This window comes from Trachinotus anak, unplaced genomic scaffold (genome assembly GCF_046630095.1).
Source record: "Trachinotus anak isolate AG129_WGS33_773 ecotype Australia unplaced genomic scaffold, CSIRO_AGI_Tana_v1 ptg000005l, whole genome shotgun sequence".
NCBI lineage: Eukaryota > Metazoa > Chordata > Actinopteri > Carangiformes > Carangidae > Trachinotus > Trachinotus anak.
In genome coordinates, this window is record NW_027273856.1 from 24,203,802 (window position 1) to 24,492,159 (window position 288,358).

The following is a 288,358-nucleotide window of genomic DNA, read 5'->3' on the forward strand; positions in this document are numbered from 1 at the left end:
CAGCAAATGCGCGTGGGATGCCAACTGTGAACTTCAGTTGTATGGCCTCGGAAGCTACTGTACAGCAAAATCTCACTTTAAATTGGTTTCTTTACAACATTTTCAGCTTTTAATTCTCACTTTTCAAATAATCCTATAGAAACGATATAAAATACAGCAGTACTCACATCATGTGACACACAGGAAGTCCCTGTCACATACACAAACAGTCAAACTGTACAACATCCTGACAATAAAATTTAAAACGGACTCCTTTGTTTGAGGACTCTGTGTAACACTGCCAGCAGTGGGGTTTAGGTTTCTGCTATTTCATTTATTTTGTCTCTCTGTAGCTGTAAACACCTTCACCATTTATATCAGGTTATAGGCCCTCATGCTTTGCCTACGACTATATAAACACTCAGAGAAAAATGAGGACTGAGGACGAAGCAGGTCATCTGTGTGGCATATCCTGTATGTACAGTATGTGTGTTCAGCTGGTCTGGTGTGTTTTGCACATACAGTATAGAGCTTGTGAGAAAAAGAGAATCTTAAATCACACAGACACTTGAGCAGTAACACTTGTTAGATTACCCTCTAGGTAATGGTAACACTGGCTGTCTCCCCCGTACTCACCCCAGAAGAGCAAACCAGACTGATGAGGGCAGTCATATCTTTAACAGCCTCCTATGCAGCTGGCTCCACTCAAACAGGTAATGGAGACAGTGTCAGTGGGGTGCTTTCTCCTGCACAAGCCCCACAATGAGGACTTAAGTGGTTTTGCTAAGTTTATTATCTTTCTGCCTGTCTGGGCATACTGTATGTTCTCACAGTTACTGGGGATCAAACTGGTGAAAACAACTATGCAGTGGTCTCTCCACAAAGAAGAAGAGATTTATAACACTTGGATAAAGGCTAAGGAACACAAAGCTTTAAGTCACCAAGTCAATGAGCTGCAAGAGGCCCTAGCAGATGTAAGAAATGCTGAAAAGAAAGGCTTTCTTGACCTCACTTTCCCTTAAGAACACTGGAAATAGCAACAGTGCAAACAGGGGTACAGTCTAGTGCTGTGCTGTGTGTAGTTAAGGATCATTAAAATGGATTGCACTTAATGTTGGTCCATAGAAAGGAAAGTTTCCAGGTGTTTCATATACTGTAGAGTTTGGAATATGACTAAACAAAGGAAAACCAGGTGTTCCCTTAAAGAAAAATCTTTAAACAGGTGTCACAAGCAGCCCAGAGAGGTTTTTATGACTTTATGTTCTACGTCTTTGTAATGAAACTTATTACAATATGCACGATAAGTTAGTGTTAAGTGCCCTTTCCAGCCCAATTATCAAAGTCTACATTAAAATTTGAACTGTGTACACTCAGCTACATGGGCTACAACTGAACTATGGATGCCACAGTTGCGATTAAACACAGTGAAATGCAATCAAATCAAAAGCAACAAGCTTTAATGAGCACTGAAATTTCCCAAGTGAATTAAAGTATTTCAGTTGTAACAATAACTTGACTGTTCAAACGTTCAGCTGGTTCAAACACAACATTACCATCAGTTACTTGTGGACACAGGAAACTGCACTGTTGGACTTTTGTCCATTAACATAAACAACTTAATGCCAAAATTACTCAACAAAAATGGAAAAAGTAAAATTTGTACATTCTGTAATTACTCTTCTATTAGTAACAAGATATTTGTACTGCGTTGTTTCCAAGTTACCAGCAGAAGCAAAGACATGCTGTTCATCCACAAAGCCAATGAGAAACATGTTTGGTTTGTGCCTCCCATTAATCTGCACGAGACCTCGTGACTGCTTTGGCTGGCGGCGCTCCATAGGCGACTGGCTGCTCTATGTCTCACACAATGTGCTTGTGTGTGTGTGTGTGTGTGTGCAAGCAAGGCCTAAAGTTGCATGTGTGTATGTATGTGTATAGGCTATACTATTTGAACCATTTCAGTCCAGAATCTGCTCACAGCATGGTGCAGAATCAGCCCTCTTCTGGCTAAGGTTATACAGTTCGTCAACACCTCCTCCATTGCTCCTGTCCCAAGGTGCGCCCCAGGGTTCAGTGCTTGGTCCTCTGATATTCATCCTCTACATGCTTCCCCTTGGTAACATCATAGGTTGTCATGGTCTTCACTTCTACTCGCCACCAAATCCATCATCACTGAAGCTCACTCCACTCTGAAATACTGCATCAGGGAAATCAAATCATGGATGCAAGTCAACTTCAACTTCAAAATAAACTGTGATAAATGATCAAATGATCATGAGTCATTTTTGACAGCAACCTCTCCTTTGAACACCACGCAAATCATATCACCAAAACTGCTTTCTTCCACCTAAAAACATAACTCATCTCTATGGAAACTTTCATCTATCCCTTCATCACAAAAGCATTCATTATGGTACATTATCCAAAGTCCTAAATAAATTCCAGTACATCCAGAATTCTGCTGCATGCCTGCTCATGTGACCACATCACCCCTGTCCTCCAGAAGCTTCGCTGGCTTCCTGTCCCACAACAGATCCATTTCAAAGTCCCTCTGTCTTCGCTGACAAAGCCCTCCATATTCAGGCCCCCTCCTTAGTCACTGACCTGCTCTATCACCACACTCCTTCCCACAGCCTCCGCTCCTCTGATGCCAAACTTCTGTCTACACCACTCAGGACCAAACACTGGACCTGGGGCGACAAAGAATTTTCCATAGCTTCCCCCTCCCCCTGGAAGTCTCTCCCCGAACACACCCAAGCATCCAAGACCGCACCGATCGGTCCATGTTCAAATCAATACTTAAAACTCACCTTTTCAGAACTGCTTTTAATGTGAATAATGTTGTGTCATATGTTATATCATACATTGATGATAATCTTTAATTCATGTTCAGCATCTGTAAGTGCCCTGAAAAGCGCTCTATAAATAAAATGCATTATTATTATTCATATTATTATTATTAGTGGTAGTATATCAGTGTTTGGGCCTTTATAGAGGAGGTTCACTTTCATTTTCAGGGCCCACCTCCAAAAAATTTTATCTTCCACAATTTACTTGCATAATAATCTGAAGAAATGCACCATTAATGAAAAAATTGAAACATGTGATACTGTAAAGGTGAAATTATATTTTCTACATATAACCTGGTCCACAGGATCTGCTGGAGAGATTTTCTGGCAAAGCTGCTTCAAAAGTAAAATCCAGTGCATACACTGTGTGTAATTTACTAGTGAGGTGCCACCGCAGAAATGGAAGCTTGTCTCCTCCCGCCTACAACCTGGATTTGTGTATATAATTTACGCCTTGACAACAGAACCTAGGGCCCAATGGAGGTTTTTGTAGACGTCACGTAGGAGCAAAATGAGATAAAATAGCCAGTGTGAGAATGATCCTTTGGTTGACTTTTGGACTCAGTAACCTGACATTGGCAGGATCACAGAGGACAGTATACATCAGAGCAGGCTTGTATTAATGCAACATGTAGGATTTATTCTCTCTAAGTCATTGTGATACACAAACAAACTTAAATTGCATAGTTTTCGAGCCACATCCTGCCGTCACTGTAAACAAAAACTAATATGGGCAGTCCCCTCTCACATTCCCACTACATGCTCCAACACTCCACAATGAGATTTGTCAAGCTGCATCTTGAATACAGTCACTGGAAATGGCCTCACAAGGAGCTAAACTGTGAGTGTTCATTTGTCTTATGAAGGTGTTTCCATTGAAATGAAACACCTCTAAACAAACTATTATTGGTCCAGTTTGTCTGTTCTCTAATGCTCAGATCATCATATTTGTTCAGATGGCCAAATCGGATCTGTAAACATACAAAATAAGATTCTTCTTCCCCTGTCACTGCCATTCACCCCTCCATCTCCAGACCCCAAACCGATTTGTCTTTGTATTCCCTTCCAAATGAAATAGTGGTTTCACAGTGTCTGTAAACTGAGCTGATCAGCTGTGTTTTGTTATGTTTGCAGAAGGCAAATAACAAACATCCTTGTAGTCAAGCTGCAGGCCGTCCAGCGGTCCATTTCTCCAGCCCAGTGACTAACATGTTTCTTTTATTACGTGGATTAAGATCTAAATTCAGTTGTAGCTTTTCAGCACCACAAACATAATCAGAGTAATGGGAGACAGAAACCCAGCCTGCGTTAAAAACAATCATTTTACTATTAAAATTTCCAAAGACGGAGTAACAAATAACTTTTCCACTTGAGGAGCTTGATTGAGTAATTCAGCTATTTTGATTCATTTCTCAAGTCAGTAATTTTATTTTTTACAGCATTATGTTTTCACTTACTCCTTGCACATTTAAAAGGATCCATGAACCTCATGAATACAGATTTGCCAAATGTACACTGCAAACCTGCTAAGTATATTGATGAGATAACCTTTTTTTTCTAGCTGTAACCTCACGCTCTGACTGATCTTTGATAATAACAATACGGTAACAGCCAAACTGCCTTTTGTCCAGCAACAGGACGCACTTGTACTTTTCCAGTTGTAGTTGTTTGCAAGCACTGCTGAGCAAGGTGTTTGATTTAAGCACAGGACTGGACAAATCCACAATGTTGTTTACATTTCAGAGGAGTAATGGTTGGCTTTGTTGCAAACCTCTGTGAGCTAACATGTACAAAAACGTTAAACACTTGGTTATGTAGAGCTCTTGAGTCTTGAAGTCAGTAAGTACCTCCAAATGAATAATATTCGCAGGATTTCCAGGTTTACTTGTCTTGTTAGATTTAAAGCTGTCTGGTCCTGGTAGCTATGCTAACTTGATAAACAACAAGGTGGACTAATAGTTGGGTCACTCTATATTCAGTTTTATGATTCTTCTTTTTCAACCTTGTATGTTTTAAATGGTTAAAAATGCAACCACAGTTTCTGGGGCGGCCCAGCAGTTGAGCGGTTGGGGCGCGTACCACATAGGCGCAAGACGCTCTTAGAAGGCAGTCACTGGTTCGACTCCCGACCAGCCTGACTCTTTCCTGCATGTCATTCCCCTCTCTGTCTACCCCCTTTCCTGTCAGTCTGCACCCTTCTATAATAAAGGTACAAAAGCCAAAAAAATAAATAAATAAAAATAAAAAAAATTAAAAAAATTAAAAATCCAACCACAGTTTCAGTTGTGTATTTCAACAAAAAATGGTTGGTTTAATGACAACAAAAAATTAAGAATTAATTAAGAATGAAATAAGATTCAAATATTGGAACTAATCTTCATCAGTATACCTTTCCAAACCCCTTACACACTTCATAAGATTAGCATCTATTCTGTTTAATTCAATTTACAATACTTGAATGAATCGTTAAACAGAGATGAGACTGAAGACAAGGGCAATAAACCTGAGCACAACGAGTGTTATCTTCATGTATTCATGCCTCATTCTCCATTCTCTGTCTGGATTTCCCTAGGAATTAATAAAGTATTTTATCTATCTATCTATGATACATTCAGGTTACACACCAGCCATCTCTCTGCTCTCTCCCTACTCCTCTACATTATAACTATGGTCTCAGCACAGATCATTTCAGGCGCCAAAGAGAAAATAAATGCAGCCACGCACACTGCAAGAGATGAGCCACACTTTGTCACATAGAGTCAACGCAGCAAGTTTGTCTACAATCAATTTAAGTTGCAAAGACACCATTGTAATCACTGGAGGTTTGTTGACAGCATGGTGATGTAGAGAAGCCGTATGTGCCAGATATCTTTGAAGACTGTATGCTTGCCCCCCAAAAAAGGGGTACTGTGCAGGATGAAAATAATTATGCACACCTAATAGAGATTTTGTATTTTTAAAGATTGAACTATGGTGTTAATTCCAATAATCATTTTTATAATGATCTGAGGGCCCTGTGTAAATCTTTTGCAAACCCAACTGCGCATTTTGAAGAGTCAGCTCTGTCAGAAGTTTATGGTAGTTCAGGATGAGCTTTAAATCTCTGTAATCTCCAAAACACAGCATGTAACCTGCCATTACCCACCACAGTTCCACATGGCCTCTGCTTTAGTTAATTTACTTTCCACCATTATACATGGTTTACCATACACTTGCAATTACCTTTGCCCAAAGCTTCCTCTTTTAGGTGTTTTTTGACAGTTTGGATAATTATAACCACCACCAGGAAACTTATTCATGAATGCATTTTAAAGGCACTTCTACTTTTCATTCTCCAGCAACATCTCAATAAAGTTACAGTACTTATGCTTGAGCAGATTTTAGTATTCTTTTCAGCCTTGACAATTTCACCTCGTCTCACTTTGATTACATCAGATTGGTCATACAAGATCAGTCCTTTCATCAGTGATGTAAATGCGGGCAGGAACCCCAAGGTCTGACTATTTTAACGTCCCATGACGGCCATAATCTCTACTTCTGGCTAAAATTTCACTCCATCCATTACAATCTGATAAGAATTCAGGGCTACTAAACAAAAGATTGAGATCTAAGAGCAATCCTCCCTCTTGTAGTGAAAGAAAACAGTCCTGAGACACTTAAAAATGAGTTTATGGTGCAGAGTACGAGGGAATTTCCAGAGAAGAATCCCCCTACTCCTTAACTTATCCTACAATCATTTGTCCTTAGACTAGAAATGCTTTGAGATAAGATTTTCACGTCTTATTCTTTTGCAAAACATTAATTAAGGACTCAAAAACACCTTGCCACTGAGGTCTGCTATTCCTCAGAATAAATGTTGTGAGTTCATACCAAAATCAGTGTGCGTGTCTGAACATTTTCACCAGCTTGAATTACTATGAGACCTCCAGTGTTCAGTGCCCGCTCTCTCGGGGGGGCAGTAAGAACATCTGTTATCATTTTTTACTTTTAATGACATAATGTTTTAATGTGGGACTGAGGCTTCACCCACTCAGAAGAAACACACACTGCACTGATTCACCAGCATTTTTTTTAATGAACAATTGAGCCAGCAGGTCAACCATCAAACACCAAGAAAATTACAAACTTACTTCTATAGTAAAAGAGGCTGGTGCCTGATTTTAAAATTGATTCTGTGAGCTGTATGTCGATCTTCAATCACTCAGTTATTTCATGAATGACAAACCCCGGCCCCCTCTTAAAGAAATGCTGGAAAGATTTATTTTAACTCTTTAATCTATAAACCTAGAAGCAACCAAACAGTGCCATGGAATCCAGACTTTTCACCACACCCCACACATTGTACAGCATGAGTCAGAAAGTAAACAGTATCTGTAGTGAATTTCCCAGTGGTAGGTGTCCCTTGCATGTTGGGTGGCTGTCTGTTCAGGCGTCTTCTCTCTCACTCATAGCTTACTAACTATAGCTATCAAAAAAGCATTTATCAGATTTATTTGATAAATTAATCCCACGGCAGGGCTTTCTCTTCCAGATTTTAGGCCTCACACAAAGCCTGGTGTGCTTGGAGGCAATCAAATGCAAGCATGTTGTGGTTTTGCTGATCTATTTGAGTCAAAAATGTGTCATCTTGCTAATACGAGCTAAAATATCAAAGAAAATAAAACCAATGTCTTACATAATCAAGCCCCTCAGCACTGATCAATCACAGCTATTCAAATACAACTGGGAGTGGATCCCAAATAAAGATTGCAACTACAGACTGAGACATTGACAATTACGGCGCACAATGCCAGAGCTGCTGGGAAAAAGCTGGGTAAAGAACATAATCTGGAAAAGTTGTCGGCCAGTTTTGCCTGAGAGACAGTGAATGTGGCAGTGCAATCTAATCTCTCCACAGAGTAACGACCCCAGGAGGCTGTTGAACTGTGTCACCGTGCATCATTAGCATGTAGCTGCTCCATGAGCAGAGTTGTCTTACCTCAGGGGATCAGGGGTGCATAGCCCCTCATCTGGTTCTGATTTACGAGAACGAAGGTGGAAAAGTTTTTCTTTTTTTTCCCTCCCCCCTTCTTTAAAGAGGGCAAAAAACCTACTCTTTTCATTTCGGCACCCCTTCTCATTTCAGCTTCTCAATTAGCTTTCTTGGATTGTCAGTCTTTTGGATGCTTTCACTTAAGGGAGGTTACATGAACTCGACCATACAATTGCCAATTTAATCACCGCTTCATGCCAAGAATTTACAACAAAGAAAAGGAAAGGGAATTCAATTTCATGTCCAGCTTTCATCTTCAGAAAAGATCTATTACTGTATATAAAAGTCAACTGTACAGGATTATGTGACAGGGCACATGATTAATGTATTGCTTTTAGGAACTAAGAATAACCCTGTGAGAAATTACCCATTTTTCTCCTCAACATAATTTGAACCCCTCAATCAGTTTCTGAAATTGTAATGCATTGTTTCTTCCCATCTTAACTTTTACGGACAAATACATTTTGCTGAGAAAGTAAAGCTCTTAAATCTGACACAACAGAAACTAAAAGTATTTTATGCTAAGTAGAGACAAGATTTCCTGTTTGCACTCCCATTTGAAAACTGGTCGTATGATCCCAATTCTAAATCATACCATATGTTCCAAAAATTACTTTTTGCAAAGGCACATCCAGCAAGACCTAGAGTTAAAAATAGACACCAGGGAAATTTGGAGGTTGTTCAGGTATGTTGTTGGTTAGCTTCATATGGTAGATCCATTGAAGCCTCTCTATTATGATCAAGTATATCTACAGATGTGGCTGGAGAACAGATTTATAACAGACCTGTGTTAGGATTCTTTGGCTGAAATCAGATCAGATGTTAATCTTAAACTCATAGCCATTACCCGGAAAAACGTAGGGTGCTTTTTAGAAAATATTATTGTGAAAAAAACAAAACAAAGGTGGCCCATTAGTCTCATGAATCCAAGTCTGGAAATATGGGGGACAGATGCCCAGTGGTTGTGTAAAGGTTTATGTGCACATGATACATACAGACATTATTATAAAGTACCAAACCATGATTACACTCTTTAGGGATTTGGGGAAATATGCTTATTCGCTTCTTTGCAGAGTTAGTCAAGAAGACTGATGCATTACTACTCTCATGTCTCCTGACATTAACTATGATGTTGAGGGAGGAGCCACTTAGCTTAGCTTAGCATAAAGACTGGAAACAAGGGGAAACAGCTAGCTTGTCTCTGTCCACAGCAAGGAAATGATTGTATGTAAGGAAATGCCAAACTACTCCTTTAAAAGAGGTTTTCAGACAGTGAGGAGAGTTGAAGTGGGGGGTATGGAGCTGAGATGTGAGGCAAAGATACTGCATGGGGAGAAAAAAGAAACAGGTGCATGGCGGTGTTTTGAAAATAATGGAAAGTTATTGTGATCCCACAATCTGCATGAAACTTCATACTCGTTCTCATCATCATAACTCAGCCAAATTTGAACACACAGACAAGACACACATGTTTTTAGACTCAGTGTGACTTAAAGTTTCTGGGGATATCACGTTCACAGAGGTCCATCGTGTAAATCCCTTTTGAAACCGCATGAAAAAGACGCTCCATAGAACAACAAAACTTGCCTAAGAATAATCACGTTTTTAAGTTTTCTTCAATGTCAAAGTAATGCAGTTGTAATTGCCTGTACATCCAGGGGTAAACTGCAAACAAGAACTGCTAATAGCTAATTCGGCATACATCTAATTTTGCCAATTTTATAGGCAAAGAAATAAAAAAAGAAAGAAACAGGGCCCAAGGTGTAGCCTACAGCTAATTAACGGCAACATTACAACTCCTGTTGACATCTCCCTAAAAATAATGGGAACTGTAGTTCTGAAACATGTCAGACTTTAAACTCCCTGCTTTAAGGGTTTGGTCATAATAAATGAGGACTATAAACAGACAGAGCTGCTAAAGTTGCTAAAGCATGTATCACTTAGTAGAGTAGACCAGTATGTCCAACCTTTGATTAAGAGCCATAACTTTAGGTTATGCCTTTTCCTTCTACTCTGTAACATTGAAAGTGAAGTTTATAAATTCAATAAAGGCTCAGAAACAAAAGGTGAAAGTCAAAAAGGAATAGCCTACTCTGCCACTTTTGACATATATAGGTACTGGGTAGGAAAAACTGATATTGGACTTATTAATGGATTTTTCATTCGACTGGAAGAATTTTACTGGATCCACTCCTTGGATTTGCTTTATCGGACATCTTATATTGGATTTACTACTGGATCTATTATAATCCTAAGTAACTGACTTTGTCATGCCTGTACTGTCATAGTATTATCCACAAATACCTACCAGTCACATCCAACATTCTTCTTTCTCCTTTCATTTTCCTCTGGTTTTTATTCTCTTCACTTATGGTTCCTAATATTAATTCTCGGGACAAAGTAACATGTAATTTTGAGCATTATACTGCATGCCATTTGTTGCATATATTACTCTAGATCAACAATTTAAGCTTATTCTGCTCATTGCAAGTTGTGGTAGATAGAATCACTAGATAAATGCTTCAAATGCAAATGTAAATATGGGTTGGAGTCGAGGTAAAGAAAAGCTGCTCTGAGGGAAATCTCTTGAAAAAACAAACAAAAACAAGAAGCTGTGCAACATTTGAAAAACTTTCCATTTCCAAAGAATATATCCGTTTTTTCCCCTCACTAAAGACCCCTCTGAGACTATTACACTTACCTTTAAATTCTCCCAACTGTGACCCAATACCCCAAAGTAAGTGCCCATAAAAATGCCACAGAAATTAATTACAAGGAAAGTTGATCTTCCCATTGTTAATTTGCCAGTTTAATATTGGTGTCCCTGCGGGAATATAGTGATCTCAGAAAAGCTCACCGGGAGAGGTCATTATTGTGGCTCGGTCTGTAAAGATACAGTTTCAGTCTAGGAAGCTACAGGGTTATGGCCATAACCACAAACGCACCGAAAAAATATACTAGTTCAACTTTATTCCACATGGAGAAGATACAAGAGAGAGTTTTTTTCTTTTTTTTTGCTTTGATGCTCAGTCTGTCTTTTCTCAAGAATGAATACTATTATAGAGGGTAATTAAGATGCCTCCCTAGCAACCCACTGGCATCAGTCTACATTATGTTGGCTGCAAGCCTGAAAAGCAAAGAAAACATTGGCCCCAAGAGATGATCCGGGGTTGGCTGAAGGAGCAGGGAAGATATATTCTCAGTAACATTACATCAATATGAGCAGTGTGCCCATGTGTTGAATCATATCTTATCGTGGATGTCAGCCCAAAGAACTTTTTCATTTCACAGCATCATACCAGAGGGTTGTTTTCCTTCACCACTACTGCTGATACAATCAGCCTGAGACTGAAATTCTGCTGCAGCTACAAGTCTGCATTTCGCATAGCTAGTTTTAGGCTTAAAATATCTTTATAGCTCATGAACTAATACCAAGAGGATATACTGTGCTCTGGGAGTAGCTGGTCAATATAGAATGGGGGCATGAGATTAGGAGACATGGTGTTTAAAATGGCTTACTACAGCCAATCTTCCCTGACCAGCCATAAAATTGTCTTTGCATCTCTCTCGCTCTCTCTCACTCTAGCTCTCTCTTCACTGTTGGCTTCATCAGCGAGTTTCCATGAAATCGTAATGCCTTCCTCGCTCTCAAGAGCCTCTAAGATACAGCACAGTAAATGTAAAGCGATAATTCACTGGGGGAAAAAATGACTGCATGGCTAACTGGTAAAGACATGGTTGGCCTGGAGGACAATGAGAGGTGGATGACAGATTGATAACGGAAGAGACGCAGCATGTACTTCTGTTCTCTCCATTATCGATTTACTGCAAATACATGCTGCGGTACGTCTGAAGCCATACAATATTTTGTTAGAGTACATTCAAGCCACCGACTTTTTTACAGAAGTTGTAGGAGTTTAGTGTCTGGCCGGTTTGGATTCATTGTACATCTGAGAATGAATGGTTCAGATTAAAGGCAATTCACTGCTCCCATGGCCAATATTTACATTTTTACAGCGCCAATAGCACAGGTGGAACGTATTGTAAAAGCACAATATGTGCAGGCATTCTAGTGGAAATAGAAAATAATGGTATTTATATCATGACATATGTGACAGCATGTTAAACAGCAAAGAAATCTCTTTCCAGCTTGATTGAGAAGCCAAGACTTTGATAATAGCTCTTCCAAGAATCAGTGAGCACAAACTAGACTTAAACGAGGCTGACATTACAGTAAATATCACTGCGGTATTCACCACATCTGTCAATGAGTATTATAAAACACTGGTAGCATGACAATTACTCCCTAGGCCTATTTACTGGTGAATTGGTGGGTGTCTCACAGGTGCAAGCAGTCATCTGGGAGGTATCAGAGAACAGAAATGCTGAGGAGGAAGCCAGCAGGGCTTCCTGATGTCAGGAGGTTAATGTCAGATAACAAGATGTTAGTGTCTGTAGACCAAGATATAAGGCAGGGCACTTGTTGATCTGTCCCCATAATATCCAGATAATCCTTAGTTCTCACAGATGTCTTGTAGCTTTGGAAGATGTGATTACTGCTGATTAATGTCTTGTGAAATTGTAATACAATATCCATTTGTGACTGGGTTGCAAATGACATAGAATCTGTTGGCCTATCTGTAATCACCCCTTCATTCAATCACTCACTACATAGGAAACACTATAATTTACTCTTTAGTGAATAGAGACCCGAGGTTTTGGGAATTTAGGAATAATCATACTGGCAGGTTTAGTGACACAAAAGAGTCATTTTCACATCAGGTCAATCTTATCTCAGCTTAATTTTGGCAAAAAATTGTGTATATGCTACACACACAACACGTTTTCTGTGCATTTTGCATACATTTTCCTGCAAATTCAAACCTTCAGATATGTGGTGAAAACAAAACATATTGAACTAGGTAGCAAAGGGGGTGATTACAGGTGCAGATTTAGCAGCAACGTGATCTCACCACCATACAAGAAATGAATGCCAAAGCAGCAAATAATTGTCCATACATGCCCACACTGTCCATAGCCGCAGTGACAGACATGCACATACAGGCTGGGGTTGTCCGTACATTGTGGCAGTCTGGGGATATCCAATAAGTATGATTTAAATGGTGGTTCAAAATAAAAAAAACATCCAGTAAGCCACATTCAAGGTGGGCACATATTATAAATCAACATATACCACTTAGACGCAGCCAAGTTCATTTGCTCTCTGATATAATCAGTAAATGGACCCCCAGTATGAACAATTTTACAACAGTCAAACGAGGAGTGATCTCCTCCAAGAGCGACAGTGAGCCGTGTCATTGCCACTTCTTAATAAAGAGGTCAATTTCCATTCTCTCAAAATCACCTCATGAGTTGCATCCAAACAAAACATTAAAGCCTCATATGGCAGTTTTAGGGAACTTCAGGAACCACCCCTGAAGATTATCACTTGACAAAGTCATAACTCATGAGAATAAGGATTATTTCTATTTCTTCAGTAAAAACAAAGACCTCATTATGCTTTAAGTGTCGCTTGTTGTCTGAAAAACACAGCTCTTGTGAAGGCGTCTGTATGCTACAAACAAAAGGTTTGTGAGATTGCCAGACAGCGCGCACACACCCACACCCTCCCACACACACACACTCTGACACTGGCATTGAAAGAATTGTAATTTTTTTTTTGTAAATTTCCAAAACAGGCAATCTGGCAATGGCTCGCTATTATTCCCATTTGTATAACTGATTGCAATGAGACCACAAAGACGTGAGACATGACAACAGTTCTTGGACAGAGATCGGGGAGGCAGTGGGATGCTGCCAGGAGACGGCTGTGAGAGCAGGCTGTTTATCACTGGGAGGAGGAATACACAATTTTGCCTTTAGACATCAGATGACATGTCACCTGACCAAGTTTATTTCAAGCATAGTGAACCCATAAGTATCATTTTGACATCATCACCTATATTGTTAAGTTGTCTGGGAAAGCATTACCTTAGCAGGTTTCCTTACAGATGCTCTTCATATATTTGACAAGCTGTTACAGTATCTGTTGCAGACATGTGCTGAGTGAATTTCAGTCTCCACTGCTGATGTACTGAGGCTCTTGTCTTTCTGATGAGGTGTCACTAAACACTGGGGATGGCTGCCATAAGCAATCTGCTCTATTTCTAACATTACCCATGCATGATGAATTTCCCACCATTTTATCTACGACTGAAATTGAACAAACACAAAATGCCTGCCCCTGTGGACTGTGTGAGTCTGTGATTGTGTTATTTGGCAACACTAACATCACCTTGGGAGCTATTATTGGGCTGAAATTTTGCAGTGAGGGGACAATTATCTGGCCTCTTTAACCTCTGAGGATGATGTAATTAATTGCAGTGTTCTGCTTGTGTCCAGGTCTACAGAAATCTGCACTGTCAAGCAGCAGCAGCAGCAGCAGCAGCAGCAGCAGCAGCAGCGGCAGCAGCTTTCAGGTCACGGACACATATTGTATAGACAATAAAGACAGCTGACAGTTGGAAAGGGAGCTTAGAAATGAAAAGGTAATAGCTAGTTTTCACAGATTAGATGACCTTGAGGACCACTAATTTCAGGGTTGCTGTGTCCAGAAGAACGAGAGGAATGTGGAAAATACATCCTCCCTGATGGTTATGGAAACCATTGTTTGTTTTTGCACCTGTGTGTAGGAAAAGAACATAAAAATCTTGGTTGGACGTCCAATGTAGAGAAGATCACATCAGGACTTAGGGAAGTCACTCACAGCAAGTCACAGCTTGCTGTTTTAAGACGAAATACATCCATGGAAATACTTGTAGTGAACTGAATTACAAATGTACTTTTACTTACCTCTTCTTAGACAGAATATTCTAACAGATTCTTGTATTTTTCAGAGTAATGAAAACAGCGAGATGTGACAAAAGTAGTAAAAACACTTATTCTTGACTTTACACTTTGATATTGACCATTAAGATTTGTTGATATGAGTTCAAGTGCATTCATTTCTTAAAGTGGCAGCTGGGAAGCAATTATTCTTCTTGAGTAAAATACATTGGCATACTCACTCTGTCTGCATTAATTAAACCAAGTCTTCAAATGAATACCTCAAATGAATATCGTGTAAGTCATCCAGAACCACAAAAACACTAAAAAAAAAAGTTCCCAGCATCAGTTTTATGAACAGAAATGAATGAGCTGCTAAACTGATGTCTGTCCACTAACTGGCTTTATTTTCTGTCTCTTGCTCATCTGTGAGGCTTCAGTTTTTTAGTCTCAGTTCACCCCAGTTCAGCTGTCATCCCTGACATGTACAGAGATAAATTGTGGTGCTTTGCAAACACGAACATCTGACAATGCGGGATAAAATAAAACACCCTGTGCTGCAGTCATCCAGCTGTTCAGTGTCCCGAGGTTGGAATGCGCTGCCATGTGAAGCCCCAGAAGAAGACATTCATTAAAGGATTAGGGCCCACACTTTGTACTGACACAAGAATGAGGGCAGCTGAAAGGAGAAGAATGAAATGATCAAAATGATATTCAAGCACCATTTTGCGCATGAGAGGAGATGCTGGCGGTGTAAGTAGCGGCAATCAAAACAAAGTGCAAAGATCCTCCCTTTTCTGAGGTAGCGCCATGCTGGCAAAGACAACAACTGAGGTGGAATCCTGCCGTGGCTAAGCCTCTTCAGTGCTCTTTTTCATGTCGCGTTTTAAGGTGTCAAAAAGGCTGAGATCAAAGAAGCCATGACCACTTTAGCAGTTCTTTAAATGGAGCAGTGATCAACAAATTCTCAAGAGGCTGAGAAGACGCTTTGTCTCTGGAGCAGCAGCAGCAGCAGCAAGTGATTCAAAAGATGAATTCAGAAAGTAATTCAGTTAGGGAGCATTTCATGGGAATGCTACAAATCATCCAGGACCTTCCAGTAAGAGCTCATATTTTCAAATTGAGATGTCTGCGCTCTCCTCAAATAGTTCATTCTTTGGTGTCCTAAAAACTGGTCTTAAACTGTTTCAATTGTAGCTCCAAGGCAAACAAAGGCATTGCATTTCTTTGCTTGTTTATTGAAAGTTTCAATAATAGGCAATTTGGCAGTGACGGTAAGAATCCTCAGCCGAAAACCATAAAAGTGGCAGTATGTGTGGTCTGGTGCTGCCATTGCAGTGAACTCCAAAGCAGCAGGGCCAGCGTATTTCCCGTAGCATAACACATGCCGACAGCAGGCGGACATGGCAAACTGGACTCTCCTTGTTCTCACACTCTGTGCCAAATTGGGGGAAATTCTTCCAGTGGCAAGTATCAATTACTCACTTTAAACAAACATCCAAGGCTTTTGAATATCAACATGGTGCGCGCATGTCTCCCTATAGGGCATCAGATACAGGGAGACCACACACATGGAGTCACCTTTCAGGATCACCTTTCTCCTCACATTAACTTTTTTCCTCATTCGCATGCTCCATACGTCCCTCTCTTGCTCTTTTTTTTTTTCTGTCACTAACAGCGATGAGGGGTGGCTCCCCCCCTCAAGATGAAGGAAAGGCTGTGTTGTTTATGCTATCTTATAAAAACCAAGTGTAGTGAAACATGACAGTGTATCCTCTGGAGAAATGTTGTGACTCTGCCTGGCTCTGCAGGGCTGTGTTCAGTCACTGCCGTGTCACATAAAGCATCAGAGGGGGAGACACATCCATCATTCTCATCCTGAAATGTCAGTGAAGTCGACAGCCATAAAGTCTGCATCGCCCGGCTCGGCCCCATCTGGTATGGATATATAGGCAACTTCAAATGGTCAGCTTCAGCCTTAACACATATCACACTGCAGCCACACACAGCCACATGGTCCTCGTGAAGCTGTGCAGATTAGATATTAAAGAGTGTAGTGGATGTGAGTAGATCACACAGTTTGTGGTGAAGGAAATCCAGCTCAGTACTGGTGACAGTATAATCGGCACATATATGAGAAGAAGAAATCATGCCTACACTTACAAAGGACCGGCTGTTAAGGGTAACCTAACCACTGTTTTGGAGGTGTTGTTTTAGCTCCTGATGCTATTTGACTTCCTATTAATAACTTTTGATTGGCAACTGGTTAACACATCACTGTTGTATTAGATATCTGTTATCAATATATTAGATATACTAGATTTCTGCTGCTCTTGAAGTAGTTCCTGAGGACTTAGGAAAGAATTTACACACAACTCAATGATGCAACTCAGTCTTGTTGTCAGTCATCATCGGGGAGCCATCTGCTCGCTCCCAAAATCATTCTGCAGCGTGACAAAGAGTCCAAACATACGGCGAGTCATAAAGAGCTATCTTCAGAGACAAGAAGGACAGGGAGTCTTGCAACAGATGACGTGGCCCCCACAGAGCCCTCATCTCAACATCATAGAGTCAGTGTGTGATTTTTTGGGGGTATTTTGCATTATTGCCCCCTCAGTAATTTTGAATGGCAAAACATCAGCCTTTAATTACTGGCAGACACCACAGTGGTCTTTTACTCCTGCTGCTAAAAAAAAATCAGCAATGACGAAAGCCTTGTAACTAAAGCTGGTGCACATGTCAGCAGCTCTGCAGGCTTTAACATACCACATGAGACTCCTACATTGGGGGCGTTTTGGTGTGAAATGCATTGTGAAAAAGAGTCAAAAGTCCCTCGCTTGCTGGGAAACTGAAAACATGAGGGTGTTTTTTTTTTACACAGGAAGGGAAAAGGAGGCTTTGATATCTTAAAGTGTTGACAGTGCAAGGACACCTTATCCAGAAACCTCCCTCCCAGTGGCTCCTTGAGCAGCTCCTAGTTCAACAAAGACTTCAAAAGAACTGTAGGTCATTCAGTTTAATGGGAGTACTATGAGAAACAAATGCACATGATGTAATTCCTTCATTGATAGTACGCTGTAATGCAATTGTAATTCTGACCTAGAAGAAAAGGGCAACAGCTTGAATGTAAATGACCTCCAAAATCTCCATTTACTGTTGCAATTATAGAGAAAAATCAGATCCAGGTGTCACACTGTAACTATCAAACAGACTTTAGTTGAACTCTGGGGTTGTGTAAAACCACTCCACTGTACATCCAAAACAAATACATCTCTTTGTGGCCTGTTGGTCAGGGACTGATTTCAGGCAGCAAAGACTACAATCGGGAGGTTGAAAATCACACAGAGTGAGAATGGATCTCAACCATGAGAACAGAGATGAAGCCGGGTTTTCATATCAAACTAATAAGAGTCATATGGAGAGAAAACGGCATCAGCAGTCCACACTGGGGATTGATGTGGAGAGTAGAGAGAGAGATCATGGCAGCTCAGTGTTTTTCTTGTGCTGTTGCGAAAACAGACACTAGGACTCGCTGCAAGTAGCAGCCACTCAATAATGCGTGGTTTTAGAAGTAAATGAGCAATATAACCACTAGTGACTTTGAACGCAGACACCATGTATCAACAGAAAACCACAACAATCCACACTCACATCTATTTATCAATACGTGAGGCAAAAAAAAAAGGGTTTTAAAATCAATAAATCAATTCTGATTATAATGGTGTTTTACTGAAGAGAGACATTCTTATGTATCTATTCCATAAACTAACTATCTCTCTTTCTTATGGACAACAAACTATAGTTCATTGTAGGACATAAAGATGACCGGAGCTGGGAACAGTTTGCCGAAGGGTCCCGTAGGCCTCAAGAAAAACCTTAATTTCCTTGCAAATCCCATACAACAATATTAGTTTTAAACCAGCAAAGCATTTCATGTCATCTCAAGGGAGCGATGGTGGCCAGAAGTATAGGAAATAGAGGCACAGGAAGGATTTAACACTCGTGCCAAAAGACAGAGAGAACTGTCTGAATTTAAATTTATTCATATTACAGGCTCATAAAACGTCTGTGTGGGTGTTTATTTTGAACGTGTCCTTTGAACTCGGTCATGAGACTATTTTCCACTTATTTTCACAATATATATTCTTTGTCTACATACTACTTCCTTCAGTGTGATGACCATACCATGCTATTGTTTTGGTTTACACTCTGGTCCTGTGAAAATTTTTTTTTTTTTTTCTGAATCTTTTATAGTAGGAATACATAACTCCAACCTGAGCCTTGATACAGGCTCCAGTAGTTATAGTGTATTGTGTGTTCAAATAAGCACTTCATGCACCTGTTTTATGTTTTTTTTTTTAATAGATTTATTAAAGTGAGCACATAGTTCAGATATTATATATCGTACTTTCAGCATTTTAGACTTTACTTCTCTTTTCCATGTCTACATATTGTATAGCAGAATATTTATTATAGTGCCATAGTTTTTCTTACATCTTATTTTTGGCTGTGGCTCAGGGGATAGAGCAGACCATCTATTAATTATAGGGTTTATTGTTAGATTCCTGGCTCCTCCTGACCACACGCCCTGAGCAAGACATTTAACTTCAAATTGGTCCTGATAGTCAGGCCAGCACCATCAGTGAGTGTGAACATGTGAGTGAGAAGCTCGGTGAAGCCTTTGTCCTGCTAGAGAAGTGCCATGTAAGAGCAGACCATTCACTTTTTCTCTGCTACATCCTTTTGCTATTTGCTGATAGAGCAACCAAAGTTCCCCACATGGATCATTAAAGCTTCATTTTAGCTAGTGATTAAGTTTAGTTTTGCTTCCAGCGAGCTCAGCAGCGAGTGGGGGGAAAACCCCAACAACCAACTATATGTGATGCATCATCAGCCTGTATTTCTCTAAGAAGGATGTCTGTTGCATCACTTTACATTTTTGTGTGATGACTGGTGTTTTGAAAGGAATAAAAAAGGCCAAGACAAAAGCAGGGCTAATTGCTTTGTGGGATTAAAATAATAACTTTAGTAACTTCCCTTATATTGAGGCCAAGTGCAAACTGGGAAAAAGAGGCCTTAGAGCCTCAAAAATGGACTTTTATCTGCCAGGAGCCTGTTTGACCCTAAGCTTTTATTTTGTATTTAGTGGCAGCCTTAAAAAATACAACCATGTATGCAGACACACGTGAAAGACATCATCTCTTGACAAAAGTGTAATGCTAACCAGCTAGCTAAACACCTAGTGTGTTAGGAACATGTCTTTTTCAATAAATCCTTCAAGTAAATCCGAGGTGCTGGGTTCAGTAGTTGACTTAACCAAGCCACAGTCAGCTCTTGCTCTTGCTGCTGCTACACATTCATTGGGCTTTGTGGAACTCTTAGACTATGATTGATCATAATTCACGAAGCTGGCCTATTGCAGGGCTGATGTAACTTCCCTTTTCACTCTCAGTGATCACATTCACAGTTGACCTTTTCTTGCCAAGGGACAGTTTCCAGAGGAATGGCGTTTTTTTTACCTCACTAAAATCCAAACATGAAGAGTTTACATGATATTCAGCCAGAAGGGCAAAAAGGCAAACAGACAGACAGCTGATGCAGCAAATCAGGGCTCTGTGTGGTGATTCATACACCTGTTTAGTCCAACAGTGAGACGAACAAATGAGAGCCGGCCAGAGGATCCTGGATCAAGTTTAGTCTGAGGGGGCCAGAAAATGACTCAATAGCAGGTTTCTGATGCAGAGTAAATCAAAGGGGACAAAGACTGTGCACCATGGACCGTAAGAGCAGGTGCCTTAAAGATTTGTTTTAAAAGAATGTATTTGTTCTTCTTGATTTACATACTTGATATTTTAAAATAAATTAGTCGCTGATTATGAAAGTCCTATAATAGTATGTGCTGTGCAGTGATGCCGTGTTAAATTAGACAGAGATTCAATTTCATCAGTTCTCATCTACATATTATTATTATCATTATTATTATTATTATGTAACTATTATAGTTTAAAGTGCATTCATTGATTTTTTTGGCCACTTGGGGCAGTGTTACAAGCTATAAACACAACATTCATATTAGCTATTTACTCATCCAGCAGACATGGAGCAACAGTAACATTCATTTGCAGCTCTTCCTAACAAATGTGCAGTAAATCCAACACTCTAGCTCGGTTTTGGTCTCCACCAATATATCTGGCTCTTTAGCTGCGACATGCTCAACTATATTCACCATCTGCTTGCTAACTCTGTGAGTCTGTCATTTGAGGCAGAGCAGATAGTATACAGCCAGTTTTTAGAGCTTGTTCGCTGAAAACAGCTGCCTGCTGCTGCCAGTGGCTGGTTGATGAAAGCCGTAAAACCAAAACAATGAGCTGAAATAAGCTAAAATGTTATATAGAACTGAGGGGAACGCCAGTGTTTGGTGATAAATGTCTTAAAGGTGCATCAATACAGGCAACACCTTTTACCTTACAGAGTTACAAAAAAGAAAGTATGCAACAACAAAACCGACAACAAGGTAACTGATAAATAGGATTTTAGATGTGTGTCTAATGTAAAGATGTATATGTTAAATACAGGAGAAAAACAGGCCTATTTCATGATGATAACACTAAGAAACACACACTGTAAAATGCTTAATTGTCATCTGTAACTCAAAGTCTTAAAGTGCATGTGGATGTAGTTGTAAGTACCATGGTGATAAAAAATAATTATTGGGCCTTAAAATGACATGAGAAACGACTAGAGAAGAAAGAGTGTGTTTGTGTGTGTGTGTGTGTCTGTGTGTTTGTGTGTGTTTTAAGTTGTGTACTTACTATACTTTGCAACAGTGTTAGGGCTGGATCAGTGCCTGGACACTATCGGCCAACAGCAGCTGTGTTTGTTTGGTGAATCACAAACAGGGTGTGTTTTGGATACAACTTTCTCTGCCTTAACATCTTCATCCAGATGATTGTCAGTTGAAGAATTCACTTTTCTTGTGATCTCAGGACCTGTCTGGTGGATCAAAGTGGACATGGAGGTGATGCAGCTGAAATTTCCATTTTTATAGCATGTGATTGATCTCAGGAGAAATTGTTGAATAAGAGATGGTCTTTGAACACATGTTGGTGGGCGTTGGTGTCCAGCAGATCTTTGGAACAGTGTAGCATGATGTAGTTACACTGAGTATAAAAAGAAAAAATGGTTATTATTGTAGACATGTTTTCTGAGGCTTGTGTGGAAGCGAGAGCAAAGATTTTTGTGTAGAGCTGTGCAAACACACAAGCAAATCTGCTCAGGAACACAGAGAAAGGTGACAGCTCCTGGCAGGTAACAAAGCCTCAATAAATCACCACTGTCTCTGGAACAGGAAATTGGATGTTCACTGTCAGAGACAGTTATCCTGCCCATAAAGGATAATCGTGGTGTATAACATCCTTGATCTTATTTTTGTTAGTTTGGCGATTGTTCCTCAGCTATTTTAACATTATACTCACCAAAGTAATTGCAACTTGATTGTTTGATCACCTCCATCTTCCAGTTTCTTCACAGTACAGAAGATAAGGTTGATTCAGAAACACAAAGGAAAAAACATAAATGCTGCTTTATCAATATCCATGCTGGCAGCTGTACAGGTGTGCGTGTAGAAGTGTAAGTGCTGAAGTGAAAGAGGTTTCATGGTTATGGATGTAACTCCAGTGCTATGAATTCTTCCTGACTGCTAAAGATGTATGTACTGCAGTGCAGGCACATGCACAATAGGTCAAGGCCAGTGTTTCTTTTGCAGCTTCAGCTACAAAGCACAGAGAAAAAGCCATTTTCCTCTCTGACAGACCAGCATTTGCAACCCAGTGGCCCATCAATGTTAACTTTCATTTTGTTACTGACCGTCCTGGCTAAGTTTTCCCCTGTATTCCCCTTGTATTACCTCCAAAAAGATAACAATCTAGTTTTGGGAATGTAGCTGGGTGTCTCTCTGTATCTCTCCCCCTGCTGCAGCTTCCAGGTCACATGTCGAGACTTTGATGATTTAACGTCCCAACTTTCGGTGCATGATGGAAATCCAGATATTGAACATTGTCTCTGAGGCGGAAAGAATTAATTGTGTTATTAATGACTTAAATGTTTTAACTTTTGAGCAGGGAAGCTTATATAACAAAGCACCAGTTGTTCAGAAATTCTATCTTTCCCTATCCTTTTACTTCTTAGGTTCTAGATCTGCCATCTATTCATTTAACTGGAAATGTTAGTGGTGAACACGGACCAGTGACCATCATCCTAGCAGAGTACCCAGGTGTGTGAAGGTGGTTCAAGTCCCAGGCGTGGTTCAGATGCATGCAGACTCTCATGCAGACAAAGTGAAACGAATCAAATAATGATGGGTGTGTGACACATTTGGTGAAGGACTAAACCAGGCCCTCGCTGGTCTTCATTAGGACTGAGGTCATTTTCTCTGGCTTGTGGTCAAGGGAGGCAGAAAACCGTAGGTGGATGATTTGAAGCAGATAGGACTTTGCCTGTGGGCAGGGTGTGAGAGAAGACGCTAGGAAACAACAGAAACAGCTTAACGGTGCAGAGTCTGGGGATTTCCTCTGTCAGGCCTCGCATTTGTCAGCATGATTTTCTGCCGAGAAATGTTAATACCAAATATATATATATATATATATAATAAAGTGCGGCGGTCTGATAGAGTAGTTGTTGATGCAGGTGGAGGTTCTTGGTTGTAAAAATGACCAAAACTGTATGAAATCTACACTCAATGTGGCAGTTTCTTGCTGCTAGCTGTGTTTTGAAATGGCTTTCACAGAGGTCAAATATTATTGCCATACTTTTTCCATGTTCATCATTTGACTTCTGATGGATTACACCAGTCGTCAAAGTGCCAGTCAGATGAAAAACTGAGGGTAATGTCTTTTTGATAATGTCTGCATGTGGGCGTTGAAGTTTCCAACGCCAAACAAAACCACAACTCGTAACAACTGCAACAGATGTGGCTTGATGCCACTTTTCCATTTACTGACTGTTTAATATCTATACATCACCATTTATATTGAATTTTATGATATGAGTTGTCAGGATCTCTGTGCACTGATGAGCACTTTGGCTCTGAGTAAGCGCTCCCCTATTGGATTTGTCCACAAGCAAATGGGAACAGTGACAGATCCACTGTTACTGAGAACTCAGGTCCATACAGGCCATTTTCAACATGACACTTTCGTCTGGTTCAATGGATTCATACCCCAGGTTAAATCAAGCTAAAAACTAAAAGAAAAGTTAAGATTGCAGAATTTCATTGCCATTACATACTTTACAGTGCAAGACATATTTCCTCTTTAGCAAAGCACGGTTCTTAATATGCAGAAATATCTTGTCATTATGAAGCATTGCATGAATATGTATATTCTCAATGGATGTGAACTTAAAGAAGCCAGAACAAGAGTTTGACAGTTTCTATTAACAGACATCCGTCATTTCTGAAGTCTTGCCCAGAATTAAAAATGAGGTTTACTCACATAACAGAGAATGTGTCTTTTTAATACGATTGCTGGTGGAGGGATTGAGGGGCACATTGATGTAGATTGATTGCTGCTTTCTTTCTTCAGACTGAGGACAAATGCCGCAGCGGGTGATTAAATCCAGGCCCTTCGCTTGGATGCTTCTGGGGCAGATTTTCCGAGAGCAAGGGACTTGGCGCCGGGGATCCTGTGTATTTTCCACCCTGATCTCTGCTTGGCAGAGGCCTAAATAATAAAGCTCTTTTTACTGAGGAGCCCGGGGTTCCCTGTGTACAAACATAAACCCTGCCCTCCCCCCACCTCTGCTGTTTTAACACGACCTGCCGCCATGGGGGTTTACCTCACACCCCACTAAGCTCCCATCCTGCAGTTGTCTGAAAGTCAGCCCCCACTCACACACACACAAACCGGGGTCAGGCACCAGGGTCTTTAACTACACAATGCTGGGCTTGATCAGTGAACACGGGAAGGAAGCTAACAACAAACATCTAAACCAAATCTTGAGGAAAAACTCAAGGAAGAAGCTCCAAAGGCGAAGATGTGAAGGCCGTTTAGGGAGTGTCCACTGTAGTGCACGCTGCACCCACAGCTATACCTCTCTACTATTCAATATTCCACATATGTTTTTGTGTTTTCACTGTTATTTTTAATTGCATCATGCAGTGCAGCTGGGTGTGAGTGCGGTATGATCACGGAAATGTAGCAAGCTGTGATGAAACGTCCATTCATGCGGCCATGCATGGATGTGTGTTTATTTAACTACTGTGCAGGTTAATCTGGGTCCTCAAAGCCTGGTGCTGTGTGTTAGTGCCAAGGCTCACAAACCTTCTGAGCTCTGATCAGCCTGCCAGCTTTGAAACCTGAGGAGAGACGCCAGAGAAACCTCCTCCAAAAACTACGACCCAGGCCCCAGAAGAAAAATTTAAAGGTAAATCGAAAAGCTTTGCTATTGCATGAATACCTCGTTTGTCAGTAAGTGTGCGCTGTGCAGCAGAGAAGTGCTCCAGTTGTCCTGCAGTACTGTTGGCCATTACAGTGTGTCACCAACAGGATTTGGTGGCACCTTTACACCCACATGCCCACAAAGACAAAGCATTCAGTGGAGATCCAGCCTCCGAACGGCTGCGTAGGCGCAGGAGAGCACTCCAAAAGCCAAAACAGTAGCTCGGTAGTGGAGGGAAAATTAAGTGATTTTTCCATTTTTACCGGCTGAGCCATTTTCCCCCATGAACAATAAAATGAAAACAACACACAGGCCTCAGGGAACACTGGAAGAAATTAGTCCTCGGCTGCATCAACATAGCCACAACACACATTGTGACGCTGGTTTTGTGTGACATAATTTAAGGCAAATGCCAGTGTGGCACCCTCAGTTTTTGTGCTGCAATCATGGTCAACCACATGAAACTCACCATGAGATAAAGTTATTGAATTTTTTTTGGATAATTAAAGAGGAGGGATGGTTAATGAGACTTGTTTGAATGTTGCTGGTCTGACAGGAAAAAAAATAGGTCTAATGAATGACAAGGGCAGTCTGCATGAAATCAAAATCATCTTAATGAGCCTGCGATGACATGTAACAATTTGTACTGGTTTGTACTCCCACATAGGAGTTCTGTCTTCTTCTTGTTGGAGGGTTTTTTTTATTTTCTACCCTACCTGCTCCAATCGTCAACAAATATCCAAACAGACAAAATCTGTTTTGTGTGTGTGTTCAGAATCAAAAAAAACCAAACACATACATTTTCTGTATTTGCTTTTTCAAGTTCTCATTATCTAAGGACTGGGGGAGGCCACACGCACGCACACACATACACGCACACAAACACACACACACAAACACAGAGGCGGGGAAAAAAAAGTGACTGAAGTAAGAAAAATGAGAGAAGTCTTTATCTTCTCTGTAAAGTGAAGAAGAAAATGCTGGTACCAAGCGCAGCTCCTCTGGCGTGCAGCCAGTGTTCAAATATATCAAGACTCAGTTTACAGTTTGACTCCGCAGCAGCGCCTCCCTTCTCTGCAGTTCATCTGCGAGCCAGTTATATTTCTCCAGAATGTGCATGGATGAGGTGCTCGTTCAGCAGCCGCTCCAAAATACACCGAGCGGCCATCTGTGTGTGACAAAGTCTTTACCACACTTACTTGTATTTCACTTTCAGTCCCAGTTACACTTTTCATCTCCTCTCCTTCAAGGCTCTGTCCTTTCACTTGTTTTGATATCCCCCTTGTCGGCTCGACCTTCTCACTTTTTAGCACTTCTGTTTTTCTCATCTCTATAAAATCATGCGGCTTTATCTACTGTATTTCTCTCTCTTTTTTTCCAGCTCCCTCTTTACACCATTAATCTCTGTTGCTGTTTGAACAGGCAACACAAACAGGAGGCACTGCGTCATGCTGTGTTCACTTCAGCCTCCTCCCTCCACATTTCACCCTCCGATTCATGCCTTATGAGTCTGATGGCTATCTGCACTCCCACACCAACTGGCGGTGTTATTGGCAAATTTATGGTTTATTTCTAGTTTCTAACTAGTTGCGAGAAGGCCTACAATCTAGTCCTTAAGCCTCAGCTGATTACAGAATGCTGTTTTCCACCCACCTCTCTAGACAAACTAAATATAGTGTTTATAATTTTAGCTGTGTATTTTTGGTTTTGGGTTTGTGGGTGCAGGAGGGATCATGGTGTGGATAGTTGATAATATCTGTGAAGCGCCAGCAGGCAGATAGGATCAGCCATGCTCAAAGCAATGACGCACTTTACAATCATGCAACAGCACTGCAGAATAAATCACCATCCCATGGAGTATTCAGTAGTATTCAGTATGAGAGTGAGGTACACCATCACCCATCTTGTGGTAATACTTGGAATACTAATAATCTGTCACAACACTAGTCTCACAAGGCCATATGTAAGCATGTCCGGGGGTGGGTGGTATGATGACATGTACCACCAGATGCCATTTATACTGAGTTAGCTTTTCTTTTAAGGAAGAGTTATGCACTTATTTAGTTTCTTGTCAAGACTTAAATGGAAGGACTGATACCACTCTCATGTCTGTGTGTTAAGTGCGGCGCTTCGGGCAATGCTACAGGAGATGGTTGGCTCACCATGAAAAGACTGGACAGCCTGGTTTGCTCTGAGGTTCAAAAACCTGCCTACCAGCAGCTCTGAAGCCCCAGAGTTTTGTCTCCATTTTGAAGTTTATAGTGTGAGGGGTTAAACAACCAAGATATAACATTTTAATGAGTGAGTTTTAGAGGTAATAGTAGGAGGACTTTTTAATTTGCTAAGCTAACAGCTTGGCTCTAGCTAGCTCCATAGTTAAAGCACAGAAATCAAAGTGATATCTTTGGTCTAAATTTCCACAAGACAGCAAATAAGCACATTTCCTGCCAAAAAAGGACAGTTGATTTTTATATCCCAAAATCAGAATAATGCTGGTGCCATTCTGGGCAATGCTGCAAATCAATTAGTACGACATCTTTTCTTGAATTACTTTGATTTTTCAGGTATTTATATCAGCCCTTTAATCTCAACCTGGTTATTTTATCTATAAAACGTTTCTCAGTTGAATATCAAGAGAGTATATCACATATATCACATTTATTACATCATTATATATGATTGCACAACACATAAAGCTTGTATTCATATCGGCTTCTCACTCCTACCTCCTTCCCAGGTCACATATGAGAGGAAGAGACAGTTATGTGGGTTTCTAGAAGGCAATAACTATTTAACAGATGAAGACCTGTTGCCATTTCCATGTGAACTATCATTTAAAAAAACCTACTTAACAATTATCAAAGGGAAAAAAATGTTCAATTCTCCTTCCAACCTCCTTTTTCACCTTCACACTTCAGCAGAAAAGTGAAGTGACCAAACATATGACAACAGACAAGTAAAGTCCCTTGGTAAGAGCAAAGTGACTTAACCTTCACATGTACAGTAAGTTCTTCCAAGCAGCCCTGAAATGCCACATGCATACAAGAGGCCTTATTCAAACATCCATCTCTACATGTGGGTGGGCAAACTGTCAGGAGTTTCCCCAGCGAGCCTGAGGTCACACCCTGCTCGTCCTTGTCCTTTTGTGACCTTCCTGCCTCCACTTCATATATTCCACATTAATAAAGCTCATAAAAAGAAGAAAACGCTGCTGTGTGGCATACAGTATAAATAGTGTTGACACAACAAGTGATGTATGATGTCAGCCTTCTACCTCCTTTATAAAACCAAACAGAAATCCTCTCTTCTGTTTCTTTGCATTTTTTCTCATCAGACTTCTTCAAAAGTGTTAAATAATAAAAGTAACATTTAATGTGCTGTTGAGTGACTGTGCAGCAGATGTAAAAGTAATTTGTTAGACTGATGTGATGAATTTTGCATTTATGGACACTGAAACACTACTACTGAGTACTGTTTCCACACGTCTATGTGCTGACGAACCTGTAGCACCAGGAAAAACCCATGATAGAAACTTCAACAGTCAATCTATGCCAAGGATCAGTCATTAGCGAACTAGAGAACAATGAGATCATCAGAGAATCAGTCAAATGGGAGCTGCTCTTTGAGTACTGGCCTTAAGTCAGGATGATCTCATAACAGAGCTGCTCCGAGGTCACTTTATCTCTTTATGCCAATGACAATTTTTGATGTAGTCATTTATTCGGATTTATTTGGATTTGTTCAGATTTGAAGCTCTACACTTTATTCAGGTTATTGTCACATTTTTGATCTATGCAAAATATAAGAAATTAATAGGACACAAAGAACACCATTTTTTTCACAATTTTTTTTTCTCTTGTGCCCCTCTCTTGAATCCTTCTGGGCCTTCTTGTTCATTAAATGAGTCAATGCTGATTGTATGGAACAATGTCGCCACCGTGTGACCGGGGAAGGTACACACATGCCTTTATTTATTTTCATGCTTCTGAAAAATGGGATCAGTTATATGTTAGTATCCTATGTATGTCATCATCTGCAGGTTATGGTATCACTGTAAACTCAGGGATGATTCACGTTTTTTATTATCTTTGGCACACAGTTGACCTGTATGGTTGCTGCTGTTGTAAAAACTACTGTTTCTGATGAAGGCTGGAGGATGCAAAACACTGCGTTTTTATACTTTGAATGAACATTTTATTTCGGCCTTTTCTTTATCACAGGAACCTTTAATCTTTTTCTGTGTCTTAATTCAGTATTGTCAAATTTGACAGAAACATCATCCTCGTCTGCGCACTGGTTTACCCATTTATAATATGACAAGAATAGTTAAATCAGCTCCTGGAGAACCTGCATGTAGCCTAATGTTCTGATCAACATCTCAAGCGTGACTTCATGCTGTGGTTACTCGAGCGAGATTACAGCTGTGTGAGCATGTGTGCCTGGATTTTTCCCTGCTGAAAGACAACAATGCAGCCATCTTTAGACATGTCTGAGATTGTAATCAGCGAGTGTTGTGATGACTGAATGACGATTGTCAATGTCCCATTCAGTACACTATGATACTACAATATGTCCCTTGTCCCTGACTCATACTGGGTGGGGTGGACCTGGTCTTAACGGGCTTATGGTTTTACAAAATAAGAAATCAAGTAAAGTATGACACAAAATGAAGAGAAGAAACTTTATAAAACAGTTTTATTTCTGTTAAATAAGTAAACTTGAATGGTGTTACAAAAATTACACAACCCTGTCATCAATATTGCATCCCTTACTGTGGACTGCCATGGATTAGAAAGCCTTTATTATTCTGCTGTATAAGTCTTTTTTATTTCAAAGATTTTCTACAAAAATCACATAAAAATGTGGATAATGTATTTACATGGTCAGCTGTTTATGCAATGATTAAATATCAGATTTCATTCAGCATTTTAGCATTTTTTAAAATAAATAACACATTATACATCTAACTCTTCTTAGAAGGGAAGTGGATCTAAAGACTTCCTGATTGTGCTCTAGCTCAGTACGTTACAGTGCAACAGGAAGGAGCTCATTGTCACTTTCTAGGCTTTTATGTTAGTGTGTGTGTGTCTAAAACCGGGCTTCTATGATGATGGGAGGTGCAGCCAGGCTCCCGTCGTGACAGTCAGAAGGTCCCTATCAATCAAAAGAGGCTTGTTAATTCAAGGTTTATGGATTCAACACAGAAGATGCTTTTTGTCTCTGTAGAATTTAGTTTGACTGGTCTGGCTTCATATGGCTTTTGTCATATTATCTTACCTTATTCATAACAAAGGACAAAAGAAAAGACCAACGATCAATTAAAATGCTCCTTTAGCTTAATGTGACTGCTTATGTTTTCATTGACTCTTCACATTTATTCAGTTCTTGATGAAAAATGACACAACAAGTAATTGACTACCAGTGGTGGAAAAGGACAAAATACTCAGTTACAAGTCAAAACCCAACTCAAATATAATTATTATTAGCTAAATGGACTTTACCTATCAAAAATAAAAGTACTCATTCTGCAGAAAAATGGTACCTATAGGTTTTACATTATAATATGACATTGCTGGACTGTTAGTGTTACTGATGCATCAGTAGTAGTATTTTATTTTTGGTTGACAGTTAAGTAGTTTAGTCCAGTGGTTCATAACCTTGGGGTTGTGCCCTCGTGAAGGGGTCACAAGGTAAATCTGAGGGATCATGAAATGATTCATGGGGGAAAGAAGAAAATGTTCTGTTGCACAAATTTATAACTATTCTTTTACTTTTCTCTAATATTTTCTTTTTGTGAATAACAGCATTAATTAACTCTGTAGGCCTCAGTTATTTAAATGAAACTATCGCACTTTGGTGGACCTGCGAACCACTGGTTTAATCTTTAACAATGTTTTGTTTTATGTATTTACTGTAAAATCTTGATCTGGAAAACATATACAACTATAGCTAAAACTCCCTCTGAAATGTAGTGGAGACAAAGTACAAAGTAACATGAGATGAAAATACTAGCACTTAAAATACATACATAAGTAAATGTGTGTAGTACAAGCTACGTTGAAACACATATGACCCTGAAACTGAAGCATTCGTTTTATTATTTATATTTTAACTTTCCTACTGAGACATGTTAAAATCTCTGCGATCATCTATGGACACATTATAAAACATGTAAATAGATAAGATCACAGTTTCATAAATAAGGCTATAGATTAAAATGAGATAAGGTTTAAGATAAAAAAAAATTATCTGTATACTAATAATCTGACATTGTATTTAGGATTTACATTTATCAGGGGAGTTCAAATCAGTCAGCTAACTGTTATCTACACAGTAAAATAATTTCATGTTATTTTTATCGTTATGTTGTTCCAGTCAAAGGCATATCAGCTGCATAGGTCGTGATGAGATTAATTATTACCCGAGCCGACTTAAAATACGTTAGTTAAACTCAGCTGAATTGCTGTCGAGGTAGTTGGAGAAAATCACAAACTGAAACAAAAAAAAAAAAGCTTCATATGTAGACGATTGTGTGAATATTATTCAGAGTGATTGTAAGAAAGTGAGAGACAGAGTAGGCAGGTGAAAGGGTGAAGGGTGAAAGGGTGTGCAGCAGGTGTGGGTGATTATTGACAGTGTGTGCTGATTGCTCTGTGCTCCTACCTTTGTGCATCTGTGTGTTGAGCTAAGATTTGAGATTTGTTTTTTTGTGGAAGCAGAAAGGTTTATTGATCAGGCTTGAGAAGGAGGAGTCTGCAGCTGGGAGATTAGCGCTGTGGCTCCGTAGTCTTGTCCCGACATCTGCCTCTCCGCCTAGAACAACAGCTACTGATCACTTCTCATTCAGTGTTTATGGAGGAGTGAGTCTCCAGTCTGGGATGAAGTTTTTTGAGTTCCCTCTTTTACCCATTTTAGGTGATAAAAGCTTGGATGTTTATGTTTAAAGGAAGAGTTGAGCGTTTCACTTTGTTTCCAGGAGTGAGACGAGAAGACTGATACCACTTTCATCATCAACCTGTCTGCTGAACATAAGGCTAGCAGCCATTACCTTAGCTCCGCTACCAGCCAATAAACATTTCAGCCCTATAAAATGGGAAATTGTTGTTTTTTTTTTTTACTTCAGTATTTGTATGAATTTGACAAATGATATATGATATAATTTGTTAATGAGTGAGCTTTAGATGTGCAGATCTCCTAGCTCTGGCTTCATGGACAGATAAGAGAGTGGTACAGATCTTCTCATCGAATCCCTCCGCAAGAAAGCAAATAAGCATCTTCCTGAAAACTATTGCAGAGTACATGATGATCCCTCATGTCTGCTCTTCATTATATATTAGCATTAGCATGTGGAGAATTTGACTGATTTCCTGTCAGCACTCATCACTTACTCCACCACAGAGCTTGGAGACCCACCCAGGCACCACGAACGACTCTTCTGATTTTGTCCACAGTCCTGTCGCCCCCTTCCAGGCAGCATTGCTTCACTTGCTTTTGCGTCACATTCAGTCTTCATCTTATTTTGTACTTCATCTCATTGCTTTTCTTTTAGGTCATCTGTTTTGTTTTTTCACACCATTCACTCAAAGCAATGCTACCAGACAAACTCAGCGAGCTTCACAAAAATATGTTAGTTGACGTATTTCTTAACATAACCGTATTTTTTCTTAAATTACTTCAAGCAGGTGAGCGCCAATGCTTCTGAAATAGAAATATGTGCATGCTTTGTTATACAGTATGCAGACACCTGAGTAAGATGACAATGCCAAAGACATGCAGCAGAGACAGTGTAGCATGCATCAGGCCATGTTCTACGGTATTCTTGTAGAAAATTGGTGCAGACATGCAGGCGACAGCAAAAACAGACACAATAGGGAGCACAGAGTGAGCTATTTCTGGAGCACGTGTGATCTTGACCGGATCCCTTTCATGCAAACTTATGACAAGCACACAAAACACACACACAGGCCTTTTTCACAGCAGACACTTTGACTTGTCTTTGTCGGTAAAAGCACAGCACAATAATATTAATGATGGCTCTGTTCACGTGTCTTACTGTGACATGCCAATGTGTCTTTCATAAAAATTAAAAAAAAAAAGCCTGTTCCACATTACACCACCACCACTGTTCCTCTAAAAACACACACAAAAACACAAAGCCCAACACTCTTTTAACACTTACTTCTGCTTTGGCCAACAGGTTTGCATTTTGTCTCCGCAGATCAGACTTGATTAAGCCTGTGGAGAAATAAAGAGACAGAGTGAGATAATGACACATGACTCTGCTATTACAATCAAAGAAAAGAATAAAAATATGACTTTATGTCCATCTTAATGCTATAATGAAAACTGAAATGTATATGCAGAGTAATGATATAGAAATACAAATGTGGTTGAACAACATGATGTAATAATGGTAACTATAGAGTAGATGGCTCCCGTTCACAGACACACTAAAATCCTAACAGCGGCTCTATTAAACTATAATACATTTTTGTTAAGTATTTCCCAAGACCGTGTGGCAACAAATGCAAATCTGAACAATAAAACACACTATGTCTAATTCAAGCCATGCATCCAAGCTTATCTTCATAGTTTATGTTGCACAATTATCAAAACAGCTTGATGGCAATTTAATAATTAACCCCAAGTTCCTCTTAGAATGTTTCACAACAAATTATAACCTTTGTAACTGGAGGTGTTACAGAGAGATGATACTGTGAGCTCTTTTTCTTTTAAAACTGGCATGATGACCACAGTAAGAAGTGCACTCGTGTCTAAGTGCTGAGTAAGTTACAAAAGACAGTGAGTCAGTCTGCTGACCTTTGTGGGCAGAAAAGTCTCACTAAGGAGTCTGCAAGTGTTTTTTTAGTGTGCACAAAGTTTAGCGCTTCAGTGACTATTACACGTTATCCATTGCTCATAAACCCCTCAATGGGGCATGCAATGGCTTTGTATTGACTGAGGTGTCAACTGAGGCATGAAATCTCCCCTTTATTCCCTGAAAAGCAAATGCCACTGTTTGTGATGTACAGTATGTCAGTATTGCGGCGCTGCATTTCTAACTGTATGGTGATCACCTTCTAGGTGATGCAAACGTTTCCATTACTCAGTCAACGGACAACAAAATGTTTACTGCTCCACCCTCTGACCTGTTTTTCTGGAAACTTCAGCTTAGAGCTTTCTTTAATGAAAAACAGTCACTTCTGAGTGACGAGAACGGAGATTGGAACAAGAAAGTGCCCTGCGGTGACAGACTGTCTTTTCCCAGACGACAGTTTAAAACAGAGTGTTGTGTTTTTACTTAACCTATTCAAGGAAATTAAAGAATTTCTAAGAACTAATTTCTCATCCTCAAGCAGCTCCTAAGGTCAAACAGCTTTCCTGTAAGCTACGGCCTGTGACAAGATTCGTTGTGAAGTATATTTAACAATAAAAACACATCTGTCATTGTGCTGGAAATATTCTGCACCGTGACATTTAACCCTGAAACAGTCCTTGAAGTTATACAATAACTGTGATCTCCATTCTTGGAATTCAACATTTTCCCACAGGAGCATTAGTAAACTCATAACAGAAACAGTCACAAACAAAGACAATTTTCGTGCATTGCTGTATGTGACTTGAGATCAGTAGCTTGTTATGACTCTATGCAGCATATGTTTCACAGTCAGAAAGGTCTTACCTGTCATTATTGTGCCGATTAGAAGAAAAACGCAGAGGAAGATGTTTCCTGCCAGTGTGCCAAATCTGTCAATGATCTTTCCCTGGCAGATGGTGAATATAATGCCAAACACCTGCACATGCAGAACATGTGATCGTTAGGAAAAGAGCTTAGGAAGCCTGCAGCAATCAACTATTCAGGATTCTGTTTAAGAAAAGCATTTTTTGTGAGCGCTGTTTACAAGCAGATTGCAAATTTGTAAGTCTTGCAAAGCCATCACATGCTTATGCATGGGCTGCAGTTATGGTGCTTGTTTTGTCTCATGCTGTGAATTGCAGCATTTGCACGTTGCATGTTGTAGAAGTTTCCTGGTTAAAAAAAGGTGAATGACTCACCTTCTCTGTGCGGCCAGTAAGAAAACAAACACAAACATGTGTTTTGTTGCTGTTTACTTGTTTCCTGTTTTGTTGAGAATGAGCCACTGAGCCCACTTTGAGTCACTGAGCCATACCTGTGCTGAACAGTTGAGGAGTCCGGAGGAGGTTCCCTCTGACTCTGGGTATGTCAGCTCGACTGCAAACTCAAAGCCCAGTGGCAGGTAGCCCGTCATGAAGAACCTGGACACACACAGGAGCACAGAGACACACAGATACAATCACAAACTCATCTAATAATGACAGGGTTTTCTTTGCGCACTCAAGTCTCATAGATGGATGTATGTTTTGACCACAGAGATAACACCTCCTTTTTTTATTACCACAAAACATCTTGTTCTAATTTGAACTTCAATATTACAGCCTGTATTTTGCATGTATAGGATTATAGAACACAAGCTCTGTTTGATTATGTGTTTTGTTTTTTTGTTGTTTTTTTTTTTTGCCTCACAAGAGGATGAAAACTTTGTGCGAACTAAATTGAGGTGCCCTCCCAGGAATTTAAGGCTATATATACTTCGCCTATAGCGACAACAACACAGGTCGTGTTATACAGGAATAACAGGACTTGAAAGCAGTCCAGTGACATCAGTTCATTGTCTCCCCCAGAAGCAGCAGGTTGTCTTTCCACTGAAGTGACAATAAGTGAAACTCAGTGACAAGGCTCTGACATGGCAACAGCAGCAAAACACATCATCCTGTGTCAGTTCATGCTGTATTTCCAGACACCTTTGACATTTAAGTAGGCTTCTACTGCCTATAAATATGCTTCGATGACAAGAACATAAAGCAGTAGACGTGATCCCTTCACATGTTTTTGCTTTGTTTTTAAATATGCGATTCTTAATGTCCATCAAGAGTTTTGCTCAGGACACAGAGATACATAGAGAAATTTGAATTCTCACAACAGAAGCTCTTAGATAGAAAAATGCTTGGGACAATGGTTCTACACATTGGATAAAAAAAAAAGCTAAAGCAGTGTTATCAATTGAATACCAGGAGCTCCAGCAGGAATGTGAAGCTATTTGGAGCTCATTCGGTCTCCATTAGCCTGAGTCACATGAATCTTGAACACTGTCTGGCGTGCATGTGAGCATGTACGGTTTATTATGTAGGTGTGCCTTCACAGAAAGGGCGAGCCCAATCTGGAAGACCAATCTGTGCTACTGAAGAGGTGTTATGATTTCAAAACAGCCACATAAAGGTTCAGACTGGATGTGAAAGTACTGCTGGCTACCAATTCTGGTTTGAAATTCAAAACAAAAGAAAAACACGTCAGAAGTCTTGTAGATCATTTCCCTTCATAAAGATTTAAACTGTGTTATTTTTTTTTATTCACAATGGCTACATAGCCTTTATCTTTATGCACTCTATCTACATCACTGTGACACATGTAAGGCGAGAGTAATCTTGAACACAACTTGACCGTTACTGCTTTTTTATTTGTTTTGAAAAGACTATATGTATCCCAGACTCCCTGGAAAGTAGTAATGAGACATTGTGGATTAATCTGATGGCCTGAAGTAAATTAAATTGAATTAAATTAACTGTTTAAGATGATTCCTCACAACCATGGTCTCTGTCTCTGGCAGGGGGTTATATTACCTCTGCTCTGTATATCCTGAGTTTACTAGGTCAGTGTGTACAAAACCAAAGGCTTCATCTTAGGTACCACGGTGTATATGCGACAGCTTATCAGGCCAAAGTTGGCCACTAAATCAACACACTGTAAATTATTGTTGCAAATGTCAACACAAATGTTGCATTGAGACATCCTCTGTGTAAGGAATCTGCACACAGTTAGAGCTTAAAATATGTTCTTGCTGAGCCTACTCCATCCATCAGTATGTTTATATATATATATATATATATATATATATTTATATATATATCACTTTATATATTAGTTTTCTGTCCTTTGGCTGAAATAATTATATGTATTTTCAATGCAATGAATGAAAGAATACCCAAGAGCTCCAGCGGTGATGAAAACCACCCAGAGGTGTCCCAGACTGAGTGTAGCAGCATAGACGATCATCCCTACCAGAGACATGAAGTAGACTGCCAGGGTAGTCTGCCTGGAAAACACATGAGAAATATACAACTATCTGTTATAGTTAATAGTGTTATTTAATATATAAATAACAATATACAATTAACATTATCTGGATAAATTGCTGCATTGTCAAGTGGATAAGGAGAGTGGAGTTATAGACCACAGCAGCTTCTCAATTGACTTAAAAATGTATTAAGATAAAAAGCAGCGTGATATAACATTATAGACAGTTTTCAAATTTAAATATCCCCTGCAAAATCTTTGATCACTGGGTCACACTGGCTCACCGTTTTATTTGTTCTTGTGTAAGCACATGAGGAGAGAAAATGGTCAGTGGTCTCACACTATTCCACTAATCAACAGGTGGCAGTAATACGCCAAGAAAAACAACAATGTGCCATCAAAGCAAGCGAAAAAAGAAGAAGACCATTAGCAAGTGAATATGGATGTAAACAGTGCAGGTTTTCAAATTAAAAGCAAATGCCTTTGCAAATGTTTTATGAGGAAGAAAATGCATTATACTTTTGTGTTAGACCTAATAAGTTAACACTGAATGTTAAGTTATTTTGGTGGCAAGAAAACTCCCCAGGATGCCTATTAAAATCACTATATAGTTACCAGCACTTGTTGAATTATTTTTTCATTTGAGACATGTTTGCAGAGAAAATAGGTAAGACAGTCTCAAACAGACAGAATTGTATACACTTTGAAATAGGTATTGTCCACAGCGACCAAAAGACAGCTGAGACTGCAGTCTGACATTTAGAAAAAATGAAATGACTTCAAAAAAAATTCCCCAAAAATCAATAATAAACAGCATTTAAGAGAAGTGAATTGACACACAATTGGTGAGGAACTGCAAAATATGTGAGAATGTGCACTCAGGCTATAATGTGCGGGACTGAATGCGTCCCTGCATGTATGCCACAAACGTGGCTGCATTCCTCCATTTGCGGGACAAAAGTCTTGTAAGTAAGACAGCAGGGGTTGACTGAAGCCCCCCCATAGGGTGGACACTGCTGTCACTACACAGCCACAGGGCCCATGAGGACGAGAGGTCACTGTGAGAGCAGCATGCTGCACCTGGATAAGCAGACACAGAGCCCCAACAGCCAACGCATAAATACTGAAGAAGATGTGCAGTGAGATGAGAAGGGGAATAACAATAAACAGGACAGAAGAGAGCTCATGTAGCTGCTTAATGATGGATACAGGTAAAATAGGAGTTATAAACTTTGGATTGTCAATCAATAAGTCACAATCTATTCTTTTTTCTGTTCCTCTCGTTCTCGCTCTCTGTGCTTCTTTTTATCCACAACACTACAAAGGACAAACTGCTGCTCCTTCCCTTTGCCTTACTTGTAGGTTTTAGTTCTGTCCAACCAAATGCCACAGATCAGAGAGCCGACCATCCCTGCAATGACGATGGTAAGGCCGATCCTCCCAGCATTCACCTCTTCTCCCTGAAGAATCAAGGAAAACAGAACATAGCTCAATGACCTTGTGACCTTTCATGCCGAGAAAAGACAGTTCCAGAGAAGGCAGACGCCGTTTTACACAGTGAAGGTGAGGTGTGAATTTCTACATCAATCTGATTTAGCATCAGTCACACATCCTGTTGATTGCCAGTGAACTTAAATCAAAGGCTTCATAAAACATTATTCCATAAAATTATACATATATCTTGTGATCTTGTGACTCCTACAGAGTTTCAATCTATGGCTAAGACTACTACTACTACTGAAACTTCATTTTAATTAGAAATGAATGAATGTTGTGTCTTGAGAAAACTGGGTTTTACCACTGTGCAGTTTATTCATGTCATGTTACATTATTTCAAGGTATTAAATATAAACCCTAAGCCCAACTTTTCAAGTCCTGAAATGGTAAATTATAGGATGTGCATTAAGAGTTTTGGGAAGTATGAGTGACTGGAGGTGAATACAAAGGAAACACTGATGTAAAACACTGGTGTGTTTACTTACTGGGTAATGGTCGATGATCATGCGGTTCAACAGGGTGCCAACAGCATAGAAACAACCTACGTTCAGACCTGTAAGATGGGAGAGACTGTCAAAAAAGTCTGCACACCACAAACCACAGGACAAAAATATTTCTCAGGAAACATTTCACAACTTTAACGAAGCATTGAGCTAACTTCCTTAACTGAATAATGAAATATTATAACACGAGCACGTGGAAGGATTTGGTTCTCACTTGTGTCTAATGGAGCAAATCAAACTGGTTTCCAAAACACAGAGCCGTCCTAAACCAAGGATTTCTATAAAAGGATAAGTAGCCCTGAGTGTTTTTTCCAGAACACAAGCTTTATATAAAGTCATTCACTCAGACATAAACTAGACGAAAACTAAAAACTCTTTATGTCAAACCATCTGCATATATCACTGTGTAAGAATGAGTCTGTTTCAGGAACTGTCAGGAACAGCAGCTACAGCTCAGTTAAAGTGAAGGGGACAGGTGGAGCTGCAGCCTGAAGGACAGACTCTGACAACCACAGGTAAATCTGGGACTCTGCATAGTTATCTGACAACACGTAAGACCACATCATGCAGGAAGACAGAAGGACGGACAGACAGAGACACACACACACTAATAATAGTCACATGAATTGTGTCACATGCAATGATACACAAAGGTCACTGGAGGTTAAAGTGTTTCCTTAAACTGCTCACAGCTGTTGGCGAGAGCTGCTATGACTGGACAAACTGCAAAGAGACTACTTTCACTTCACAAAATGTTTTACTTCTGGTCACATCGCACAAACACACGTGTTAAACATTGTCAGACCATAAACAAACTTTGGACCACGACACTTTGGACACACTCACCATAATCTCTTTTAGGCTTTTAAATAATTAATGACTTGTGTGCAGTGCATTTTATGACATTTGAGATAAACCTTGTTACACTTCTCTCTCTTAATGGTCTGCATGTATATTTCCTGCGCTTATGCAGGAGAATCCCTGACTGACGTGGTGCTGTGGTGACCACCTGAATGTGGCGGCCATTTTCAGAGAGACTGGTCAATATGATGATTACTGTGAGACACAATACTGACAAACAAGTGTGGAGAAAGGCTATGACCAACCGTAAGTGATGATGAGGAGGATGAAGGGCCTGTTGCGGAGCAGCCTGCGGATGGAGGCAGTGTAGGAGTACTGCTCTGGTGGGATGCTACGAGCTGTGGCCTGGGCCTGAGTCGGAGGAAGTTTAGGACGCTCCTGGAAGACTGACATATAGAGACACCAACAATGATGTTAAACACAAATAAACAGCGTATTTAATGCAAGATATTCAGCTATGAGCCCACATATATTTCAGGAATGTGCTGAAATACAGGAAAATGTGCAGAAAACAGTAAAGTAATACAACAAGAAGTGTCATATAGCTTCACTGACACACTGGAACAAGAAGATATAATTATTATATGTGATATTGTCTAACACTGTAGAAAAATGTGCTTTTAGCTTTTTGAAGCTGGGGACATTTAAGGAGAATATTGGGATTTAACAGGCTAAAACAACAGAGGCTTACCGTTGGAAATTACGTTTCCCTCATTACGCAAGCAAACTGCTGCAGCTGCAAACTTCCAGCATGTGTACCACGTGCATGTACTACTGCACAAATGAGCTGTCTGTATTTAGTGTAAATCACTGTGAGCAGCTGCAAACGTGGACACATTCAGACAGTTGGACAGGTCCAAGCACATACAGTATGATCAGCGCAGCTCCACATGTTACGTGATGTAGCTAGTCTTCCAGTGAGCATTTCTCAGGCTGAGGGACAGGCAGCCAGTCACCGCCACCTCTCGGGGTGATGACTGTGATGTGACCCGTTCCAGTTGTTCTTTCTCCTGGGTGGGAGCACCTGCCCTCAGGCCTCGTGGAGAAACACAGATGTCTGTCTTTGTGGTTACTGGAGCCCATCCAGTCCCCCCACCCCCCTCCCACCCAAGTCAATCTAGCCTGGGGGTTTGTGTACAGTAACCACTTCTTACTAATTTTACTAAAGGAACCTGCTCTTAGATACAACTGCTCTCTAAATAAAGGTGAAGTCATTTGAACATGATCGCAGCTGCATTATACTGCTGTGTGGTCATTGTTTGCTTTCAGAGTGCTCATACTGAATACCTGTAAAAGTTTTAGTTTGTACATGCTCATTTTCCCTTAACACTCAACGAAATCCACTCCAATATTGTGCGGACCGTCTCTGTGGTTAATTCAGCAGCAGCTAAACTTCGTCTTTCCCTTCTCTTTGCACACAGTTTATGAAAATCTCTGAATCCTGGGACTTTGTCTGCCCTGCTGACTCACAGGCCTGTTGCAGGGCTACAGATGGCCCAGCCAGCAGGACAACCCTCACACATGGCATCTTGCATGTATGTGTGAGGGTGTGCTGTGCGTGAGTATATGTGTTATATCATGAAACTACTGCGGCCAACTGGTGTGAATTATCTCGCTGGAGTAACCAGGAGCAGCAAAAGTCACATCCTTTGCTCTGTCCCGTCCATCACATGACCTAAAGTGGAGGAAAGTCGGTATGTGCAGTGAAGAATCTGTGCCCTGATGAAGATGATTACCAGGGTAGGAAATAAGAAAACAAGAAATTCTGCGACAATACATTTGGCTTGATTTTGTTTATTTTCTTCTGATTATATCATTTTACTTCTTCAGGCTCCTAAGAATTATTGAAATAAAACAGTACAGACTCGTGTGCTTTCTTGCCGACAGTTAGACGAGAAGAACGATACTATGCTCATACTTGTATGAGCCAAGAGATGGTTAGCTTAGCCTCGCACAGAGACTGGAAACAGGGGGGAAACAGCCTATTATATTGTTTATAGCCTGGCTATATTCAGCTCACTAATTAACTTTGATCCATTTATCTTGTTTGTTTAATCCGTACAAAAGCAAACATGAAGTCACTGTGACTAAAATTATAGTCAATCACATCACTCCCTAATCAAACAACTAATCAAACGACTACTTGTTTATGTAATGTGTTTATTACTGATCATTAGAATTGCAGATTTTGTAACCTTTGGATAGAACCTGGCTAGCTGTTTCCCCCTGTTTCAGTCTTTATGCTAAGCTAAGCTAACCACCTTCTGGCTGTAGCTTCATATTAAGCAGACAGATGTACTAGTGGTATCGATCTTCTAATCTATCTCTGGGCAAAAATACAAATACGTGTATTTCCCAAAATGCCTTACTATTCCTCTAAGGGGTCAGAAGCAAAAAGGTTAGAAGCAACAGAAATAAAATAAAAAACAGGCCCATAAAAGTGTCCGATTCTTAAAAGCACATAGTACGCTGTCCAGCTGGCCAAATGAACAGAGAATGAGCTGAAGTCTGCATTTCAAGGTGCACTTAACGCAACAGGAGACTATAGTGAAAATACAACAGAGACAGTTTAGTCAGTCTGAATGCTGTGCGTGGTACTACTATGGAATGCCTTCACAAGCATCCTTTTGTGTTTCTGAACGCTTACGAGCGCCCCCATCCTCCCCCTGACATGACAGGACAACAGCTTTTTCATGCGACTTCTCTGACCACTGCTCAGCACAGTGTTCTCTGCTGAAGAGTACTACTGCATACTTACAACATGGTTTAGTATCCACTGTGTTCTGACTAAGCGCTTCTGTTATCAGTCTACCTCCTCCCTGAATGACACAGCACACGAATCTCGTTTTCTCAGTGACACAAATAGAAAGAAAAATGAATGTAATCGTGACTCACTGAATGTGTAATTATATGATAATAACTATATAATAATGTATGAGGGAAGAATAGGAAAAAGACAAAGAAAGACAAAATGCCTGGGCAGCAGATGTAAAGCAGACTACAACTAAGCATTTCTTCTTAAAGCTCATATCCCATTTGTCAAGTCACGCCACTTCCTTCTATCGGACATTGCTAAGTTCTTTTGTTACCATAGATTCTCTTTTTTGATCTCTCTGTGACTAACATTTATTTGCTCCACAATAGTGTTGTTTTTGTCCTCCCTTCGGAAAGGGTTTTGTGTTGGTGTGAACATGCAGGTCAGTACTTGTCTTATAGACTGAAAGGATCTTCTTGTCAGAGTGTAAGGCTGCTGTAAAGTAAAACCATCATCAGATAGAGCCACTGAATAGGGAAATCCCATTGGCCTGTCTGAAAAAGATCCGGACAAAAGGCATCAAACAGTCTAAGTACAATGAGAGAGAGCATAAAATGTGGAAGGTGTAAAATCTTAGTGAATGAAGTGATGACATCCTTTATTTCCTCTCACTCACTTGACTCCTTCATTGACTACTTCACTTCTTTACCCATTCACAAAAAAATCACTGACAGTGCAGTGCAGTAAAATCAGTTTTGATTTAATCTGCATTTTATGTAAATTCAAAAACTGCCGAAACTGGAAAAAACATATCCCCCTAATGGTGTCTAGCCACGCATAAAGTTTCGGTTTTATCTGCTCAGGTTCCTCTTAGATACCTGTCACTACTCCAGTGAACGAGGTGAATGGGGTTCCTTTTACTCCACATTACAATCAAATATACAGAAATACTGAAGACTCCGCAGAGTTGAACATGAACTGTAGGAACAACTTTCTATTTAAGAAATAGTCCCAATGAGAATCTTAAAATGTAGTTTTACAGCCCTGAGCAGAACAAATCAAATATATTCACTTCTGTTGTGTGATGGGATGACAGGACATGTGTCATTAATTCATGTCTCAAAACCACTAGAAGTCAAAGAAACTACCAGTTCTCTAAAGCTGAAATTATAAGCTTTTTAATCTGTACCTGTGAATCAAAAAATTCACAGGTACCAGCTTCTCAAATATGAATATTTGCTAGTTTCCCTTGTGTTTCTATGATTGAAAACTCAACATCTTTGTATTTTTGACTGTTGGTAAGACAAAAACAGCAGGCTTCAGGGAATATTAATAAGCATTTTAGAATAAACAATCCCTTATTAGATATCGGTTATAAAAAAATAACTGTCACCCAAATTGAAGAAAATTGATGCCATTTGATAAAAGACATTACAGCTAAACCACAATATAAACTAAGGTCTTTGGTAGTTGATATTTTACCTCAGTCGTGCAAATTCCTAACAAATGTGTGATGAATCCAATTATCTAGACAGAAATTACTACTTTCGTTACTGGGGTTGAGTTATTATTTATGTGCTACATTCATCTTACCAAAGACAACGAGGATAAAGAGTAAGGTGGCCACTCCTGCTGTGATGTAGAACATGACGCTGATGTGGTGAGCCAGCTCATCCATGTCGTCCACATTAGGCACCAGGATAGGAGGCACAAGGAAGCCAATGGCAATGCCCAGCTGTGAGACAATGAACACATATAACACAAGTTAAGAAAAAAACTCAAGTGAGAGTTGTAAAACAGCTCACAAGTGAACACATCCTGAGCTACATTCATTCTTTTAAAGTAACATTAAATCACGGTGTTAACCCCACTATATTGACTGAAAGGTACCACTAGAGGCCATTACTGCTTGTTTCGACACATTTTAAAGTGTATAAGTGACATGAAACCCTGAGACTGAATTGGTCTTTAAAGGCACACATCTTGATTTTAATTATTTTTTATCTTTGATTATTTGATCTTAGTTACATTTTCATTGTTAAAACAAATTATTCCAACAGAGTTTCAACCATCAACCACTTATCTTATCTTAATCTTCTCTACTACAGTATCTCATATCTGAATCTTGTATATGCAGCTCAATGAAACATTCCAAATACAGGTTTTTGCCCAAGAGAAAAGCAAAAGCTCAGATCACCATATTACTATTGTATTAGGCACACTGCTATATAAACATATTTTAACAGCATATATATCATCTGAGTAATTCACACAGAATTTCAAGATCAGGACAAACTGCTTGTACATTTAAACCTCTAAACAGACCAAGTATGAGGACGAGGTTTCAGTAAACAGTTAACATGACTCTCTCAAGCCTCTCACACTGAGACACTAGAAGTCCTATGTGACTCTGGCATCCAGTGCAGCCCTGCACAATCTACAGGCAGCTGTCAGACTGTTCATGCCTCTCTACGTGTCGCCAGCTGCAGAAGCAGAAATGAAATGGTAATTGATTAGATATTCAGACAAACCTGGTTTCCCAGAACTCCTATGGAACAGGCAGTGGAAACCTCTTTCTCTCCAAACCACACAGAGGCAAGGTAAGAAGGAATACCAAGGACAAACACTGTGGCTACTGAGCACACAAACTGGCCAAAAAAGGTGACTGGGAACAGATTGGGACTTGCACTACCAATTTTTATCCAGGCACCAATGCAGTTAAAGGCTGAGCCAACGAGGACCACATCTCGGATGCCCCTGTTGTCCAGAAGCCACAGGACGGGCAGAATAAGTGGGATATAAGTGAGCAGATATATCATGGACAACCAGTCGATGGCCATAGAGTCAATGTTGTAAAAACGCATGAAAATGTTGCTAATAATGCCGTACTGGAGCCACATGAAGGCATTGCTGGCTGAGACGGCGCTGAAGAGAAACAGCATGAACCAACGACGATGGTAAAGTTTGGTTTCACACTTCAGGGCCAGCTCTGCGTGGTCACGTTGCAGAGTCTCGGCGTCCAACCGGGAACCAATGGAGATGGCTCTGCCTAAGGGTCCTGGACTCCACTGCAGCGAAGCGAGGCCTGGAGCGAGATTCTTTGCAGCCTTGGACCGCGGCCATTCTTCACCACTGAGTTCAGAATTTGCACGGCTGCCTTTCAAAGTATTGTTTTGTGGCATTTCAACTGTCCGAAAGCGGGCCCCTGGAACGTGAGAGGTGAGAGGTCTTAAGATTTCGGAGCTTGTGTCCTAACAGCTCGCTGTCCTGTATGCAAACTGCTATCTGTAGAAAGATGCCAGCACTGAGCACTGCTGAAATTGCTAATTCTTTTACCAGTGTCCTCAGTCCATTCACAACTGTGCATGTGACAGCACTGAGCCTCTACACTGCATGTCCACATATCTATTACCTTCAGTCCCATCATGTGATGTTAATATAGGACATTTTCCAATACCTAAACCACTCCCACCAACTCAGACCATGCATTACCTCTTCAGTTAACTGTCCAAGACCTATTTCTCCGTTGAACTTTAATTAAGTCTCTTGTGAAAGCTAACTCATTTGAATGTGAGGAAGATTTTGATGTTAATGTTTCCAGGTCTTTGTTATTGTTTACCTACAGATACCTGCACAGTAATGATACAAAGAATATTCTTTTCCTCCATTCATTTCACATATATATATTCATAAGGCTGTTTGGATGCTTTAACATAACCTGCGACACAACCAAACTGAGGCCTAATCTGTCTGTAACACTTCAGGCACAAATGACAGAAAAATGCTTCTGATGTTAAGAGAATTAACTCTGACAGTGTAAGGGAAGGTTTGAGTGTTAAATCTTTTTCTTTTTTACATCTTTCTTTTTTTAAGTGCCTCAACAAATGCACCAGAAGATTTGTGGGAAGTCTGCAAGTGTTTGTTCTTCCTCCCCAAGTCTGCATCCACAAACCCACTCCATGCTCTACTATACATGCAGCAAATTTCCCAGCGCTAAGTGATGACTTTTCAGTGACATTTATGGGGAGTTGATGTTAAGTTGACTCAAGTGTTGTTTGTTCAAAAACTTAGGGTGTTAAATCTGATGCTTGTGGGCTTATATTAACAGTGGCGTGACGCTGATCTTTGTGCTGCCGTCTGCTTATTTGGTTGCTCATAATCCAGAGAAGCAGAGAAGCAGCACATTGATGGTTCTTGTGTGTGGTGTGGTGTGTGGACACGTTTTCCTAAATGCAAAATGTGCATCATGATGTCGAGGATTTTGTGTGTGGTGACCATTAAAAGTCTCAGTCAGAGAATTTCATGGAAGAAAAAAAAAGATTCAAGGGTAATGTACTGTAAGTTGAACATGTAATAAATGGTGGATTACATTTAAAACAATCTTCTGAATGTATTTACAGCTTTGATCTGTCTTAGTTAAAAAAAATAATAATAATAACTGATGTTTGCCTTACAAATTATTCCACTCTTTGAATAAGCTGCTTGAATAAGTCTATCTATCTATTTTGCAGTACATCAGGACCTGAAGACATATTAAACAAGCTTGTGTCTTATGTAATTTTTACAGTTCTTTTTTAGGTGCCTGGAGCCAGGACCAAAATCTGTGGAATATCAGCTTTGGCTGGATCCGTTCACAGCTTCATACTTTTTCACTGTGAGGAAGAAAAATACACATTTTGTGTAGTGGGGACTTTTCCCCTTCCCTCATCTTGTTAAATTCCTCAACTGTCTTATAGTATCACTACCTTGCTAGCTGATTAAATCTGGGAGCCCTTCCTGCCCCCCCAATAACTTGACCACAGGCATTACACTGTGAGGTGTGCCTTTGTTCCTACTTTCTTTTGATCCACTGTGGTCATGATCTCAATGCCTGTAACCATTGATCAACTGTAATTACATACAGTTGACCACCCCCCTTTGCCTGTATAACTGTCCCCCTGCCCTTCACTCTGGGTCAGTCTGTTGCCTCAGATTCGCTCTGTGTCAGTGGGCTCACTTTATTCTGGAATACCAATAAAACTCACACCACTACAGCAAACTTTGAAAGCTAAGGACTTGTGTGAATTTTCTTCAAATGGTGCCGTGACCTGGATGGCAACATACCTCCACAGAGACCCCTTCTTCCAGACCAAAGACACAACAGTGACCTGACACTCCAAATCATTTGTAGAGGTAAGGGATTCTTTTAAAAACCCAATTACTGTGGCTGTGTGCTGTTGGAAAGTCTGTGAAGTTGGAACCCCAAAGAAGTTGACACCATCCTCAATTTTAAAGTAAGTTTGCTGTATGGTTGTGAACAGGGATTCTCCAGTTAGCAGAAAGGTAGCTGATAATGACATAAATCCTAAGAACTCTTATGTGTGTGGGGTCAGGCCATACAGCACAATGGGAGGACTCCCATCGATGGCTCTGCCCATTACCTCCTGTGACACTTCAACTCACACTCTCAACGCCACCTATGAACACTTCCCAATCCATCACCAACCAGACAGTTAAAACTGCAATCAACACTCCTAACTCTCTCAACCTCACAATGACTCCACTGAAATGGTTCCCTTTCATGACTGTGGACACCTTGCCAGCATGACCAGTTACTGTTTCACGCCACTACCAACAGGTGTAACTGGATTTGTGGCCGGACGGTCTGGGGTGTGTGGTCTGAATCATGTGATTCCACCCATGAGAGTCTTTACCATGCCACCTGAGATTCACCTTGTTAAAAGAGACCTATCTACATCACGCATCACGGACAGGATTCTCTGGAGCCTTGTTTTGAAGCTATGAACTATGGAGTCTCTGGAAGTTTGTGGTGTCACTGGAACATAATGTTGCATGTTTACCATTATGCTACTATGTAATAAGCAATTAATCACATGAATATCGCCAAGCTATTACGTGACCCTGCTACCACTTGCTTGTTTGTCTTTAAAGGAAACCTAGGGTCATCAGGTTAGGTCATTGGTTTATTAATTTTTTAATTCATATTTTTTGGTTTCTGGAATCCTGCTTAGCCTTCTGATCACCTGTCTCAAGCGTATTTATAAATCATTTATCCCTAATCCAATACTAAAATAATGTCAACTCAACTTGTCCCTGCAAAAGATGAAGAAAATTCAGATTTTTGTTCAAAAACTGAAACTGATTTAAACTGAGCATGCTTTGATTTTGCCTCGTTTATTTTTCTGGTTTTTAATGTATTGCCTTGTTTTATTGTTTTCCTTGGTTTTGAAAAAGGGCATAACCAGTAATGTTTTTAAAAAAAAAAGTGTATATTGAGAAAGAAAAATACAGTACAACTACAACTATTTGCTTTTTGCTTTATTTGCTGCCTTGTTACTGTCATTATTGTATTCACTGATTTATTCAAACCTTTGTTAGTTTTCCTTTCAAACAGCTCATGGATATAGTTTTTATTTGTTTGTTTATTTGTTTGTTTCTTTGGTTGGTTGGTTGTTTTGAAGACCTCTTTATGTGATTACTATTATAGCCATAGCTGAGGGGAGTATAAGCACTGACCACCTCAGAACATGTTCACAGCAGTAAATCCATGCCTCTTCTTGCATGCTGTAGCTGCATCGCTGTGTGTCTCTCCCATTCATCCCCTCACATTCTCAGCAAACAATGTTGTTCCTTGAACGCACAAGAGATGCGCTGTGGTCGCCTGAATGTGCGTAATTACGCAAACGTGCCAAACAGATGTGGGGATGTCTAAGTGATTAGCGGTTAGTGGAGCTCTTACACATTGTTTAAATCAGTGATGAAGTAGCCCAGGTGAAGAGCTAACTTGACCTACTCACTGAATAGGGGACTCTCTTTGCCTCACTGCCTACCTGATTCCCAAAGACTCCGATGGAGCAGGCCGTGGACACTTCCTCTGAACCGAACCACACCGACGCGATTCTCGACGGCATCCCGAGGATGAACACCTGCGCAAACGAGCAGGAGAACTGCCCCAGAAAGGTCACGGCGAACAGGTTGGGTTGAACGCTGGCCACTTTGATCCATGTCCCGGCACAGTTGAGCGCAGTGGCTACCAGCGCGATGACCCGGAGCCCCTTCTTGTCCAGCAGCCAGGTCACCGGGAAGATGAAGGGAATGTATGTCAGCATGTAGATCATAGACATCCAGTCTATGGTGAAGGCGTCCACGTTGTAGAACTTCATGAAGATGTTGTTGATGATGCCGTATTGTATCCATTGGAAGGAGTTGCACAGTGAATACGAGCTGAAGAGGAGGACAATCATCCAGCGCCGTTTGTACAGGCGGGTCGGTCGCTGCGCTTCCTGACCGTCCTGGTGACTCTGACAGTCGGAGCGCTGCGCCGCGTCGCCCGCCTCCGGGTAGACATGGTTCACCAAGTCCGCTTTAGTTTGATCCCCGTTAAGTTTAGTGTCTCCTAAGGCTCGTTTCTCGCTCATATTAAACTGGTCTCTTCGATATACTCATGGAGTATAAAGTTCACACCCTGTGGTTAAAACACTGCAAACTAAGCCGAGAGTGACTGAAATTCGCCCAGTTTCATGGGTGAGCAGTCGGCGCTTTATAGGCCTACAGCTTCATGTCTGAAGCTTAAAGGAGAAGTTCGACTCAGACGTTTTGTTTTAAATCTCAAGTCCATTGATGTGAACAGTTAATAAGCGAGTAGTGAAGGCTCTACAACTCGCAGTTTGAGCGGCACTCTCGGATCCATGAATGCATTTCCTCCCGGGGTTGAACTTAGTTTAGAAGTCGAACTTGCGCCTAAAGTCAAATAATTTGGAGCCTCAGATAACTTAGTGAGTGAAAACGATCCTCTCAGGTCGAGTTTACCGACTGTTAACACGTGTAGGAGCCGCCTGCCGTGACCCTCCACCCGGACCTAAAAGCCGCTTCGGGCTCTTGAAATAAGTCGGTCAACTCAGGCACAAGGGCGGAGTTTCATTGGTCTGACTGTTGTTTCTGAACATCCTGTAACACCGAGACATCCGACGGTGCAACACCCAGAAATCTCCGGTAACAGCTGCTGCTTCTGATCAGACGTACTCAAAGAATATCTGCGGAAGAATTTGTAAAATATGCTCATAATAACCACTTTATTACAACTTCACTTCCTAGTTTAAAACACTGCGGTGGACAGGTCTTTTATTTTGACCACTAATTGTGGCATACGTGAAATGAAAATGACATAAAAAGCCTCAGCTGTGTTCAAGAACAATAAAATAATTCATACCCACACAGAACAGGTCATGGATGATTGTTTTGGGGCTTTATAACATAAGCTAATGTAACTTTGTCTTTCACACAAGTAAACAGTGCCATCTAGAGACTCTTTCATCAGAGAAAGGTGGTTTGTCACATGTTCCATTATCAGCATCAGTGCAGACCTCCCACACCCTGCTGTCCTGACAGGGAAAAACACTGCATAAAGGCATAAGCCACTGAAGGTCAGAAAAGATCACCCAGAAGGCATCACATTTAATAAATATCTCTGCTGGGTCTCCTCACTGAAAAGCAGTACACAAGTCAAGACCTTTTGGATGCCCAATATTGCCAGCCAGCCATTTCTCTCTTTTTTTTTTTCTTCTTCTTCTTTTTCTTTTTTGGTACACCTGAGCCCATTTAGGATCTAGATGTTTTACATTCTACTTGTCCACAATCAAATCTGTCGAAAAAAAAAAAAAAAAAAGCTCCTGAGCATTGTCGATCTACATTTACACGCTGAAACACACGATAACACAAGAAACTCTAAACATGACAGGGTGACAAAGGTCCTCTCCATGACACCAAAAATAAGCAATTTACAAAAATATTGACTAAGTCACCTGAACATACAGTAAGTTGGTTATTCCACCCAATGTAAACATAGACTGGTTGATACTTCTAGCCATCGAGTTCACACATAGATCACTGATATCAATCAGATAAAAGCAAAGAGGTGAGTAGAAGCAAAATAAATAGTTTTGAATACTGCATGTTACAGTTTGGGTTCCATACTGTCATTGTTTGGCAGACATATCAGCCTGTCATGCACCTCCTTGATCAGTTTTGAACAATGGTTAACATTTATAGACACATCTCCAGTCAGTCTCTCTCCATTGAGGTCAGTCATCTGTTTTCACAGCGCGTCTTTCGGCTGTCTCTTTAGTCAGCCAGGTCAGTGCTGGTAGTGTGGTACAGCGATGTGCTGGTGGTGGTAGCTGCTGTGATGAGGAGGGTAGAGGAGGTCAGGGGTCTGAGGAGCCAGGCCGGTGCACAGAGGTTCGTGGCTGCTCAGCACAGACGTCAGATACTTGGCCTCCTCTGTCAGCTGCTTCACCTCCTTCCTCAGGGCTGCGTTCTCCTTCTCCAGGTTCTCACTCTCCTGTAAAAAAAAAAAAAAACATGCAGGGAGAGGATGTGTGTGAGCAGAAATATCTTTTAAAAGTGATAAAGCGTTCAAACTGGATGACGTTAAAGTCACACTCTTCAACTCTTATCAACAAAAAGTTAAATCAGTGTTAGATCCTGTTTCCTGTTACAGGGGTTTTTTCATGTGATAATAATATCACCACAAATTAAAGCTTTTCTGAAGCAGATTACAGTAGATTTTCAATCTGTTTGAAAGTGTTTGCTCGATGGACAGCAATGTTTGTCAGTCGGTCAGCTGGTCCACCACTTTGCTCCCGACTGAAATATCTCAACAGCAATTGTATGGATTGAAATGGTTGTCATTGTCACTGAAAATCCATTATAAATATTGGATAGATTGCCATGACGTTTGGTACACACATTTCTGCCCTATTTGGCAAGACATCAGGTCCCCTGACCTTTCATCTGGTGCCATCATCGGGTCAAATTTTAAATTCAGGACTTTGGTTTATGACCAAGCATCAGCCAAACTAATGACATCTCCATCAGGCTCAGCTGCACTGTGTGTAGAGCTAAATACCAAGTTAAACAGCAGTTAACATGGCAAACGTTATACCTGCTGAGCATCTGTATGTTAGCATTGTCATTGCGGGCATGTTAGCCTGCTGTTGAAGTTGGCATTTAGCCTAAAGCGCTGCTGTGGTTAGCTTTACTGAGCTGCAGACTCTCAGTCTTGTTTCCAAAGTCATGGCAGCCATAAGTTTCCATTCGGTAGCCTACACTAGATGTGAGCATCAACATGTAGATGGGTGATCTGAGGTGGCACACATCTACTTTCTGCTTTCATGTGCGTAATTACTCAAAAATGAAAAGTAAACAGTGGATGGGGTTCGCTGTGATGGACAGCCTATCTGAACCAAGTCTCTGCAAGTCCGTTTTTTAAATTGCAGAAAAAACTATATGAAGACCAGTTATGAAAGGAAAAAATGTGTATTACAAAAATAAAAGTGTGGTATTCTTTGTAAAATAGCTGGCAGTAATGTAGACTAAAATGGTTTTTTGCTAACGCATGCTAAAATACTAGCACTAAATTTTGTTTTCACTGGCACGTGACTTTCAAGTCTGTCCACCTCATTTTTCTTTCCCCTTCTGAAATGAGTGAAGACCAAAGGTTGCTTGGCTGTTAGTAGAAACATATCAAAATCAGATTTGTAGTAAGGTAAAGTATAAAAAAAATTGTTGTAAAAATGTGCAAAAACAGCAGCGCTGCTGTTTACGTAATTCAAACATAAACTTTACAATATGAACTGCCTGCACATCACAAAGCAGTGATCTAAAAAGCTGCCATTCTAACATTTTGGATGATGTAAGTAGATTTTCCAAAACAAACTTTTTCTGTGATCATCAATTTTGACATTACAAAAGTAGAGCAAACTGTTGATTATTTTTTAAGTGTGTGTGGGAATAGCAGGGGAGAAATCTTCCACTTGGGTAATGTAAAGGTCATCACACCGTGGCCAAAAGATGACAATAGTGGGTCCTTACTGTCACAGAACCTTTGGGCAAACCCCTATTCTTGCGTCACTTAGCCAAATACAGCCCACTACACTTTACAAGAAGTGACTGCCTTTTTCTCCCCTCCTGCCCACGACATACAATTCAAGCTCATTTACACAGAAGAAAAAAAAATACTACTGAAGAAACAGGAAATAGGCCACAGTGTCACAAAGAGGGAAAATTCACCTTCCTGTTTATCTAGTGAGACGACGAAAGCAATACCACAGAATATGTGCTGCGGTGTTCTCTGTGATAAGGTTTAAAGAGATCGATAATATACACCGTGCTACACGGGAAGGATTCTCACATATTCAAATCAGTTACACTGGATGTACTGCCTACAACGTGGCCTTTCTGAATGTCAAAATCTTTTCAGTTCATCTGATAAAGTTCACAGAAACAGCTGCTCTGAAAGTATCATGGCGACAGAGTGCAGCACAGCACAAACCACCTCTTCTTGAACGAGGAAGTCACACATGGAGTGGCTACATGGTCAGTGTGTTGAAATATGGGTTGATATTACAGGTGACGGTATGTGCAGTCGGTGTATAAAGTTGCAATCAAAAGATAATTGCATAAATGCTGGGAGAAAATCATTGTGTTCATAGACCTGCTGCATACACAGGCTGGGAAACTGAAGGTCTGAAAATGTGCAGCTTCTCATTCAGAAATACTTGCAAATCCAGATACTTGGAGGGAGAACAGAAGAGATGCTTGCATACTTTTTAAAGCTTCGGTTAATGAATAAAAGACTCGTCCTGTATCAAGTCAAACAAGTAAAAGCTGGAGAGTCATCTGTTACACTGACTACCAGCTCTCACATGAAACGAGAAGCATGAAAGAATAATGGGATCGACGAACGAAGCGGCTAACCCGAACGCACTCCTGTCCTCAGAATTAGCACTGCAGTCTCTGGGGCTGGATTCTGCTGCAAAAGGGAGTGATTGCCCACACGTGCTAATTTATTCCTTAAGCTTCTGCAAACACACAGAGCAGCGTCCAAGTGTGCAGCCCAACAGAAGCTATGACACATCGCCACATGGTCAGGTAGCATTTTGTAAATATAGTACAAATCCATTCCCAGAGGCTTATAAAAGCGCTGCATGGAAACCATTACACACAGCCACTGTTTGTTTATGTCCATGTATCATGGAGGTAGATTAGAAATTGATCAGTTGGCATGGCCTTCAGGCTGCACAGACATCATTGATTGCTTTAACAATATTCATGAAAAAAAACAATCTCTTTTTAAATCTTCCCCATCCCTGTATAAATTTTGCAAAGGTGCCCGAACGAATGCTACATTTGCTAAACACCCTCTGCGTGTACCTTCTAGAGATAATCTGATTTGAAGCCAGCATTGTATTACAATCTAACTATTACAAAATGACGCCTATCTGAGCTCGAAATTTGGCTTGTGAACAGAATAATCCTTCAAGCATGCAAGCTGTGTTTTGTACAACTAAATATCACGCCATGCTTAATATCTTTGCTGTTTTGGCAAATGTCAGAGGTCAGTGTTAAATTGTTTTGGTGTGTGAGTATGGTGTATGCTGCAGAGAAAGGTCTCCTCACCAAGTGTAGGCTGTCAGCTTTTTGGGTTTGTCTCATCCTGCTCTTCTGAGCGGCAATCCTGTTCTTCTCCCTCCGCATCACCTTCTTCACATCATCTGAGGAGCTCTGACAAAACACAGAGGCTGACAGTTGGTGCGTGTGTGTGCAGTTACACAGGCATCAAGTGGAAAACTGATAGTTTTGACAAAGGGAGTTTCCTGAATCTGAAAAAGTGCTTAGAAGCTTGTTAATGAAGATGAAAGTGCTGGCTGGCCCCCACTGGTGGGTCTATGTGTGAAGGGAAGTGTCGTCTAGTTTAATGACAGTTTGACAGAAGACGGGCTTAAAATTACACCTAATGTGAAGGGCTGGGTTGGGGAGTGGCTGAGTCATCGGTTAGGTATAACGCACACCCTGTTTCATGTCCTGAGCACTCGATTTTCTTGGTATCGTAATAACTAATCCTTTTCAAAATGCTGAGTCAGTTGTACATCAAAGAGATAACAAATTAATTATCTAACGTCTTCTTAACTGTCCGTTTCCACTGTTTAAAAAAAAAAAAACATATCAAAAACACCTGATGCTGCTGGAACTTTGCCCCATCCATATACAGAGAGGCTTCCAGCTTGTAACATGCAAAATAACATTTGAATGTTTCATTTCCAGAATTGTTTTGAGCAAGAAAATGAGTAACAATGTGCCAGAGACTGGCACACGTGAAACCAGATAGCACGGAGGATGATAAGCAGTGTCTCACATGCACAGAGAACTACAGCACATACTGTTTTTAACACACTGTGTGCTCCTGACAGCTCTCAAATCATTCATACTTTCAGCACGTGCAGAAACAAAGGATTCAAACTGCTTGCAATTCACGAAAGCCTGCACTTGAGGCGAGTCATGCCTCCAGCCCATGTGTGCATGTGAAACACCCTGAGAAAAGACCCAGCAAAGACACAAGCAGTGTCTCTTGATGACAGGCTGTATGACTGCATGAAAGACTGCATCCAATCAACGACAGAGGAGAAAGATGAAGCGTTACATTCACAGGATTCGTATGTAAAATGTTGTTCAGAAAGCTACTACTAGCTAACACATATAAATCTTCAGTGAAAATAGCAGGTAACCCAACCAACGTGAATGGAAATGCACACTTACCGGCCTGCTTCCAGGTGACGGGGACTTGTAACTTGTGTCATTGCTGTCAGAGCCCTGAGCCATAGCCAACCGTGGCGACTGAAACCGTGTGTCTCTGTCCACTTCTGCTTTGTGTGTCTGAGTATGTGTGTGTGGTATGTGGTGTCTGTGTGTGAGAGAGAGAGGGAGTGAGGGAGAGAGAGAGAGAGTCTGTGTAGCAGAACGAGTTGCTGAGAAGAACTTAGTTTACCACTTACTGAGTAGTGAGTCTCCTTCTTCCCTCTTTTCTTTCCCTTTCTGTCACTCCTCCTTCTCTTTCACTCTTGCACATGCTCTCTTCCTTCATCTCTCTCTCTCTCTCTCTCTCTCTCGCTCTCTCTCGCCCCCCCCCCCCCCCCTCTCTCTCTCTCTCTGACACACATACACTGAGACTAGCTGTCTGCCTAATTAGCTGCATCTGATGTGGTTTCTGGTAAGAATCTGGGTAAGTTGCATTAAACTGGAAGTCACATGACTGATGGAAAGTTAAAGCACATAAGGTAATCTTGTAAACTCCAGAGAAATAACATATTGAGGGTTTATGTAACAATATGAATAAACATGGGTGGATATTACCCATGTCTCAGAAAAAGTTGCCAAAACTTACCTATTTGCCAACATGTAAAAATAATAATATTTATATTATTTGTTTATTTATTTATTTATATTATTTATACTATTAATGTTTGGTATCATCACAATCATTGAAATTGATAAATAAATACCTTTAAATAATAATAATAACAAATCTATTTTTATTATTATTATTATTATTATTATTGTATTATTATTATTATTATCATAATATGTGTGTGTGGGTGTGTGGGGGGGGGGGGGTATGTCTTAGGTGTGTTTGAGGGGTATCATGGGTATTCCCTCTTCCTCTTTTTTTAGCAGCCACACTCAATATCATGTTTCGACTAAAATCCTCAGGGGACAGCACATCCCTAAACTCCACATGGATGACTGGGTTGTGAATATTTACACATGCTTGATGGTAATTTCCAGACCTGTACCACGCTCTCTTGCTTGCGACACGCCATCTGCAGCAACGTGAGGCAATGCCGAGGGCCTGGGCATTGAGAAATGCTCAAGGGGCTCCCCATTGTCTTTTACTCTAAATGACTCTGTGATGATGTTGCATCATGGGGAATATTCATGAAAATGTACATTTTGAGGAGGTTAAAAATTCACTGGATGCACACAGCAGTGGTGGGGGGGAAAAACGTACTGGAAATAAATAAAAATTTTCTGGTCTCAAATCATAACTTTAGAGCCCGACAAAGAAATCTTTTGTGTGTTTTCGATACATACTGATGCTTTAACGTCCGACAAAATCCACGTAAGAATCTAGGGTTGATGACTCTAAAGCTGCCGTGCCCTTTCCTCATGTATTACTTTCTTGTTTGCCCCCATCACAAGGTAGCATTTGGTGGTGTGAGAACTCGATTTTCTTGTGAGAAAAAAAAAAAAAAAAAAAGAAAGAATCAGGACCAAAACAGCTTTGCTTGGCAGAACAGTCCTCCCACACAAAAACATGTTCTACCATCACTGGAATTTTGAAGAGCTTGGGCAAGGGCAGACATTTCTAATACTTGGCATTTAACGCTGTCCAAAAGAGTTGAATGTGTAAAAAGAAAAGAGAACGAAGAGGAAAGCTGATTAGTCAAATTCTGCTTTAACCAGGACACAGACACAATACAGTACAAATATAGAGTGTGAGGGAAAAAAACAAGCGTACGGCTTTGACTTAATGTGGCTCAATTTCTGAACTGAGTTTATCTCTAAATCTTAAATGACCTTAAGGTGCTAGAAGTGCTGGGGAGGGGGGGGGGCTCAAAAACTCCATTTACTGAACCATGAAGTCTTTAAAATGTTGAGATCATTTCAAAAATATGTAAAGATTTCTGTAATTCTGTTTCATTTGTGTGTCACATTAATTATTTCAATGAAAGACCATTAAATTAGATTAAGCTTTTTGTTCTCTTTAGCATCTTAAGTCTGGTGCTTTATTGATCGCTTGAAGTAGAAGTGACAGTTGACGATTGCAGTTCACAATAATCTTAATCAGCACTGTCAACAGCAGTAGCGCTTCTTCTTCAGGCCTGACTTACTTGGAAAAACCCCAAAAGGGCCATTTATTTAGATAGCAGACTGAGATGCCCTCTCTTGTGGTCGCTCTTCCTTGGAAATGTCCGTGGGAGGTTTCTAATAAGCACCAAATTACTGAGGGAAAGTGAAGAATTGTGTAGATGTTGGTGACCGTAAAAATAACAGCACTGACACACGTACTGTGAGTTTTATTGTACTGAACACAAATAGTTATTCATCTCAAAACAAGGGCCATTTATGAGTCATTCTTGTAAATATGTAAAGTCCAGTTGGTAGAAAGTTGACTTTTGTTTCCTCCTCCAAAACCTCATATTAGTGTTATGCAGATATGAAGCTAACCCATACGGCCAAATTGTTTGTTTACTTTACAAACCTATCCTTGACCAGTATTTGGACATTACAGGAACTGAAGGTGAATTCATGGTCATTATGAGGTGTTATTTGTGGCTGACCTCAAATGTCACCTGTGACTCTGGGAAACAACATGGTGGTAAATTTCCACCCTTACAGAGTTTCATTTTAGGTTTAGAAAGATACTTTAGGTTGTTCTGCATATGGAAATCATTTCGTCAGGAACATTTCAGATTTGACTTTGAAGCCAGTGAAGTTATTCCAAAATGCTGTGTTCTTTGCATGATGCATCAATTCGGATATCAGGCAACACCTCCTCATCAACTGAGAAAATACGTGAATTTAATCCACAAAAAAATCCTATTTATAATTCTTTGTTCTATCACAATTCGATCACCGTGGAAAGAGGGATCCTAAAATCATAGATCAAGATTTTTAACTCTAACAAGCAAATCGTCTGTCGAAGGTTACACAGGGAAAGAAGTGACAGTAAGTGATGGAGAGCTGCAACGTTAACAGCTCAGATGAACACATTTGTACTGTGACTGGCACTGTTTATTATTTGAATGAACCCTTTTAAACATACTCTATGAGAATCTGTTAAATGTGAACACACACAAGACAACTCTCTGGTTCATGTACAGTCCTGAGCATCAGCTATTGAAAAATGATGCTGGGAGTGTTAACAGTAGGTTGTTACAGTGCCACATTTAAGTCGAATATAAAACATCAAAATTAAAGCATAAAGGTCTTAAGTGTTTGTGCTTTCATGTACAGCATGTCTTAACAGTGTGAACAGCAGCTTTAAATTTCTGCCACCTGCAGGACGTGAGAGGCACGAAGCGGTGGAGCAGTAGCTTCTGTTCTCCAGGGGGAGGTGGTGTGGAGCAGCTGCTCTGTGCAGGTTTTGATGGGAGCAAGGAGACAGAGAAGCAGCGGTAGAAGCCGCTGTGTGATGTGAAGATATAATATGTGAGTGTGCCGTGGCCGCTGTGTATTGGCGGGTGTAAAAAAGACTGGGTCCCGCTGTGTTACTCAGGCTGCGCTACAGCGTCTATTCACAGGCGCGATCCCACTACTGGGCGGTACGGGGGCTTTGACCTGCTCCGTCTCCGACCTGGGCCGGTGCACCCCTCCTTAGGCGACCTGGCGGTCCCGGGCTCCCCCAGGAGCACCATATCGATACCGAACTTAGTGCGGACACCCGATCGGCACAGTCCGCTGCAGCTCAGAGCTCCTGAGCTCAAACGATCCGCCAGCCTCAGCCTCCCAGCAGCTTGGATTACAGGGGCGAGCCACCGCTCCCGGCGAGGAGCTCACCCGCTCACAGGGCTTTTGACTCTGACTGCAGTGACGTCATCACGGTGCGGCGGCGGCGGCGGCGGCAGCGGAGGCGGCAGCGGCAGCGGCAGCGGCGTCCAGAGGCGGTGAATAACACGGTAAGTGCGGTGAAGGAGACGCTCGGCAGGTCGGGGGCAGCAGCGGGGGACTCGACCTCCTAGCACTGAGCTAGCTGTCGGAATAGGCAGCAATGAACCCAACTTATCAAATGTTTACAAATGATTCCAAAGTTTGTAGTTGTAAATCAGTCTTTGTAAACCTGTTAAATATGTCATGTCATTTTTTCAGCTAAGAAGAGTTTTTTGCTGCACACCAAATTTCTCAGCGTAAAAAAAAAACAAAAACAAACTAGTCCCAAAACAGTTGTCTTTATTTCTCAGTAAAAGTTTTTCCAAAATCATTCTCCATTACACGTTCTTTGATCACATCACACACTGACTGCTCAGTTTTCACACTTAAGTTAAAACACAGATATCGAGCCTAACTCTGCATTTGATGCATAGAGACCATATTTTGATTGCTTTCACAGTAATTACAATAAATATGCTTAGAACACAAAATGCAATCACGAGTTCCCTTGTCCCGACATTTAATTTGTAATATACAAACATTTACAATCGTTCAAAAAAGTTATATAATCAGGAATTTCTGAACCTGAGAAGAACCTATGGATTGGACTTTGATTTTGATATTACATGCAGAAAAACAGACACCATAAAAAGAAGAACTGCTGGTTGCAATGTTACATGTTATTAGTAGGTGTGAAAAAATATATTTGGGACATTTTCTATTTGAGCAGTTGTTCATGAGTGGCTTTATTTTCACATTGTAGTAGAATGAAACAATCACAGTATACAACTGCAGTGTTTAAGGCTCCTCATCATCTCAAAGCCTTATGTGTTAATGGATGCAAAACACATCATGACTTAAATGTAGTAAATATAATGAGGTCACTCATACAGCATGTTCATAAAAACGGTTTTATCAGCGCAGCATCATCACTTGGTTTATCAGCAGGGAACGCCTGCTTCATTTTTCAATGATGAGAGTGAATCAGATCCTTTGAGTTTATTAGACGAAAATACAAGACATACAGCATTTTCATTTTAATATAACTACAAAAATCAGTGTTTAATTCTATGTTTTGTGCTTCGTTGTCTACCATGTGCTACTGCATGTGATTCATACCTGAGCTTATCCTTGTATATAGAACAAAAGCTCCACTAAACAGCCAACAACTATGCTCATTGACTTGGTCATAATTTGAAAAGAAAAAAAAAGAAAATCTTTCAGTGGTGAACACGTCCATGAACCACAATGTAATGGCCATTAAACAAATGACAAGAAGAAATAAATTTAAAGTTCACTGTGGAGTATTTTAATGTTTTGAGAGCATCAGCAAAAACCTGACTGTTCTTACAAAACACTTTTCTTAAAAATCAGTCTGAACAATACAATAAAATAAAACAAAACAACAGTTAAATCTAAGAATGAAAATCCAGAACATCCTCCATAGCTTCACATGTTGACCACTGGACTTCTGTCAGACTCCCTGGACTTATTTAGCTGTGACAGAGAAAGACAGAAAGTGTTTAGCAAGTGCAAATGTATCTTTATTTTTATTACTGTAATTTTATCTTTTAATATTAATGCGTTAAAATTAGGATGAGAAATTTTAACTACGAAAACATATCAAAAATAGATGACGACACTACTTAAATTACAGCTTTTGTGTAACTTTTTTAAATGTTTCTTGGGTGAAGCCCCTTAATACATGAGTTGAAATTAATCCTTTTGATCAGGTGGAGATTCCACGATGCAGGAGATACTATACTTATCCAAAAGCTACAAACTCCGACCATATGGAATTTGCTATAATGTGACTTTTCCATCCGTTCACCTGCTCTGTGTTTTTGTCCACTTCAGGGCGTGTCTTGGAGGCACGGATGTGTTTGGGTGGTAGAAGGTACATCCGGCTCGTTTACACTGCGCCGCGAAGCGACAAGGCTGTAGATAAGAGGAGAGAAATTCAGAATTGCTAAGAACTTGGAAGCATGGGTAAATGTAAAGCACCAGCTTTTAAAAATGTCAAAACACTTTCCCCTTACACTGAATCCTATATGCAGTAAAACACTTTTATGGAATCAAAGCTCCATAACTGCATTTCAGAATGTTTTACCTTGGGATGATAAAACGGGCAGTCCATCTTCTTGCACTCTGGGAAGAAGCGACACACACTAGTGGTTTGCACCGGCTGCACTGCTGTGAACACAAATAATCCAGTTACACATGCAAGCTGGAAATTGAACTACAGATAACTGGTAAAATAAAGCTAAAATCTGCTTTATAATGGTGCTTGATGGTGATATAAAGAGAGTGAGAGCACCTGGCTTGGGTGGAGGAGCGACTGTGCCTCTGCGGCTGACATGCGTGAAGGGACAGTCTGGCTTAGTACACCTGGCATCGTATTTACAGTTAGGATGGATGAAAAGGCATTTATCTCCAAACTTGCAGTTGGGAAAGGTCCTTCGGAAAAAAAGAGACACATAAATCATGAAGCATGAGTTTGAATGGGTACAAAGTGATAAAAAAAAAAACCTCCATTATTGTTTACTAACAACATTACTCACTTGCACTGTGTTGTAGGGTGATGGTACGAACACTCATCTCCACTTTTACAAACCGGCCAGAACTTGCAGCGTTCCACAACTTTCTGTTTCTTTAAAGGGACGTCTTCATCCATCATCACATCATCTATCAAAGGAGGATAGAATGTAAAGAGATGTGACTAAAAGACTTCAAACATGTTGTGACTGTGTTTTGAAAAGTGCTACAGATAAATCACAGTAAAATACAGTTAAGATTCTGACAAGAATAACGCACCCTCTGATGATGTGACTACCCCCTGTAGTCTTTGAAGGATGCTGACTTTGGGCTCCCTATTGACGTGGACGGTCGCCTCAGTGACCTTTGAGGGCGGCCTCACGTCATCCAGCTCCATGTCACAGTCGGCAAGGTTCCCCAGCGGGCTCGGTACCCCATCTAATGTCACTATGAACTTGGGGCTGGCAGAGGAACCCCTCTCCTTACTAGTGTGAGAGACAGAAATCCACAGAGGGGAGACAAAATAAAACATACTACAATTCAGCATTCAAGGACACCAAATTACATGTTTATGTTTAAGTATGAATGCATAGATTTAGGAGCATAATGTGTGTGTGTTTGAGTGAGTGAGTGTGTGAGTGTGTACCTGGCCTGGACAGTGCGTGGTAAAGCAGGCTGGACTTCCCCTTTGACCTGAAGATGCTGCTGAGTTCTGCTCCGAGATTCTTCCAGTTGAGGTCGGCTCATTATGAAGGAGCGGGTATCAAATGTCTTGGCCTCACCACCTGCAGCGACCTCCACACCTACAGGTATATCACAAAAGCAGGCATCCCAGTGTAATGCATCACTGAAGGCAAACCATCAGGCATCTTCTGGGAGGTTTATCATCCGTTGCTACTTTTAAGTGTTCGAAGTTGGCGTAAACATTCATAAGAAGAAACTGTGAAACTGTTCCCCCATCAGCAAAACTTAGCAAAAAAGACTCACCGTAGTCACTCTGCTCTCTTCCATCATCGCTCTCTGCTAAGTCCAACTGGAGGCGAGAAGCTAAAGATCTCACTGGAGCTGGGAGGAAAGTACAACATCAAACATCAAAAAGATAAATAATGCAACAAACAAAAAATAATTTCTGGTGTAAAAACCACAAAAAACATCACAATGTTACTCAATTTTGGATGTTAATTCATAATTGAAATGATGACTCAATCAGTAGCTACTGCCTCATTCTATTTGCATTACAGTAAATCAGTCTGCTCATACTGTACTATGCATGCATATTCAAAAACTATATGAGATTTCTTGCTTATCCTAATACTGAAAACATGTATGTATGTATGTGAGCTGTGATTCTGGCTTTTGGATGGCAGGGTGTATAAAGCAGTGCTCAGGAAAAGGCACTCAAGTAATTCTACTCTTCACAAACCAGTTGTTCTTGAAGGAGGTAGCTCTGCAGCGGTGTAGGCCTGCACCCTGGGGGCCAGATTGTGGAGGTGCTCCTGGACCAGCTGGATGGCTGCCGTCATCTCCTCGCTGCTCGCCAAGCGAGTACGAGGCGCCACAGGAACAGTCTGTCTCTGCGGTACTGTGGGGGAGGGAGGTCAGTTTAAGAAAGTGATAATGGCAACTGAGACAAACGGCGTCAAGTACAGAATGGTCATGATTACATGTCTGGCAGTGGGAAACATACTTGTGGGGTAGGCTGTAGTTTTGGTGATTGAGTCTTGAGCCTCAGAGATGGCCTTGAGTATCAGATTCCTGTTGGCTTGCTTGGCTGGAGGGAGAGTAGGTCTGAAAGAACACAGCAGAGCTGCTCAGTGGATCAAATATTAATCTCCATCACGATTTTGGCTTCCCACAATTAAATGAACATGATTGACTGTGATATTGATGTTTTACATGGGTGCCCCGCTCATAGAAAACGTATCAAATCAAGTGATTCCTTAAGCTAAATGCCAGCCACCAGGGGGCGATTGAGTTTTGGCTTCATTTTTGGGGAGCTGTCAGTTCAGAGTCAAAGAGTAACAACATGGAGCAGCCAGGCAAAACAAAAATCAAATGTCTAGAGCAGATGGTGAAGAGCTAGTCCTTCGAAACAGATCACAATCCGTTGTGTGGATAGATTTAGGGCGAGTGATATTATGCAAGAAAAAGAGCACATGATGCTTGTGACTGAGTTGTTCAACCACTTGAAAGAAGACCACATAATCATGATCTCAATATTAATGAAAAATAATCCTGCTTATTATTTTGGCCATAACTGTGCAGCCCTTGAACACAGGAAGCCCAGCAATGCATGTGAACTGTCTGGGTTTCTCTTCTTCCCTTCTACATGAACACTGCAAGACAACAGGCCTGTGTTTCAGCACAGACAGGTTATGATAGCCCAAAGAAAAAAATATTATATTATATATTTAACAATATCATATGAGCTGTTACACTGACTTTCGTTCTGGTTTGGAGGGCAGGGACACTCTACTGGACAGGCCTCTTCCTCCATAGTTTGAATCCTCCTCTTCCACATCATCGCTGTCCTCGTCTGTCACTCGGTTCACTCGCACCACTGAACTCGCTACTGGTACCTTACGTTTCCGTGACAACTCCTCCTGCTGAACAACGTAAGCCGAACATTATTACTACTATTATGAATCTTTGCTTGTATCTGTCTGACACTTTGTCAAGGAAGATTGAGCATTATAAGCAAAGACACTTTGAAACAAATCCCACATCATCTTTGAAAAGAGGATTGACCACGCTCTCATATAATCATTACCTTAGTGGATGCAGTTCTGGAGGTTCTGCTGCCTCTGCTGTCCTGCTGCCTGGTGTGAGAGGATCCTTCTGTGGGCCGACACGTGTCCACAGAGCTAACTGATGTGAATTTGCTCTGACCTGGTCTGTAGATTTCAGCTGTGGGTCTACTAGCTGTGCTGCGTGTTCGACCGTGGTTGCTGCCTATTTCTACAGGGTCCTCAGCCATGAGGTCGTCATCCATCTCTGGTTTGATGTCGATAACAGCCTCTGAGGGGAACGGCTCTATGAGGGGTTTAACAGTGGAAGTAAGCCGAGAAGAACTCTTCTCTAAGGTCCCTCTCCTGTTGATAAACAGATATTTTTATATATATATATTAGTATTTTTCATGCCTTGGTATTCTGAGAATGAAAAATGAAAAAGCACATCCTTGTGTTGATACATTCAGGGCAAAGACACTTCTACTTCTGAGGCACCTGCTTTCATGGGCCGAACTGGACACACGTGCTTCAGTCTTGTCAAAGTGAGAGCTGGACACGGTCAACACCTTCAACTCCTCTGTCCTGCTGTCTTCGCTTAAAGATGATCGGCTCTTCCCAGCCACAGTACTGCTGTCAGACTGGAGCTGATGTCTGAGAGATGCAGGCTCTAAAACAACCATGCAGACAAGTAGGAGAGAAAACATGAGCTACACAGAGTTTACAAGGCCACATGTGCTCATGAAACAGACAATTTTCCGTTTCGCTGATTACAAACTGCAGGAAACATTAAATGCATCCAAAAGAGAGTGACATACCAACTGCAACAGATCGTAATTTCTCCAGGACACCATGAAGCCTACAAGAAATCAACAAGGTCATGTTATGAAAAAACAGATAAAAAAGATTAAAAAAAACAAAAAAAACATACTAAAAACAACTGTATTGAAAATGTTTGGTGCAAGAAGGACATGCTCTTGGTAAGCAAAATGTTACATTATTGTGATCATACCAGGCTGTGAACTTAATAGTGTTGTTTCCGAGGAAAAGCGAGAGATCATCAGCCATTTGTTGAGAGGTTTTCTTGTTCGCCACCATCACCATAATGTAGTCAGGAAGCTCTTCATCTGAGTTGGTAGAGAGAGGAAACTCAGCATGTAATCAAGCAGCTGTCGTCTCTGACAACAAGATTCGCGTTTTATTCACTTACCGATATATGCACCGAGCTCTTGAAGCTTGCCTTTGATAGCAGCCTGCAACAGACCAAGAGTAACGTTACAGTACGGCTGATATTGAAGGGGTACTTAACAATTAGCAACGTGGCTTTACGTTACGGGAGTCAACAAAAAAAAAAATCAAACAAAAAGCTGTTAACACGTCTGCCTGATGACTAACTTTTCAGGTGGTGCATCAAACCGTCCCTAGGCCTTGTAAATAAAAACCTTGTTACCATTCCGCTTAACTGACATGCTAACATAGCTAGCTAATGTTAGCTACAGTGCTCTGCAGTCGCTAACGTTACCCAGGCCCCGAGTCCGGATCAAACCACTCGTACTCAGCCCATGGTGTTACTCACTCTTATTTTCTTGCTGATCTCTGTCCCGATTTCCATGCTTGTGGTTTTATTAAAGCAAGTAGGTAATAAAACAAGCAAATGTTTGTCCGGATACACCGCTATGCACCAGGGACAAAAATGACGTTGGATCACGTGACTGACGATGGTAGCCGAAGAGGGACAAACGCCATTCTACCGTCTATCTATCGATCTATCGATCTAATTTTATATAACTCGGCCTGTAAATCCCCTAACAACTCCAGAAAAAAAACACCAGAGTATCCAATTTGTAAGCATAAGAGTTTTATTTTTTCTTGGCAATAGTCTCAATTTTTAAATGAATATTACATGTTTAATAAATAATTATAATAAATAAGATTGAAATGAAAGTAATGAGCTCCTGCATACCATCAGTGTTGCAGTAAGTTGACTGAAAATGCAACATTTCCGTATAAACCGTCATTATTAAAATTTACACACTGTAAGATATTTAACTAACCCTTTAACTAATATTGTGAACACTTTACTTGTAGTCACACGTTTAGCATTTTTAAGCAGCATACAAACATTTAATAAATGGTGTTTAACACACTATAATGTTGTTGTATGCAGATACTGTGTGTGTTTATTAATGTATTTGAGTACAATGTAACTCCTGTGGCCCCCATTGAGTGAAACATGGTATATACATTCAATTCAATTCAGTATCATTTGTATAGCACCAAATCATAACATACATTATCCCGAGGCACTTGACCATAGGTCAAGACCTTACAATGTTATACAGAGAAACCCTACAGTTGAAACATAAACTGAAATCGAGGTATTTGGTTTTAATGTTGTTGCTGATAGATGTAAGTAGAATCTAATGCTGTGGGTATTATTTTATATATTTGGGTACATACTGCACAAAACATGCATGTAAAACATCCTTGGTGTTTACTGTTGTACAGCAAATTCTTGAACACAAGTCTATGATTTTCTAGATTCAGGAATCCAATATTTTGAAGGACTAATCAAACAAATAAACAGATTATTGTAATAAACAGATGCAGCTTCACATGCCACAGAAACTTTATTTTTTCAATCCTATATTTTAGTTCACAAACACTTAAGTGTATTTAAAAACAAAATATCTGCCCTGTTTAAATGGCAGCTTTATGAATTTTTTAATACTCCCCTTCATTCTCTCCCTTAACCTCACCAAGTCCAACTTCCTTATAATCCTCCTCCAAAGCTGCCATGTCCTCTCTGGCCTCAGAGAACTCTCCCTCCTCCATACCCTCACCTACATACCAGTGGACAAAGGCACGCTTAGCGTACATCAAATCAAACTTGTGCTCAAGCCGAGTCCAGGCCTCTGCAATAGCAGTGGTGTTGCTTAACATGCACACAGCTCTCTGGACCTGGGCCAGCTCTGCACCAGGAACTATAGTGGGTGGCTGGTAGTTGATGCCGACCTTGAAACCAGTGGGGCACCAGTCCACAAACTGGATGGTGCGTTTGGTCTTAATGTTGGCAATGGCAGCATTGACATCTTTGGGCACCACATCACCACGGTACAAAAGGCAGCAGGCCATATATTTGCCGTGGCGAGGGTCACATTTTACCATCTGATTGGACGGCTCAAAGCAGGCATTGGTAATTTCTGCCACTGTCAACTGCTCATGGTATGCCTTCTCATTGGAGATGACAGGGACATAGGTGGCCAGAGGGAAGTGGATACGGGGATATGGCACCAAATTGGTCTGAAAGTCTGTTAGATCAACATTAAGGGCACCGTCAAAACGAAGGGAAGCAGTAACAGCGGACACAATCTGACTCATCAGCCTGTTCAGGTTGGTGTAGGTAGGATGCTCAATATCCAGGTTCTTGTGAAATATGTCGTAGATGGCCTCATTATCTACCATGATGGCACAGTTAGAGTGCTCTAAGGTGGAGTGGGTGGTCAGGATGGAGTTGTAAGGCTCCACCACGGCAGAAGACACCTGGGGAGCTGGGTAGATGGAGAACTCCAGCTTGGACTTCTTGCTGTAGTCTGCAGACAGTTGCTCCATTAGCAGGGAGGTGAAACCAGAGCCGGTACCGCCTCCAAAGCTGTGGAAAACCAGGAATCCTTGAAGACCAGTGCACTGGTCAGCCTGAAGAAAAAGGGACAGACATTGACCAAATATTAGACATGAAGTAATAGAATTTAGATGTTTGAAAACCATGTGAATTAGGTCCGAGACCAACTGATTGATTAGTAATTATAACATTGTTCTATAAAATGATTGGTCGATTTATAGCCTCATTCTAATTGGTCGACCTGATTGGTCGGTTTGTAGTGGCGTTCTGATTGGTTGATTTGTAGCCGCGTTCTGATTGGTCGGTTTGTAAAAGCCGCATTCCAATTGGTCAATTTTAGAAGCATTCTGATTGACTTTGGCCTTTAACCATCTAAATCTAATCAGATTGTTCTTCAGTCCAGGTGGACGTTTGTACTAAATTTGTAGAAATTCCCTCACGGTGTCACCGAGATATCACATTCACAAGAATGGGACGGACAGACAGGCGATGGCTGGCTGTCATGAAGGCATAAAAAAGCAATGTTAAAGTCGAAGCCATTGGTTAGTGATTTGGTGCCCCCTGGTGGCGCAAAGATAAATTGCATAGTTTGAGTCAGGAGCACACAGAGCATAGATGCATTGTTGACACTTTCCTGGTACATGAGTTGTTAAAAACTATAATTCATCACAGGATCCTGGCCTCATTAGGATGGAACTCCTACAGCTCTGAGGTGACTCACCAGTTTGCGGATCCTGTCCAGCACCAGGTTAATGATGTCTTTGCTGATGGTGTAGTGTCCTCGAGCGTAGTTGCTGGCTGCATCCTCCTTGCCAGTGATCAGCTGCTCAGGGTGGAACAACTGCTGGTAGGTCCCAGTTCGCACCTCATCTGAGGAGACAGGTTAAAGGAAAATGAGTCAAGGGTTTAACTAACCAAGTCAAGCAGCAACTGTGTTGTATATGTAATGAATTTACCGATGACAGTGGGCTCTGTATCCACAAAAACAGCGTTGGGGACATATGCTCCACATGCAGTCTCAGTGAAGAAGGTTTGGAAGGAATCATCGTCTCCTCCAGTGGTCTTGTATCTGGGCAACTGACCATCAGGCTGAATCCCATGTTCCAGGCAGTAAAGCTCCCAGCAGGCATTGCCTGTCTGAACACCAGCCTGACCCACGTGGACTGAGATACACTCACGCTGAAGGAAAACAAAGGCAATTTGTAACATTTTGCAATTTCATACTAATCAGATGCTTTAGCTTATTCATCACATGTTGAAGGCAGATAAAGAACAAAGAGGAGATTCAAATGCAAAGAAAAAAAGACAATCACTTGATTAATTTACCTTTTTGGTAAAGCAAGAAAGGCCTGGCTGTAGACAACATGACAGGCAGACCTTTTTTTAAAATTTACTTGACCAGGCTTGGTTTTTCTGCTATAACTTAATTGACCTTACATAAAGTTAAGGTGGTTTTAGCTTGTTGAAGGAGCTAATATTTATGTTAACCCTATAAAACCATGTGAAACAGACTGTAATATAATATATCCTCCAGAATAAAACTGAAAACATTAACCTCTGTAATGTTGTCGGTGTTTGAATTAAGCAAAGCATGTGAGCCAAAAGTCTAAATGTACACATAAATTATAGAAATGAAAGAACATATTCTCCGGTGTTTTTAACCCTTACAAACCAGGTTAGGTACGAGTCAGATATAGGAGGTGTCCTTTGAAATTCTGCACAAATTTTACCCTGCAAAATATTTCATTAAAAGATTTAAGAATGATATTCATGTATGATGTTCCTTTTGCACTGCACATCCTGAAACTGTGCGTGCCTCATTTGTTTTGGCATTGTTACTGTACTAAAAGATCATAGAAAGAGATTCTTTATTAATTATAAATTAGAAAAATTCATTAATCAAATAGCTGATTTAGCATTATTATATGAACATGTACTGTCTGGGGTCTTACATTACAATGGAAAAAATGAAAAACAAGCATATATCATCAATCTTACTCAGGGACGGAATGAAAATCGGCCCAGGACTTTTGACTTGGACTGGCCCACCAAAACCCATCTGGAGACACCATCACATAGGCTATGGCCTGTGTCACACTGTACAGGAATCATGTAGTAAACAGAGGATAAATTAATTAAGATTGTTTTTTTTAGAAAAATACATAAAAAAAACAAGCGGCACAGCAAACCATAGTTCTTTTTTTTACTTTCCTCTATATGTTAGCAGCTACCACAGCTCCTTTACTTGAGTCAAAGTATAGATCCTCCTGGCCAAATATTACTCCGATACAAAAGAAGGTTGTTCAGTCAGATTTTTGCTTGAGTTTAAGTACTGGAGTACTTGCTTCAAAAATACTTCTGTCTGTACAACCTGCAGAATAAAAAGCTTTTAGAATATGCGACAAAGCCCGTAGAAATGGCCATAAAAACACAGCTGAATCAACAAAAGGAGCAATTGTCATTTTCATATTTCTTTTTTCAGGCAGTGATGAAGTTTGGCCCTGGTAAACACGGAAAACACTTAAAAATGAAAGGAATTCTTTATTTCTAAAACTTCGAACATGTCAAGTGTTGTGGATTAAAGGTCATAAGTTTCCAAAACAAATAATACTCAAGTAAAGTACAGACACTCACAAAATATACTTTAGTACAGTATTCAAGTAAATGTACTTCATTACCGTCCCCCCTGGTAGCTACAGAGATAGTGAAATTAAAATTCTGAATGGACAGTATAGCAGTAAATCATTTTTATAGTTTTTCTCCCTTCATTTGATGTTTCTGTAATAAAACTCTATGGATCTGAGCTGATCTCACAGACATTATCCTGCTAAATAACCTCAGACTAGATTCCTGTTGTCTCCAGCTGTGGTCATGAACTCACCCTGCATACTGTTGCTGCTGCTGGATGCACACCCACTTCCAGCATATGGATTTTATCTTTCTATTCATGAAACTAAATGAATGTATCGTTTTTAATCAGTCAAGATACATTTACAAAATCACGACTGAAACATCTCGAAAATAAAAAAATAAATTAACATCCAAAATAAAATAATGAAGTCGCCTCAGACTTTTTTTAGGATACAAGGTTTAGTATTGACGGTTAGTTAGCATTAGCATTAGCTAATGCAGATTAAGGGAATTTCATTTCAAAACTGTTCAATTTAAAAAGACCCCATGCTCACCATGTTTTGGAGGTTGTGAAGTATGACGGGTAAGTTTGATACTGTATATTAGTTGTCAGATTCAGATGTGCTGAATCTGCTTGGTCGAGTATCACATGAACTTCTTCCGGTGGTTGACAAACGCTGCCATCTTCTTCAATATGGCGTCAGAGTTGTTTACTTTCAAAGGTGATTCAATTTTCAGACTTAAGGTATTTTAAAATTATAAACCTTTTTTTTTTTTTTTTTTTTTACTTGCTAGATATAAATAAATAAATAAATGCATTGTGTTTAAATGATTTGATGCACTGCTTTGATCCACTTGAGTATATCTGCATTAAAAAAAATTTTAAAACTTTATTATTCTACCCTTCAAATTATTATTTTCCTTTGTGTGGGAATTTCATTGTTTGCCTCTCTAACATGGGGGACCTTGGGAGACCCTTTGTTTTTGATACTTTGACCTGTTTTTCCATATTCAAATTCATAGTCATACTCAAATTTCCCCGGTCACAGCTGTTTCTCAGTAAGCCCTGAATTTATTCAGGCATAGTCTGTTTCATGGTCATGATATTGCAGAAAGAAAAACTAAAGTCATGCTATTGCTGCCACCCTGTGGTTCTTACAACATTTTATAAAAATCAAAAACACTGGATTTTTTTTGTATGTTTGCTGATACGAAACTGAAAGACATTTGTCATGCCAGAGCTTCTGTTTTATTGTTCACATTTACAGAATTCAATGTGTGAGTACAGCGTTTATACAGAAAGCCCGCTTGTCCATACATCAAACAGACATATAACACATCTCCTCACACTATGTACAGGTGTAAGCCATCATAAAGCCTCTAGCACACTTGGCCTAACACTCAGTCACTCAAGGTTCAGAACAAGTTGATAGACTCTAGATGTTCAATAATGTGACAGATAACATGTGTAGAAGTGTTCCTGGGATGGCGTTTACCTGAAATGGGGGCAGCTGGAGAAGAGAACAGGGCAAATTCAGGATTGTCTGAGTCTAATTTTAAGTCTGAATCTGAACATTTATTTCAGACACACATAACTCTCTTCATCTATCAATAATGTATACCCATGAACTGATATTGTTTTTGTTTTTTTTTTTTACGTTTGGACTATGTTTTTGTTTGGTTCGCTGCTCAAATGACGGTGATGTTTGTTGAGAATAAAAATTGAAATATGATCACTAGTTTAGTGGTGAAACAGTGTCAGCAGCACCATGTTGGTCCTGAGATTAAGTGTTTCAAGTGGAGTTTGTCACAGCCACAGAAAAATAACTGCAGCGTTAGATGACCAGAGACTCACTTAGCAGCTACTTGAAAAAAATAGAGGTTATTAAAATAGACTGTTTGAATGAACTTTGTCTAGTGGGGTGAACGTAGTTTGTAAAATGGTCTGGCAGATGATTCGGCTGTTTTTGAGGTGCAGTGTCTGGATTTCATTTAACACTTGTAAGCTTTCAATTTCATGGAGCTACCGCTTTAAGGTGATGTTACATCACATGTACATGTACATGTTGTCAAGTTTTATCACAAGAAAGGCAAAAATGTTATCAGGTGCCAGAAATCAGAAAAAAAAACATTGGATAGTGGAAGTGATATGGGACTTGACATACATTCCCGGACTAATAAAAAGATGATACATACTGTGAATGAGTTGATCAATATTGAAAAAAATTAACAAATCTGACGTGAATATATCTAACATGTTTCTGTGGAACTGATTAGTGGCTGACCCTGCATTTAAAATTTAAAAATTATAACTGAAAGTGTGATCAAACTCAATCTGACAAATAATTTCCCAAATAATAATTTCTAAATAGGCTTGTATCCCTCGTACAGACACAGGTTCTCAGTGTATTTGGCAATTGTCTTTGTTAAAGCAAAATGTTTTTTTTTTTTTTACCCAGTTCTATTTCAAGAATAATCGGATTACCAAAAATATAAACTTCACATAAATATTTGTACTGTTCATTCAAACAGTTTGATGCATCTTGAAATCTCAAATGACAGAATAAAAAATAAATTATTGTCTGAAGCCTCACTTCTAATTTTTTCGTATTCTTGCCACACAACCACAACAGTCTTGAATCCAGATCCCAGACAGATGACACTGGTTAAACAAATACATCTTGCAATTATGTTCATAAAACGGATTAATGACAATTTGTGAGCTGTCATTCTATGTTCATCTTTGCTTTAATACACTGGATTTCTTTTGAGTGGTCTGTGTAGTTAATACTGAGGATTTAAAACTGTTTTTATTTTCCTCTACAAAATCATTTATCTGCTCCACGAGAAGACTTTAAATAGACTCCTGGGAGCTGTTAATCATCACTGATAGCAGCTGATCAATTGATTATCTCACACCTCAACAATTACGCAAGGTCTTAGGGAGTAACTGAAGTCAAATGGTTAAATCTATATTCATCTTTGGTGGTTAGACTACAGTAAAATCAAACACTAAAGCACATTTTTGCATGTTAGTGTTTCTTCGTGCAAGGGGATCAAATTGATACTAAAAAACACTTAATATCTGATGTAACTCCATTTACATTTCACTGCCAAAAATCAGCAACTTCTCACCCTTAAAGATGACTTTCCAGTCACCAGATAATGTCATGTAAACCAGTACCACCATAGACCTCGTTAGGGAGATGGCTGAAGAAGTGTGAATACTGCAAGAAATACTGAGACAAGGGTTAGTGTTTTATTCTTCAAGTTGATGTCTGATACAGAGCTGACACTGAATCGGGGTAAAATCAAGTTGGGACAATGACAGAGCAAGAGGTTGACAAGTGTGTGTGTGTGTGTATGTGTGTGTGTGTGCGGTGGTGGTGGTGGTGGTGGGGGGCGGGTTGTTGGAGTGGTTCAAGAGATGCAGATGTAAATATGTGTGTCACAGTTCAGTGCCCACTGCTTCAGAGAAAAGGATTTTGTAAGAAGCACAAGGCCGGGAGAGGTTATGGCCACGGGGAGAAGATGGAGCACCAGGCTCCTTTGTTCTCTGCTCTTGGTTTTGTCACTAGTCCAGCTGTTAGCCAGAGGTCAGTGGAGTGAGACACTATGCCAGGGAGCGCTGACGAGGCTTGATCCTAGGATAGAGCTGCAAAGGAAACAAACAAAGAGGAGAAATGTTTAACATGACTAATTTGACTTGACTTGTTTGTTATTAAGTTCGTCGTCATTGATGTCTCTCATTTATTTCTTCTTTTGCTTCAGTACAGTTGTGTATTATGTATTTTTCTTTTTTAATTCCTAATGTTAAACCTGCGTATGCTGTGACTCCAGCTGAAGGGTACATCAGATTCGGATTGAAATTGGAACATAGGAGGAGCAATGCAATGTACTGATAAATTGATAAAGATTAACTTATTGATTAGCTGGAAGAAACCATATAAATGTGACAAATGATGTATTTGTTGTTACCCCCAGCAGGTTGCGGGGCACGTAGCCCTCGTTGTCCTCGAGTCGCGCCCACCACCACTCTGTTTCATTGTCATCCTGTCGTCGCAGAATGGTGACGGCGTCCCCCTCGCTGAACGACAACTCGTCCTGGTTCTGAGTTTCGTAATCCCACAGAGCGTACACTGTCCCCTTGTTCATGACACCCATCTTCTCCTGAACACCTGCACGAGAGAATCCCAAACAAACTGTCAATGTCACAAGTTGTCTTACAGTACAGGGGCGGATATTTTTGTTTTTTGCAAATCTCAATGAAGTTTGAAATGAACGGTACTTTTAGGGGTACATCTGAACTGATTGCTGGGTTGTTTCTCACCATATAGAAACTGGGAGCACTGGATATAGCCCTCTTCCATTTCTTCACACTTATCTGCAGCGGTCTCCACATCACTAATGGTGCTTGCAAAGATCGCTGCTCCCGACTCAACCAACAGCTTGCAGAGATGAACACTGTTACAGGAGGCGGCACAGTGAAGTGGAGTCCTGAAACAAACACAACCAGGAAAACAAACGCAATAAACAGATTATGTAGAGTCAAACTCATTAAAATTTCTTCAGTATGGGTTATTACCCAGCTCTCCTGTTGTTGGAGACCTTGGACTTACCATCCATCACTGTCAGCAGCATTGACATTCACACCAAAATCCAACAGGAACTTGACTATGTGGTGATGCCCTGCACACACTGCGTTGTGCAGGGGTGTGATGCCCTCATCATTGGGAGTGCTTGGATTCTCCACCTGAAAAAAATGAAGGAGAAAAGATGAGCACACATCCTACATGCAAACACACATATTAATGTATACGGAAACATGATGTACCTCATATATGATCCTCTGGACGAGGTCAAACTCTCCCTCCAATGAGGCATCCAGCAGGAGGGCCAGAGGGTTGAACTTCACTCTGAACCCATGACCAGTGCGCTCGGAGTTTGGCTTCTTCAGGTTTGTGCGTTTCTCCTTTAACAACAGAGAGAGGAAGCTTGAGTTACAATTTTATTTATTCAAAAAGTAACTCTTCAAATGCAATAATACAGTAAGTCTGTGTATATGTCTCTCTCACCAGGGGCTGTGAGACCACTGTGCCAGTCTCCTCCGGAGTGGTGACCTCCGGCACAGGGCTGGGCAGCGACGCCTCTGAACTTCCAACGTTGTTGTTATTGTCGTCCTCTGGTCCCTCTGCTTCAGCAGCATCACCCAGCCCTTCAGGTGGCGAGGGCAGTGGCTCGTTGTCGTTAGCATCAGTAGATGGAGGTGGAGCCTCAGAGCCCAGCTCCTCTGCCCCAGGTGGTGGTGGCAGTGGTGTCTCAGAGAGGAGGTTGCCATTGTCTGTATCTGCTGCAGAGTCACCTCCCAGATATCCAGGAGGATTAGCTGGCTGATAAAATGGCGTTCCACTACCTGCACCATTGCCACCTCCTGATCCACTGACTCCGTTTCCCTCTATTCCTCCTGCTAGGGTGTTGAATCTCTGGTAGAGCAGTTTCTGGATGTTGGGTCCGCTGGGGCCCTCTGGTTCTGTGATGGAGCTGCGCTTCTTGAGGGGTCTTGGAGCGTTTGCCAGTTTTTTACGGAGCACCTCGAGATCAGCGTCACTTTGGTAGCGCAGTGGGGAGTGTACCATGGGTGTTAGCTTAGTAGGGCTGAGTGGTCGTGGGATGTTCTCCACACTGGGAGGAGGCGCTGAGGGCTCCAGGTGCTGGAAGCCCTCGTGATCATCAAACTCTCCGTCCAGAGCGTCCTCACCGCTGGGTTGGCCTTGGAGCAATGGGAAGGCCCCTCCTGCCTGAACAAAAGGCAGGGGCGAAGGTGGTGTCGAGCTGGAGGGGAGGACAGGCTTCCCGTATACTAGAGACAAGGAGAGAGAGTGGGTTTAAATTTTGGGGAAATTACATTAGGGCTGCATTTGTCAGGTAGTCTGCAGGCTAATATGTCAAAAAAGTGAGAATTGGTGTCATGTTAAATTTCTTGTTTTGTCTCACTAACAGTCTGAAAACTAAATTAATTACAATGACATAAATGAGAGAAAAACAGGAAATCCTCGTATCTAAGACTAACAAGCTAATGCTGGGCATATTTTCTCGATGCACGATGTAAAAAGATTAATCTAAGTCCTGGACCTTCTCTTCAAACACCACTCTTACCTGCTTTGAGAGCAGGCTTGAGTGGCTGGCTCTTTGGCGCTGCCTGCTGGAGGTACATGTGGTAGATGGAGCTGGAGTTCATGGTAGGTGGACCTTTACGGGGTGACTGAGGCCGGGAACCTCTGTCTGGCATGAAGGGGCGTACTGCCACAGCTGGCGGTGGATCGAGTCGCTCGCTCAGCCCAGGAGGGAAAAGCGGTGCATTAGGCTGGAAGGTGGGGCTTGGTGGCACTGAGATACGCTGCTGGATCTGCTGGGAGGATGAGCCTGTGGAAGGGGGGACGCGAGGCCAAGCGGGAGCTGGCGGGTTCGGGAGTGGGCGAGGAGGAGGAGGTGCATCCTTGCGGCGCTCCAAGGAGCTGGCTGAGTTTGCGGAGGTGAGGTGGGAGCCATAGGGAGGCGGCTGTGGCTTGGATATGGCAGGGGAGGAGACAGCCATTTTGGTGTCTAGCACCTGGGAAGAAGCATGAGACCTAAATTTTGAATTCTTGCCCTGAGGTAAGTAAGCCATTATATAAGCAATTTTTCTTATAGATGTGACATTATTAATGGCTACAGGAGATGAACATCCTTGTAGACATTATTGGGGATAAAAAGAAAGGCGACTAACCTTTTCTGCACTTGGGGCGATGGGGGAGCCTGAGGGAGGGCTCTTGCCCTGGATATCAGTCCCTGAGTCTCTTCTCTCAGGAGGCTTTAGAGTTGTGCTGGTCTTGCCAACTGTAGGCCAACCAGTGTCATTAGCTACGGCACAGATAGGACACAGTAAGTATGTTGCAAAAGAGAAAAAAGACCATAGTGAATGACTGAGGTTATAAGGTGAGAAGCACAAGCCTCTATTGCAACTCAAGGTAGTGACAAAGCATGTCCACCAGAGCTAGGTCTAAATGGTATCTTTTTCTTTTTAATATATGAAAAGTGTCTTATTGGCCGCATACGGTTGAATCTTGGTGATGGCATTTCAAAAACATTTTATACACATGCTGCATGTGTATATGTACCATTTTGACCTAGGATTGGTATAAAATTGAGGGTTCAGGATTTTGAGAAGCCTATCCTATTAACCAGACACTATTAAGAGACTTTCAAACTCTTCCTATTGCTTTTTGTTAATTTGAGTTCGGCATCTTTCACATTTATAAGCAAAGATAATGAGAAGAATCAAACCACTTCTCTAAAAATTATTAACTCCTGCAAAAAGTTTGACTACCACTGCTGCCACAGTCAAGTGACAAAATAGCTTCATGTACCATTTACTTAAAACATATTTCCAATATCATCCTTTTGTTATTTATGGTCAATTATTCATCTTTCTTATTATGCATCAGTCAAAATTTCCATACTCTATACTTTATTTCTTACACTAAAGATTTGCAAGTTGTCTTTCTTCTTAAAGCAGAAATATATCAAAAACACTTAAGGTTTTAAGCGGGGCTATTGATCAATAGGACAAAAATCCTGAGTCTTCACTTCACAGCAGTGATGGTAATGAATGTATCTGCATTAGTATTTTGCTACTTTGTGCACATTTAGTGTTTTGACTTAGTCACTTTTGGTAAATAGTAACTAAATTGTGTGTCTTCAAGATTTAACTGACAACTTGAAAAAATATATATGTACAAGATTAAAAAAAAAGCATCTTTAGACAGCAAGGATAGGGTTAAAAGAAAGTGGATGGAAAAAGGAAGACACGATGAAACAACAGGAATATGTGTGGTACAGTTTGACAGGAATTTGTTTGTAATAGAGCTGGAGTGTGGTGACCAACTCCTAACAGGCCCAAAAACCTAAAAAGCCAATTATAGCATTTTAGATTTACAATATTTTACTTACTTTATTCACTTTAAATAATCAACATAGTGCACAGTTGGTCTGTATTAGGTTAGTCCTTTCACAGCAACAGTGAAACAGTTCTACCAACACTAACCAGAGTCTAAAAGGAATACACATTGATCTGGGTCTTCACAGATGATTAAGAACGATGTTTCCTAAGTGAATCCAATGACATTTTAACATGCACAAGTTAAATTCCTTGTGTATGTAAAGTGTCAACTAAAAGTGGTTCTCACAGCTTGGAAGTTGTGAGAATGTGGTGTGGAGGTTAAAGTTAGACGGGCTGGGAATGTTATGGAATTAGAACAAAGCCCAAATACTTTGGACAGCTTTGCATGTGTGAACTTACGAGGCACTCAACTCATTGAACCTTCTCAGGAGAGTACAATCACACACAGGATCAGCAGTGCTTTGTCGGTGACTCTGTCTTCAAATGAAGCGTGACGTCAACTACGATTAGTGTGAAACTTCTGCAGATGGCAGAAAAGTGTTTCAAGGTGGCAACCCACTGCTTTGACGTCATTGGCCGATCCACAGAGGAATTACAACATAAACTCGATACTGCACAGGCAGGAGAGCTGAATGATGCCAAATAAGGATACTTCCATCAGTCAGAGAAGTGCATCTCCTCCACAGCTGTGCATCTAAGCTTCAATTTGTCTGAGACTGGTGGAGCAAATCATCAATGTCCCTTCACTTTTAAACAGGTTTTGTGAAATATAGCAGCAGCACTTGGTGATTGGAGTGTCATGACTGGGGAGAACCCAGCCTCTGTACTCCTAAATATCCAGTTAATTTAAGAAACAAACTGTTTTTTCAGATTCAATTAAACTTAAAGTCCGACTATGACAAGATATGGTTGTAATATGGGGGTAAAAACTCGAGCGCATGCTGAGGATCCTGTGCTACAGTTGAGAGAGAAGGTTCAGAAAGTGCCATCCCTCTGCTTTTGCAGCACTGTGCACTCACGGGACGTGCCGTCAGAGCCAGTTGAGGCTCCAGTGCCCGGGTGTGATTCTGGAAGGGACGGGGGTACCGGGTCCACAACGATGTCTAAATCAGACACTTTCCAAGGGCCGGGAGGCTTTCGCACACCGTCTGCCCCAGGAAGAGTTGTCCCCAGCCCCACACCCACAATGAAACAGAGACGTTAACAAAGACAGGACAGCATAGACACATGAGAGGAGAGAAAAGGGAGGGAATCACGGTTTACACAACACAGGAAGAGAGTGAGGTTAGAAAGGAAGGAAAAGGAAATTACAGAAATCAAGTCCAGGCAGAGAATCCACTGAGAAGTCAGGTAGGAAGGAAACAGAGTAATAGTCGGGATCCACGAAGGAATTTCAGTCACAAGGTGTTCATGCAAGATGTGTTGAATGTGTAGTGGTGCAAGATTTCTGCCTCTGGGGCTCCGTGTATCCAAACTAACTGATTGTAGGAACTACTGTTGTTTTCTATTTTAACTAAATTGTTCTTGCTTTCTCAATGAGAAATAAAATACAAGAAATTCACTCAAATTTTTCTTTCAAAACTTATCCTAAGGACAGTATATCACCTGGTATCCACTGCCACAGTTGTGCTTCCTTTTTGTGCTTTCCTGCAATTTAGAAAAAAAAAAAAAAAGCACTCTAAATATCATTTTGTGTGACTACACCAACCTGACTTAGTGCGGCCATGGTTGGCTTGATTATTGACGCCCAGAGTCTGAGGCTTCAGTGGATCAGGTGGGATGGTGTAGCCTCCCTCCTGACGCCCGGGCACAGGGACTTGGATGTACGGTCCGACAGCAGCAACACGGCCCAGGGTCCCAGGGGCTGGCTGGGGAGAAGGAGGTCCATTGGCTCTGTTCAGCTGTAAAAGAGTCAGAAAAGTGCCAAACGTTAGACGTGTTGAAAGGGGGAGCAATCAACACGAGCGAAAAACCTTTATCTAAGACTTGAAAGAATTACAATTTTTCATTTTACTTCAAACAACTGGGGTGTCTGAAGTGAGCTCTATAGGGACTTTTGTCAGAAGCATTTCAACCAAAACAATCTTAGGAGGAGATGTGTTAAGCGCTCCTAGTCTTACAGGGAGGTTCTCTTTTTGACGTGCCTCAGCTTTTTTCTTGTAGAGACGTTCCCGCAGCTCGCTGATGCGCTTGTCCATGAGCGTCACTTCCATGTTGCGCTTGTTCAGAATCTCCTTCTGCTGCTGCAGCTTGCTGTTTTGCTCCTGGTTCAACTTATTTCGAATCTGAGGATGATAAATGAGGGTGCAAACATATGTACAGATTCAATGGAAGTGCTATCGATGTACTTAGAGGTAAAGTGAACATAGTGAAACCTATAAAAGCATTTCCTAGATGTTGCACCTTATTTCTATTATGAAGTACCTGAAGCTCCTGATAGAGTTTACGGAGCTCTAGGGCTGCAGCGCCGGTTACTTGGCCACCCAAGGCGGTCTGAATGCCGTTGAGCTTTCCCCTCCTCAGGTCCTCCAGCTGCAGGCTGAGCTGCTCCACCCTCAGCACAGCCGCCTGCAACTCTGCCTGCTTCTCCTGGAACAGGCTGCTAACTTGCTCAATCTCTACAGCTGCATGTGAGAGATGAAATAATCACATCAGGTCACTCATAATCTCACTGTAGGTTAGTTGGGTCTATTTTGTTAGCAATACAATGTTGACAGTGACAGTGTCTATCCAAAGGTTGATGTGGTGATGGGATTCTTCCTGTCCACACTGTCTTTTTCCAAATCCTTAACTCCAATTCATAAAAAGTAGAAACACGGTTCCTTTATGAAAAACTATTTACATAAAATATCAGTTCTCAACACTAGGTTTGTTTGAATTTTAAATCAGCCAAAAGTGAAGTTTCTTAATGTTTGAATACAAATATAAGGTTTGAGATATTTATACATTTACAGTCTGTGACAGACTGAAAATGTGTGAATCCACATCCTCATCTTTACGTTAGCTTAAATTTTTTTCATTACACTTTATACTTAAATATTTCAATTCAAATGTGAGCAACTAAAGGTATTTTGTGAACTCATACCTACAGTTGTAATTACATACAGTATGTAAGCATACATACACAGGTTGCCATTGATGACCTTGCTGTAGTCCACCTGGCCTCTCATGGCCCGGATCTTCTTGAGTTTTGCTTCCTGGCTCTCCACGCGTTCCTTTAGCCTCTGTAGCTTCTCACTCTCTGAAACAGTTTGCTGCTGACGCCGCTCCTGTTGCTTCAGGTAACGCAAACGTTGCTCCTTCAGAGAAAAAGACACAGCTTTATTAGGTAAAGGGGTAAATACAAGGTTGATGTCAACTGCATCCAACGGTGCAAGTTGGGAAAGAAATACTGAAGACAGGTGCTTTTGAATATTTAATCTGTGTTTGTATGTTTGTAAGTTAAAATAACAACTCATGCATGAATATAAAACCAGGATATGTCAGTGGCAGACATACCCTACAACTAGGCTAAATCTTTCTACTGTATGCATCAACGCTGAAACGCTGTGCTGTGTCAAGACAGTCTGAAGGCTGAAGAAAGGGTCAGATGACTTCATATCTCTACCCAACTGAGAACTGCTCTAGTTAAGGTCCTAAAATAGGAGATGACAGGCCCAGGTTTCCAAATGACTGCAGGGCTTCAAGTGGGCCTACTTTTCAGACGCCACAACAAAGGCAATAAATAGTCTTTCTATCGTCGGGTCTGCAGCTTGCATGACTGATCAACACACCACAAGCACGGTGGTCAGACTGTGTTAGTGTCCTGGAAAACCACAGAGACTGACAAGGTAGACTGGTCGTGTGGAGGGTTGCCTCCAAAGAGGAAACCTACTTTTTTTATAAGCACTGTAGAGCTGTAATTAGTTAAAGAGAGGTAGTATCCTTAGTATTGGATGTTGCTGAATAACTGGGACACTGTGCAAGTGTTCCTCCATGACTGAAGTATAAATCCTGACAGAGTGGACAATCCCGGCACCGTGACTCATATGCTGTCCCATCTTATTTGTTACATAACTGCCCTATGTTTCAGGTCATGGTGGGACTCTTTAGATCAGAGAATAGTCCAACAAGAGTCCTTTTTCTGTCTAACAGAAAGGCTCAAGGCTGTGTCCTGAACTCACCTGGCCTGTTGAGGCCTTGAACTAATGTCCAGTCTGTGACTGTGGGATCAGACCACTTGACACAGTATCAGACAGACACGCACCTTTCTCATCACCTATGAATAGTCTGTCATACAACACGAGAAAGATGGCAAGCTATGATTGGTCAGGCTTTGACCTGTAGTCTGCCATGTTTCTCCATTAAGTTAGTATATAAGTTGTTCCAGTGTTTCCCAGCACTGATATGATAAGTTCAGGCACCTGCTGAATCACTGCAACATGCCATTTTGTCAGAATAAAGCATATTTTTAATGAAAGATTCATAGCACGATGAAAGAATGAAGACAGGATGTTACCTTTGCAACAAGCATCTGCTGCTGAGCCTCGATTTGCTGCTGCTGCCGTGTGGCCATCTCCTGCAGCTCTGACAGTGTGAGCTCCACACGCTGATTCCCCACCTACACACACACACACACACACACACACACACACAAGAAAAGGTCAAAACAGGTTAAGAAATCTCTATTCTGTTGTGCTTGTTGTTGCTGGTTGTAGTTCATTAAAAGTTTAGGCTTTATCCTGCTCATACACAAGTTGTTTGAGTCAGACCACCGCATGACCCAACAATTTTGCGTTGCCCTATGGGAGATGCCATGAGTTCGATGAAATAAGGATACACGACTCATTGTTAGCAGCTCTGAGTCAAAGCCAACGAGTGAACAGTTCAATGTTTATAAGCATGTAAGCAATACCTATTCAAATATGAGAGTCCGTGCACTGTGGATTCCTGACACTATTCAAAAATACTTATTTTGTTCTAGTAGCACTTGTAAGCCTAATATGCAAGGCAGTAAGAATAGAAAAGTATGTCTGGCATAAAATGTTGCATAAGCTAAAAAACGCTGGATAAGAATAAAACAAAAACAAAGTACAAAGATGCAAGTTATGCCAAAAGCCATTTGCAGAAATGATTTTGAAAGATGTCTGATTTCAACGGCCAGAGGGTCAAACAGTGGGAGAGTCAGGCTCTGCTTCCTCCACAAAACGGCTCCAAAGATCATTATGAAGGAATATTAATTCTGATGAGACTGAGAAGGAGAGTCTGAGGATCTGTGGGCAATGTGTCATTTGGTGTTTGTACACGTGGCACAGGCTTCATATCTCATCACATGGGGAAGAGATCACAGAGCTACATTGAAGACATCAGCACCAAACAAAGGTCGCTGCGTTACACTAGTGCACAGAATCACAAGATGATTTTGCTTAATAACCTTCTTTAATTAGTGGGAAGCTCTTCTGTATTTACATAAGCTTTTCTTAAAGATAACCTGTGACCACTATGTGGCCACTAGTGACACAGCTCTGATGACTGGATGTGCGTATTGTTTGTGCACAGGCCATTGACATTACAAGAAGTAGCCTCTATGATCTGTGGATGATCTATTGCATATAAGAAAATAATTTCACCCTCTGGAGCCTGTCTATTCACCAGTGAGTACACTGAACATGTTTTAAGTTAAAAGCTAAATATATGAATCCTGAAGGAAATTCTTGTGCCATCAACATGCTCGATGCACAAACAGAAACACAGGCTAGAGGAAGACGGTTAAAAAAAAAGTTGAATAAAATATATTTTTTTAATAATCTATAGACAAACATGAGAAAACAGTAGTAGTCGACAGTAATGGGTTAAAAGAAACAATTTATATTAATATTAAATTGATAAAATGACTGCCACAGTTATTCATTTACAGTAACCTCATGGTAGCAACAAGATAACAAAACACAGAGATGAGAAGCACAGAAAGTTGGGGAAATGAACCAAATTCAACGTGGACTCGAAATAAAAAACAACTCCATTACAGTTTTCTAAAGGTCAGATTGATTCAATTAAAGTTTTTGTTTTGTCTGACCCGACAGTCCACAACCAATAGATTCAGTTTAGTGTCGCAGAGGAGACAGAAAAGCAGGAAAACATCACAATTAAAAAGCTGCAATGAGCAAAATAACTTTTCTATTAAATATCAACAAAGTATTATACCTCTAACAGGAACAAGGTTTATACAGCATAGACCAAACTGGGACAACAGGCAACCTGACAATGTTATCTACCTTCTGAAAGCCACATGAACAGTAAAACAGGCTGAACTAGAAATTAAAACAAAGGGTTCACCACCACAAACAGTTCAGATGAAATTCTCTTCTTGAGCCAGAATTGGCACCATGTGTTGTTGCAGAGCTCGCAGAACAAAGCGCCACTAGCTATCACATTCAATTCTGTCTTCTCCTCAAACTATCATCCTACAGACATCTGAATTTCACAAAAGCAGGTGCTTCAGTCAGCACACTGGAGAACTACTCCTCAATAACACAGCATACTGAGTGAGCAGTGAATACAGCCCTCCAAACTACAAGCAGTGCTGAAATGCTGAAGCGCTCCCAGACTTTTGCCTTCAGGAAGAGTGTTCAAAGCGGGAGGAGAGAGGAGGCGATGCAGGAAATGTCACACTGAAAAATGCAGAATGGTGGTTCGGGTATGGCATTTTTTAATATGAAGGGATGAGTAAGAGGCATAGAAACGATGGCAACATGACATATAGAAATATATCAGTCTAAGTCTATGTTCTGTTAAGTGTGTGCTTAATATGATCCTAAACATGTGGGCAAAAAGCAGGAGACACAGGACTAAGTCCAGGTGAAATAAACATCACATGCAAAAGGCAAAAATATTGTATGCACTTCTCTTACTGGATTAGAGGAGGCAGACATCTGTGACTCATCTCATCTGAATAAAACATGCTTCTTTTCGGGAATAATTTGCCTTTTAAAATATTGTGAAGTGAGGCAATAATAGTGTACATCTCATACTTCATCTCATCTCAGAGGACACGCAGCACGGCACCTTCAGCTCAGACACTGTTTCATACCTGGCATTTGTTAAGGCATTTAGATACAAGAATGTCCAGGGTGAGTCAACACCCATACAGAGATGGAGAGAAAGAGCGGGGGAAGCCACTGGCGCACGTGTACACACACACACACACACACACACACACACACACACACACACACACACACACACACACACACACACACACACACACACACACACACACACACACGCACGCACTCAGTGACAATTCACCCGAGGGAGAAACAGACACACGCCCTCAGACAGTGATGAAGAAGGAGTTGGAGAAACACCCAAGAGAGAGAGGGAGGGAGAGAGAGAGAGCACATAAACCCCATCCATTGGCTGCACAGATATGTACATAGATAATTGATTATGGGTTAAATCACATAATCTCACAAATACTCATGTAGTAATGGTCAACAGAAAGCTTTGATTGATGAGCATTTTTGAACGTTATCTTATGCTTGAGGAAACTGTCATCAGCATTTTTAACTATTACCTGATGTGTTATAGACAAAAGAATTGGTCAATTAATCCAGAAAATACACTGCAGATTAACAGATAATGGAAATAACCGTAGAAGATCTATCGCTGCACCTAACAATGATGTTACTTATTGATAAATATGGTGATTATTTTCTTAATTAATTGATTTTTGTGCACAATGACCAAAATAAATATGATTTCAATGTATTTCAATTGCTTGTTTTGTACCCAACAATACTGAATTAACCATCATATATGACAAAGAAAAGCAGCAAATCTTCACATTTAAGAAGCCATAGCCAGAGAATGTTTGGTATTCTGGCAACTCATTGATTATCAAAATAGATGCTGATTCATTTTTGTTTTTTATTGATTGACTGATCATTTCAGTTTTTGGCAAATGAAATGAGATGTTTCATTACTGCCAATGAAATGTGACCATCAATAATGGAGGCTAAGGTTTGTGATATAAAAAAAAACAAAAAAACATTGAAAATGCATGTGATCATAGTAGTGTTCCCTTGAGGCACCTCTGCTCTTTACAAGGCTCTCAGAGGATGATCGGCTCTGCTTGGTGGACAGAAAGCCCCTGGGGTTTGGGCAGCAGCCCATGGAAAAGCCAAAGCAATGATCCTCTTAGGGGCCGTTATATCATCCAGCAGGCTGACTGATATAATCATCTAAATCAGATATTAGGAAGAAACTCGGACACAAATGAGCCTCAGCACTTGGGAGGTTAAGAGGAGGCAGCCATGCAGCTGATAATGTCCTCCTCTTTGCATGAACGAATAGTGATGATAAAATAGATGTGTTTACTTGTCACAGCATGGTGTGGATTTTTTAGGTTATTAGCATGATTAGATTAAACTTTCGCTTGGAGAGTGGATCAATAGCTGATATCTAGATCTATAAAAATATGTTTTACCAACACAAACAGAGTCAAAAGTTCATTCAGGATAACAAAAGCAATGGCTTCTAGCTGCTCTTGTACCACACTGCTATCATCTTTTTTTTTTTACGAAATAAAAACCAAAACCCCTCCATCTCCTGCTGTGCTGGATTTTACCCTCCACCCTTAAGGTTGAATTAGTTACGATTCCTTGACCGCAACACTTTCCTATTGTGAAATCTGGGACAGATGGTCAGAGAGAGAAAGGATGCCACGCCAGAGGCTGCTTTTATCAGAGTCATTCACATCTCTTAGCACACACATCCTAAAGCTAGAGATGAACATGCACAACGATGGGTGCACCTGACACTGAAACACTGACAGCGTCTGGAAACACCAGGGTCCGTGAGGTTACTCTCAAAACCAGCTTAATATCAGAATTATTATATATCCACAGACAGTCGTGCTCCGTCTCAGCCACTGTGTTCCTCCAAGGAACATCATCTGGCACGGCCTTCCATACACACAGGGCAGTTTCAGTCCAGACCAAATGCCATCAGAGTAGAGGGGGTCCATCTCCATCTTCAAGAATCTCTTGAAGACTCATCTCTTCCAACAGCACCTGCCGCCTCTCCTAGAACCTCTAACACCCTAACATGCCCAACTCTGTTGAACAGATTTACTACGTAGTTCTTACTCCAAAGTCTCCAACTGAACTAACGCTTGAGCGCTACCCCTCACTCTGGATAAACAGGTCTGCCAAATGAATGCAAATGTAATGTTATGTCACTACTGTGCTGTACAATGAAAAAACAAAATGCTGTCACTCAGTAAACAGACTACTTGTAGATGTTTATGTAATGTGATGACATCAGCTGAACTCAGTGGAAGAGTAATGACCCTCACTAATACTTTCAAGTGTATAATGTGGAAACAATTCAAAAGAGAACTGATCACTCCGAGTGCCTTTATGTTGGTATAAGAAAGCCAATAAAATTTCAATATATGGCTAATATAAAAAAAAAACCCCATCCTTTTCGTTTTTCTCTTTATATAATTGAGTGAACTCCCCATTCCCCCTTTAAAAAAAAACAAAAACACAACAACATAAAAACAGCTATAAAAATATATACTTACTGTGTAATGACATTTTGTGTTACAAACTTCTATATAACGTTCATTATAACCCTAACCTATCCACGAAAGAAGGCACCAGGTTACTCTAAGTTATTGTAAGTACATCTCTGTTTTAACATCATTTGGATAATGCTAATTAAGTCTCACCCCATTCTCATTGTGCTTCTCTCCAGTGTTTCCACTTCTGCGGCTTGTCTGATCCTGAGACTGCTGACTCCCTGCAAAAAGAAACAGTCACCATCACAAACACCGGTGGGGCACAGACGCACGAGTGTGCACAGACGAGTGTGCACACAAGTGCAGATTCAGAGACAACAACCATTGTCAGGAATAGTTTGAAAATTCACTGACATGATTGCACATGACAGATGGATTTAAGAACTGGGACAAGCACTGCTGACTACAGCCAACTAACTCAAACTTGATGGGAAGATGAGAATAAATGATTTAAAATGTCACAGGAAAAGATAGAAAACTGGCCACTTGTGCCATTTCTACAACTCACTGGGTATTTTGACGGTACCTTTGCTCCAGGAATGTTCTTTCTCAGTCAGGCTGAGAGAATTTCTATCGAACATGAATCAGCTCCGGATCACATCACAGCGAGTTTGTGTTCCTGCTGCCAGTTAACTGTGTGTGTAATTCTTCTCTACATCTAACTTCAGTTAAATTCAAAAGAAAAAATTATGTGTCCTAGTGAGTCTCTAGTCTTGTGCAGAGCTGGTGTCAGTGATTGATTTTAAGCTTAGATGCATTTCACGCCTGGCTTTTCATGTGGTCACACTATATCCAAACACAAATGCAAAAAGATATGTCTGTAGTGTGTGTGTGTGTGTGTGTGTGTGTGTGTGTGTGTGTGTGTAAATGGGGCAATGATTTATTCTTGTGACAAGCCCCATCAAGCATCAGTTACTTTGCTTTTTCATCTTAGCCAACCTTATAAACTCTTGATACAAAAGGATACCACATAAAAACGTTACAACTTGGTTCAAAGTAAAAACAAAGACCACACATAGTTTGATTTTAACCCAACTTAAGAAGATTGACACTCATAAGCTGCCTAGGTATCTCCATCTATCTCCATATCTCCACCAGCATCCATAGCTGTGCCAGAACAGGTGTCAGGAACTCCCTAACAACCCTCCACTCCACCCTCCACGCTCCTTCAGGGAGAGACTACACAGCCAGCAGAGAAACTTCCTTCCGGAGAAGGCTGGGACGGTACGCACCTTGATCGCTGCTTTCTGTTGGTGAATCTTCATGCCGGAGGAAGAACTTGACCTCTTGTTTCCGAGGCCCCCATTTCTGCAGGTGTTCGTACATCATGTGCTCGAAGGGGATCGCTCGCTCTGCAGGGATGGAAAAGTTGAAGAAAACGGGAAACAGACTGATTAGTTGGATCCATTGGTCAGGAGGTCAAATAGAAATTCTGTGTGTTCTGTGGGTAAAAGCACAGGATGAAAAAATAAAAATTGAACAATGGCAAAGCAATGTGTTAAAAACAAGTTTCCTGTTCTCTGTTGTATCAAAGATTTTTCTTTTTTGTTCCCATTTGTGTTGGATGTCTTTGAAAAACAAACAGTACCAGACTTGTATCAATACAGCATCAGTACAGCCTGCCACAAACTTTCAAAGATCAATTGTTGGTGATCAATTTGTTTTACCCGTTTCCTTTGTTAAGTTAACTAACACACAGTGTAGGTGCCTCACAGCAGGCCCATGCAAACACAGCAGCATGGCAGTAAAGGCAAAGTGTGTGTGCAATCTGGTTCTGACGACTACAACAATTGAAAAAATAACAAAACAAACATCAAAAAACACTGGATACATTTATCTGAGCCAATTCGTCCATTTGAGTGTTTGACTTTTTGGATGAGGTTTTCAAAATTAAATTAAGCAAGAAGAGAGGCTGAATTTTTTTTTCTTTTTTTTTTTTTTTTTGCATTTCAAGAGGACAGTGTGCTGTAGGCACAGAGAGACTGAGAGACAAAGAGGTGGAAACAAAGACAGAGAGGTTTTAGGAGGTTTCAGGGGCTGACGGCTGCATTGTCAGGCACCAGCCGAACATGATTGCATAACGTGGGTTAATAAAGCTCTTGGCTGGGATGTTGTTTTCAACAGAGGAGTGGCCCCTCAGCGAAAAAACGCTGATAACACTGGGCGTGTCAGCACGACGATGGTGATGGGACCAAATCGTTTGGACCCAGTGGAATCTGTTGTGACAGTGCTGTAGACAGTGCTGGTATGTAACCCTTTTCTGACCCACAAATTTAAACTCAAAGTGATTTCTCCTAGTCTGGAAACAGCTGATGGGAATGGGAACATGCGTTTTTGTTAATACATACATTTCTTTTCTTTCTTGGCTTCTCTGCGATTTTCCTCTTCTCAGGTAGTAATGCACAGACAGTTCGACATCTGAACTTTCTTTAATAGAGTGCTTGTTTTTACATTAATGAGGAAAGCTAAAGGCTACTGCCTCATCAAATTAAATTATTGTACATGTAACTGAAGTGTCAAACTGATAATGGAGATTCAGATTACTTCACCTTCACACATTACTTGTGGCACCCTCTGTTCTTTCTCTATAACATGGCAACGCTGCTTCGCACAAGAGAAGAGGAGGAAGAAGAAGCCCTCGCTAATCTGAATTTTTTGTGCACTGCAGCAGATAAACAGGCTCCGTAACCAGCAGCACAGCTTGGTCCAGTTCTTACCGTTGCCTCTCCAGACCTCAGCCAAGTGGCAGCCGCTTTCGCCAGGCTCTTTGCAGAACTCGACAACATCGCGGCACGTCGTCTCAGGGGTGATGGGCACCTCAGTCACAGCCTGTTCCCCATCGCTGAGGTACACCGTCAATATCATCTGAAAGAGGAATAATAAAGGTGATCAATGATCCCACTGAGGGTAAATAGAATATGGGGAAAAAATATGAATGAAAACATGAAAACACAGGGGCAGATATTACCAGTAGAAATAAAGATGACTTACAGTGTTCTGTATAAAAATATAAAGATATATGGAAAATACAAAAAATGCTTAAACCATTCTGATGCCACATGTTACTGTCCACCGGCCTTGTCTGTGAGCTGCTGGTGGACTCATGCCTGTGCCTGCCACATTTCTGTTGACTAAGGCCCATAGTGTTGAACATACACAGTGAGGTAAGACATAGCAATGCAAGCCCTCACATGCTTCTGTCTGGTCTCAAACAGTAAAAGCAGAGACCACAAAGTCCTCTCTACGATCTCAACCAATCACCTTCAAGAGTTGTTGACTTTGTTGAAACACGAGGAAACTGCAAATCTATCCTAAATTCTATCCCACATATACCCTCCTAAATGCAAGTTGCTCAACAGCTAAATGTCAAAGCCTGAAGGCAGCATATGGAGGATAGGATGAGGAGCAGTGAACTTCATCCTACACACCGACTATCTTGAAAGTATAAAGTGTTGAAGTGCTACTTTGTACCTGCAGCTATCAGACTGTACATCACTACCAGTCCAAACATCGTCACTAAGTAATATTGTGACATGGCAGCATGGGTGTAAAATGCATAAGACCTTTGGACTAGTCCAGCCCCGCCTGCATATTTTATGTCTTCAGCTTGAATACAAGGGCTGAAACAACTGGTTGATTAATTAACCTACTTACTGCCAGAAAATCGACAAACAGTTGGGAAATATCTATTTATTATTGTTCAATATTCCAATTGAATACTGTCTGGACCACTAGTTGGTGGCCAACACAGTATTAAACATGACATGTTCATACCAATAATCACAAATCTCTGTATCACTGAAAGCAGTGCATGTTCTTTAAAAGAGACCTTCTTTGGCCAACATACACAGTGCAGACATGTTATTAATCTGACAACACGAGAGAGTTTATTTCAGTAGTTTGTCAAATGAAGGAAATTCACATCAGTTAGCTGCAGGTACATTTGGGGTCACTTTCGTTGTTTCCTGACATTTGTTACAAGCAGTTAATCAAAAGTGTTTTGGAGTTTTTGTCTGGTGTTTAGTCAATATAAGTAACTTTAACACATGCAAACTGGGCTGGACTTCTGCCATTTAAAGACTTGAAGAAGGTAAAAAAATATCCAGATAGTCCAAGCGGATAAAAACATATCTAAGAAGATTCAGTCAGGGCTCTGTGCTGAATCACTGCAGTTACTACTTTATTTAATACTTTAATTCATAAAAAAATAATGATCTCTTTTGAATTTGGGTTTTAAATGTAAAAAAAAAAAAAAAAAGGAATTCATTTTCAGTTTGACAACTGGGTGAACAACTCTCGGTCCTCTGGTGATATGAATCACCAATTAGGTTGAATAAAGCCAATATAAAGCATGAAAGATGCAGTGGATAAAAAAAAAAAAAACACTGACTCACACAAGTGACTCTGTACAGACACTGATCAGAATATTTGACTTCAACAAAAGAAAAACTTACACTACACTTACAAACTTACATTAAAAAGATATTCAGTTTCACAAATGTGATGAGATTTTCCAACTAACTTATTTAGACCAGTAGGCTTATCTACATGATATGTTTTTCCTTCTGCAGTGGTAGATTTTCATTGTTTTCTGTGGCACAGAGCACTCCAGGAGGTTGAGGTGTGCCTTCCTGTTTCATGTGACAGGCTCACTACAGTGTAGTGCCACTAAAAGAAAACAGGACTGTGAAGAACCGAGAGACAAAAAAAAAATCAAACCGAAACCGGATTCTGCATATTTCAGTAGCGTGCTTTTGACCTGTTCAACTTTTCACATTTCTCGTTAATGGCTTTCCTGGCTGAACAACATGCCATAACAGGGAGGAGTCTGAGCCAAAAGAACATCAATGTAATTATCTAAGTAACTGCTACTTTATCAAATTAAGCATTACTTACACTATCAAATTGCTCTCTTATTCTACACCAACAACTACATCACTTTGTTTACATACGGCTATCTACACACAGCTATACACAACAGTGTCAAACCAAATCAGTGAAAAAAATGCAATGAAAGAAGAGACACCTGCAAAAGGGCAAAAATCAAACCACTGATATCTGTCTACAGTGTTTGTAGAATGACTCAGTGTTTTCAGGGGTCATTCATTTTTCAGGGACACAAAGATGCTGTCGAATCAATTTACTTTGCTTAATTAAAAACAAATATTAAATGTTTAACCTGGATTATTATACACATGCACAATTCAGAAGGTACTTCAATGTAAACTGAAGTGTGTGTCTGTACATGTGGCCTCAGGGTGCATTTAAAGTGCTCCAATAATTGTTGGTGTATGCCACTGTCATATATATATTCTAGCTTTAGCCACTGTGATACCTATAGATAATTAGTCCTGGACTTCCTCCGAGACAACGTGACTCATCCTTTGTAATGATGCAACTGTGTGATTCATTGACATTTTCTGCAGCAGCACCACTGGAACAGTATGATCATTTGTGCTTGGGAGCCGCTGCAACTTCCACTCAGCTGATAATGATCCTAAAAGCTCATGTTTTGGCCAATTGCAAAACTGATGGGGATGAAAGGTGCTGGAGCAGAGACGCAGGCAAATGTTGTATTCTTAGGCTGTGGCTTTCCTTTCCAACAGACATCCAGCCATACCATCCACCTATGAGCTCATGTTGTTTCTGTCTGCACCCAGACAGACTAGTAATGGATGTCATTTTGGGGACCTGATCTGCCAGAGCATTATCAGCAAAAAAGTAAATATGCTGGATACTAGTTATATTTTGGCTGATAGATAATTACTTTGCTAATCCCCAAGGGATGTTCGAGTGCTAGCAGCTGCACAGTATAGATACAACATAGTAGAGGAATAAAAAAATTGTGAACACAAAGCATCTCAATGAGGGCAGCATTTGTTCTGGTGGAAATTGTAGGTTATATGAAATTAGTGTGGGGACATATTATGCATTCTTATTTATATTTAAGTTTTACAGTCATGCTCGATGTACAAAACATCATATACAAAAAAGGTCAGGTAAATAAATAAAATAAAAAAAATAAACAGCCAATCATAATCTGCATCCCAACAAACAAACATGTTTTCTACGACTACAACACAGCCCTAAATGTCCAATCAGGCACGATGATGTGGTCCCACAGACCCAATGCAGAATATTCTCAAATATACCTTCACATCAACAGAAACTACCAGATCATGTGCCTATACATTCAAAGAGTGACAGTGCAGAAAATAAGAAACTCCAGGTGCCCAGCTCACTGACCACTGGAGAAATACGAACCGCCCTCACTAAGTTGCGTCTGCCCATGCTCTTGACTCTCTTGACCGCCCTCCGTTTCCTCCTGATCTCCTTCTTTGGTGGCCGGTGGTGCTCCTTTGCCCAAATGGGGTTCTCTTTCGAGAGGCTAACAAGGCCACGCAACACTATAGTCACAAACCTCTTCATTATAGCACTGCCGCTTTTACAGACATGAGACTTAACTGTTACGCCATCCCGGGCAGACCTCTGAAGCCGACAGCGGTGCGTGCATTAGAAAAGTGCTGCAGAGGAGACTTGGGAGGAAAATACACTTGCTGTATGGGTAATTCAGGGAGGGAGGGAGGGGAAGGAGAGAGAGAGAGAGAACTGGAGATAAAAACAGAAAGAGAGAGAGAGAGAAAGAGAGAGAGAGGCTTGGGAGGGAATCACAGGGTGGTGGGTATGGGTGGAGGGTGAGTGCCAGTAAGTCCCTGTCTTGGAAAAGTGTCCCTGGGTTGTGCTGGTGGCTGCAACACCAACGACTCCCTGCTAATGAGAGAAGTCTGAGCACAGCTATAACTGGCAGGCAGGCAGGTCAGGGCACTATCATGTAAATTCAAGAAAGGGATCATCTGTGCACTGTATGTTGGCTGTAATGACCAGAAACATACAGCATTTATCTTGCCTGATGCATAATGCTACAGTGGGCATCATCTGGAGATAGGGGCATTTATCATTTCACTTCTGAGAGGGAGAAGGATGCTTGGCTGGCTCGATCTCTAGCAGGATGATTCAAACAGTCATTTCCTCTCAACATCCCTGTCACTCATTTACTCACAAAAAGGCAGCCACGATGACAGAGACAGATCTGGTGTTTCCTGAGAGCAAACTTTAACTCAAAACTAGTTTTTTCAGTGTCTCAAATTCCACAGATTGAAAACAAACCAGGATAAATGGAACTCCTAAACCTGTCTGCTCACATCGAGACAAAAACAAAAAAACAAAAAAACACTTGGAACAGTAAATAATTTTAACCAAACGTGTGAAGCAGAAACAACCACACATTGACCAGTATTAGGCTTGACTTTGCTGAATCATCTGGCCAGATACAAACACATAAATAACTTGATCATAAATAAATCCATTCACTGGGATTTGAGCAGGTTGCCTTCAACATCCTTGACTAACAGAGTGTCGTGTAATCGAGCCAGTTCGTGCAGCCCAAATATGCCAAACGCTGCCCATCTGGCTAAAAATGGCACTGAACCATATGGAGGAAAGAGGAGGTCACGACATGACAAACGATGGTGAAACAAACTGCCCCTCCAACCAGCCAGGCCTCCTGAAAGCTGAATTAGGATTCCTGCTGTGTTACTGTACAAGTATTAAATGGGTTATACACAAAAATATATTTCCTTTACCAAGCACAAAGTTGACATTTCAAAAAGATGCTTCAGGACTACAAATCTGAGGCATTTGTGCTGCTACTGACCTAAACAACCCAATTTTGACTACAGTGACTTTGCTATTACAGACTAGTTCTAGTAGGTAACATATGAATGCTATTGATAATGTGCATTTTTATTTTTTTATCATTTAACTGTATTATATATGCCCTATTATATATATATCAAGTACATACCAGCACCTGATAAGTACTAGTAATAAGCTGTTTAAAAAGCATGTGTCCCTTTGAAAGCTGACTAATGTGCATTAGAGGAAGGCATTAATTAAGTCGAATTAATAATGAATACTTATTTTACCAATGAAAAAAAAAACAGATGGGAGTTGTTAAATAATCAATAACTGACTCTTCATTCATCTGTTCATAGTGAGTTTGGGGAAAAGGCTTAACGCTAATAGTTACATCCATTAAATGTATGACATTTTACGTTTTACTGACGATGCTTTATGCTATCACTGTGGTGGCTTGGATGACGACATTTTAAACCAGCGTACCTCCAAAAATGAGAAAGCAACAATAAGATGCAATGTTTACTTTTCCTGTAAGTCATGTTCTGCCCAGCTCCACTGCGTGAGATTAATGCCACTTGACAATCTACTCAGCTCAAAAGTTCCCCTTAACAACAGAGCATTAGTCGACGCAGCCACACAGACCTAGATCTGCCAAGGTCTCATTGGCTGCTGGAGTCACGCGAGAACCGAGTGTGAGGCTGCCTCTCTGCTCGACTGGCTCTTTGACTCTGATAGCTTGTTGGTGCCACAGGGCACAAATGTGCACCAAGGCTACCGTTGCAGTCAGTCCTGTGAACTCGATGGCAACAGCAAATATTGAGCGCTTTGCACTCCTGGAAACTTATAAGACTCTTTGAAGTTGTGCTTGTGAATCTAATCTAATGACAAGAAATAAAATTTTACTGTGATACTGTATTTTCAATCATTTCAGCGACAACTTGCCAAGACTGAGTCACCTCCATTCATGATAACACCTAACTGAACCTCCTGTAAACTTATCCTGCATTTAAGTTCATGTTTCCCTCCCTGAAGGCCAAAGGGGCTACAATCACTTTTCCCACAGTCTATTGCTGCATTCTCTGCACTAAACTTAACAAAAGACGTCCCAACAAAGCGCTGCTCCAATAGAGTTGCCATTCAGGTGTTCTATTCTTTGCTTCACAGAGCATCTAGAACAATAACACCAGGGAAAACAACAGAATTAAAATAGCTCTGTGATTGTACCGACTGCTTTAAATATAGCAATCATTTACTTTCAGCATTATTCAATACAAATCTGTTGTTATTATAAAGACAATCGAGGGTATACAGTTAACCTGCCTATATACAGTATTGTCATTCTACTTGCTCTTTATTGCATCTGCTTGCTAGCATGGACAACATGTCCAATCTTGTGAAGAAAACATATTTTATTCCTAGTGCTAAAAGCATAAAGACTTCAGACAGACCACAATCCCCATTCATCAAGTTGTGACAAGCACTGTGTTTCCGCTTCCTTATGTTTCAGTCACTGTAACCATCAACATGAAAAATTGAAGTCCCGCAGCTATGAACTCACATTACAGAGATACTGCACCATAGATAAAGTTGTAGAATAAAGTTAAGCTTTTTAAGAGACTGATCTCACTAATAGATTGGCGAAGTGGCAGTGGGAGAGGCAAATGGACAGATATCAGCCTTGCTTGAACTTGCGACTTGCGTGTAATGCTGAATGGGCTGTCATGAAATCACACTGAACACCTGGTTCTTTCTTAATCTCATGCTGAGAAACCACATGCCTATCACATATGAATGAAGAATCCCAAATGCCACAGGAGTGAAAACTAGGTGTGTCCTTTTCAAAGAACGCTGCTCCTGTGAAGAGCCTGACACCTGACAGTTTCCCCCGGGCACACAGCTTTGATTTTGTACAAAAAAATGGGCAGGCAAATCAATAGCTGTGAAGGCACTGATCTGGAAATAACAAATGACAGTCAATTCATTTTTTTTTTTTTAATGCTAGGAGAGCAGCGGTTGTGTGCACTCACCGGCATCATATTGGCAGCTCTGGCAGGTCAAAACTACGGGTGCATCGGCAAGCTGTCTCCCCCGCTTATCTTCAATGGCACCAGAGTCGACAGAGACCCACCTTGCTAGTTACGGGTTCTGGTTACTCCACTGTCAACCAACCGGGCCTCAGTCCTCTCTGTAAACCAAAACAGTGAAATCCTGTTAAGTTACCACAAAACTGAACGCAGTGCGGTATTTGACGTGGACTGGTCAGAGTTAACATCTAATGTTATCAGCCGTGAAGCGTTGATTTAAATGGCCCAGGCGTGGCTTCGTGCAGCTGCTGCTACAAACAAGCCGACGGTTAGCCAGTCACTGCTAGCTCGCAAAGCGACGCTGAAACAGTTAAAAAAAAAAACACAAAAAAAAAACAAACGACATGCAACGCCTCGCTGTTATCAAGCACCGACACAGTAATAATACTCACCAATGTCAGAGACGACTCATTGTTTCCGCGACTAAATCTTTGCTGCGGTACTGTTAAAGGCACGTAGCTAACCGGACCAACTGTCAACCAGCCAGCCAGCCAGCTAGCTAGCGCTATCTCCAGCGAAGTGCTAGCTGCGGTTAGCTGGTTTCAGAGGCGGCTAAAGGACGGTATGCAAGGCGATCTCTCCGCTCCTCGTCGGTCCTTCAGCCCGGACTGGCTGCACATCGGCACAAGCTATCGACGGAGTGTGTTTCAAGCAAACGAAAATGGATAAACGTCCACACAGGTCGGTTAAGCCGTTTTTTGTTGTTGTTGTTGTTGTTGTTGTTGTTTTTAACGAATGCAGTAAATCACCGTGAGCAGGCTAGCGATGAAAATACAAATAGCTGGGATCCAGTTGTTGACGGCGGGGAGGGGCGGGGCCACACCACAGCGGCGGCGGTGACGAGCCGACGTAGAGTGTCAAAAATGTGACGTCAGCGGCCGGGTCGGCGTGTTTCCGGTGTGTGAGTGTTTCAGCTTTCTCCAACACTGGCATCAAGCAAAGGGGAAGACTGATTAGATTATCTCGAGTCGCTAGATCCGTCAGTGAAAACAGGTTTACACGTCCGGGGGAGGAGATAACACGGCAACAAGTTGTGTTTGTCCTAGTGCAGGTTTAGATTAAAGTTAAATGAAATAGTAAATTATGTCATTTGCAATGAATTTGCAGCCTCCTCCAGACTCTTTACGTGTGCTGTTGATGATAGATGTAAGTTTTAAGCATCCTCTCCGTTTATGATGACAGAGCTTTGAAGAGCCTTTCTCTTTCACTGTCCTACATTTCTCAGCACTGACACACAAGCTTGCAAAAATAATGCCAGGCCGAAATAAATGTGTGGATAATCTCTGAGATTATTTTTCCCCCCCCCCTTTATTTAAAACGTTGAGACTATTTTTACACTCTGTTTAAAATGTTCTTCATAGGGACCGCATTAAATTACAATTACATTAAGTGAGGACAAGGACAAACTCCCCAATATAAGTCTATAAGTTCTTTTTATGTGTCATAAAGATAAGTTTTTATGGTCTAACCCTCTAAACCCTGGTCTTTAACCCCCATGTTTTATGTCTGGAACATATTATTAAATTAAAGTGCAGCAACAAAAAAATAAAAAATAAAAAAAATTGGTGAGTTGTAAACTTAAAGGTCTTATTCAATGAAATACGTGTATTGTTTCTGAAGTATGCATCAGAAGAAAAACCCAGTCAGCAGCAGCTCCACAGTGGTCACCACACACCCTCTGCGCCATCTGTGTGATACTGTTAATGTTGTACGGGATTTATCGCTTTTAAATGAGTAATAAAAAGGATTAAAGTTACCTTATGGGGCCCTTGGTGCATGTGGGCCCTCTACCTTGCCCCTTCATAAAACAAAAAATGATAACTGACTGAGTTACACTAGTGACATCAAGTGGTGAACAGAAAGAACTGACATTGTTATGAAAAGTGTCACTGGTGAAGCATCTTGAGTGACTGTGAAGTGATGACTTTGTGTATTACAGTATTTTATTATTTTATTTTATCAAACCTAATTATTTTAAGATAGGAGATGTGTTTAGTGAATTTCTGGATGTTTTTACAATAGAAGAAGTTACAACTACCTCGTTACATAGAGCTTGATTCTCATGTAGATGGACTATATCTGACCGGAGAGCTGTGCTCAAATAAAAGAATAATACAAGATATATGTGATAGATACAAGATAAATATGTTGTTGTTGTTTATGTTGCTAATCAGGTCCATTTGAAATGCTGTTAGCTACAGTTATAAAGTATACGCTACTTGAGGATTTGGGTTAGAAGGGTTTTTACACCTCCAACTTCATCATGTAGCTCTGAATTCATTAATGGACGAAAAACAAAAACATTTGATGAGACCAAAGGTAAGTAGATTAAGAGTCTCCAGCCAAGCTAGGTCATGCTGGTCAGTGTGTACATAAATATGGGGGTTTATAAAAGGTGGCTTTTATACATGGAAACCTTCTTGATCTAAGAAAAGATATATATAAGAGTGATGCTGCTGATATACTATCACCTAAACTCCCAAAACATTTGCAGTTAAAAATAAGACTATTCTTAATAACATTGATGTGATTTGCTTACATTTAATTAAATAAATCAATCTGAAAAAATAACAGAATAATTTAGGTAAATTGATCTCTCTGATGTGGCTTAATGAAAACAAACAGCTAGCTGCCAATTTCTAATGGGCCATCTTTCATGTGAACGGACACAAAGACTTAAAACCCAGAGCAGTCCATTTGGACATTCACAGATTTGGCCAAATTTCGAAATTTTGAACACAAACCTGCCAACAAACCCTTCAGACAACTGGCACACGCTGCCAATTAACATGATCTCGAAAGTGCTAATGGAATCTTGAGTGGCAATTAAGGTAAATAATTAAATTAAAGGAACCCTTGTACCATTGTTTGCTGTATTCAGGGGCATTAGGACCTCCAGTATTCTCATGGTAATATTAGTGTTTTTTTGTTTGTTTTTTTTCACGTAATAAATTCTGTGTTTTTCCTCTAAACAGTGCTGCTCAGACACAAAGACATATATAGGGATCCATTGTCCCCTTATTTGGAGTTTCTTAAGATATTTTATTAATATTATATATAATATTATCTTAATATAAAATGTCATAAGGTTATGACACAAGATATCAAATGTATAAGGAGCTGGTTCAATTGATCCACTTCTTACACAGAAACAAAGTTAACATACAAATAAAAAATAAGCATGTACACAGGTTTGTACATGCAGAAATTATTATTATTATATTACATTCAAATTAATCTTCAAGGCTTGTATTTCAATACAAAATAAATTCTAAAAGCTGTAGTTCTCCTGTCATTGATGGTCTGGTTACACAATGACATGACATTTCAAAGGACTACATTGCACATTTTAAAAATTATTCTCGGAAAGCAGTTTTACTGCTTCCACCCAACTGACTCAACATGCACCATGGAGGAATATACAGTACACAGTTTTAACTCATTAATACAACAGTGTTAAATCAGATGGATGACTGATTTAAAACTGCACTCTGTGAGGCAGAAAGACAAGAGATAACCTGTCAACATTAAACAGGAGTGTTGCACATTTGGATACTTTGATGAGCTTCATTTAACCTTCCCACGAGTCCTCAGCTGAGAAAGCACTTTGTCTACCTGCAACAGAGCAGAAAAAAGGTACTGATACAGTGTTCACAACATTATGGATCAGTGTGGTGCTAATTATAAGTTCTTATAAATCACATTTATACATGAGGAAAAAAAACAACAGCCTCCACACAGAGCTGCAGTGATGAAAGATACTGTAAGACTCACTGTGATGAACCAGTGAGACTGTGGCCCATAGTGAAGCTGCGACTTGAGGTTCATCTTACTGGCTGGAGCCAGAGCGTGGAGGTGGAGGTGGGGAACAGATGAGAAAGGAGGCAGATGAAACCCCATCCTACACAGATTCAGCATGGGATTGAAACAGTTTTTGTAAATAAAAGCAGTTCACAGACCACAGCAGAAAAAGTAAATAATAAAAATACTAATAATTCAAAAAGACCCAATAAAGACTTGTGAAGCAAAACATCAGGTTAATTCTTTTAAAAGACACGAGTCACAACTGTGGGGATCTCAGCTCAGGGGAATTGATTACCTGACGTCATCTAGGTTGCTGACTTTATTCTTCTCCAGTATACTCCTTCCCATTTTTTCCATCCGCTCCACTTACAAAAAAGAAAAAAATCACATCGATATAGCCCACTCATACAACTTAGATAAGTCAAAAAGAGATTACACAAGACTACACAGCCGTACGACAGTGTGTATGTTTGTTATCTCAGTCTTGCGAGTCCATAGGGACAGTATCTCAGGCAGACCTTTGCTCTTCAGTCAGGATTTTAAAAACTTATGTGAGAAATAACAACAAATATATATTCATTTCGTGAAATCTAGTTACTACAACATAATAACTGGAATTTCCCATTCACAGTTGCAGTGTGCTGATACAGTAACATCTGTGTTTAAGAGAAGAAGAGTTCAGGTTACTCCTGTTCCTCAGGACAGTCCACTCATATCATTTTGTGTAAAAAGTCTTTGAAGACTTTGATGAGCTCTCTTCAGACACAACGAGTGGCTTTTTTGGCATTTTCAAATAACGTGATGTCTCATGGTGGGTGACATTGATTTTCCTGTAATCAACCAAACACTGCTGGCTCAGCTTCCTCTCTTCAGCTGTCACCAATTACTTTTTACTGTGACATCTGAGCACGATTTAGGCTGTGGGCCCGCTCACCTAGAGGGATGCTGCCCCCCTGGAGAGTTTTGCAGTTGTCAATGTGCCTGATGGGAACGACGAGGTAGTGATGTGTGGCGCCCGGCTTCACGTCACGAAAACAAACCAGCTCTTCGTCCTGTTTCGGGACAGAGGGAAGATCAGCAATTACCCGCGGTTGAAGTTTGTCATGAGTGGACAGAAGCCGGAACTTACACTCAGCAGGATTTCAGTGTCAGTCTGGTTGTTTGCAATTTGGCAGAAAGGACAGTCTTCGCTCCCAGAGGCGTCCTGAGACCCCATCATAGACAGACGACAGACAGAAACATCTGGGCGTGTCTGCGGCCAGAGGACAGGACAACAAGCCGGAGACAGAGCTCATCGAGCCGATTCACTGCTGCGTTCACGGGAACCACGTAAATCCGCAGGCTAAGGCGGGTAGCTTAGCACAAAAACCGGAAACTTCGTGAACAGGCCTGGTTACATCCAAAAGTAACGAAGTCTCCAACCCCCTCTGCCCACAGATATCCATAAAACTACAGTTTTTTTTTTGTTTGTTTTTTTTTTTTACATGTATGAGATATTCCATGTTAGTTGAGTTTTGGTGGGCTTGTGGGTGGGTTTTGTTACTGATGGGCAGAGCCAGGCTTATTGATAATGGGCAGTTATCAATATATGCAGGAAAGTAAAGATGTAGAGTTACAGATATAAAATGTTAAATAATTCCTTTAAACTCACATTTTTGATACAATTACACATAAAAACACTGTTGCAGTACCCAATAGTGCCCAATAAAACCCAAATCCCTCAAATCCCAACATATCCTCCAGCCTACATGTTGCAATACAACCACATAAATTGGTATGATATAGGCCTTGAGGTGATAATTATTACCTACTCTTGAAGCTTTGTGTCGCAGAGAGGGGTTACGTGTCAATTTTATTTCAGTTCATAGTTTTGCATGGTACATATTCTTAAATAAATGTGTGTTTAAAAAAATATACAAACTAGCTGACACACAGCAAACATGAAAGCAAGTAAAAAAAATCTTAAGTAAACAAATTCCTCTTAAGATCTGGTGTATCTCAACAATTGATCATACATTGCATCATGGTGGTCAATGGAGTCAGTCCACTGACCTCTTATATCACTGTGTATTGTGTGTAGTCGTTTCTCTGCACTGGCATCTCAATGTTATGGCTTTACCTTCAAAACTTGTGAATGTATCTGCGTCATTATCTCATTAACACACGCAGTTTCCTAATGATGTTCTGTAATTTCCTTGTCTTTCAGTGTGGTTGGATCTGCTTCAGCGACTCTTTTTTTTTTAGCAGCTTCTGTAGACGTTCCTCCTGCAAGGAAAAATACATTCATTTAAACAGGGCAGAGACTGTCAAGATAAAAGGAGGGGGCACACTGAAGTCATTTATGTTTCACTATTTACATCATGTTTAGCCATTTGGCAACAAAAGAATGAGTTATAAGTGCAAATTTCTAAAATAGTCATTTCACAGCCATCAGAATTAAAGGGGAATTTATGAGAAGGGTTTTCCTGCAGTACTGCAGGCTGCAGTTTTAGGACCCTACACACGTAGCAAAATAAATCTAGCCCATACCTGGGCCACATACTTGTTTTCTTCTGGCCTAGCACCAGTTTCACAGCCCAAATCCGGCCCATATACAGCATGACTGTCAGATTCCACATCTGGACCATTTCTGGCTCACACAGAGAAAATCTTGAGGCTGCCAGACAATACTGGAGGATAGCGGGGCCGTATTTCAGTAAGAGGATGGAGGGAAATGTGTGAGTATGACAGCTCTTACCAGTATATTAAGAGTAGCCAACTAATTAGTTTATTATTTTTGGCCATCTATCATATTTGTAATAATAAAATTACACACAGACTAATTATTAATAATACACAACCGTGGTCCTAAAACTGCAGCCTGAGGCTATTTCAGGAACAAAGCCTAATATTGGCCGATCTTATAGCCTAATCTATTAGAGGCTATGTTATATAATAGCAACATTAAACTACTAAGTTATAGCAGTTGGTAAATTTGTATCAAATTAGTAGGCTACTAATGTTACTTTTTTTGGTCATTTTTATACTTTACATAACCATATTATTTTAAAGCTATTGTATGTACTTTATTGATTAGTTTATTAGCTGTTGCCCTGATCTTTCATCTCTGAGGAAGAGGAGCTAAGGGAATGAGAGCCTGCCATTCATGCACTGTACCTCACTTTCTGTTTTATCAGAATAAAAGATAATTCCATCATCTCTCGTCATGTTTGTCAAGTGCATAAATTCATCCAATCGCAGCAGGTAGAGGGTTATACCCGTCAGATCACGAAGGCTACCGCATGGGCTACTGTAACCTATATGAAGTGATTTCATGGATGCAGATTAATCTTGTCTACTTTATCTCACCTACCAAATTTACAATCTGGGGTTTGAGTATTAAAGGGTCAGGAAAAGTCAAATGTCAATAACATGTTATTTCTGTTCTCTCTCTCTCTCTCGCAGGGGTCGTTCACGTTCCTTGTTTATTATTGTACATATTATTATACATTATTTAATCTTGAATCTGCCCTAAGAGTCGTCCTTGTGTCTTGCCTCTCTCCAACCTTTTGATTATCTGGGAGAGAAATAGTTACTGCAAAGGCCGTAGCATATTATTCCATCTTTATTTTATCTGATAATTAACATGTTATGGTAATTACACAAATTGCCCAACATGCAACTCTTAGCAACCACAAGACAAAAAGTAGGGCCTCGTATTTCAGTGGAGTAAACCTTTAAAACTACTTTACAATCCTCAGCACTCACTGTAATAAAACTGGAGGTCCCTGGAGTGAACTTATAAAGCATGTAGTCCAGGATTTGGCTGCTGGGGGCGAGCACATGGAGGTGGAGGTGATCTACAGAAATGTAGGGAGGTTTGTGGAACCCCAGGCTGTCGAGGAAAACACATCAATGCCATAATATACTAAGTTTTGAGCTTAAAGATCCATCATACATTCCAAATAATCATACTTTTTTCAATACTTCAAACAAAAGTATTCCTTTGACCTTTGTGTTAAGTAGGGGTGAAGAAAACGCACACACGCAATCACCTTATGTTGTTCATATCAGTGATCCCTTGTTCGCGTAGTACAGCTTTCCCCATTTCAGCCATCCTTTCAACTGTTGGATACATGACTCATTATTTATCTGTGAAGATCTGTTTAGATAAAAATACATTCTGTGCACTTATAGGCAACGTGACCTCTGCAGGATTGGTGTAGTAGTAGTAGCAGCAACAGTTGTAAATGTCTGCAAATGGTATCCTACTGTCAGTGAGAATAAACTTACTGGCAAGAGTATTAACAGCAGTATGTTGTAGCAAGATCTGTAGTATGAGCAGCAGCAGCAACAACATTACGGTAAATTGTAATTATTCTTTATTATTTGTATTTGTTGGTATAGAGCAATTTTCCAACTGACCGAGGCCGATGTGTCTCTTTTGGAGGGAGAAGCAGCTGTGTATGTGCTGAATGGGTACAACCAGGTAGTGGTGAGGGGCAGCAGGTTCAATGTCCCGGAAACACACCAGTTCCTTATTCTGTGGGCAAAACACACACAATAATCCATAGGTCAGTGAATACAGCATTGTTGACACTCATTATTTAATCTGTCACAGTGGTGTTCGGTAGGAGGAAGATGGCATAGCCTACTGTTAATGAATAGTCTACCACCCCTGGGTGCGCAGATACATCTGAGTGCGTAAAGGCAACTGCTGCTGTCACAAGGCTGCCACTTTCTTCTGACACACAACTCTGTCTTAGTCCTTGTCATTGTTTGCAGCGTTTTCTTATTAAAAGATTCATTGACAAGTTCACTTTTGCATCTCTGTGCTTGGTGGTTTGGTAAAGGAAGTGACACAGATTTTCATCTGTTATTCCATTACCACCTCAACACTAGTATAGAAGGAACTGAAAATCAAATGAGCCTCTGTGTCCCTAGCTCGAAACACCACTTTAACCTTCATGATATTGTGAATATTGCGAAAAGTAACAATATCATGGTCCATTTGTGTGATAAGAGTTTACCTGCGTATCACATAGAAAACATCATGGTTTTATCTCATTTATTTCTAATTTACTTTATTATTAAAGAAATGTACAAAACATTATGTGTAAAATGCAAAGCTTTAAACTCAATATACAAAACAATGCAAACAACGAAACCCAAAGCAAAAATCCAGCCTGAAACACCTGAGTAAATAATAAAATAATTAACAACTGAGCTCCATCAGGTAATGAAAGACAGGAAACGTGACTAAAAGCTACAATTAAATTACGTAAATGCAACTTATATGTTTTTTGTGTGTCAAACCTGAATGCTGTTACAGCTACAGTGCGGTAATAGCATTGTTATCTATATTATTTCGTACCAAGTCAAGTTTAAAACTGAGGCTTTGAATGTAAAACTAAACCTAGCAGAGAATCCAGGTAGATGCTTCCTGCTAACACCTCTAAAACCGACACTGATGCTAAACTGTAACACTGTTTCTGTCTGAGCCACTTTACTCTTGTTTACCTTTTTAATAACTTCCGTTTCTTTGTCTTGGTCGTTGGCTATCAAGCAGAAAATACAACCTTCAACTATTCCTTCACTTGAGTCTCGATTGCTTCTCGCCATATTTCCCATAATGTCGTGAAAGGTCTCTGTTGCCCCTCTTAAACTCCACCGTGGCTCTTATTTCTTTCCAACCCGGTTAAAATTAAGACTATGGAAACACGCCCACTTCCGTATTGGTTTGGGTTAGAGGTTCTGACGAGGCTTTCGTCATACAGAAGTGGGCGTGGTTTCATGTAAGGTGAGTCGTAAGGGCCCTAAATCCGCATAATAAACACCGCTGATGGGGAGGCGGGTGAAGGCGTTGTACTGACGTCTTTTACTGACATTTAAAGGGCATTTAGTCAGGAGTTGTTACAGTAAAGTCTTCTTTCCTGCTTCTTTTTATGGGCTCACAATAAGGTCAATCAAATTTTGAGCTGGTGAAGTGATGAACAAACAATTCCAAAGATTTCAAAGTTAGAAGGACCGGCCCTGAGACTAGATATAGCCTACTCTCCTGTAATTATATATATATATATATATATATATATATATATATATATATATATATATATATATATGTGGTCTTTGTTATTGTGAGACAGCTTTGGGGAACCCTGGAAAATAAAAACTAATTACTGATCACAGTCTGGTCACAGCAGAATATCATTAACAGAATACAATTTAAAATATCATTATTATTTTCAACTCAATGATTTATACATCAGCCAGCTTTAATGCTATGGAATTCCTTTTTGATGATCCTCAGAGGTTTGTGCCCAGGAACACTACTAAAATGTGCAGTAGGCATTTAAGTAAAAGGGATAGCTCTACAAACGGTTGCTTTTCTGATAAGTTCTGCACTGACAATGTTATAAAAGAGCGATGCAAAGAATTAGCTCTGATCAGAGAGCACGTCTGCAATGTGTAATACTATAGATGTAACTGCTGTTCATAAATAGTGGTGTGAAAAAAAAACTGTAATGTTCAATTAGTTAATCATCAGGGAAATATAGCACATTTATCTCCCGACATAAGGCTATGGGAATTAATTCATTGATCGGATAATGGTGGGAAGAACACCTCATGTCCTACAGCTGCTTCAGGCTCAGCCTAGGGAGGAGATTGACAAACCTTGGGGTTCTCCCTAAGAAAACCTGCCAGCAAGCAGGTTAGGTTCACAGAGTCAGCCAGAGTTTGAGTTCTCTCTCCTTCTGGATCAGAAAACCCAGAGTCTCCCTCTTCTCAACGCTAATAAAAGTTTTCACTAAACCCAGGGTCTATTCCAGAAAGGAGGTCTGACAAACTGAGCCAAACCCTGAACTCTAAGTTGATGAACCCTAAGATGGGAAAAACACAAACTGGCCATAAAATCCCACTGAATAAAATAAATGGAAATGAACACATAGGAAATAACAGTTGGACATAAACAACACAACGCATTATCATATGTGTATATTTAACATTTATTTAAGTTTAAATGTAGTTGCAATAACAACACAATAAATAGATCCTTAGTGATATCACAGACCACAGCAGTTTTGGATTCACGAGAAATAATACTTAGGGAACATTCACAGTAACAACACTGAACAGCTACAGACAACAGAGCTCATTTTCACATGAAGCAATAACTGGCATTAGTGAATAGTATGGCAGGTATCATAACAATGGTGTCAAACATTTGCAGTATTGCATATTCATGCACTACAAGCCTGTGTCAGCTACACAGGATATAAATGAACATTTCTTTTCCTCGTTAGTAGATTTGAATTTTTTGTTAGTGGTATACCAGAGTGCAAAAACAGATCATCCCTTTCCACCCATTTTTAGGTAAAGCAGACTCTGACCTGTGGTTGGACAGGCAGCTTCCCTGCTGTAGTGGTGATTATTTAACATTCAGTGACAGATTTTACATTGAAGAAATGCTTAATTACAGAGAGCCATGGCAAAGCATGGACTGTTAATTAGTCCTGTAGTGCAAAGTGACATCATGTCAAAACTCTACTGGCTGTAACTCTCTCAACAACGACCACAAATGAAAATCAAAGAGATCAAATTAGTCGGCATGAGACATGAACTCAATACTGACAATAGTGATTTCTAGTGCTTGTTGGGTCCGAAACAGAAATATTTCGCACTACAGTTTTATAAAAGTAGAACAATTAAAAAAAACCAAAACATTATTTATAAAAAACACAATGCAAAAATAAAATGTAAAAATAAAAAATCTAAAATATTTTATAAAATATGAAGCGCTCGCAACAAATATGAAATTAAAAAGAACATATTTGGTCATTGCAAATGTTTCCTGGCTTTGTCACTTGTTTTGGATTGTACGGGGAACAAGAACTTTATATGAAATCATGAGAATGAAACATTCTCATTCGGTTAATCTAAAACTAGAAATAAAGGGACAAGACAGCCTTCAGAGGAAGTGCAACACTCCCATTGTAAACAATTACTAAATTTCCCATGTTGAAAGTTAATCTAAAACCCTTCCTGGCATTCTCCACTTTCCTTCATGTTTAAAGTTCATAGCGTTGTAAAAAAAAGATATGCCATTCCAAACTTCTTCGGTGCATCACCCTGTACATTCCCACACATACAAATTACATCAACCATTATTTCTGCACAAACCTACAGTATTATGGGACTTCTAATTCTTTCATACACTCTTAAAATCAGCTCTTTTTGGGTTTCCTTCATCAGCAGCCTCGGTCGTCCCTCTCTCCTCATAAGCTTGTGGTGGTACGGCAGTCTGCATGCTGGGAAAGTTGGGGCAAGTCGTCGCATGTCTAAGGCAGCCAATGAACTGAGAGCAACAGCATTTTCTCACACCTTAACCTTTGAAGGAAGGATGACGCAGACATAAACTGGCCAACCTACCTGCAGGTCAAACCCACGTTAAAACAGGCTACAGGAGACTGACGTTTCCGCTCTGTTTTCGGTCAACATGAAAACTCCACAGATGCTGCTTTCTGTACTAACTCACAAAACGTTTAGTGTCATTGTGGGGTAGCTAGGATTGCCTCCAAGTAGTGCGTAATAGACTTGGGGGTGTTTAGAGTTGTGGAGCACAGCGTAAATGTAGAAGTAGCTAGAACAGAGCAGGTGAAGCTACTCGAAGGTCCAGACCTCCAGACTGTGGATGCTGAAGTCCTGCTGGGAGGAGAGCGGCTGGTTGTTGAAGGTGGCGCATTTGGTGGTGGTACCCCGGTACAACTCGGCGTCCAGCCACAGACCCAGCTGACCACTGCAGAGGAGAGGGCAGAGATGCAGGAGGGAAGATGTTAAGACAAAGGTGGATATCATTTGATGAGAAGACCTTTTGCTGTCCAAGAGTGTACATTAATGAGATAACGTCGTTCTCAGTCCCAAAAACTACAATAAATGAGCTACAGTTACAGAACTGTTAGATCTTACCCTCCTCCTCCCATCTGCAGAGAATCAGTACTGCCTTTCACAAAATAAGAATTCTCCCCAGTCCACCGATAGATCTGAAAATAAACGGCAAACAATGACTGAATCTGCAGTTTGAGGAATAAAGCTAAAACACTCAAAACAGGTACAAACCTTGATTTCAGGACAGAAGCTGTAGAGGAACGTCTCCCCTGTGCCATAGCAGTGTTCGCTCACTCTGAAGGGATGAGTCGAGAATGCCCCAAATATCTGTGGTGAGAGTCAAAGTTAATTTCAGATTTTTTACTTAAATGTATCTTTTATACTACCACAAGGTGTTGCCAAAGAAATGGTTCATAGCCTATACACAGAGGCATAAGAGAGAGAGGAGAAGATGTGACTTTATCAACTGCATGGACAATGCTGACTTGACAGGGTTAAAGAAATTGCTGATAAAATAAAGACCCATCTCCTGACAGATATATTTAAATATACTGTGTGTGACTTCTTGATTTGAAAAATTGATCAAATTAAATAGAAAACTTTGTGAAATTGTATAAATGCTGCGTTTCAAATAATACAAACTACTGTTTAAATTTTATTTTGTTTAATGACAGGTTCTTCCATTACTTTTTTCTACTACTGTATAGGAAACAGGGAAATATATCCAGTAATAATTTCAGTAAATTCACCTTCCACAACCTTGTTGTTGGAGTATTTTTCAGACCATTGATAACTCTTAGCCTGGACTTTCTAAATTATAATGGGGTTGACAAATGAATGTCAAAGACTGATGAAATGTGCTGCTAATTCTTGACATGCTCAACCCATGGTGGGCTAACATGGATCCAGAGCAAGAGATAAACTAAAAATGACCCTCTCACCTGGGCTGCCAAATCATAATAAACACAAACCCAAATAGAGAAATATCAGTCATTAAACACAATATCCACTCATGTACAGTAAACATGCGTGACCTATTAATGTTCTGTAAAAAATATTCTTTTTTTGCTAAATTAACTTCAAATCAGAAAAAAAAATTGTGTTTCTCCATGATGTGAAATGCTATACTATATATAATTTCCTCCATAGTATCAACTCTTTGCACTTTTATTCCACTCTCTTATTCAAGAGATGGCATCACTGTTTAAGGTCTTGAATGCCATCTACTGATGATCAGTGGCCATTACATTTAACTGCTGTTCACCTCCTCCATTATCAGCCAGTGAGCCCCTGGTCAGTAACATACTGTAAATCCATGAGGACAGTATCTACCTGGTTATCCATGTCTTTGATGACCAGCAGAACAGGACTGTCCACATCTGCCAGGTTTCTGTACAGGGTCTTGAGGCTGGTCCCATGTTTCTCGGTGCTGTATGCCAGTCTCCAGGGGTAACCCTGCACACGGGCTGGCAGGCGACAGGCAAGCTGGCGAGTAAACAGATCATCAGATTTTGAGGCGTACTGCTCAGTGTGTTGCCTTTTCTTCCTCACATTTTAATACATTTTCTTATCAGTAAGTAGGTTGTTTTATTTAATCACCTTCTCAATGTGTGTATCCTGCAGCAGGTCACTGGTATCACTGAGTGTCGGCAGTGCATCCACAGACAAGTCCCCGTCACAGCTGCCAAAACTCTGCCTGCGCTTAGCCTCATCAATGGTAATGATCTAGGAGCAAAACAAGCTTCTGAGCAAGTCGACATTTGAGGGAAATCAATGACACAAAGTATTGTGTCACTGATGCGTTGCCCATGCACAGCAGGGAGTCAGTCACAAATAAAGCTCATTTCAAAATAACAGAAAAAACTGAAAGCTTTTACTCAAACCAACAGCACGAAGACAAACTGGCTGTTTCCACTCAGCTCACCTCCCAGCTGCAAGATGCAGGGTCACTGAAGAAGTTATCGATCATGTCCAGCTCATCTTTCTCCACCACAACAAAGCCCTGCTCTCGAGCCTCCTTCCCATACACATCTGGAGACCACTGTACGAAAAATGCATACAGATGGTCCACCCTGGAACACACATACAGTGGATAAGAAAGATTAAAAATCACTGTTGGCTCACAAACCACCAGATTCATCAGTGGTTCCTCGTATTCAGACAGTTTATGGTTGGTGACCAGGCCACAGAAAGTTATGTTTTTGATTTTTAATTTATTTCATTGCTGGATTTCAGTATGACAATGTACATGAATTTATTTATGTATGAACTATGACATAGTCATCATCTCACCTTTCTTGTGGCACAGCGAACCAATACTCTGGCTGCTTCCCACGGCCCCCAAAGGAGTGGGCAGGACTAGAGGTCATCCCAGTGGCAAAGGACTTCCTCATTGGTTTTCCCACTTTGAAGCAGAGGAACATTGGAGGGTTCTTACTCTTCTCCTCTGATGAAAAAAGCATGTCTATACAGAACAGGGAATCAAAAAAAAAAAAGAGAGAAAAATTGGTTAGTTTAATGCCACACTCCTTTGCTTTATTATATCCTCCTCATTATATCCAGAATGATATGTGGTCACAAAGATGATGGTCACTGGTCACATGATGGTCTTTTTTCGATACTACCACCAGGACTTGCCAAAATCTGAAATGTTCAAATTTTGCACATAAAGGCTTTAAGACATCAACCGATGTCAACAGAGACATTAAAATGTAGGACATGAAAGAATATTATAAAAAAGACACTGTCTGAGAAAGAAAAGAAAGCAAGAAAAAAATGCACAATACAAAATAATGGATGGAACATTTAATGCTTTGCACCACAGGCAGAAATATTCCTGACATTCAACCTATAAAATGCAAAATATCTACAATAACTGTGACAATCTAGTAATGGATTTAATATCTTTTTACAAAGTTTACCTTCTATTGGAGCCTGCATCCTCTCCATCAGCCATGACTTCACTTCTGCTTCATAATTTTTCTTTCGTCTCTCCTCCTCACTGAGTTCGTCCTCATCTGCCCGTCTGCCCGAGCTTCGTCTCTTAGGACTGGAGTTCCCATGAACCTCGGCAGCCTCAAGCAGACTCAACTTCCTGTTTTGGTCCACTGGTGCGCTGATAATTTCATCATCTACACCATTTAGCAGCTCTTCAGTCCCTTTAGGTTTGATATCTTTGGTTTTGGTTACTTCTTGGCTTGTAGGTTTATCGTGCGAGTCACCCTGTTTTTCAGTCTCTGAGGAGGATTGTATGGATTCTCCATCCTCGATGGAGCTGTTCTGTGCTACACCTTCATCTTCATCATCGTCCAGCTTCCCTTTAGTTTGATCAAGCATCGACTTGTCCGTGGAGTCTCCCTGGCCGGGGCAGCTTTGTCCTAGGAGTTTCTGTTGGTCCCTGCTGACAATGCTGGATGTTCTGGGGGTCGTTCCCTCTGCGTCTTCGGTGCTCCCGTTGACAGTAGGCTCTAACTCTGTGAATCCTTCATCTGATGGAGACTTCTCTGTCTGCTCTCCCTCTGTGCTCCCTGGTTTTGAAGAGATAAATCAAGCTTTGTTTATGATGGCATTTTTCTCTGGAGCTGCATCTAAAGATTATTGTCATCACCAATGTTCAGTTTCAATATTTAAAAACTGATTTAAATGATAAATTGATGATCAAAATTGTTGCTGATTAATTACCTGTAGAGAGACAACTCAATTAATCAATTAAACATGTGAAAACATCTTTTAACCTCGATGAGGAGTCAGTGACAGGGAGGACATTAAATGTTTGATTACAGGATTGGATCTGAAAATTCACAAACCACTTTCATTCGTTAAAAAGACAAATAAAAAGATAGCACATAAAAAAACCTGTTGTTTCAGCTGATGTTAGAAAATAAATCAAAGTTAAAAAAGACATCAGACAGAACAACCACTATTTGGGGAAATTGGTCACCAATTCCAGCGCTGGATGACACGATCTTACCAGTTTCTGAGAGGGTTGATTCAATGTCGTCCAAGATGATTGGTCCCTTTGGATCCAGAGCTTCGTAGCGGCTGAAAGGGTTTAGGTCCTGCTCCGACGGGAGCTGTTCCCACTCACCGGGCCTGTACACAGGACACAGATCCTGGGGTAGGTCTCTGTGGGGTCACCGGGCACCACACATACCGCACCGCAAACACAGATGAAAATGAAAAAAAAGGGACACAACAAAAAAAGGACAGGTCCAACAGAAATTAAAAATGACCAAAATGATAAACAACTTAAAAAACAAAAGAGCAAATGTGATGTAAAACAGCAAATCATTTAAATTAGGAAAAAAAAAACAAATTAAAAATGTAAGATTAAAAATTACAAACTAAAAGGAACAGAATCTGAGAGGGATTTTAAACTTGATGCAGTGAAAACCAAAGCCCTTCATAAAAAGACAAACTAAGAGATGAGGTAAAGAGGCAAATGTGAAAAGTTCAAGAAAGTGACAGGTTTGGTACAAACAGTTTTATTGTTTGACAGGAACAAGAAAAACCGAAACTGGAGGGAGGAACAAGAAAGGAGGAATAAGAGCTGAGGACTGGAAGGAGAACGATCACAAAAGAGGGAAATGAGGAGGGAGAGGGAGACGGTCGGGAGGTCTTACGATGGCAGGGCGTCTTTGAGCTTCATGCGTGACACGTCATCGTACAGCGCTACAGAGACAACCTCTTCCATGGGGCAGATGAGGCCGTACTCCTCACAGCCATGCTCGATCACCAGGGGGTCTGACTTGTGCGGGTCAAACATGATGTTGTTGGGGGTCACGATCAGCACACCCCCCACCACGCCCTGTAAGATTACAATAAAACATGAAGAGACGACAAGAGATTCTTGGTCAGAAACAACCAACATGCAAGAATGTATGTATGCATGTACGTGCTGGACACATTTTGAATGAGGTCAATATTTTAGTTAACGCTGAATTGATATATTACGACACACTTAACGTGTGGATTTACTTTTTTTTTGTTTAATCTATAAAATTTATAAAATAAAGAAAAAATTGATTTAGGCATGAATCTTAAGTATCACCTGACATTACAGTGTATGAGGCTCCTTACCATGCCATCTGTGAAATACTTGCAGCTCATCTTGATGAATTTAACCGTTGACGGGCTCTCGTCCTCTGAGTTTGGGGAGAGCTCACGCCGGAGGGATTTTGCTGACCTGCAGTTTGAAATGCCATCCTGATGGACAAAACAAAACAGATTCAAGACCTGATTTTTAAGCTTATCCACAGTGTAATTTGTGTTACTAATGCGGTGGTGTGCAGTGTGTTTGACCTTTACTAATTCAGATTAGGAGATTTAAGCCACTTGAACATTTGTTATCCACTTTTTAAAATAACGTTCACTTGACTGCCAAGTCCTTGTTGTAAATGACCTTCCACTGCAAACTGGCAACATATTCACTCCCCACTCTTTATGCACTAAACATTAAAAACTGCTCACTCATACCCTGGATTTAAGTTGTACTCCATCATGGTGGGCAACAGAATTTGAATTCTGAGAATAATAAAACACTTTGTATCATCAGAGCCTTGGGTTTACTTAAACACAAAAGCCTCAGAGTTGGAAGCAGGGCGGTGCGACAACAAATTTTAAAAGCACACACAAAAACCACTGCATTTACTCCTGTTTCATCATCTAATTAATTTAAGCCTTTTGAACAAATGTGTCCCTAAATGGCTGCTGTAAACTACTGCATATGCACCATGTACTGTAAGCTACATAATGACACTGGTTCTCACTTACATTTAATGGTTTCTCAGACAAACCATTTGCGAGCGTGGGATCAGAGGAACTCTGAGAATTTGCGTCTGCTTCTGACTGGCTCACATCAGGGACAAACAGCTTCTGTAGTTGGGACGAACAACCAACGATCAGCAAGTCATCATAAACAATGCAGAGACTGAAGCGGCGCAGAGTGGTGCTGTCAGTGTTCTCACCTGACCAGGGTAGACGCTGCGAGCAAAGAGCTTGTTCAGCTGGACCAGATTGTTTGGGGTGATGTTGAACTTGAGAGCGATGCTGTTGAGGGAATCATTAGGTCCCACCTGGAATAAGAGATCAGCTCCTCTGAGAAAACACTACATGATGCAATCCACAGCTTTCCTTCTGTCAGTCAGTCAGAAACATGTTCTTTAAATTGTGCCATCAGTGCAGTGTTACTCACAATGAAGTCCACTGTCCCCGGTGGCCTCTTCTTCTCCTTCTTTGCCTGATTGTCACTCTTGCAGCCATCGTCTGAGAGAGAGACAGAAAAAAAGAGAGAGGGATTTTGGAGAGGGAGGACCATAATCTCACAGGAAAAAGACAAAATTATTAATGAGAAATAAATCAATTGTTTCCTTTTGTCCACCTCATACTTTTTAAGATTTACACGTGTGTGTGTGTGTGTGTGTGTGTGGCTATCGTAAATGCACAAAGAACCTGACCCTTGTAGTAGACAAGGTCCACAGTCAGCATTTTCTTCTTGCCAAGAACACAGAAGCTATTAGCACACCACTCCCTGCTGCCTTATTACACTGCTGCTCCTCCATGGAAACAGGGACCATGACTAAGCATTAGACAGCCAGACTCCTGCTGCTGTCTGCTCCGTACTGCACCGACCATCAAAGTCAAGACCACTACCACCTGTGTGAAACCCAGAGCCTTTTCACTGTATTTGTACTGGCCTGTGAATGAGAATATACTGTGCACGATGTGGTCACATATGTTTTGTGGTTTTATCAAAACACACAGTGCAGAATTTACACAGCTGGCCGGCCCACTGCACGTTTGAGTGTGCATCGCTGTCAAGGTGCTGCGTTCGGTGATGATTTATTGCTCTAAACAAACCCAGCAACACATGGTAACACGACCCACGATGCTCATAATGTCACTTATACAAGACAAATGCGGAAAACCAACTTGAAACGACCGATTCAAACTGTCCATCAACCTGAGTTAATCATATTGTGAGCATGCCTCTGATAGGAACAGGTTTTTTTTTTGGCCTTAATTATATGCCAGAAAAATCTGATATTGCAGATATTCAATATGAGTCATGATTCCAGTTGGAGGGGTCAGTTTCACATTTCATCTTCACTGAAAAAATATAAAAATGATGATGATGATGTGATTTTTGTTGGGTCTTGTACCAAACAAGCATGTTCACTTACATCTGGAGAATATAATTTGCAGGCTGAGGCATCTCTGTAGCACCACATTGCTTCATTTATGGCATGTTGTGACACATTTTACCTTTATCCTGTGGTTTGGATGTTGCATTTGGCCGTACTGTGAATTCAATAATATTCTAATTAATGGTTCAGCCATAGTTATACTAGATTTCATCTGGGGCAACTTAGCTCACGGTGACACTCACATTAGTTGATGACAAAGAAAGTCTTTTAGCCAGTCTGAATGTACACACGCAGTTCAATAGCCTAATTATACAGTCAAGTTGATATCAACTTACTTTTATTGACAAACATTTTCTTCTGTTTAACAAAGTCCTATCCCTCGAACAATGTTTTTTCACCTTAAAGACTTGTGTTTGCATTTATGACAAAGATGCTAGAATCTTAACTAGGATTTTATATTATATGTTAAATGGAAAGTAAAGGGCCTTGTACTATTTCTACTGTGATTTAACACTAGCACTGATTCTTAATACTCACAAGCTTTGTTAATACAGCAGATAAAATGTCATGCTCAGCTGTAAGACAGCACAGGATAAAGGTTATGCAACTTCCTGTTTAAAACTGCTGAGGTCATTTCACCACAAACGATTTGTTTCACCACAAATGGTTCGTTTCACCACAAATGGTTCCTAACACAGAGGAGCCTTGTGTTGTACTGTATACCAGTCAGAGGAAAATCCTTTCAAATGATGAAGCAGCAGCATTGACAGTAACACTAATACCATTATTGTTATCTGACCTTTTGCTCATCTATAAGTGGGAAGTTAAAGTGGGCAGCAAAAAAAGTACAGAACAAGAAGAACCAAATGATTTGAATGAAGTCATTACACCAAGGTGCCATAATACCAAACTATGAGTGACATCATTATAAAACACATGGGTTTTACCCAGTGATCATTGCAGCAGCCTCATAGGAGTATTGTTGCAGGGGTATTGTGCACTAAGGCAATGATGTGCCATTTGTTAAACTGACAGATGAATCAGGTTTATATTATATTACACTCTCTTTGTGATACAGAGTGGTGACGATGGCGATGAACAGACAGTTTGCTCCCTGCACGGCTCAGGCAAAGAGCTAATCAAAAGCTAAAAGTGGAACCTTATAGTATCTGCAAAGACACAGCGAAACAGCAGGAGAGGAGCGTAAATCAACCTTTAAATCTACTGATAACAAACTGAAAATGCAGATTGCTTTAAATAACATACATTTTTGCTATGTAAGAGTATCTGAAGCCAATTAGAGGCTTCAGGGTGTGTTCTAACATCTCAGATGCTTTTTATTTAAGTGGTTTTTCTATAAGAAATCAAGCTGCAAATCTCTGTTGTGAGTTTCTGATGCAGGTCTTACCTGAGCCTGCAGGCGGTTTCGTCGTTATTCTCTGTATGTCTGTCTTCTTGTTGGGGTTGCCGTCAGTCGGGGTGTCTGGACAGGAGATGATTGTCGGGTTCTGCTCATTCACATTCTTATCTGATTGGTTCTGCTTCAGCTGTCTCCGCCTCTTCAGCCTGATGGGATGCCAGAGGAGATGGATTTGTTTACATCCACTCATTAACTTGCATATAGAAAATACAGCTCTGTAGATAGACCATTTGTTATGACTCGAGCAATCACAACTCTCTCAGGGTGGGGATCAACATATGTATGAATATGCACATTTATACATTTAAACCATGTTAATGCTGCAGTTGATGATGTTTTCATGGTGACATATGAACTTAAGATTTTTGGCAGTGTTGTTGTTCTTGACTACAGGATGTATTAGAGCATTTAGCTGAACTTACTACTTCAGATTAATCTATTGTGATCTGAAGTGAACTGGACAGTACAGCGGAACAAAAACGTAGTTCCACACTGGAAGTAAGGAATTTTCTATAATATTTTCCATCAATAAAGTGTTGTTACCATTTTACATGTACTTTTCAATCCATCATGATCAGTAATCACCAGGCAGCACATGTTTGTTTATTGTCTAATGTCATCAACACTGCAAAAGACTCAATAATATGCACTCTTTGAGACCCACTGAAACCTTAAATGTGGACGCGAGTATGTTAAGCAAAGATAAGACCAAATTGATTTATCAAATGCTTTCAGTGGTGTGGGTAGTGTCGCTCTGCACAGCCCTGGACAAAGAAAAAAGGAAGCAAAAACAGAAGCGTCTTTAGTGTTCAAGTGCCTTAATGGAAAGGCGAGAGTGGGTCGATAAGGCTGCAGACAGACAGAGCTCAGGCCCCACCCACAGCCTCAGGTCACTCTCTCACTTTAACTGATGCATCAAACATCTGGTAGTGAATTCAAGAATCTGCAGACACGAAAAGCACCGTCTGTTTCACAGTGGGGGATGTCTCACAGTCTCCCGATCTCTCTCACCCTGTCATCATACCCTTGTTCTCTTCCCTTAAACCAATGTCGGCCTCATAACAGAGAAAGCACAATACTGTACGAAAGTTTAAAAACCCCTACACTTCCACTTACAACACTTGGCTTTATTGTTCTTTCATAGTGCTTAGAAAAACCCCCGTGTGCTATCTACGTCAACAATGTTAACATTGTACTGTGTTTCATAACTTTAAACACTGTTGAACACAAAATGTGAAAACAAACTCTACCATTTGATCTAAGTACAAACATAAGACAGAAAATGAAAAATTTCATCCACTCAAGACAACAAGCTGCGTTGCTGTTTAGTATGACGGCCATGAAGCACAGTTTTGCACAGTCTGCTTTATACAAATTTACAGCAATGTCATGTTCTTTCTAATTTTCAAAGCACAATCTTATTGCACTTCAGTGCCTTGAAAATTTCAGTAACCTTTTTGTGTCATTGTCTTCAGGTTGCAGCTTTTCCAGGAAATGAACCTCAAACATTTAACCTAAATCATTCATTTTGCTTTGACACGAGTCTTTCGCGCTATTGTTCTGTGTCAAACTCCTAATTCCTCATACTGGGTTTCAGTGTTGTAAAACAATAAAACATGATAGAGTTCATGGCGGGTTAATTTATTGGCTTTTACTATATGTGTGTGCCTCACAGTGAGCTTTGCTCTATTTGTCAGGAAGTGAAGCACCATATGGTGCAGGTAGCAGCAGACCTACATGTTAAAGCAGTAGCTGTGTTGGGAGATAAGGCTTATTTTCCTTCCTGTCACGTTCAATCTGTCCATACAGGCACAGTGTGGCTGTATGGACAGACAGTAGTAGTCTGCACGACTCGGATGTATTCATCTGGCATCTTTCCACTGTTGCTTTGCTGCCCACTCCCACAGTCACTTTGCAGGAAAGCACCATACCTAACACAAAGCCTGCATCCCATTAAAGTCTAATACACTGCCTACCTAATAATTAGAGTGTGCCTGGACTGCGATGCCACTACGAAGTCATTTCTCTGCGCTATAATTCCAACATAAGCCAATCAAATGAAGAAAAAACTAAAGACAAACTGCAGGTTTGTACCAGCCTGTCAGTGTAGCCTGAACAAGTAACCCAAGACATAATAAGAAAAAATAAAGCCTATTAGGCTTCACTACCTCACAACATCCATCAAGTCCATATTCAACAGCTTTGCTCTTAGCAGCATACTCACTGCGTCACTACTGCTTATCCATTAATCAACTTATTTATCTGGTTATGGGAACATTTCACTGGTCTATTAATTAATTTTAACATTAGATTTTTTTTTTTTTTACCCATTTTAAAGCATAAAACAAGACAAACAAGTCCAGCAACGATGGGTTAAATCAAGCATAGCAAGAACAATATTCTGAAGTCTGGGTTAAGACTTCACGTTCAAACCATATTACGCAGACATCCACCATTTAATCCCATTCACCCACATTCATTTTCACTCAGCTCTCGAAAACAAACACCTGCCAGCAGACATTAATTAGTCAGTCCTGCAGTTCTATGAAACGCCTCATCTGTGTAGACGTCAGAGAGAGAGAGAGCTGCTCTTTGTTCATGACCTGCCGATTTCTTTTCAGCCTATGCACTGTAGCTGTGACAAGCCGGTTTCCACACCTTTCCTGTTATCATGTTTCACAATGCTGCCAAAATCCAATTCTAAAGTCAACATCATCCCAGTGGATCAATTCGCGCAAGAACTGTGACGCATGGCTTGGATTATATGAGGCAGTATAAGGTGGGTGCAGCTCAGCGACAGGTGACTGAACAGTGCTGATCTGTGATTCAAAAAGGTGGGAAAAGGTAATGAGTTAATGCACCTTGACAGCAAAAATGTCAAGGCACAAATGACCAGGCATCACAATGGAAAAGCCATGGTGTCGCTTCCAACAAGCAATGCACAAAGAAGAGCCCCTGGATAAACAGATTTTGGACTTTACGCCCCAACATGTGACTCATGGGCTAAGTGATACGGAAAGAACCAAATATCACAATTTAACCAAAACACTTCCTCCAACAGAAATATATTACATTACCAGTTTGGGAAAAAAAAAAAAAAAAAATCACTCATTAATATGTTAATACTTGTCGTTCATTCAACTTCATGGTAATTGGATATCTTGTAACTGTAGCTCTTATTTTGGCAGAAATTCTTGTATTGTGCAATCAATTTACTGTTTTTTGTGAGGATTTTCTCCTCGTCTGAATTGAGGGTCTAAGGATAGTGGGTACTGCATAAGATTGTAAATTCCTCTGAGGAGAATATGTTTGATATTTGTTTTTATTATTTAGGTTGTTTTTTTTTTTATTTTTAGTATTTGTTATTAACATTTTGAAGTTTTTTTGTACTGTCCACTTTGCTGTAGCACTGCACATTTCCCTACAGTGGGAATAATAAAGGACTATCTTATCTTGTCTTATGTAATTTGCTATGTTATTGATCATAAGCTTAGTCATCCTTAAAATGCTGACTAAGAACAAATGAGAGCTGAATGCCAGGGCTACACATCAGTTTTGCTGCGTGAAAAATAACAAAATTAAACCAATGTGACAAATTCAACATACTCACAAACACAGTCGCTTACCTGGCAAAATATCCCGGCTTCCTGTCTCTCTTTTCCATCAGGCCAGGGTCCTAAAGCTGCATGCGGTCAAGTGCATCCATAGAAACATCCACCCTTCCACACACACATGCACAAACACACTCCCACCCACTCAAGTACGTCCTAGCCAAAAGACAACTTGGAGAAGATCAGCTCTCACACTGTGCTCTCACACTTCTTTCTTGTCCTGCAGAGGAAAAAGAAACAGGGGATTAGCGGGCTCACCGGGTGCCTCCTCACTCAGCAACACTCACTTGACTGTAAAAGCCCAATAACTGATGGTGAAGCCTCATCAGACTAAGTGGAGGGCGATGAAAGCATCCTATAATAAGCATGTCAGGCCACTCTGCTGACAATGGCTGACCAACAGGAGGGGAAAAGCATCTCTGCTGTGGAGGAAAGACACATCTGCTACTAGTTAATGCTGCCACAGTAAACATGCGTTTAATTATGTAATTATGCTTCATCAAAAAAAAAAAACAAAAAAACAGTGGCTCTATTATTAGCAGCATCGGTTTGGGAGTCTGGTTGATGTAAACATTCAGACTTCCATGGCTACACTATAATCTAGCTGTAACACCACAGGGTTAATCGATTACAGGCATGTCCCACCCTAAAGAACAGAAACTGGGCAACTGCTGCTCATCCACGTGTAGCCTGAAAGTGTTATGTAACAGGTAAATGGCTTAGCAGAGAGGAAAAGGCTGAATCTGAGGCGACGTTACCCCACCTAGCTAGCTACATTCTCCGGTTTGTGGTAGCTCGCTTAATGGGAACTCCTCTATGACCCGGAGCGCTGAGCCGCTTTCAGCCTTTTTTTCTGACGGTGCAGCAGCAGCAACAACAGACAAATATCCAGCGGTGCTAATGTGAAACCAGGTCCGAGCAAACACAGGCACAGCGCACAAGGTCCAGTTCTCCATCCGACTTACCAGCTGATGCTAACGACACTAGCTAGCCACTTTGTTTACAAGACAATAGCAACCTGGTGGGGATGTTGAGGATATTTTACTCGGCCCAGTCGCTTCCCAGATCTCTAAAACAAAGCATTTCTGTTAATGTAACACGCCCCAACGCTGACACTAAATTCCGAGGTGCAACGATGCACTAATATGCTAAATCTGCCATAAAAACAGGTACCGAAGATTGCCCACATACCTTGCGTGCATCCTCAAGCAGCTCTGGTTGATATCGAAATGAAACCTCCGGTCACTGCGCCCTCTGGTGTCATGTGCGCTGTTAAAGCACAGGAGCTGCACCACCTGGTTGTCTATGCTTAGCCTGCTAAGCCTTGTGAACAGTAGCTTATAGTTAGCTAAGGTTAGCTAGGCTGGGGATTTGATAGTTGGACGGTAAGTGTATTTAAACAACCATCACCAAATAGACAAAACCTGTAACAGATAACATTAAGACCACATTAATCTTAAGTGAGTATAACCGTCCCTGGTGGTCTAGTGGTTAGGATTCGGCGCTCTCACCGCCGCGGCCCGGGTTCGATTCCCGGTCAGGGAATTAATTTTGTAACCCTCTCCTTTAAAATTATCGTAGGCTGTAGGTGGTCCAACTTGACCGAAGGACAACTGGGTTAAATATTAATCCTCCACAGCTGGACGGCAAGTGACCGACTCTCCGGAAACGCTCACCTTTGTAACTTTGAATAATCACAGGGACAGTGACTGCAGGTTTGACTGTAGGTAAGTAGGAGCATTATTTCATAGGCATTAGAGTAAAAGTGATATCAGCGCTTTTGTTGTTTTATGGGTAAGCAGTGCAGTTTTTAAAGTCAGCCTAATGCAAGCACTGATTCCTTGACCCACAAAGCAAGATTATCGTTCATGTTTGTTGCTTGAAATTCTACGTATTTATGATTTTATTCACAGTTTCGTTTGAATATTTTTTGGTCTGGACAAAATTATACTGTGTTTTCGTGTAAAATAATTTTGTGTGGCATAACTACATGGCCTATATTTCTTCATTTTCACTTTGGCAGCAAAAGTGTGAAATGTATCGAATATACCCCTAGGTGGCGATGTTTCACTACTAATGCCACAATAAACATCTGCAAACTCTTGAAGCTGGCATAGACCACTACATTAGGAATATAAAACAGCCATCAGATTAAGGTTACTGCACATTAGAGCAGCATCTTCGGTAATGTAACTTACTTGAGATTAAATTATTTGTCTTTACGTGATAAAAAATAGAACAAACAACATTCAAAAGCAGTCTGTTGGGGGGAAAAGACGCCTTTTTCACTCCAGTATTTCACACAGAAGAGGTGGGCGACATAGGGACAATGAGGTATTTTTAACCTTTTTCAAAAAATATAATTTCCTCAGTTTTTACAGACAACTTCACACCTGATTCTCAATATATGTTTTTGGGTTGTCAATGTACTGTCTTCTATCATTCCTTCGAATAAAGTTTAGGCCAATTTGAACTGAACCCGTTTGAGATAGAGAGCAATGAGACAGAGATAATGTGTGTTCGTGGAACTTGGGTCCCGTTGAGCCCCCGAAGGTGGGGAAATGCAGAGATCCTGGCAGGAGGCCCCCGGATTGGACAACTCTGGAGTTAACCAGTTCCTGGCTGGCTATGTATCTTGGCAGTTATTTTGACAGGCGCTATCATTGTGAGAGAGGAGATAAGTTGTCTTAGGGATCGCCATGGCGCCGGTGTGTCCCTCCTCCGGCCTGTTCAGACTCTCGTCAACCCCTCTTCAGCCCCCTCCCCTCCCTGCCCAGCTTGAAGCAAAAGATTGTGGGTGGGGGGGGGGGCTGTTTGGTTGGGAGCAGGGTTTGTATTGGCAGGGACCCTGTGGCTCTGGGTATCATCGCCCCCTTTCGAGACCATCAAAACCTCCCTGTGACTCAGACGTAGGAAAGCTCGAAATGTCACCTTCTCTTTTTTTCTGAATGCTCTCTTTGAACTACTTCTCTCTTTTCCCTCCAATCGAATGTGTTATTCGTTTCCATTCCTCATTTCTTAAATGTCTTATTGCAAGCTGTCCCTGAATTCTTCAGATTTCTTTGTTGGAAGCGTAAAGATGGCTCTGAAAAGACGGAGAGAAAGGAAATCACGTTCACGCAGACAGAGTAGCACATTTTCACAGAAATTAAACCACTAGAACACAAGGGTTGAGCCTTAGTAAACTTTTGACTCTTTGCTGAGTAATGTTTTCAAGATGTGCCTCTCAGACAGAACTATAATAATGGTAAAAATAATAAAAGTCCATCAAACATGTAGGCCTACTGTGCCTCGTCCCCCCGTCATATAAGATCCGTACTAAACGCAGGCGGTCTCATTTCAGCCTCTGATATTAAAAATTTTACAGTACTGTCCCGTCAGAGCCACAAACAGCCTGGTAGCATTACAGTGTCTGTTTTTTGTGTTACTGTTACTTCTACGAAGGAGTTCAAAGTTACACACACGCAGACACACACACACGGACTCAGGAATTTATGTGACTGAAGATGAGCAGAGGAGCAGAAGAGGAGAACAAAAGAAAAGAGGGAGTATGTTTTTCAGGGCTTTGTGTATCTTTATGTCTGTGTATGTGCCAGTTAAGAGTAGCACATTCATATATATTTAATAATGAGCCACACAGATCTTCTGTTACTTTTAAATGTCACATTTTTAATTGTTTCTAAGGTTGCAATGAAAGATTTAAAGAAAAATAGCTACAATTTAATTTTGGTTCATGTCTTGTTTTGCTAAGTAAGCGAAAGTTAGTCAGTGCTTTATCGGCTTTATCTTTTTTAAAGTCAAATCACTGTTGTTGTCACAAAGGTCTGACCCAGTGCAGGCCTTGGAGAGATTTAAAATCATTTTGCTTAGACGTCATATACTTCCAGCTTAGACTACAACCACTGATAACTTCAAGTACACTGTGGCAGCAAGAAGCAGCAAAACCTAAACACAGAGAAAGGATATGTCACACAAATGATAATTAATAGGAAATATGGGAGCTGTGATTCATTATAATGAACCAAACCTGTAAAAAAAAAATACAGCAATATTTCAGAAGAAATCTTCCATCATACAGTTTTATCTGTATGTTTATGAAAAAAACATAAGAACGCAGACAGATTGTTGTGAAACAAACCAATTAGAACAAGACATCTTTGAAGCAGAGAGTACCAATAACTATAAATGCTGAGGGTCCCACTTAAAAACATCTAACAGCTCTGACAGATTTATAAGTTTTTCTTTCAAAAAGTCACAAACAAAAATTGATGAATATTACATACAGTACATTTAATTTATGCCATAGCTATTGCTGTTTGGAACTTTAAAAAAAATGTTTTTGACATTGTTTTAATTTCAAGTGTCCATTGTCTACATGTTCTTATAATTACTTTGCTTTTTTTCTGATGTTTGTTGCCTCATTAAGCTTTTTCATGTTCCAGTGATTGTAAGTCATTTTTAATTGTTTGTTTATTGGACCCCAGGAAGAGATTGTGTAACTTCATGTGGACCTCAAGATAAATGTTTGAGTCATTGCTAACTGACTTTTTGTTACAAGACCTCAAAACATATACACATACATAACAAACATACCTATATATGACTTGTCTTGATTGATAATAATTACACTACTAAATTAAGATGGATTGCACCAGACAAATTATTAATTATTTAGAGATCAGTCTTAACCATATATTTTCACTCAGTGAGTTCCAGGTGTAATCTGTAGCTAACTTAACAAACTGATAAAGCTAATGTTAGCCAGCTACTGTAACACCCATGTAGGTTAAAATGTTAAAATTAATTCAATTGAAATTACATTTCGCTAAACAATATAAGCTACATCAAATTATACAACATCCTTATAATTATATTAGACTGAATGACCAAATAACAGAGTTGCTAGCAGATGTTTCCTAGCAGCCAATTAACACATTACTATGTTTAAAATAAATTGTAAATATGGTAACGTGCTTTTTTGTTGAGATGAGAGGATTTTCATACCCGTAAATACAGTAAATATGAAGCTACTGCAGCAGCTGGTTAGCCTAGCTTATTATAAAGACGGAATAAAACAGTTAGCCAAACTGAAGTGTAAAAAAACAAAACAAAAAAACAAACAAACCAAAAAGTGTTGTCTTTAGACTTGTTTTATTGTAAGGATTACACAAAGAGATAAAACATGTTCATGAGTAAGATTTAGAGGCACTTGTAGGTGGACTTTGTTAACCCTGGACAGAGTGATGCTAATTGTTTGTTTCTAGTGATAAGCTAAACAGCTCATGACTATACCTTTATATTTATTGTACGGATGGGAAAGGTGTATCAATCTTCTCACCTAACTCTAATGCCTACTTTCTCTTATCTAAAGAAAGTAGATAAATATATACCACAAATAGTTTAGAATTACAAATCGACGGTGCAACCTAATCCTGGTCAGAGTGGTCTGTGGTTGGCTGTAGCAGCAGGAATGAAAAAAACTTGTAATTAAAGCACATTGCAAGCAGTAACAGTTTGGATGTGATGGCGACTCAGCTCTCCCTTGGTGGTCTTGTTCAGACTGACTGAGAGACCACCGTGAGGTTACTGATCCCCTACACACACATGCACACACACTGGCCATTTGCACCAGCCAGCTCACAAAGACAGAGAGAGGAATGGAAGTGATGGAGACATGGCTTGAAGCAGCTCAATACTGTATCCCATCCAGTGCCACTACACCCACTGTCAATCTGCCAAGTCAGCTGAGGCAGTGCAGCCATGACCTTTGACCCAGGAACTGAACAGCAGGAGAAAGGTTATCATTGCCAGGGTTTTCTCTCTTAAGGCAAAATGTCCAGACGGTGCAGGAGCCACACCTCGAGGAAGGAGCAGACATTGTAGGAAACCTGAGGGAGAGATGGACATGAGCAGAACACCACCCCCTCAAACACACACATACACCCTCTCATCAGTGGTTTTTGATCACATGACCATGGTAGGGGAGCAAACAGTGCATGGTTGTTTACCCTGCTTATCAGTGGTGTTGTAACAAGTAGGGGAACACACAGGCTTAACTCAACGCGCACGTATTCACACATAAATGCTCAGAAACCTCACCTTGTGCAAATGTGAAACAAGACTAGGTCAAAAACTAGTATATGGCCAGACAGTGATGGTCAACGTGAAAAACTGAGCACATAGTTGAACACTGTTGTGGACCCGCTGTGAACGACTGACATCATCAGATCCTCTTTGCATTCTGCCATGTGCCAGTCGGTTTCAGCCCTTCATCTGTTTGTTTCTCTCCTACTTTCCATGTTCACATATACAGTATTTCAATACAGCTGAAGTCCCGATACTGACTGAAACATGGCCCATTAAGACTCAATGTTAACTTCCAAGCTGTTTCTAAGGTGCTGCTAGAAACCTGATTTTATAATCGTGACACTGCCTGAGAAAATCATCACACACATAAGTGAAAGACGAGGACTGTGCTGTGATTTTGGCCATTTGATGTCTCTTGATTTGTTTGGACTCCTTGTTGTTGTAACGACAGTTGTTAGAGTCGTTGGAGTCACCTGAGGCCAGAGTACTAACGAATCAATTGACATCAATTGCCCTTATAACAACCCAAAGAGATTATACCTGGATCTCTTCACCAGTCAGTCAAGACTGAAGAAGACTCTTGGATGAGAGGTTAAATGTCTTTAAGTATCTGCAACCAAGTCTAGTGCCTTCATTTAAATTTTTTATGGATAATGGTACATGTAATGAAAGTGGTTTGTTTGTCGTAATGGAGGCGAGGCTCAGTGAATTGGAAGCGCTACTCCTGAGCAGCCAGGAAACCAGGACTGCTCGTAACGAGAGGTGTAGCCCTAGGTGTAGTTTTTATGTCTTGTTTGAAAAAAGACTGTAAATCTAGAGACAAATGCGCTGAGTTGGCAACACTGCAGCTTGTAATAACCCCCCTTAATGGAACCTGTTTGTTTGCCCTAATTCATTTTGAAAGAGCAACGGCCAATGGGGAAACTCCAACTCAGTCACGTGGTATTTGTCTGACTAATGGTGGAAATATGATCACTCAATTATGATCACTCGGTCGGTCACTCACAGACATTCACACTCAGTTTGCAGGTCTGGTCCAGCTGTCCAGATGTCCAGCCAAAAACTCTAAGACTCAAATGCTATCGAGATGTGTGTTCATTTCCCAAACTGTTTTCTGACTTTTGATAACATTACTTGAAATACAGAGGTTCATGCCACAAGTCGTCTATATCGTGACATGAGTACAGATCATGCGCTACTAGCTGACATCAAGAAATAAATCTCCCTCAGCAATCCTAAATTCTCCTCTGATCTCATCTGCCATAAAAAGGGGCTTGTCCTGTACAGTAACAATCACGTCTCAGAAGAAAAGGCCCAGTCTTTACTCAGCTCATAGGTAAAACTATGAGCCCCAGCAAACGCAGGCCAATAAATAACAGCTATAAATTCCTATTTGAATTATGACTGTGCCTGTCCATTTATGATTGTGCGATAAGTCAACTTTTCATGTACTGTAGAGGTAGTATTCCTTTGAGAGGCTGAAGATAGAAGGGTCATGTTAAAGGTAACATGAGTGTGTGCTTACTGTGTCTGAGTGTCTACATGTGTACGCCTTTTGATGTGTGTGCTCTTGTGTGTGCTCTTGTGTGTGTGTGTGCGCTCAGATATACACTCCCACTCTCAGACTCCAGCGCCACATCAGTCCATCATCACAGATATGGCTTGTGGTTAGATAGCAGGTCTGGCGGCGCACAAGACATTTTGTCCACTCTGTCATGTTTACTTATAATGATAAGCTTTGATGGATTCCCCACAAACTATAGACGCCACGGCGCGCGCGCACTCACCATCTAATTCACACATGCATGCTTGTGCACACACTGACACAAATGCACAGTGTGAGGAAGGCAGAAAAAGTAGATAAACTTGTGTAGAAAAAGCCATATCTGGTAAGTTACAGGTAAGGCGTCCCTACAAATTAAAGATATCAGGAAGAAAAGCAAATTCAAAAATGCATTCTAGTGTTTATCTTTAACAGACAACACATGCATGTATGAATAGACAGAGCAATTCTCCATGAGGCTAAACTTAGCAATGTAGAAAATGTGTTGAACAGCTGATGAGGTTTTTTAAATCATTTAGCACTGAGGATACAGTAAAGATTTGTGGGCATCTGAGAATGCCAAAAAGCTGTCAGGTGAGGGGAGTAGAAATGTTTAGAAATGGATTCCTTGTGTGATTTTAAAACTCTAACATGACAGGTCCATGAGAAACATTTCAAAGGCAAAAATGTTTCATTTCTTTGTACCATCAACTGGATATGGTTTGGTCAAACTACTGTTAAAACTCGGAAATAAACAGTAAAAAAAGAAAACACTGCATGTGATGAATCTCCCCTTTGGTTTAGTGTCTGTGTCAGGCTTGATGTTGCACTCTGATCTGTCGGTCGGCCTGTACAGTGTTTCCATTGGGTCGGTTTACTTTAGCCTGGCATTGGGCCAGGCCACAGACTGGCCCACTACAACTGCTCTGGACCAATTAAAAAGACTAATGAGGCCTGTGCTTATCCTGTCACCCCTGAGGGCAGGACGGGGGCACTGACAGGCAGCATGGCAGACTACCAAGAGAGCAAAGGAGATGTCACACTGTTGGTTGGGTGGTTAAATGTTAAATGCAAATTTTTAAAAAATCATAACATTACATAACACAATAGAAATTGGCATTGAAGTTAGATTTGTTATATATTTTGTTATGCGTTCCAACTGATTTGTGAATGTCGCATTTTCTTCTTTTTCCCATGCATCATAACATTTTACAGTAAGAGTGCACCCTGAGTGCAGCCTTCATTTCTACCCCCCCCCCCCCAACACACATCAACTCACCTCCACTCCCACTTGTTTTACAGTTATTTACACCCAAGCACACCATGGCCACTGGTGAAATTTAGGGAGTGTGCGTCTGACAAAGAGAGTGAGAGAAAACGACAGCAAGAGGTTAAGGATAAGCAACTCAGAAACAACGGTCTCTTTCTTTCACTGCTTCTTATTTTACATCTCACCCTTCTTCTCACTCTGTCAAGGCCACTCTTTTCTTCCTCCTACTTGCTCGGCCGAGAAGAGGTCAGAGTAAGAGAGAGAGAGAGAGAGAGACAGAGAGCAATAGACACACACACACACAAATCCAGGACTGTCCGACCGCAACCGTTACAAATCTCCTCCGCCTTATCCAGGACAACACACTGATAAGTGTGTCTCCACTCCCCATCCGACAGATCCATCTCTGAAAACATCTGACACACACGTACAAAGATGTGGAAATACGTGTGTGTGTGTGTGTGTGTGTGTGTAGCTGGCGGATTGATGGTTCAGTTTACTCCCATTTACTATAAATGAGTCAAACCAGAATTAAAGAAACGAACGGAGTTGAGTTGGGAGGCTACGCTGATGTTGTGGGATGATAATTAACAAGGTTTAGATGACTTGGGTTGTGCATGTGTTTGCACTTTTTGGGAGTGCTGCACCTGCAGCTAATGATGTGAAACTTGCCAGCTTCATCTGCTGCAGCCCTCCGCTCTGCACTGACTCCCCACAGATCAACCTTGCACCTGTTGACCTGTACCAACACACACACGCAAACAAACACACACACACACACACACACACACACCTTTTACAAATTTTCTGGCATGACAATAGCCACTCCACCGCTTGGGGCTAAGTGCCTCCTTAACCTAGTCTCTGGCAATTAATTCCCTGACTATTTCTCTAGTGAATTAATGTTTCATGGACTAATACCAACCCTGACATCATAATCTGTCAACTGCGCTGCAGCTGCAATGTCTTTTATGGAGATACATGGGCTGACGAGTGTCACAAAAAATAACCTCAGCTCTATCTTCAACCTAAAAGGCAGCTTTATTCTCCACGATATCTGATATACAGTTTTATCAAGCTGAGTGGGTGTCTGAGGAATTGATTTCTTGAGAGTCAAAAACTTGACGTGTAAAGTGATTCCATGAACTTGTGCACTTTTTGTTAAGTGAATGTCCATCACCACTGAAATATTGTGACAAAAGTGATGGGAGATAACAACTGACAACCACTTTGCTGCCTTGGGATATATGTGAGGCAAACAGACGAGCTATTCTCACAGAAGTGGATGAGAAGATGCTCCTATTGTGAAGTTAGGCACTTGGGAATTTTGATAAGAAACTGCTCATTAACTGCACAATTTATATCTGCTGTGGACGAGATCCTTCTGTTTATCTTATGTCTGTGGAAGCAGAGGATGCTCTAAGATGAGAACACGACCACACAGTTTCGGATGCATTTGTTCCCGTTTTTGTAGATGTGCAAGGTACACATGGATTTTTAGAAACGCTGAGGCCACGGTGTGTGTTTTTAATCTGTTCAATTCATTTATAATTTCTCCAAGAAAATTTTCTCAACACAAATCAATAATAATAGTGATCTCCACAATGGTAGAACAAAGGTTTAGAGGATATATGCTGAAGTGCTAATTGATTTAATATTTTGTTTTTGTTCAAATTTAACCATTTAGAGTGTAAAAATATTGCTCTCAGCGTAGGAATTAACCACCATTACCCAAGTTTCAAGAACGCCCCAAAGTCACAAACAGTGTGTTTGTGTATGTGTGTATGTGTGTGTGTGTGTGTGTGTTGTCATGAATTAACTGTACAGTCTTTCCTTGTGTCTGTGTGTGTTTTTGTGGTGGACGTGCGGGGCCACTGGGTCGAGGTGGGCTGGGTCCATGGTTCCCACAGCCTGTGTGGAGGCAGCCTCTGCCGCACTATCAGCCTCCGTCTCCGGCCCCCCCCCCCCAAGCACCAGCGGGCCCCCTGACGTCAGCCCTGGCCTGATAACGGGGTCCACAGCAAGCAGTAAAGGAGAGGGGGGAGCTTGGGATGGAGGGATGAGGTGGAAGGAGAGCGCTTGGCCAGCAGGGAGGGAGGGAATGGGGTTACACTAACAGAGCCAGCGCTGGATAAGACCCTCAGACTGATAAGACAGACCAGAGTGTGGAGCCTCTTTTGTTTTCCACTGCTCCTCCTGTCTGGTGGCATCTCCCTTCTCCTCCTCTCTGACATTCCCTCTCTCTGTCTCTCCCCGTCCACTTTCAACTTCTTTTTTCACGCTTAACCAATTTGTTAAACTCCGTAGCCCCTCCTCTCTTTGTCCAAACAGAAATATTCCTGCTGTTATCGGGCATGTGCGCGATGACTGTCCCTGAATTGAGCCACCTTTTCTCCTCTGGCTTCCTCATTGTGTTTTTGTTTTCTCTTACAGTGCTTCTAGAGAGGGAGGAGTCAGCCTCTGACTGACAGGAGCAGAGAGTTTTTGACACTGACAAAAAAAAGTCCACACACTTGTCTCCAATCCCTCCTTCTCTCGTTCTCTCTCCATCCCGCTCTGCATCTTCTTGCAACATTTTAGCTGCACTGATGCCTCTTTAACCGGCTCTGTGTGAACTCTGCATGAACTCTTCATACACACCAGAATCCATTGTTTTGATGATGTCACCTCACCTTTGCCTAACCTGAATCTTACCCCCAACTTGCCCCTCCACGTTCAAACAAACAGCTTTCCATCTGCCTGCCACATCACACTGCAACCAAGCCCCATGTATCAGCATATTAAACACTGGCTTTGCATGTGCGTGTGTGTGTGTGCGTGTGTGTGTGTGTTTGCTCTTCAGGCCTTCTCTCGCCTACGGACTTTGGCCACAGCTTATCACAGGGAGAGGTCCTGGGTTCCCTGAGTCTTCAATGCTAAAAATACACACACACACACACTAATATGCACACACACTCTCAGAGCCACAGGACATCCCATAATGAGATATCAGATCAATATGATTGGTCAGTGGTGGATTCTGCATACGAACCTTTTTGCACAACGCTCACCGGACCAGAACAAGTTACTCACAGAACTTCATTAGGATTTTCCTCAATTTTATAGATGACGTTTGAACAAGCAACACCCAGGGGTGGAATTTCAAATATTAGCATACAAGCGTCAAAGAAATATTCAAACGTTTGTGTGAGTGAATTGGTTAGGTAGCTTTACAATCGTGGGAGACCATCAGGGACAAAAGAGATTTTGATAATTGAATTCTTATCATCTGTAATTGAGTGTTGTGTGATGTGTTTGCCCTGCTCTTCAAACGGTGTGAACCAAGAGTCCAAATCCAGCACTCGAGCCCGACACATATGAGAACCTGCAACTGAGGAGTTAATAATTTATTCAAAAACACACTCCTGGTTAATGGTGTGTGTGTGTGTGTGTGTGTGTGTATGTGTGAGATAGTTAGAAAGAAAGAGACAGAAATGATCTGTGTTGCTGAAGCCTAGGTGTCTTGTTGAGAGGACTCGTGTCTCCCCAGTGTGACTCCCTGACCTTACCTGATCAAACACACCTAATCCACTTAATCCACAAACATAACACACAGATACCTTAGAGTAACACACAAATCCATGCACTTCAAACTTACACACACACACACACACACACACACACACAAGCATGATCCTTCAAGGAAATTGTACCTATTAATACAAAAATAAATGCTGAAGATACAGATGTAGACCAAGATAGATATAGATCAATAATTTAACCTCAACAAAAACATCATCATTGGAGTTTAAACCTCTCAAAGTAAACACAGACTTAACAAACCAGTACTTGCACTTTCATAGGACACGATAGGCTGTACAAATACATTGTTTTAGTGGCACATTTATGACATGAATTGAAATGAGCAGGAAATGACCACAGAGACACAGTAAATCAGGTTTAGTGATGAATGCAGTTTCAAAATAAGATTGAGAGCAGCAGAAACAAAGTGAGACCTAGATTTCATGTTGCAAAGTGAAAGTTAAGATTTAATGCCCACTGTGGGCAATTTTGTTCACAGACAGCAGTCAAATGAATAATGCTCTAGCCTACAAATGCAAAAAAAGCAGCCATGAAACAAACCATAATCCCAGAATGAATTGAATGAACACTACAAACAGGGACAAAAATTTGAGAGTCATCAGATGTAATCAGAGGCCTTTATGAGCTCATTTCACACACAGTGAGGTAACATTGATTAGCACTGTGACCATTATCACCTGCCTGAGTGGATCCTTGATGATCGGCCTGATCTGATAAAACAAGACAAACAGGTGAGGTCAGCAAGAACAGATGCAGAAGAGATGAAAGGCCATTTGCAACAAGAATGATGACTTTCAGCTTACTCTGCAAAACTGCATGCAAATGAGGAACACCAAGGAGTGTGTGTGTGTGTGTGTGTGTGTGTGTGTGTGTTTCCCTGGTCTCGGTTGGCCCATATTGACAGGGTATTCTGCCTTCTGGGTTTTCCTGCTTCTCCATTTGAAGTCTTCTTCCTGGAGCCAGGAGTCTACTAGCCTTAGTGTGTGTGTGTGTGTGTGTGTGTGTGTGTGTTTGAGGAAGAAGGGCCAAAGTAAGTCACCGACCCCCAAATGATTGAGTCTCTGCCCCAGCCAGGACGGGGACAGTTTTCCTGGTGCCTGGTTTGGACACTCACACAGAGAGAGAGAGAGAGAGAGAGAGAGAGAGAGAGAGAGACACACACACACACACACACACACAAACACACAGACACCTTCCTCAGTAACAGTCTGCTGCTGTCCGCCACATTCCAGCATCTCTATCTAGTCCCTCACGCAACACCTCCTCATTCATACACACACTGACAGCAAACACACAGTGCACACACACACACATTTACAAAGAATAGTGGTTATAAACACACACACACGCAGTTGAAAGTTTTGATGAGCTCTGGCCTCTGTCACTGTCAGTGATACAGCCTGGTATGTGCAAACACACAAATCAAAACACACACTGTACTGTCGAATAACAGAAAAGAGGACGAACTCTGTTTGATTTTTTAGTATTTTTGTAAACTCTTCACCCTATATTTGCTCAGATTAGACTGCAGGGTGTCGGAGTTTAGAGCAGCGGCCCGAAAGAAGAATGACACCAAACTTTGTTGCTGCTGAATGAGGACTGAGTGATCATCTTGCCCACAAAACTTCTCATACAAATAACTGAAAACACCCTCCATGTTTCTTTTGCGATATCAGTTCATTCATCAGATATTTCAGGCTGCTGTCTCCTAACAAAACAGGACACACACTGAACTTCTATACATTAACTGGAGCCATAAAAGCATGAATCATCTCTGACTTCGCTGCAACTTTGTGCCCTCGCAGGCCAACAAAACCACGCCTTGATATTATTAGCCAGCAATTGGTGGATGTGTTATCAGCCTGCAGTTACACATTGATGACAGTTCCCCATTTCCAATGAGGCAATATTGCTCTATTTGCCTGGACTTCTACAGGAGAGGGGGGGGAGGCAGAGAATCAATACTACTGTATAACAAATGAAATAAAAAGTTTGTGTACAGATAGATAGATAGATAGATAGATAGATAGATAGATAGATACAGTGAGCCAATTTACATTTTATTTTTTTATGAGTTTTTTTTTAGATATAATTTACGTATTTGTATGGGATCATGTGAACTATTAAACATACTTTTTGCCATTGGATGTGTTGTCTTAAAGGAAATTTTGAATCTTCGTCTTGAGGATCAAAGAGCCGGGTGTCCTGCCCAAGTCATACCGGTTGAAAGGGTTAGAGTTGTTTTTTTATTTCATCTAGTGTTTCAGAGATATTTTTTTTTTTAAGATTGTCTCCTCTTTTGAAGAAATTTAGTGGGGCTTTTATCGATTGATCAGCCCAACAAAAGGACACATAAATGAAAGTTTTTCATTTGATTTTATCGCTCTTCTCTCTCAGCTGCAGCTTTCAATAGGCTCCTTTCACGTTAGGGATTTTAACTCATTATTTAAGGAAAATCAAGCTGTAATTAATAACATTAATGAGGGCTGCATTCCATTTAGCCAGGGCCAGATCCTGGGACCCTGCTAATGTGCATGCTGACTCATTGGCAGTTCTTACTGGGACACTTAAATGGAGAAGAGTTAGGCAATTATTATCAGTCACAGCTGTGATGACGAGTCAGAACATCTACCAGAGACCAGCTCTGTCAAACTACAACATTTCCAAATGGTGAATAAGACCTCTTGTTATGTCTCATTCGTATTACTGTATATTCACTGCAACCTGGATACAGGTTTTGATTTGCACCACAGTGATCTGCCTCTGAGTTAAACTGATCAGTTTGAAAGCCGAAACAAATAGATGCTGTAGTCATAGATAATCACAGTCTAACAGCCTTCTATCAGATAATACACAAGATAGTGAATTTCCTATTATGCATTATAAAATTAAACTTGCTCCTTTTACTATGTGCATTAATCACAAAAGTGCACCCAACCGCCACACACACACACACACACACACACACACACACACACGCAAGCGCACACCGGGGGCTCTATTGGCAGCCTGTGCAGAGCCACATAATTCAATGAGAGGCTGTCAGTGGGAAGTGGCTGCACAATGAAGTGGCCCCGTGTGTTTACGTCCACTGGTGTTGATGACAGGTATAAATCTGTCCTCATGAGGACAACAGCCGCCGGACACTTCCGACTGAATTGGCGCGTCCAGCATCCAGCACTATTCTTCATTTGTGTCATGAAAAAAAAAAAAAAAAAAAAAAAAAAAAAAAATTCACCCTACCCAAAGGTTTCATAGAAGACGTGAAAATACTGGTTCAACACAACGTAAAAGTCAAGATGGTATTAACTTTGATCATATCTCTATTACTTACCATAATAATCTAACTTCCCTTCACATTCTGTTTTAAACTAGGAAAACACCACCCTGCTGCCAAATATGTTTTAGTGGTTTGAGTCAGCCACAATAAGACAGGAGAAAAAAATTATGCTGTAGGACACGTTTGAGATATGATATGATTACGATACCATATTATAACTTTAAACATGAGTGGGGGGGGGGGGGGGGGGGGGGGGGGGGCAGGATCACTGCAGCGTCTCAACACCAGCACCGTAGTGATTTTCTGGAAAAGATTACACACGAATGAACTAATCACCATTCATTGGTTGTTTCAGTGAGCGACAGAAAAAGACAAACAAACCGGAGAGTCATCGCTGTGCCCGACAGGCCTGCATCAGCCCGGGCCGATAAATGAAGAGAAAGAGGCTTCAGCTTCACATCAATCTAAACATCTACACATGGACGTTTCTTAAATGATCAGTGTTCAAAGTGATTTCATTTACAGATATTTTAAAACATTTTAATCGTTTAGAGATAGGAATTAAAAGGCAGATATAGAGGGAAGAATAGACCAATCACGACCAACAACTCTGCCGAAAATGTTCTTATGCCTATACATTGAACTCTATTTTTTTTTTTTTTTTTTTTTTTGCTTTATTTATTATTTGTTTAATTATTAATAAAACACGTAAACATGAGGGGGGGGGGGAATCCTTTAGCAGCCTAAAATAAGTAAGACAATAAAGGCAGTTTTTGAAATCTCTGGGTGGCATCACTCGACTCATAACCCATCTGGGATAAAATGAAAGCAGAACATCATTTGGTTGGTCGACTTTCTGTGAGATCATCAAGCTTCATTGAACTTTGAAAAATTTGAACATTTCTTGTTGGTTGGCATGGGGAGAGAGAGAGAGAGAGAGAGAGAGAGAGAGAGAGAGATGATAACAGCTGGATCTTGATCACAGGGTATAGTCTCTCACTCCTCCTCCTGCTGTCTCATGTCTCCTCTCTCTCTCTTTATTCTTAATTTTCTGAATGCTGCGGAGCGCTGTGCTTGACTTAACAGCAGGTCTGATTTTAATAAGGACGAGTGGGCTTTGCGGATTGTTTTAAACCACTTTTTTTTTTTTTTTTTTTTTTTTTTGCTTTAATACTCAGTCATTTTGTGCGTAACTGCATCCACACTATCATTATCATTTCTATCAACACGGATGTCCAGCTTCAAGGAGAGGATATGTATCAAGGCATAATGACAACCAACCACGGACCCCCTTCCTATGAGGCTGGATTTCTCCACAACGCCTCGGCGGGCACCTCTCCGGTTTATGTGCCCACCACCCGGGTCGTCACCCCCATGATCCCGGCGCTGCCTTACCTCCAAACGCCCGGTGCGTCGCAGCAGAGCAGCCCCGTGTCGAGTCACTCTGCCTGGGCGCAGCCTGGTGCAGACTCGGTGCCCTCCTACAACCACTCCCCAGTGTCTCCGCGTTTCACCTTCTCCACCAGCCCGCCTCTGTCCTCCGGGATGGCGACGGCGCGGGAGACGGCAGCCTCATACAGCAGCCCGCTAAACATCTCTGCGAACGGGAGGGAGCACTACGGGGCTCGGGGACTCAGCGGGTCGTACCACAGCCCCTACCCGGCCTACATGAGCCCGAACGTCGGTGGGACGTGGCCGGCGTCCCCCTTCGACAGCCCAGTCCTCCACGGTCTCCAGACTGGTGCTCCTCCAGGCACCGCACGGCACCCAAACATAGGTGAGCAAACAGGAAAATAAAATACATATATTTGTATTTTTTTTTTGCATTTAAATATATTGTGTGAGGGTCAGTCTAAATATTTCTGGATTTTCCGCAATAAAAAGCTGTTTATTCTGTATTCCAGACAGAAATGTGAGGCCTAAACACATAAACTCTTAACTTTACTGTCACCACAGAGAGAAAACAGTGCACACGTCGTCAATACACAGCAGCACGTCTCTGTCATTTATTTTGATTTGTCAGAGATGAATGAACATACATTTAAAAACACACCTGGAGGAGGTGAAAGGTTGAAAAATTGAGATTTCTTTCGCTGAGCAACAGGAAAAAAAAAGTCTCGCTGCGGAATCTGCAGATGTTCAAATATAAACCTGCATTACTGCAACGAAATGCTGATGATTAAAACGATGTTTTGTCTTCTTGTGTCAGAAATAATTCATCTAATCAAGATGAATGCAGAATGAATTGACAGAATAATTGCTGCAGCCTGATGTAAAGGCCTGAAATATGTTTAAAATAACAAATGCATATGAAAATATTAAGCTATTATAATAATATATAATAATAATAATAATAATAATAATAACACGATTGAATGTGTGATTTACATTTTCCACACCAGAAAAAGAAAAAAAGAAAAACCCTGCTATGAAACCAAATCAGCCACGTCCTTGAATTATAAGGCAAGTTTAAACTTAACGCCTTTTTTTTTTTTTTTTAATTTTTTAATTTTTTTTTTTTTTTTTTTTTTTTATTAAAAATGTTCAGTGTTTTAAATATTTGACCGTGCGAATGAGTGCGTGTTGGTCGCACTGAATTTAAACGACGCAGGACGTGTAGGTGCGTTCATCTCGTCGATATCTCCACATAAAAAAAACACACACGGGCCAAAAACGCCTCCATTAACCTCGTAATGAACGCGAGAAAGTGATGCCACATGAGAAGTGTTGGGCCATAAATTCACCGCAGACAGTGAAGGCTCACTGTCGCCTTTTACAACTTGGATTTTCTCGCTTTTTTTTATGCAAGACACGATTCCTAGTTCGCAAGTGTTTTTTTTTTTTTTGTCGGGAGCACGAATCGAAAAGCACAATCGGTCTCATCGTTTGTAAGATGTCTGTAGGCCAATCTTATTCTTATTCCTAAAATAAAAGTGAGGATTAGCCTAAAAGCGACGTTAAGTAATATCATGAAAGTCATGAACATATGACTCACTGCCTTTCGTATTCAACTGCTGGATAAATGGATTTCATATGAAAAATTTCAGTTTCATTCATTTCCTTTTATATTACACTTTCCTAATATTAATCAAAAATAGATAGCCTAGTAGGTGAGATTGAATATATTAGGCTATGTTATATAAATGTGCATTATATTAAATGAATATATTTTAGGTGAGTTAACCTGTGTGGTTCATGAAATGGATGTTTTACACTTTTTTAAAAGCAGGAATCCCCAAAGTCAGATTTACAATAGCCTATTGAAGGTGTCACCTTTTTGTATATTTCTATGAATCAAAGAGACATTATTGAAGTGACAGAATTAATATTTAACTCAAGCTGAATTGTTAACACACTTTATGAGGACTGTAATTTATGAGTTGTGTGTGACTGTGGCCTCCTGCATCAGGTCAGATTTGATTTGATTGTGTTTGGAGAAGCTGATCCTGATCAGCAGGGCAGCACCCAGTCCTCTCTTTTACTGAGGATACAGTGAATACTTTTTAAAATAATTTCGAGAATCTGATTTATTCATCCTCCATTTGAATTGAAGTTAGTGATTATAATCTTAAACGTGGGCGGCAGCTGCAGCTCAGATCTGACTGATGGGTCCCTCGTGTCCCAGTGCTGGATGTGAATCTGGCCTATAGCTGCAGGTTGCCGTGTACTCTGGACCATATAGAATCACAGCGATTTCACAACACATTGATTTTGCTTAGGTTGTCAGCTTTTCGGTGCTTTGACTTGCACCCTGTATAGTCTACATTACTAATCAGAATTGACTTTGTCTGACCCGCGTTTCTCCATCATCTACGTTTTCTGCACAGCTGCAGGATGATCAACCATTTCGCTCACTTCATCTTTTTCTATTTGAGCTTTTTTTTTTTTCAATGCAGTATCATGCAATTTCTAATCTTCTGATGCTCAGGGTCATTGTTAGACATATCAGTATTTATCATGTTGGTTTTTATCAAATTAACAGTAAATTAACAGGTGATTACTTCCTCAGCAGCCACTCTTTCTGTGTTGATCATCTGAAAAGCTTTAACGTTCACGATCTACAAGGTCACCCCCTGGAACTGTTTGATGAAGACAGAGAAAAAGATCAGCTGGAACAGATAACGGCATTGATCCAGTCTGACCTCCTCATCTGACTACAATCATGCTGAACTCACAGTAAAGCTCGTTCACTGATGAAACGCTTTCAGTGGCCTAACTGTCTGAAGCTCAGTGTTTTACAATAACATCAAATTACATCAGATCTCAGTGTTTAATTCAGTGGCATTCAGCCATGTTGTGAAAGTCTCTATTGTTCCTTTGGTCAATAGAAGGGAAACTTCAGTAACGTACTAACCTAACTTAATCTGAGTAATGCCTGCCTTTACTGAGGAACTGAAATTCTTTAAAACACTTATAAAATGCCTTTTCTTTAAATTTAAAACACGCTTAAATTAAATCTTTATTCACATTAGATCTCACAATTCCTGAAAAGTTTAAAATGGCTTATAAACAAATTTGTTAAACGTTTTAGTGAAAAAAAAACTTGTTATATGTTCTACCTTGATCTGTCTTTTTGATCTTTAACGTCAGTGTAAGCAGATAAAATCATTCCTTCAACAACAAGAAAACCTTTTAGTGATACTGTTTTGGATAACTGTCATTATTTTAGTTTCTAAAGATATAAGACCTGCATTATCACTCTGGTATGTCCCTGAAAGTCTTATATAAGCAAAACATGCCTTTCCATATCTTAGCTATGGGATCTAAAATAAAATGTGAGCTGACTTTATAGTTTAATATTCCATCTCTTTACACTGTATTGTATTGGAAATTAACATGGTTTGAAGAATTGAAATCTTTTCCGTAGTTTGTTGGGCATTTGGATAAACAGTGGAGAAAAAATGTCATAAAACTTAGTAGAGTACAATTTAAAAGGACTGACAATAAAATGTACTTAAATATACATATATAATATAAATGTACTTGAAAATACAAAAAAGCAAAAGTAGCAATACCAAAGTGCAAAAATTATAATTCATATTACGAGTAGAACGCCTTTACTGAAAATGTTACATAAGTAGTTGTATGTAGATTTTATTAACAAAATATACTTAAAATATCAACAGAAAATGTAATAAATGCAGAAAAAAAAGCTCATGTGAGTGTTAGCGTACATTTTATTAGGTTATAATTACTGATACAGTAATAAGAACTTTACTCTTTTAGTACTTTAATCTAAAACAATACATCTTATTTTCTTATTTTATGTGGGAAACAGTATTTTTAACTAGTACCTAAAGTTATAAAATAATTGTCGTGGAGTAAAAAGTACAATATTGTCCTCTGAAATGTAGCAAGTACAAGTACAATGTAGCATAAAATGGAAATACTCATGTAGAGTACAAATAGCCTACCTTAATTATGTCTTAAGTACAGTTCTTGAGTAAACGTACATTTCTTTTCACCACTGAGAATAGCCCCTCTAAATGTCGAATTGTCAATAAGTACGCAGTATATTAATGTTGTATGTCAGTGTTGGGTTTAACTAGTTCATATTGAAACTCTTGGTTTAATATATTAATCAGTTTTTGATATTTTGACTACATATTATCCTGAACAAGTAACTATATCCAAAACAATGAGTGACCACAGCCACCAGACATAGTGGAGAAAAATAATTAAGTATGAAGCTGAGCAAATAAACTTTGTTCCTTTTCATGTTGCTACTGTAACCTCTCATTAACCTCGTGACTGTCATGTTTAAAAATACCATTTACAACCAGTACACACAGTTGCTCTTCACGTAAATCACTGCTGACTGAGTCTTTTATTCCATTTTCACCTTTGACCTCCTGAAGCATTAGTGTGGTTGTTTATACACTGCACCCTGATTTTCAGCATGTGTTTGATAAAGACACACACTGACGTTTAACAGTGGACAAAAAAAAAAAAAACAACCTCCGTTCGGTCAGACGTGGACAGTGCAGTATGTCTTTTGTGTATTGTCTTATGTTGCTGTGTTGTGTTGGCTACAATGGCTGACTGGCTCAAGGTTAGCTTGCCCTGCTGTCTCTGTTTTGCTCTCAGCCTTGGAGGAGGCCTGCATATGTATCACTGCCATTCCTGTTCCTCTGTGCTGCGAGGGAGGAACAGATGGAGGCCAGATTTATACTCTCTGAACGACAGCAATTACAGGCAGTGAGGTGTACGCTTAAAAACGCATTATGATGCAATTAAAATGGAAATCTCTGAGTTTAAAGTTGATGTTTTACGCAGTTCCTCAAGCTATTGTCAGCATAACCTCACTTAGCTGATAAATATTGTAACCTGTACTGTTTGTATCACCACTAACTGTAGAAAGAAAAAAGGCTGTCGCTTCCACACCACAGATTGATGCCTTCCTCTGAACAGCTAAGTGGTTCTTGGGAGATACTCTGTTATGTGCCAGATGAGAGGGTGAAGATTACATTCATCAGATGTCAAGCTATCTGAGAGAGAGGGAGAAGGAGATGTGATAGACATGGAGTCTCTATTTGAATATGATGGAGCTCTACTCTGTCTCTATTTCCAGCCGACTCTTTATCTGGAGGGGAGTTGTGAGATAAGGAGGGATTCCAGGCTGCTGTTGTGTGGGCTGGTGTGATTGCAGCCAGCGCCTCCTGCTGGTGTAGAGACATTACTGCAGGGCATAATCACCCTGTCAGGGTTTGACAGCGCCGGAGACTGTTTACTAAAGAGGATGGAAAGAATCTCTGTGGCACCAGCCCAACTGGAAGTTCATTTCTCTAAGAATCCCTGAATATTTCTTGGTTTGGTACCATGAACTGACCTGAACCGGTGCTCTAAGTGGCCTAATATATGGAAATTATATTAAGGTCACTTTAACCTTCTTTGTGATGGTTGACTGAATTGTCCTTGTATGTCTTCCGAAAAACAACCATAGCTTCAGCTTGACAGACATGAAAATTTTAATTTATCCAGTAAAGTATTGAATGTGTTTTCCAGGCCTGAGGGTTGATGAACCTATTTCACTTCATGTAGTATTGTGAGATCCTTAAACTCATCCTTAAACAGCAGGGCCATATAAATTTCTCACAGTTAACTTGATGTCTTACTTGTCGTCTCTGATCAGATTTGTTTGATGACTTCGCTGAGGGACGAGAGTGTGTGAACTGCGGGGCGATGTCCACCCCCCTCTGGAGGCGGGATGGCACCGGCCACTACCTGTGTAATGCCTGTGGGCTGTACCACAAGATGAACGGCATCAACAGACCCCTCATCAAACCCCAAAGACGACTGGTGGGTGACGGCAGGACGCACAAGAATTCATCACCGTAGAGATATATTTGCCTCTTTAGTAAATGAAAGATGAATTCCCTATTTCCTTCTCTTTCTTCGTTGTTGACTGACGTGTTTTATCTGCGGCAGTCTGCCTCGAGGAGGGTGGGCCTGTCCTGCACCAACTGTCACACCACCACCACCACCCTGTGGCGACGAAACGCAGAGGGGGAGCCAGTCTGCAACGCCTGTGGCCTTTACATGAAACTCCATGGGGTAAGAGAGAAAGAAGGGAGAGAGTGAAAAGAGTACGTCTTTTTTCTCACCAGCCTTCATGGATGTTATGCAATCGCATTTCACTTTGGTTGTCTCCTTGCCTTGGTGTCTTGACAGGTACCCCGGCCCCTGGCTATGAAGAAAGAGGGAATCCAGACACGCAAACGCAAACCTAAGAACCTCAACAAGTCCCAAACTGGTGAGCTTTAAAAATAAATGCCATTCTCTCTGATTATCTAATAAGAAGAAGCAGAAGTTACCCAACTTACTGAGGTTTTATGGATTTTAAACAAACCCTGTTTCAAAACCAGAACAGCTATTTGGAGCCCTCCCTTGTTTCCTTTACCTCGAGTGGGCCTATGTCATGTTGCGAGGCCCACTCATGTGTATACTGGGCTGTACATGTGTGATGACCGTGGCTCTGTGGTCCACAGGGACTCCAGGCAGTGAGGGGACTCCAGTCACAACCAGCAGCACTCCCCGCGCCACCACCACCACCACAGAGGAGCCTCGTCAGATAAAGACAGAGCCGGAGACTCACAGCTTGTACACACACCACAGCACACACACACAGGTAAGATACTTTGACATTTCAGAGAACATATATGAAAAAGGATATTTTGAGAAGCTCTGGTTGTGCTGACAGAAAAAGCAGGGACACATTCAGCTCCATCTGTCTAATAAGCTCAGGAAACTGTATCACCGAACAGCCTACTATGACCAGGAGAGTAGAGACAATTATTGTAACCCAGATTATAAACCTCAACTGCTCAAATAGCCACATTGGACAAATCGTTCCCATCTTTTCACCATTTTCTTCTGCGTCCTACTAGATTTCAGCCCTGCCAGCCTACATGGCAGCTCAAGGAGGGGCCATTCCTCTCAAGATGTCGCCTGGAGGCCACAGCGGGTCTTCTGGCTCCAAATCTGAGCCCTGGAACAACCTGATCCTGGCTTAGAAGACGTACCACCCAGCATTTCAAACCAACTCGTCTATAGTGATCTAACTCTCCTGGAAGACTAGAGTCTCATGAAAGTGGACTGCTGCTCTGGGTGCAGCAGTCTTTGTACAGCGCCTCCAAGCACAAAGATATGGGACAGAAATATGGCAGCCACTACAGAAATGGAGATCCTAAACTGCACAGTTACCGTGAGTGCAATCACAGTAACCGAGGACTGAAGGGAGTTCGAGTTAGACAATTGTGGAAGAGCAGCTCAGTGATTAGATCCATGCCACAACTTTTGATATGAAAAACTACAACTGTGACAGAAGATGACTTTTTTTTCACTCTCCCATATTGTGCCACGCAAGTGCTCGACTAAAACTGTAACATATGCCAGTGACAAATAACAGCGATCTCCTTGGGTTATTTTTATTTCAATGTATTTGCCTTTTCTCCAGTGTAATGACTTTTCATTATTATGGACAATTCTTATGCACAATTTGCCAAAGAAATGATAGATATACAAATCATGTCAAGAATCACAGCAAGACATCTTTATGTCAAAGGTGGCACCATGGAGATGTTGTAGCAAGTGTACTTAAAGGGTCAATTCATACAAATAAGAAAAGTACATTTGTAGATGATGTTTGAAAAACTCAGGAGCAATATCTCAGTGTGCTGGCCACTTAATAATCCACCGACCTCAGTGTGGTTCTGTGATTTTGTCAAAGAAACCGGTACATTGTTTTCGGTGTTTTTGGCCTGTTGCTACGAGTTTTTTCAAATATAGCATTTTAATTATTTTTGTTCACCTCAGTTGTAATTGGGTGGCAGCAGGAGTCTTAGCAGCTTTTATCTCCACACCAAGAAAACATTGGTCATTTTTGATCTGGTCGAAGTAATCCTTTAAATACTGTATAATCCAACACAGTTTTTAATACCCATCACTGTGATGTAAAATTGAAATTGCAAAGTGCATCTAACTAATTCTACAAAGACAAACAAACCATAGTTATTTCTTATAAACTTACTGTAACATAGAAAGAATTGCTCATGACATCCATCACTCCTCAGCACCAGTGATATGACCTTTAGTAAAAAAAAAAAAAACATGGACTCCTACTCAGTGCAATAGGACCTGCTCCCTGGTGGCCAAGTGTTTCTGGATCAGTTTCACTGTGTGCTTTTGTCCTTTAGATTTAAACTCACTCAAAAATACATGAGAAACTACCTATGCACCCAAGAATGGTGCACATGACCAATGTGATGTGATTACTGTCACATTGCTCCCTCTGCTGACACAAGCACAGATGTTCATCCACAGGAATAATACTTTACTTTAGGGCCTTTCCAAAAAAAAAAAAAAAAAAAAAATTCCTGCTACTATTTATTATTATAGCAAAACCCCAAACCACATTATCATCTAATTATCATCTATTGTATGAAGGTTGTTTGATAAACTGTATGACGGAGTACTGTATCAAAACTGTACAGTATGTTTGCTTGTGACAAACATGGAGGCAACATGTGTAAATGTGGGATACTGCCACATGCAATTACCAAAAACAACAACTATATGAGCATATATGTAAAAACTCCACTCCAGTATAATTGTGTAATACACTATTTGTGATATATTGTAAGTAAAGACACAGTGAGAGATGGACATGTGTGTGTGTATTTCTCACTACCTGATGCCCGTCCTCTGTGAGCAACTGTAGCTGCACTGAGGAACCTAATAAAGACAGAGCATCTTGACGCAGTGCAAATGGTATGTATGATGTAGCCTAAAGGTTTGGTGACTTTCATTCTGCTTCAAATGCATTCCAGAGATTTATGGAATAATGAGTCTTAAATTAACTTCGTCATTAGCTTGTCAGACTGTGTAATTACCTAACAGCCTATTGGCCTTTTGACTCCTCTTCTGAAAAGTGTATCCTTCCGATTTGTAAGTATTGGTTTGTGAACTTTGCAGTATCTTGGATAAAAAGCTGGACGGCACATTGATTGAAGTCTTCAGTCAGCTTCTCCCTGATTGACTCTGCATATTTATCTTGTACCATCTCCCTCCAACACTGCTGAAATGCGAGTCTCATTTGATCCTGGAGGGCATCAGACACCTGTGGACTAAAAGTGTGATCTAGTAGGAATGCCTTCCCGCTTTCTAAATGTTCCTCAAAACTTGCCCTTTTTTGTGAAAGCAGAACTTGTGCGGCTTGAATTACGGTGTTCAGCTCCTCAGTGAAGACTTTTTTCTCATCCTCTGGTTTGCGTTCAAAAATGGTTTGCATTTTTTTGAAGTAACTCGTCCAGTCCTGCCCCTGCACAAGTGTCATTAGGGGGAAACTCAAATTTACAGATGTCAGGAGGTTTTTAACAGCAGAACTCAGATTTTCATAAAAAGGATTGATATCAGTTCTATTTTTTGCTGCTTTAACATAGTCCTCATGGTATTCAGTCTGTCTTATATAGTTCACTTGGTTGTAGTCAATGTCCTTGAACAGATTTTCTTTGGTTCCTTTGAATCCCCAGCACCTCACATAACCAATATAAGTCTTTACGCCATACACACTCCACCACTCCTGAGCTTTCTGGACCAGGTTTAACATGCATGGGTCGGTGTTTCGAGCCAAACACGGGCTGTTCATGGTGAAAACATACACCTTCCAGTCTTCTGAGGAGTCCTCTGACTCCAGAAGTTCCTGTGTTTGTTTAATAATGATGTCCTCGCTGTGTACTCCATTGCTGTAGTTAGGATAATAAGGTCCATACATGACAACCTCCTCCCGTTTCTCAATAACAGCCCATGAATGCTGTTTATCTTCTGCACCACATTCCTCAGTGATGTCATGGTGAAAATCCAAAAATTTCTTGTTAACTGGGTCATTGAGGTAAGTGTCACCGGTGGCTGGTCTGAACTTGAGATGCTCCAGCACTTTCTTCACAGAGTATTGTGTATCTGCCCAGGATGAGATCTCCTCAAAGAAGCACCTGTTGTTCGTCAGGTATTTCACCTGTGCATTCACACAGGCTTCAGGTGTGCAGAGGTGACCATAGCTTGTCCTGCAACACAAAAATAGCTCACTTTAAAGAGGGAAAAAAAAATGTCACCAAAAACTAAAAAAATCATGTGCATTTCATAGAAAACAGGCCCTTTTAAGGGATAAAAGATCCCAGCTCTCCTGCAGCAATTAAACTGACAATTCAGTCTTTAAAGTTAATGTAAACAATTCCAACAGGTTCCTCAACTTTAGTTGAGGACTTACAAAACCTCTGTCTGTACAAAGGCCATGTTGTGATAAACTGTGCTACTACACCCTCTGATGCATTATTAGGACAATGCTGTGCTGCAGGAAGTGGTGCCGTATATTTATATCGTGATGGTGAGAAAAAGGCAGGGAGCCAAAACATTAGACGAACAGAACAAAACTGTGGTTTCACATGATGGAAGAGCAGCACAGTCTCCAGGCTTAAACCCCACAGAGCTGCTTTGAGATGAACTGGACAGAAGGTGAAAGCGAAGCGAACCACAAGTGCAACACATTTGTGGGAACGTCTGCAACAGTGTCCGGACAAACTCCCCGAACAATATTTCATCTCTCTTTTAGGAAGAATATCATGAGTGTGGTCAGCTGCTGCATGAGCCAGAGATTTAAATCAAATTTAGGATCTAAGAGGACAACTGCAAAAAAGGAGGTGCTCTTAAACTTTTCACCAGCAGTGTAAATACATGAAACGTGTCGGAGTACACATGCAAAATGAAAATCGCAAATCTTTTCACAAAGTATTTGTAGCACAAAGCCCACCTTGTGCACCTTGTGGACCTGCACTAAGACTTTTAATTTTTTTTTGCAAAGTATCATTTTGTTTATGCAAGTTGAGAGGCGTGGTTATATGGGGAAATATGCTTGTGAAACACATTGATATTGTTGATATATGATATATAATATATTAAACGTATAATAGGACATACTGTAATACTGTCACCCTGACATTTACGAATCCAAAAAGCTCTTGAGTAAAAGCAGTGTCACATGAGTGAAACTAAGAACAGGAAATGAAAGCGTGATACCTGAAATAACCCATCTGACCTAAAACAATCTGATCTCGCCTACATGAAAACATATTGTAAATGTTCTTTGCAGCACATACCTCAGTCCGGCATGCTGTGTGGCTCTGTCTGAGCAGTCAGTCTGATATCTGGCAGGATGCAGACTGGACACACATTTCTTTGTGTACAGCCGAGGCTCCTTTTCATTTCCATGAAACAGACGCCGTTTACGGCTCAACCTGAGCGGAAACAACAGACTGACTGACAAAGAGCTGTGGCTGTTAAATTTAATCACATACTGTATATTTCAGAGGTCATCAATGGCTATCACGCTGATATACAGCTGAGATGACGACACATTAGGATGCAGGGACTACATTTCACAGCCTCTCGTTCAGGTCATAGATTATTTTTAAAAGTAAAATCTGACTTTACTCACATGGGAAGTTCCATCCAGTCTCCTCACCCCTGGTAGTTCAGAAATCGTGCATTTAAAATAAGCTTTGTCTTTTCTCTTGTCGGTTCAAGTGCCAACTGAGTTCAGATCAAATGGGGCAAAGCTGTGATAAACTAAACATCAGGCGACGGTTCAACTGTTGCACTCTCAATGAAAATAACTGCTGAGGAGTTAGCGACTATTAGCACTCAGCTCCTCCTAATGCTCAGGGCCAACTGATATTACCTAACTGCTGATTTATGGCTTCTGTCAACCAAGCCATGCTGTCTGTGTGTGTGTGTGTGTGTGTGTGTACTTGTACTTGCTACATAGTAAGGACCAAAAAAAGTATTTTACTAACAGAGTGAGGACATTTTGGGAAAGTGAGGACATTTTGGCCGGTCCTCACTTTTTGAGACACCTTAAAATCACATTTTGAGGGTTAAGACTTGGTTTTAGAGTTCTGGTTAGAATTAGGTTTAGGTCAGGGTCAGGGTCAGGGTTAGGAACTCAGTTGTGATGGTTAAGGTTAGGGTAAGGGGCTAGGGAATGCATTATGTCAATGAGTGTCCTCACAAAGATAGAAGTACAAGTATGTGTGTGTGTGTGTGTGTGTGTGTGTGTGTGTGTGTGTGTGTGTGTGTGTGTGTGTGTGTGTGTGTGAGATCAACTTGCATCCTCAGTGGCCCTTATTTCCAGTTTGGTAAGTTTACAGAAGTATGCAGAGGACCCAGATCAAAGCCCGCTGTTCCTCTGCAGTGTACAGTGTCATAGCTTTGCCTCATTAAACACATGTAACTTTAAAAGAGAGGAGGACAAATGAAAATGTTTAGGGTGTTTTATTTTATGGGTCTCGGTGATTTAGAAGCTAAAGAGTGACACACAAACAGCACCAGGGGTTAGCTGCAGTTCACAGCTGCGTGCCCCTAAGGAAAAGCTATTAAACAGTGATGTGTTCACGTTTAACATTTCACAGGGCTGAAAAATCCCTCCGTGACCCCAAATGAAACGTATGTGCGTGGTAAAGCCAGCACTGTGAAATAGAATTTAAGATAAAGCCAGAAAAATATCCAGATTTATTAGCTGTGTATCATTCTGCAGTTTATTGATTAATATGCTGTATCAAAGGTGCCTCCACTATCACTTAAATGACATATGGAGTCAAGCTTAAGTAAAAACATTGTTTCTGTATCATATCATTGTGAGGCTGCCTGAGTCAAACTGATCTCTAGGTTGCTGGGTTTTTTTTCCCCTGTCGATCCAACCTTGCCTGGGGGATTAAAAAAACAAAAACAAAAAAAAAAAGACAGAGCAAATCTGCTCGAGACGAACATCATTTTGAAGTCGTCAAACCAGCTGTGGAGCTCTCATGCCTTTTTTTTATCAACATAATAATCATTAGTGTGAATTTGTGGCGTGTATAATTCTTTAGCAAACTATAACGGCACTGTCCTTCATGCTTTTTTCAAACAAAGGCATGTGGACACTGTGGACTCTGTAAGCAGAGTCATGCAGAGTAACACGTTCGACAGGATATTTCTAGTTTCTGACACTGTGGCTCATCTGTTCGTTAGGCCGTGACTTCAATTTTACAGTTATTCATTACAGAATGTAGGAAAACATTTGTCATTAAAAAAAAAAGCGCAATTACAAACAAGTGAAAAAAATCTCTTTGTGTATAAATGATAACCATGATAACATGATAACAAAGAGGCAGAGAGAGATGAAAGCTTCTCGGTACTGACGGGCTTGTCGCAGGCGGTCACACACTGTGCAGCTTCATCCGTGGGGTTCATTATGCACTTCCACCTTACGAAAACACTTTCTTTTATGTCTATTTGACTCGTCGTTGCATGAAAAGCACATTAATGAAGGATGACTCGGCTCCATTTGCCAACCAGCAGTAATGAAAAAAAACAAAAACAAAAAACGGGGCACTGGATTTGCAATGCCTAAATGGATTATTACACAGAAGATATTTTGACATGTCACAGTAGAAAAAGCACGGGTGTAAATAATGAAATGAATGATGGCTGAGTTCCACTTAGCTGCTGCAGTCTCAGGGTGCTGCTGATGTGCGAGCGGGCTCACTGCCTTGACTTAATGGGACGCTCGGACAGGACAGAGCCATTGTGACACATGTGCTTTCCTTTCTATGACAATTCAAAATGTCTTCTGTGAAAAAGGATGGCTTCCCTGAACTATGTGTTTTGGTTGTTTTTTTTTTTTTCCTTACTTAGTTTTTCTTTTTTCACCTGGTTGTGTGTCCAAATTCATCAGCTTATTTGTTAAGTTGACTCCAGGGCATAAACTGCAAGTGTAGCTGAATTGCTGATGTGAATATTTCTGCCCTTAATGGGTGAGTTTAATTTTGTTTTTCCTTCTTCTTTACTTTCTTTCTTCTTTTCATGTGTGTGTTTGTGCGCCTGTATAGTGTTACAAGCCGTATTATTGTGCAATTCCATGACATCATTATGTGCATACGTGAGTGAAACGGCGAGTAGGAGTGAAAGTCAGAGAGATGTGAGGAACAAATGGAGCTGGGTTTGCTGTCCTGCCTGAACTGTGGATCTTGGATGTCCTCCGCTGACTTGTTGATGGTCCACTTGGCAAACGAAGCAGCACAGCTTAGCTCAGACTCAGCAGGCTTTACTCCACACGTAGATGTGTAAGGGCTAAGACACCTACTGTGGCCTCATTTCAACTCATGAGAAACTATCTTTGAAACAGGCAGCTCATAAATCATTCTGTATTTATTTTTTGGCAGGTTTCTTGTCTCCTCACTGTATGAGGGTATTGCATTGTCACTGTATAGAGTATTTTTGCCTCAATATACAGTATTACAGTACAGTACATTTCATGCCTTGTACTTGTATTTTATCTTTTACTCTGTGTTGCAAGGTGTCCCTAGTGCCTTGAAAGGTGTCTATAAATAAAAATGTATTGGTTATTTTGATTTTGTACATTTTATTTTTGTTTTTCTTCATTTTGTGTGTAGTGGTCATACTACATACATACATACATACATAGTATTCTAGTTTTTTTTAAATCAGTAATCTATACTATGCCTTCACTATTGTGCTTCTGCAGTTGTGACACTTGAAGTACCCTGTATGTGGGATCAAAGGTTCATCTTGTTTTTAAAAAATACCAGTCATATGAATTGTTCACATGCTCTAGAGGAATTAATAAACAACAATAATAAGAGTAATAACCTTTATCTATATAGATTTTCAAAAACAAAAATGCACTTCTGGAGAATAAAAAGAAAAGTTTGACTATTCATAACAATAGACCATACTCTTTAAAAACAGATATAAATAAATATAAATAAAACAAAACAGACAGTGTGACCACATCCTACAGGTATCATTCAGCCTGTCATTTGATCATTTCATTCATCAGGTAGATTCCGCTTTAGGATAAATAACGGACCAATCAGAAGCCGCGCTTCACAAACAGTTCACTGGGGCGGGTCATCACGCCAGACGCTCTGGCCGCTCATTGGACGCTGAGCGCTAAACCCATCATGTGCCAACCAATCAGAGGCATCGGTCGATGAGTCGACTGTTGTGACCGAATGCCGTATCCGTCCTCTCACCGCCGCCGCCGCCGCAGCATCTCATCGACGCGTCGCTTTGATGGGGGACATCTCGGCAGGTTCACTCAGCAATCCGCGAGAATAACAGCTGAACACCTGAAGCATCATGGACATCCTGAAGTCACTGGGCCACCCGGAGGAGCTGCTCAACCTCTTCAAGTTTAAGATGGGGGGATGCAGGGCCGTCATGCCGAAGTTGGATTATGTGAGTAAAATCCTTTAGGAAATATCTGCTGGGAATAAACGCAGCTAATAAACGAACCCTGAGGCTGCGTCCGCTCGCAGATGGGACGCGTGTCTGTGTCTGTCCGGCGGACCGGGTAGCACATCATGTCCCCCCCCTTTTCACACAGCATCAGCACGAACAGGCTGCACTGTGGCAACACGGGAAACCGCGGAGGCCTGTGAACAAGTAGGTCCGCACATGCTTAGTGTGTGCAAAAGCGCGGTGGCTTCACCTGCGCGGCGCACAGCTTTGCTCCCCAGTGAGCCGACGGAAACAGAGTCAGGTGATTGGAGTCAAAGTCAGATTAGATCGGGACTCTCACTCCTGCGTTGGCTCGGATGCACAGACGCAGAGATGACCACTGACTTGGGATTTAAGTTATATAACGAGCTTGCAGAGTTCAGCCTGGGGGGGGGGGGGGGGGGTGCGCATGTTTGACGGCTAATCCCACTGTTTTAACACCAATGTGACCCTCAGAGAGAGAGAGAGAGAGAGAGAGCAAGCCTGCAGAGACTGAAACCACTCTCTCCTCTCTCTCGAATCAGTGTGTGATCTATCTAATCTAATTATAAGCTCATTTCATCTTTATTGCTACAATAGTCTCCAGGCCACAGGCTCCTCCAAACGTCTTGTATTAATAACTGTTGTTAATGACTGGTATTATAGGTGCATTGCATCACTGACCATCGATCTATTGGTATCAGTGGTTAAACAGGAATTTCTATTTAGGCTTTTGTATGAACTGTCAGGCTGTGTAAACTGAAAAAAAATTAAAAAAAAATATGAAAGAAAAATATGAGCTGAAAGTTTCTGCCATGGCCACAGAAGATATTTTGATGCCGTTACCAAGACTGGTGGTAGGATTCAGGTGGTTAACAAAAGTGGTGAAATAGGCTCATATGGTCTGATGCGGTTCATCACCTGCTGTCCTTCCCACTGTGTCCCACCCGGGGGCGGCAGATGTACACCTCGATCATTTGCAGCGCACTTCCCCAAACAACAACTTCTTCTTCAGAAGGCGTTGTTATGATTTGTTGTTCCATATTCATCCTCAAAATGGATAAAAAGCTGTTTTTGTTTTATTTTTAATTATCCACGTACAAACCAAAACCCGGTCATGAGGATGGAGGATGCAAAGCTAAACTTTTATAATAATATAATAAATTTATAAGCAAGAGTAAACATTAGGTAATTGCGTATATTCGCTGATATAACAACGCGTTTCACCATTTGATGCTGGCGTTTTCTATTCAAAAGACAATATTCACTAATATCAATATAATATAATAATATCTGTGAGAAATCATAGGGTTAAACAGACATATCCGTGCTAGAAGCGAGTTAGGAAACAGCTATGTTTTGGGTGGAGGTGGGAGGAGTGGCGTGATCATACCAGCAGATCTACAAACGCCGTGCACAGACTCTGCCTCTCACACACTGACCCCCGGCTGTTTCCAGATCAGTGGAGCGACTCATTTCACGCTCCTCGACGCCCTCCTGAAAGTTTTTTTTTTTTTTTTTTTTTTCACCTCCCTCGACCCCCTCAGCTCACTTGTCCTCTACATGGACGTCGTGGTTCAAACTTACCCTCCAGCCGCGGCGTCGACATGGACACTGTCACTTCGTAGCTGCGGGCCCTGGCTCTCCTATGGCCGGAGCTTGCTGCAAGTGTCCGGTCTCCCTGTCCGTGTTCAAGCGCTCTCTCTCGGTGGCGCCGCGGGGCTGCGGCTCCGCTCCGCGGTCCCTCCTCCCGGGCTGGAGGCTAGGGGAGCGGGGCCTGCAGGAGGCCGCCCGGCCCTCCAGCGCCCTCAGATCCGCATGCTCTTACCGACACGCAGCCTTCTTCTGTCTCTCCTGCCAGGAGTCCATGAGTGAGAGTCTGCGGACGTGTTACCTGTACCTGAACCAGACCAGCCGGAGTTTTGCAGCTGTGATCCAGGCGCTGGACGGGGAGCTGAGGTGGGTAAAAGCTCGGCAGGGAGCTGGGCTGGCTCCAGGTGAGGAGGGGTGTGTCTGCAGGCATGTTTTCTTCCCTCACTGGCATTTTCCTGCGGAGAAATACTTATGTGCAAAATAAAAAGAAATGCACCCATAATCCTAACCCTAACCCTAACCTATTGCTGTGAGCAACATTAGACTTAAAAATATACTGATTTAGATGAATAAATCTTTATTCTATATTAGAAGATAACTTATCAAGTCAGCCACAGGCAGCAGCCTCAGTAAAGCAAAATGCACTGCAGTTCGTGGCCTTTTCACAGGGACTTGAGCACAGGTTGTCATTTAAATGACAATTTACTTGCACATCAGCAGCAGTGTATTCATTTTCTTATTGTTGGAGTTCAGTAAGTTCTTTTCTATAAGATGGGTTTAGATTCAGTAGGACCCAGCACTCAGTAAAACAGTGTATATAGTGTTACAACTAAGCTTTTTTTCATTTATGATCAAACTATTGGATAGTTTTTCAATTAATCGATTAATTTAGTCTGTAAAATGTCAGAAGAAAGTGCTGATTAATGCAAAGTGGTGTCATTTTCAGATCGTTTCTTTTGTCATACCAACAGTCAAAAATTCACCTTACAATGACATGAAATAATGCTTGATAAATAACTTAAATGATAATGCTGCATATTAACTTTCTACCTAGTATTAACTAATCGACCAGTGGTTTCAGCTCAAATGTCTCCTACTAACGATAATGGGGTAGTGTGCGTATATTATAAAAGCAGGAGGAGGCTCTGCGTGTCTGTAAAGAACAGTAAAACTAAGACCTTAGTAACAAATGACTTGAAAATTCCCCAGGGAACCTGTGAGGAGCTGCAGCAAGAATCCAAAAGGAAACTGCTGCTAATATACGCAGGGAACTCTGCTGCTGCCGTGTGTCTAATTTAAGCTCACAGTTCAGGTCAGAACTGTCAGTAAAGAAATGACAGCTGTTTGTAAACACTCATCTTTACTGTGTGTCTGTGTGTGTGTGTACTTTATATATCCTTGTTCAAAAGGAATCTCTAACATATAAGCTAACCTGATCTGCCTAGACCCCCTGCCTAGACATGCCTGGTATTTTTGTCATATTTTTTTTTTTTTAAATCAATGACAAGGCAGCTTGTCAGCGTTCACACACCCCAGTGAACGCACAGCAGACTCACGCCCTCCCTCCTCTCTCTATGACCCAGACATGCAGTTTGTATTTTCTACTTGGTGCTACGAGCGCTGGACACAGTGGAGGACGACATGAGTATCCCTCTGGACAAAAAAGTTCCCATGCTGAATGATTTCCACACCTACCTGTACCGGGATGAGTGGTGCTTCACTGAGAGCCAGGAGAAAGACCGGCAGGTCCTGGAGGATTTCCCTACGGTCAGTAGTTGTGCATGGTGGTACACAGATGGACAGAAGGGAGGTGCATTAGACTCACAAGGCTTTGTCACTCAGAGTAAGCGCTATCTCCTTGTGTCCTTTTAATCCAGATATCACTGGAATTCAGAAACCTCGCTCAGGAATACAGAGACGTCATCTCAGATATCTGCCACCGCATGGGAGAGGGAATGGCTGAATTCCTGGAGAAGAAAGTGGGCTCCATGAAGGAGTGGGACCAGGTGAGTGTTAGCCTCGTGTTGCCACTATGACAGATGATGACGGAAATATTAGGAGCATAACAACAACATGTATGTAAAGGGCAATATGCAGTAAACACAGGCTCTCTGTATGGTAACCTGTAACATTAGAGATAAGTAAACTGGACAGTCAGAGCAGAGATCCAAAAGAAACTGAGTAAAACAAAACATGGCATATGCCTGTGGGGCAACACATAGAAATACATTGCACCACTGTTTCTTCCTGTGCGCCTTTGGCTTCGCAGGAAATATGTCATCATTCGCTTGCAGCGTCGTCTTTGACAGCTGCTCAAATCTGAAAAGAACAGGGATGTTGGACGTTGTCAGCTCTCATCAGCCCTCACCATAATTTTGTGCTAACAGACTTGTTGCACTGACAGTTTCACTTAACTGCAGCTTCATTCTGCCTTAGTAATGTCTTTGCAGTGATACTGGTGTCTTTCCACACAGTGTGCATAACGTCCAAATGTATTGACAAATCTACTCCCTCTCTGAATATTACACAACTGTGAGTTCAGTTACAAGTCAGCATTTTGTCACCCTGCAGCTGTCTGTTGTTTCCTCTCTGCAGTATTGCCACTATGTGGCAGGGCTGGTCGGCATCGGTCTGTCTCGGCTCTTCTCTGCGTCCCAGCTGGAGGACCCTGAGGTGGGGCGGGACATTGAGCTGGCCAACTCCATGGGCCTGTTCCTCCAGAAGACCAACATCATCCGAGACTATCTGGAGGACACGCAGGAGGGACGTGCCTTCTGGCCACAAGAGGTAGGACCGTGCTCTTTAGTCTGGTATGAGTGTGTTTGTCTGTGTGTCTGACCTGAGCCCACAGTTATGCAGTGTAATAGTCAAAGAAAATACTTTTCACTGTTCTCTATTACCAGTGTGCATTGTGAAATGTATGTCTATACAAAGGTGTTTATATAACTTTTGTCATTTCTGGTTATTCAACCTTTATGTATTAGAGCAGCAGAAAAGTAAAACCAGTCAAACTTAAATATGAACTCACGTTTTATCAGATTGTGTAGATTTTATTCACCTTGTCTCTAAAAAAGTGGATTAGATTTTGTCTCCTGGACACAACCATTGTTTGCTATTCAAGTAATTGTCCAGGTTATGCGCTCTTTTATATATATATTCCTTGAAAAAAACAAAACCAATGTACCAAGTGATGTTATGTTAACCTGTGACTTTGTGTCCCTGTGCAGGCTTGGAGTCAGTTTGCGGGTCGTCTCGAGGACCTGGCCCAGCCGGAGAAGCTGGAGTCGGCCCTGTCCTGTCTCAACCTGCTGGTCACTGATGCTCTGCGACACGTCCCGGATGTCATCGCCTACCTGTCCCGCCTGCGCAACCAGAGCGTCTTCAATTTCTGTGCTATTCCACAGGTATTGACTGTTGTGTCACTTGCTCCAAACAATGAAGTGATTTCATTTGATTTGTGTGATTTGATATTTGAACAGCAATTATCTCTGCTCTCCATGCTTCCATCGTGTTCCTCCCATTGTGTTGCTACCTGTAAATCTTTTCCACAGTGGGCTTTAATTTGATACAATTCATTTTAGGGTTTCAGCTAACAGTTATGTTGACTACTGTTGAATTGAAAAATCAACTGTGGAGTCTATAAATTGTCAGAAAATTTAAAAAATGCACATCACATCACACAGCTTCTTTTTGCACAGAAATCTGTCCAAAAAAACAAATCTGCAAATCTTTGGCATGATCTGCTTAAAAAATGAGCAAATAATGAATAAATAGTTTCAGCAAATTAGTTGAATTGCTTCCACTTGACTATATGTTATTCCTCTGTTGACCAGGTGATGGCAATAGCTACACTGTCAACGTGCTACAACAACCCCATGGTGTTCCAGGGAGTAGTGAAGATCAGAAAAGGACAGGCTGTCACCCTCATGATGGAAGCCACCAACATGAGAGCAGTGCAGACCATCATCGCCCAGTACAGCCAGGAGGTGGGTGTGTTGTTGCCTCTCTCCCCTGCATTTCCCATATTGTTGCACTTTAACACACTTGAACACAATCCACCTTCATGTCCCCCCCCCCCCCCCCGCAGATTTTACAAAAGGTCTCCCTCACTGACCCGTCACGGGATAAGACCCTGCACATCCTGGCTGTAATCCGGGAGAAGTCGGCGCTGTCACAGTCCAGCCTCCCCCCCAGGACCCACCACCTGTCGCCCATGTACCTGTCCGCTGCCATGCTGCTGGCCGCTCTCAGCTGGCAGTACCTCAGCACTACTGCAGCACAGGCGCAGGGCACCGGCGACATGCAGGGACAGTGAACCCTTCACCCTCACTTTTCCTGGGGGCTACAGACTAAGAAAGCCCCTCTGCTCACTCTGGAGGTCTGGCTCCCTTCTCACCAGAGGATTCTGACGCACTTCCACCCCTCTTTGCCCTCTCTCTTATGGCCGTTACAGGACCATGGACATATCTAGACTATAGAGGAGTTCTGTTAGCAGGCAGGTCTCAGTAGGTTGTGTGATAGTGATTTCTGGTAGTCCATCCTGAATCTGGATTCATTATTTACACACACTGCTGTGTGGTTATATTCACCAGCATTAACGGCACATTGTATTATCATTTGATGTTTCTGCTGATCATGTGTCTCTTCCTTTTTTTTTGTTTGATTTGTTTGAAACCTTTTGACCCCTTGTTTGGATTGATTGAAATAATTCAGCAGAAGAGAGAGAAATTCACAGATGAATGTTCCCTGTTAAGTGGTCTGAAATGTTAAAAAACACTAAACATGACACTGCCTATTTTAGGATTTCACCAAACGTCATTTAGTTTTCTTTTAATTTTGTCTCAGATGTTAGTTTTCTTACTTTTCATGTCAACTCAAAGCTAGCTTAATGTTCCACTTGTTATGTTTCTATAGGAGAAACACTTAAACAACTGTTACTGCTGTACGTATGTGCTACATAGATGTGGATAGAATCCCCTCACGGCAGAGCTTTATTTCAACACTTTTCTGTCTTTGCTCATTCAAAGTTTCGACTCTATGTACTTTGAAATAGAACAGTGCAATTCCAAGGTAGTTTTATTTGACACTGGGACTTTTCCCAATGGACTGGGAAATCCCACTGGATAAGGGAGAACAAAGCTATATTGAAGAAATGTCATTTCTGATACATTTGATATGAGAGAGAAATCCATATTGAGACTGCTAGCTAAAGTGTCCTTAACACAGCTTTGGTGAGTAGAAAGGCTAGCCCAGAGTAACCTTGCACAGAACCAAAGGAAAGCTACAAACATTGCTATGTAATGTGAAATTTTGATTTGTACATATTTGAACAAATAAAGAGGTGAAATGATCTAAACAGGCTGAAAGCTGATTGTGCAGACAGCGTGAGTCATGTTTGGGTTTACAGCTGCTTGATTTTAGTGGGTTGACCTTGACCGATCATTTTAGAGATTCAACTCTGTCAAATGGTTTTCTGTTAATTCACAGTGCAAGTTCAAGGTTCATATAATGTCATATTCTGTGTATGTGTGTATACATGAAAAAGCAGACTTATTATACAATATAATAAATGGGAATGATTTTCATAAAGTAAATAATAATTATAAATGATTGCATTTTTTTTCTTTATTACTTTAAGAGCACCTGTCAACCTTTGGAAAGACATTTTGTTAGTCACATGAGATTCATGCTGATGATGCATTCATAACACAGACATGTGATTCCATAACTTGAGTCTTATAAAACAAGTAGAAATAGTGAGAAGACAGAAGAGGAGAGGTTTCAGTAAGAAGAGTCCAGAAGAAGAGCATCAAGGTAAGAACAGGACAGGTAAAAGTTGTGACTTAGATATGGCAGATTTTATCACTTTAATTTCTGTTTCATTAGAATTGGTGTTTATATCATCTTTATATTTGAGTTGACGTGGCGCTGTGTATGCTCGGCTTAATGCAGGTTATTACCAGCAACTATACTTCACATTCAGCTGAATCTGATATTTTTTCTTACAGTTTTATAGTTGGTCGCTCATTTGATATGGAGACTCAACAGATCTTAGCACTACTGCACACTTCCTGTCTGGAAAAATGTTGCTCTGATGAGACTCCATTTCCAACCTTTTTAACTGGTCAGATGTTGCAAATAATAAGTATATCATGTATATCAGAAATACAGAAGTGGTCGCTAATAAAAAAGAAATACATCACCCACTATCTTGCATTCTTTACTTGTGTTGTGCTTCTGTAAATACCAAGCAGGTGTAACTTTGTCCATCTTCAAATAATATCAGTAGAATGAACAAAAAAGTCCACTGTGGTTATGCTTTAAATACATTTGATTAGAGAGGATTTGAGTTATTACAGAAATAAGGGAATCGTGAGAAAAATAATTTTAGATGTTTGAGATCTATAATCAACAAGATGTTCTTGTGTAATCACAGCAACAATGCTGAGAAAAATCCTGACTTACAGTGTCATTACCTTGTGATCTTCTTGCAGTAATGTGTCACAACATCAGCATTTTAAACAACGCATTGTATCTGAGGAGATGACTTTTGTCTGATTTGCAGGATGCATCAGCTCGTCCTCCTCTGTGTGCTGGCGACCGTCTCGGTCGCCTGGTCTCAGCCTCACCTGCCTCTGCTCTCCTCAGAGATGGTCAACTTTATCAACAAGGCCAACACCACCTGGACAGTGAGGACATCTTAATCATCTGATCAGTGTTTTACTGCATTTCCAGCCTTTATCTATGCAGCTATTAGATTTGCAATAGGAGATTGAGGAATTACAGATTCAATCCAAATCTTGAATTTTAACTCCACCACTTTTGCTTCAGGCAGGGCAGAACTTCCATAACGTTGATATCAGCTATGTGAAGAGACTCTGTGGGACTATACTGAACGGACCCAAGCTGCCAGAGGTGTAAGTTTAAACTACAACGCACGAGGGTGTGTGTGGGCATGGATTTATGTGTGTGTGTGAGTGTGTGTGTGTGGTGTCTCACATGACCAAACAGGTGACAGTCAGCAGGTTTATCTTATCAGCTTCAGTGACTGTCCTGTCCTGTTCAGGGTTCATAATATTGAAGGCATACAGCTTCCAGACAGCTTTGACCCGCGCCAGCAGTGGCCCAACTGCCCCACACTCCAGCAGATCAGAGATCAGGGCTCCTGTGGGTCCTGCTGGGTGAGACTGACAAACAAAACAAAAGACAAAACAAGTAGAGAATAAAGAAGGCGATGCTTTCAGGTGCTCAGCTGAGGGGAACCAAAAAATAAATTAAGTGCATTTTAGAAGTAATTACCACTCTCTCAAACAGTGTCCCCTTTTTAAACTTCTCACAGGCCTTTGGGGCAGTCGAGGCGATATCCGACAGGTTATGTATCCACAGCAGTGGTCAGATCTCTGTGGAGATCTCAGCTGAAGATCTACTGTCCTGCTGTGATGAATGTGGCATGGGGTGAGTATTTGTGGAACAAAATTAGTATCTTTCCAGGTATTTTGAGAGGACACTGAACATCACCTGTGATATGTTTTTGTAGCTGTAATGGTGGTTTTCCCTCCGCTGCCTGGGAGTTCTGGACTAAGAAAGGGCTTGTGACAGGAGGCCTGTATGACTCCAAAGTTGGTATGTATGAACTGAAATGGGTTCAAACAACTGTTAAAGCCTGAAGTGAAACTGACGGTGGTTTTGTGTGTTACAGGCTGCAGGCCCTACACCATCGCTCCCTGTGAGCATCATGTAAATGGAACTCGTCCTCCATGTCAGGGCGAAGGGGAGACTCCTAAGTGTGAGGACCAGTGCATCGATGGATACTCACCATCCTATCAGAAGGACAAACACTTTGGTACAGACATTTAAAATGATCAAACCCCCCCCCCCACCAACATTATCTTTTCTATCATGCCCTGTCTTGTTGTTATTCTTTTCTGTGTCTCCATTTTCAGGTAGACGCTCATACAGCGTCCCGTCCCAGCAGGAGCAGATCATGACCGAGCTGTACAAGAACGGGCCTGTGGAGGCAGCTTTCTCTGTCTATGAGGATTTCCTGCTGTACAAGACTGGTGAGCCTTATCCTCCATATACTGTATGCACACTGACCTCGACACATACCATAATGCAAACAAGAACCTGTGTCGTGTATTAATGGTAAATCTTTGTAACTATAAACTGCTTATTCTCGACATTAGCGCAAACCTATTTCCACAACATGACCCGAGTTTCTTGAATTTTATTCTTCCTGTGAAGCAGTTTAACTTCATTCCAGAGTAAAATAAACATGAAGCTTTGTCTGTTTGTCTTGTGACTGCTTAAAATAAAGCAATATGTGACCCTCATCACACATTCAGGCCTTTGTGTTGACTGGACTTACAAGCAGTTGTACTTTACATGAGTGATTTTTCCTTCTGACATCATTTTTTTTTAGGTATTTGCACAGGCCTGAAGAGGTAAAAGTTTTCAGTATTTCACAAGAAAGAGTAAAAGTCCTTATTTTGAGTAACAGAATTTGTTTTTGTTTTTTTTTTGGTTGTATCATGACCTCTGTGATTTAACTTAGGCTGTGTTGTGATGTCCTGATCCCCAGGTTAAGCCCCACATTCCTACAACATATATTGCAAATGTAAACTGTTTTGGCATTAGAACCTCAAATCTTGGATGCTGGAGTTACTTGAACACACCACCAATCTAAATTCTCAGTTTATTCTATGGAACATCTGTAGTTAATGGGCTGAAACATGAAAAACCACCACTGTTGTCCTTTAATGTATGGAGCTCTGTGTGATTGTACTTGATATCATTATAGGTGTGTACCAGCATGTGACAGGAGAAATGCTGGGTGGTCACGCCATCAAGATCCTGGGCTGGGGTGAGGAGAATGGGACTCCCTACTGGCTGGCAGCGAACTCCTGGAACAGTGACTGGGGAGACAAAGGTACAACAAAACCAAACAGGGTCTGGGAGGGGAGAACATCTTTTTTTTTCTTTGGTCATGTATTCTTTCAAGTGCACAACAGATCAATGTCACATAATCTGGCAATGTGGTGAATGGTATGGTGAAGACATGTTGGCCTTAGGTCATATTTGTGCATCTTCTAATTTCAGGTTTCTTCAAGATCAGGCGTGGAAATGACGAGTGTGGTATTGAGTCAGAGGTGGTTACAGGAATCCCACTCAACTAGATAAAATGAGTCCTGGCTGCAGACAGACAATCAAGTCAATCAAGAGACCTTAAGATAAAGACCTTATTTTGTAAGAGGCTTAACCTTTGCATTAATTTTTTTTATAAATTTCATATAATCAACCAGGGTTAAATTGCACAACATTGTGAAATGAGAACTTTTGTGTTTACATTGTTATTGTACTGAATAAACCATTATGTTATATTTCTTTGTTTTCTTTTTTTTTCTGTGGGCTGTACAGTATTTTCACAGCTTCACTAGGCGATTTAAAGGTCAGAAATAAAAGCAAGTTCAAAGTAATCTAAAAAAGTATGAGTGCAGCTTTTTAAATGATATATGTGAAACTTCGGATATGTTATGCGTGAAAAGGACGTGTGTGTAGTTGGCCTATGTGTTTCAACATACCACAGGTAGGCCTAATCATAATGGATGTACAGTACAAAGCTTGAGGAAAGGCTTCCTGAAAGGTAGAACCCAGGGCAATAATGACCCACTGATGCTCACACATATTAAGAGCTCTCTCTGATTCCATTTCTAGGAACCACAGAGGTGACATAATTCTCCACTGAAAAGATTTGAAGTGTGTTTGGTGGAAATTAAATTATTCAGTAAAATTTAGCTCTTTTAATGATGCTTCCTTTGCATTTTTTCTTTTTCTTTTCTTTTCATTTTTTAAAACTAGTTTTCAGTTTTTAAGTAGCTAGCTACTATAAGTGAAGTTATAATTAGGTTTATATCACCAATGTAATGATACACAGCCGTGTGAAAAAGAAAACTGTATGGAACACGGTAGCAAAGGCCAGTCCTTTAGCCTAGTAGCAAATATCATCAAAACTAAAAGACAAGTGAGTAAATGTCAGTTCAACAGCTGCACGGTCCCCCAGTAGCAAAAATGTGCTGTGGGCCCCTTGTTGAGCCCCTCCACATACAGACACTACTGGATGTTGTTCCAGAGCCCCAGAAAACAACCAGTTTCCTAAACTGGAATACCACCCTGTCCCATGTGAGCTGTAAGTCAGTACAATAATCTAATTAAGTACATGTTTATTTAGACATCATTATAAGTAAAATATTAACTTAAGTATTAAAACTAGATTTTGAGTGGGTCTATAAAATAGGACCTCAAAAATAGGTAAAAATATAAGGGCCTCCTCTGGGATTTTTAACTCTGTTTTAGGTGTGAAACAAACTAACCCAAACCCAATCAGACAATTTTGTATTTAAAAAAATAAAGCTAGTATTGAGGATTTTAACCCTGTAATGCCTGACCCCAGAAATAATGGACAGAAAAATTCTGATTTCTTGAATCTGGAACCTTTATTTGGCCCTTTCACAAAATTTGAAAAAAAAAAAAATTACAAAAAATTATTTGCATATAGGTTTTTCCAAATTTTATACACGATTTTACAACATACTAAAATGCAAAAAAATTCTGTAATTATAACTTGCTTCAACAGATTAAGTGTTCATGTTAGAATATTACTAAAAATTTCAAAGAAAATGTCACTGGAAAATCGTAAAAATCGCAATTTTCTTGACCTTGATCCAGTGAGCTGGGAACTATCTGAAGGTGGCCAACCTGGATTGTCCCATGTGCTGTTTGAATTGTTGTAGTGATAAAGGTTTCCACCAGGGGTTGGAAGACAAGTATCAGATTGGATACAAGAGGGTTTTGAGTGAAGTTTTTACCATAAGGTGATGCAATAGGTCTCAGAAATGCTTGTATCAAATTTGATGCATTTGGCATTATAGGGTTAATATAAAGACAATAATGACCTTGTGAAGTGACACAAGCAGCAGAAGGTGGCGGTAATGTGTTAAAAAAAAAAACAACAACCCGGAAGTAAACTGCGCATGCGTGTTAGTTTACCTTCCTTGTTTGCACTGCGGAGGCGGAGCAGGGCTGGAGGCGGACTCTGTCATTGGAGCTTGTGTCCAAACAGACGATCTGCGGTCATGACCAGGACCAGGAACCAACCGGTCCTTGAGGGAAACGCCGCTGGGCGAAGTCCTGCAGGTGGAAACCGGCACTTTACCGTCGCCGTGAGAGCCGGTGGGATGTAAAGCAGCTCTGTCGTTAGCTGGCGGTGATGAAGGCAGGTTGTCGGACATTAACTGAAATAACGTCTCTCTGTCGGTTGTCTGTTCCGTTGTGTCGGTTAACGAGTCATTTACCAAACGCCAGCTACCAGGTTAGCTCTCCGCTGTAGCTAGATAGATTATTACCATGTTTTTATCGCATTTGGAGCTGTGGAGAACTTACTGGGAGTGTGTTTCCAGACCTTACACGGTGTTCATCTGCTCCCTCACGGCCGCACTGTACTATCTGTGGGGCCGCAAGTGTCAGGTCAGTCACTGCGGTCAAGGCTAGCGGTAATGACTGCACCATATTCACTTTATAACCAATATGCTACTCTCTTTTATTTTTGTTTCTTTAAATTCATTTTAAGTACTTGCTTCTGTTTTTTTCTTATTTAAATGAAATTTTGTTTTACTAAATTTGTTTCATGAATTCACTTTTTTTTTTTTTTTTACTCACTTTACTTACACTTTCACCTATATTACGCCATTATAAATAGAGTCTACTCTGTTTATATATTGGTGTTTTTTTCATTTTCATTTTGTTGATCAGGCAGCACAAAGCTTAGTGTCTTTAGGATGGCATAATTTGACAGAAGCTATCTTTATTTAACTTACAAGGGAAATTCTACAATTAGCTCTTATGAAAATACACAGTGTAATAAACATAATAATAATGTTACACAATTTGTATGATTTGTACATGAAATGTTAACTCAGTGTTGAGGTACTTTGTTCCACAAAATCAAGGGCAATACTGATTTCATGGATAAGACATTATGTTTAGGGCTGCAAGTAATGGTTATTTAGGTTACCGGTTTACCCCAATTAGCATTCATAAGCAGAATATGAACAATAATATTTGGGTTGTAATGCACTATAATATAATCTTGTTAAGAGATTTTAGTGCATTTTTAAGTGTTGATTCATGTATTTGTTGAAAACTGTAACCCATCATTTTAAGCCTCCAGAAACAGATAATTAATGCTTGATAACATAGTATAACATAGTTGTAGTCGTGTACACACACACACACACACACACACACACACAGACCAAACCACACACAAACACCCTGCTTTTGAAGCCCTATACCTCTCATACTCTCTGTTCTCCCCCTCACCAGGTCTGTCTGTCACAGGTATTCATTTCAGGTGTTTTCATTCCTCTTCGTTTGGTCTCTTTTCCTCTCAGGCACCAGCTTTAGTTTGCAGTGAGGCTTTCAGCGTGTTCCTCCACAAGCACTGTCCTGTGGTGACTGAGCGCTTCAGTCCCACTCCGTGGTGCTGGGGAGGCCGTTTTCAAACCCTGGTCTGTGCCCTCCTCAAGTCCAGACCCCCCGTCACTTATCGCAAGTAGGAGGAACCTCCTGTTATCTTCCTCATCCTGCTTGAAATACCAGCTACATGATTGTTGTGCCCTCTCATCTCTTCATCCCTCAGTGAGCTGATCCGTACCGTTGATGGTGGTCAGATCTCCCTGGACTGGGTGGACAATCAGGCCAGTGCAGCCTACCCAGAATCCTCTACCCGCCCCACAATACTGATCCTCCCAGGCCTGACAGGGAACAGCAAACAGTCTTATGTGCTCCACGCCATCAACCAGGCCACCTGCCGTGGCTACAGGTCAGTTGTGATTCTCTTGTGTCTCCTGTGTGTGTGCCAAAGTCAGACGTGACATGTAAACACCCAAAACATCTTAATTCAATACTTACGCCTGAAAAGAATGTACACTGAATCAGTAACAGGAAAGTCTGAATTAAAGTAAGCATGAAATACTGAGTGAAATTTAATTGCTGAAGTTGTTTTCATAGTCATTTTCTTCCCTAGGTGTGTGGTCTTCAACAACAGGGGGGTTGCAGGGGAAGAGTTGTTGGTAAGTACAGTGATTACCTATTGAGTTATAATGGTAATGTTACATTTAATTCTGAATGTCCTTTTCCTGCTGTCATGTCAACAGACTTTGTGAAGTAGCTTCACATGTTAGAGTTTGTTTGCTGCAGAGCTGAACTGGTTTCAGCAGCATTATGCTGGTGTCTCATTATAAGAGCTGTCTTGGTTTGTAATGATCGTGAATATTATCCTGATTCCACCAGATTTTCATTAGTAAAAACAAATCAATGATGTAGATGTGAGATGTTTTTTTATCATTTCTTCTTATTTAATATTAATTTGGGACAGAAACAAGAAAACTTTCTGAATAAGTGTTGCTGTCCTCACAGGACTAATAAGTCGGCCCAACGTTTGTATGAAGTTGAAAGTTATTTACAGTAATATCTGTTTTTGTCACACTGTGCAAATAGATAAAGATTTGAAAGCAGTGTCACTTTGAGAAGGCAAAAATATTTGATATCAAGGCTGGTACCTGGTAGTTTTGCTTACTGTCAGCAAATCCCATGAAAAGACCAAAACCAACAAGTAATTGAACAAATACTATCAAGTGTATTCAAAGCACGAGATACTGTATGGTGGAAAGTATCAAGAGACCAACTAAGGCATTGTAAGTTTGAGTATTTTAGTTTGATTTGTTGACAACAAGGTGCGTAAAGAATAACACCAGCTCTAGTGCACTAGGTCAAACATAAAATCTGTCTCGCTGCATGTAAAGCTCCTCCTCTGTCCTCCTGCTTACTTCAGACGCCTGTCACCTATTGCGCAGCCAACACCTCAGATCTTGAGCGTGTGGTGCAACATGTCAAAGGACTCTACCCACATGCCCCTGTGCTTGGTGCTGGTGTGTCTATGGGAGGGTGAGTTAATGTAATAGTTTCCATTGGCTTGCATTTACCTGAGAAAGTGGATCAAATTGATTTGTTATCAATCTATCCCCTTTAATTACCTGAAATCGTTTCTGTTTTTTTTTTTTCTTCTTCTCCTCTTCCACCCTCTGAAGCATGTTGTTGTTAAACTACCTGGGCCGTAAGCGCACAGAGTCGGGGATGGTGGCGGGGTTCACTATCTCTGTCCCCTGGGATGCACAGAAATCCTCCGATTCCATGGAAGAACCGCTCAACTGGCTGCTCTTCAACAAATACCTCACAATTGGCCTGTGTCGTGCCGTCACCAGGTCAGCTTGGGGTTCCACAAGTTTCTCAATTTAGTTTAACAAGCTGGCAATCTTGACGCCATCTTTCTTTCATTTGTTTCTCACAGGCACAGGAAGATTCTGGAGAAAGTAGTGGATGTTGACTATGTCCTGAAGGTATGCCCTGCTCTTCACATTCACCTTTCTGCCATAGTTTCTAATCTCCCTTTATGTTTGATTGCCTTCCCTCTCCACCCTCATCTCATTTCCACCCTCTCGTTTCTAGGCACAGACTATCCGTGAGTTTGACGAACGCTTCACCACTTTGCTTTTTGGTTATAAATCTTGTACGGACTATTACCACGACGCCAGCCCAGACAGAAAACTGCCCAATACAGCAGTACCCATCCTGTGTCTCAACGCTGCTGATGACCCCTTCTCTCCCCAACACGGTGAGTAGACAGCAGGAGAAGATGGAGATTGTCTTATGTATATATTCCTAAATGTGGGCTGTGACTTGTCTGTAAATACGTACCTACATCCCATTCTCAAATTGATATCTCAGTAATGACTTGACAGAATGTCTTCCAATTTTTGTGGGCCAAGGTCACGGTGACCTCACAAAACATGATTTTGGCCTTGTGAATACACAATATCTCAAGAACTCCTTAAGGGACTCCCTTCAAACTTGGCACAAATGTCCACTTGGACTAATCAGACTTTGGTGGTCTAAGGTCAAAGGTCACGGTGACCTCACAAAACACTTTTTAGCCATTACTCAAGACTTCACACAGCAATTATGACAAAATTTCACACAAATGCTTAATATTTCATATGACTGTGTACAAACGGGGATGTAATCTGAAACTAGTCTGAGCCGCGGAGGCATACGACCACAAGGCAGTAATTCTATTTCTTTTTTAATCTGCACTTTTTGTGTATATTTCAGACTCCATGCTGTCCATGATGTTATTCTGTTTGCTTCTGCCTTCTACTTAACTCATCAACATGTGTCCTCCCTTGCAGCCTTCCCATTGACCATAGTTCAGAGCCTGCCTAATGTCGCCCTGTTGTTGACGGCTCACGGTGGACACATCGCCTTCCTGCAGGGTTTGTTTCCCCGAGGTGAGAGCTACATGGAGCGCCTGTTTGGCCAGTTTGTCCAAGCAGTCTTTGAACACCCAACAGACATCAAGAAAGCCTGTGGCATTAAGGAGGAGCAGAAGAGCTGACTCTGAACCTCACTGAAGAACAAAATCACGGCCTGCTGTGAATGAATGTGAAGTCACTTGCATTATAGAAGAAGAGAAACAGTTCACAAAGAAGTATTGCTTCGCTCTGCATGCTGTTCTGCCACCAGTGCTGCATGTCCTTTGTTTTTGCACCGAGAGTGACCAGCTGTATCGTACAATCTTATGACCTCACTGCAGCTCTGCCAAACTACCTCCTCATTGTCTCAGGTTTACTGTTAATGAGAAATCCAGGAAGGTTCCAAGAAAGTGGACAAAGTCAAATCAAGCTGTGGACACTATTTTTCAAGTATTGAAGTAATCTTGCAGCCAACTAATAAGCTGAAGCCTAATATTGCGATCACATTGTTTCTCCCTCCTGCCGTCCCACCTTCAAACGGACCACTGTAGTGTGTGTTGAAAACTAAATTATTTCCTGTTATAAAATGAGTGCTTGAAGTGTAGGCTTTTTAATGTTATTAAATAGGAATTAATTGAATATGTAAATGAGAACAGTAATATTGTAGAGTTGCTGCTGGTGTACTTTTTCTCTTGCTTCATTTGCTTCTTTGGCTTTGCAAGATTTGTTTTTCTTGAAGTGTGAGAGGCCTTAAAGGATTTAATATGTTTTAGCCTTGCATGAATACTTTACATACAGTTACATACAGTTACAGTCAGTGAACACCGGGCCACACCAGAGGAAATCCTGGTTACTGTTCCATTGTTAGATTCTGTCAGTCTCAACTTTGAAACACACACAGGAATAAACTGCACAAATCTGCCATCACGAAAAGACTTATGCAGGAGTAAGATTTAGGTTTATCATCTGAGTATTTCATTTTAAAAAAGCTAAATCAGTTCAATGTAAAAGTAAATGTCAAAGTATTGTAGTCTTGTATATGCTTTATGCTTGGTTGCAATGTAAATTATGCAGTGCATCACACATAAATGAGGTGACAGTGTAAAGACCAGCAAAGCTCAGTGTGGTACTTGAGATACTTTTATGAGATACTGCTGTCAATAATTTTAATATCTGGTGGTTCTGAATTTATCTGTATGATAATTGCCCTTTTTTAGTCATTTATGTGCATTGTTTGGGGAATGAGTGACAGATGAAGGAATGTCACATCATGTCAGTACTGTAGCCATTTTCCATCCACATCATAATGATTTTATTATGAAGTTTGATTATGAAGTGTAGCTTGTAGTTATTAGACGCCGTTTGTTTTTAATTTAATCACTGATTAATGAATGTCTTGAATGTCTTTTTAAATCAGCTTGGAATGTTAAGAGGGTTTTATTATGTCTGTTATCACCAATAGTGCACTGGGGACACACACACACACCACTTTATTATTCCAATACCAAGTAATTATTTATTTATGAGCTATATAATTTTTCACCTTTTTCCGCCTTTTTCACCTTTTTCAAACTACAGTTGTTTGACTTGACTCTTTTTATGAACATGTTTACCATGTTCACTTTGCCTTTAATTACTGTGTATTTGTTAATGGACATGTTTTTTTTTCTGTTTAAGTTCTGCATGAGCTGTAACCATAATCAGTGTTTTTTCAGTATCAGTTGAGATTGCTACCTTTCATCTTAAAGACCTTTGGGCATTATGGACTATCTGTTTGGTTGTTGGTTATTGAGTTATACTTGAAATAAAAAATGACGATAATAAACATTTTAATTTCAGCTGGTGATTTAACATCTTGAATTGAAGTGATTGTAAGATTAAGACATCTGTGGCTGTGATCAATAGTAACAACTTATCTCAACCCAGGTTTGTTTTGACAAAACACGTATCACCATGTTGGTCCTAATGGAAAATGTCATAACACATCCACTGCCTGTCACTGAGTTCCCTCCAGCTCCACTGCTGAAATCTAAGCCTTTTTTATCTCTGTACGGAGGGGTCGTTAATGTCGTTGATTAACCAGACAGCATATCAATAATTAACTGAACAATAAAGGCCCACGCCCTCTGTCACAATGCTAACCCTTCAAACTCATTTAGATTCATGTAATTCAGCCTGGAAAAAATCCTGTAGCGTTTACTCTGTGGAAAAAATAGAAACCTAATGAAACACTTTCCACCTCTGATAGATAGAATCTGTGAGTTGTCCTGCTTGCCCTTGGCTGTGAGAGCTCCCCACACCTCCACATTGTCATCTTTAACAACTGATTAACACTGACGACAGAATAACATTATTTATTTAAATGTCCACTTTAACCTGATACCAGACACCCTCTACTTTTTGCACAAGCCCAAAATTAGTGTATCCAAAATAAAAAGGTTGCTGTCCTTAAACCCTTTTGTTGACATGATGATGTCACATAACCCTGGTCTCCCACATTTTTACAACCAAAAAGTCAGAAGTGAGATAAGAGACACTGAGCCAAAGTTACAGAGGCACAAACATGCAAGAAATGGTTTGTTTTGCCTCAACTATTTCAAAAAGGGAACTTAAGGTCTGCAGTAGCACCTTCTGTATAGACTTAGAGCTTTCAAAAAATGTATAATTTGTCGAGACTGTGTGAAGGTAGAGGCCAAAGTGATGCCACCAAGGCCGAAGTGTCACAGAAGTGGGACAGAGTGATTTAGAGGCTTTTCCCAGGTATCTGTCCTCTACGTCAGCAGGAAGTAATATATAACTACTAAATGTCACAGACATCACAAATCAGTATCTTTCAAAGCAACAAACTGTATGTAGAGAAAAGAAGTATGCTGCTACCAGAATACATGTTTTGTATAAATGCAACTATGCCATGGGCATTTTGTCGGCTGAGCATGACTATTATTATTATTTATTTATCTTTTACATCCAACTCCAGCTTTCTCTGCACTCCATCCTCTACCTGGTGTGATGGGTGGAGCCTCAGGTTATGGTTAATGATTCAACCCCGGAGCTGCTGAGACTGACAGATAGAGAAAGAGGAGGAAAAGCTGTGAGTGAGAGAGAGAGAGAGAGTAAGAATAGTAAAAGCTGAATAGCAGACATGGCAGTGTAAGCTGAGAAAGTGTGCGGAAGAGGTAATGCTAGAGTGATAGCAGACTGTGACTGTATGTTTGAGTCTGCTCAGGTGTGTCCAGTCTGTAGTCTGTCTGGGGGTCAAGCAGGTCGCAGTAGCTGTATACAAAGCGAAGTGGAAGTGGAAGTGGATTTTGTGAGCAGATCAGGGTGATTATTTGACTCCTCTCACCCATGCAGCCTTAAAAAGCTGGGTAGACACTCATCTTCTCTGTTGATCACACACAGCCTGCAGGTGAGTGTGACTCCGACTTATCTTAGTGTCTTTGAGTGTTGGATGTCATGTTAAGCTTCTCTGTCTGTTTAATGTTGAATCTGTGCTGCAGATCCATATTTTGTTACATGGCTCAGTGTGTTTAAAGTCCCAATTGTCAGCTTAAGGCTTGTAAACAGCAATATATACCTTTTTTTCCATCTTCTGAGATACTACAGTTGTTGGTTCTGGACCTGCTAAAACCCCTAATACTCTGTGAAAGAGTGTTTCTCAAACACACCATCAAACTGGAAACATCTTCTCTGCAGGTTTCTTTTACAGGGCATCTTATGAGATTTCATCTGTAGTTACACTTGGCCATGAATTAGTAATGAGGCAGTATGGCATGTACAGTACACTGGCTGTATGGGGATCTGTCCAGCATCATGTTTCTGCTGTGCAGCTGGAAAGCAGACACAAAGATCCCCCTATTTTTTTTTACTTGTCACGGCTAATTTCTGTTTCCCCATTCTCCCCCAGAAATGTACCAGGGGAATCTCTGCTTATATGAATGTTGCTGACTCTCAAAGATCAATAAGCATTAAAAGTGTTTGGCTTTTCACCATTCATATGATATGGCTAAAATATATATTTGACAATGCATCACACCAATTAAAAAAAGTAGATGAATAAAACAGCAAATACACAACCAGCAGCTTCTTGTGGGATCATTGTTACAATTCCTTTCCCGAGGCTATACGCACGGGGTTAAACTAAGAATGGTTTAAATGTTGACCAGCGGCCATTAAAGGTTATCGTCTCTATTTGCCCTAGTTGTCTTCATATGTAGCGGCAGGTTCCTAGAAAGCTCACAAATTGTGTTTGTGCGGCGCTCTGTCTCTGTGTGTGTGTGTGTTGGTAACGGTTAATGAAACACCTCGACACGTATTTGACTTCCAAGTATGGTGCAACATATTTTTTGTTGCATTTATGTCCCCTGTAAAATTTTAATGAGTGTTAAGCTTTGTCTTTTCCTGCGGCACAGGCCTATTAACACAAGCCACTGCAGCTACATGGTTTTATGCACTGGACTGTATTACCACAGTGTTGCCTCCTTTGATAGTGAGTCATAAGTGATATGGAAAATATCCAACGCAGGTGACTGGGAATGCTGTGAAGACGTTATGAAAGCACCCACGGGCCTTTTCTAACTCTTTGCCACCTTCTGCACAGATCTGCGTCAACGAAACAACCTTCTTTTAACAGTTCAACAGGAGCCATTTTACATTTCCCCACCACAGATTGTTGTGTATTGCTCAGTGACTTTATGATTCGCTTTAACATCATGTCTAATCTCAGAGCTGTTCAATGTTCAGGGTGAGGCGGTGGTAACAGGGTCACATGACGATCACAGTGATCGTAGGCAAACAACCTGGCCACCACAGGCTTTGCTAAAGAAGATGCGTGTGTGTTTGGTCACCAGTGTCCTTGTGTTTGTATTGATTGTAATGATTGGTGGCGGAGAAGAAGCCTCATTGTCAGGGCTTTTATGAACAGATCACCTGGATGAAGAGAGATATTAGCTAACCCATCGCAGGCTGCTTCCACTCTCACGTTTAAACACTGAGTTATACAGCGGGGGTTGTTAACGTCACAAATTACTGTAGCACCACACAAGCAGGAAGAATGAAGAAATGTTTGATGAATGGTTTTATATTGGCAGGTTTTGTGCTGTCATCAGTCACAGGAACAGTTATACTGTAGATCTTTGGCAGGAGCTGGCAGGGTGTGACAGCATTCAGAAAGCACCCTGTTGACTGTCCATCATTAGTCTGCATTATTCAGCGGGGCTCTCGCTGTGTGCAGGCAGTGGAGCAGAGTTCACCGCCTTGTGAAAGGAGCATCAGCATAGTGACTGTACCTGCAGTTTAAACAGGATATTGTCTCTACACTTAAAAGCATGTTTGGCGCTGAATTTTATGTCTGAGTTCAGATGCGAAATTTAAACTGTCTACCATGATTGAACTGCAGTTAATCTGTTGATGACTCTGTGGATTCCTCTCATGTATCTTCATGTTTTGTTGGTTTCTCCCCTGTAGCCATGGAGAAGCAACTAGAGGACCTGAAGCAGCAGCTGGAAAAACAATGTCTGATCAACCAGGAGCTGGAGAGGCAAAATAAAGACCTGGGTAAGCACAGCCATAACAATACCGCCTTAAAGAATAACTCCGCACTCAATCCTGTGAGGAGGAAAACCACTGGACAACAGGCTCACACCTTTTAGTGGCGAGCAGAGCGATGTCTGTGTGTAGCTGGGTTGTGACCACAGCCGGCTATGATGTAGCAGTGTACAACATAGTGATTCCCCACATTAGGGGTCCCTCTGCAGTGGCTAGGGGGTAGGTGGAAAGAAAGAATAGCTAAAGATTGGCTAAAGGTAATGGCTAAACAGTTAAAATAGTAGTAACAATAGCTTAAGGTTATGGGTAAATGATGAACTTGCCAAAAGTAATGATTCCCAACCATTACTTACTGATATTGCTATCGGCTTCAAAAATCTGTACCGGTACGGCTGTACACGTAGCAGTTTCCATTCATGTCTGCCATGAAGGGAGCAGATAAATCATGTGCTGTGTTAGAGAATAATGCTCGTTGTGATAAAAGAGATAAAAGAGTTCATCTGCTTTCATCCTCACAGAGCGACGACTGCAGGAGAAAGAAAAACTTTTGCAGGAACTGCACAGTCAATATGACCTGGGTAAGAGGCCAGTGTGGGGACTGGAGCAGACACACACTCACACACACATACACACACACACTCACACACACATACACACCACATGGAAGTGAATTTTCTACATTTGGCTGGAACATGGCAGCCATTTACAGTAGTTAACCCTGCGTCTGTGCTCCTCTGTTTGTCTCCAGAGTTTCCCTCCCACAGCGGTAATGAGATTGAACCGGAGGTCAGGAAGAGCCGTGCGGCTGTCATTGCCCCCGAACCAATCCGCGAGACCCTGGAGATTACACGCACCAAGATCAAGAAAACTGTCAGGTTGGTAACCACAGCTGCTGATGAGAGATTATCCCTATATTTACGTAAGACAGCACTTATTTTTTTTCTAATTGCCTCTTCAGCACATGTCAAACATCTATACAATTTCTAACCTGTTTGCATGTTGTATGAGAGCAACTTCATGACTACTCTGATCCTCCATCACCAGTGAGACGAGTCTGATAGTCAAAGCCATCCAGAAGAACGACTTCCTGAGCCGCCTCGACGATGAGCAAACAGCCATGATGGTGGACCTCTTGGTGGTATCTCAATTCCAGCCTGGGGATGAAGTCATTAAAGAGGGCATTGAAGGAGACAGCATGTACATAGTGGCAGGTGGGGACACATCCGAGTGTGTGTGTGTGGATGTGTGTGTTTCTAATTCTAACGAAGAGTGCTGTTGTTTTAAATTCTGTTTTAAGGCTGTCTGTTGATATGAAATTATCTAAGAAAGTAAACATCTATAGTTATTATGTAGAAAATGTATTAAAAATACAACACACCTGAATAAAGCGGCTCTCTCTGTTCCTCCCTCCGTGTAGCTGGTGAGCTCCTTGTCACCCAGGCAGGCCAGGACCTCCGAACTCTAACCAGAGGTGATGTGTTTGGGGAGTTGGCCATCCTGTACAACTGCAAACGGACAGCAACGGTCAAAGGTCAGCTTCTGCAATGGTTGTCTACGCACATATGTACAATGATGGGACAGCTTCCCTTTATACTGCCAGTATTAACACCATGCTACTGTGTGATATATGTGATGCCATGGGATTATTTGTGTGTGCGGTGGTGTTTAAAACAGGCTACAGTATAGAGACTGTAATTCACTTGCACAGAGGAGTGCACCTAACCATCTGGGGGCCCTGAGTATATTTTTTTTTCAGGGCCTAGGTCTATTCTGTCATTCTCTTGCTGCTAACTTCAGCTTTTCGTCACTTGCATTGCAGCGAAGACAGTGGTGCGTCTGTGGTGTATGGAGCGACAGACCTACAGGACGATCATAACCAACAAGTCTAAGAAGAAACGGGAGCAGCTCCTGGGCTTCCTGAAGACGTGAGTTCACATTACAGACAGTAGGAAATTACAATCAGCACAGTTTGCCCAAAATTAAAGGAATAGCTCAGCACTTTGGAAAAAAATGATCTATTTTTGGTGGTGGTGGTTTCTTCTTAACCCTTCATTGCTTCTTCTGCCATAACACCAGACCATAACAGTGCTGTGTTAGGGTGCACTTGTTCCTGCTTTAACAGAGAATGAAACAACAACGTCCAATTCTTCTTCTATGCTTGATATACTGTCACAGGTCTCGTACTCTGAAGGACCTGAATGATGTCCAGTTGTCCAAGATCATTGACTCCATGGAGGAGGTGTGTATTAAAATGTCCCATTATAAACTAAGATGTTACCAATAACTGTTTTCTTGTGAAAGCACAACAAAAAAATCCCGCTCTGGTGATTTTAACCCACATTAGAGATAATAAAACACATATTAAAACACTTAGCTTTCTTATTTGCTGTTGATATTTTGAATTGCAGTAACCAGGGTGAAAGGTGTTTTCTAAGCTTTTGTGACTTAAGTTTTGCTGTACATTACAAACTTTATTTTAAAGACATTGTGTAAATATAAGGAAGTGACTCCTAATGTTCTTGTCTTCTCTGTCTTGTCTTTCAGGTGAAGTACCAGGACAAAGATGTTATAGTTCGGGAAGGAACTGAGGCGAACACATTCTACATAATCCTCAAAGGAGAGGTAATGCAGTGTGTTTGTGTGCACAAACTCATATTTAAATGTGATCTTGTACCAGCCTGTGTGTGTGTATATACTGTATATATGCACTCCGTCTTCCACGCTCTTGTGTGTGTTTCCCCCTCAGGTCCTGGTGACTAAGAATGTGAATGGGCAGCAGAAGCAGATTCGCAGAATGGGGAAAGGGGAGCATTTCGGGGAACAGGCCCTCATACGGTAACCACGGCAACACGACACATGCCTGAAGCCATTTGTGAAGACCTTGTGTAACGTCCACCTGTCTGTGCAGCCCCTTTGGCTGCTGTCATCTTTGACATTTTGGTTGGAAAAACCTGCTGATTATCTAAATGTGAACAGTCATTTGGAGTCACTGAAGAAAATTAAGTGAAATTGCTCTTCCACATTAAGCAGTTTCTCTTAATGACTGAGTGCTGTAATTCAGCAAATTTTGAAGTTGTTACAATCTGGTGTATGGCTGACAGACGGGGCTGTCAGTAGCGCTGCATAAAATCAAGAATATAGTATGTAATCTGCAGTAGAATAACAGACATATTGTTACCATCCAACTAGTACCTCTAAACTGTTGACTATAAGGCAGTATTTGTGTTGTTTTATTGGAAGGTTTTGCAGATTTGTGCAGCTTAGTGCAATATGCAATATTCTCATCATTTCATCATTCTTGGAGAAAGTGACTTTTCTGTATGTACATATCAATGTGCTGGGAAAGCCTGTACATCAATTGCAGTGTATTTGCTGTATTTTATTTAATTAGATGATGAGAGTCCTGCTGCAGAAAAACTAAATGTTACACACGTAAGATGTCATTGGTCTCAGGTGCTAATTCAGTGTTTTCTCAAAGTTTTGACAGCTAAAATTCACTTTTTCCACACTAAGGTGTTGACAAATTGATATAAACAGTAATGACATGCAGTTTTCCTGGGTTGACGTGCAATGTTTTTCCTTTTGCAGGGAAGTTTTGAGAACTGCCACCTGCACTGCTGATGGCCCTGTTACATGCTTCTCCATTGACAAGGAGTGAGTCTGACTCGACATTAAATTTTGAGCGTAAACGAAGGAGATAGCCTTGAAGGAATTCTTCCAGTGTATTTGTTCTCTGTTGCTCTCGCCTGGTTTAGCCTACACTGTGTTTGCTCTCTGTTGTGTGTTTGTCACTTGCTGATTAATGCAGAAGTTGACTAACAACGCCTTTGTCTTCAGGGTATTTGAGGAGACAATTCCCATAGAGCACCTGGAGCTGTTTGACGAGTGCGTAATATAAAACCTGTTTCCAGTTATTACTTCTTCCTCTTTTCTCTATCATATATTAATATGTATTGACTCTCACTTGTTTTTTACTACCAGCTCCAAAGTGCTGCAGGAGGCACAAGTTGCTGAGAAGTCCAGGTGAGTGGCTGTGGAAGATGATAAAGCTTGGTGGATGCAGGATGTAACAAAACTGTATGAATCACACAAATGAACGCCTTGAATTTTAAAAGTTATCTGTCTTTCTCAGTCCCACCTCCACCTTGAGGTTTAAGGATCTGGTTCCTGTGCTGTACCAGGAGGGTCGCCACCAAGGAGATCCTGTCACACTTGGAGTCGGAGGGTTTGGGCGTGTTGAGCTGGTGAGTGTATTTTTGTGTGTTTTGTCCATTTTTCTTTCAATAGTTCTCCGAGCCAAAACCATGCCATCTATCTATCTAAGGGACCGTATGAAAGTTACCAGGGTGGGGAGGGTGGTTGAATCAAACATATTTTTATAAAGCCAAGCCCTTCTTTGTTTTTCTTTTTTTTTGACCCATTCCTTCACTTGGAAAAAACAGCAAACCCCCACTACTATCTCCAGACAACATGTAAATGGAAAACATAAGTAAAAAGCATGAAGAAACAACAACCCAGCAGCTCCCTATTTTTGAGAAAGATGCTACTAATCTAATACTCCCATCCCATTAACAAAAAGAGGGGAAAAAATCCTGCTTTTCTTACCACCTTTTTCCTCCTAATAACTTTCATACAGTCCCTAAAAAAAGCTACAGGATGCAGATGACTGACCTTGCAGACCCAGCTAACATGTGCTTCTAAACTCATAAGATCATTTCTACCTCCAAACTAGCCCCAAACTGCCACCAACACATCAATTTATCACTAAACCCCAGGGTTTTTGTATATTTTGTGATACTTTTATACTGTAAAAACCCAGGACATTTTGCACTGAGAATTTAGTGGTGATCATTGTTTTGTTTTTTTGTTTTTTATTCTAAGATGACCACAGTGAACCATGGCAAATATTATGCCATGAAGCGAGTCAGCAAGAAGCACATTGTTGCCAAGAGACAGGAGGAGCACATGCTGTTTGAGAAGAAGATCCTCAAAGCCATTCAGTGCGACTTCATCGTCAGGTATCTGCGAATGAACAAACGCTGACCGTAACCATTTACTATCACTGCATCACAGTTGCATGCACAGAAAACTTAAAAAATATATCAGTGACTAATTTATCCTGCCTCTCCATCCTCTCTGTGTGTAGGCTTTATGCAGCTTTCAAAGACACGCGATACATCTACATGGTCATGGAGTTCTGTGGTGGTGGGGAGATCTGGAGCAAACTCAAAGAAGTGTGAGAAAACAGATGAAAAGTCACAGTTAATTGGCATTGTTTTTTTGTTTTTTTTGTTCAAACAGAATATTGCTTATGGTGTTACACAGAGTAGAGTTATTCTGCAGTGCATAAAATAGGATATTATGAAAGTCAAGCAGTTTTATTTAACTGATGTTTTAAAACTGTTGTGGTTTTATTGGTAGGAAACTTAATTTATTGGCCTTTAGGGGATCTTAAGATCACCACTTCAAATGCACTGAAATTGCAGTTGGTGCCACGATCCGACAAAGAATAATGTGTGCTGATGCAATCTATAGTGCCAGCAATAAAATAAACTTCAATTTCCAAGAGCTGCTCATGCCCAGACAAATGACAATAACAGCAATAGAAGGTGCTGGGATGTAATAAATTTATTTGACAGCAAATTAAAACGTGTCAATGTGATTTCAGAGGCCGCTTTGACGAGTCCATCGCTGTGTTCTGCACTGCCTGTGTGGTGGAGGCCTATGCCTACCTCCATAAAAAGAACATCATGTACAGAGACCTGAAGCCTGAGAACCTGATGCTGGATATAAAGGGCTACGTCAAACTAGTGAGTCCTTATCTGTGAAGAAGTGTTTCTGCTCATTTATTTCTGACCTCTTTAATCTGTAAGTGCAGATTAGATATTCAGGAAATACACTTGAATGTGAAAGTGTGAGCATAGTTTGTGCTTCTTCATTAATGGGGGCTTTGTCAGAAGGGTTTCCATACGTGTACGTGTGTGTGTGTGTGTGTGTGTATGTGTGTGTGTGATGTGTTTGTGTTTGTATCTGTGCAGGTGGACTTTGGTTTTGCCAGGGAGTTAGTGCGTGGTGAGAAAACCTACTCATTTGTCGGTACTCCTGAGTATATGGCCCCAGAGATCATCAAGAACCAGGGACATGACTTCGCAGTTGACTTTTGGTCCCTTGGCATCCTGATCTTTGAGCTACTGGTGGGAAGGTAATACTAATACTAATACTAATACTAATACTAATACTAATACTAATGCTAATACTAATACTAATACTAATACTAATACTAATACTAATGCTAATACTAATACTAATACTAATACTAATACTAATAGATAGTTCCATCTGGATAACCTGGTAATTTCTGCCATCTCGTATGATTCATATCTCACGCAACTTCTAGTAATCAATGATCAAAGGTCATTTTTATTTATCAGGCAAAAGAAGGACTTTGTTACAGTAGAGCAGTGGATCTCAACCTGGGGGGTAGAGAGCCACAGCGGGGGGGGGGGGGGGGGGGGGGGGGGGGGGGGGGGGTGAAGGGGTGGGGGGGGAGTGAAATGGAGTGAAATTAAGTTGAATGGAACATGGATTGTACTTTGTACTTGTATAAAATTGCTTCACCATCACTGGTAATGACCGATAGAAATTGTGTGGGTTGGGGGACATGAGCAGTTTGAAAACCACTGCAATACAGTCACGCAAATATGGTGACGTGAGAATAAATCCTGAATGGGTCAAACCTTAAGGCTGACCAGCAGATGGCAGCAGGGAAGTATGGCTGGCATCTGCAGCAGGGAAACACATCATAATTCAGTGCCTGTAATCACAGATTCAGGTTTCCAGAAAGCACCTACATGGATGATTTCTTAGTCATTTTTTATGTCGTAAGAGCTTTATATCGAAAGATTATTTAACAACAAAAGTGTTGTCTCATTTCTACTTTTCAGCCCTCCCTTTTCAAGTTCAGAGCCACAGAAGATTTATGCCAAAATATTGGACGGTGTGCTCAAGTATCCACCTTACCTGAGTGAAGCAGCCAAGTCCATTATCAGTAAGCTGTGCAGGTGAGAAGACTATAGCCCTCTGACTGCATCATGATTAAAATTTTATACAGTGATAATGCTGCAGTATGCACCACCTCAGTTTGTTGCCTGAATAAGTTCCTCATAATATAACATTGGATTGTGTAACATGTATGTGAAAATTACACAGAGGTTTGGGCATTTCATGCACTTCTTCCAATGTGCATCATGAATTACTAAACATGTTGGCAAATCAATACATAACATTATAACATTTGCATTTCTATGGTTTCTGAATACAAACGTATTAAAAAGCGGAAACTCGTAAAAAAAAAAAACGAACGTCTCATACTTTTGTTTGCAGGCCTCGGCCAGGTCAGAGGTTAGGAAACACCAAGAATGGAATCAAAGATGTCCGGAATCACAGGTAACCATGACAACATGTCACGTATAAGCGTTAAGGTGTAAAGAAGGTACGATACAACACAATCCTTGAATAAAAAGGCACAAAAGTATGTGTTTGTGGTCATATTATCATGTCTTAATAGTTTAAGCTCCTCTAGTGGTGGATCAATCATGTTCTCATTTCACGTTTTCCCTTCTCTTTTCCCTTCAGGTGGTTCAGCAGTATGAACTGGCACAAGCTGCGGGTGGGTCAGCTCGATCCCCCCACAGTGCGGCTCATACGCAAGGTAAGTCAAACCACCAGCTGAGTGCTTCTACTGTTGTGTTAGTGGTTAAAGAAAACAGAGCCAAAGAGTGCAGCTGGTTCACTTGCAGAGAGGATTTTGTGCAGATTCACTTTTAAATCCCTTTACAGAGCGGTTTCCAACTTCAGCATTTCTACATCACTGAATATGCATTATTAAATGTGCAACAAAGTACAATTTTGAAAAAAAAAATGCATATTTTGATAATATTTTATATTATTTTAACACACACAACAAAATGCTTCGTCTGGATTGTTTGGGTGTGGTTTACAGTGACAAAATTCTCAATCAACAATGTTTTCCTCCATCAGGGCCCCTGCTACATTAACTTTGATCGTTTTCCTCTGGACCAGACGAAGGCAGAGGAGGAGTTCTCCGGCTGGGACCGTGACTTCTGCTTCTGACCACCACAGGAGTCACTGACATCACCCTCTTATGGAGCCAAATCAGACTTTTACTTAACTAACTGGAGCTGAAACAGGGCTGAGGCCACATGATGGTATAAGACGGGAGTAGGAACTCTATATTGAAAACACAGAATCTATTAAAAATTAGAGTGAAACTGCAGTGAATCACCAATTTCCAAAGTATTTATTGAAGTATTGTGGAGGATGTGAGGACATTCTGTCTCTAATTTCAGCGCAGAGAGATTTGGTGCCTAATGATGCTCTTCACTGATGAGAATAAAACACCTGTCCACAAGTGCTTAGCTCAGAATAAAGGCTTGAGTTGTATGGTACAATATGTACAAAAGGACAGCTCTTCCCAAACCTGAAAATGAAATAGAAAAATTGATGCCACCATATCTGCCACAACTGTATTGTAGTAAGGTTGTTGTTCTTGTTCTTTAGGATCTTTGTTTTAGAGCTTAAACAAGCTTATCTGCGCATAGCAAAGTTGTTAAATGCTTTAGTATTGTAGTTTTTTTGTTTTTGTTTTTTTAATAAGCCGTCACTATCTTTTAGAAATTTTTCTCTGCTTTTGGAAATTTTCTGCAGCCTTTTTGTGCGCAGATTATTTTCACACACCTTGATTGTGACTTAAAAAGATCATAGTACACCCTGATAAAAGCTTTCTACATGACTTGAGTTTAGTAAATAAAAAGTGCTCTTATAGACATGAGTTAGCTGTGTTTGTTTCCTACACTTATCCATCACTGTACTGCAGTCAAATCCCAGGTGTGAAATGGTGCACAGCTTTTTGCCATTGTGGTCAAATCACACAGATACAGCCTGCAGTCGGCAATAAAAGTATTTAGTAATAGAGAGTCGATGTGAGATAAAAAATACATATGGGGAAAGGTGTTCTCAGAGAGGAAAATGGCCTGGGACAGAGTGAGGGGTTTACAGATTTAGCCTGATGTGCTTGATATCAGTTGCCGCTGATTGTGAGGCTCTAGAGGGATACAGCTGTCTCTCATGGCAGCAGGAGTTAAGGCAGGAGGAAGGAGTCATCCTGTTCCTTCCTGTTAATGCCCGTGGTTCCACTGCTGAGACCAGTTTTCCACATCAAAAAAAAAAAAAAAAGAAGAAAAAAAAACTCACATGAAAGCAATCATTTCTTCCATAGGGGGAAAGATACACTACCAGATGTTTCCCTCCTGCAGGAAAATACACAACACCTTGTAGTTTAGAATTTAATACACTGATAGCAATGATAGCAGTGGCTCAGAGGATGTACAGTATAGTACAAAATGATCTCTTCACAGCAGTGAACTGTAGTATCCTGCTGTCCTGCATGTAGGATCAAGATTCATTTGCAGAAAACCTTGTCTTACCTGCAAACATATGCGGCATGTGTTACTATATATTTTTTGTTGATAATCCTTAATGTGTTAATCCTTTTCTCAATTCTTTCAGAACTAACTACTCTACCAGCTACTCTGGCATAGCTTTGCAAGCTACCATTTACTTTACAATGGAAGAACTTAAACTACAGTAAAGCTACACAAGGGAGAAGTCTAGTTTATCAACTAAAGCTACAGATTCGTTAGCAGGACTGGGTGTTACAACCCCTTTAATTCCAGCACAACATTATTAGGAATGTCTATTCCAAATTGAAATAGACTTGTGTGTCAGGAACTAACAGAGGCCACTGAGAGGGTGAAGGCCCTTCGTGCAGAGATGTAGAGTACATGAGACAAACAATAAGAAACAATAAGAAAAAAGTAAGAATGTCATTAAAATCAAGGCCCTGGAGAGGGAAAGAGACACTATCGATAAGCCTTAAAATGAATAATTCCATTGTCAGTTTTATCACTGACGAGTGTAAGACTGATCTGCAAAGAGAACTTCAACAATTTAGATTGCAGCTTCATGACGAAAAGAGTGTGGAGAGGCAGCTGAGGGACTCTGAGTGGAAAAAGAAATTTGTGTTCTTACAGAGCAGCTCCAGAGGGAACAGTGCGAGTGCGCAGCTTCATTTGTCCCTAAACTTGAAGCCTTGGAGAGAAAGAACAAGGCTTAAAATGAGCTGCAAAAAGAATAATTTGACTCTCAAAGATTTGTCTGAAAAGGACACAGCTGAGAGCGCAGAGAAAGCCACTGTGATTCATCACAAAAACATTGGCACAAGAAGAAAATGACGTGTGTGGCCAGGAGGAGCCCAAGAACTCAGAGGGGGGAAAGGTCCTTAGTCAAGAAACATTCGTAATCTTGGTAAAGAAGCTCCAAACCAATGTTTCGGAAACACTTGTAGCTTTGGGAAGATAGGTCAAAGTCTTGAACCCTGACTAAAGTCATCCTCAAATGAGCTTTGAGTGTATGGCTGAAAAATACAGGGCAGAGAAGGCAGAAAAGAGGGCCCTGCAAAATGTAACTGGGGACCTTAACAGCAAGCTCCAAAAAGAAATGAACTTGATGAAACAGCTGCAGGGGAAGGATACTGAGAGGAAGAAGGCCACTGTCAAAGAAATTAACCAGGAGAAGGAGGCCTACCTTAAACTGAAGAGATACACCTGAAAATGTTTAAAAGTAGAAGATTTGCTAGAGAGGTTAAAGGAAGAAAAAGAGTTCAAAAGAATTAGACCTTCAACATCAACAATAGACAGCTACTGGATTCAGATGCCCAACAGAAGCTGAGCGCCTCTGAAAGAGAGCGTGTCCTTTCCCTGACAGTGCGGGAGCTGGAACAGAAGATCTCAGACTGTGAGACGATGTTCCCTCTGTGAATCAAGGAAAAAACATTACTAATATTAATTATCTGAAATGATTAAAATGATCTAATCTCTAATTTGGTTTTACAGTTAACAGTCTCCTGTAAGACAGTAGAAATAACCATCAGTTTAAGGTAAGACTGTTTAGGGTTAAGTGAAATGTGATTTTAAGTAGAGATGGTGAATTGATCCAAGGCTGAGTTGCCATCTGGACAAACTGGTCCCCAGACTCAAAGGCCCAAGGGCTGCACGTTTTGTGACAATTTTGTAGTAATTTAAGTAACTGCGAATTTTGCAAGTTAAAATGTCATTTATTATTATTTTGGTCTACATTGTACTTATGTGGTGCATTTCACTAAATTAATGTATATTTAATATATAGAGAAAAAACAAGAAGTGAGGATCATAAGAGGGCCCACGGCACATTTTTACAGACAAGCCTTCGAGTGAGTAAATCTGGTCTTGCATAATTCATACAGCGATATTTCTCAATTCTTTTGGATACCACTTGTAATGGAAAACACAATAACCAATGAAATCATAATTTATTAATTCAAGGTCTGCAATGTCTCCTCCCACCTCTGAAGCCAAACACCTGCTCTTGGTGGGATCATATCAAATGATGTTGTAATGTGTTTTACATACGGCATCATGGTGTGTTCTAAGATATATATGAGCTGTTATCATTTATTTACCGATATTTACAGTCACACAATCCTCTTCATTGAACCAACGTAACAGTGAACGTATCTCCAGACTCACAGGATTAAAACTCGTGACTTCTTTCTGTGAATATGTTCAGGCCTTTCTCACTGCTGAGCCCAAGCGTGCTTTGAGGAATGACTCCTACAGCCTGAGGTTTAATTTAAACCACCGGGGGAAGGTGATTATTTGTGTCACAGCGGAGCTTTGTTCTGTTTCTATTCTTTTTCTGGTTTGTTCTTTCTGGTTGACTTTGCCTTGAGTTAATTGGACTCAGCGTTTACGCCTCTGTTTAATTATTGGTTGCACCTGTGCTCAGTCCACAAGTTCCTGTGTTTGCTCGCTGCTTTTTTTTTTGTCACTTACATTTGAGAGGTCTGAGTGGGCATCTGTTTCTGAGCGGGCAGTCCTGATAAATGATTAGCTATAGCCTGCTGACCTGCAGTGATTTTATTGCTCAGAGCTTATTGCCCATTTTCTTGTCTCAGTTTTGTGAGAAAGACTATGATACTGACCAGCCTTTGAAAGTCTCCTACACCAACTCCCATTCATGTTACCTACTTTATTTTCAAGGGTCTCTTTTTGCTCTGATGATCTGAATTTAGTCTTTAGAAGAGAGCATCTCCTTCTCACTCATTTAATGTCCAGCTCTGCATCACATAGTTTGTTGCTTTCCCCTGTGTGGGTTTACACCTGGAGACTGCAGGGAACCTGATGCATCACATAAGCATGTTTCTTCTGCAAGCTAATGTATCCCAAATGTGCATGCTAATGCATCAGCACATTGCTGCATTTCAGTGTGTAATAAGACTGTGTGTATGGGTGTGCTTATGTGGGGTGAACAGACATGATCATCCTGAGCCTCTCATGAGTGTGCTTTTATAACCACTTCAATCAACAGTCTGAATCTGCATTCACGTTCTATAAGATACAAGCATTCCAATTAGTTTTTTCTCTTTACAGGGGATGGTAGAGTGCAAGTACCTATCTAATCTTCTCTATCTCTATAAACCCTCTAGATCACTTTGTTCCGCTGATGCCCAACTACTTCACATCCCCTCCTCCAAACTGCGCACCATGGGTGACAGGGCCTTTAGTGTAGCAGGCTCTAACCTCTGGAACGCTCAGACCCCTCAGATTCTCTGTGATTGCACATCTGTTGCATCATTTTAGTCAAAACTTAAAACACATTTATTTAGGTTGGCCTTTCCTGATGCTGTGTTAAATGTACAATTACAATTTTTTACCTTATCCTTGTGTTATCAGTGTGTGTGTTTATGTGTACAGGTTTATGTGTCTGTGTACATATACATGTATGTGTTTGTGCATGTATGCATATTCATCTATTTTATTGTCATTCATTCAAATATTATTTCATCTTTTCTGTATTTTATCTTGTTTATGCTTCTAAATGTTTGATTTGCCTTGTAAACTGTCCTTTGGTGTCTTGAAAGGCGCTTATAAATAAAATGTATTATTATTATTATCATTATTAATTCCATTCTACTATTCAGAAACACTGAACAATTTGCACTTTGGATTTAAACATCAATCTGCTTGGAACTCCAAGAAGAGTCCCAAAGCTGTCGCCAATCCATCTCAAGTAACAGAAGCAAGAAATAAATAAATGAATTCATTAAAAAATAAATAAAATGAAGTAATATTCATAGATTTTTTCTGGCTGAATGATGGAAGAGGAACTCTACATTAACATGTTATCACCATTATAAGTGCTAACATGTCAGCCGACATCCAGCAGACACAGCAACATTAGCATTCATGTAGAGATGTGTTTCTGGTGAATGCCAAGTTCATGTCATTATGTAGACTGAAATTTGACAATATCACTATCATTCGCTGAAAAGAAATACAGAGCTGTCAACAAACCATTGTCAAAATGGCAGCAAAGCTATTATCACTGGCTATGACACTTTAGTAGAATCCATTATCAAGGCAAATAGAATCAGTTAGGGTGATTTAAAAGGACCTGTTCATTTTGTTTGCATCTGGTTCCTGTTAACTACGTTATCACAGCAAAAGCAGCTTCTTAAATGATATGATGATGTGCCTAGCAGTGGAGTGTAACCATCTTGGAATAATGTGTAAACACATAAACCAAGTCTGAACAGGTGGTTTGAAGTAGAAGTCCATCATTCACTATTTAGGTCTGTTTTTGGTCTCCACCAACTCCTGAGGGACATGTCTGCCCCACTATGTTTATCTGCTAGTTACTAACTTTATCTGTCCTCCTGTCTTTTGTAGTGTCTGGCAGGTTGTGTACAATTGGTTAATGAGAGTTTTTTTTTTGCAGAAATAAAAACCTGTCTGCTCGAATTTCAACCAAAGAGAGCTGTGAGACTAAACCAAAACAATTAGCTGCAAGATGCTATACTCCTTAGAGCTCAGAGAAACTGCAGAGTTGGTTGATAATTTTCTATGGTTATCTACTATAAGTAACTCTTTTTAGGTTACACATAGTCTTTTTATCCATTGGTGATATAAAAAAATATTGATTGGAGCAGCTTTAATGTAAGAGAGCACATACATCCTAAAAACTCACATGTACTTTAAGGGTTTGTATAATGTGTTGGCATGTACTGGAAATATAATAAAATTTAAAAAATGTGAACTTGAAAGCTATAATTTGCTATGCAAGCAATGGAAGCGCTTACTCGCTGTTCACTTCCCTCCTGTGCTTTAATGTTCCTGTTTACAATGTTGAAATTTCCTTCCCTCTGTTTTTCCCCGACTTTTCACAAGCTTCTCTCCTGTGTGTTTTGAGCTGTTGTGACCAAAAAGAATTGGCAGCTAGTATTTATTTGACCACCCCCCACCTGTTGCAGTGGGTCTGGAATAGTGTGACTGTGCTGTTTTTCAGATTTAGCATCCTGCTAAACCATCCACTTTATTGGTCTTCTCACTGGTAGTATAGCCAGTTGGTAAATGGCCCTTATTCATTTATCTCAATGTTCACTGAAAATGAAAGATTTTCTTCCAAAGCAATTATATATGGTAGTTTGTCTTCTTCACTGCTTATAATCTACAAAGCAGCCCACAGCTGCTCGTGTATACACAGTATAACTGTACCTGCAGAACCATAAACATATCGTATGAAGGGTCCTGCCAGCAATCATGGTTTTTATGTTATGAAACATTTTAATTAAGGAGGTCTCAGTCTTGAATTAACTGCACTCTTCTATGAAACTCTACGGTTTTATTCTGCTTGTGTTTCTTTTGAATAAATGGCTCATTAAAGCTCTTCAGACACTGGTCACAAAAACTGAGTTGCTCCTTTGTGTGTTTGCTAACTGATCTGATGAAAACACTGCTCATTCACAACAAAGGGGTGATGACTACAATTTTCCAGATGTTATAAAAAAAAAAACAACGACAAACACTGGATCATAGCATGATTCAACTTGTGTTTCATCACAACTTTCTGCTCGCCCCTCTACCCTTCACCTCCCATCTCTAATTGCATGGAAACTTACTTGAAAATGCATCACGCCGGCAATAGCTGAATGACCAGTGTGCACAAATCTCTGCTGAATATGTGCACAGTTAAGACTTTGTGTGTGCTGCTCTATTGTATGTATAATGCTGACGTTTTTGCTTGCTGCTGTTTCCCAAGAGGCAAATAGTTATTTCAGATTTCCAACAGACCAGCGCTTCCTGCACACCAATCAAACTTAGAAGAGTTTGGTCATGCATGAATTCTCTGTATGTAGAAGGATCTAAAGCTGCTTCCTCATTTGGCCCCAGTGACTGGTTTCTCTTGTGCGTGAATGCACTCGAATCCCTCTGGAACAGCTGCACTTACAAGTGTCTACAGTGTGTGATTTCTTTTCTTCAGCAGAGCACTTCAGGGGCTGAGTAGGTATGCATAGTTTGTGAGTCATATGTCTCATTTATATGTCTGATGTACCTATGATTAACTGTACCATGAAAGGAGAAAAGTTAAAAGAACGGGATATAAAAGCTTACAATCTACCTTCAGGTTATAAAGGCTGCACATTACTGAAAACATAATTGTAGTGTAATTATAGCAGGACTTGAGATGCCATCGCAGGAAAGCACAGGTGAGGTCAGACACCTCTGCAGTCCCAAGGCTCAAGCTGAATGGCTGAAGAGGAGGTTTTATCTTCAGGGCCACTTGCGTCCTCAACACACACTCATCACTTTAACAAACTTCCACACATACATGAACACTAATGCAATACTGCACATTCTCTCTGTCTTAATATTAGTTCCACCTGCGCTTTTCCTGCTGTGACAACCTAAAATGTTTCAAGTGTTTTAAAATTGTGTCAGTTTGACAAAGGTTTTGTCAGTTGCTGTTCTTTGATGCACTCTTTTAGGAAAAAAACAAAACACAAGTCTTCATCTTATAGGATTAGGAAGGTGACAGTTTTTAATTAAGGAATAGTTCAACTTTTTTTCTCAGTACTGATCTCATGTCTGTGTGATAAGTTCAAGGTTAACCACAGCTAAAAGATCGAAAGCAGCGGAAAATAGCGTGGCTCTGTCTGTGCCGACTGCCCAACATACAAACTCAGGCTAGCTTTTTTCCTCACTTCCAGTCTTTACGCAACATCTCCATAGCTATAATGAACACATTGCATTTGCTTGTTTACCTTAGTGCTTTAACAATTTCTTGCCGATCAGTGGCCGGGTACAGTGATATCCGGAGCTGTTTCATCAATGTGCTGTTTCCAGGCAACCATTCCAGTGGAGACTCAATCATTTGGGGATATTGTACCTCAGAGGTTGACGTTTGTGTCTGTGTCTTTGACTCTTGTTTGTCCAGTTCAGACCTAAGAGGACCTGGTGACTATTATCTGAGCAGTTATACACTTACTGAAACTCAAGCCACCTCAAATAAATCTTACAAACAAATTTAGGCACTTTTGTAGACTGTTTATAAGGGGAAGAACTGGCGCAACCTGTTCCTTCGAACTGTTTCAGAGATAAAGCCTCAGATATCAGCAGCTGAAACCTCCCGAGAGACTTCAAGGGCACACAAGCACCTGACATCTGTACAGTGCTGTCAAGTCACAAATATGTCTAATGGAGTAGGAATTTGTCCAGACCTGAGCTTGTGGAGTCAACTTTAATGCTTTGGGCAAAGCGTTTCTGCAGCACGGCCTCTCAGAAATGCTTCAACCTCTTACTAACATCTGCAGGATTTTTAGGCCAAATGAGATTCTCCAAAATAGATGACTGTTATATGTGTGTGATATATGAGTGTTAGAGAATATAAAGGAACTATAGAGATAATAAATAGTGTGTGTGTATAGTGTGTAACTATAACAGGCAATATCAGATCCTGATACATAAATGGAGATATTGCTTCCATTTCGGCATCATTCTAATTGATGTCTATTTTTAGCTGGTCAAGCACTGTTTGTCTTGTTTGTCCCCGATGGCACGCCACCGGTGAAAAAGCCATAGTGCTGGGTTGCTGTCATTACTATTTATCAAGGACACCTTCTCTAACTGTATCTATTCATAATCCCTGTGGAGTACGGAAGCAGTAAAGGTCAGGATGTCATTCATCCTCTCAGCGTGACAGGATATCCTATCTGTAACAGCCTGGACACAACAGGAAAATGCTGTTAAATTCAGCTAAAGGTCAAAGTTCTCTGGATTAGAGAACTGGTCTTTGTTGTCAGGTTGACTTTTGGGCTTGGCTTTGTGATTAGCTAATTTAAAAGATCAAAGGTGCTGGCATCTTGTATCATTTTACAAGTGTGTAGTTATGCAAAAGTGTAGTTTTTGTTTGTAGTTTTGTCCAAAGCGCCAGAATTCCCCTCATTAATTTAATTAATACAAAAACAGAGGTGTAAAAAAAAAAAAACATTTATGAGATTTAGAGGTGTCACGTTTGGCCAGTGACAAGCTAGCTGCCCCTGTTTCCAGACTGTGCTAAGCTAACTGGCTTCCGGCACAAGACACATCTACTGCAGAGACCTGAGTGGTATCGAGCTTCTGATCTAACCTTTGCCTCACAGAGCTGCTAGTATGGCACGGTAGGCTTTTAGTAAGTTTTTTATCTTTGGATGGAGTCAGGCTCGTTGTTTCCCTCTGCTCCCACTGTCTATGCTCTTCCTCCATATTAACACAATGATGTAAGAATGGTATCAATCCTCCGGTCTCTCTACAAGTTTATAAGCATATGCCCAAAATGTCGTACTGTGTCTTTAAAGGCGTTATTGATGATCCCTGAACACTGATTGACTTTGAACGAATGTCAAATGTTCTGCCTGTTAATGTATCTGTTCAGCTGAATGCTACACAGCAGGTGGGTGCCAGACTGGAATCAACTCAACAGTATTTGCAAAACCATTATTCTTTAATGTATTCAGTAGTCTAACTTTTCTTGTGGTCACAGCTGCTTGGCTCGGGACTGAGTTTTAAAGAAAGGAAAAGACATTAAGAAGCCAATTATAAGGTGAAAATACTGAACAGGAATAGGACAGTCTGCAGAGAACCTGTCACATGAAATTGTCTCACACACGCACACACACACACACACACACACAGCTGAGCTCGCTCTCGATGTGTAAGATAACCGCCGCTCTCAGCATGTACCTCTCCAGCCTGAGACGCTGGTGTTAGGTGGCTGAATCACTGAATTTTTTTTCTCTGATGTCACTGCAGACAGAATCGCTAATGAGCCAAACAACCTCCAACTGGGCTGGCTGTGAAGCTGCCTGTCTGCAGGATACAAAATACTCCCTCTTTACATCTAAGGATATCTCAAGCAGCCAAAAGTGATTCCCTAATACACTCACACAAAGATAACAGATAGAGATAAGTCTGCGCTGCATATGAGTGCTTACAGCAAAACTTTTATGGTTCTTCTACAGCATTTGCCAAATGAAGTGAGACTGTAGATTATGCATGTTTAAACACTCAAAGAAAAGGCTAAAATCTCCTGTTTTCTGCATCTATAAAAAGCAAGTCTACAAGCAGCTCACATCAGTGAGTCACACTGGCTCCCATTTGAAGGGAGCAGAGTTGTGGGTCATGTCCTCTCAGTGGAATGCAGCATCCGAGGATGTGTTTATGGATCTGTCTGTCTCTTGACGGGGCAGAAGCTGGGAGGTGATGTGCAATGTCACCCTCTATCTTTAGTCATTAACTTGTCAGCTTGCATTAAGGAAAACCGTCACAGACTCTGATCACAGTGGGTTTTGTCATAATGTTGCAGTTTGCATGTTGTTGTTGCAACTGGAGTTTGTATATAAGAAAGTAGAAGACCGATTCTTAGAAAGTCATCCTATTTTACATAAAGAAATACTCAAAGCAAAACATGTGAGGTTAAGATATACAAATTAAGTGAAGGTGTCAATGTGGCGACTCATGAGTGGCAGCCTTCTCGCTCCACACTGTGCTTGTGAGCCATGAAGAACATTTTGTAACTTGTGACTCAGATCACTTTGCCAGCCCTGGTCCATTATCAGGCAGTGTCTCTCATTGTGTTCATGTGATTACAACATCAGTGTCTTCTTTATTATTCAGCTGTACAGAAGCATCTGCAGCAGGTTGTTACCTGGCATGAATTTTGTATGACGCTTACCATGACAAATGACTAAAACGTGTAGGAATGCAATATGCTGGTATAGAAAAACAGAACATGAATCATATTATGAAAGTTATTTCTGTACATTTTAGTCCAGACACAGTGTTTTGATTTTCTTCTCCTTTTTTCAGGACTAATCCTTAAAGGGCAAAGGCTGGTGATATTCTGTTCTGGTCAATGAACCCCCGGAAAAGATCTGTTTTTCCAGCTGTTTAGTCTATGAAGTGAAAATATGATAAATATTATTCCTAAAACGTCTAAATGTACCACATCGTTGCACTGGCTGACATATTCCTTCATTGCCATGAACATGGGCACTGTAGCTTTCACTCAGTCCCACTTACACCATCCTGCAGTGCACTAGAGCTCAAATACGTAATTTACTTCTCTTGTATGATGTTAATAAAAACAAAACAAAACAAAACAAAACAAAACAAAAAAAAAGACAGTGTCCAGCTTTTTGAGAAAATAACAGGGGCTTTTATAAAAAGTGAAACTATTTATTTGTGAGCCATTTTTAAAGATTTACATCTTCAGTTTGGCTTTTTGGTGTTTTCATGGGATTTGTTGACAATTCAAAAATAAAAAAAAATAAAATGAGAAGTATGGTGTTATTTAATTTAGTAGATAGACTGCACTCCCAGACTATTCAGAGCATTTCATGCAACAAGCCACATTCACACACACATTCAGACAGCACCAACCTTGTGTGTAGTGGGATCTAACTCCCGAGTCACAGCTGCCCCCTTTAAAAAGCAACGTTTTTCAACTTTTTCAAGAATAGAAAGAAAACAGTGATCGTCAGTGTTTTTTTGTTTTTTTTTGCATATAAAATATTTTATTCTAAACCTTCTGAAAAGTTTGTCATGATTTGAGGTGACATACTCACATTAACATATTAACATACTGGAAACACGTGGTTGCCATTACAAAGGAAAGCCTGGGATCATAAACAGATTCAATCCATAATAATTTGAAGTAACACTTAAAGTAGCATGCAACACTTGTTGATTTTTTTTTTCCAGATGTGCATGTGTGTATATGTCCTATTGCATGTATACTGACACATTTTTACAGATGAATTAATTAGAAATGTAAAAGTTACACAGACTTTCCTTGTCATAATGGGCCTCATCTAAAAAGATTATCATGCATACATTTATAAAAAATGGATCTTAATTCCACTAATGCACATTTTTATTACGATTTTCTGAAACCACATGATAACACTCTTATTTACCATTATGACTATGACCGGTATCATGTTTTTATGGCATAATGTTTGCTAAATAAACAACAAGAAGCCTGCAGTTGTCTTTATATCATAACCACTGAGCTAATTAAACTCGTACATAAATCATAATGTTATCTCATGGTTCTGCTTACATTCATAACAAGGCTCATCCCTTCCGTCATGAGTGGATAGATACATTCAGCATGCTTGAACTGGGTTTTGATGCGAGCAGACTTAATTAAAAACTGTCACCCTGGGACAAGGAGAGGATGCCATGTGAAAATGCTTGTGTGGGAGGAAAATGAAATGAGTCTCCTCAAGCCCCAATGCACACGTACATTCATGCACGGCACACACTTACTGTAAACAAAATAATGCACATGTATCCTCACATGTGGCCTTAAAGGCCCTGACACATCACGTAACGCTCCATTGACAGCACTCCTTGACTTTCTGCGGCACTGACAGCTCGCCTCTCAGTGGCTGTCAATCACATGACCGGCTGGGAAAAAGTAATAGGACAACTTCTGGGGGCTTTTGCTTTGAGCAGCTGCACTAAGGCTTGGATAGTGGTGGTCTTTTCATTGTGTATTGCGAGTCAGTTTTATTTTGAAGCTATTGATTGCGTTTCAGAATCAGAATAAAAAGAACGTAATGCTATTTTTAGTCTCATATCCTTTCTCTTATTTTCTTCGCAATCTTTGAGACCCGTCTATGACTTGATTACACATGTCAGCTGATGACCTTACAGCACAGTTGTCCAAGCTGCACAAAGCTGCTCAGGCTTAAGGTAGTAGACCAGTTGTTAGAGCCTGTCAAGGAAACCAGCAGATTCAGACTAGAAAAAGAGAGCTCTCCTGTTACTGTCTTATACTATCCTGGATTAGGATGCATTGCTAAATTTGTGCGTCCTTCCTAAATTCTCTAACCACCAGATTCATATTAGTGATTTGTAAATCAGGTTGTCCCTAAAACATATGGAATCTCAAATCACTTTAGTAAAGTGTAAATAGGACAGTCTCAAGGACACATCTGCTACACTTCCTAATCAAAAGCAATGAACTGTGTAAACAGGAGGTCACTATTCTTCTCTAAATGTATGGATTGCTTTTTTTTTTTCATTTATATACACATACATGCAAGAAATACAGTATGCGTTAGTGAAATATAAATCTAGTTTAGACTGAGTGGGAAATATCTGATGCTTACCTAGCTGATGTTATATCATTTGGTCTTTTGGGCTAACATCACTGGTTTAACATCTTGTCATTTGAGCCATCTTGTGTTATTTTTGAGAAATTTTAAAATCTCTAAACAACGTTATCTCTTTCAGTGTTCTTTCTAGAGGGGTAATATATTAGCACACTAATGTTAGCTTTGTCTTACACTTCAGTTAGCTTCTTAACAGTTACACCTGGCAGTTACTGAGTGTAAATGTTGAACACTTGTCTGTCATTTGTTTGGTGGAACCTGTTTTAATTTAGTTTTGTATAAATCTCCACTTTATCACCTATAGTTAGAGCTATGTTTAAATTTATAGAGTTGGTGAAACCATCTCCTGCCATTTATTTAAGGAATAAAATTATACAGACAGTTGTTGCCCTAGTGTGTACTGTAACAAAAACAAATGTGGTCAAGTTTTAACACCACACATTCTTTTCCAACCAATAACCCATAAATGATAGGTAATGAGTGCAACAAGTAGACTTGGTTTGCCACATTACATACTGTCTTTTAAGATACGCTGTTTTTAAAATCAGTTTTGAAATGCTATAAAATGAAAAAAAAAAAAAGCATTATCAAATGTATTGAATATTACAGCATATCATCCTGCATAAAAGCACTGAATGACACTATAAGACACACAATCCAAACCATTCAACTGGGAGACACCTGAACCTTAAATATCCTTCATAAAAGCTGCAAGTGCAATCTGTCCATTCAGATCTCATTTTGAATAAAAAAGACCCACTTAAAATGAAAAATCTAAATGTATATTTAGTATCAAGAATCTGAATGAGATTCTTGTTATTTTCACATTATCTTCATCAACACCAAACCAGTGGCAGAGAGGCATTTATTTAAATCGATTCTTCAATTTCTATCTGATGTAACTCATAGACCTCTGAAGTCTTGATAGTTGAGTCACTGCAGTGATATACAGTAAACACAGGGTTTTGATGGTGTACATTCAGTATTGGCAAGACAAAATGGATGGAATCAATCCCTCAATCATGAAAAGCAGTAAGGTAAAGATATGCTTCACAGCCCCAGAGCTTTCATTGCTACAGTACCATACATGCAGGGACTTTGTTGAGGCACCACGCTCTAGGGTTCAGTTTCATTAAAAAAAACACAAAACCTACAGATCACTCATGATCCTTTGATCAAACTGAGGATCTCTCTTATTCCTCTGTCAGAAAAGCAGGATCTTTACTTTGGTATGGGGGGAGAGTGGGGTTAGATCAGTGAGCCTGGCACTGTGTGGTTAGCGTAACTATCTCAGCACATTAAGTCTGATAGTAAATACCTAAAACTAACTGCCAGACACAAAAGTGACAATTTTCCAGTTATTAATCATATCTCAAGACGCAATTTCTCCACAATGAGTTAAATAAAAAATTCTGTGTCCTCTTCTTCATATTGTTGTTTCCAAGATGCCCCCTACATGTCTTTATTACTACTGTGCTCATATATAACAAGTGGACAGACAAGGTGTTGCTCAGTTTTTCATGCATCACCATCCTCACATGTTCAGTGTGGTTTTCAGTAAGGCACAAGTGGGTAATTCCTCCAGATGAGAAGATGAATGTCAGTCTCGAAAGGAATGAAAATGTCAACATTCGTCTCTTTAGTGAGGGCAGACCAACTGGTGAATGCATGGCTTATAAATTCATATTGTAAGAAGTGTAAACTAAAAGAAAATCCACAGTCTCAGTAGTTTTAGCAGTGAGGGTCCTCTTTATCTGATGCAGATTTTAGGGCCCCTGGAAATTCAGCAGGAGATGAGCACAGATACAGTACATCTAGTACATCTATTGCTTTCTAAGTTTGATGAATGCATTTATTATTATGTGTTTATGGGCTTTTTATCTGGCTATATGAGAAGATGATGTTCTGTGTGGTGCTACCTCAACATGGGCTTTCATTTCCCTCCTGCTCAGAGAGGAGTTTTTAAAACTCCTCCTGCCTCTGATACAATCATTTTTTCAGGAGCATGCTTCTGATCTGGCTCAATCCCTCGCACAGCTGTCGGTCATGTCGAAACAGACGCAGTGAAAAGAGGTTGGAACCACTGAGCTATCACACCGTGTATGATTATTTGTGTGTGAGTAATAAACACGCACATGAAAGCACAGGGCCTGATGGTTGATCGGTGTTTAAGTCAGACTCTCAAGGTTTTCAATCAATGGTTGGAGCACAATCCACTTGGCGAATGAGTATGAGTAGCTTACAGTATCACTGATGCTCAGTCAATCAGCACAGCAGTGTTTATTGTGTGTGCTGTACTAGATGTGTTTCGCTCAGTTCCTTAAATCTCGTCCCACGCTGCTCTTCATTTGAGAGTTTCAATGATGGCGATCTCCCGCCTGTCTGCGTAGTCTGGGCTGAGGCCGTTCAGATAGAGGCTGCCGTTCCTGGCCAGGGCCCCCGGGACGGGACTGAGAGAGAGAGTCAAGTTGGGGTAAGCCTCTCTGTCCTCGCACAGGTTGGCCGACAGCGTCCTCTTGCCAGGGGTCATTTCCTGGTTGATGGCTGTGTTAATGCCCAGCTCAGATGACAGCTTACGCTTGATGGATGCAGCGCGCTGAAACTTGTCGTAGATGTCAACGCTGAGCCGCCGCCGGGTCTCTTTGAACTCTGCTGACACATTTGCTGTCCACTCAGCTGCGTGAGCCCGAAACTCCCCGACCTGCAGAGGGAGAGACTGAAGATTGATGCCTGCAGGTGATCAAACACACACTATTCCTCCCTATTAATGTCCATGCATTCTGAATTTGCAGTTAGTGTGGTTTAGCTTCGGATTTCATGTTGTCTAAAGAATAGGCTACTAGTGGAATTTGGTGCAGACTGAATTTTCAAGAACCAATGTCTGGAAATAAAAAATTCAGAGGTGTGTTGTAGAAGATTTCAAATGTAATCTAAAACATATAAAATATGCAGTTCAGAGGCTAAAACACTGCTATGATCCTTTAAATATTTAATCAGGAAACAAATTCATCTTTAATTCTTTGCAGGTGCTGAGTAACTGTTATGTGCACAAAGAGACACCCTCACATTTAACCGAGGCTGTGAAGTGCTGAAGACCATTTGTGGTTGAAACATTTCCTGGAACTGGAAACTGGAAACAATGCTGGTATTTTTTCTGTCTTTTTTAAAATGTTAAATAATGAGCTATCACACATGCACAAATGCCACGTCTCTTTTTTTTATATATGCATTGTCAGACAGAATAAGTTAATAGAACTGAATAGTCTAAATGTGAACGGCTGACTAATAATTAATGTTCAGTCTTGTGAACATAAATGCTATGTCCATTAATATCTTCACACTGCAACACCTCTTGCCTTGAGCGTTCTCCCACATCCTCGCTGCTCTCCAATTAGTGATGCCCATGACAGAACTCTCTAACTTTCTAATCTATTGTTTGCAGTAAATGTTCGTCTATCATGAAGGTCAACTGCAGATGTGGAGATTTAAAATAGAAATACAAATTAATAACTTAGGTGAATGTTTTGGAGCCACATACTTGCTGTTATATCCGCACCTGGTGCATCACCTTTGTCCTTCCTTTGCCCCCACTGCCATCAGGCTGTATAACGCCTCAGCCAAAGGCAAAGACTCATGACCTGGACTATAAATTTAAACTGCATGTGTGTGATAGCTGCTGGACTATTGAATTTCCCTATGAATAAAGTATCAATCAATCAATCAATCACCTGCTATGCCCTCAACTTCGGTGCCTGGCTAGCCTAAGTTGCTCTCTCCCTCTCCCCTCTCCCTCCACATGTGTGTTTGTGCGCACGCATCTCGTTCTTGTTGTTTGCTTCCCTGAACTCATCTTGCTCTCTGTCTCCCTACAGTCCAGCCTTCTCTGACTCCAGCCACTGTTTCCCCACCTCCCCACCACCTCAAGTCTGCTGAGTGCTGATATACCTCTGCCCTGCGGCTTCCTTCTGGATCCCTGCTCAACTCCTTCCCCCACACCCTCAGCGCCCCACTGCTCCTGCTCCAGCCTCAGTCCCCGGCTCCACCTACCTCTGAACCAGCAACCCATCTTTTCCCTGTGCCCAGCAATAAATAACCTAATTCCTGTCTCTGTGGCTGTGTCACATGTTCTGTCGCCCCTTACAGCACCTGCCATTTATAGCATGTGTTTGCGATCTTGCTGAGAGTTAATCAGTCTATAAATCCTTGTATAAAACCTTAGAGCTATTATTCAGTGAATAGCATTTCAGCTTTGTTCTACAGATGCAACAAGACATGTTCACACCTTACCCACCCATCACTTCACTGGTGAGGTCTATTCTAAACCAGGAGCCTCAGGCAGTAAACAAGTAATGACCTCTGCGTGGGAGCAGTGTGTGACTTTGTGGCCCAGGTTTCTGGAGACTATATACTGTATCCAGTATGCACAGTGTGTTTGTTTATGATCCTTGAGAGGAGAGGAGCGAACACATCATTGACCTCACCTCGATAATGCATTAGGTCTCTTCCTCCAGGCTGTTTATTCATTTATTGGTTGTTTAAAGAGGACTTCTGAGCACTTAAGTTCAAATGTATTGTGTGCGTGTCTGTATGTGTGCGCACATAGAGCACAAAACACTTGAGTACGTGCTGTCTCCTCCTTCTGCTCACTTTCTCTGCCCCCCCCCCCCCCCCCCCCCCCCCCCCCCCCCCCCCCCCAGCCTTCCACTGCAACTGTCTCTCACTAATGTAATTTTCTGTAGAGCTCACAGGCTCCAAAGCTGTACTCCCAACTACGCCTGTGAAAGGATTCCCACTGCAGACTGCCATATAGCCCCTCCTGCCCCACCCACTACCCACCCTCTTATGTTACGGCACATAGAATAAGAAAATAAGATGGGCCTGAGGTTGGTTTGTGCAGGAGTGCTCCTGCTTTTGCTGAGTGTGGATGTGGATGCATGGCTCTTTTCTTTTTATATGAACCTGCCAGAACAACAAGCACTCTTATTAATCAGCAGCAGCCACTGGAAACACACCAAATATTTAATCCAACCCTTGTATGAGATGGTATTTACTCCACAGGGCGCAGCTGGGATGGAGATTCATCATTTTAGATTTATGGCCTGAAGAGTGCAGTGGAAAACACTGTGAGGTGTTACTCTCTCACTATGAGGGGAGGATGGGTTTGATCACACTGGTAAATTTACTGCAAATGTGCCCCCACCTACAATATTATATTCGTCATATTGCGCTGGTTAGGCAGGTGAAGAGGAGTGCAGGGTTCAACGTAAAGCAGCAGCATGAAGTGGTCTAATGCAGGTGGAACTGCTCTAGTATTAGTGATCTTCTCTGAACATATTTTGAGCATGTTTTTATTTCCCATGAACAGGATTTGACCTTCTCTCTCAAGCTCTCATTTTTTTCTGTATGACTGTCTGAAAGTGGGTACTGTCGCCATTTCTATGATTCATTGTGCCAAAACTATTACACACAACACACAACACAACACTGGAACAGGATTGACAGGATTATTTTTTATTCTGTCATGAGATTAGTATGAAGAAGGAATATTTTTGTGGGAGTGGGATGGGACAGGAGGTCTAGACCGTACTCTTTATAATAATTACCTAAATGGAGAAAATATAATTCTGGACTGAAATATCTTTGGTCTTGATAACAGAAGACTAGGTTAAAACTTGGTATATGGCTGGACCAAGTATGGTCATTTGAGCACATAGCTGAAAACTGCTTTGGAACCACTGTAAACAATGAAGCTGTTTTCATTTACATGTTTTTCTCTTTCTGCTTTGAAATAATGACCAGTCGACTCTGTGCTGCGCGAGCAGTAGCTTGGCTGTTCACACCAGAAGTACATTTCCTGATAGAAACAGTTTGCACCAATTGATTTTGACAGAGCAACAGTCAATGGGGACACTCCAACTCAGTCAAGTGACTTGTGACTGATGGCCAATGGCGGAACCACGATCACTCAACTCTATCACTCAGTCAGTCAGCTAGCCCAACTGTTGTGCTCCAACCAAAAATTAAGGTCTAAATTGACACACAGCATCACATACCTCCTCCTTAGTTTTCTTGGAGATGACTCGGAACCAGTCTCCGATCATGCTGAGCACGGCGGCAAAGTACGCAAGGCCCACCAGGATCCAGAACAACACCACAGGCTTGTAGTAGTTCAGGTACTCTGGATTCTCTGACCCACCTGCAGACAGATATAATCATCCATTATCCATACATGTGTTACTCACCAAACTGTTTCCTAATGAGACAAAGAACAAAATCAAGAAGGACTGATTTTAGTGTAAGCGGAGCTGGTGCAGTCGTTCTTTAACTTTTATTCTTGTATCATTTAATGGGCCTTTTTCTTTTCATTTCATGACTTTCTGCAGTAGCATGGTCATTAATTGTCCCTGGACTTTATGGGCAGGACCATTTTTTTAAGAATATAAAGAAAGAGATTAGAGAATTTTGAGACCAGTAAGTAAGAGGAAAATTACACAATATCACACATAGAATAAAATTTTGAGGGGCTGTTATATTTTCTTGGAAATATGTGTGACTGTGGTTCTCTAATAATGAAGAGTGGATAATGCATATAAAGCAACATGGTGGAATCGTGACTAGATTTGACAAGTGTTTATTGTCTTATTTTCTTCAGTAAGATGAAAACACACATTTTTTAAAAAAACATGACAAGGACTGAGTTGGCTATTCACATGAAAATAAACTCAGTCAGACACTTGGAGAAAGTCTTGATGAGGGAAGAAGGTTTATCAGAATGAAAGTTAAAACCTATGCCCTATCGAGCAATGGTTTTTATGAAAGGGTCCCTGATCTGTTTTTATTATACACACGCACAAGGATGATAAAATTCACATTGGCTTCACACCTCTCTGTGATATTCAGATAAATATTACTAAGGTATAAATGTATCTGTAAAACATCCAATAAAACACCTGAAGCTGTACTGGGTGCACGTTACATCAGCTGCATGGATTTACTTAGACATTACCTTCGGTACATTAAAATGCCGTCTCTGCTCCCACCATGTTATGTGCCGTTGGATGAGCTCTTCAAAAAATATCAACTGGGATGAAGCGGCACAGGCAGCCTGCTCACTGTGTAGTTAGATAAGCACCCATTACAGCACTGGTTTAACTAACAGTCGTCCACGCTGATTAGTTTACTGTAACTACAGGGGTTGGCAGAGGTGGTGTAATCTAATCTATAATCATTAGGCCTGCGCAGGAAAATTTAATTTAGCAGCTAAGTGTTTGTGATTTTTCCCATCTGCCTCTCCATTGTTGACTGCCAAGCAGGTCACATCAAGCTAATACCACCTGCTCACACACACACACACACACACACACACACACATACACACACACACTTAAAGGTGTACACATGCCCAGTCCCTCTTTTTCTGGCTCTCTAGCTTTTTTTCTCTCATACACACATATTCTTACGTTCAGTGTGTGGAATGGAAACAGAAACATGGGGAAATAGTCAGAAGGTAACAAAATTTGCCTAACACCTCTGAATGTATTACTTACTCCGTTATTTCTTGATTGTTTGATCTGTATAACCCACAGTGACTTCTTATAGTCTCCACCTGTTGCCTGGCAACTGTTGCAAGCGAAGAAATAATCTGGCACACAAATTCACATTTTTACAATTTGCTTTCTGCATCAATTTAGTGATGCTGGTGTTTGATTTTTGTGACCATTGGCAGAATCAAGCTAGCTATTTCCCCTGTTTCCAGTTTTTATGCTAAGCTAAGCTAATCAGCTGCTGCCACCAGCTTGATATTTACCACACAGACATGAAAACCTCTCATCTAATTCTCAGCAAGAAAGCATCTGATGGCCCTGATAAATGTGTATGAAAGTGAAAATAAAAGGAGAAAATGTGTGTATGTAATTTAATGTGTTCAGTTAAATGTTATTTCTTATTTGGTATCATTATGGTTTTCTAATAACAATAATGTCAATTTAAAAGTGCTATTAACAGTTGTGAGTAAACATTTCTAACCTGTGTGAGATATTTTAGCAGAAATGACTTTAGAGTTTAGGTTTAACAGATGGCTGTGCTAAACACAGAGCAGGGATTCAGATGCTTTGGAAAACTGTCAGAATACATGTATCATAATGTCAAGCACAGAAAATAATAGCAGGGCAAAGGGAGGCTTATCACTGTGATGCACATCTGTGGAGTCAGACAGACTCAACTGGGAATAAGTCGACCATAAAAACAACGATTTTAAAGTGAGTGCCAAACATAAAAATGAAAGACGGCCAATAAATACAAAAGAAAATCGAGTGACCTTTTTCACCAGCGACAAAGTCGCCGAAGCCGATGGTGGTGAGGGTGATGACAACAAAGTAGATGGACTCGAGGGTGCTCCAGCCTTCGATGTGCTTGAAGATGACGGCAGGCAGGGCCACGAAGATGAGGCACCCGAACAGGATGAAGAGTAGCGTGGAGATTACACGGATCTTTGTCTGGCTGACTTTCCATTTCTGCAGGGAGATAAAACAATAGTTGACAGGAAAAAAAAACATCATTCAAAAAAAAAAAAATCATTCCAGATGAAGAAAGATGTACTTTTCAATTAGTGGGAGAGAGAGGGAAAGGCTCGAAAGAAATTCAACACTCAACAGGAGAGCAGAGGTTATGAATGCTTGAATTTTAATAAGGTTGATGGTTCTGTGTTACCATCCAATGTGATGAGTGATGTAGAAATCTCTTTCATCCAAATACCAGAAGCAAGTGTTTTCTTGTTTAAATAGTGTTTGTTACTTGGCCAACAGGAACATTTTTTGCGTTTAGTCCACAGGTACCAGTGATTTCTTGTAGTACACAACCTTTTCTCAAATGACTGTGGAGGAAATTAACACTTGAAAACACGCTGCCTATTTCCCTCTCTCAGATTTCCCACAGGCTTTTTTCTTTCTTTTCTTTTTTGCCCCCTTCACATTGTGATGAGTCACTTCCTTTGACCTCCTTCTAGGAATACATTTGCTGTTCTCTGACATCTCAAACGTCAGGCTGCCAGGCTTGTGTGACATAACACTGACTGTCAGATGGAACGCCCACCCGAGCTGCGGAGAGGTGGCACATGACTTGACATGCCTCATATGTGCTGTAATATCAATGACTTATCAAATATTTAGTCTAGTAACAGATATCCTGGGATTCGTTTTATTCGCAGCCTGTGCTATCCACTGCAATTATGAGAAGTGAACGTCCACGTGAGCCCTGCTGACTTGAAGCCTCTTTTGTATCACATTTCCAGTACATTAGAGCGTGTTCTGCTTGCTGCTGTTTTCTCTGCTGCGCTTTCACTTGAGGTGAGTGTTTTCAGCTGGTTCCCTGTGCTTCATGCCCTTTTCCCTTCCAGTTATGTAAGCCCAAAGCACTCTGAGGTGAAGCACACGCTGTGATTTCTAATGTCCTCACTTCACCATGCAAAGTGTACAGTTGACAGACACCTACAGTGAGCCTTACAGGACCAAATTAGCTACAGACTAAACTATAATGTATTCTAAAAGGACTGATGAAACCGTGGTTGGTTTCTCAGCCGGTATCTACACGGCACAGCAGTGACTTCAGCAACTATCACAGTTAATCAATTTCCATTGTTCAAACAAGCTGCCAACCTCTCTCCTCCTCCCCAGGGAGAGAGGCCACAGAGCCAACAATGAAACTAAATCCTAATTTACCTGTTGCTGCCTAGTGTTTGGTTTTTATTTGGTTTTGGTAATTAGTTTTCTGAATAACGAGATACATTCCTCTCCTTCATTTTGGCGTATTTCCTTATTAAAACAAATGGCACACTTGCAGCACATGAGTGAGTATGCAAGGGCCCTTAAGTTATCAGCTACTCATCACCTAATGTACGTGTATGTGCAAGACTCTATGTTTTTTCCGTCATCATACGGCGCGCTGATCTGATATTTCTTTTTTTCACCTTTTTGAATGTCATGCTCTTTTATAGAAATTCAGGTGGGCTTCATTTTCAAACCACATAATGGCAATGCTCAACAGTATTATATTAAGGAACTCATTATAGTGTACCTATGTTCCCAACAAATCTCTGTGCTCTGCTGACTCTTACATCGGCTATAACTGCTGCTTGTTTCAGGATAAAAGCCTACATTTATCTCATATGTCCCCACACACTGCAGAACACTCGCCCATTAGTGTGAGGATGTATACCTGCATCTCTTTCCTTCTTGCCTTTTCTTTTCAGCATCTCTTATTGCTTTTAAAATGTCATTTTCAGGGTCTATGTGCATGTTTTTTAATATTCCCACTGCTAGAATTTACAGCATGCCCTTTTCTATGTCTGTTTTGCACTGTATCTGTTTGGAAAAGGTTATTATTGATTTTGTGATTTATTATCATCCTTCCAGACAAATTCATCAATCAGCTGCACAGTCCGTTGTACAAATGATGTATTTTATAAACATCAGAGGTGTTTCTGTAAAGTACCAATGAAGCAAAGCATATTTTATGATGGGAAAATAAAATGTCTCAGTCTTGTTTAATCTTTTTTTGGTGTGGAAGCTCTTTGACAGTCACTGTTCCTGTCAGATATCGTCCTTATTGATTTGTACACTGAGCAGCTGCTTGATTGATTTGGTTTTTCAGGAGAAATGACGAACCATCAGCCAAACTGTGCTGCAGGGTCCATTTATACTCCCTACATCCAACATGAATGATGGCGCCTTCTAACAGTAGCACTTGTGTTTGTGTGCATATTATTACTGTGTGCGCGTATATATGAACAGAAGTCAATGTGTGACTTGCGGTGTGGTAAACAGGCCTACATCATTATTTCAGAGTGATGTATTCAACTGTGTGTGTGTGTTTGTGTGTGTGTGCGCGCTCTGCTGGTTTATTCCTCTGCCATAAACAATAATATAACATGATGGCAACAGTCCAGTGAGTTCAGTAAAAGAGGCAGAAAAAATTTACTGAATTTTGAAATATGACTCAAAAAACAACTGTAATTTACTGATGTGAGCTTTCAATACTGAAACAAACTGTCTGCATTTTATTTTGCTGTCCTGGAGTCTATTGACATGGCAACCCAAAAACTGCATTTCCTTCCCACACCGCTGGAGTCTGCGGTAAAAACAAATCCTGCACTTTTGAATGTGAATTTTTGTACTTAAGTATCGAGGGTCGCTTACATTGCAGTTACAACCTTGACGCTTGGGAATTGCAGTGCTTTATGGGAGCAGCTCCGGCAGTGCAATTTTACAGCTGCCCTCGCACGACCAGGATAATTAAATTGTCAGATGCATCAAAATAAAATGGCTCATTGCACACAGGTAAACATACAGAGAGGTGCTAAAGTTTCTCAGACACAAATGAGCACACATAAACAAAGCATCTCACCACAATCATCTTCTCCACTTTGGCGATGCCCTTCCCAAAAATTGTCCCCAACTGGTCCCCAACACCAGCCAACAAGAATCCAAAGAGAGGAATCCCCAGAAGAGCGTAGATTATACAGAAGATCCGCCCTCCCTCTGTGTGAGGAGAGATGTTCCCAAATCCTGACAGAAAGGAGACACAGACAGAAATTATTACTTCATCAGGCAGCTTTCATTTAAAAGGCCAGAGAGTATAGTGCTCATTTTCCTTAAGAACTGCTTGTGCTGCTAGTTTCACTTCGTCTATTCAATGTGGACTTCTTTCTGGGACCATATGCATTTTCTTAGCTCTACTCCCGTATTTTTGCTACATACAATATGAAACATATGTTACAATACAAAAGTTTGTTTAGGCAAAGATGTCCTGTAAATGCTCTGTTTTTTTCTGCAGTTGCAGCAAAGTGGGTTTATATTATATTTCTGAAGGAAAGTGTTCTGGTATTTATTTCTATTAAGAGAATTTTATTTATCTTTATTTAATATTACTGTGCAGAGTAAACCATCCTCTGTTGTTTTTGTTTGGGACCTGTCCCTGGGGAAAAAGACCCCATGAATGCTTTGTTGCTCTACAAGGGCATGGAAGTTATACTAGTGCCTTACAAACAACGTGCTGAAGGACAGTCCTGGGGAGTGAGGTCCTCGTTAGAGAACATTTTTTTCAATTTGTTGCATATACAGCTTCTTATTAGTGTGACTCATATTTTCATCAAAGCTAGCAGGGGAAGTAATTTGAGTTTAAACTATATTTGGCAGACAAGAAAACTTTTCACAAAGCTTGACTGTGCTGTAACATCATCGCAGAGATGCAACAGAATAGCTTTGAGCCTTGTGAAATCTCAGTAGTGTGAGATGGAAATCTGACTCAGACAAGAGTTTATAATTCACACCCTCTGTCCTAAGCAACACTGACATTAACAAAAACTGACATAAAGAAAACGATGAACACCAGAAAATGAAAAGACGGATACAGTATGCTGTACACAGGGCTTTATATGTACACTCACACAGAAACACACACAAATGGGAGTCCATCACTGGTTCGCTGCCTTTCATCTTCTCTCCAAACCCATAATCATGTGCAGCTAGAAAAGCACACCGAGCTTCATAGAAGTTCATATCCTGGTAAACAAAAACCCACAGACCTGTGCCTTACCTGTCCATAAACCTGACTCCACATTCAACACCAGGAGTTTCATTATTCAACGTTACATAAGGGGTCTGCATAATGAACTCCATCCATTTTTCTTTATTAATGCAGTCATCACTCTCTGGATAGAAGCTGCAGGGTGCCTTCTAATGACTTTTCAGTCTCACATTGGAGTAGGCTGACACTAAATGTGAGAGAAACTGCCAATCAGGTCTTACTAATTTCATGATTAGTTCAATTGGAGAGAGGATGCTGGATTAGTATTTAACACCTCTGGGTGCCAACACAGAACAAAGGAATAACAGCAGCTCTCTAATTTAAAGCTGCACTTAGTTCGTCTTTGTTTTTGGTTTTTTTTCTTTCTTTCTTTTAATGAATCAAACAGAGACATTTTTGTTTATAGTCTCATCTCATCTTTCAATTCTATCACAACATCAGACATGAAAGGTTAGGTTCAGAAGGCCAAACATATCAACATTTTTAATGTTATATTGAATCCCTTTTATTTCATCATCATTCTCTTCTAATTCTAATTTTAGCCTTATTTTCTATCAAATGTGCTCCAGAAATGAAAGGTTACTGTCCTAAAACAATGGAAATAGAGTTATCCAAACAGATTTTTCTTTTTTTTTTTTTTTTGTTATTGTCTCTGGGCAGAGAAAAGGTTAGCTGGTTCACTCATTAGTTAGGACTTCATAACCGGGACAGAAGGCCTGAAGCCCTCACAGCTGTGTGTGTTTGTTTAAAAAGTGTCAGATGAATTAACCAATCACATTTTGATTTATAGTGGGTGGCACAAAAAAAAAAAATCACTTCCATGGGCCTTCCCGAAGGCTCGAGGCCAGAGCTGTCGCCCCAGGGAAATTGTCATAGGCTTTTGGAACAAGTGCACTCACTGTCTTCACTAGACCCTCACAGGGTGAAAACTCAACAGAGCATTGTGAAGAAGAAGTTGTCCAACTGTCTGCAATGGACTTCACATGACAATATTCTCAACTTGGTATACCTTTGTGGTTTAGTCAGCGTTAAGGTGGAAGGCCCAGCTCTGAAAAAAATGTTACCACTAATGGGTAGAACTGGTTTAAAGACACAGTTAACTGTCCTAATCAAATATAAGAGATACAGAAAAACAGGGTCACATAAATATCCGTGAATGTGCTAAATAGATAATTCCAGTAGTTAACAGTTGTTAAAAATGGGGGGAATTATGTATTTATTTTAAAATGATATGAATTCAAGCAACATATATATTTGTCCCAAAAGTTTGACACATTCTCTGTTTAGACACGTTTCCCTTAAATGACTTCAATTAAAGGTTAAACACCAAATAGACAACAAATAAAAATAATTAATTCATTAGTTTCTCCCTTGACTACGACAACAATCGCCTGCATAAATAATACATAAACCTTAAGATGGCCACTTTATAATGAGCTAAAGTGGAAAACAACCAAACAAACAAACAAAAGCCCGTTTGACATGCAGTAACGTGTCATGGTTTGTACTCTTGAAGGAATTAATTCAACTGCAGCAGACAATAGAAGCTTAATGACGTCCTTCTAAACTGATTAAATGATGCTAAGAGAGAAAAATGGTGGCACAACATTGACCTGAGTGACCTCATTAGCTTCTGTTGAACACACAGTGGGGTTTTTTTTTGGTTTCATTTGCAATCAGACCCTGTTATGGTAGGTTTTAGGCAGTATTAAAGAAAGATGATAAGGGAAACATTGCCTCATTGTTATCACTAGAACTATACTCCCTATAATTAGACACATTTGGATGTTGGCCATGGTGGATTTCACATTAAGATTCAAGAACAAAGAGGCGAGCGAGAAGAACAAAAAGACAAGGACGTTTTTCATGGTACAGTACATCACACAAAATGTCAAAATAAAACTTAGATAATTTTGGGGATAAGGACACTTGTGGTCTACTGGAAATAACTTTACAACAGGGTCCAAGGGGGAGAAGAGTGTAAAAATGAATTATAATGACTATTTCTTCACGTACAGGCAACAAAGGATGCTTCGATCGAGATCTGTTTTGATCTACGCACTGCGGGGAATGTGAGTTTCAGCAGGAATATAACAGCGGCTGAGACTTAACTAAGGAATCCCGTGGGGAGGGATGCTGTGAGATCAATCTTTCATGCACCTCTTTTACTCCCAGGAGAGCGGAGGACGGAGATAGATCTGGATAAAGTATATAGATGAAAATAAGTGTGGGAAAGATGCTTTGCTTTGCTTTCAGTGTGAACAAGTCAATCTGTGGATTCGGATTTTTGCCCAACCACCTTGATTTAAGACAGGAGAATATAAACAATGTGTAATGTCTGACATGGCTGCAGAAAAGTTTACCTTGTGAGCTTTTTAAAGGGTTGATCGCTGACAAAGAATTTGCACGAAGGCTTTAGGAGTTGCTTCTCTGCATAGCAGCAATGGCCACAAGACATTTTGTGCCAATCAGATAAAATTATGATGATTGCCAACAGACATAACAGCAATTATATGCTATTTATTCTAACAAGCACACACAAAGCAGAGCCCAAGCTCTCTGCTTTGTACCAAAATACTTTTTTTTCCATTTCCATGCACCTTCTCTTTGCAACCTATTCTTGATGTTTGATTTTTCCACAAAAGCAAAAAAACAAAAAAAACAAATCAATGCACTCTAAACAAAAGTAAGGCCATAGAGCTCTCCTTTTTCTGTGCTTCAGCTAACAAACTACCACGGCTCATTTCATGAGAAAGCACCACTACACGTTCAAGTCAAGCATCAGTAAATCTGCCTTGCATAAAGAGCGAGCTGAATTTCTGGAAATCACCGCAGCACCTGAGCGAAAAACAGAAAGTCAACACACTCGCTCTCAGGTGGGTGAGGGCAGAACCCACAGTGCAGCGGTTACACACTCTGCCTACACATGATTGATTTAGTCTGATACAAACACACACGTTTGTTCCAACCAGAGGGGAAAAATCAAGTCATTGGAAGCGGAGAATGAGATCTGACACGATGCTGGAGAGCAGCTCACGAAACACATGTGTGCTGTGGCTGTGGCCAATGAATTGTTGCAGTTTTTGGTGAGCAGAGGTACGAGCACGAGGAGGTTGGTGCAGTGCAGCAAAACCTAGAAATCCTTTTAAAACTGTCTTTGCAAGTAGTAAGACCCGATAATCTAAAATACAAGCACACTCATTTTCCAACCAGAGAACAGAATCATATTTTTACAAAGCGGGGCATTATATTTTCTAATTGGAGGGGGAGCTCTGACGGGATGCTAGAGATGTGAAATGGAGCCCAGCAGCCCACTGAACAGACGCACTGATCTGTCAAGGTCCGACTGGAGGAGCCAGATGAGCTGTCAGACCAGCTCTGTGTGTGTGTGTGTGGGGGTTTGTTTGTGTGTGTGTGTGACAGAGAGAGAGAGAGAGAGAGAGAGAGCTGTTCCTTTTTCCTGATTAGTAAGCTCTTACAGCTGGAGGTGACACAGAGAGCGATGGTGTAAAGAAGATGATGGAAAAGGGAAGTGTGTTAATATGTGTTTGAAAGTGCCACAGGCTGAGGCAGATGACAGCTCTTTGATTATACACTGCAGCAACTAAGAGCAAATGAGCACTGAGAGCCTTAAAAATCATATTCTTCTTGTGTAGTGTCAGATCCCTTTAAGCTCTTCAAGTGACAGTTATTGTTCAGTTCATCAGTTTTAAAGAAAAACACAACAAAGTGCTGAATCACTTCATTCAGACACACACTTTGGGATTAATTCTGATGTGGAGCAAGATTAAATGACACTTACGGTCCAGCGCTCGGGTAATAGCTTGCCGTGGTTTTCAAACAAATGCCTATTAAGCTACCTCCCGGGTATACATGCTTTCAGGTCAAGATATTTTATTTTGAGTCATTAATTCATCTTAGGAGAACCCAACATCTTTTGTTTTGTTGCTGAGAAATATAACAGGCTCTGTTTTTGTGAAAGTGGGGGTAAGTGCAAAGGGAAGTGCAAACTTGGGGTGCAAGTGCATGTGGCCAACTACTTTTTGTAATGTGGTGACTTTAGTCCAAGTGCAATCCTAGTGCAATGAAGCACTACTAAAGCTGATGGTGTTTGTGTGTGTCATTTTGCTATGCAAGTGCTATTTCATGCCAAAATGATCACCAAGATTGCACTGTGTCCCTGCTGGCTTTGTGCATGCAGAACAATGATAAATGAACTGTGCTTATGAGACACTTTCCAACATTTCTACACTTACAAATATAAAAATCTTGCAGGCTTTTTTGTCGCATGCAACAAGTATTATCAGAGGAGTCAACAAAGAAGAAAAGCATGAGAACTGAATTGCTCAGGAGTAATAAATCACTCTTCTTACCGATGGTGGTGATTACAGTTCCAGCAAAGAAAAAGGAGGAACTGAGGTCCCAGAGGCTTGTCTGATTGGATGAATTTCCTGATGGATTCACACCTGCTCGGACTGCTGAAACCACTTGCTGGAGCGGAAAGTTAAAAACAAAACAAAACAAAAAAAAAAAACAACAAAAAAAGAAAGTTAGCACACACACTCCCTCTGTCTCTCACGGGGAGAGTGGTATGAGGTGGGCTGAGGACATAAGGAAATTAGTGGTGTGCATCAGGTTTCTTGGGGAATAGATGACAACCATTATAAACATCCAACCAAAACCAATTAGGAGCTGTGAGAGACAATGAGGAGCATCTGTCACCTTTACGAAATGAAAAAAAGACTTACATGCACTCTTTTACAAGAGGGCAAAGGCTGTCACAGTTATATCATAAAAATAAATAACACGTCATTATCTGTTTGGACAAACCACATTTTCCCATATTCACATTCATTGCAGAGCTTCACTTTACAAGCTTAAAGCCCATAAACTAAAAAGAAGCAGGCAGTTATTGGAGATGGTCACTTTAGTCACACCCACTACTTTGGAAACACACTTTCTGATGCAGAAATTCACGTTATAACCCACTGTGTTTGCATGAATTATATTCAGACATTTTTATTCCTGATCAAATTCCATTTCTCTTTCATTCAGTCTAAAGGACACAAAAACAGCAAAGAGTATGACTCGTTAGCAGAGGAAGAGAAACAATATTTATGAACCTGGCTGCCCAGACTTGATTTGTAATTAAACTGTAACATTCTAATATTTGGTGTCGGGCCTGTAACTTGAAAATAGTAATCACTTTACTCAATCAACATATGACATTACTTTACAAATTACTCAACTGCAAAAGTAATTACATCCACTATTTATCGCATTACTTTTGTAGCTCAGCCAAACAAGCAAACAAGAGGAGCCCCAGAATATCAAAGTAATGGAGCGCCTCTAGGATTAGTAACTGCACTGCTATCATTTGAAATCCCTCACATTACTCATTAAGGTTATAGGCTAAATGTCTCACTCATTTATACTTTAAACTAATTTTACACCATTATCTTCATTTACAACTGCTTTGTGGAGACCATCAGAAGACAATCAAGTGCTGAGATTTAGAGTTTGGTTTAAACAGTAAGAGTGAGGGTTCTGTTTTTTACACAAAACAACCAGAGAAAAATCATTCATATGCAGCATGGCCTGTCTTCTATGTATGTGTTTGCTTTACCTATAAGTCTTAGATGACGGAGAGTTTGCCTGAAGCAGCTTCATGTTGAAAGTGTCCCAGCAGAGCTGATCAATGAGGCTATATTTTGGTCGTATGAAAAACCAGAGATATTGATACTCTAATTGAAAGCAGATCGGCTGTATAACTTGATTGATTTTTTGAAGCAAAAAGAAACTCTGTCTGACCCCAGAGGGGGAGTCTGGCTATGACTATGATGTGATACTAGCTGGGTCTTTATGTTGATAAATCTTCCACAGGTGATTTGACTGACTCAGTGTGAATGAGTGGGCAAGCGCTAGGTGTGACACGAGTCTACCCGCCTCTGCTTTGCAGCTTTGAGTGTGACAAGACCTTTTGACAGCAGACGGCTGCACAGGAAACAGAACAGCAACATGTTTTCCCACTCAGGGCTGTGCTCTCACAACAGCACAGGAGAGAGGAGTGAAGCCACCAGCTGGAGGAAAAGCTAACCACTGCACGGCTTCTCGCACCTACAATCATCTAAACATAGACATAAGGAGCTGTGAGGCTCAGAGCCACACACTGGAAGATGTGCATCCATGCAGGGGTTATTGTGTGTTTGTGTGTAACACAGATTTTATGATCCCATACTACTTATAAGGATCCCCTGATTAATTAAGTGTTCTATAAACTCCTGTCCCTAACTAGCAACAGTCCAATCATAGCATAGCAACCATAACTTGTCACAAGCTTTGGGTTTCTTCATATGCTTAAAGTGGTTTGCAAAAAAAAAAAAAGCGTGTGTGTTGACTTATTTTTATTTCACTCTGAAAAAGTCTGTTTATGTGCTCTTATATAAGGTTGCCCAGGTAACTAGCTCAATCCCTACAGTAGTAAATGTGCATTATTTTTAAAGCTACGCAGCACATTATAACCTATGGTAGTTTGTGGGGTCACAGGTTATGTAAAAAGCAACTACCATGTCCACTGTGCTGTGTGGAAGCTGCTCCTGAATGCGTCTATATCAGAGTTAAGGACAACATGTGTTCTGTTGTACTTTTGACTGGACTTGAAGTTTACAGAGATGGAGTTGACCAGTCCTCACACCACAAACTTTGCCTCTTCAAAAAAGTGCAAATGTACTTTATGCCTGGGACATGCAGCCGTTCTCAGTCTTATAACATGATCTCATATATGAAGCCATCAAGTGCATTTTTAGGACTCCTGTGTGGGGTTCTTGTATTAAAATGAATCAGCTGAAAACGTTGAAGGATCAGCTCGAGTCTCATTTCAAACATCTCATGGCGCTAACTTTAGCTTAATTAGTTAGCTATCTGCAGCTGATAAAAATCAAGGCCTGAAATCAAGGGCCCACAGAAATTGCTAGCAATTTTGCGTGGTAATTCTTCCACCATCTCTGCCAACTGCATCTGCAACTGAAAGCTAGCAAGATGAGTGATCAGTCAGTGCGGCTTCAGCCTGTTCTCACCCGGGTGTTTTTTTTTTTTTTTAGACCTGTGGCTAACACGGTCCAGTTCACTGCAGCAAAATGTGTCTTAGTTCAAGTGGCTTCTCAAGATACAGAGTCAGTACTGAGAGAAATGAAAGAGAAAAGCTCAGAGCAACATACACTGCTACAGAGACAATGTTTTTGCGGTGGAATACTTTACTGGACTAAAGCTTTTATTCCCCTTTTTTCAACTTGAGACCAATAAAAATGATATAATTCTTGTGTGGTACACTTGAATAAATATAAGACTCGTACTAGTAGAGGAGTAGTTTCTTTTGATGATCTCCATTATTTTTGTTCAATATCAATAAACCTCCAGGAACAGAGTATTAATACAATGATGTACAGCATGAAACACTGCCCTCCCGAACTACCACTGTCAGCTTTTCCTGCGCATACACACACACACACACACACACACACACACGTGTGCAGTTCAGGGTCACTGCAGTGTCACGGTGTTGTCTGCTATGATCCATCATCCTTAGTGAAACTGAGAGAGCTTTCATTAACCTACGACTGTTGCGTGTGATAAGTGAGTAAAGAGTGTGTACGACGTGAAGTGGATGAATAATGGATTGGAAATTGTGGGAACGGCCATTAATGTAACAACACAGAGTTAACTCGACATGGCAGGTCAGAAGGTGGAGAGATAAGGGCTCATGGTGTTCAACACTGTAATCCGAGGTTTACAAGTAAACTGTGTGTTCACACAAGCTGACATACACAAAGACATAGCAAAAAAGCTCTAAACTAACGAGTCCAAATCCTGGGAATTACGTTCATATTGGGTGACTGAGCTTTTAATGTTTTTGTCAGGTGACAGAATTGAACTACCTGTGGTGGTATCTAACCATGCAGATAGTTTTGGTTTTATTTGATCATCTTTTCCGATATTCTCAACCCCAATACAATGTAAATGAAAGGCGTTTTCAAATCAAAAGTCATCACTGTCATTAGTTGTTATAAGGACGATGAGGAACTCACACAGAATTATCACCCAAGTCTGCAGTTTTCCTCAGCTCAATGTAGACTTGTTGTTTTGGTTTTGGGGCCAGCAACTTTTCACTCTCATTAACTTCCTAGTTAGAAACTAGCACATAAAATAGTGGAGAATCTAGCAGCTTAAGGAGCCAGAAATTTTTCTTAGGAGTTGATGGAGACCAAGAAAAGAGTTAAAAGTAAGTGTATAGGACTTAGATTAATCAGGTAGACACAGACATGACTCCATGATGCTAATGTTATTCCGTGTCTACTGGATGTGTAAATAGGCAACTGTTTGCTAACAAGTTAACTGTACTTCACTAATATTAATTATTCCATAAGGCATTAGGCTACTGTGATATAGTAACACTTGTCTAGCTTGGTTTTGGTTGAAAAAAAGACAACGAATGCAGTTTTAAATAGAATGTGGCAAAATTTGAACGTAGTTGCCTGAGTGAAAAAAGTCTATACATAATGAGACACCCAAAAGACAAAACCGAAACACAAAAGACACTGGATACAAATGTATTCACAGACACAATACACATTATGTAGAAAGGTGAACCCATCAATAGTTGTCATTATTTGTCTCTGGGCTCTCTTATCTCTGCCCTGGCCTCCGTCCCTGTGTCCTTTCCTCCCTATCCCAGTCACATGACTGCCAGACCCACCTGCTCATCTGTCTCATGTTCTCAGTCACCTGAGCTTCCCAGCCCACTAACACACCTGTTCCCATTTTCCTAATTTTCCCACCTGGTACTTAAACCAGCTCCTGGTCAGATTGCCCGCCTATGTCTGTGTGTTTCCCTATATGCCTGCTATCTGTTTGTGGAATCCTGTTAGTTACCTGCCTGCCTGCTTGCTTGTCCACCTGTTGGTCTGTAAGCCTGATTTTGTCTACTAAGTTCCTTCACTGCATCTCCCTTCCTGTGTGTCTGGGTCCTCCCTTCCTGTGCTGCTACTTCCAGCCCATTACAGTTTTTTTTATCAGTTTTATCTCTAATCATTTCCAAATACAATAAAAGAGAGGGTTCAAAGATAAAATTCTGAAACCCTACATCCACTGTGCCTCTAAACATCATACATCAAACCACACAATCAGACAGGCTTGGCTCAGTCAGCCTCCTTTGTTTTCCAGCCAAAGCGGCCACATTAATTCACTGTTTTGATACTCAGTTGTATGCAAACTAACTATGGTCACGGAAAAATAAGATGGGATAATGTGAAGACCGCACTGGCTGTCTACAAGCTGAGCCAGGAGAGATTGAATCGTCTGAGCTTTCTGACATCACTCACTTTTTTTAATTACTCCCTTTGAGAGCACATCTCACCTCAATCCTCTGCTGACTGGCTTTTGATCAGTGGGAGCCTACAAAGGTTGACGCGTGTGCGTTTGCATACATAATTAAGTAAAAGTGAGTGGGGGACACCTGTGTTGAAGCTGTGTATCAATAAATCATCAGAAGAGAAGTAGTTGCTTGGAAGGCTGCTGAACTGAGCTATCTGATTGGCAGAACCGTTTCATTGAACTGTTATCTGGTAAAACAACAGTTTGTTTTTTTTTTTGTTAGAGCCGCTCTATTTAAATTGGCTCACAAATAGCCTGATAACATTATGAAAACATTAAAATGCCCCTAAATGCTTCCCACAGGCAAATTGCTGAGTTTTCCTAAGCTTAAACAGTTGAGCCAGTAATTAATTCTGTTCATTCTGCAGTTTGTTTCTGAGGTCCAGGACTGAGATCACCCTATGTAACCTGTCTGTTTTTGTAAACTGTAATGAGCTCAGACTGATTCAGCAGAAAGGTCAGTGACAGAAAGAGTCAGCCTTTGCCTAAAAAACAAATGTTCAACTCACTGAAAGACATTTTTAGGGGCAGGGGACAGTTTTCCGTCAATTAAGTTTTGGCTGTTGCAGACAAAGCCAGACTATTATAAGACATCCCTGTAGGCAAAGGTAAGCAGCATTCTTGGGCACAACCCTTGGTTTCTTACAAATTAACTGTTCATAGATTTTTTTTTTTTTTTTTTTTTTTTTTTTTTTTTTTTAACCTCTTGCTACCCATTCTATTAGCTCTGTGAGACGCCACTTTGGCACAGACAACAATGTTAACATGCAGGTGTAATGTTTACTATTTTTAGCGTGTTAGCATGCTAACATTTCCTAATTAGGTGGAAAAAGAAGCCTCAGTGCAGCATCGTTACTATAGCAACAACGCACAAAGCTTTCATATTCAACGTGAATAGATGAAATTGAAAGGAAACATAGAAACCACCTGAATTGACCACAGCATAGTTTTGTGGGATGCCATAGTAAAAGTATAGTACAATAACTAACAGAAATTTAACAGCCTGTTTGGCTGTTTATAAATAATGGATTTGTTCAGGTTGTTGCACAATGATTCCCTCTGACCAAACAGTCTTCTGTAGTTCTTTCACATCACCTTTTGGTATCGCCTCAGCTCTCTTGGTGATACCAAAAAAAAGCACCACATACTTTCCACAACTTTACCAATGGAAAACTGAGGTTGATCTTGTATTAGTGTCTAGTGACCTTGTAGATGTAGAGATAATTCCCTGGATAAGTGAAATGTTTGACCTCAGCAGATCACCAACAAAACACCAACAATAACAGTCTGTACAACATGGTGGCCAAAGTGGTTGGCATACATTGCCATCCCTAGAGCCACACCGCAAAAAAGTGGTGCAGTGAACAAAGAGCACTATTCTTTCTAAATTGACGAATCAGCTGCTGCTACTGTTTGCTGCTTTTATTAATTCTGTTGCTTCCAACCTATTTAATCTCTACCAAGTCAAATGTTTGCACCACCAGAAAAAGCAACAGTAACAGTTATGGTGACTGTGCCACACAAACTAATGGCCTGTCGAAGGAAACAGAAAAGAGAAATTGTGATAATTATAATGACAAACATGAAGAGATTGCTTCAGCATTCACACTTGCTGAAGAATACCACACGCCTGACATATCATTTTCCATTGTTTGTCTTTCTTAACAAGAAAGCAGCTTCGATGTTGACAAGAGATCATTATCCCACAGTCAATCTGACAGATAATGATCTCAAGACAGAAAGCATTATCACCATCTTTGAACATTAACTCAGCATCTCAAAGCCACTGCCATCTGTTATTGGCTCCTCTTAATCAAAAACAGGCTCATTTACATAGTTGGGCACTGAAAATTGTTCAGTAATAAATCCTTGTCAGCCTGGGTCAGTTTTAATGTGGTCAGAACCTACATAAAATACATTTAATATGTTTCAATATATATATATATATATATATATATATATATATATATATATATATATATATATATATATATAAAATATATTTCATTAAATGCCAATGTAGTGCACAACAATTCCCGAAATGATAAAGAAAAAATGGCTTTCAGTGTGGTTTTCACTGAAATATTATATACATATTCAATTCAAACATGACTGAAAATCTAATTGATTAATACTTAACCTTTGACCTGACCAACAAAAAAGGCTGATAAATAATGATTTATAAGGATAAAACCTTGCACCTCTATACCTTCAGCATGATTGATCTGAACCAAATGTGTGTGGATACATTCAATTAAACTTACAATATCTACATTTTATTCAGAATAAAGGTAAATATGCAGAAAACTAGACTTTGATACCTGTACCTCTCATAAATACTGAAACCCAGAGATGTAACCGTGAAAAAAAAAAAAAAAAAAAAATCTACACAGTATCTTGTTATAGCTGTGTTAAAACCAGAGGGCATGTGCTGGCTGCTCATTACAATAAGGGCTTTTCACCAGGGCTTTATCCATATTAGACACTACACTGACAGTCTCACTCAACAGCTGCTGTGCTATATTGACTAACTATTGTTTTTAGCCCTGCAAGCTTTAGAGATGTGATCGCTCTGTTCATTTCATAGGTTTATTCAGATGTTCACACTCACACAAGTGGCAACACAAACTGTAGTATTAGTCTTTAGTCTTGTAATCATAATGAGGCAGTTGGAATGAGATGTTTGTGGTGATAATGAAATATGTATACTAAGAATGATAGCAGTTCTGTACTGCTGTCCATGCAGTTAAGAAACTGAGTAAGGAAATTGTAAAATAAAATTTTGAATATGTGTTAACCAAAAATTTTGATATCCAACATTTCTGGTTAATTTAAAGGTAAACTAAGATATGGGAGAAGACAATATAAATTAATTTTGTCATTAAAGGACTGCGGTTGCTGTGTACATATAGATCATATGCTTTAAGAGCCAAACAGTAATCCTTCTGACCATATAAATGACAGGTATATTTATATATAATTAAAATGTTTGACTTAAAAATTAAAAATATGTATTTTTGTGATCATTATTAATTTAATTTCTCACACTACGGTGTGTCACAGTGAGGTTGGGGGATGTTCTGGCACTTGGAGGCCCCTTTTAGTGCTACAACAGAATCACAGAAATGGTTCAGTCCTTGGGCCAAAATTAGGTAGACAAATCAGTTTCCCTGGGGATTGAAAGACCTTTCAGCTCTGGCACATTAGAGGAGTAATCATCATCCACAAGTCCAATATAGCAGCTGGATTCCCCAAGAGGAAATGCTTTTCATCAGCCCTGACAAGTTTGGTTGCTGATGAGATCCACTAATCCATAAAGGAAGAGTCATGGAATCAGTGGATGTCTTTTATCAGAAGACTGCTCACTCAGAAGCCTCCTGATATTTACATTGCATATTTATTTTAGTCACATTTTTCTAATTTAAAAGTAATGAATGTTGAATGAATGAATTCCATTGAGTGTGCTTTAGTGTTTACTTAGAGGGGCCTTTATTTATATATTTTTCTTTTTTTTTTTTGTTTTTTTTGGTCTACATACTACTTCACAGTGAATTACTTGGCTACAGTAAGTCTATATTAAATTATAAGTAAAGCAATTAACATATGTTTGACTTGTAAATAGCACCGCTTTAAGAAAATAAAACCTGCACTTCAGGTTTCCTTTGATGGTTTCCTTTTTATTTCAAATCACAGTAAGATTTGGTATGGTTTATGTACAAAAACAAGATGGTTAGGTTCAGGGAAAGATGATGTTTTAGGTTAAATAAGCTTTTGTTCAAATTATGGAACCATGTTGCTCATGCTTTAAAAAACTGTCGGCTGGAAACAGGAAATGAACAGCTGTGTTTTGTGTTGAAATTCAAAATGCAATGTCTTGTAATCCAGTAGAGCGTAAGATGTAAAACCATGGTAAGTGAAATATGGATAATATCTGATATAAGAGAGCCTCCTTTGGTTGTTTGACTGGCTAAAAAAACAACATGTCCTTAGGTTAAAGGTCTGGCAGTGTTTACTCCCAATCATTGTGTCCACAATATTAACCTCAGTGTGTGTGTGTTTTTTTTTTTTTGTTTTTTTTTTTCTTTTTTTGTAGAATACTGTATTATAACCCAATTCATAGAAAATCTGCAGAATATTCATCATGTTGGTCATCACCTGCAGAAGAGAAAAGATTTGAATTATTTATGACGTTAATGCTTTCGCCTACCTTTACCAGATCCTCTAGCTCAGAGGAGTTTACGCAGGCGTGCACGGCCAAGAATTCCAGTTTTTCTGCAAGAATTGCCAGTTTCTGGGAGCTCTCATGAGGCTGCTCCAGCGCTCTGAACACTGTTGCCCCAATAATTAGGTAGAGCACCACCAGGAAGAAGATGGCCGACACAGTTTTCCACCTCATGACAGTAGTGCGGGTGTCACACTCATCCTCTGGAGTGTTCAGCACAACCGGTTTTGCCGAGAAGGACAGGCGAGGTTTGGAGTTGTGGGCAGCAGACTTCGGGTCAAGAAGGTCAGGTGCGGCCACTGTGAGGAAGGAACTGATTAATGTGGATCAATATCAATTTGTCTACCTGTCTACCTGTCTATGTGTCTATCTGTCTCGCTATCTATCTATCGTCGGCACTACCACAGGCATAAACAGGCTACAATGTGTACCAGCTAGGGTTCAGACAATTCAAGATGAGCATTAAAATTCTCATAAATTTTAATTGTTGTTTCTTCTGTTGATTATTTTCTGCATTAACTGGTCTGATGACTGACAAAGTGGTGAAAAATGCTCATTTCAGTTTCTCAGAGCACGTGGTAATCTTCCGTCTTGTTTGTCCAACCAACAGTTCAAATCTTAAAAAATAAATATATAAAAAAAAAACAAAAAACAACTAGGCTGATCAATTGATCCACCAACCGTTACAGCTCTATATACCAGAAAAATTAAATATATTATGAGGCAATAACCATCCCAAGAAATTTGGGTAAGCACTCATCTTTACTTTAAACTTAATTATTAAAATCTATTACAACATAGTCACTACTGTCAGTAAGTCATTGATATTAAACTCATCCAGGACAAATCTATCTCTGAGCGCTAATGCAGAATATTCTTAATAATAGCCTTTATTATTTCCACCCATTTCAAATGCAGTTGAATCACAGCCTTTCAGTCATGTACTCATGAATATTTGACACATGGGAACTTAATGAGCCCACCTCTGTGTCGCTACTGTACAGCCTATTTCTCTCATGATACTTTTATTTCTTTCCATAATAAACTAGTAAAACAGCGCCTCCCCTCAACATTGAATGATCTGCAGTGGGTATAGTGCAATTTTCATTCACACAGCGTTCAATGCACATAACATTTACAGTCATATCAGGACTTAAAGGCATATATTTTCATCTCTTAGCTTCCTCTTCCGAGCTTGATCTAATTATGTGAATCGTGACTTCTTCCTGGGTTCAGGCTCCTTCGTAATATCCTAGTATTCAGATGTGAAGTTTGTATTTCCAGTGTAATAAAAATAAAGACCTCTTTAGGTTGGAGCTATCTATTACATAATTCTGATATATGTACAGTGGAACACGCTGCTGGCGATTTTTTTTTTAATTTATTTATTTTTTATTTATTATTATTATTATTTTTTTGCTGCTTTGGGGTCCCACAATATAAATGAACACAATGGCCGAATGGAAGCTCATAAAAATTACACACTCTTTGCCGAACAGCTTGCTACAGTAGATGCAATTACATAATCACCCCTTGCGGTCCCTATAGCCAGTATTTTACCGTAAACAACTGATGGACAGGCGCTTTCCCTCAGTAACAAGATGAAACCATGTGAAATAAACCCTTAAAATACAAATCCTCTCTAAGGGTTGTGTTAATAGTTGTTGAATTACATAACTGCGGAAAACATTTTTAAATGGGGTTTTCTCAATGAAAAATCAAACCTCACATGCATGCAAGAATACACTGGATGGCACATTTACAATAAAACAGTAAAAGTATCATGAAGACATAAGTTCAAATACTCATAGTTTCGAACAAGAGAAATTAAAGATGCCACAGTTCACTCAATAATGTCACTATTAGAATATTTATAATAATATTTATGTTGATTATACCCTGCGAATTTAGCAGCTGGTTTATACAAGTCATGCAGAAGATGTGTGATCTTTTCACCATTCTAGTGTTGAATTGCAACTAGTTGTTTTCCCACTTACTTCTCTACCATCTCTTCTCTCTTTGTGTCCTCATCGAATCATCATCATCGGACCTTCTTCCCCACCAAAGTGCAAGCGATGGTTGATCCCCTCAGAGTGGCTCTCTGTCTCAGGTGCAGCCACTGAGGGACGTGGCCGCTCTCCACATGGTCTCGGCGAGCTGCGCCTCTCTCCACTTTACAATCTCCGGAGAAAATACATCCAGGACATCTCGTTCCCACCGACAGACACGCTAAGACGGAGCGTAAAGGGAACGGGGGGAACCGACGGCTTCCACGAAATCCGTCCGGGTGTTTGGAGACATGGTGCCCGCTGCGGGGGCTTTATGTGAGAAAAGGGGTTGGGGTTGTACTGGTCAGAGGGGGTACCTCACCAGTGTGACAGGCTGCGAGCGCTGCGCACTGCTCTGCTGTGGACAATGTGCGCTTCTGCTGGAAAGAGAGGGAGTGAAGCTGCTTCCCATGCTGCAGAATTTCACATAATCATAATATTTAAGTTTGTCCAACCGTCCTGAGGATTTTTTATTTTTAGATTATGATTGTATGTCTATTGGCTCAGTATTAAGATATCTCCTTGTACATTATTCAGTTCAGTTCAATTATGGTTATACATTATGAAAGACCACTCTTGTTTCCAGCCTCATCCAAGAAGCTGCCTGCCCTGCCCACTGCCTTTTCCTTAGAGTGGCCATGCAGAGGTAAAGTGGCTCCACAGTACACATGTACTCCTTGTCTGCATTGGGCAAAAAAACAACACAGAATTGTTAAATTTGCAATTTGCATGTTATTAATTTTACTCAAGAGAACACTGACTTCCTGCAATTGCCTGGAGGTTGCCTACGTCTTTATCCTGAGCTTTTGTGTTCAGTTTTTGTCTATTTTGCTGCTAACTGAGTGAGAAAAGATTGAGTTTTTTTCCAACAGTGATTTAAACCGATGACATCCCAGTCACAAACACACATCTCACATCCGGGCCGCAGCCAGCTTATCAGTTAAGTGGAAGCAGACCTCAGGTTGCACTGACAACTGCCCTGAAGGACGGACGTGCATTAATTAAATTCATCTGAGACAGTGTTTATGGTCTATGTCATGGATTTGACTTAATTTCACCTTGGCATGCAGGTGTAACCACCAACATGAACACAGAAAACCAAGGGTGACAGGGATTTTCAGTAATTTGATAGTCAGCAGCTGCTTTTTCAGTCCCTGTGACAGTGCACGCATTGTGAGAGAAAGTGTGCGTGTGCAGATGTGTCCACAATATTGATTGCATTTGCATGAGCTACTACTGCTAATTGAATTGAGAGACTTGCACAGCTGTGCTGTTTGTCTTTGGTGCTTTGGTGACACACAAATTCGTGTCCAGGTACACGAAATGAATAGATTACATTTTGTGTTCCTGGACACAAACTGACTTGACACGTGTTGAGTAAAACACAACAACCCACAAAGCACAAAGGCAAAGACAACAGTCCAGGGAAACCCACTCACTAGCTTGATCGGGTAGACTATGGCCTCCATTAGCAACAATAACTTTACATCTGTAAACTTACCTGAAAGTGGTCCACTGGCAAAAGTTCAGCCATAAGTCTTCAGCGACCTATTTGTCACAATGAGGGAATTACATCTTAATATTTTTGATTCAACCGTCCTTATGCCTTTGTCAATCACATTGTCCGTCTTTTCAACAGCACCTTATTCATTCATTTGGCACCAGAAGGCCAGAAAACAGCAATCAGTGACAATCCTTGTTGATAGCAGGTACCTACCTTTGCGGTAAAAGTTAATGTCGTTGTGTTTTCTGCTTTGTGGTTGTAGTTTCTGTTTTGCTTTAGTGCCTTTTGATTTGTTGCGCTGTTATTTGCTGTTGTGTTTTGTGAGTCGCTATTTTCCCTCTTTGCCGTTGTGATTCTCTATTTTCCATTTTGTTTCTTGATTTGTTGTTGTGTGGTTGTTGTAATTTGCACTTCATGGCCACCGTATAAACTCCACTTTTGCTGACATTTGAGTTTTGCAGTAGCTGAGTTTGCTGACGAAAGAATACCTCCTCTGCGAAGGCAAGAAGGGAGAAAATGGAAAAGATATGTATTGTGGTGTACAGAATGACAGTAACAAACCATAAAATGATTTTGCACCTGCACTGAGCTTCATCTCTTAAAATGTCCAGATTTCAATAACTGCTTGTTCCCTCTTAAAAAAAAAAAAAAAATCAGCCACAATAACCATTTGTTCATACTTTGCCCTTTTCCTCTCACCATCTCTTCATTTCCTCTACCCAAATGACTTGAATCAGATGGGAGATGAATTTTGATATAGCGAAGTGATGTTTTCATTTTCCATCATCTTCATCTTCATCATCTTCTTCTTCTTCTTCTTTCTGTTGACGGTAAATGTATGTGGTAAGTCTCTGTGTGACTGTGTGAACTCATTAACTGGAGGGTTTCCTCCATCAATTCAAGAGATGGACAATCTGTAGCTGCTTAAAATGTAATCGCGTTTGTGGCTTATGTTACCTGCTGTGAGGAATTATTTCTGTGGTAAGTTTCAAGTCTTTGATTTACTTACTTCAGAGTTCTCTTTATTCTTTTTACAGACACACTTGGTAGATAAACCAGGCGTGGATACAGCTTTGTTGAATCTTCAGTTCTGATATTATTTAATTTTTGATTCGCATTGTGGTTTCTCCTTCACATCCAGTCATATCACTGTGAAGTCCAAAAGTCTTGCATATGTGTGTGCTTATTTCCAATAATACTTTTAATTTCATCCAATCAGCCAAAGACTTTTAATAGTTTCAGTACTGGACTTGTCTACGTTGCTGTGGTTATGTGATGGTTATGTTACAGCTGATGGCACAGATGATACAGATGATGCATGACTTCCAGTGTTGGTTTGTTAATGACTTGCAGTCTATGAGGTTGTGACAAAGTGTTTCTGGCAGCAGCATCTACAAAGCAGGATATAACACTGTGAACCTCCTTCAGGGAGTGTTAATTTACTCTGTTTAAGGTTGTTTTACACCAATAACCAGCTGGCTGTGCAGAGCAATACACCAATACAACCAACTATGTCAGTGAGGCTTTGCTTTAGGGCTGTTTTGTAACTTTTGCCCTAGTCTACTTGAGGGAGCTGCTTTCATCTGTTCTTGTCACTGCTGGAGTATCAAGTCTTTTTCAAGCTAGTGCAGTGTTTTTCCGTTTTTCATGTCTTCATGGTCTGTCCTATTGGGTTTCTGCTTCTTCTACTTGCTTTTGCAATTATTTCTTACTGGAGTTTGCAGTTAAACAACATCATAATATTTCTCATAGGTCACAAGAAGAGAAAATCAATTTAAAAGCCTGTATCTCCTTTAAAGAAACTATTGCACTCCAGCTCAAATATATAATGACACAGGAGACTTATCTATAAATTGCCTGCCATCTCAAGTTTGTTTGCTGTCTGTTATTACACCGTGAGGTGAAGTCACACACAAAGAAGCAGAATATCATGTGCAAACATAGTTGTAAGTTAAATGACCTGAATTTCCATTGACTTTGAAAGCGTCTTATCTGTGCACATAATGGGGCTGCGCAAAATTAAATTAAAGTTATTTAATGTGAGTGCTCTGAAGAAAAGGGGGATGAAGCCTGACTGAGACTGTCTCAGAACCTTGTTATTCATTCCAACGACACAGTTACACCGATGGGTCTTTGGCTTTATGAGACCTAATCTTACTTGCAAAAGAGAAGCATTTGGGTATTTTCAGGAAATCCATTTTGTTATTTTTGTACAGAAAACAGCTTGATGAATGCTTTCTGCTCATTTTCATCTCATTAACAGTCTCCTCATGATGTGTAATCTCATGCATCAGCATCTCTTGTCTTTATTTGCTGACTGTTACACTCGAACAGGTCAGAACCTGTAGCATAAAACATATGGCTGTCGTTACATGACAGTAATCTGATTATTGGTGACATTGTTGCATCAATGTACCCCATTACCATAGTAATCTCTCCTAATGGCACAAAATGCCACACTGTGTAGTAAGCCAATTTACAAGTCACCTGTGACCTGTTTAACAAAAGGTGCTTACAAAGTGGTTACAAAGAGAATTAAAATTATATATATTTCTACTACTGTGTATATATATATAGTAGGTGTACATTAAATGTATATTTTGTTTTATGGACATAGCTGTACCACCTGAATGGCATTAGTCTCAATTCAGTTCTCTACATAGTTGCAGATGCAGAGCAACACATTCCTGGTCAAAGTTTGACAGCAATGCTCAGGAAACAGAATATCTGCAACATCAGCAAACAAAAGTGCTGAAAATTTGAGCGCGGAGTCATTAAACATGTATATTTTAAACTCTTGTCTGCGATCTTGCTTCGTAAAGACTTAGAGGGTATAATGTTTGACAAATAAAGTACACCTCAACACCAAATACTGCTGAATCCACCTGAATCACTTCCACTGTGGTTGCAGTTTCCTCTTCTTGCAGAGAACTATCAGCAGCAGAGGCGCTGGCTGAGCACAAAATGACTGTTTTTTAGATTGATATGTCACCTTTAATCAAATGTAAAATTCCACCCAGATAATGACTTTGTGTTTAAACATCATAAAAAGTAAATGTTTCTGTGAGGAACGTCTTACAGATATTCAGTCACTTTATTTTCAATGAGCTCGCACCATGAGGAGGTGTTTAAATATTTACTATAGAGACAGACTAACCTACTGAATTTTCGATTAGTTAGTGAGACCATAAATGTGAGAGTCCAGCTGACAGCATCTCTTTCTCTGCTGTGTGTGTTTCTATTTTAAAAGAGATCGCTGACTCTGATTAGAGTGAGAGCAGATACTACATAGTTTTAGATATAATTAGCACTGATGTGGAAACAGTGTCTATAACTGATGTTGGTCTCAAGCGTCTCGCTCATTAAGCTGTGTTTACCACGGCGTTCGACATCAGGTCTGGTTGCTCCAGTCACTGGGTCTTGATTGCTGACAGGGCTCAAAAAGAATAATTCTGGTTTCACAGTAGACGTGAGTCTTTCATCTCCTGCTCAGTCAACTGAGCCCCGCAAAAACCAATCGTCATGAACAACTGAATGAAATTTGTTTTCAGTAATGCGCATGTACACATGAAACCTTCAAGATCACACACATGCACACACTGGGCCTGTTAGACGAGCACATCTCTCTCTGGTGCTTTGATGTATAAAAGCCTGGAAGCAGTGTTGAAGTCTGCAGACAGTTTGTGGTGCTACAATAATAAATTGACAGTCTTGAATAGGTATTCATCAGGCAGTCGAAGGCACCCCCTGCATACGATAGACTACCAGAGAGGATGAATGAGTTAAAGTGGTTAATGCCAGCAGCATTTCCCTCAGTTCAGATGATTGAGCATTGCTCTATTTGCCTGATGAATAAAACTAGTGCTCCGGCCTGCACTGCTGCAGCCCAACGCCTTGCTTAAATGCTTCAACTCAAAATGAGGTAGAATTTTATTTAATGTCTGAAGTCAGTTAGACTTGTCTGGACCTGCTGGATTTAGATGAGGATGGTGCAGTTTTTTTTTTGTTCAGTAACAGTATCTTAAACCTCACCACAAGAATGATAAACCTGAAATAAAGTTTCAGATTTAACATGTACTGTATGACACATAAAACATCTACTATCCCTGGATGAGGCCAAGCATAGTTGTCTTTCCACTTGAAGTGTTACAGTCTATTTTTTGTCCGGTCATTTCTATCGTATAAAGTTCAAAATAAACTCCCACACACAGGACTCTTGTGTAACTGGTGAAAATAGTCTGAAGAGGTCAAAACTCTACATAGTGTAAAACATTTTTACAAATTCTAAAGTTACACCAATAATTTTCAGCCTTTAGCCTTCATCAGGGTCATAATAAATCACATTACAAAGAATGAGAATAAGATAAAAAGAAATTTTCGAAAATAAATCACAATCATTGTGAACACACCTCTCTTACAAAACTCAGACACACACCGTCTTCATTACCGGAATAATCAGCACAGTAAGCAGCAGTGAATAGACTCAGTTAGATAGTCCAGTGTCTCCCAAACCAGGGGTCAGTCCCCTCCAAAGGGTCGCAAGGTAAATGTAAGCGGTCATGAGATGATTAATGGGAGGGGTGAGAAGAAAACACAAAGTTCTGTTGCACAGATTTGTGTTCCTTTTTATGGACTTTTCTCTAATGTGTATATATACACAACACTGCTCGAAGGTCTGAATATAGCAACATCCATTTGTTTAAACATGTTGTGGGCCTTAACAGGAATAGAAAAATGTAATAAATGGAAAAATGACTCAAAAAAAGCCTTTACTCTGAGAGTGCCAGAGCAGAGAACTGCAGGAGGTTCCTGTTGTCATAGTTGAGAGCTCTCTTGACAGTGACCTCTCTGCTTTTTTTTTTCTACATCACACTCCAGACTTTGATGGAGACTAAAGCACTTTTTTTTGTGCCTGTGTTCTTCATCACCCACTGAGATGTCTGTGTCACCTATCCCATGATGCTCTGTCACACCAGTTCACCTCAGCAACAGGGAGTCAATTAAGATTAATGTGGTGGCTGGCAAGGGTAGTGGAGACCGAGATGACACACACACACACACACACACACACACACGCATGCGCACACACACACACACACACTTTACTTTGCAAGCTGGTGAGAGGAGATAACCACGCTGTTGTTGTCCATGCAGAATGCAGTAATATGTATCCATGAGAGTGTGATTCAATATGGCAATGTAAGGCTATAGAAATGAAAAATTTATATTGTTCTCACAGGGCCTCTCAGATCAGAAACTTTCATTTAATCTGCTCAAAACGATGGGTGTTTATTACAAGAATTACAAGAGCACGCACATAAGGAGTTAGAGACAGATTTAGATCATCTAAATCTGGCTACAGTATACTTCAGACTTGCACCAACCACATCACATAACAGGCACTATCACACATGGTTCTAGTTTAAGTTAGTTCAGTTTCGAGTTAAGATCTTAGTTCATTCGCTGTTTTAATGCTTCATTTTCCCATTGGGATGAATAAAGTACTGAAAACGTTAGCATTACACTCCAAATCTGTATAAAAGTTAGGCCATGGTGGATGTCTCTGAACTAAACCCCTGCAGGTTTGTTTACGTGTGGAGAAGCATGTTTCAGCTTGGATAAATTCATCCCTGGCTTTGGTCTCTTCAGGGGAATAGTTTATAATAATCAAAAGATAAAACAATAGCAGCTTTAATGAGGTGCGGCCGGGAGGTATTAGGTTGAATATCTATCTAATCTATTGAGGATCTGACAGCAGCAGCTGGTTCGTGTCACATGTAAAGTTGCACAATTAAATTTTTTTTTTTTTTTCATCAATGACTCTGCTCTTTCCAGCTTTTTTCTTCCTCCTGCAGGATCCAAGATTATTATGATGGGATCAGTGACACATCCTGTCATGAAGAAAACAACTTTTCCACCAGGGTTGTTTGTTTGTAAGGCAGGTTTGCAGAGTGCAAGCATATGCATATAAGTAGACGTGCACACACACACACACACACACACACACCTACAATGACAGCAGAACCAACACATGAGGTGAACTCTTTAAATAATATCACTGTGTGTGGCAAAATTACAGGAGCTATTCATACAAGTGACAGAATGACATCTTTGTCTGTTGGTCTGACTTTCATTCCTGACAGAAGACTGATTCATTCATTAAGAAGGTATCTTTGGAGCAGAAAAGCAATGGGTTTAATAATAGCTTGAGTTTCTCCAGATTCTTTTGCCAACCCCCTGCTGTTTGTCACTCTGGTTCTCCATGTATTTGTGGATAGGCACACACACTCACATGCACACACACACACACACACACACACACACACGTACACATTCACTGGGGAATCTGCACTTTCTTTTTAGAGCACTCGTCTGAGTACTTTCCTCTGTCTTCGCAGGCAACTGACAAACAGCGGTCAGAGACAATGACACACCAATCGATATACATCTAAGAGCTGAACTGGGAAATCCATACAAGTGATTGGGGTCACATATTTAACTCCCACCTCGTCCTTCCCTGCAGACACAACCACTGAACAGCAACATCCCCAAACCTCGAAAGGCCTTTTGATTTTTAACAAAGAGGATGTTGCTGTAGAGACAAATAGCGAATGTCTGTTGTAAAATATTTATGTTTTTAGACATCTGGGGAAACCTTTGAGTGTGAGTGTGCTGAAGCATGCATGACTGGGGTTTTTCACTTTGCATAACAAGCTGTTGCCCACAGATATTATTATATGGTGGGCCTTGATGAGGTAGCACCTCCCTCTTCGACTATCACATTGACTTTGTGGTTACCCTTTTCCCGTTGTGGCCCACAGCAGCCCAACAGCTCATTATCTGTTGGATGACACACTCATCTTGGTGGCATGTACTATACTTGGAAGGCGGCTTATGTATGCATGAGAATGCATTTGCACTATCCAGATGCCTGTGATTACATTCCAACATCACCCCTAATTATGGCTGCATAACATTCTGTTTATAAACCAAACTGTTGTGCAAATGTGCAAAAACCCTTATTAAATTTCCTCTGGTGTTTACAGTACCCTACCTCTCATTTGAGAATGTGTTGAAAGTGACTGACTTCCCCAACTCGTACTGCAGAACAGACCAGACATTTTTAACGCTGCTTTTTAAACACTCTCTTCAAACACTCATTGTGCTCCACATTAGTGAGACAAATAGTGTGGGTGTTGGATCAGAGTGCTCCCTGCCATGTAGGTCACAGCAGATACAGCTTATTCTGCCTCTCACAGGCACACACAATGAATAGGAAGAGGGGAATTCAGCTGTGTTCAGAATTCATCCCCATGTGTTGTGTACTTTCTCCGGTTTCACACCAGGAAGCAGGTGCCATCTGTGTGGAAATGATGCTGGTAGGGAATGGATATGGGCTAACCAGATGTTAATCCATGGCCTTCTGTTGACCTGCAGCCGTCTTGTATGTGAAATTAATCAACCATTATATCTTGTCTGACATGGTTGCTACTGTCTGTTTTGTGGCCAGTTGCCCGGGTAGCTGCTCATAGTAACAATTAAAGGGTAAATCTGGTGATATTTATTTAGCTTTTTGTCAACAAATCCCATGAAAATACCAAAACCAACAATGGATTAATTCTGCCAACAAATAACCAAAACCTTGATTGTATATTATTCCTTCTCACGACCTCAGCCTGCTCCCTATTGTTTCCTGTGTTTGTCTTCTTTCTCCCTGTGTCCCCTCTCCCAACAGGGGCGTGGCACAGCACTGGCGGCCTGGCACACCTGCAATTCATCTCTCATCAAGCCCTGTAGAAAAGCCCTGGTCCTCCACTCCCCCTGTGCCAGACTGTTCCACTTCACATGTGGTAACACAGCAGGCCGTAGATACCTCTCTTGTGTCTCTCGTGTCTCTCGTGAACTCTCAGTCGTTAGTTATTAATGTGCATCGAAACCTTACCTGTCTCTCCTCGCTCCAGTGAAAACCTGCTCCAGTGCTGCCGCCATCTCCTGTTGGAAATCTGCACCATGACCTGCCACGCTACTCGCCAACAGCCTCCTCTCCATTCTCCTGCTGGACCCCCTGCCCTACTGCAAATCTCCCCAAAGATACTTTATTCCATTCTGAACTGTTGTGGTTTAACCAATAAACCCCTTTTATTATCTCAACCTGTCTGTGTGCGTGAATCCGCTCTAAAAATAAGAGCAAAACACACACCCAGGCAATTTATTTGTTTTCCTCCAAAATTTCTGATCTTGCAGTAAAATACAGCATTATTAAACACTATCAACCCCACATACACTATTCTGTTGCTGTAAATACTGCTAATGCACTTAATCTGCTGCTAGTCCCCAACAAATGCACTATTTAATTGTTCGCTAAAAACAACAGTGCCCAGGTGTTTTAGGAAATTAATTTGCTTTTAAAAAGATAATAAATATTAAATATATATATATATATATATATATATATATATATATATATATATATATATAACCTTTAAAAAAAAGTTGTATGTCTTCATTAAAACCAAATGGGATTTCTAGGTAATAAACTGCTATAAAAATCTTCTTATTGGGGTAATTCAACACTCACAAATTTAAACTATTAGTGCAGTGGCTCCTATTCTGTGTTTTGTATGAAAAATGTGTAAATATTCTGTAAGACTGCAATCACTACAGGTCCATTGTTTGGGAAAACTGCTGTCATTTCTGTTTACCACTTACCAGCCATTTCTCTTATATGACTTATCAGTTAGTCCCCATTTTAGTGATACAGTTATTGTCACAAAAAAGTTTCTAAAAAAATTGTATCTCTTTTTTTTCCCTCAAAGCTCTTCATTCATTTCATTTTCACTCTGGAAATTAATTGCAATCTGTTCTGCTCCTGTGGGTTCATATCTCTCTCCGCTCGCATCACGTCACTGTGATTGTTCTTGTGCTGTTGAGCCTCAAATGGTTAGTGCAGATAGTCCAAAGAGAGCACTACTGAGGTTTTTATTATTATCATTATTATTATTATTATTATTATTATTATTATTACAGTGAAATTTAACTCATTATATTTAAGTGACTGAACAGACCTAAGGAAAGGTCCTGGTGGTTTAATTTTCAACCTCAGTTTGACAGGAGAGTGCAGGAAACCACCACAGTCTGGACATTCTTTGACCCACTGAGCTCCATCTATAGGTTTGATGTAGAGCAGGACGCTCTGCAGGTACTGGACAATGCATTTGGCAGCATCACAGTCTGCACCAACAGGACTGTAAGCTGTGAAACAACAAATTCTCATTTTATAGGTTACATAATACTGAGCAGAGGTCAGACTTGAGGTTTAGGATATAATAGCCTCCGAATGTGATGCTGTTTTAAAGAGCGTGGCAAAGGCAGATGAAGAGTTTGAACCCTGACTGACCTGTATTTACTCCTTGATATCCGTGACACAAGCGTGATAGTGGAGCAGTAACTGCAGCTTGTGTTGCTCGGCAACTGAATTGCAAACCCCCGCCTTACTTCCATAATACACACACGCACACACCAGTAATAGTTGCTTACTGTAGGTGACCACAATTCAAAATTCATCACTTTTCAAAAGCTATAGTATCTCCTCTTCTTTCACTCAAAGCAACATCTGAGGACTGAATCCTGGCCTTGGACATGTTTCAGCATCATTCGGTGAGGACACAAAAAGCTTTTCACGCTTTGAAAAGATCACTTAAAGAAGACCTAACGGTATGCAAAATATAGAGGTTCAATATTCAGTGAATTAAAATGTGCACAGTCTTCACGGTGACTGTGGCATCAAGGTGCTGGGATTAAAATAGAGTGAAAGTTTGCATTTATCACAGACAGTGCTGTATGCTGAGAAGAAGCCTCTACAGGAAACACCTTTCTCCTGAGGCACTTCAAACAACAAAAAAATGTATTTTTCTGAACAAGGACTGTCTGCAGCGATGATGAGTACCTCCCTCCCACAAGCTCTTCACACTACTGTGAAGCTTAAGTGCTGTGGGCTGTTCATTTTTTTCAAGTGTAGTTGCCAACCTGAGGAGCAGCTGACCAGATGACTGCAGCAACAGATATTTCAGGGCCAGATGAACTTTAATTCTCAGAAGTGTTTCTTCTTCATACCTCAAGTGTTGTGTAATGAGGTGCTGGACAAGAGTGAGACTCCGATGTTGTTTACAGCTCTGCAACTAATGTAGCCGTCTCACCAATTGCCTGAGGCAATTTCCAGGAAAGAACATGGTGTGGACTGTAATTGCAAATGTTTTTGTCCCAGACACTCCAGGCATCTCAAGCTCCATTAGCTGAGCCGGGGCATGATGTGACAATGAACAACAATGAGGTACAATACTGTAAGTACCTGCTGTAACCTATCATCCGTTATTAAATACAGGTTTTCTCCGATCCATTCTGCTTAATTTTTCCAGTTCATTTTTAAATGCACCCAAAGCATTCTGATTTATTGTGTGTCATCTTGCAGAGACACATTAAATGACACATTAATGAGCTATACACCGTCGCACTGTATGATGTGTTTCCTCACTACCATGTATGTGGGCACCGCACTGTAGTTTATTCTGAATCTATCAGACATACTCTTACCCTTATTTCAGCAAAAAAAAAAAAAAAAAAAAAAAAAAAACTACAGTCCCCAGTTCAGGAAATTAAGAAATGGGATTAAGTCTACATGGTGCTACAGAAAGTATAGAGACACTGACCAACATTATATATATTGTTATATACATATTGCTGGTTTTGATCTTTAAATGGGACTTGCCGATTAAAAGATAACTTACATCTCGACGCATGCAAAATGCATGTTATATTTAACAATGACATCTACATTCATACACACACACGCACACATGCACATTGTTACTTGCTTCTCTCAAATGAGAGAACCATGTACTTTTGAAATTTGATGGAAACCAGAAATGACATTTTGCAAACTGGAATCATCTGGGGTATTATATTAAAAAAATGATGTTGGCTTTCAAAATAAATTAAATGAGTGAAGAATGATTGTGTCCTTGGACACTAAGGCTATCATTCACCTTGACTCTCCTTCTAGACACATCATTTCATTTCATCTGAAATTCAACCTCCATCATTTCTCCATCTAGGAGCCTGAACCTTATATGTGATCTGATGAGCCAGATCCATGGCCTTATAGATGATCTCGTGATGGATTTTAAATTTATGGACCTTGAAAACCCAAATTGTTGATGGGAAATTCATCAAATTTATCTGCAACTCTCTCAGAGTTATTTGTGAACCATGAAAATATATATTAAGCAGTGAAAGAAAAATCACAACCTCCTACCTTTCTTGGCGTTGCAATAAATCAGCCACTGATGTGCTGACAAGAGCAGGAATGCTTTTGGTTTTAGTAGAGTGGCATGCAGTAGCCTACAATCAGAGGAACTGACTGTGGCAGAGATACATTACCAAAATAAGAGGATATAGTTTGATGGGAAATGTTAAACCATGAAATGTACCTCTTCACTTGAAAAGAGGGTGTAAGAGTGTGATATTACAACACTTAGCGTCGTACACATGCACACACACGTCATATGTAACAACGTGCTGAGGCAGCACTAAAACATGCAACATTTCACTTGGTTTGTTTTATAATCATCTGCCCATACGCACTGTTCTCATTACAGCCACTGCTTTGTTGAAAGCCTTTCACACTGACAGTAAAAACTAAAACATTGATATGAAAAAGCGTCTGCTATCCTACATTCAAATCTTATTGAGAGCATTCATTGATCTGTCATCTGTCAATCAAACCAGTAGGTTTGATTCTGCAGAGAGCTGAGAGACTCACCCTGAGTGGAGGCTCCTGTATTTGTTCCCACAAATGACCCCTGAATTTAGGGAAATCTAATTACCCTTCCCATCTGACTCAAATATAATCCTTGATTTAATTCAAGAATGCAGTTTTCATTATCTTTGTCTCATGCCTGTAAGCAGTAGCACAGGTCTTGGGCTTTCAGACAAGGAAGGAGACTGACAGTCCTATAGAGAGTCAAATGGGCACGAACTGACTGACAACACAAATTACATGAATCCCTGCCTCTTACGTGACCTTTGCTCTCTCCCGTTCTGACCATAGGCTAGAAAGCCACTATTGTGGAAGTTATAACATTTTCTTCACATAACCCTCTAAAGTATTCAGTGACAATATCACAAAGTGGATTTTATGGCTGAATTAATGTATATTCATCATGTGAAATGGTACCCTTAACAATTTTGGATAAAGGCTGATCAGGCTTCATTTTTATCGGGCGAGAGAGAGACCCATCACCCATAATTCAGACTTTTGATTGATAAGAGACACAGCAGCACATCAACTCACGAGATATGTTTCTCTCATCTGTATTACATCCAGCTAGCTAACGTTTTCTAATATTTGCTTGCTGCTAAGCTTCGCCATGTAGAATGAGTAATGTTGGCTATCATTATTCTAACAATCATGAAACATCAATTTCAGGGTGTTTATGCTGGCCAGCTAACTTTAGCATGCAACCTATTCCCATTTGTGACATCGCAAATGGAAAAAAAAAAAAAAATCAAAAAAAAAATCAAAGAAACGTGTAGGTTCAGTCAGACATAAATATTTTATGACTACTACAACTGTGTGAATACAATGTGGGTAACATATTCTGTTTTCATACTTTCCAGGTCAGGTTGAGAGTTACATACAGAGATAAGAAGCAGTGAACTGTGGTGTACTGTAAGAACACACCCCTCCTACACACTAAAACTGTCATGGCTCGAGCAGCTCCCAGTAGATGTCTCCTCCACAGCTGAAATGAATATTACGCCCTTGAATGTGCTGGTTTGTGCAGTTAACAGAAATAAAGCTATTAACAGCCACTTCATCGAATAGTCTGACCTCTCCCTCGTTCCTCTTGCACTACACTTCCCGTGTTAATTATCTATGGGTCTGTCTTTGCATCTGCCTTTCTGCCTGTTTAAAACAGCAGATAAGTGAAATGACTTTGCTAGATTAAACCTTCTCATCTATTTGATTTAATTCATGATACTTCATTACTCGTAAAAGCCTCTTATTCTCTGTTAGTTGCATTTGTGGGATTGGTTTCTATTTTTCCTCTAATTCATCTATCCTTCTATACTGTATATACCTGTATATATTTAATGCCTTAAATGCCTTGTCGTGAGCTTGTGTCCACAGTATAACACAGTTCAACTTGAGAAAGTAATTGTACATGTTCACAATCCCTCTCAACAAGGCACTCATTTCCCTCAGTCCAGAACTAGGTCAGAGTACCAGATGTTTAACTTCATGAATAAAATATGAAAAATAATGACCATTTCTCAGATTGAGCAGACATGACTAGATGTGACCTTGCTATTTAAGGACCAAACTCTGACTTAAGATATGTAGGAGCAATTGAGAACAATTTGGATTTAATGTTTTTGTCTAAGACAGAATTAATGTCCAAACTGAAATTCATGGATTCAAGAGAACTCACTCCATCCTCTGACCAAAGACATAAAATATTACCACTTTGCCACTGAATCTCTAATGTATTTCCCATCAGACTCTATCCTGTGTTATACTGTGCTTCACTGTGTCTGTAGTGCTAATACTACACACAGACTGAGCACAAACTACCGAAACTGCTATATGCCAGTACAGTCTATCATATACTCTCCCTTCCCTTCATTTTTTACAATGCTTTCTAACACCTTTTTTTTTCTTTTTTACAGTTATGAATCACTGATTCTGAATCACAGGTTATAGCTTTAATCTGAGAACCACTGTGAGTATGATTTCATTTTCTATATTTGACCTAAAACATTAGATTACAATGAACGATGAGTCATTTATAGGATTCCCGGCTTTTAGGCTATGTGATTAGTCTCTTGTTGCTAGGAACGGGGATACCCAGTAAAACCTGTTAATAGTCCTACCAGAGGCAGCAGTATCCTAATTACAGACTGCCAGGCTGCAGAATGGCCAAACACACGCACACACACACACACACACACACACACACACACACACACAAACACAAACACATTCTGCGTGTCATTATCATTATGCAAATGAAAAAGGAAGCATGCCGTTGTGATTAGAGCACAAAGTGGGCAGCGAGAGCTATAAGTTAAAAGGCCAGAGTGGGAGAATGGAGTTATGCTTTTAAAGTACATCCCTCGCTGTCAGTCATGAAAGCAGAAGAAAGCAGCACCAGCTTACTCCCGATGTAAACATCCATTCTTGGTCTCTGTTCATCTTTTTGATTGTTTTTTCACCTTCATCTGAACAGGAGGGAGACTCTTTCCTCCCCACAAATGACTGTGTGGTGTTGTTTCCATGGTTACCAGGTCATGTCAGGCAAAATGTAATGTGTTGCTGGGTATTGCATTTCTAAACCCATAGTACATGTTGCTTACCAAAACCAGCCAGAGTATAGTTATGAATCACTTTCCTCATTTGCTAGTTGTTTCATTGTCTGTTTGCACCGGGTCACGTTGTTGGCCACGCCTTCTCCCTACAGCAGATCAAACTGAATTGGACTGAACCACTGATCTATCACATCAGCAAAGAGGAAACCAAAATAACAAAGGTCACACACCTTCCATTGAAATAATTTCTGGAGGTACTGCTTAATATGTTTATATGTTTAGATATGAAATATGTAAATACATTTGTATAAGTTGTTTATTTGTGTCGTTGCATGGCAGGATGCACAGGTGAGTGCAGAGTGTTATATTAAAGTTTTATCACATTTACTGTCCACACAGTCGCAAGGCAACACATTTCATTTATCACTTATCTCTCAGACTGTTGACAATCAACAAGAATGAAACACATTTAAGAGAAGAGAGAATAACATCATACATTTTTCAATGAGCCAGTCTTAACTTTGAACAGGGCTGACATTTCATTTCACTGTTAAACTTTTATATACCAAGTCTGTTTCTCCACTGGCTCCACTCACGTCTGTTTAAAATCAACCAAAATGAACCAGCGATCAACTTTAATTGGTGTCAAAATTTCTGTCAAAACGTAGTACTCTGTCTACTTTCTTGATGTGTTCAGAGTCGTTCCAGGCATAGAAGTACAAATATGCTTCAGCTACCTCTTCAGAAACAGCGTTGTATCCACTGAAAGTTTCTCAGTTCTTTAAACCCCAGTGAATTGTTAAAAATATACTCACACATAATGTCACATAGAAATTACCTGACAAATCCACTCTCCCAGAGGTATAAAAGGCAGCATATAATATTGTCTGCATCCCTGCTTTGCAAAGGTAAATCAAGAGAAAAAATGCAAAGCACAGTTTCAGTAAACCACAGTAAAGAGACAGGTGGACATAAAGAATAGAGTAAAATAGGAATCGATATTAGGTGCAAATTCTTTTTTTTTTTTTTTTTTTTAAAGATTTCTTTTTTGCATTAAGCTTTAATTGGAAAGTTGTTAGTAGCAGACAGAAAACACATGGAGGGAGAAAATGGGTATGACGTGCAATAAAGGTCCATGGCCAGATTCAAATCATGGATGTTGCAACTATGTGATGTGCACTGTAACCATTTGGCCACCAGAGCACCTGGTATTAGATACACACTATATTCCATAATAGATTATTATAAATCCTTATCTTTTATCTTCATTCGTGAAACTGTCTTAAAACCAGCTGCATAAACCCTTCAAATACACACCGCTCAATCTGAATTTCTTTCAGGTTACAAAATCCGTCAACAGGGACATACAAGGTTTTCACCTGTCTACAATGTCATGCTAATTAGCAAGATGTTCAATTCTGTGCTGAGAGGCAACAGAGAATCCACTGCGTCTGCACTGATTCAGTGTGATTAACACTAAATGGTGATTAACCATTTCCATTCACAATACAGACAATTACTTGACACTTGATTACATAAAACTCTTGAAGTGTGAGTCACTGTCACGGCTCGGCCCGGCCGTTAGAACATCACAAAACGTGGACGAAGCACAACAAGTTACCGAACAGAAACACAAAACAAGGTCAGTGAGGTCAGTGTGATCTCAGAGAGAGGTCTGCACAGGTAGGAGTGAGGAACACAGGACGCAGATTTGAGAGAAATTCGTGTCAGTGCTGGTGACAAATTTGAACAAATGTAAAACCATTTTATAAACAGACACAACTCCATTTGAATAAATGTCATTATTCTAGAGATACATTTCCAATTTACAAATTCATTAATCCAATATTACATAATACTATAACAGTTCTATCATTAATCCCGTGAATGTCTAAAAATTTGTCACCAGCACTGAGGCTAATTTCTCTCCATAGATTAAACACTGACATCAGGAGAAAAGCTGGAGAAAGGCTAGGTAGTGCTTTTTAATCTTTCTTTAAAGTGCTGAAATGTAAATTAAATTAAATTCAAAATCAGACCTTTCAGTTCTCCCTCCTCTTGCCTCAGTTTTCCCCTACAACTAGTGAATCTATGTTTGTGTGTTATTATAATAGAGGCGGCCTTATCTTCTCTCAGCAATCAGAAGAAGCATTGGCAGGCAGTGGAAGAGTCAGTATGGGTAATGCAATCGACAGAAAACCACAGTCCCTTTTTACGTCATCGGCAGGAAGAGAGCGGGGACAGTCACAAAGAGACCTCACATTCATAAAACATTCATTCAGCACTTCATTCTGCTGGAAAGTAGCCACATGCTGCGGGTAAGGTTGTCAAATACAGTATAGGGTACCGAGTGCAGGTTGGGACATTTTTTAGTTAGCAGTGGAAGTCTCGAAAATATTCATGCCAAGCAAAGCAATGTGAGTTAGCTGAGTTCAGCATTTTACAGGTCGCTAATGTGTTGTGACTCACCAGTTTTGCCACTGCTGCTGAAGCCTTATATAACCTTAACGTTTGTTTGTGTGTGTGGTGTTGCTCTTTTTGTGTTCGATCTTCGAGTGTCCCCATGCTTCAGATGGCCAGAGGGTATGTAGACAGACACAGGGACATCAAGTGGGGACAGAAATAACTCTCATTTAATCAGTAGCCTTCATCAAATTTTGAAAGTAGCCTGAGTTAAAAATAACCCCATTTCTAAGAATTAGAGAAGAAAGTCTGGTCAGACTTTCAGACGTTCATGGTCTCCAGAGGATGCATCCTACTAAATTTGGTGATCCCTCTTTTTCCACAAGTGTCACCATGAGAATAAATTTTTTTTCCTAAAATATCTCAGCAATTACTGGATGAAATTTGCTTCAGATATTCACATTCCACTCAGGATAAATTATAATAACTTTGGTGCTCTATTAACTTCTCTGGCACCATCATCCGGTCACAATTGCAATTTTGGTTAATAGCAAAATGCATGTAATCCTAATTAGCAAATGTTAGCATGTTTAAATGGTAAACTTAAATGGCAACCTTCGTAGACATCACACCTGCTAAACATCAACATGTTAGCCTGTTAATGTTAGCATTTAGCTCAATGCACTGCTGTGCCTCAATGCCGCTTCACAGAGCATGGCTGTGGACTATTAGTCTTGGTGATTTCCTATTGCTTCAGTGAGCAGCTGCTTTCCACCACTGTGTTAAATTATCTTTCTTCTCCTGTTGCTTTTGATTTGTGTCTCATCCAGAGGACTCCAAAGGAAGAGAGGCAGCCAATGAACCAAACAAGAAATGTCATCTTTGGTGCGTGTAAGAACAAAGGCTGAGCAAAAACAATTTGATGATGAACATCTGGAACATCGCTGAAAAAACAGCTGGGAGTGCCATCAGCTGTCTCTTAAAAAATTCAAGCTTGCTTATTCATTAAACACATTAGGGTAAAAGGATTGTTTTAGCATAAGTGAATGTAAATGCTATTGTCCTCAATTAGAAAACACGGATTATATTTGAATTGTTTCTATAGTCAACACCACTCCCTTTCGAATCTTGATAAAAAATCACTTGCTTATTGATTCAATGTCTTCATTTGTCATTGATTGTGATAAAAAATGTTATTTGATGACAAATTTTTGTGTTGAGAGTTAAATGGAAAACATATCAAAATCGCTGTAATTAAATATAACTATTACCTTAAATGAAATGCAACAGATCACACACTTTTAAATAATCATGAAATCTATTTTATCAGAAATAAATGAAGTCTAACAAGAAGTTTCAATGATCTGTATCTCTCATTCTAACAATAATGCTTATAAATAAATTCCTTCCATTCATAGAGGTATAATGTCTGTACTAAAGCTATATTCTACATAATAAGACTTGATAATATTAAGAGTGACTGCACCTGTACACACACACACAAACACACACACACACACATTCCCCATGGTCTCTCAGTTCAGGGCAGAGCACTATATGTGTGAAATGCTTTTTCTGTTCTGTGAAGCAGAGGTCGAGCCGGGTTTGTCCTCTAGAGATACAAATGGCACGAGGAGGAGAGATGAGGGGAAAGGAGGGTTGAAGCAGGATGGAGCTGTGCTGAGTGTATGATGTAACTGTCAGCTTGTCATAAAAAAACACAACAGACCAGGTTTAACCCCAAGACGCACACCTGTTAGGTTTTCTGAAAAACTGCGCACTTTAAATCCAAATTATTATTACTCTGACCTATGTATGGTTCGAGTAAAAATGTATCAAGTGACTATGTGTAGTATGTTAAATGTAAAAAAATGAATTTGCAGATCAGGTTTAAATTTGCAATCATCTTAAAAAAATGACTAAGATGGTTGTCAAACTTGCTGTAAGCATGAGGCCAACAAAAGGCTTTGTCATCAATAAATGTAATGCTTCTCTGTTTGCAATCTGGCTTTTTTCCCCCTCTCTTTTCTTTTTTTGTTTTGTTTGTTTTAATTTTAACTAGAAAATGTTCATTCGCAAGAAGTTTAAATCTTGATATTTCTAGATACCCAAACTGGTTAGAGCTAGTAATGAGTTTATTGCTTAGTGCATTGTGCATAAATAACCTGCCTTATTGGATTAAAAGAAATAAATTAACATTACTCCTCCGCGCTGCAGTGTGGAAGGGTAGGGTAACTCTGTCCTCCGGCGAGGCAGTGAGACTGTGGTTGATGAGCCTGCTAACATGCCTCTGACATGTGAAATGAGGGCAGGTGATGTTTCTGAAGTGGACTGTGACTGTAATCAGCGCCTATTGCAAAGGAAGAAGAAGCTCTCCGGTTTCTCCTATGAATCATTCAGAGCGGCACTGGAGGAGAATACAATGGTGAAAAGAATATCATGGATGAATTGTTACGTTTCAATCACCTCAGCAGGCGTTGCGTTTAAGGTCAGTTTGAAAATAACAGTCTATCCAATTTCGAGAGGTGCCGGAAAAACAAAAAAATCTGCCGGGAGTAAGTTATCAAATGAAATGTTTCACCCCAGTGTAACTCCTCCATTTGCTCTACGTGACCTTCAATTTGAGAGGATGAACTCTGAGGCGGTTAGCAACGAAGACACTAACGGTGTGGTCCGTGTTAGGCTGTCGGACATCTTCTCTCACCATTTCTTCAGTACTCCGTTCTAGTACATCCCTGTAGTGCATTCAGTGCTGTGACCTCAGTTCTTCCCCCAGTGTTTTCCTGTCTCTGTGTTTTCCCTGTCTGTTTTACCTTGTGTCTCCTCCCCCTTCCCTTTGTGTGTGTATGTGTGTGTGTGTGTGTGTGTGTGTACTATGTTTACCTGGCACACCTGCACTCATTTCTCATCAAGCTCAGTTGAAAGGCCCCGGTCTTCCACTCACTCCTCACCAGATTGTTCTGCCTTTCATCGCAGTAACACTTTAGGCTGCCAAAGTTCTCTAGAATTTGGTTTGTAAGATCACTTGCTAGTTTTCCTCCTGTGTTGGATTGTGCCTTACCTGTGTCTCCTCTCCAGTGCACAGAACTCATGTGCTGCCCCCAACTCTTGTTGTGAAACTCACCTGCTGAGGACCCTGCCATTACCTGCCACACAACTCACCTGCAGTCCCCTCTCCAGTCACCTGCCAGACTCCCAAGCTCCCCTGCATTCTCATAGACTCTCGTCCACCTAATCTCCTCAGACTTTATATTCAATAAAAGTCCTTTGTTTAACCAACCAGCTGTGTCCTAAACCGAGTTTAACAGGAACTACATGAAGACATTAAAGGGCAGGTGCACAATTTGTTTTAGACTGTGATGAAGGCAAATTTAAGAGCACAGGGTCTATGTCAAACAGATTCAGGTTCAATTAATTGTGTAGTGTAATGTTTACTTGCACAACACAATAAGACATAAAGTACAGTAACACTAAAGCTACTTTTTAGGCACAGATGGAATGTGTACCTAATGTGTTTTTTTCCCCCCTCTGTATTACGCCAGAGACCCACTGGATGCGTGGCGTGTTTGTCACGGCTGCCGTGTTTACATAGAGTTCGCAGGTACTTGAATTGGAATTGGATTCCTCTTCATTTTTAATTAATTTCTTATTTATTATGGAAAATGTCTCCAAAACACTACTGTCTCCACATGCAGCTGGTAAAATGGTTAAAAAAATCTATATTTATTCATGTCCATGACATGCTCAGATTCAGCCCAGACATACAGACTATAGTGGGAAGTGTCAGTTTTGTGTCGTATTGCTGGTATGATGTCAAAATGACATTGAAAATAGGCGAGACACTAAACTTCTAGATTCTTCTAGAGACGTGCATCTCATATTTATATCTAACTGTAACTGGTAGTAACTGCTACTTTATACCAGTAATAATTCAGTCGACACATTTGGCACTTGAAGGGCTCAATTAAAGCTTTCCCCACAGCTGAGAAAAACCTGGCAACTTTGGACTTATTCTTCCTGGGTTGACTGGGGGGGGGCATTCACATAGATTTGTAGATACTGTAGAGCATCATCAAAAGATGTGTTGTCTGATGCTGTTGCAGCCTCCAGTAATTTAATTGGAGACCCCAACTCCTTGAGCAGGTCTTTAGTCAGGGCCTTGTTGATTTTTTTCATCTTGTCCTTGGTTTTTCTGAAATAAGATCACCATGGATGTTGACCTGATTCTGCACCATGTCTGACAGACAACTGCCTGTAGGGACTGGTGGAGGCTCAGAGCAGTTGTCAGGAGATTTTCTTAGAGCCAACTTGGATGAGATCAACTCACAACTATCAACATGGACATTCAAGCCATCATCACTGAAGGATTCAGATGGCACAGCCTCACAAGGAGGTGGAGTCTGACTTGAATAGGAAGGTGGTGTAGTCATCTTGTCTCTGGCTTCAGGGGACTCTGGCCTGATGGGGTAATTTTCCTCTGGTGTGGACAGCATATTTGTGATTACATATTGGAAGTCAGTTATTGCACCAGACAATTCCTCACTGTAGTTTGATTCCTCTGATGGCTCTTTGTCCATCCAGAGTAGCACCTTCTGCAAGGACCTTTCCACTGCGTCCTCTGTCATGGCGTAAAGAACTTCAGAAGAAAACTGACCGAGTGATGCCCACCTTCCTCAGCACTTCAGTGATGACAGAGTCAGAAAGACATCTGTCCTTTGAAACCATGGGAATTTGATACGTCTGGACAGCCATCAGATGATCATACATTTTATCAGTCAGTTCCTTTGAGAACCTCCTGATCTCACCACTGGCCTTGATGTCTTCCAGTGTTTTGCTGGCATATGCTGCAGGATCCTCTGGCTGGTGTAGCTTGTCAAACAAACTGTCAACATCAGTTTTTATGGTCTCAGAATTAACTGTAGACTTCTTTGACCTCACACTGATGTCTGATGTCCTGCTGGTTGGACTGGGAGCTTCAGGTGTACATCTGGGAGACTCTGGAACAGCTTCTGGTAGCAGGCATTCATCTTCAATGAGCCTCAGCTGAGGGGACCGTGAACCCAGCTCGAGACTCATCAGGAATTCTGAGTTATGTGTCTTAAACCTGCTCTTCAGCTCTGCCATCATTTTTTCACATTGTTTTTGGGTCAATCTGGAAAATCTATGTTAGTGATTTATTTGGTTGGCATAACTTGACAATATCAGATGCTGCATACTGAGCGTCCAGAGAGATGTCAGACAGGGCTTCTCACTGCACCATGTGAGGAAAATGTCAGTCGCAGCTTTAGTGGCTGAGGGGATGGAAATCTTGGATTTTACACTCTGAGGTGATTCACATTGCTCTGGTTCCTCTATTTCAAGGATCCCTGGTGTTGTCTCTAAGCTTTTGTATGGGGCAGACTTGATGATTTGACATGGAATCACTGACAAAAACAGCTGGCTGTGGTGGCCAAACCGGGCTGTTGACGGCCACGGATGCAGTGGAGTTTACCTTCTGTGAAACTTCCCTCTCAACTAGTGCTGTCAACTGTTCAGCACTGTCACATTTCTCCTGTGAGACATCAAGCGCAAAGGCCCCAGAGTGAGTATCCCACATGTGTGTAGAGGTTCTCTAGAGATGTGCTTATATCAACCTGGGATTCCCTCCTGTGAAAGCTCTCCTCAATCACTGGTTTCACAACTCTCAGGATTGTAATTGGACGAGAGTGTCTGTACCACTTCTGTACACACGTCAGCCAGCATAGCTGTTGTGGCTGAGTCCTGAATTCCTGCAGCTAACAGCTTCCACTGCACTGCAGAGAATCTTTAAAAATGTTTGTTCACTAGGGGCAAAAGAGCCTCGGGTGTGATGATGGTAGGGTCGTCCTTAGATCTGGACTGCAGACAATTCGTGTTTCACAAGGCAGCTGCAACTGCTTCAGTTTGTTTGAAACTTACTGTAAATATTCAGTGTTTGAATTCTCACTGTGCTTTCAGAGTGTGGTCTTGAAGTCACTTGTCTGGAGGGCAAACAGAAATACAGATTTTTAAAAGCATTTTAACATAGAGACGTCCGACTGACGTCAGGATCAAAGGCGTTTTCTGCCTCTCCCATTCACACACGTCACAAAGGCATTTCATCTCTCTCTCACTCACAGACACATGCAGGCGCACACGGACGCTCCTGCACACACACAGCTTGTCCCTCATTAATTAATGAACACACACACAAATCAACCTTCCTTACTTTTTTTTTTTTTTTTTTTTTTTTTTTTTACAAATGAGTGACATTTTTAAACTGAATGAAAATATTATCACATTTCCCCAAGTAAAGTGTGAGTTAAGGTGTGATCAGGATGAAATGTTAGCATTGCCTCTTAAACCGAACAGCAGCTTATGTCAGGAACAAGTGTAGGGTATGTCCAGTTTTCTAATTAGTTTTTTACAAGAGGAGATACAACCTGTAATTTTCTAAGGTAAAAACTTAGCAACTACGTTTTTTTTTTTTTTTTCTGCCAGTGCCAAATTATCTCGATTTGACCATTATTTACATTGCAATGTATATGGGGGTGGGAAATGAGAGGACACGCAAAAAAAGAAAGAAAGAAGCCTAGGTCAGGGCGGACCGAAGGCGGAGTGGTTAGGGCGCGTACCACATGAGCTGATGCTCTCAGCAGGCGAGTGCTGGTTCAACTCCTGACCAACTCGACTCTTTCCTGTGTGTCATTCCCCCTCTCTCTGCCCCTCTCCTGTCACTCTCTACTGTCCTGTCAAATAAAATAAAAAAATGCCCAAAAAGAAAAAAGAAAGAAATAAGCCTAGGTCAAAGCCTAATATATGGCTTGATCGCCTATGGTCAAATCCTGATTTCATAACTGCCATGATGTCTGACAAAATCACCAAAAACACAAATGAAGGAAAAAGAAGGAGCCGTGGCTTACTTAGAAAATGATCACACAGAGGGGACGTTAGGAGAGACAGACTATCTTTTTGTTTATTTTAAGGATTTTGCCTTCATTGCAGTCGCAGTGAGAGAGAGAAAGAGAATGACATACACCAAAGGGCCACAAACGGGGGACTACTGGGGCAAAGACATGTAATACATGTATTTTCCTTGCGATAGTATTTTAACACCAATTAATTATTGGATGCATTTACTAAATGAAAACATCTGAATACTTCCTCCACCACTGAGGATGGGACTAATTAACATTAAACACTTGTATTTATGTATTTCAGGCATCTGGTGGAGTCCAGAATGGCAACACGATCAGGTCAAAGCATTACGTGCCACCTGCAGGAGTGCCTCCCAGCTCAGATGTGCACTCCCTCAGACAAGCCTTCTGTCCACCCAAGAAGATGATCTGAAGCTGGCCCCACAAAAATAGTTTGCCAGCCTGCAGGAAGAAAACCAAGCACTGATGCAAGAGAATGGGTGCCTGCAGAAGACGCTCGGGAGAGAGCAGTACATGGCCAAACAAAACATCAAGAAGTTGGAAAAAGCTCAGTAGACCACAAAGGGAGGCAAGGAAGAGTACAAGAGGGAGGGGGAGGAAGTTTCAGAGAGAACAAGAGGGAACTCTCTTCGAGAGAGCGCCTCAAAGTTCGCATCTGATCATTTCATCCCAGCTCAGCTTCAAGGAGACTGAACTGAACCAGAGCATAAATAAGTTCAATGTTCCGGATGAAAAGTTAAAGAACATTTCAAATTTATGTAGTACATGTAGTATACTTTATAAGGGCTCCCACTCTTTTCTAGAGATCATTTTCCAGGAATTTTTCCAGGACATTTTCAGTGATGATCTACCTCACATGACACCAATGTATTCCAATCTGTGGAATCCAAGTCTGATTTAAAATTTTAAATAAATAAATATTGATCACTAATTTCATCACAAATAATTTATGACCTGACTCACTTTTTTCCTATGAATTATATTAACTGCTGCCTGAACCCCAATGTCCTGAACACTAATCATAGACTAGACTGGACTTAACATAGATAAATGTACGATTCAAAGTTTGCAAAGATTATTTACTGCTGCTGGTTCTTTAACAAGGTTAATCACACCCTCTGCGAGCCACCGCTATAAAAATTTCAACAATTAATGTCATATTGAGGTTTGTCTTACCTGAACAGTGCTGCATTTGGTTTGAACTGATGCAAACAAAGATGCTAGCGAAGTTAAAAGCGCTGTTGGAGAATATTTTGCCTGTGTTTGACTTACCGTAATTTCCGGACTATAAGCCGCTACTTTTTTCACACGCTTTGAACCCTGCGGCTTAAACAACGATGCGGCTAATCTATAGATTTTTACGGGCTAACAGCCTCCAGGGGGCGAAAGTGACATTGAGAGCGACAACGAAAGAGAGACTGAGAAAGTGTGTGACGGAGTCATTCTGAGGCTGTTCAGTTCCGACACTGAAGACGACGACTTCAGTGGTTTTAGTGCGCAGGAGGAAGATGAAGATCGGGATCAGTGACTTTTCTGGTAGGCTGGTTATTTTTTTTTTAACCAGTCGTGTTACTGCTGTGACTGCTTGTTACTGCCGTGTTACAGGCACTGTTCGGAAAAAGCACTTATTAAAATAAAAATTAAAAAAATCTTTCTGTGTAAATATCTCATGTTACAAAGTGGACACCTGCGGCTTATAAAGAGGTGCAGCCTATATATGTACAAATTCTTTTTTCTTTTTCAATTTAGTTGGTGCGGCTTATATTCAGGTGCGCTCAATAGTCCGGAAATTACGGTATATACAGTTGGGCTCCCAGTCATTGTATTGACCCTGGCTTCCCATTTATTGTTAGGCCAGAGACACACTGGATGTGTCGCACGTGCACGGCGCGATTTTTCCACACGTGACGTGCATCTTGCAGCAAAAAAACTGACACAAACTTCTACACGAAACTGACGCCTTCAGTTTCATTCAAGTATCATGCAATCTTTGTGCACACAGAGCTGGCAGGAGCAATGACGGAGCAGACATACATTTTTTTCGCACGTCAGCAACGGCAATGCACACCACACACAAAACAAGCTAGCAAGCACTGAACAGGACACTAGTAGCATTTTCTTTGGGTTTTGAACACTCCCTCCCTATAGATCATTTTAAAGCTAAAGTTCATTTTGACTAAAAATGGTAGCATAAAATACGTAAAAACCTGAGGAGAGTGTATGAATGTGAGGTATGTGATGGACAGCTTTGAGATTAATCATTTATGTTTAAGGTTCAGTGCTTGTGTAATAAAAACAGGATGTTTAACCCTGTTATTGCTTAACTTTGCCTGCATGACACAGGTGGATCCTTCATGGCTCAAACTATTCCATGATTGATTGTATGCTGGTAATGAGAGCAGTAAACATTGACAGAGAGCCCAGGGATTAGGTTTCAGCTCAGTTCATCAGGTAACGGTACAAGTGTTAAAACCGAAGCCCTTAAAACCTCAACTTTTGGGAAAGAATCTTACGTTGTCAAGGTTGCTAGTGTGACCGAGCCACGAAGAAGGATCACCATTTTCTTTAAAATACTCGAACCAAACCAAGAGGAAAAACACCAAACCTCTTCTAAGGGTACTAGTGACTATAAATAAATGGGCTGGTGGGAAAGGTTATTTTCCCCAAGATTACGATTTTTATTTTTACAGCACAAAATATGGCTAACACAAAACAAAAACAACATTAAGCACAATTTATTAATATTATCAATTAAAAGGATGCTCAAAACATGACATGACATAAATATCCACCACAAATTTACAGTATATTACCACAATGCATGAGGGTGCTGAGGGTAGGCGGCCGTGGACACGGACAATGAAAGGGGCAATGCACACTGGGACACAACACTCACCAAACACCAGTGCCCAAAACAAACACACAGCAAAACCAAAAGGGAATAACGTAAAATGTGATGGAAGTGCAAAAAATTACCAAACACATGAAATCAGGGAGGTGTGAAGCATAGGTGAAAAAACCTATCACCAGACTCTCCACCGTCAGGCCAGCCACGCTGCCCCTACAGTACTCACTCAAAGACAAAGACAAAGTGTTAGGTCAAAAAGAAAAAAAACAAGAACAGAAGAAATTTAATGCCACATGGCCACTACTCCTGGGGCAACCAACTTCCACCACAGGCCATAAAAATAATCCTATTAACTCAAGAGAAGAAAGGAGAAGAAAAGTATTTAATTGCAACTAAGTACTAAGTTTAAAGCTAACCAAAACACACAAAACTAAACAAAATGAAAACACCAACAATAACCTATAAAACAACAGACACAAACAACAAAGCAAAACTAAATATAACTACACAAAACAATATAACTAACCAAAACACTAATTAAATGAGGCGATTTGTATTTAAACAAAACAGCAGTGGCAAATCAACCTGCAAAGAAATAAGAACATTTTGGCCACTAACAGACAACGACACAAAATATACAGCAATTGGACCATTGACACCTATACACGCCGCTCGTCACGACAGTGGTGGCACAGAGCGGGCCACTGGTGCATTAAAGGAAAAAAGAGAAGGGAGAAATCTGCGTGTTCACCTGGTACATAAGTTATCACTGTCAATTTACAAAAATTACGCAATGTGTACACAAGATGCCATACTGACATGAACACTAGGAGCGGTCGTGCGGTTACAGTGAGTCAGGGGTTCAGATAAGGTAAACAAAATGGCGGCTACGATGGTGCCGCTCTCTCATTTTCTGCCGTGATCGCAGCGAAAGCAAAATACAGACCTTTTCCAGAGTAGCCATGTTGTTTATTTACATGAGTATGTAAGACCAGCTTTGTTTACCTGGGTCTGATTTCTGTGATCTGCCCCCACGCGGAGATGTCAAGGTATCACGCGTATTGGCCGCGCCATGCTGAAGCAAGTTTTCGCTCACAATGCAGCCATTATGTACTCTTGGTCAAACAGCAAGTATATTCCAGTCCTTACTGCAGCGGCCTGGGGTTTGAATCCAACCCATGGCCTTTTGCTGCATGTGTAGTGCGAGATAAATAAAATGTGAGTTTCATTTTTGTTTGAGGTCCATTTTGTCCGACTGAGACATTATGGTCCCATTTGTACAAATACAATAATAATACACAAAAAACAAAAAAACAACAAAAAAATATTTTTGGAAAAATTAATTTAAGAATTTCCACAACAAATTCCAAGTGCTCCAAACTACTTAGTTGAACCTTGGTTATGTTAAGGGGAAAAAAATGTACCTCCTCAACATAAACTTATGGTTTCACACAGGAATGAAACACCTTGTTTCTCTGTCAGGGAACTAGAGTGGTCAGTTACACAGAGGTCCCTGAGATGGATGACTGGCCAACACATTCAGGTCTCAGCAAAAAGCTACGCCTTAACAAGTCACTTTTGATGTTGATTTCCAGCTGCAGGTGTCATTAGTTGAAGAATAGCCACCTAACAGCTCCCACCACGAGCCAGTACTTGGCAGCAGTGGAAAGACTGACAGAGCCAGACAGAGGGCGGGCGCCCGTCTGCCTCGACCGATTGGGTTGAGTGGACAGAAACAGGGGAGAAAGAAAGAGTGGGGGAGAGAGAGAGAGAGACTGTTGTATAACCAGTTGCTATGTTATAGTGATACAAGTGGTAATGTTATTAATGATAACAGATGAAGCTCTAGTGTAAGTTCAATCAGGAAGACCTATCCTCTTGCATGCATATGCTGTATATAATCCTAATTAAGGCACACCTCTTCTCACATATTCACTCATTATTCCCTCATTCTTCTGGCCGTGGCTGTCATCGTCCTATCAGCTGTTCACAACTAACCAATAGCAGGGCAACACAATTTCTCATTAACCTATCATCTGCTGGCGCTCCCTTTTTAAAGATGTTCCTTCTCAGTTTTAGTTTCCTGCTCCGCTGACGTGCACCCCTCCTCCGTCACCTGGTTCCAGAGTTCATCAGCCATAATCCATCTCAGAGGGATCTTCAGTCTTCTCCGCGTCAGAGGTTTCTTCGGCATCTCTTCGTCAGAGGTCTCTCAGCCACCCCATCATCAAGGGATCTTCAACCTTATCAGTTTCGGCGCATTCTCAGCCTTCTTCGGCATCAGAGGGATAGTCAGCCACCACCACCAGTGTCTGGTCTCGGGGGGATTATATTCATATATGTACATGTATTTTGCTGCTCATCCTAACTCTAAACATCTCCCCCACGAGACCAAGCGCCAAAGTCTATAACTGCAGCACTATTCATCACATGTCTCGTCTAATTAAAATATTTACTTCATTCACTTGTCTCTCCTGATTGAACTGCAATTATAGCAGCACTAATTAATAATAATAAGTTACATAAATAACACTGATACATGATAGGAAGGTAGAACTGTTATGAACATAACATATTAAGTCTAATGTCTCCTAAAATTTATTACAGCTTAAAAGCATAAGCTAGACCTTTTAAATATATGACTTTCTCGCTGTGTGTGTGTGTGTGTGTGTGTGTGTGCGTGCGCAGTAAGATGGAGACAGAAATCTGATGAATATGGTTACATTATGATGAGTAACTGCCTGGTGTAATGGCATGTGCTCCAGATAAATATTCAGCCAGAGAATGGTGCAGACACGTGATGCATACTGATCGATTGATATGGATACTCTCAGTCTCTCACTGCAGTCTGTGCATCACAGGCGGGCGACATGTGATCTATGTAAAGGGAAGCTTTGGCAAACAATCTTATTGGAAAGCAATAGGTTAAGCATGCAGGTCACAGTGCTGGTGGATTTTGGAAATGATTCATGCGTCTGTAAATATTCATCTTTATTATCAGAGGCTAAAACTACTCTGTCCAGTAAAATGTATGTTCTGTATATATTATTGTTCTGTATGCGCTTTTGAATTACACCTGACAAAAGCACCGTCTCTCTCTGTTGCTACCGAGGACCTTATGACAAAGTTTCTCTCAAGAAAATGTCAGCCTCTCAGCCACAGCTCTGACGCCTGAAACTGCCCTGAAGAGGCGTGATTCATTTCATGTCTCTAAAAGGAAAGGAAAGTTCATTCTTAGACTGAGAGATGTGTGGGTCAATACACACTGGCTTATCAGTAATCCCCTCAGGCGTGACTGTTCATTTATTAGTTTAGGTGTAGGTAGCTGCTGAATTTATGCACGTTGCAACATTTCATACTAAGTAAATATGTTGCAGTACTCGCAGCCCCAACTCGCATGCAATGGATTACTGTGTGAATGAAGAATATGTGCAGCGCTAATGTTTGGTGTCCAGGCTCCGAACTCATTGCTCCCCACAAGGAAACACCAAGCTCAGCACACCAGGGAGTGTGAGTGATGACAACAGATTCCCCCCTTCAGGAACTCAGAGCCTGCGAGTCGATGCTGGGGTGAAGGTGAGGCTTATGAAATGTATAAACAGCAGCAGCAGGGGCAGCAGCATAAGCAAGCAACAGTATAGCTGCCTGGTTAATGGTGTGACAGCGGGTATGCAAGGAAATGGTGAAGAGAATACCAATTACTGCAGTACACATTATGGAAAGAGTGCAGTGCAGCACATTGCGGTGTGAGCAGTGTAGTAGCAGACTCAAATAGGTAGGCCTTGATTCCTTTCCAGACACATAGATCATGAATCTTAAGAGGCAGTTGAGGACAGTTAGGCCTGCACAATATGAGGAAAGTCTGCAATGTGCAATAACATTGTTCAATCTACCAATGAAGATATGACTTGTGATATATTTAATTGTGTATATATATATATAGTTCCCTTGTCTTGCTGTACCACCATGCTAGCTAATCTCACAGTCACAACCAAATAGAGCGCTGCAGGAATTAGTCCTAAAACCCAGAAACTAGTTTCACTTCTGGTTCCCTGGTTCCAAATACATCATTGCTGCACTCTATTGGCACCGGTTAACCTGAGGGTAGCTGTGGGATTCATCTGACTGGCCAAGCGGTGTGAATTCAGGGTTTTCACCATGTTTCTGGAAGGCTCATGTTGAGGTTGCACCTGATGTCTCCTGCAGGTGACGCCGTCACCTCGGTCTGTAGCTGTGAGGCCGGGAACACACTGGATGTGGCGCTTGTGCGTGACAGCTGTGTAACGTCTTGGTTTTCATTTCAGCGGCTGTTGACGGTTATTTTGATGTCATACCAGCAATGTTACACAAAACTGACACCTATCAAAAACGAATCAAATTCACTTAAAATACAGAAAATGAGTAGGCGAGACATTGAGTCTTTAGATGACGCGAAGTAGCTACGAAGTGGCGACTTTATGCGCGTCACGCGGGCAGTGTGTCCATCCAGTAACATGGGTGCTGAAATGTGCCTACAAAAATTAAGCTAGCAGTCTGCACACAGAAAGCTGTCCTATTGGCTTGTTCATGACAGTTCACTACTAGCTTAACGTTAGCATGCTGCACTTGTGTAAAACAAACCTAAGTGGATGGGAGCAGTTGAAAATGTGGCTATATACGTTTCTAAATCTTGTAAAACCTTTGGTGTGATGGGGGAAGCTAAGAAGCTAGGTTTGGATGGTACTTAGTGTTGCTTCAAAAGTTAAAAAAGGTCAGAAGTTTATTTCTCACTGGTCTCCACTGTCCGCTGTGTGTGTGTGTGTGTGTGTGTCAGAGAGAAGAGGCTGTAGCCTGACCATGAGGACACAAAAGCGGTAGAGAAGCCCCCCCCCCCCCTCCCTCCTCCCATCTTATTTGGCTTAAGCACTGCGCCTTGCAAACGCTGCGTGAATCCATGTGGATGTGTACATTTTTCTAGTTAATCATGTTTCAGTCAGCCTTTTGTGATGTGTTGATTGTACATGTTCATATTGCGATGATGATAAAAATGATTTATCGGTCAGCACTAGACTGAGTGTGAATAGAGGAGCCAAGGTATTCTAAAGTCGTTGTTTGATTGAAGTCCCAGAGTCCACACTGTATTGCAGATGTTCAACCAGATTGAAATCTGATGACTGTGAAGGCCATAGCAAGATAACGATCACTTTCACACTAAACCATGGAGTGACCTCTGCCCAGTGCACGATAGGAAAGCACCTGCATTTATTATGTTTCTTCACTCATTTATTGAGGTTTTTGTTGTTGTTTTTTTCACTGGGTTGGTATTTTTAGACTTGCTTCCTTCTCAGCTATATACACAAACACAAAAGCTCACATTTATTCATAAATTAGTTACTTTTCCAGGAACCAGCCATATTTCTCAGAGCTTATTTAAATCAAATTCTAACTGAGAGCACTGTCCTCATTCCACGTAACAGTGAGGAGCAACAGCTGCTTTATCCTTATAACACTTATTTAACCCTGTGCGATGGACATTTGCGCCTTACTTACACATGATTGGTCTCTGGGTTCTGGACTCTATTCATGTTGTTCTGCACATGCGTCATGTTCCCAACACAAATAGTGATACACCTCCCACCCTCGTCCCCTCTCCCTCCACCTCTTTCCTAAAACATCACCACCTGTCCTCCAACCTGTCAAACTGTCATATCACTCAGCCTCAGCTTTTAACTCACTGTCAGAAAAAGCCACTTTAAATCATGGCAAATGTTTGCTTTCTTATTATGAATAATTCAGGAAAGTCAGTCGCTTTAAATGTATGTACAAGTGAACAGTGTTTCATCATGTTATCACTGACATGAAGTTATCATAAAACGCTGTTTCAGAAGTTGTAAATGAGGTCAAAATCATTTATGTACTTTTGCAACAGAAAGTTTAAATTTTAAGTAAAAGTCCATAAATAAAAGGCCACAATGACCAAATTTCATCTTTGCACTTATGTCCTTAAAGGAGCTATATGTAAGTTTTGCTATTGCTACATAGCTAACGTTAGCGTGAACAGCTGTTTACTTACCAGTCTAGAATAAACGTTTACAAGTTCAGCATCAAACTCCTTTACTCTCCAGGAGCTGTCATGGAGACGTGGTAAGCTATGCAGATGTTAACTCTTGTTTTGCTTCTGTTTCTATTACTTATTTTCTTATTCTGGGGTTTTCCCGTCGCAGACTCGCTCGGTCTGGAATGACCAGTAGCTTATGTTAGCTACGTTACTGTACATTTTAGCATCACACAGATAAACATGATAAAGTCTTGCCTCAAAAGAATCTTGGGAAATGAAGGCAAATTCAGTGTGCAATAATCCTGTAGTTGCCAGTTGTGGCCACAAAAGTGCTGTCATTCTGCCTAACGTTTCTTTCATTGTGATTTCTAATTATTCTTCAACCAGTGAAACAATACCGTCAGATGTGAAGTCTGCATTGTTTCTCTGCTCACCTCAGTGAGGAAGCTCCTCCTCGTCAAGTTGTGACATGGTGCCACCATGTGGCCTTATCTGCAAGGTTTCTCTCACATACACACAACATGCATATCATGACATGATCAGCACTATGGCAAAACATTTAATGAAGGAGATTTTACATTCATGAGTGCTTATATGTAAATATTGATTATATGTGCAATAGTTAAACACTGCACTATGGCTTTGTAATGTGCTGAATCCTGAGCCTGTGTAACAGCGGAAGCCTTTGAAAAGTGCATGATCCCTCAGTTTTCCCCTGCAGGGCCTCATAAAGTACAAAGTACAGTGTAAAAGAGCCTCAGGTAGTGTTGCAAATTGATATTGTACAGTCAAAATACAGACAGCTGGTTTAGGAAACTTGTGAATTTTATAACAGTTACATTATAATTGCACCTAACGATATATAACATGACTGTCATTCATTATTATTACAACATTAATTCCTTAATAACAACGAGAGCGTGAATGTTTAAGTGCCATAGGCGAGGGTATAAGGAGGAAAGAGCGGCTTGGTTACTGTAATAGGATCAGCACCCCTCATACTCCCACTCACATCAGCCTGCATTACCACTAGCTTTGAGCAGGATTACTGTGCCTGTAGGTGATGCTTACATGTGGTGGTGTATGTGGGTGTTTTGCTGATGCATGTAATATAAGTCCCTTACGTTCTCCAGCAATGAACTGACTCCATATGTTCTTCTACGTTATACTTTTTGAATCAGACTATCCCAGCAAACTATACCTTCTCTTTTTTCAATTATTTGTCTAGAACATGATTCCTCACAATAACCAAAAATCTTTACAAGCCTTTTCTCTTATGTCTCAGTTTTTGTTTTTTTTTTATTATTGTTTCCCTATTTGTCTGCCTCTCTCCATCCCTCAGTCACTGTGAATCCTCTTAGAGGTGGATTATGGGACTAAGAGACACACACACAGAGAGAGAGAGAGAGAGAGAAGATGAGCATGAGGCTCACAGAGTGAGAGGGAAAGCAATTCAGGAAGAGATACAGAGGAGGAGGAGAAGAAAATGGAGATAACCCCTCAGCCTGAGATGGGCCAGGAATGGGGTTGGAGATGGTCTGTAACCAGGGTGAGTACACCACCATTTCCACAGGTGCTACAGGTACACATGCATGTTTGTTCCTCTACAGAAAGTAGAAACTACTACCACATTTTGTCATGTTATCTTTATTTACAGTGTTTATGTATGTATGTTTATTGAGTAAGATTTAAAAAGTTAGAAAACAACGATGACTATCGCCCGATGCCTAATTTAGCTTCACTCGGAGTCAGAACCTCAGCTTGGCTACAGGAGTGGCTGACGTGTGTGAGCTTGTGTGTGTGTGTGTTTACTGAGTTACCTGAGGACAAACTAACGTGATAGACTGAGGGGATCACCTTCCTCTTAATTAATCTCACTTTCCTAAGAGACAAAAGCACAGAGATGTGTAACAGAGAGGGGAACATGACTTTCTTGACAGCTGCGTGAATTGAACTGCTCTATGAAAGGAATATAATACTATCATCTTTTCTGTCGTTCACGCTGTAGGGAGAGCCAGCAGAGTCTGATACACACCGGAGTCCCACGCCTTCTCTCTCACACAAGGAGGGGACAGACTAAGCGGGTGGCGACAATGTCTCTCCTGTCCTTAACCAACCCCCCTGGCTGGAGCGTGTGCTCTACCCTCTGTATCCTCATCGTGTTGCTCCCAGAGGCCAAAGCAGACGACCTGAACGCTACCTCTCAGCGCAATGGCGGGGGTTCCCAGTGTGGGGAGTACACTAACCAGGTAAACCAGGCATACAGAGCTGTTCTCTGAGGAAGCCACTGCAGTAGAAACTTATTGTCTTCAGTTTCCTCCTTTTACTCCAGAGATGTGCCGACTCAGCTTAGCAGGAATCAGAATGTTTCATTTCCAACTACATTTACGGTACTGAAAGAGTGACGTCATGAATGTAGAGCACTGCCGGACAGAAGTGGGGGAAGAAGTAGTCAGATCCTTCATTCAAGTCAAAGCAAAACAATGTAAAAAATAGTTTATTACAAGTAAAATCCCACATATACTTTGACTGATACATTTTTATATATGATGATATCAGTGTGTTAGTACTGATGTAACATTGTGTAAGTGTAACTAGATTTAAGATACAGTGAGTTCAGTCCAGTGAACTCACTGTATCACAAGACAACAACATTTGTCACAAGACAAATGTTAGGGGTGTTGAGATGATTTATGGGGCTGGAAAAAACAAACGAATAATTGTAATTTACCTCTTTTGGCCCCAAACATATATATATATATATGTTTTTTTTTTTTAAATAAAATGCTCATGTTTTTATGTGAAGTCTGAATCTGAAACATAAAACAAAAAGTATACTGTCTCTGAAGTGTAGTGGGTGGAGTAAAAGCAGTAAAGTACAAATACCTATACAAGTAATGCAGTACAGTACAGTATGAATAAATGTACTTAGTAACTTTCCATCATTGCAGGACAGAAGCATATGACCATCATCTAGAGTCCAGAATGACATCTTTAAAATGCTTTATTAGTATGATCCAAACCTCAAGCCTTTAAGTTATGATTATTTTAAATTAGGACAAAAACTATTTGTTGTTTCCATTTGATAAACTGTGAACAAAAAATGATAATGTTTTTCTTGTTTAGAGTAGGTATTTTATGTCTAAGGACAGGACAATGAAAGAAAGTCTTTCCCATCAGCTAGAAAGTTCAATTTATTGATTTAGAGTCCGTAGTTATTTTATTTATTTATTTTTCAATCCCTCTGGAGATCATCGATGAAAATCCTAGCTCTTTTTTTTTGGGGCCTCACGCTGTTCCCTGTCCGACAAGAAGCTGGATTTTTCTCTTGATCAAATCCTCCTCATCAAACAGGTGATGGAGAACGGGATGTGTCGGCTGGTGGCCACGCTGCCTCAGCTGGACGAGCAGAGATGCCCGGATATGTTTCGCTGCACGGATGAGGTCTCCTACTGGCTGCACCAGAACGAGGAGAGGAAACAGCAGATTGTGGTGCTGAAGGAGACCATCTCTGAGCTGCAGGAGGAGCTGAGGAACCACCGGCACCGCATCAAAGTCCTCGAGCTGCAGGTGAGATTTCCATATCGACTTAGCAGGCCTGGGTCAACTATCAGTAACAATCCTTTCAGCTGCTTTGAGCGCTCGCTCTAGTCGACCTGGAGACTCCCTGGATGTTGTGACAATGTGACTGGTCCACAGACAGAACTTTTTTTTCTCATTTGGAAAGTAAACGTACTCTGTTCCTGAGTGTGTGTGTGTGTGAGTGGTATTAAATATTCCATTTCAGAGCCAGACTTTTAGTTGAATGTTTCCTCTGCTCAGGGCCTTTTCAGACTAGACATAAATGTTTTATCAAATAAACCTTTGTTTTGAAATGTACTTTCACTTCAACAAGACTGTTCTCTATATAGTCTGACTAGCTGTTAAATGTCAGTTTTCAATTTAGAGGAGGGACACATTACGTTATTTCTTGTGTACCCTCCTGCACTGTAACGTGGTGCCTGGTCATCAAGCTGGCTCCCCACCCCCCCCCCCCAGCATGTCCTTGACCTTAGTTACTAACAGGATTAGCCTCCTACTCTTCCACGTGTTGCCTCATGCGTCTCAGGCAGTGAGCCTACACAAACACAGACTCCCAGCTGGAGCGGTCAGTGGCCGCAGGTGGACGGTAGATAGAACTCATGTGTTGTACATTAGGAGAGGGCAGAGGAGAGGGCTACAGGGTTTGTGGTAATGGGAGTTAGTGTTATCCTCCATATCCAGGCTAGGAATAGACCACATACTGAAGTGTCGGGCTTTAAGTTTTAGAACAGAGGACTCGTCCTTTTTGTCCTGAGAGCACCAGCTGACTTTCTATGTTTTAGCTTTAATGTGCGCATAGAGATAGACTAGAAAGTAGTGAGTAATCGAATGAAGTCTTAGTGGATTTTATTTAAGTTACCCAGCCAACGTGAGTGCCACTCCACCCTGGTGCCCCTTGACGACAGGCGAGGGAGCCAAAGATTTTTTAATTCTAATTTTTTCGGTATATTTTTAGCAACATTTCAACAAAATGAGGCAGCATTTACAATCCGAACATTTTTATATAACGCTTTCAATTGTGTCAAAGCAGAGGAAACAAGCAATAAGCAATGACATCATTGTCTTAACAAACCACAATCAAGAAGCCAGAGTGCCTCATCTGCAGGGAAGAGATTTCAGAGACTGCAGCAAATGCTATATTGCAAACTTAAACAGACAACAGTGTATGATGTTGTTTGTGTGTGATTTTCTTTTAATATGTTATTACAAGATCAAATTTATCTGCTAATCTGCACAGCAATGTGGCCAAACACTGCCCCATTTTTCTTCCTTTTATTTCACCAAAACACTTCATCTACTATGTGTGACATAGTAACTGCATGTTTTTGGCTGTGTGTTTGTGCATTTGTGTGGATAATGTCAGAGTGAAGAGAGAAACCATTTGAACGTCTCCTTGGAACAGCGTTTCCATGAGATGGAGTTGCACTATGCTGAGGCCACCACCCTGCTGCACCTTCAGGGCACTCTGATCTTGGACTTACAGGTACACAGTGTTCACTTATCCTAATAACCACTATGTTACTCTCAGTGAGTGTTCTGGGCATTTTCCTAAATGTTTGTTTGAAGGGAAATAAAAGCTTTCAGAACCTGTGCGTGTGTGTTTGCCTTTGTGTGTGAGTGAGCGGTTTACGATAGTTTGACTGTTTGTCTTTCTGTTCAGAACCAACTCCATAATCTGACACTTTTGGTGAATAAGGTAAAAAGAAACCCTGGTTGTTTGATCAACATCGTCCGTCCCAACCCTCTCATGAGTGCTCAAGAAGCCCTGCACCCAGGTACATGCCTCCAGAAAACTCGCATGCTATGAGTTCCCAGCAGAGGGAGCCAAACCCCTTTTATTGATTTACTGCGACTCCATCCGGTCTCGCGTTTTCTTCCTTCAGAGATTCAACATGTGAGGAACTGTCCCATTGACTGTGCTTCTGTCTACTACAATGGAGTGAGGAGATCAGGCCTTTACACTGTGGTGCCATCCCTGGCAGGCATGGCTGTGGAGGTTTACTGTGACATGGACACAGATGGTGAGGCACAAATATATACATGAACTATACATGACACATTACACATGGGTAGAAAGTTTGCTTAGTTTCAACTATACTTTCACTGAATGGCCAGAGTTGGTCTCTGGGTTGGCATGTACAGTGATCAACTCTAATGTGACACTAATGTGTAGCTGACCTGTAGTCCTCAGTTGAGCAGGGGGTAACCCATGAGGCATGGCGTATGCTTTTCTCCCCTTGCCTTCTTTTTGCCTCAGGTGGTGGCTGGACTGTGATCCAGCGGCGAGTTGACGGCTCAGTGAGCTTCGACCGCAGCTGGAGGGACTACAAGGACGGTTTTGGAGACCTGCACTCTGAGTTCTGGCTGGGTAACGACCACATACATGAGCTGAGCACCCAGGGAGACTACAGCCTCCGCATCAACCTGGAGGACTGGAGCAACAAGCACAAACATGCCCTTTACCAGAGCTTCAGGTCAGTGTCATGCAGGTAACAGACACATGCACAACCACCTGTGTATCTCGTGTAATCTCGTACCGTTCCTCTGTATGTGTGTGCAGTGTGGAAGATGAGGAGCATCAGTACCGTCTCCATGTGTCAGGCTTCAGTGGCACGGTGCAGGACTCTTTCAGCTGGTACCATGACAAGCAGGGCTTCAGCACGCCAGACACTGGCAACATCTGTGCTGAGATCTCCCATGGTGGTTGGTGGTACAACCAGTGCTTCTATGCCAACCTTAATGGCGTCTATTACAGGGTAAGTGCACACAGGCTGACCCTCACTTTAAACTTCCAAAGTCATGAGAGTGCTTAATACTTCTTGATCCCACAGGGAGGCCACTACACGCCTAAAGGCCGGGGGCCGCTGGGTCCTGACGGGATCGTTTGGCACTCCTGGAGAGACTCTGACTATTATTCTCTACGAAAAGTCAGCATGATGATCCGACCACGCAGCTTCCGAAGCCATTTGTCTCCCTGAAGCACTGTCACCTTGACAACGGTTGGGATGCAGGAACAACACTTTGGCATCGGAGATGATGGTGACATCTGATTTTGTTTTTATTAACAGAGCTCTTCAAGAGGGAAGTGAATGCCAGTCATGTGAACAACAGTTTTTGTAGTGAGTGAACCTACAGACTAACCTGTGGAAACGGCATCTCTTCTGCTATTTTTGAACTGATTGTATATGCAATGCAAATATGGCTGGTATGCTTGATTTTATTCACAAAATATGGACTCCTTTTCTGCTGCATATTTTTGGAAACAAACTTTAAACTGTAGAGTTCTTTTTGGGACATGGACATTTTTCACTCAGTCATGGGAAGTGAGTTCTTCCTCATTTTGTACTTCTATTTTCTACCTTTAGTTTGATACTTGACACACTATTAGTAACTCGGCCAAAATAAAAAGGCAGATTTTGTATGACTTGTTGACGTGAAGGGGTTTACACTGAGAGGATGTACAAATGGGAGGCAGAGCATGTCAGACTGTTTACTGGATGCTTTGCATACGCTGTGCGCATGTACTTTTTACGATGTCTATATTATGTTATTTTCCATTCACTTTGAATTCCAGCCAACTATAAATTTGATCAAATGTTTAAATTTCTATTAAAATAATTAGTTTATAAACACTCAGTCTTAATCAGTCTTTACATAAGAACACTGAATTGTATTAGACAAAAAGACCCCAACCCTTTGACTTAAGTGCTACTGTCTCACTGTATAGACTCAGACAGGAGATGTGCTCTTGGAGGACTGTGTATACATATGTGCTGTACAATAAAGACTACATGTACCATATGCCACAGAGGACAGTATTTAATATAGACAGCTGTCCCCTCACAGCAAGAAGGTTCTGGTTCGAACCCCGGGCCTGGGGCCTCCCCGTGTACTCTCCTGAGTTTCCTTCCTCCCACAGTCTAAAGACGTGCACATTACGTTAACTGGTGACTTTAAATTGCCTGTAGGTGTGAATGGCTGTTTGTCTCCATATGTCAGCCATGTGATAGACTGGCAACCTGTCCAGGGTGAACCCTGTCCTCGCCCAATGTCAGCTGGGATTGGCTACAGCCACAAACTGGTTTGAATAAGCAGTATAGATAATGGATGGATAGAATGGTTCAAGTTCTAAAACCATCTTTGATGAAATGTATGAAACAATTGTAAGACCAGCAGCCTGAAACAATAGATAACTCTTATTTTACGTACACAAGCAACTATGTGAATGTGGTATCCAGTAGTGTTACATGCAAATTACTTCACACAGGAGTTTTCACTAACCTTTCGCATATTGGCAGGTTTGTGTCAGTACAGCAGGCATGTGTTGGGCAGAGGTAAATTCTTCAGGTCAACAGAAAAGGAGGGTGAAGGTTCATCAGTTTACATGAAACATTTATTCAAAATTACCAGTGTTTACATGAGTTTATAGATAACTGAAATAATGCACCTAGCTCTACCAAAGGCCTAGACACACTAGAGCACATGCACTGAAAATAAGTGAAAAATATTAGAATGCATGTACTGTCTGGTGTTTACCATCTCCTTGCCTGCTGACTTTATGTAGCATACACATCCAGCTGCACCTGATGGCAGCGAGAGCTGAAAGTGGGGTAAAAGGGCCCTTTCACTTCCTCCAACACAAGACTGCACAAACACACTCTTTGACCCTTCGCACAGGCTGCCGACTCATTCTCATTCCTATCCTTCTCTACGCAAGAATCTGCTGCTGCGAATAAGGCCCTTACTGTGAGAAAACCAGAGAATGCGTAGTGTGTTGTACACTCTGCACCATACAGAGAACAAGACAAGGTTTCTTTCAAGCACACACACACATGCACACAAAAAACAAATGAAGTCCCAATGAATATAAATCATTGTTTAATAAATCAAACAGAAGTTTTGCTCCTCTCTGAGTCGCACTGTATTGAAAATACTTCTATACATAAAATATCTCAATGACAAGAAGCACCTGATATATATATATATATATGTATATATGTATATTTTTTCATGTATCGTGATAAGAAAAAGAGTGAACAAGATTAGCAACTGATTGAAAGCTGGGCGGTGAAAAGCAAAGAAGATAGACTGCATACATGACAGAATCCATGGCTCTGTCCCAAACCCTGCTTATAGTACAGATTCTTAATGTAACATTGCTGTTACACCTTCATATAAAACCCCATACTCCGGCCAATAGGAGGACTGAACTGCGAGAAAAGAATTTGGCACTGTCTGCAGGAAGGTATTGATTCAGTGACTTTTGGCTTAAATGTACAATCCTTAAACTAACGAACCCCAACCTGAGTATCATTTATCCCACATTTTCTCTTCTCTCCTGAAATGTAAACTCCAGAGTCATGGTATGCAGGCTGGGGGGCAATTAACTCAAGCTTCTTCTATCTTCCTCAGAGGGGCAAGGCACGTGGGCATGTCAGGAAGGAGGTGGAGCTTCCTGTTAGCTTTTGAGGAAGTGCAGGATGAAAGCGGGCTTGGCACTGCCAGCGGTGGACACACACTCCGCTTTTGCCAACTCTTCCAAGACTTAAAGGAATGCTCCAACGCTTCTACTAACGATGTTAGGCGACTCTTGAATGTTGACAGTGTTTATAGAAGAAAAAAATAATTCATATAAACTCTGCATGGGCTGAGAAATAGGCCATAAAGCTCTGATATGCTGTCAAAGCTGTCCCCACTGAGAGGAGCGAGAATGGCTTTGGTTTTTATTGGCAGTACATCACTGTGCTGAAAACAGTTCTGCTACATGTGTATATCATTTCCTTTACCTTTTTTTTAAAAAAAAACAAAACATGGAACAACATTTGAAAAACTGTTTTCTGAGTATTGCATGTTTCCACCAATAGTTGTGGGGTCTGACTTGTGCAATGAAGCAATGCATAATCACAATCTGTGACTTGTGGATGTTTACTTCCTGTGTCACAAGCTCTGGACCTTGGACAGTGGAAAGGATGTGTGTACATAGTGTTTCTCATTCTGCTCCCATTGCTGACCCTAAAAAAAAAAAAAAAAAAAACCCATAGAGCCAAAACCTTTTCAGCTGCTGCACATGCTCATAAACTGTTCAGAAACATCTGAGCACAGCGCACAAAAGTAACACCATGAGCTGGGACTGCTGGCACGAGCAGGAAAGGAAGAGATGAGGTAAGAGCAAAACAAAGACAGAAGTGAAATTTAAATTACAGGGAGGGAAAAGAATGCAGTATAAGCAAGAATATTTTGGATGTTGAGCTGGTTTAACTCTTCTTGTCTTGTAGTGCGAGACTGAAGGCTTTCACATCGTAGTGAACTGACTGTGTGCTTGTCTCAGCTTTGCAGCAATCTGGGGATTTAGAAGAAGAAAAACCAGCATGAATACAAACTCAGAGGGTAGTCGTGATGGTTTAGTATCCAAGCACTTTGCAGCTGCTCCACAGGTTATAAGGTAACAAAAAGGACAGACTCCAATTCACTGTGATGGATGCTTGATAAAAATGCCTTTACCGTCTCGTAAAACTTGACTTGCTCCTCCAGATACAACTGCATGACCCTGTTGTAGTCATAGATACGGTTGCTATGGAAGTGGTTCATCTCAGCTGAGGCACAAAAGAGGGAAAACCACCAAGATCAGGCAACCATGTCAAGATGAACTGAGCCACTTCAATGCCTCTAGGGGTGAGAGTGTGGTACCTTGTAAAGTGTAAGACATGATGCTGACTCGTTTAGCCATGGTGACTTTGTCCTGAGGGCTAATTTTACTGGTGGCCACCAGCTTGTCGGCCTCCTTCACCTTGTCTATGGCTGCCTGCAAGAATTAAAATTAAGTTAAATTAAGAATGTGTCTATATATCCCATTAAAAAAGGGCTATTTTATTGCGGTACAAACTATTTTAATTTAGCAATAGGTAAATCTGCACTTGGCAAAATCTTGGTTAAGTTTGAACATGAACAGCTAGTGCAACAGGCTAGTGCTGCAGAACCACCGCCCTTAGAATTCAAGTTTAGGATATAGATGCATCCCATTAAATTTGTTTTCTAAAAAGCTTTGTGTAACTATTTTCTGATGTACCTTATGGACTCCAATGGTGTCTGGGAAGCATCCAAGAAGACCCTTGTATTCATTGTTGGTCTCCATGAGGAAGTGGAGGTCTTTCCTGGGCTGGAAAAAGACACACGGGAAACACAGACACAAACCAGAAAGATAAATGTAAAAGAAAAAAAGTGTTTGGGGACAAAAAAGACGGACAAATTCAGAAGAGGAAATAATAAACGGATTTGAAACTGATAAGATAGTAGATAGGGAACCATCATGTCCTGAGAGTTTAATTTAAGTGCCTTGTTGAAATTCTACATACAATAAGGCCATGGATTCACCTGTAAATCCAGTAAGCAGAGAAACAGTTGAAGAAATAATAATATTTAGCTGCACTTATCTTGCAGTACATCAGGATCTTTGTACATATGTAAAATTCAGAATGTAGATTCTTCCTTTATTCTTGATTAAATAAGGGAATGCTCTCTACAGCCTCTGTGGATACTGCACTGTTTCAGCCCTTTGGCTCCTGAGATGAATCCATGTCCAGACAATGGCTTCCTCAAAATTCTGTAAACTGTATCACAGGCAATGCTAAAGTAAAGCCAACAACTCTACAGGAGCACCGACAAAAATGTCAGCACAAGCTTACCAGATGAATCCCCCTCCCTCTGGAAGCTGCTGGGACATCAAAAAAAAAAGCCCCAGTATGATTTTATAACACACCACACTGATCAGACTACACATAAAGTGCACTATTTGAATGTGTTACACCACATTCAAATAGTAGATCAAAACAAAGATTTGGGAAAAAATAGAGATAAATTTTTATTTACAGATGCAGACTTCACAAGCAGGACGCTGGGTTAAAAGGGGTCATTAAAACACCACAGCTAGGATGTAAACACTGTCTGCATGCAGGAAATGTTCACAGACATTGTGAGATGCTGTGAATTGAGAGAGTGAACACACAACAATGTGGTTGATAAAAAAGGCCCAAAATATACTTCAGGACCTCTGACACCAAAGCTCTGACAGTCTCTGAGGGGAAACATGCACCATATATCCAACATCCATGACAAGGACTGTACATGAACAATTTAATAGAGGCTGTTTGGGTGAGAATAACAGAAGAACATGAGGGAAAGACTTACGATTTCTAAAGAATACCCACAGGAAGAAAACCGCAGACGCAGTTATGTAACTTTTTGAATAGCAGTAATATCACAGTGTGTTAAAGCCTACCTGCTCTGCAACCATCTGTGCAATCTCCTCGTACGTCTTCCCTGCTGCCGTCATGGCATCAGTCAGGGTTGACTCACCTGAGGGATCAAAACATGTCATCACCATGTTCCTTAAGAGTACCTGTTTGTCAATATGCCTCAAAACAGATTTCCACATAATGAATGACTACATAGTAAATTGCATCTACTTCTGCTGTAACCATTATGACTGTAACATGTGTTGATTACAGCAATCTTTTGAATGGGTTGCCAAAGACAGCAAAGTGACAAGAGACAACTAGCAGGTGCCTGCTTGTGGGAAAATGCCTAAGGCTCTCAAAATTAAAATTGGATTTCATATTTGTATTAATTACCTTGGTATCCACTGCTGGTGAAGACGGAGGAGAGGTTCTGGAAGGCTTTACCAATCCTCTGGTACTCTTTTGGCAAAGCTGTGGAGGAAGAGAAAACACAAGCAAAGACACACACATACACACTGTGTGAATAGAGTTTTTTCCAAGTTGACAAAATACTAAACACAATGAATCTTTAATATAAACAGTAATTACAGCACAAGACAAAGGTGTGGCCTGTATAGGGTACAACATTTATGTAGCTTAAGTGCAGTGGATACGTACGGCCTGTACATCTCTTCCAGTGCTCGTGTCCCACTGTGAGGATTTCCTTCACTCCGTCATCCATGGCTTTGGTAAACCTGCTGAACTGCTCACACTTCTGATCCCTGAGGACAAGGAATACATGTACTGAACATACAGTATACCATTTACTGTAGCATGCATCAACACATACAGTAAAGCATAACATAAGTAACTTCATTACTTTTTGAGCCCTGGTTTGCTATTTCCAAAGTTTGACTAAACTCACACTTCTGCTGGATCTAGGTCTGGAGCTTCAGGCTCTATTGTGGAGAAGATCATCACTCCCACAGTCTCGTCTTTCTCTGCTTTTCTCTTCCCCATCTTCCAGTCCTGCACAAAATCAATCACTCATTTTAATTCCAACGTAAAGGAATAAAGTTCCATACCAAACATTCAGTACAATAAAAATATGCAATTAAAGTTAAATAAATTGGTTGATTTTAATAATAAAAGGAGGCACTTTTAATCCTCCACTAATACAGTCTTTAAGGACACATCATTTGAGACCTAAAGGGATGAGAAGAAGGAAGCATAGCATACTTTCTCATCCTTGTAGGTGAGGAAAAGCTGGAAAACTTCACTGCTGGAAATAACCGGGTGCCTGCACATCCTGGTCATCCAGCCCTGCAACCGCTCCATACGCATCTTAATAAACTCTTCCTCAAAGCGCCCTGGAACAGAGGCGAGGATAAAAAGGAACAGATTTAATTTACATGTTGCTTCAGCCATGTTTGTAGTCTCTGTCTTACATTTGTTGTTCATGGAGTCGAGCACTTACCTGTCACCTGCTTGTCTGGTAAAGACGGGATGGGGATTGCCGACCCAAATTTGTCCAGGAGCCTCTCATACAGCCAATCAAAATGCTTGTATCTGTGATTGACTGGTCGGTTTGTGGTCTGCAAACCAATAACATAGAGTTATAGAAGCTCCAAGTCATGTAACGTTATGAAATTAGTACTTTAACAAGCACAGCAAAAAGCTGTAGGGCTCCCTTAAACTCCACTTTAGGTCAATTCCAGTTTAAACATATTAAAGGTCTGAAAATGCTGCTGGACACTTACACTGGGTGTGATTTGGTACTCAATGTAGCTCTTGAGGCCGTACATCTTTGAGCCTTTCTTGGGATCAGCCACCACACAGTCTAGCTGAGTTTCTGGGTAAGACCACACGGGACCAACTTCTCCCATCTAAGCATGAAACATTAGGTTTAGAAACTGTATTTTATGGCATAAAAGATGGATCAAGCTGGAAAAAAGAAGCCATGTGAAAGCATGCAGTAATACTGTTGAATGCACTGCAGGAAGTATAACATCTATCACTTCAATAAGGTGCCTGAAACAACTTCTCTGATTTATAAAATGACATAACCTCAACATTTTGTGTTTCCACCAATTTATGAGAAAGCAAAAAAAATGACTGTATCACAACCACTAATATAAAGATATGCAATGCTAAACAATGCATACAACTTGCACAGATATTTAGAGATAACCTACATAGATTGGTAGCTTTTCTTTGCCCTTAGCGAGCTGCTTGCACAGGAGGTAGAGTTCTGGTCCAGACTTGGAGAACCCAGGAAATCTGCTCAAAGAGAAGTGACAAAGTTTGGGAAGTGAAGGTTGATTTCTCTATTAAACTCTTCCACAGAGTCTGAGGAGTGTACTGATGTTGGTCAAGGAAGCTTTCTATGGCCATATTTATGCCAACCACAAATATCTAATTACCACCACCATTAGTAACAGACACTTCTCCAATGCGGTCCTTCGTGTTATTAATGCTGATTCAAGCAGATATAAAAAGGGAAAGTTGGTGCCAATAGGAAGTCAACATGTAGTTGTAATGTACAAGACATTCTTACACTGTGCACGCGTTTCAATTAAAGCTTATTGTTCAGCTCCAAATCAATGCTCCGCTTAATGGAAGGAGAAACTAATTTTTCTTTTCAGACACAGCGATGGGCTGTACTTTGCTCAGTGCTCTTTCAGCTGCTTAATTTCAAATTCAAATAGAGCATCACGTGTTACTGTCTATTATCAACTCTTACTTGTTGAGGGAGATTTTCATCGAGGTTGCGTGAGCTCCACCTCTCTGCATTGCTCCGCCATCTCCAGATTCTGACTCCGCATAACCTCCAGTGGACTTCATGTCATCCCACTCATCATCCCACTCATCATCTTCTGCTCCTGAGGTCAGAAACATGCACACTCTGTCGTTCGTTTTTCTAGTCACAGACATAATAAAAACACACGCTCTGTACAACTGTACAAAATGTTCAAAAATCTATTGTACTATGGCTAAAGAAGTTTCCCATTACAAGAGGTGCACTGTACAAGTTGTGTGAAAATATATAATTTTTTAGAAGGCATGGACATTTGATCACTTCTATTTATTAAACAAATTCCTAATTAAATATTTAATCATTATTGTGTTGGAAAGAAACAACTAATGGCTGCGGTAGGAATCTAATAAACTAAAGTAGATGAAAAAGAAGAATATTGTAATGTGATAGCAAAATGTCTACTTCTTAATCCAGGTTTTCTTATTCTTACTTAATGAATAGAAAAATACTTGGCTAAGCCTAACTCTGAAGAGATTTCTTTTTAATGAATGCATTAGCATTAGCTTGAGGGCATGCAGCCTATGGGTAATTAAATACACTGCATTTTTCTTACTTAACCATCAACTTATGATTATGAGAAATCAGTGGCTAAAGGTTTACAAATGGTTCTTACTCGAAACCAACTTTGAATTTCTGTTCTTAGATGCTACTAAAAAAAGACATGATTTGTATAGCATAATTTTCTCAGGAGCGATGCACTTTCAAAATGAGTTTCAAAAGCACATGATAACAGTCCTAGACTATAAAGCTTAAAGGGCTGATGACGTGACTCAGACTGTGGTAAAAGGCAGATTTTAAAATCTGGATGTGGCCTTAAGCAATCAAACATTTCCACACATACACAATAATCAAGTTAGAAAGTTATTTAGGAAGTAATTGTATTGTGTGTATTGCTGCATTACGTCAGCCCTACAAAAGCCACAATGCAATCAGACTTCTCAGAATTGTTTCACCATATACAACATAAGTGGCATACAAACATATAATTGGGAAAAAAAGCAAGTTAAGTTGGAATAACTTACAAACAACTTAGAATTTAGCATTCACCTGTCACACAGTCTGGCTAACAAGACTTCATTCTGTCTTAAGTTACTGCTAATGTTTTTCGTAGGAGAGCCATGCTGTGACACAACCTCAAACTCATTATGAAACTCATCATTAAACAACTGAAGTCTGAGAAATGTCACTGTTTTCACATTGTGGTTTTGACTGTCTAAGATGAACAATATGATCCAGTGACATTCCTTTTACATGTGCGTGAGTTCAGTCACAACTTCCCCACATCACAACAAAGTTAATAAAGTTAATATCAGGATACAGTGTTAAAATGAAAGCCTCAAACACATGCTTTTACAAATGTAAATCATTTCCCAAAACTATTTGCTATCAGTCTTTATGAGTGCCTATAGCCACTCCACACAAACATTAGGAGAAAGCTTCCACCAGGCAATGCGCGGGATACCTGTGTAATCGATAAGGTAAGGATAAGGGTAGATGTCTTTGCCAAGAAAGAAAGAAAGGAAAAGTCTGTTAATTCCTCCCCTCACCATTTATCCCCTCTGCTCTCTTTTTACAAAAACAACTGAAGAATTTAAAAAATCAGGTCAAGTAATTTATCCTTGTGAGTCATGTGTGAGGCTAACTTTTCCACTGATGGTCCTGTCCACATACTGGAGCATCACTGTGGAGGGACTGGCCAGAGACTGAGCAGTCACTGGCTGAAACAGTATTTGCAAACAATAACTGTTGGATACTTTGAGGGCCAGTTTAGAGGTTTTACTGTACAGTATATCCTCAAGGTATTTCAGTTAGTATTAGCTCTTTAGGCTCAGTATTCATGGGTATAGGGAATATTTCTTCTAATTTTGTTGTATGATGCAAACCTCATCCCTTTCCAAAGAAGCTGATTTTAAGTATTATTTGCCAGGACTGCTTGACCTATATTTCACTCATGGGTTGTGTAATCAACTGAACGTTGTGGGATGTAGCAACCTCTGTCACATCCGAAACAAGCATCCCAACAGAAAGCTGACTACACCGTCATGAACATGCAACACAATTCACCGCAAGCTACATAATCTAACTGTGTTGCAGTGTAGTGTCACAAGATTTTTCATAATTTTATCACTTGTTGAATTAACTTCACACGTGCACAGGACTCAGCAGTAAGTCTTGGCTTTCCAGAACAACCTCGTCCACTGCAGCCACATATCCTTCCCTGTCCCCACATTTACATTTTCATAAGCAAACTATCTGCAAACAGTAAGATAAACTGTTTGGAAAGGTAATAACTCCAATAGCCTTCCCATGGTTCCAAACACATCATGATATACAGTCTATGTAACCTCTTTTTTTATTATCATGTTTGCTACTTTAGAAAACTGAGATTTGAATGAACTTGAATTTTCCTGTTAAAAATATGAGAAAAAAACAAATATAACCACATGAGGAGGAAGCTTTAGAATTATTTATGCAACATAGTCTTCATTTCCTGATTTCAGTTATATGATTTTGAATGTATGTATTCAGTACAATCACAGGAATGAAACTTACAATTTATAAATGACACAAAATCATAGACTGTGATTTTATTGTACTGACACCTAATATGTTTCTAACATCAGGCCAACCACGGCTGCTAGCTGAAATGCTGTCTTTACCTGGGCCCTGGTAAGCTTGAGGGTGGCCCTGTGATACAGAGCCCCAGGGATCCGCTGCACTCTTCCCAGTTTGGGTGCCCTCCGGATTTGACGCCCAGTTGTTGTTGGAGCCCCCTGAGGGGTCCGCGTTCCACACCGACCAGGGATCATTACCGTTACTAGCCTGGACAACAGAGAGAGAGTGAAAACGTGAGGGATGAAAGAAGCAGAGAAATGACAGATGGAAGATGGAGAGAGAGAGAGAAAAGAAAGAGAGAGAACACAGAGTGGAGTCCAGCCTAGTTTGGAGTCTGTTTAATGAGAAGCTGACAGAAGCCCTTAAACAACATGCTTCTTCAAACACATCAGCCAGAGCTGGCCTCTAACAGGGAGTCTGTTAAGATAATCAATCAGCTTCACGGTGACAGTGTGGTTTGTGGTATGAAGTAAATGGTTCTTAACACATGCAGTGACTACAAATACCAAAATAATACAAAATATTGCATATTTGACAAAGCAAACACTTCCATTCTCAAGCCTCATCACACTACTTTTTTACAGTACTTGCAGGTTGAAAATGCAACTGCATGCCATGCTTGCAAGACAGGAATATACACCAATATAAAAACTTGCGGGCATAGGCATGCAAATAAGTGTATATGTGCCTTTTGTGGGCTGCACTTAGCTTGACGCTAACCAAACACCGAGCTACCTGAACACAGAACTAGTGCAGGCCAGGGTCACTAAATACACCATGTAATGCACATTCACATATAGAGAAATAAAGAAACCGATAGTTTCGTAGCAAATTGACAATAACAAAAAAAAAAAAAAAAGGTGCAGTAAGGATCATTTTATTCATAGTTCAGTCAAGGTGGCTTTTTAAAAATACTGATTATTTATATTTGTGAGATTCTGATCATTATCAAGTGCACGTGTTGTGGTGGAACGATTCACCAGTGTGAATAGTCAATTACACATGAGATATCTGGATGATCTTTAAGCTTTTTCACTGTGGTGCTGATTCATACATATAGATGAAAGGTGTGGGAGTTGATTGGTGACTTGATAGTGCCTATGTGTCTGTACTGTGGCATGAGGTGAATGGAGAAGATGAGATCATGCTTTCTTCAGGCATTAGGAGTAGGAGGGGGAATTTGCCAAAGCAGACCAATCAGAGAGGAGGGGGGCTTGGGGCAGACACTGGGTGAGTGTGGGAGGGCTTGGGTTCATGCCCCTGGCCACGCCCACCACCCCCCAAGTGGCGGTTACCTCATCTGGGGACGAAAGGTAGGGGGAAACTGGGGTGTCGGGGGTGTCCGGCTGGGGGCTCAAGCCCCCAGCATCCACCTTGAGGGGAAAAGAAGGTGACAACATCACAATGCGCCGGCAGTGAAGGTTTTATGGGATGGGTTCAAGTGACGCTGGTTATAAACGTGTTTGTATGTACGTGAGTGAGAGAGGTTGAGAGAGAGAGAGAGAGAGAGAGAGAGAGAATGAAGGATGATGGCTGACACATTTCCTGCCTTGACTCAACCACTTACTGTGTAAATTTCTACTGATCCAGCAGTACGCTCAGTTTTGTGGAACTTCCTGTCTGCTAACAAGAAGAAATCTTACTCTCTATTCTATTTTACAAGAGCTAAAAACATGCATCAGTTCTATATGACCACACTGACTACCTTCCACAGCAGCTGCTCTCACTTCTGCATCTCTGGGGTTCACACAATCTGCACGAACGTCAGTAAAACTGTCATCATTGACTTCTGCTTTTTCTTGAACATTACCCCATCACACACACTGTTAAGAGAGAGAATGGGAACGTGGCAGGTGTGCTGTGCACAGCATTACTTTATATAAATACTTACTTCCCCAACAATGGTCTAGTCAAGTTGAAAGCATTTGTTTCTTTTGTACCCTGACTACAGGTCAATAAAGAGCAAAAAAGAGACATTTGATATGATACCACTGTCAGTTTAATCGACCCAGGCCTTCATTAGGTCAGGGCATTACCTGGTTCTGTGCAGGTGCTGATGGAGGAGCGTAGGCATCAAAGAAGGACAAGTCTGTAGATGCAACATTTCCTACATTTGAAGTAGGTGCTGTGGTTCCTGCTCCTGGGAATGATGGAAACGCCTTACTGAACTACAAATGAAAGGATAAGAGACAAAAACAATCCCATTAGAAAAAACAAATCCAGATATTCCACAGTGATCTGATGACTTTTAAAGGTACATTCTTCTGCAGTAATGTGACCGTGTCTCCTTGGCACTTCCTGGTTTTGCAAACTGGCTTTTTAACTTTCTCAGTTTATCTCAAATGTGATAGCACTAGCACGTGACACTTCAATTCACACATCTGAATTAGCTTTATCACTTGCCAACAAAAAAATGCCACACCTAATCCTGCTGGCTATTTTTGTCATACAGCCTCCTTTTGTTTTTGCAGATCTTATTTTTACCAGCAGAGTGCAGTGAAATGGAAGGTAAGTTACTTGAGAAACAGACTGTGTCCTGATGTTTTCCATTAGATGTTACATAAGTTACAAGTGCATTTGTCATCAGTGGGTTTTTATGATTTGGACACAGAATCAAAACAGTGTGGGGACAGCTGGAGAGGTAACATGAGGTCAGACAAACACACACATCTACATGAGCTTGTTTGCAGATCCAAGCAGATGTATATCAGTCTCTCGCTTGTACACACACAGACGCTACTCAAGAGTTGCTTTAAATGGTGTTTAGAGTGAGGACAAACTGTTAAACAGACTTCACGGACTTTACTTTTAATCAAGCTCTTTCTCTGTCTCTTTGTGAATGTCTTTGGAGTGAATCATATCCCCATGTTGAAGTCTTCTGGATCAAACCGGACACACACACACACACACACACACACACACACACACACACACACACACACACACACACACACACACACACACACACACACACACACACCCTAATCAGCAAAACCCTAAAGGAGGCACATCCTGTTGTGATTTTACTTTCAGGCAAGAGACTGCACCACAGTATTCAGTCAAGGCAGAGACATATATCATACCCATAGATGCAAGAGAGAGAGGTTGAAGTGTTAAACATTTCTTTATGAATAGTAGGTACTGTGCATCTTGACCTCAGAGAGTGATAGAGAGAGAGAGATGGCTTTGTTGTTTACTTTTCTGGAGAATTTTCTTCAAATACTGTGTGGGATGTTAGATGTCTATGTTAAAATCACCACCATACACTAAGTGACTGTCTAACTTACCTCGATGTAGTCTTCTGGCACCAATCCAACCTCCCCTCTGGAGTTCTGTGCTTCGATCCAGCCACCTCCAATATTCTGAAACAGGGTGAGACCCAAGACAACACGTTAGCACGAATGAGTGAGCTTGAGACAGACCAGAAAAGAGTAGATGGCTGCATCTTGTGCACACAAAAGACCAGGTTCATGAGAAACATCACATGTGCTTACTTGCATTGCAATAACCTGTTTACTTAAAAAACCCACATTTACATGCAGCTGGACAGAATCAGATTACTCCTGCTTTTTCTCTTTAGTATATTTGAATGAGCCTAGAAACTTTTGAGTATTTGGACTGATAGCAAGAGCACAGGCTTTGTGACGACAGAGCAAATCCTGTTTTTGCTGCTGTGGGCATGAGTCTATTAGTTATACATGGAAGGCAACTTCAACAGATTAATATATTTTAATTTGAGTTCAAGTTACACTTTGGATTTATTTCATTTGGTGCAACGACACATTGCTGCGAGTAATGCTGTTCCCTTTGATCCTGCTGTTCTGCTGCCACAGCAGTACTTACTAATTTTACATGAAGTAATTGATACAGACATGCATGTGTGCAGAAACCGTGGAGGAACAGCTTTCTCAAGAAAAGTGTAGCTGTGACAGTAAATGTATTTCTCTTAATTCATTCATTAGCTTGGTAAACCAGGTTTGCCATTTACATGTTGTTCAAGAATTCAGGTTGGAGCAAAAATCTGACAATAACCAGGTTACCAGAGTATCTGTAAACACATTGTACGCTGCCGGGACAAATTTCTATACAGTCAGTTTATTTAGTGGAGAAAAAAAAGATTCTGTTTTCCTGATGCAGTAGGTCCTTATTGGCTTAAGGCAGACTTTGATTAGAAAACTATGTAGGTCAGCACACAGTGACTGACCTTTGAACTGTTGGTGACTAGCTGTAATGACATCATGCTCTTTTTCCCTTGTTTTCTCCTTCCTTCCTTTGTATGTGTTTGTGACACTCAGTGTTTATAGACAACCTGAGATCATGTGTATTGGACCTTTACAGGACTGGTCATTTTCAATAACAAAGTTACAAGAAAGAGCTTCCTGAACATTGTAACTAAACACAAAGCTATTATAGTTTTGTTTATAGTACTCTAACATTTGAGGCAGAAATACTGAAAAGAAATTAACTTCAAAATATAAGCTGAAAACTTTACCGGAGTTAAATTTTAAGGTGTACACCAAACAGGTACCAACAGGCACAACAGCATAATGTAAGCATTTGAAATTTGAAAATCAAAACAGACAACTAACGCAAACACGGAAGCCCTGATGGTAGGAAATTCACATTTACACAATAGCTGTGTGGCAGAGAACCCAGCATCATCTTGTTGGTGTGGATTTACCTGATTGGTGATAGTGATTGTCTCGCCTTCTTTCACCGTCAGTTCGTTGTTTCCAGGCTCAGCAGTGAAATCATATAAAACCTGTGCCTGAACACAATCAAGAAAAAAAAAAAAAAAGACACACACACAGTATGTTCGATGTCCACTTTTTTGGGGTCAGCATATGAACAAGTACTTGTATATGAATGTGAGTGTACAGACCAACACACTCAGTGAAACACTCAGCAGTCTAAAACTTGTAAAATGACATAAGGGCACAGTGAAACAGACCAAACTCGTTCTTCTAGGTTTGTTATGCTGATTCTTAACTAGACTCTATCAATATCAAGCGAAAACAAGGCCAGAACCACCATGTTATCTGGTTCAGTTGAACACAGGACCCTGTGGTTGCTCACACACTGACCCACATCTACTAATCTGTCTTTCCACGAGGGCCCCAGAGACGCATGTGTGCATCTGCACGCATGTATGCGCACACACACACACAGACACACATACACATACAGATATAGACATTCAACCGCGAGAAGTCATAGCAGCAAAAACTAACTTCTAAATATGTCTTCGCTTTTGACAGTTCTCTTCATGACTGATTTTTAGGCCTACCCACTCATTTATTTTCATAAATTTGACTAGCCTTTCATTTGGATTGCCAGTTCTTATCCAAACCACACAGTCACAATGCCATCTGTTATCAAAGCAGCATTAAATTCAGTGTGACTATCTAAACCTTGTTTATTAACCAGTGAGATGGAACCTTGAACAGAGACCTATTATTTCAGTGTCAGCTTGCCATCTCCCAGGGGTCAAAGAAGGTGAATGATGGTTTTAAACAGAAACTGGGCCTACAGAGGAGACCAGTGAATCTACTATTTTGTTCACCCTATTTATGAAAAAGTGAAAAAGTGTAGGCTAAATGACAGAAACACCTCTCTGTATAATGTGATAAGCTTCAACAGCACCACAAACTACAATCCTCCAAAAATGCTCATGTTGAGTCAACACTTCTTTAAAGCAATTTCAACACGAACTGAGCATTATAACCTTCACGAAGGCAGGAGACTGCATTAAACTGCATTCATTTCAGCGACGTAAACTGAAAACAGATCATATAAGGTGATGAATAAACAGTGCGAGGCAGACGCCAAGGACTACATTACCCAGAATTCCACGGAGGTAGAAATGACCCGCACTGGAAAGGTAGTAAAATGTCACAAGACACTTTCTTAATGAGACACATTTTCCATGTATAGCAAAAGCATTCATTTCACATAAACTGTATACACACGTGTTGTACGCGTCCATTACACGCTACCAAACCAGAGAAGTCCGATGTTTTTCTGACTCTTCATTCTTATATCGGGCGAAGTGTTAACTGTGAACCTACTGCGAGAAACTGCAACTCTACAAGTCTCCACAGCCCGCAGTTTTCAGGGGGGGGAAAAAAAACACCCCAACAATCACCAGAAACTGAAGCAGACAGTACACCTGAGAAAAGTTGTCAGACCTACCTTTAGCGCCATTGTCGAAGCATTGATCAATCATTACAAAAACAGGCCCTGCGGTTTTCAGGATTTCCAATCCTCAGCTGGACATTTCCACCACCACCCCCCCCCCTCTCTCTCTCCTCGCTGCTTTTCAGCTAAAAGCGAAGAAAACACGGTAATTCCTCCCGGTGGAAGCCTCCACACCACGGCCTTTAACGCACTACTAAAAACAGTTTTCCTTTAAAATCTCAAAAGCCTGGAGAAAAGACGGCAGGCACAGGGCTGGTGAAGTGCGACTGTGGGTTTGAACCGCCTAGAGAGCTGCTGACAGTACAGAGGGAGTGACCTGCACCGCAGAGAGAAACCGGAAAGGTAGTCTCCGTCTGATATGACCCTCAAGTAAAAGAGCACGAAATTAGAAATCCGCCTACTTGTAGAAAAATGTCGGGAAAATATAAGACGCACATAATAGCATGCATACAAAATAATACTGATGGCAAATGTTTAAATCACTGAAACAATAATTTAATGATAATAATGATAATAATAAAACCAACAACAACAACAACCACAACAAAAACAACAACATAATAATAATAATAACAATAATAACAATAATAATAATAATAATAATAATAATATCTTGATTCGTCAACAACTTCATGAAATTTTGGAGCAATAAAAACACATTGCAGACACGCCTAGTAAAACCATGGTAGTAATAATCACTTCCTCTGCAAAATATTTCAAGGCTTGCATTTTTTTTTTTTTACCCTGAGACTAAACAATGGTCATACAGTTCCAGTGTATTATTCTGACCTCAAGGCGGCTCCTGTGTGTTTACTGTTGCTGACAGCTCACAGCTGGCACAACGGCTCAAAGGGAGTGACCCTGAGCTAATTTCTAATGCTTAAGTCGGCCTCTGCTGGGATCAGTGTGCTACTACATTTGAAGCCAAGGCCTTGAATACCTCTGTGGTCAGTATACACTCAGTTATCAGTGCATTGGGTGCATCTAGCTGGAACTGTCTATTATTCTGTCCACACCATTTATATGAGTGAGGGCAGGCTAAATATCAGAAACACCACAAACATCCTTTAAAATGATCCTGCGGATGAATCAACCCCTCACTACAGCTTCAATAATAACAGAACAAAGGGAAGCTTTATTGTTCCTGATAAACTGGCAACAGAGTGTACATATCTGTACTCCAACTAACAAATCAAAGCACAAAGACAAAACAGCAATAGCAGTATTGATAGCTCACATGCTGTTATCTCTCTGTTGTGTGCTACAAAACTAGAATATGTTACATTTTATACATACAGGAAGATTGAAGTGTGTTGACCTATACTTAAAATTACATGTGTAAACATTCAAATGTCTTAAAATGTTAATTGACTTGAATGGGAGTTGAGGTTTAAGGTGTCAGCTGAGGTTAAAGCACTGAACGGATGTGAAGTGTCTTTTGAAAAGTAAAAGTCGAAATGAGTTGAAGTGAGGCATATGAAATTTTCATTTCAAATTGAAGCCCTGTGGGCAGTTGGATTGTTGGTGTATACTTAAGTGTTGAGGTGTGACAGACGAAATCATCCTCAGCTGCTTTTTAAAAGAGCAAGGAATGAAAGCAGCTGAAGTGTCAGTCGAACTAACTGATGAAAGCAATTAAAACTTCAGCTGAAGTCAAAGCGCCCGGGATATTTTAAGTTCCCTGTAAATAGTTCAAGTGTCAGCAGGTATTTAAGAAGTGACAGCAGTTGAAATGTCAGGATAAAATACTCAAAGAATGATTGCACTCTTCACGTTCATATAGGACGCATGTGTTACATATATGAGGCGGTGACAAAGAGATAGAGTGGGTAA

At 40.6% G+C, this 288,358-nt stretch overlaps 14 protein-coding genes, 1 long non-coding RNA gene and 1 other non-coding gene across 30 annotated transcripts; 6 read left to right on the forward strand and 10 right to left on the reverse strand.

The window, feature by feature from the left end:
* Window positions 1-29,789: 29,789 nt before the first annotated feature.
* On the reverse strand, window positions 29,790-50,761 carry flvcr2b (FLVCR choline and putative heme transporter 2b). Of its 4 annotated transcripts, none has more exons than XM_071479193.1 (10): window positions 49,723-50,752; window positions 44,486-44,627; window positions 40,383-40,523; window positions 39,259-39,326; window positions 38,633-38,736; window positions 37,185-37,295; window positions 35,295-35,400; window positions 34,805-34,916; window positions 33,302-33,357; window positions 29,790-30,276 (listed from the first exon to the last, which is right to left on the reverse strand). In XM_071479193.1, the coding sequence occupies exons 1-10, from the start codon at window positions 50,308-50,310 to the stop codon at window positions 30,211-30,213; spliced, it is 1,494 nt and encodes a 497-aa protein (XP_071335294.1). In that variant the 5' UTR covers window positions 50,311-50,752; the 3' UTR covers window positions 29,790-30,210. The 4 variants fall into 4 exon arrangements, with proteins under 4 accessions (XP_071335294.1, XP_071335291.1, XP_071335292.1 ...); XM_071479190.1 differs by lacking the exon at window positions 49,723-50,752 and adding an exon at window positions 45,424-46,144 and having other exon boundaries at window positions 30,209-30,276; XM_071479191.1 differs by lacking the exon at window positions 29,790-30,276 and adding an exon at window positions 31,821-31,935 and having other exon boundaries at window positions 49,723-50,761.
* A 555-nt stretch (window positions 50,762-51,316) lies between these two features.
* Window positions 51,317-56,706, reverse strand: batf (basic leucine zipper transcription factor, ATF-like). The gene is made up of 3 exons (XM_071479194.1): window positions 56,489-56,706; window positions 55,352-55,456; window positions 51,317-52,232 (listed from the first exon to the last, which is right to left on the reverse strand). Exons 1-3 carry the CDS (start codon window positions 56,549-56,551, stop codon window positions 52,026-52,028), a joined length of 375 nt encoding a protein of 124 aa, XP_071335295.1. The 5' UTR covers window positions 56,552-56,706; the 3' UTR covers window positions 51,317-52,025.
* A 3,272-nt stretch (window positions 56,707-59,978) lies between these two features.
* zc3h14 (zinc finger CCCH-type containing 14) lies at window positions 59,979-67,375 on the reverse strand. Of its 3 annotated transcripts, none has more exons than XM_071479200.1 (17): window positions 67,218-67,375; window positions 66,852-66,894; window positions 66,654-66,768; window positions 66,460-66,500; window positions 66,140-66,311; window positions 65,685-66,006; window positions 65,357-65,517; window positions 64,602-64,702; window positions 64,338-64,496; window positions 63,902-63,979; window positions 63,561-63,717; window positions 63,194-63,399; window positions 62,941-63,064; window positions 62,697-62,836; window positions 62,490-62,572; window positions 62,211-62,317; window positions 59,979-61,876 (listed from the first exon to the last, which is right to left on the reverse strand). In XM_071479200.1, exons 1-17 carry the CDS (start codon window positions 67,251-67,253, stop codon window positions 61,873-61,875), a joined length of 2,049 nt encoding a protein of 682 aa, XP_071335301.1. In that variant the 5' UTR covers window positions 67,254-67,375; the 3' UTR covers window positions 59,979-61,872. The 3 variants fall into 3 exon arrangements, with proteins under 3 accessions (XP_071335301.1, XP_071335302.1, XP_071335300.1); XM_071479201.1 differs by having other exon boundaries at window positions 62,490-62,569; window positions 65,357-65,520; XM_071479199.1 differs by having other exon boundaries at window positions 65,357-65,520.
* An 88-nt stretch (window positions 67,376-67,463) lies between these two features.
* Window positions 67,464-72,619, reverse strand: LOC139622082 (tubulin alpha-1C chain-like). Its single transcript, XM_071479203.1, has 4 exons — window positions 72,449-72,619; window positions 70,220-70,442; window positions 69,985-70,133; window positions 67,464-69,337 (listed from the first exon to the last, which is right to left on the reverse strand). The coding sequence occupies exons 1-4, from the start codon at window positions 72,449-72,451 to the stop codon at window positions 68,366-68,368; spliced, it is 1,347 nt and encodes a 448-aa protein (XP_071335304.1). The 5' UTR covers window positions 72,452-72,619; the 3' UTR covers window positions 67,464-68,365.
* A 2,512-nt stretch (window positions 72,620-75,131) lies between these two features.
* On the reverse strand, window positions 75,132-100,017 carry ppp1r13bb (protein phosphatase 1, regulatory subunit 13Bb). 4 transcript variants are annotated; one of them, XM_071479196.1, is made up of 19 exons: window positions 99,573-100,017; window positions 99,124-99,281; window positions 92,116-92,263; window positions 90,631-90,750; window positions 89,549-89,619; window positions 84,332-84,433; window positions 82,958-83,132; window positions 82,258-82,457; window positions 81,978-82,118; window positions 81,542-81,734; window positions 80,853-80,981; window positions 78,661-78,794; window positions 78,051-78,504; window positions 76,970-77,754; window positions 76,729-76,866; window positions 76,514-76,647; window positions 76,225-76,391; window positions 75,873-76,072; window positions 75,132-75,549 (listed from the first exon to the last, which is right to left on the reverse strand). In XM_071479196.1, exons 2-19 carry the CDS (start codon window positions 99,130-99,132, stop codon window positions 75,508-75,510), a joined length of 3,342 nt encoding a protein of 1,113 aa, XP_071335297.1. In that variant the 5' UTR covers window positions 99,133-99,281; window positions 99,573-100,017; the 3' UTR covers window positions 75,132-75,507. The 4 variants fall into 4 exon arrangements, with proteins under 4 accessions (XP_071335297.1, XP_071335296.1, XP_071335299.1 ...); XM_071479195.1 differs by having other exon boundaries at window positions 81,954-82,118; XM_071479198.1 differs by lacking the exon at window positions 80,853-80,981 and having other exon boundaries at window positions 99,573-100,016.
* Window positions 100,018-102,186: 2,169 nt separating this feature from the next.
* LOC139622083 (adenosine 5'-monophosphoramidase HINT3-like) lies at window positions 102,187-108,687 on the reverse strand. Of its 4 annotated transcripts, none has more exons than XM_071479205.1 (7): window positions 107,019-107,076; window positions 105,104-105,249; window positions 104,114-104,236; window positions 103,919-104,036; window positions 103,280-103,349; window positions 102,955-103,081; window positions 102,187-102,795 (listed from the first exon to the last, which is right to left on the reverse strand). In XM_071479205.1, exons 2-7 carry the CDS (start codon window positions 105,131-105,133, stop codon window positions 102,748-102,750), a joined length of 516 nt encoding a protein of 171 aa, XP_071335306.1. In that variant the 5' UTR covers window positions 105,134-105,249; window positions 107,019-107,076; the 3' UTR covers window positions 102,187-102,747. The 4 variants fall into 4 exon arrangements, 3 of the variants coding, with proteins under 3 accessions (XP_071335306.1, XP_071335305.1, XP_071335307.1); XM_071479204.1 differs by lacking the exon at window positions 107,019-107,076 and adding an exon at window positions 106,732-106,858; XR_011691146.1 differs by lacking the exons at window positions 102,187-102,795; window positions 102,955-103,081; window positions 103,280-103,349; window positions 103,919-104,036 and adding exons at window positions 106,732-106,858; window positions 107,389-107,506; window positions 108,484-108,687 and having other exon boundaries at window positions 104,223-104,339; window positions 107,019-107,088.
* Window positions 108,688-109,952: 1,265 nt separating this feature from the next.
* Window positions 109,953-125,349, reverse strand: ncoa7b (nuclear receptor coactivator 7b). 2 transcript variants are annotated; one of them, XM_071479208.1, is made up of 17 exons: window positions 125,217-125,349; window positions 124,041-124,245; window positions 120,403-120,560; window positions 118,043-118,113; window positions 117,816-117,923; window positions 117,622-117,723; window positions 116,929-117,054; window positions 116,472-116,656; window positions 115,820-115,941; window positions 114,771-115,376; window positions 114,142-114,313; window positions 113,774-113,921; window positions 113,449-113,574; window positions 113,182-113,334; window positions 112,081-112,176; window positions 111,931-112,004; window positions 109,953-111,760 (listed from the first exon to the last, which is right to left on the reverse strand). In XM_071479208.1, exons 2-17 carry the CDS (start codon window positions 124,076-124,078, stop codon window positions 111,625-111,627), a joined length of 2,421 nt encoding a protein of 806 aa, XP_071335309.1. In that variant the 5' UTR covers window positions 124,079-124,245; window positions 125,217-125,349; the 3' UTR covers window positions 109,953-111,624. The 2 variants fall into 2 exon arrangements, with proteins under 2 accessions (XP_071335309.1, XP_071335308.1); XM_071479207.1 differs by having other exon boundaries at window positions 115,820-115,974.
* A 149-nt stretch (window positions 125,350-125,498) lies between these two features.
* trnae-cuc (transfer RNA glutamic acid (anticodon CUC)) lies at window positions 125,499-125,570 on the forward strand. The gene has a single exon. It is a non-coding gene; the product is annotated as a tRNA-Glu (tRNA).
* Window positions 125,571-140,832: 15,262 nt separating this feature from the next.
* On the forward strand, window positions 140,833-149,697 carry gata4 (GATA binding protein 4). The gene is made up of 6 exons (XM_071479213.1): window positions 140,833-141,564; window positions 146,920-147,086; window positions 147,216-147,341; window positions 147,459-147,540; window positions 147,776-147,915; window positions 148,175-149,697. Exons 1-6 carry the CDS (start codon window positions 141,042-141,044, stop codon window positions 148,298-148,300), a joined length of 1,164 nt encoding a protein of 387 aa, XP_071335314.1. The 5' UTR covers window positions 140,833-141,041; the 3' UTR covers window positions 148,301-149,697.
* A 342-nt stretch (window positions 149,698-150,039) lies between these two features.
* Window positions 150,040-152,899, reverse strand: LOC139622086 (uncharacterized). Its single transcript, XM_071479212.1, has 3 exons — window positions 152,776-152,899; window positions 152,438-152,575; window positions 150,040-151,348 (listed from the first exon to the last, which is right to left on the reverse strand). The coding sequence occupies exons 1-3, from the start codon at window positions 152,787-152,789 to the stop codon at window positions 150,187-150,189; spliced, it is 1,314 nt and encodes a 437-aa protein (XP_071335313.1). The 5' UTR covers window positions 152,790-152,899; the 3' UTR covers window positions 150,040-150,186.
* A 3,467-nt stretch (window positions 152,900-156,366) lies between these two features.
* Window positions 156,367-163,563, forward strand: fdft1 (farnesyl-diphosphate farnesyltransferase 1). 2 transcript variants are annotated; one of them, XM_071479211.1, is made up of 8 exons: window positions 156,367-156,578; window positions 158,461-158,558; window positions 159,776-159,959; window positions 160,070-160,198; window positions 160,788-160,979; window positions 161,420-161,596; window positions 162,026-162,178; window positions 162,280-163,563. In XM_071479211.1, exons 1-8 carry the CDS (start codon window positions 156,480-156,482, stop codon window positions 162,505-162,507), a joined length of 1,260 nt encoding a protein of 419 aa, XP_071335312.1. In that variant the 5' UTR covers window positions 156,367-156,479; the 3' UTR covers window positions 162,508-163,563. The 2 variants fall into 2 exon arrangements, with proteins under 2 accessions (XP_071335312.1, XP_071335310.1); XM_071479209.1 differs by lacking the exon at window positions 156,367-156,578 and having other exon boundaries at window positions 158,046-158,558.
* Window positions 163,564-163,916: 353 nt separating this feature from the next.
* LOC139622232 (uncharacterized) lies at window positions 163,917-187,951 on the forward strand. Its single transcript, XM_071479460.1, is given in 43 exon segments — window positions 163,917-164,006; window positions 164,758-164,881; window positions 165,024-165,109; window positions 165,259-165,373; window positions 165,532-165,647; window positions 165,730-165,815; window positions 165,892-166,035; window positions 166,136-166,252; window positions 166,993-167,121; window positions 167,292-167,362; window positions 169,583-169,708; window positions 170,642-170,802; window positions 170,890-171,072; window positions 171,277-171,322; window positions 172,084-172,196; window positions 172,340-172,513; window positions 172,600-172,648; window positions 172,758-172,923; window positions 173,498-173,698; window positions 173,772-173,832; window positions 173,834-174,014; window positions 176,933-176,969; window positions 179,027-179,116; window positions 179,626-179,698; window positions 179,858-179,986; window positions 180,152-180,318; window positions 180,525-180,638; window positions 180,927-181,032; window positions 181,283-181,346; window positions 181,652-181,729; window positions 181,854-181,942; window positions 182,696-182,761; window positions 182,945-182,992; window positions 183,089-183,130; window positions 183,240-183,351; window positions 183,989-184,125; window positions 184,254-184,343; window positions 184,776-184,917; window positions 185,146-185,309; window positions 186,052-186,168; window positions 186,491-186,553; window positions 186,743-186,818; window positions 187,148-187,951. Coding segments are annotated over 42 exon segments (4,545 nt in total). The 5' UTR covers window positions 163,917-164,006; window position 164,758; the 3' UTR covers window positions 187,241-187,951.
* A 13,619-nt stretch (window positions 187,952-201,570) lies between these two features.
* Window positions 201,571-229,351, reverse strand: LOC139622088 (potassium channel subfamily K member 2-like). The gene is made up of 7 exons (XM_071479214.1): window positions 228,954-229,351; window positions 226,942-227,255; window positions 217,679-217,796; window positions 212,124-212,284; window positions 209,041-209,236; window positions 206,777-206,919; window positions 201,571-203,424 (listed from the first exon to the last, which is right to left on the reverse strand). Coding segments are annotated over exons 1-7 (1,290 nt in total). The 5' UTR covers window positions 228,955-229,351; the 3' UTR covers window positions 201,571-203,067.
* Window positions 229,352-238,999: 9,648 nt separating this feature from the next.
* LOC139622089 (uncharacterized) lies at window positions 239,000-253,525 on the forward strand. Its single transcript, XR_011691147.1, has 2 exons — window positions 239,000-240,848; window positions 243,184-253,525. It is a non-coding gene; the product is annotated as an uncharacterized lncRNA (long non-coding RNA).
* Window positions 253,526-264,506: 10,981 nt separating this feature from the next.
* LOC139622094 (angiopoietin-related protein 7) lies at window positions 264,507-270,481 on the forward strand. Its single transcript, XM_071479219.1, has 9 exons — window positions 264,507-264,647; window positions 265,107-265,347; window positions 266,453-266,668; window positions 268,044-268,163; window positions 268,341-268,455; window positions 268,564-268,701; window positions 268,938-269,154; window positions 269,241-269,436; window positions 269,512-270,481. Exons 2-9 carry the CDS (start codon window positions 265,192-265,194, stop codon window positions 269,656-269,658), a joined length of 1,305 nt encoding a protein of 434 aa, XP_071335320.1. The 5' UTR covers window positions 264,507-264,647; window positions 265,107-265,191; the 3' UTR covers window positions 269,659-270,481.
* A 1,060-nt stretch (window positions 270,482-271,541) lies between these two features.
* snx9b (sorting nexin 9b) lies at window positions 271,542-286,816 on the reverse strand. 2 transcript variants are annotated; one of them, XM_071479216.1, is made up of 19 exons: window positions 286,520-286,816; window positions 285,009-285,095; window positions 283,615-283,689; window positions 282,364-282,495; window positions 281,623-281,700; window positions 280,372-280,534; window positions 277,637-277,775; window positions 277,089-277,173; window positions 276,654-276,779; window positions 276,371-276,488; window positions 276,133-276,263; window positions 275,819-275,922; window positions 275,572-275,675; window positions 275,308-275,385; window positions 274,956-275,032; window positions 273,747-273,836; window positions 273,368-273,482; window positions 273,182-273,273; window positions 271,542-273,020 (listed from the first exon to the last, which is right to left on the reverse strand). In XM_071479216.1, exons 1-19 carry the CDS (start codon window positions 286,529-286,531, stop codon window positions 272,973-272,975), a joined length of 1,854 nt encoding a protein of 617 aa, XP_071335317.1. In that variant the 5' UTR covers window positions 286,532-286,816; the 3' UTR covers window positions 271,542-272,972. The 2 variants fall into 2 exon arrangements, with proteins under 2 accessions (XP_071335317.1, XP_071335318.1); XM_071479217.1 differs by lacking the exon at window positions 281,623-281,700 and having other exon boundaries at window positions 286,520-286,803.
* Window positions 286,817-288,358: the final 1,542 nt, after the last annotated feature.

What these genes read in the sequence shown, in the direction of transcription:
- LOC139622083 (XM_071479205.1), bottom strand. Translation starts at nt 105,133, where the DNA reads ATGACGCAGATACATTCACAAGTTTTGAAG. An exon ending in TACATTCACAAGTTTTGAAG is followed by an intron (nt 104,237 to 105,103) that starts GTAAAGCCATAA and finishes CTCTGGCCGCAG; the next exon opens with ACACGCCCAGATGTTTCTGT. An exon ending in ACACTGAAATCCTGCTGAGT is followed by an intron (nt 104,037 to 104,113) that starts GTAAGTTCCGGC and finishes GTCCCGAAACAG; the next exon opens with GACGAAGAGCTGGTTTGTTT.
- snx9b (XM_071479216.1), bottom strand. An exon ending in AGTACCAAATCACACCCAGT is followed by an intron (nt 276,489 to 276,653) that starts GTAAGTGTCCAG and finishes ATTGGTTTGCAG; the next exon opens with ACCACAAACCGACCAGTCAA. An exon ending in CACCAGCAGTGGATACCAAG is followed by an intron (nt 275,033 to 275,307) that starts GTAATTAATACA and finishes TTGATCCCTCAG; the next exon opens with GTGAGTCAACCCTGACTGAT.
- flvcr2b (XM_071479189.1), bottom strand. Translation starts at nt 46,074, where the DNA reads ATGCCACAAAACAATACTTTGAAAGGCAGCCGTGCAAATTCTGAACTC. An exon ending in TAGGAGTTCTGGGAAACCAG is followed by an intron (nt 44,628 to 45,423) that starts GTTTGTCTGAAT and finishes ATTGTCTCACAG; the next exon opens with CTGGGCATTGCCATTGGCTT. An exon ending in TGATCATCGACCATTACCCA is followed by an intron (nt 38,737 to 39,258) that starts GTAAGTAAACAC and finishes TTGATTCTTCAG; the next exon opens with GGAGAAGAGGTGAATGCTGG.
- LOC139622088 (XM_071479214.1), bottom strand. An exon ending in AGCTAGAGGATCTGGTAAAG is followed by an intron (nt 217,797 to 226,941) that starts GTAGGCGAAAGC and finishes TTTCCGCTCCAG; the next exon opens with CAAGTGGTTTCAGCAGTCCG. An exon ending in CCAAGAAAACTAAGGAGGAG is followed by an intron (nt 203,425 to 206,776) that starts GTATGTGATGCT and finishes CTCCCTCTGCAG; the next exon opens with GTCGGGGAGTTTCGGGCTCA.
- fdft1 (XM_071479209.1), top strand. Translation starts at nt 158,248, where the DNA reads ATGGCCGGAGCTTGCTGCAAGTGTCCGGTCTCCCTGTCCGTGTTCAAG. An exon ending in CCATGAAGGAGTGGGACCAG is followed by an intron (nt 160,199 to 160,787) that starts GTGAGTGTTAGC and finishes TCCTCTCTGCAG; the next exon opens with TATTGCCACTATGTGGCAGG. An exon ending in ATTTCTGTGCTATTCCACAG is followed by an intron (nt 161,597 to 162,025) that starts GTATTGACTGTT and finishes TCTGTTGACCAG; the next exon opens with GTGATGGCAATAGCTACACT.
- ppp1r13bb (XM_071479195.1), bottom strand. An exon ending in GTGCTCCCAGTTTCTATATG is followed by an intron (nt 76,073 to 76,224) that starts GTGAGAAACAAC and finishes TCTCTCGTGCAG; the next exon opens with GTGTTCAGGAGAAGATGGGT. An exon ending in TGCCCCGCAACCTGCTGGGG is followed by an intron (nt 75,550 to 75,872) that starts GTAACAACAAAT and finishes TTTCCTTTGCAG; the next exon opens with CTCTATCCTAGGATCAAGCC.
- LOC139622094 (XM_071479219.1), top strand. Translation starts at nt 265,192, where the DNA reads ATGTCTCTCCTGTCCTTAACCAACCCCCCTGGCTGGAGCGTGTGCTCT. An exon ending in TCAAAGTCCTCGAGCTGCAG is followed by an intron (nt 266,669 to 268,043) that starts GTGAGATTTCCA and finishes GGATAATGTCAG; the next exon opens with AGTGAAGAGAGAAACCATTT. An exon ending in GCCCTTTACCAGAGCTTCAG is followed by an intron (nt 269,155 to 269,240) that starts GTCAGTGTCATG and finishes ATGTGTGTGCAG; the next exon opens with TGTGGAAGATGAGGAGCATC.
- ncoa7b (XM_071479207.1), bottom strand. Translation starts at nt 124,078, where the DNA reads ATGGAAAAGAGAGACAGGAAGCCGGGATATTTTGCCAG. An exon ending in TTCGCTGTGCCACAAGAAAG is followed by an intron (nt 113,922 to 114,141) that starts GTGAGATGATGA and finishes TGTGTGTTCCAG; the next exon opens with GGTGGACCATCTGTATGCAT. An exon ending in TCAAAGACATGGATAACCAG is followed by an intron (nt 112,177 to 113,181) that starts GTAGATACTGTC and finishes CTCTCACCACAG; the next exon opens with ATATTTGGGGCATTCTCGAC.
- zc3h14 (XM_071479199.1), bottom strand. Translation starts at nt 67,253, where the DNA reads ATGGAAATCGGGACAGAGATCAGCAAGAAAATAAGA. An exon ending in CCAGAACTGCATCCACTAAG is followed by an intron (nt 65,521 to 65,684) that starts GTAATGATTATA and finishes TACGTTGTTCAG; the next exon opens with CAGGAGGAGTTGTCACGGAA. An exon ending in CGCTCCTCCACCCAAGCCAG is followed by an intron (nt 62,573 to 62,696) that starts GTGCTCTCACTC and finishes TTGTGTTCACAG; the next exon opens with CAGTGCAGCCGGTGCAAACC.
- batf (XM_071479194.1), bottom strand. Translation starts at nt 56,551, where the DNA reads ATGGCTCAGGGCTCTGACAGCAATGACACAAGTTACAAGTCCCCGTCA. An exon ending in CGTCACCTGGAAGCAGGCCG is followed by an intron (nt 55,457 to 56,488) that starts GTAAGTGTGCAT and finishes GTGTTTTGTCAG; the next exon opens with AGCTCCTCAGATGATGTGAA. An exon ending in AAGCTGACAGCCTACACTTG is followed by an intron (nt 52,233 to 55,351) that starts GTGAGGAGACCT and finishes TTTTTTTTACAG; the next exon opens with GAGAGTGAGAACCTGGAGAA.
- gata4 (XM_071479213.1), top strand. Translation starts at nt 141,042, where the DNA reads ATGTATCAAGGCATAATGACAACCAACCACGGACCCCCTTCCTATGAG. An exon ending in CCTCAACAAGTCCCAAACTG is followed by an intron (nt 147,541 to 147,775) that starts GTGAGCTTTAAA and finishes TGTGGTCCACAG; the next exon opens with GGACTCCAGGCAGTGAGGGG. An exon ending in ACCACAGCACACACACACAG is followed by an intron (nt 147,916 to 148,174) that starts GTAAGATACTTT and finishes GCGTCCTACTAG; the next exon opens with ATTTCAGCCCTGCCAGCCTA.
- LOC139622086 (XM_071479212.1), bottom strand. An exon ending in ACACAGCATGCCGGACTGAG is followed by an intron (nt 151,349 to 152,437) that starts GTATGTGCTGCA and finishes TTTGTGTTGCAG; the next exon opens with GACAAGCTATGGTCACCTCT.
- LOC139622082 (XM_071479203.1), bottom strand. An exon ending in TACAGAGCCCACTGTCATCG is followed by an intron (nt 70,134 to 70,219) that starts GTAAATTCATTA and finishes CTGTCTCCTCAG; the next exon opens with ATGAGGTGCGAACTGGGACC. An exon ending in TGGACAGGATCCGCAAACTG is followed by an intron (nt 69,338 to 69,984) that starts GTGAGTCACCTC and finishes CTTTTTCTTCAG; the next exon opens with GCTGACCAGTGCACTGGTCT.